The 288,358-nt window shown below is 47.1% G+C and overlaps 1 protein-coding gene across 3 annotated transcripts; it reads left to right on the top strand.

Annotated features, from left to right (window-relative positions):
• Positions 1-57,775: 57,775 nt before the first annotated feature.
• On the top strand, positions 57,776-283,936 carry vta1 (vesicle (multivesicular body) trafficking 1). Of its 3 annotated transcripts, none has more exons than XM_070889088.1 (8): positions 57,776-57,948; positions 144,273-144,367; positions 171,539-171,666; positions 186,251-186,326; positions 231,429-231,540; positions 235,742-235,939; positions 257,450-257,533; positions 283,690-283,936. In XM_070889088.1, the coding sequence occupies exons 1-8, from the start codon at positions 57,852-57,854 to the stop codon at positions 283,833-283,835; spliced, it is 936 nt and encodes a 311-aa protein (XP_070745189.1). In that variant the 5' UTR covers positions 57,776-57,851; the 3' UTR covers positions 283,836-283,936. The 3 variants fall into 3 exon arrangements, with proteins under 3 accessions (XP_070745189.1, XP_070745190.1, XP_070745191.1); XM_070889090.1 differs by lacking the exon at positions 57,776-57,948 and adding an exon at positions 94,702-94,845; XM_070889089.1 differs by lacking the exon at positions 257,450-257,533.
• The last annotated feature ends 4,422 nt before the right edge of the window (positions 283,937-288,358 follow it).

Here is a 288,358-nt window from a genome sequence, read left to right as displayed (position 1 = left end):
CTCCAGCTCCCATTCACTGTTCCCGGCCCCCTGCTCCCGACCCCTGCTCCCGCTCCTGGCCCCTGCTCCCAGCCCCTACTCCTGCTCCCATCCCCAGCTCCCAGCCTCTGCTTCAGCTCCCGGCTTCTGCTCCCACTCCCGGCCCCTGCTCCACCTCCCATTCACTGTTCCCGGACCCCTGATCCCGGCCCCTGCTCCCGCTCCTGGCCCCTGCTCCCAGCCCCTACTCCTGCTCCCATCCCCAGCTCCCGGCCTCTGTTTCAGCTCCCGGCCTCTGCTCCCACTCCCGGCCCCTGCTCCCGGCCCCTGCTCCTGCTCTCGGCCCTTGCTCCCGCTTCTGGCCCCTGCTCCCAGCCCCAACTCTCACTCCTGGCCCCTGCTCTCAATCAGGGCCCCTGCTCTCAATCCCAGCCCCTGCTCCCGCTCTCGGTCCCTGCTCCCGCTCCTGGACCCTGCTCCCAGCCCCTGTTCTCATTCCCGGACCCTGCTCTCACTCCCGATCCCTGCTCAATTCCCAGCCCCTGCTCCCGCTTCCTGCTCTCACTCCCGGCCCCTGCTTCCGCTCCCGGCCCCTGCTCCCGCTCCCGGCCCCTGCTCCCACTCCCAGCCCATGCTCCCGGCCCCTGTTCTTGATCCCAGACCCTGCTCCCGGCCCCTGGCTCCTGCTCTCGGCCCCTGTTCCTGGCCCCTACTCTTACTCCCGGCTCCTGCTCCCGCTACCGGCCCCTGCTCCCGGCTTCTGCTCCTGCTCTCGACCCCTGCTCCCGCTCATGGCCCGTGCTCCCAGCCCCTACTCTCACTCCCGGCCCCTGCTCCCACTCCTGGCCCCTGCTCCCAGCGCCTGTACTGCTCCCATCCCTAGCTCCCGGCATCTGCTTCAGCTCCCGGCCTCTGCTCCCGCTCCCGGCACCTGCTCCCGGCTTCTGCTTCCGCTCCAGGCTCCTGCTCCTGCTCCCGGCCCCTGCTCCCGGCCTCTGCTCTCTCTCCCAGCCCCTGCTCCCGCTCCCGGACCCAGCTCCCTCTCCCAGCCCATGCTTCCGGCCCCTGGTCCCGCTCCCAGCCCATGCTCCCGGCACCTGCACCCGTTCCAGCCCTTGCCCCCCATTCCAGCCCCTGCTCTCGCTCTCGGTCTCTGTTCCCGTTCCCGACCCCTGCTCCTGGCCCCTGCTCCCGGCCCCTGGTCCCGCTCCCAGCCCCTGCTCCCGCTCTCGGCCCCTGCTCCCAGCCCCTGCTCCCACTCCCGGCCCCTGCTCCCAGCCCCTACTCCCGCTCCCGGCCCCTGCTCCCGCTCCCGGCCCCTGCTCCAGCTCCCGACCCCTGCTGTCACTCCCGGCCCCTGTTCCCACTCCCAGCCACTGCTCCCGGCCCCTGTTCTCACTCCTGGCCCCTGCTCTCACTTCCATCTCCTGCTCTTACTCCCGGCCCCTGCTCCCGGCCTCTGCTCCCTCTCCCAGCCCCTGCTCCTGCACCCGGACCCTGCTCCCACTCCCAGCCCATGCTTCCGGCCCCTGGTCCCGCTCCCAGCCCATGCTCCCAGCCCCTGCTCCCGCTCCCAGCCCCTGCTCCCGCTCCCGGACCCTGCTCCCACTCCCAGCCCATGCTCCCGGCCCCTGGTCCCGCTCCCAGCCCATGCTCCCGGCCCCTGCTCCCGCTCCCAACCTATGCTTCCAGCCCCTGCTCCCACTCTCGGCCCCTGTTCCCAGCCCCTGCTCCCGCTCCTGGCCCCTGCTACCGCTCCCGGCCCCTGTTCCCAGCCCCTGCTCCTGCTCCCAGCCCCTGCTCCCGCTCCCGGCCCCTGCTCCCACTTCCGGCCCCTGCTCCCGCTCCCGGACTCTGCTCCCGCCCCAGGCCCCTGCTCCCACTCCCAGCCTCTGCTCCCAGCCCCTGTTCTCACTCCTGGCCCCCGCTCTCACTTCCGTCTACTGCTCTCACTCCCGGCCCCTGCTCCCGCTTCTGGCCCCTGCTCCCGCTCCCGGCCCCTGCTCCCGCCCCAGGCCCCTGCTCCCACTCCCAGCCTCTGCTCCCAGCCCCTGTTCTCACTCCATGCCCCCGCTCTCACTTCCGTCTCCTGCTCTCACTCCCGGCCCCTGCTCCCGCTTCTGGCCCCTGCTCCCGCTCCTGGCCCCTGCTCCGGCTCCCAACCCCTGCTGTAACTCCCGGCCCCTGCTCCCGCTTCCAGCCTCTACTCCCGGCCACTGTTCTCACTCCTGGCCCCCGCTCTCACTTCCATCTCCTGCTCTCACTCCCGGCCCCTGCTCCTGCTCCCAGTCCCTGCACGAGCTCCCGGCCCCTGCTCCCGGCCTCTGCTCGTATTCCTGGCCCCTGCTCCCAGCCAGTGCTCCTGCTCACATCCCCTGCTCCCAGCCCCTGCTCCCGCTCCCGGACCCAGCTCCCTCTCCCAGCCCATGCTTCCGGCCCCTGGTCCCGCTCCCAGCCCATGCTCCCGGCACCTGCACCCGTTCCAGCCCTTGCCCCCCATTCCAGCCCCTGATCTCGCTCCCGGTCTCTGTTCCCGCTCCCGACCCCTGCTCCTGGCCCCTGCTCCCGGCCCCTGGTCCCGCTCCCAGCCCCTGCTCCCGCTCTCGGCCCCTGCTCCCAGCCCCTGCTCCCACTCCCGGCCCCTGCTCCCAGCCCCTGCTCCCGCTCCCAGCCCCTGCTCCCGCTCCCGGCCCCTGCTCCAGCTCCCGACCCCTGCTGTCACTCCCGGCCCCTGTTCCCACTCCCAGCCACTGCTCCCGGCCCCTGTTCTCACTCCTGGCCCCTGCTCTCACTTCCATCTCCTGCTCTCACTACCGGCCCCTGCTCCCGGCCTCTGCTCCCTCTCCCAGCCCCTGCTCCCGCTTCCGGACCCTGCTCCCACTCCCAGCCCATGCTTCCGGCCCCTGGTCCCGCTCCCAGCCCATGCTCCCGGCCCCTGCTCCCGCTCCCAGCCCCTGCTCCCGCTCCCGGACCCTGCTCCCACTCCCAGCCCATGCTCCCGGCCCCTGGTCCCGCTCCCAGCCCATGCTCCCGGCCCCTGCTCCCGCTCCCAGCCTATGCTCCCAGCCCCTGCTCCCACTCTCGGCCCCTGCTCCCAGCCCCTGCTGCCGCTCCTGGCCCCTGCTACCGCTCCCGGCCCCTGTTCCCAGCCCCTGCTCCTGCTCCCAGCCCCTGCTCCCGCTCCCGGCCCCTTCTCCCACTTCCGGCCCCTGCTCCCGCTCCCGCACCCTGCTCCCGCCCCAGGCCCCTGCTCCCACTCCCAGCCTCTGCTCCCAGCCCCTGTTCTCACTCCTGGCCCCCGCTCTCACTTCCGTCTCCTGCTCTCACTCCCGGCCCCTGCTCCCGCTTCTGGCCCCTGTTCCCGCTCCCGGCCCCTGCTCCCGCCCCAGGCCCCTGCTCCCACTCCCAGCCTCTGCTCCCAGCCCCTGTTCTCACTCCATGCCCCCGCTCTCACTTCCGTCTCCTGCTCTCACTCCCGGCCCCTGCTCCCGCTTCTGGCCCCTGCTCCCACTCCCGGCCCCTGCTCCGGCTCCCAACCCCTGCTGTAACTCCCGGCCCCTGCTCCCGCTTCCAGCCTCTACTCCCGGCCACTGTTCTCACTCCTGGCCCCCGCTCTCACTTCCGTCTCCTGCTCTCACTCCCGGCCCCTGCTCCTGCTCCCAGTCCCTGCACGAGCTCCCGGCCCCTGCTCCCGGCCTCTGCTCGTATTCCTGGCCCCTGCTCCCAGCCAGTGCTCCTGCTCATATCCCCTGCTCCCAGCCCCTGCTTCCACTCTTGGCCTCTGCTCTCGCTCCCAGCCTCTGCTCCCAGCCCCTGCTCTTACTCCAGGCCCCTGCTTCCGCTCCCGGTCCCTGCTATCTCTCACGGCCCCTGCTCTCACTCCCGGCCCCTTCTTCTGCTCCCGGCCCCTGCTTCCGCTCCCAGCCTCTGCTCCCGCTCCCGGCCCCTGCTCCCACCCCAGGGCCCTGCTCGCGCTCCCAGCCTCTGCTCCCAGCCCCTGTTCTCACTCCTGGCCCCCTCTCTCACTTCCGTCTCCTGCTCTCACTCCCGGTCCCTGCTCCCGCTCCCAGCCTCTGCTCCCGGCCGCTGTTCTCACTCCTGGCCCCCACTCTCACTTCCGTCTCCTGCTCTCACTCCCAGCCCCTGCTCCTGCTCCCAGCCCCTGCACGAGCTCCCGGCCCCTGCTCCCGGCCTCTGCTCGTATTCCTGGCCCCTGCTCCCAGCCAGTGCTCCTGCTCACATCCCCTGCTCCCATCCCCTGCTTCCACACTTGGCCTCTGCTCCCGGTCTCAGCCTCTGCTCCCAGCCCCTGCTCTCACTCCTGGCCCCTGCACCCGCTTCCAGGCCCTGCACCTGCTCCCAGACCCTGCTCCCGACCCCTGCACCCGTTCCCAGCTCCTGCCCCCCCATCCAATCCCTGCTCTCGCTTCCGGTCTCTGCTCCCGCTCCCGAACCCTGCTCCTGGCCCCTGCTCCCGCTCCCGGCCTCTGCTCCCGGCCCCTGCTCTCACTCCCTGCCCCTGCTTCAGCTTCCCGCCCCTGCTCCCTCTTCCGGCCCCTGCTCCCGCTCCAGGCCCCTGTTCCCGCTCCCAGCCCCGGCTCCTGGCCTCTGCTCCTGGCCTCTGCTTGTGTTCCTGGCCCCTGCTCCCAGCCACTGCTCCTGCTCCCATCCCCTGCTTCTGGCCCCTGCTTCCACTCTTGGCCTCTGCTCCTGCTCCCAGACTCTGGTCCCAGCACCTGCTCTTACTCCCGGCTCCTTGCTACCTGTCCCGGCCCCTGCTCTCACTCCCGGCCCCTGCAACCGCTCCCAGCCCTTGCTCCCACTCCCAGCCCCTGCTCTCGCTCCCAGTCTCTGCTCCCGCTCCCGGCCCCTGCTCCTGGCCCCTGCTCCCGATCCCAGACCCTGCTCCCAGCCCCTGCTCTCACTCCCGGCTCCTGCTCCTGCTCTCGGCCCCTGCTCCCAGACCCTGCTCCCACTCCCGGCTCCCGCTCCTGCTCTCGGCCCCTGCTCCCACTCCCGACCTCGGCACCTGCTCCCGGCCCCTGCTCTCACTCCTGGTTTCTGCTCTCACTCCTGGCCCCTGCTCTCAATCCCGGCCCCTGCTTCTGCTCTTGGCCCCTGCTCCCGGCCCCTGCACTCACTCCTGGCACCTGCTCCCACTCCCAGCCCCTGCTCCTGGCACCTGCACTCATTCCCGGCCACTGTTCCCACTCTCGGCCTCTGCTCTCACTCCCGGCTCCTGCTCCCGCTCCTGGCCCCAGCTCCCAGCCACTCCTCCTGCTCCCATCCCCTGCTCCCGGCCCCGGCTTCCGCTCTCGGACTCTGCTCCCGCTTTCAGCCTCTGGCCCCAGTCCCTGCTCTCACTCCTGGCCCCTGCTCTCACTCCTGGCCCCTGCTCTCACTCCCGGCCCCTGCTCTCACTCCCGGCCCCTGCTCCCGCTCCGGTCTCTGCTCCCGCTCCTGGCCCCTGCACACAGCCCCTGCATCCGCTCCCAGCCCCTGCTCCCGCTCCCGGCTCCTGCTCTCACTCCCGGTCTCTGCTCCCGGACCCTGGTTCCGCTCTCGGCCCCTGCTCCTGGCCCCTGCTCCTACTCCCGGCCCCTGCTCCCATCACCTGCTCCCACTCCCGGCCTCTGCTCCCGCTTCCGGCCCCTGCTCCGGCTCCCGAACCCTGCTGTCACTCCCGGCCCCTGCTCCCGCTCCCAGCCCCTGCTCCCAGCCCTTGCTCTCACTCCCGGCCCCTGCTCCCGCTCCTGGCCCCTGCTCCAACTCCCATTCCCTGCTCCCAGCCACCTGCTCCCGGCCCCTGCTCCCGCTCCTGGCCCCTGCTCCCAGCCCCTGTTCTGCTCCCATCCCCAGCTCCCGGCCTCTGCTTCAGCTCCCGGCCTCTGCTCCCGCTCCCGGCCCCTGCTCCCGGCCCCTGCTCCTGCTCTCGGCCCCTGCTTCCGCTCCTGGCCCCTGCTCCCAGCCCCAACTCTCACTCCCGGCCCCTGTTCTCACTCCTGGGCCCTGCTCTCAATCCCGGCTCCTGTTCTCATTCCCGGCCCCTGCTCTCACTTCCGTTCCCTACTCAATTCCCAGCCCCTGTTCCCGCTCCCTGCTCTCACTCCCGGCCCCTGCTCCCGCTCCTGGTCCTTGCTCCCGCTCCCAGCCCCTGCTCTCACTCCTGGCCCCTGCTCTCACTCCCGGCCCCTGCTCTCACTCCCGGCCCCTGCTCCCGCTCCGGTCTCTGCTCCCGCTTCTGGCCCCTGCACACAGCCCCTGCATCCGCTCCCAGCCCCTGCTCCCGCTCCCGGCTCCTGCTCTCACTCCTGGTCTCTGCTCCCGGACCCTGGTTCCGCTCTCGGCCCCTGCTCCTGGCCCCTGCTCCTACTCCCGGCCCCTGCTCCCATCACCTGCTCCCACTCCCGGCCTCTGCTCCCGCTTCCGGCCCCTGCTCCGGCTCCCGAACCCTGCTGTCACTCCCGGCCCCTGCTCCCGCTCCCAGCCCCTGCTCCCGGCCCTTGCTCTCACTCCCGGCCCTTGCTCTCACTCCCGGCCCCTGCTCCCGCTCCCAGCCCCTGCTCCCGGCCCTTGCTCTCACTCCCGGCCCCTGCTCCCGCTCCTGGCCCCTGCTCCAGCTCCCATTCCCTGCTCCCAGCCACCTGCTCCCGGCCCCTGCTTCCGCTCCTGGCCCCTGCTCCCAGCCCCTGTTCTGCTCCCATCCCCAGCTCCCGGCCTCTGCTTCAGCTCCCGGCCTCTGCTCCCGCTCCCGGCCCCTGCTCCCGGCCCCTGCTCCTGCTCTCGGCCCCTGCTTCCGCTCCTGGCCCCTGCTCCCAGCCCCAACTCTCACTCCCGGCCCCTGTTCTCACTCCTGGGCCCTGCACTCAATCCCGGCTCCTGTTCTCATTCCCGGCCCCTGCTCTCACTTCCGTTCCCTACTCAATTCCCAGCCCCTGTTCCCGCTCCCTGCTCTCACTCCCGGCCCCTGCTCCCGCTCCCGGCCCCTGCTTCCACTACCAGCCTCTGCTTACACTCTCGGCCTCTACTCCCTCTCCCAGCCCCTGCTCCTGCTCCCGGACCCTGCTCCCGCTCCCAGCCCATGCTCCCGGCCACTGGTCCCGCTCCCAGCCCATGCTCACGGCCCCTGCTCCCGCTCCCGGCCCATGCTCCCGGCCCCTGCTCCCACTCTTGGCCCCTGCTCCCAGCCCCTGCTCCGGCTCCCGGCCCCTACTCCCGCTCCCGGCCCCTGCTCCCACTTCCGGCCCCTGCTCCCGCTCCCGGACCCAGCTCCCGCCCCAGGCCCCTGCTCCCGCTCCCGGCCTCTTCTCCCGGCCCCTGTTCTCACTCCTGTCCCCCGCTCTCACTTCCGTCTCCTGCTCTCACTCCCGACCCCTACTCCCGCTCCAGGCCCCTGCTCCCGCTCCCGTCCCTGCTCCGGCTCCCAGCCTCTGCTCCCGGTCCCTGTTCTCACTCCTGGCCCCTGCTCTCACTCCCGGCCCCTGCTCCTGCTCCCAGCCCCTGCACGAGCTCCTGGCCCCAGCTCCCAGCCACTCCTCCTGCTCCCATCCCCTGCTCCCGGCCCCGGCTTCCGCTCTCAGCCTCTGCTCCCACTTCCAGCCTCTTGCCCCGGCCCCTGCTCTCACTCCTGGCCCCTGCTCTCACTCCCGGCCCCTGCTCTCACTCCCGGCCCCTGCACCCGCACCCAGCCCCTGCTCCCGCTCCTGGCCCCTGCACACAGCCCCTGCACCCGCTCCCAGCCCCTGCTCCCGCTCCCGGCTCCTGCTCTCACTCCCGGTCTCTGCTCCCGGCCCCTGGTTCCGCTCTCGGCCCCTGTTCCTGGCTACCTGCTCCCGGCTCCTGCTCCCGCTCCTGGCGCCTGCTCCCAGCCCCTGTCCTGCTCCCATCCCCAGCTCCCGGCCTCTGCTTCGGCTCCCGGCCTTTGTTCCCGGTCCCGGCCCCTGCTCCCAGCCATTGTTCCCGCTCTCGGCATCTGCTCCCGCTCCTGACCCCTTCTCCCAGCCCCTACTCTCACTCCCGGCCCCTGTTCTCACTCCTGGGCCCTGCTCTCAATCCCGGCCCCTGTTCTCATTCCTGGCCCCTGCTCTCTCTTCCGTTCCCTGCTCAATTCCCAGCCCCTGCTCCCGCTCCCTGCTCTCACTCCCGGCCCCTGCTTCCGCTCCCGGCCCCTGCTCCCGCTCCCGGCCTGTAGGGGAGGACAAAAACCCCCTCATTTTACCCAAAAGGAAAAGGGCTGTGGGATCAGTCTGTGCTGTGAATTGAAACCGATGGAAGGAAAAACTTTGGGACACAAATGGAGACCCCCCCCCAGTGTTTGGACTCATAGGAAAGGGAATTTAATTTGGCACTATCTACCAGAAAGTTTTAAATCCTAAAGTGCACATGGAAGAAACTATGAACTTTAATCGAGTTTGGGATTTTTTTAAAGGTCTGCAAGAAAAGGGGTGGAGTCAATATCAAAAGGGCCAGTTTGGACATTGGAACTAATCAAATTGTCTGGGAACTGTATACCCTCGAAACTTGCCCCTTGAAAACATTAGCATTTAAACAATGCCACATACATATTCCAACACCTTTTTCATCAGGCATAGAAATATCTGGCTCAGGCCAGACTAGCACAATGGCTACAGGAGACCAATGCAATCAACACCCACTCAAACCTTGAGTAGGTTAAGATCAGTGGAAAAAAAAAACTAAAAACCTCAAACTGCTGCATTTTTCAAAATCAAAAGTCCACCAATGAGAAGAATCGACTTCAGCAGGAGAGGCGGACTGGATAATCTGGCTATAAAAAAGGGGTTTCTGACGTAGTGAAGATAAAGAAGTGATGATTTTCCCTGCCCTCGTGTTTCAACAACCACAAGCCTCTCGACACTGAAGGAAAACCAGTGTCCGAAGACACCGAAGATAGAAGAAACAAACCACCAGACTGCGGAAGGCACAGTAGTGAGTATAACCTCTGGTCCCCAGAACTCCCAACTCAGTTAGGCCAGGAAAGGTGGGAGGTTGGGCATTGTACTGCTAAATTGGTGTAAAGATTTTCGTTGTGTCCGTTTAGTGGGATTTAGGGGGATTGTTTTGTTGGTGTATTGCTGTTTGTTGAGTTACACCTTGCCAAATAAATTGGAAGCCTAAAGTTCCTCTTGGAATCACCTTGTCTCAGTTCTATTGTATTACATCTCCTGATCGTGAGTCTTATGTCAGAACCGTGTAAGGGAAGCTAGAAGCGCCTCGAAAACGCTCAACTGTGTGTCACAGGCTAGGGAAGAAGGGGTTAGGAGTGTTTGACACTCACAGGTACCTCACAGGCTAGGCATAAGCTGTGGGGACGCACGAGTCTCAAAACCCCCTTCATAAGCTGTGGACACAGTCTCTCCAGGGGTGCTGTTGCAGCACTCAGGGTACCTCACAGGCCAGGCATAAGCTGTGAGGGCAGAAGCCCAGAGAGAGACACCCAAGGCACAACAACAACCCTGTGAAAACCCCTTACAGGCCCCTGCTTCCGCTCCCAGCCTCTGCTTACGCTCCCGGTCTCTGCTCCCTCTCCCAGCCCCTGCTCCCGATCCCGGACCCTGCTCCCGCTCCCAGCTCATGCTCCCGGCCCCTGCTCCAGCCCCAGGCCCTTGCTCCCACTCCCAGCCTCTGCTCCCGGCCCTGATCTCACTCCTGGCCCCCGCTCTCACTTCCGTCTCCTGCTCTCACTCCCGGCCCCTGCTCCGGCTCCCAACCCCTGCTGTCACTCCTGGCCCCTGCTCCCGCTCGCAGCCTCTGCTCCCGCTCCCGGCCCCTGCACCGGCTCCCAACCCCTGCTCTCACTCCTGGCCCCCGCTCTCACTCCCGGCCCCTGCTCCGGCTCCCAACCCCTGCTGTTACTCCCAGTTTCTGCTCCTACTCCCAGCCTCTGCTCCCGGCCCCTGTTCTCACTCCTGGCCCCCGCTCTCACTTTTGTCTCCTGCTCTCACTCCCGGCCCCTGCTCCCAGCCAGTGCTCCTGCTCCCAGCCCCTGTTTCCACGCTTGGCATCTGCTCCCGCTCCCAGCCTCTGCTCCTAGCCCCTGCTCTCACTCCCGGCCCCTGCTTCCGCTCCAGGCCCCTGCTTCTGCTCCCGGCCTCTGCAACCGCTCCTAGCCTCTGCTCCCTCTCCCGGCCCCTGCTTCCAGCCCCTGCTCTCACTCCCTGCCCCTGCTTCCGCTCCTGGCCCCTGCTCCCTCTTCCGGCTCCTGCTCCCACTCCAGGCCCCTGCTCCCGCTCCCGGCCCCTGCACCCGTTCCCAGCCCCTGCCCCCCATCCCAGCCCCTGCTCTCGCTCCCGGTCTCTGCTCCCGCTCCCGACCCCTGCTCCTGGCCCCTGCTCCCGATCCCAGACCCTGCTCCCAGCTCCTGCTCTCACTCCCGGCCCCTGCTTCCGCTCCCGGCCCCTGCTCCCTCTTCCGGCCCCTGCTCCCGCTCCCGGCCCCTGTTCCCGCTCCCAGCCCCTGCTCCCGTTCCCAACCCCTGCACGAGCTTCCGGCCCCTGCTCCTGGCCTCTGCTCGTGTTCCTGGCCCCTGCTCCCAGCCACTGCTCCTGCTCCAATCCCCTGCTCCCGGCCCCTGTTTCCACTCTTGGTTTCTGCTCCCGCTCCCAGACTCTGCTCCCAGCACCTGCTCTTACTCCCGGCCCTTTGCTACCTGTCCCGGCCCCTGCTCTCACTCCCGGCCCCTGCATCCGCTCCCAGCCCCTGCTCCCACTCCCGGCCCCTGCTCTCACTCCCAGTCTCTGCTCCCGCTCCCGGCCCCTGCTCCTGGCTCCTGCTCCCGATCCCAGACCCTGCTCTCACTCCCGGCCCCTGGTTCCACTCTTGGCCCCTGCTCCTGGCCCCTACTCTTACTCCCGGCTCCTGCTCCTGCTCTCGAACCCTGCTCCTGCTCCTGGGCCCTGCTCCCACTCCCGGCCCCTGCTCCTGCTCCTGGGCCCTGCTCTCACTCCTGGCCCCTGCTCTCAATCCCGGCCCCTGCTCCCGCTCCCAGCCCCTGCTCCTGGCCCCTGCTCTCCCAGCCCCTACTCCCACTCCCAGCCCCTGCTCCCGGCACCTGCGCTCATTCCCGGCCACTGCTCCCGCTCTCGGCCCCTGCTCCCAGACCCTGCTCCCACTCCTGCTCTCACTCCCGGCTCGTATTCCCATTCACGGCACCTGCACTTATTCCCAGCCCCTAATCTCACTCCCGGCCCCTGCTCTAACTCCCGGCTCCTGCTCCCACTCCCAGCCCTGCTCCCGGCATCTGCACTCATTCCCGGCCACTGCTCCTGCTCTCGGCCCCTGCTCTCACTCCTGGCCGCTGCTCTCGGCCCCCGCTCCCGCTCCTGGCCCCAGCTCCCAACCACTGCCTCTGCTCCCATCCCCTGCTCTCAGACCCTGCTCCCACTCCCGGCCCCTGCTCCCGGCCCCTGCTCCCGGTCTCTGCGCCCGCTCCCGGCCCCCGCTCCCAGCCCCTGCACCCGGCCCCTGCTCCCGCTCCCAGCCCCTGCACCCGGCCCCTGCTCCCGCTCCCGGCCCCTGCTCCCGGCACCTGCTCCCGCACCGAGCCCCTGCTCCCGGGCCCTGGTCCCACTCTCAGCCCCTGCTCCCAGGCCCTCATCCTGCTCCCAGTCCCTGCTCCCAGCCCCTACTTTCACTGCCGGCCTCTGCTCCCACTCCCGGCCCCTGCTCCCGCTCCGGCCCCTGCTCCCACTCCCAGCCCTTGCTTCCACTCCCAGCCTCTGCTCACGCTCCCGGCCTCTGCTCCCACTCCCGGCCCCTGCTCTCGCTCCCAGCCCCTGCTTCTGCTCTTGGCCCCTGCTTCACTCCCGGCCTCTCCTCCCACACTCGGCCCCTGCTCCCAGCCCCTGCTCCCGGCCCCTGCTCCCGCTCTGGGCCCCTGCTCCCGGCCCCTGCTCCCGCTCCTGCTCCCACTCCCAGCCCCTGCTCCCGGCCCTGCTTCTGACCCCTTCTCCTGCTCCCAGCCCCTGCTCCTGGCCCCTGCTCCCGCTCCGAGCCACTGTTCCTGGCCCCTGCTCCGGGTCCCTGCTCCCAGCCCCTGCACCCGCTCCCAGTCCCTGCTCCCGCTCTCGGCCCCTGCTCCCAGCCCCTACTCCGAGCCCCTGCTCCCGCTCCCGGCCCCTGTTCCCGCTCCCGCTCCCAGCCCCTGCTCCCGGCCTCTTCTCCTGCTCCCAGCCCCTGCTCCTGGCCCCTCCACCCGCTCCGAGCCACTGCTCCCGCTCCCGGCCCCTGCTCCCAGTCCCTGCTCCCGCTCCGAGCCACTGCTACTGGCTCCTGCTCCTGCTCCCAGCCCCTACTCCTGTCCCCTGCTCTCACTCCCGGCCCCTGCACCCGCTCCCGGCCACTGCTCCTACTCCTGGTCCCTGCTCCCAGCTCCTGCTTCTGCTCCCGGCCCCTGCTCCCGGCCCCTGCTCCCACTCCCGGCCCCTGCTCCCACTCTCGGCCCCTGCTCTCACTCGCGGACCTTGCTCCCACTCCCGGCCCCTGCTCCTGCTCCCAGCCCCTGCTCCAGGCCTCTGCACCCGCTCCCAGCCCCTGCTCCCGCTCCCAGCCCCTGCTCCCGGCCATTGCTCCCTGTAATGTTTGTGAGCTTGTAATGTTTGTCGCTCCACAGTGTGGAAGTGGACGTATTGTGTACTGCAACTGCAGAGTTATTAATAAACAGAACCAGGCAGATTCTGGAGGCTTCCGAGAGAGCTGCCTGCCATGTAGGAAGATGTGTGTGCTTGTGCTCTGTGAATATATCACATTTGGCAATGAGATTTGATTTTTCGGATGATTTAAAGCTTATATTTTGTTGGGGAAGAATTCAGCCAGCCGACAGAGAGTTTCTGTCTTTGGAAAAAAGCTACAAAATCCGAGGTAAAATACAGCACACGGTGTGAACAGCTAGAGATTAAAATGGCAGCACTCGCAGGTGTAATCGGACATTTGGGGAATATAGACACGACCGGGAACGTTTTAAAGCGTATGTGGATCGGCTAGAAATGTATTTCATTGCAAATAACATAATCGAAGTTCCAGACAATGCAGTCCAGAACCGGGCTGTGTTGGAATGTAAGAAAGCGATCTTCTTATCGGAGGCAGGTCTGGCATTGTACGAAGCCCTTGTAAATCTGCTTGTGCCTGACGAGCCAAAGAACACAATGCTTAAAGAGATTTTAACGAAGCTGGGGCAGCACTATAACCCCAAACTGTTACAAATTGCTGAAAGCTATCGTTTTGGGATTCGGAATCAAAAGGCTGATGAATGTATCAGTGATTACATCGTAGCATTAAAAAAGCTATCGATGCACTGTAATTTTGGAAACTTTCAAAACCGAGCATTACGGGATCATTTTGTTTGTGGAGTGAAAAATTATGTGGTCAGAAGGAAGTTATTGACGAGGGATGACTTGACTTTTGAGATTGCTTGTCAGACAGTGAGGTCGATAGGCATGGCCGAACAATATTCCCGAGAATTAAATAATAATTACGGTCATCAGTCAACCGAGGTAAATCACCTGCAGGTTCAAAGTATAAGACGGTGGGGGCCCAAAGTCTCAGAAACTGGAAATTCTAACAGAGCATCGAAGTCGTGCCTAGGACAACACATTGCTCAAAGTTGTCCATACGCGAAGGCAGAGTGTTTCTTCTGCAGAAAGACTGGGCATGTTGCGAAGGCATGCCGACTGAAGGGTAAACCAGTTTTTAAAGCTATGAGTCCAGCGCTCAAAGCTATGAGTAGAAATCCGAAGAGACTACATAGCATGGAAGAACAACAACAGGATGAGGAGATGTTAAAGTTACACGTCATCAGGAGCACGAGGTTAACGGACAGCGATTCGGAAAGCATCAAAATCCACATAGATGTTGGGGGATTCAATATACCAATGGAAATTGACACGGGTGCAATCATGAGTGTAGTACCGGAGTCACTATACCACGACAAATTGCGTGATTTCAAACTGGAGAAATCCAAGATAGAGCTGCGAGGTTACTCGGGAGAGAAAATTCCTATGGTAGGTCGTATCACCGTACCGGTGAAATATAAAGATCAATTTCAGAACTTGCCTCTAATAGTAGTGAAAGGAGAAAAGACTGCCTTACTCGGAAGAAATTGGTTGAGCTCACTGAAGCTGGATTGGAGTGAGATTTTCTGTGTGGAAGCGAGATTTTCATCAACGGATGAGGTTATCAAGCAGTATCCGATGGTATTCTGCGAAACGGGCAGTCCTATCCAAGGTTTCAAAGCGAGTGTCAGGGTACAGAAGGACGCTAGATCGGTTTACTACAAGCCACGTTCCGTACCATATGCACTCAAGGAGAATGTTGAGAAAGAACTCAAAAGACTAGAGACTGAGAACATTATATGTAAGATAGATCGATGTAATTGGGCTACATCCATTGTTGTTGTACCTAAGTCTGATGGTAAGGTAAGATTGTGTGGTGATTATAAAGTAATCGTAAACCAGGTTCTAGAGGGTAATGTCCCCAATACATTGCCGAACATAGAAGATTTGTTCACAACACTGACAGGTGGTCAGATCTTCTCAAAACTGGATCTTACGAATGCCTACTTACAGCTCGAACTAGATGAGGAGTCCAAGTCATGTTTGACTATAAATACTCATCTAGGCCTATATCAATTTAATAGGCTACCGTTTGGAGTGTCTTCCGCCCCAGCTATATTCCAAGGGGTGATGAAAGAGATTTTGCAAGGTATTGAAGGGATAGTATGTTATTTGGATGACATACTAATTTCAACACTAAATAGGCAAATTCATAATAAAATATTGAATGAAGTCCTCAAATGGCTAGAGAAGCACAGAGTACGAGTGTCTGCTTGTAAGTGTGAGTTTTTAAAAACTCAGTGGAGTACTTAGGGTACAGAGTAGACAAGGATGTTTTACATCCAACCATGGAAAAATTAGTTGCAATTAGAAATGCACCCACTCCCAGGAATGTCACTGAACTTCGTTCATTCTTGGGTCTTTTGAACTATTATGGGACGTTCCTACCAAATTTGGCTACAGTATTGCATCCACTGAATGAACTTTTGAAAAAACAGGTCCATTGGAAGTGGTCAAAAGAATGCGATACAGCATTCAAGGAATGTAAAAGCAAATTGGTAGAGAGCACCATGTTAGTTCACTATGACATATCTAAGGAGATTAAGCTAGCATGTGATGCCTCTCCATATGGAGTTGGGGTAGTGATCTCTCATGTATCAAGTAGCGGGGAGGAGAGACCAATTGCTTTTGCTTCATGCACTCTCAATGCCAGTGAGAGTAATTATGCACAAATTGAAAGGAAAACTTTGGCATTCATTTTTGGGGTCAAGAAGTTTCACAAATACTTGTATGGTCGTAAGTTTACCATCGTTACGGACCATAAGACCCTAACAGCAATCCTCCATCCAACGTCCCCAGTTCCAACATTAGCTGCAGCGCAAATGCAGAGATGGGCTTTGATTTTGTCAGCATATACATATGATATTGAATATAGACGATCAGCTGATCTCAGTAATGCTGATGCAATGACTAGATTGCCTTCCCCATCAAAGTTACACCCGATAGGGAAGAAGTGTTTTATTTTTCATACATTGATGAACTACCAGTCACAGCTGAAGAGATTGGTAGAGCAACCAAATGTGACCCAGTGATGTCAAAGGTGTATGAGTATATTGCAAATGGATGGCCAAACCAGGTAACAGACAAAGATACACATCCACTCTTCATTCATAGGAATGAATTATCAGTTGATAAAGATTGTATCATGTGGGGTGCAAGAGTGGTTATACCAAATAAATTCAGGCCCAAATTATTAGGAGACCTCCATGACCAGCACCTGGGAATGTGCTTGACCAAGAGTTTTGCACGCAGTTATTTATGGTGGCCAGGTCTTGATAAAGATATAGAGTACATTGTGAATCAGTGTATGACATGTCAATCGCTAAGCAAGCAACCACCACCAGTACCATTACAGCCATGGAAATGACCTCCCAGGGTGTGGCAAAGGCTACATATTGATTTTGCTGAATTAGAAGGACAATAATTGTTCATTGTGATTGATAGCCATTTGAAGTGGGTTGAGGTGTTTCCAATGTGGAAAATAACAACAAGTAAAACATTGGACATTTTACGAAAATTATTTTCTTCATTTGGCCTTCCTGAAGAAATTGTTTCGGATAATGGACCACAATTTCATTCAGAAGAATTTGCACAATTCACGAGCAAAAATGGTGTGAAACATACCAAGGTTCCACCATACCATCCTGCTTCGAATGGTGCAGCAGAGCACACTGTAAAACGTGCCCTCATAAAACAAATGTTAGATCCAATTCCAAGGAAATGACAGTTGTCATTGGATCACAAATTGGCTAATTTTTTGATTACATATCGAAATACTCCTCATACAACTACTGATAGAACACCAGCAGAGTTGTTTCTCAAATGACAGCCACAAACCATATTCTCGTTGTTAAAGCCAAATTCGGCACAGTCCATAGAAGAGACACATTTAACACAGAAAGAGAATCATGATAGAGGCAGAGTAAAAGAGAGAAGTTTGAATTAAACCAGAAGATGAGAGTGAAGAACCATCACCATAAATGGTTAAAGTCATTACCAGGAAGAGTGGTGAAGATATGTGGACCTCGCACATATTTGGTAAAGATGTTTGATAATGGACAGGTTAGGTTTGTTCCTATTGATCATATTTTACCTACAGACATGGAAGGAGTTGAAGGTGGGAATAATTCAATTATTTCTGACTCATCAGATAGTTTTGATACACCAATAGCAAATCCTAAATCTAATGTACTGGAAACAAATCCAGGAGAGAATCAGAATGAAAGTCTGAGTCCGAGTCAGGAAAACAAAGAGCCTGAAGTTAGAGTGAGTTCAAATGAAAATCAAGGAAATTCCGTGGAGGAAAACATTCCTCAGGATGAGCCTCGAATGAGTTTAGATTCGACACCATGTTTGGAAGGTTCTGTTCGAGAACGAAGGTATCCTCTTCGAAACAGAAAACAAGTGGTAAAGTTAAATTTGTAAATATGAAAAAATAAATAAGTTTATATCCTGTGTTATGTATAAACATGAAAGTTATGTATGATGTTTGTAATAATAACTTCTTCATTAAGGAGGGAGAAGTGTAATGTCTGTAAGCTTGTAATGTTTGTAGCTCCACACTGTGGATGTGGACGTATTGTGTACTGCAACTGCAGAGTAAATAATAAACAGAACCAGGCAGATTCCGGAGGCTTCTGAGAGAGCAGCCTGCCATGTAGGAAGCTGTGTGTGCTTGTGCTCTGTGAATATATCACACTCCTGCTCCCAGCCCCTACTCCCGGCCCCTGCTCTCACTCCCGGCCTCTGCTCCCAGCCATTGCTCCCGCTCCCAGCCCTGCTCCCGGCCCCTGTTCTCACTCCCGGCCCCTGCTCTCACTCCCGGCCCCTGCTCTCACTCCCAGCCCCTGCTCCCGCTCCCGGGCTCTGCTGATGGTCCCGGTCCCTGCCCTTGCTCCCGGCCCCTGCTCCCGGCCCCTGCTCCCACACCCGGCCTCTGCTCCCGGCCCCCGCTTCCGCTCCCGGCCCTTGCTCCTGGTCCCGGCCCCTGCTCCTGGTCCCGGTCCCTGCCCTCGCTCCCGGCCCCTGCTCCCGGCCCCTGCTCCCACTCCCGGCCCCTGCTCCCGCTCCCGGCCCCTGCTCCCGCTCGCGGCCCCTGTTCCTGGCCCCTGCTCCCACTCCCGGCCCCTGCTCCCAACCCCTGCTTCCGCTCCCGGCCCCTGCTCCCGGTCCCGGCCCGTGTTCCTGGCCCCTGCTCCCACTCCCTGCCCCTGCTCCCAGCCTCTGCTCCTACTCCCGGCCCCTGCTCCCAACCCCTGCTCCCAGTCCCGGCCCCTGTTCCTGGCCCCTGCTCCCGCTCCCGGCCCCTGCTCCCACTCCCGGCCCCTGCTCCCGGCCTCTGCTCCCACTCCCGGCCCCTGCTCCCGGCCCCTGCTCCCGCTCCTGACCTCTGCTCCCGCTCTCGGCCCCTGCTCCTACTCCCGGCCCCTGCTCCTGCTCTCGGCCTCAGCTCCCGCTCCCGGTCCCTGCTCTCACTCTCGGCCCTTGCTCCCACTCCCGGCCCCTGCTCCCGCTCCCGGCCCCTGTTCCTGCTCTCGGCCCCTGGTCTCGGACGCTGTTTTTATAGTCTGGCTGCTCCTGTTCCCAAATGGCTTGTTCCTGTGCTGTAAGTTCTATGTAATTCTATGTAAATTAATGAATAAAAACCAACAGAAGCTTGGCAGATGTGAAAATTGTCCATGCAGAGTTGCAACCTCCAAGTGACAGAAGGAAGCCAGGTGTTCGGCTGTTCCTCAGAAATTCTCAGCGATTACACTGGAGAGAATGGCAAAGCAATTTGTAAAAGATTGAGCCCAGCCTTGTTTGACCAACAGATGGTTCCTGGGCAAACGCTGAGGGAAGTTTGTGATGCGCATTCAATTGAGACCTTAAGCAAACTACAAGGCTGGTGGACTTGCCTTCCTCAGAGACGCTGGAATGAAGAGTTCACTTTGTTCATGCATTCGGTTAGGGAGAAGGTAAAGTGACATTGTCGCCAAGAAAAAAATTAGAGGGAACATTGGTTGCATCCGGTTTGGCAAGTGCAGTATATGTGTTTCTGACAGTGCAGCGTGTTGGGATGTTAGGATGTTAGTCACATCTGCCAAAGCACCTGTGTCAACCGTTTATTCATAGTGAGGAACCCGATTGCCAAATTTAACAGGTGCCTTAATATCCTGATATTGAAGCAAACGGAAACTTCCATGCAGCAGTCAGCGGTGATGAATGGGCTACATCCACACAGCGCACAATGATGGAGCAGGAACAATACAAACTGACATTCATGATTTACATGCAGAGGGACGTTTAGAATCGATGCACAAAATTCTTAAAGGGAAAGTGCAAATAGCAGAAACGTATCCACATTCACCATTTATACTCCTGTACTCCGTTGAGTATAGGAGATTGAGTGGTGATCTGATCGAGGTGTTTAAAGTGACAACAAGATTTGATAGGTTAGGAATGGAGAAATGAACATAGAAATCATAGAAGGAGGACATTTCGGCCCATCATGTCCCCGCCGGCCAGCAAACACTTATCCAGCCGAATCCCACTCTCCAGCTCTAGGTCTGTAGCCCTGTAGATTACGGCACTTCAAGTGCACGTCCAAGTACTTTAAAAATATGGTGAGGGTTTATTTCCTCTGGTGGGGGAAATTCAGAATGGGGGCGGGGTGAGGGCGGCGGCGCAGATTTAAAATTAGAACCAGACCATTCAGGAACGAAATCAGAAAACATTGTTTCACACAAAGGGCAGTTGGAAATCTGGAGTTCTCTGCCCAAAAGGCTGTGGGATGCTGAGGCAATTGGAGCTTTCAAGACTTGAGATAGATAAATTTTCGTTGGGGTAAGTGTATATTAATGGATATGGATCAAAGGCAGATAAATGGAGTTGAGGTGCAGATCAGCCAATGATCTGACTGAATGGTGGAGCAGGCCGGAGGGGCTGAACGCCCTGCTCCTGTTCCTAATATTCCTATGTTACTTTCATTAACTTTGAACAGTTTCCACTGTAGCTATTGGGAAGCCAATTAATATGTCCTTATTATAGAGTATAAATGCACACGAGGCCCATACTTGAGAGAAGGTCACTCTGTGACCAGTAACCTTTATTAGCCAGCACTGAAGTGATGAAGGTGGGTGGAGCTTCCCCTTTTATACCTGAAAGTCCAGGCTAGAGTGTCTCCCACAAGTTCACCACCTTGTGGTCAATGTTCTCACGGTGTACAACTTAGGTCAGTTTATACATGGGTTACAAAGACAGTTGAATAAATGACATCACCTCCCCCCCCAAAGTCTTATTGGGATCACAGGTTAAGTCTCTCTGGTGGTTTATGCTCCCTTGTAGAGCGCTTGAGTTGGGGCTCCGGTTGTTGGGCGCTGGTCTGAGTGTCTGCTGTTTGCGGTGCCTCAGGCCTGTCTGGACTGCTCTTCTCCACTTGGCTCCGGTGTTCGGTCACCTGTGGTGGAGTGAACTCGACATCGTGTTCTTCCTCTGCTTCTTCTATGGGGTTGCTGAACTTCCTTTTTGTTTGATCCACGAGTTTGCAGCAGATTTGTCCATTGGTAAGTTTAACTACCAGAATCCTATTTCCCCTCTTTGGCAATCACAGTGCCTGCGAGCCATTTGGGCCCTGCAGCGTAGTTGAGGACAAAAACAGGGTCATTGACATCAATACATCGCGCCCTCGCATTCCTGTCATGGTAGTCACATTGTGACTGGCGCCTGCTCTCAACAATTTCTTTCATGGTGGGGTGTATAAGGGATAACCTGGTTTTGAGCATCCTTTTCATTAGCAGCTCTGCGGGTGGAACCCCTGTGAGCGAGTGTGGTCGGGATGTATTGGCCAACAGGAGACGTGATAAGCGGCTTTGTAAGGAACCCCCTTGGATTCTGAGCATCCCCTGTTTGATTAGCTGCACTGCTCATTCCGCCTAGCCGTTTGAGGCCGGCTTGAATGGTGCCGTTCTGACATGGTTGATACCATTTCCTGCCATGAAGTCCTGGAATTCAATGCTTGTAAAGCACGGGCCATTGTCGCTGACCAAGACGTCCGGTAGACCATGGGCGGCGAACATTGCCCGTAGACTTTCTACCGTGGCAGAGGATGTGATTGAATTAAGAATTTCACACTCAATCCATTTGGAGTAGGCATCTATCACAACCAAAATCCTTTTTCCCATGAAAGGACCCTGCATAGTCCACATGGATGCGTGACCATGGCTTGGCGGTGCAGGACCAGGGGCTAAGGGGGGCTTCCCTGGGCACATTGCCCAGCTGGGCACACGTGTTGCACCTGCGAACACAAAGTTCCAGGTCTGCATCTATCCCTGGCCACCAAACATGTGACCTGGCAATTGCCTTCATCATGACAATGCCCGGGTGCTCATTGTGGAGTTCTCTGATGAACACCTTTCTGCCCATCTGGGGCATGACTACTCGGTTTCCCCATAGTAGGCAATTGGCCTGAATCGAGAGTTCACCCTTGCGCCTGTGAAATGGTTTAAATTCCTCAGGGCATGCTCCGTACGTGGCTGTCCAGTCCCCATTCAGGACACATTTCTTGACTAAAGACAGTAGCGGGTCTCTATTTATCCAGACTTTGATCTGACGGGTTGTCACGAATGAGCCTTCGCTTTCGAAAGCTTCAACAGCCATGACCATCTCAACAGCATGCTTGGTTGCTCCCTCAGTGGTGGCTAGTGGGAGCCTGCTGAGTGCATCGGCGCAGTTTTCAGTGCCCGGTCTGTGCCGAATTGTATAGTCATAGGCGGCTAACGTGAGTGCCCACCTCTGTAAGCGGGCCGATGCATTTGCATTTATGGCCTTGTTGTCTGCCAAAAGGGCCGTTAGGGGTTTGTGATCTGTCTCCAGCTCAAATTTCCTGCCAAACGTACTGGTGCATTTTTTTTTACTGCATATACACATGCAAGCGCTTCTTTTTCTACGATCGTAGCCCCTTTCTGCCTGGGACAGATTTCTGGAGGCAAAAGCTACCGGCTGTAACTGACCCTTGGCATTAACATGCTGCAACACACACCCGACCCCATAGGACGACGCATCGCACGTTAAAACAAGTTTCTTACATGGGTCATATAGCGTTAACAGATTGTTGGAGCATAACAAATTGCGTGCTCTATCAAAAGCCCTTTCCTGGCTGTCCCTCCAGACCCAATCGCGACCTTTGCGTCGGAGTACGTGTAGCGGCTCGAACAGCGTGCTCAATTTGGGAAGAAAGTTACCAAAATAGTTCAGGAGCCCCAGGAACGAACGCAGCTCCGTCGTATTACGAGGTCTGGGTGCTCTCTGGATCGCTTCCGTTTTGGACGCAGTGGGTCTGATCCCGTCTGCTGCTACCCTCATCCCCACGAATTCTACCTCTGGAGCTAAGAAGACACACTTCACCTTTTTCAGTCGCAGCCCTACCCGGTCCAGTCTGCGTAGCACCTCCTCCAGGTTGCGGAGGTGTTCTTCAGAATCGCAACCCGTGATGAGGATGTCGTCTTGAAAAGCCACCGTCCTTGGAATCGACTTGAGGAGGCTTTCCATATTTCGTTGAAAGATCGCGGCGGCCGAACGAATCCTGAACAGACATCTGTTGTACTCAGAACAACCCCTTGTGTGTCTGATGATGGTCAGCTTCTTCGACTCACTGGTCTTGGAGTGACACACGATTGATGGTGGCCTTGTAATCGCCACGTATCCTGACTGACCCATCCGCCTTGAGCAACGGCACAATCGGGCTCGCCCAGTCACTGAATTCGACTAACGAGATGATGCCTTCCCTCAGCAGGCGGTCCAATTCGCCTTCTATCTTTTCCAGAATCACGTACGGAATCGCTCTGGCCTTGTGGTGTATTGGCCTGGCGTCCGGGTTTATGTGAATCACTACCTTGATCCCCATGAAAGTGCCAATGCCGGGTTCAAATAATGAGTCAAATTTGTCCAGGACCTGTGAGCATGATACTCGCTCCACAGAAGAAATTGCATTGACAACGCCCCATTTCCAGTTCATGACTGCAAGCCAACTCCTCCCCAGTAGTGCGGGACCGTCCCCCGGGACAATCCAGAGTGGCAACCTGTTCTCCGAATCTTTGTGGGTCACGACTACCATGGTGCTGCCTAGCACCGGAATGATCTGCTTTGTATATGTCCGCAGCTGTGCGTCAATCGGCAATAATTTTAGCCTCCTGGCCTTGGACGCCCACAACTTGTCGAACTGTTTGATACTCATCAGGGACTGGCTGGCCCCTGTGTCTAGCTCCTTTGATACTGGGATGCCATTGAGGAGCCCTTTCATCATTATCGGTGACGTCCTGGTGTATGAACTGTATATGTGCTCCACGTGAACTCGCTGAACTTCAGCTTCCAGCGATTTGCCCCAGTGTTCATTTGGCTTCGTAGGGCTTACATCGGGCCCGTCCTCCTCGTACATCAACCTGGCTGCAGGCTTCCTGCACATACGCGCCAAGTGACCGCTGACATTGCAGTTTCTGCAGGTATATTGCTGATACCTGCAAGCTCTGGCTGGGTGTTTGCCTCCACACCTCCAACATGAGCCGTTTTTGGAAACAAAAGGTCCATTACCAGTTGATCGTCTCTGACTGTCTCTGTAACTGTCCTTAAGCGTACCATTGACAGGTGTTGATGGCCCCATTAATGGCCACATTGTGCCTTGAGATGGCATGAATCGCCGTTCAACTAAACTGTGTCCCGTGTTAACAATGTTGACTCCCTGTCTATTTGCTGCATTTGAGCCAAGATTTTTGCAATAAATCATTCTGGTCTCTTCCTCCCCTGAGATAAATGTCTGGTCTATCAGAGCCGCTGCTTCCAAGGTCAAGTCTTTGGTCTCAATCAGTTTCCTGAAAACCCCAGTGTGTCCGATGCCTTCAATAAAAAAGTCTCACAGCATCTCCGCTCTGCATGCATCTGGGAACTTACATAGGCTCGCCAGTCGCCGGAGGTCTGCCACGAAGTCTGGAACGCTTTGCCCTTCTCGCCGCCGGTGTGTGTAAAACCGGTGTCTCGCCATGTGCATGCTGCTTGCCGGTTTAAAGTGTTCCCCGATCAACTTACTGAGCTCTTCAAAAGTCTTGTCCGCCGGCTTCTCTGGCGCTAGAAGGTCCTTCATCAGGGAGTACATCCTGGATCCACAAACCGGCAGGAGATGAGTCCTGCGTTTATCGGCCGAATCCTGTCCCAACCATTCCTTAGTGACGAAACTTTGCTGTAGTCTCTCAATAAAATCATCTCAATCATCACCAACACAGTACCTCTCATCTGTGCTGCTGGTGGTCATGCTCGCGTGGTTTAATTCCCAGTTTCTCATCGCCAATAATATGTCCTTACTATACAGTACAAATGCACATGAGTCCCATACTTGAGAGAAGGTCACTCTGTGACCAGTAACCTTTATTTGCCAGTACTGAAGTGATGAAGGTGGGTGGAGCTTCCCCTTTTATACCTGAAAGTCCAGGTTAGGAGTGTCTCCCACAAGTTCACCACCTAGTGGTCAGTGTTCTCACGGTGTACAACTTAGGTCAGTTTATACATGGGTTACAATAATAGTTGGACACATGACTCCAATAGTGGGTGAAAAGGCTCGGAGACTGAGAGGTGTAAGTGAGTGGGAGAGACAAAGTCTGCTGCAGTGAAAGTCAATACAGAGAGAACTTAAAGAGTGGAAGGCAGCGGGAGAGATTGAGACCACGGCCAAGAGAGATTGGGCCTGAATTTGGTGAAGGCCCCCGCCCGCCCAAGTGCCGCCCAAAGGACCACCAATGGCCGCCGAGGTACCTTGGGCTGGGTTTTCATCGAAAAGATCCTTCAAAGGTTGGCAGGCAGCAAATGAGGGACTTACGCCGCCAATCTGGGCAGCAGTCGGCGGGAGCTCAGCGGCAAAGGCACTTGCTGCCTAAATGCCACCGAGGATGGAGTCGGGCCCATGGAGGGTTGAAGACCTGCAAAGAAAAAGCATTAAAAAAAACATCAGAACACCTTCAGGGGACCCCATCCAGGCAAGTCCCTGTAAAGAAAAATAAAAAAAATGTTTACCCACCTTTTTTTCTTTCAGATCTTCATATTCACCGTCGGGGACAGACCAGCCTCCAGCCAGAGGTCTAGCCCCCGTTCTGGTGCAGACTCCCGCCGATTCCTGCCCCCGCACCAATCTGACATCTTGCCGGGCGGGAGTCCACTTACACCACTCGGCCGTCCGCTGACGTCAGTGGGCGGTTCCCGGCGGCTCTCCCTCCCTCTCAATCCAGACCACATCAAGACTGGCACTGGGCGGAACCCGAGGAGGAATGTCGGCAGCTGTGGGCGGCAGTGGGTGGTGAGTGCATTAATTTCGAGCCCTTTAGAAGACAGAGCAGAAGAATTTCCAGCAACAGGAAAGAGCCATCAGTTCCAACAGATCTGTTGCTTTTTTTATGAATTAATCTCACATGCCTCCCTTCTCATCATGTCACAAGAACACAAGAAACAGGAGCAGGAGTAGGCCATTCAGCCCCTCGAGCCTGCTCCGCCATTCAACACGATCATGGCTGATCTTCGACCTCAACTCCACCTTCCTGCACTATCCCCATATCCCTGGATTCCTTTAGTTCCCTAAAATCTATCGATCTCTGTCTTGAATACACTCAACAACTGAGCATCCACAGCCCTCTGGGGTAGAGAATTCCAAAGATTAACAACTCTTTGAGTGAAGAAATTTCTCCTCATCTCAGTCCTAAATGGCCGACCCCTTATTCTGGGACTGTGGCCCCGTTTTCTAGATTCCCCAGCCAGGAGAAACATTTTCTCAGCATTAACCCTGTCAAGCCCCTTAAGAATGTTATATGTTTATGCCCCGTTTAGCAACGCCTCGACTTCAAAATTCTCATCCTTGTTTACCAATCCCTCCATGGCCTCATCCCTCCCTACCTCTGTAATCTCCTCCAGCCTTGCAATCCCCCAGAGATATCTGTGCTCCTCTAATTCTGCCCTCTTGAACATCCCTGATTATAATCGCTCAACCACTGGTGGCCATACCTTCAGCTGCCTCGGCCCTAAGCTCTGGAACTTCCGTCCCTAAACCTCTCCACCTCTCTGCCTCTCTTTCCTCCTTTAAGATGTTCCTTAAAACCCACCTCTTTGACCAAGCTTTTGGTCATCTGCTGTAATTTCTTCTTATGTGGCTCGGTGTCAAATTTATTTGTTTTGTCTCAAAATGCTCCTGTGACGTGCCTTGGGACGTTTTACTACATTAAAGGTGCTATATAATTACAAGTTGTTGTTGTTGTTTCAATTAGAGCACCTCTCATTCTTCTAAACTCTAGGGAATATAGGCCTAGGCTACTCAATCTCTCCTCTTAAGGCAATCCCCTCATTCCAGGAACCAGTATCGTGAACCTTTGCTGCACTCCCTCTAAGGCAAGTATATCTTTCCTTATGTTAGGAGAGCAGAACTGTACACTGTACTCCGGGTGTGGCCTCACCAATGCCCTGTATAATTGTAGTAAGACCTCTTTACTCTTATACTCTAATCCCTTTGTAATAAAAGCTAACATACCAGTTGCTTTCCTAATTGCTTGCTGTACCTGCATGTCCACTTTCTGTGATTTGTGTTCAAGGACACCTCTGAGTGCAGACATTTCCCAGTCTCTCACCATTCAAATAATATTCTTCTTTTTTGTTTTTCCTACCAAAGCGGATAACTTCACACTTCCCCACATTGCATTCCATTTGCTATGATCTTGCCTACTCAGTCAACCTGTCTATATCTCACTGCAACCTCTTTGCGTCCTCCTCACAGCTTACTTTCCCACCTAACTTTGTATTGTCAGCAAACTTGCATATGTTACACTCAGTCCCTTCATCTAAGTCATTCATATAGATTGTGAATAGCTGAGGCCCAAGCACTGACACTTGCGGCCATATCATGAGCAATCCCTCGAAGCGAGGATGACTTGCTTCCACGCCAAAAAGGGATGAGTTCACAGGTGTTTCAATGAAGGACCTGATATTCCAGATCCCAAACTAAATCTTGAAGGGTGAAAGATGCGTGTGCGTGGATTTTTTTTAACGTGTGGTGGCCGTTGCACACCAGCCACCACACGGGCTTGACAGAGCTAGGTCTTGGTCCAGTGGCAAGGATTAACCAAGACGACTGGAGACCAGCTCTGCTGCACGGACCTAGTGCGCACACATATCGCAGTGTGGGCTGGCCCGTGCTGCCCCTGGGCCCTCACCTCTTCTGGGCCCCGAACTTGCGGCTCTCCTGGGCTCCGGTCACTTCCAGCAACAAACTCTTGCCGCTCCTTCGCCCCCTTGCTGTGCCTGCCCGCACTGCAATCAGCGACCTGGCTTCATAGCCATCGCCCTCCTGCAGTAGCACACGCTGCTCCCTCCAATGGCCCCGGCCTGCTGATGGTCTTGCTGGCCGGGACCACGCCGATTTCCGGGCAGAGCTGCCACACGCTGCTCCCTCCAATGGCCCCGGCCTGCTGATAGTCTTGCAGTCCTTGTGGTACCCCACTAGTTGTGGCCTGCCAACCTGAAAAAGTCCCGGTTATTCCTCCTCTCTGTTTTCTGTCCATTAACCAATCCTCAATCCATGCTAATATAATACCCCCAATCCCATGAGGCCTAATTTTGTGCAGTAACCTCTTGTGTGGCACATTATCGAATGCCTTTTGAAAATCCAAATACACCACATCCACTGGTTCCCCCTTATTTATCCTACTACAGGCAACTCTCGATTATCCGGGTCCCTCGGGGATCGGGCTATTCCAGGTAAACGATGTTGCCGCTAGGGCGAGTGCACGTGCTTGACGAGAATGTTTTGGTACCAAATGTGGAGAGAAAGTTAAAACGCGGGCAAGGACACGGTGTGTTGGAAGCGGATATTTTTGAACTCTCTGGAGTGGGAACATTCAATAAATAATTCATTGCACCCAGGGCTGCAGTTACTCACTGATGTCAGCGGACTGTGCAGAAAGTGGTCAGCACAGGACTGTGTGTGTGGTGGGTTTAATGGTCGTGTGTAAGAGCGCGTTATAGACCAAAAATGAGTAGTTTGGACAGGAGCTTTGCATTGCTTTCTGTTGCAGTTGGGATCAGCTTGTTTTCCGGTGCTGAGATTAGAAAAACAGCGAAATGTCCATCTCGCTGCAGCTGTACACGGGACACTATCACGGTTTTTAAAAGTGCCGTTGCAACGGGTTCTCCGTTAGATCCATGGACGGGTAATCGAGAGTTGCCTGTAGTTACATCTTCAAAAAACTCTAGCAGATTTGTCAAACACGATTCCCCTTTCATAAAATCATGTTGACTGAATAATCATATTACGATTTTCTAAGTATCCTGTTACCATGCTCCTAATGATAGATTCTAGCATTTTGCCTACTACTGATGTCAGGCTAACTGGTCTATATTTCCCATTTTTTCTCTTCCTCCTCTCTTAAACTTCTCTTGTTAGCCACGATTGGATCACTATTCCTGTAGGATTTTTGAGCTTTAAAGGAATGCATATTTGTTGTAAATAATGTATTCATTCCTTAAATGCTAGCCATTGCTTGCCTCCTGTTATACTTTTAATGTAGTTTCCCTATCTACCTTAGCCAACTCTCCCCTCATACCAAATAGCTTTCTTTGTTTAGATTTAAGACTATAGTTTCAGACTTAACTAAATCATTTTCAAACTCAATATAAAATTCTATCATATTATGGTCACTCTTCCCGAAAGGCCCCTTTACTGCAAGGTTCTTAATTAGCCCTTTCTCATTGCACAATACCAGATCAAAAATAGTCTGTTCCCTCGTTGGTTCCTCAACATACTGATTAGAAAATTATCTTGTCTACGTTCCATGAATTTGTCCTCCACACTGTTACTGCAAATTGGGTCTGCCCAGTCTACATGTAGATTAAAATTACCCATGATTACTGTATTGCCTTTGTTACATACCCCCCCAGACTGGACCCGACTACCCCCCCCGAACCTCCGCTCCCGACCCCCCCTCCCCGCCCCGACCTCCGCGATCTCCGCTCACGACGCCCCCCCCGACCTCCGCTCCCGACGCCCCCCCCGCCCCGACCTCCGCGATCTCCGCTCCCGACCACCCCCCCGACCTCCGCTCCCGACCACCCCCCCGACCTCCGCTCCCGACACCCCCCCGCCGACTTCCGCTCCCGACCTCCGCGACCTCCGCTCCCGACCCCCACCCCGACCTCCGCTCCCGAACCCCCCCTGACCTCCGCTCCCGACCCCTCCCCGACCTCCGCTCCTGAACCCCCCAACCTCCGCTCCCGACCCCCCCCCAACCTCCGCTCCCGACCCCCCCCCGACCTCTGCTCCCGACCTCCGCTCCCGAACCCCCCGACTTCCGCTCCCGACCCCCCCCCCCCCCCCACCGACCCCTGCTCCCGACCTGCGACCCCGGACCCGGTGCCACCTACCTGTAAATCCTGTGCGTCTTGGGCCCAGTCCCAACCCGTTCAGCCTCCCTCTACTTTCTTTCTCTCCCCCCCCACCCCCCCCGTCCCTTCTCTTCCCCCCCTTCTCTTCACCCCCCATTCTCTTCCCCCCTTCTCTTCCCCCCCTTCTCTTCACCCCCCTTATCTTCCTCCCTTCTCTTCCCCCCTTTCTTCTCTTCCCCCCTTCTCTTTCCCCTTCTCTTTCCCCTCTTCTCTCCCCCCCTCCCTTCTCTCCCCCCTGCTCTCCCCCCCTCCCTTCTCCCCCCCCTCCCTTCTCTTCACCCCCCCTTCTCTCCCCTCCCTTCTCTCCCTCCCTTCTCTCCCCCCTCCCTTCTCTCCCCCCTTCTCTCCCCCCTCCCCTCACTCCCTTCTCTCCCCCCTCCCCTCCCTCCCTTCTCTCCACCCTCTCCCCTCCCCCCCTCCCACCCTTCCCTCCCTCCCTTCCCTCCCCTCCCTTCTCCCCTCACCTCCCTTCTCCCTGCCCCCTCCTCCCTTCCCTTCTCCCTGTCCCCGCCTCTCCCTCTGCCCCCCCCCCTCCCTCTGCCCCCCTGCCACCCTCTCTCCCTTTGGCCCTCTGCCCCCATCCTCTCTCCTTCTGCCCCCCTCCTCCTCTCCCCCCCACCCCTCTCCGCCCTCCCCCTCACCCCCACCTCCCTCCTCTCCACCCCCTCCTCCCCCTCCCCTCGCTGTCAGAGACACAGACACTGACAGACAGTGGGAGACACACGCACAGACAGACAGAGAGATAGAGACACTGGCAGAGACACACTGGGGGGTGCCGTCCCAGCATGCTGTTGGAGGGCTCCCGGTGCTGCAGTCGGTAAGTAGAAAATGTTTTATTTATTGATTTTTTTTTAAAATTATTTTTTATTAATTTTTTTTGATTGATTTATTGATTGATTTATTGATGTATTTATCATTTATGATTGATGATGGCTCTTTAATTGTAAAACTGAAGTGTTTAATGTTTGTAAACTTCCCTTTAAACCCCCCCCCATTCCCTGCGCCTGATTTATAACCTACACCTGATTTTCTGAGAGTAGACAAGGTTTTTCTGAGCGTACAAAAATCTACACTTACTGCATTCTAAGTTAGTTTGGAGTAAGTTTGGAGTAAGTTTTCACTGCCCAAACTTGTAATCAATGGGACAGAATATACTAATCAACAGGGTACAGACAAAATTTAATCAATGGGACAGAATATACTAATCAACAGAGTACAGACAAAATGTAATCAATGGGACAGAATATACTAATCAAAACGGGCGTAAGTGGCCGGACACGCCCCCTTTTGGAAAAAAAATCTGTTCCAAACTGAAACTGTTCTAACTGACGAGAACTGAAGCAAACTAAATGTCGAGAATTGCAATTTCTAAGATACTCCATTCTAAACCAGTTGCTCCAAAAAGACAGGAGCAACTCAGACCGAAACTTGGCCCCTTTACAACTACTGTTTGGGGGCCTGGAAACAGCTCCCACCAATATTTTCTGCCCCTTTTTGTTCCTTAGCTCTACCCAAACTGATTCTACTTCCTAATTTTTCGAGCTAAGATCTTTTCTCTCTACTGTCTTTATCCCATCCTTTATTATCAGTGCTAGCCCTCCTCCTTTTCTACTTCTAAAAGTTAAGTATCCTGGAATATTTAGTTCCCACCCTTGGTCACATTGCAACCATGTCTCCATAATAGCAATTACATGAAACCTATTAACTTCTACTTGTGCAATAATTCATCTGTTTTGATACAAATGCTTTTGTATTCTGATATAGTGCCTTTAGCTTTGACTTTTTTCTATTTTTCCCTAATTTCACCTTGGTCACTGATGCCATATTACCTTTGTTTCTCTCTCTCTGTCCCTTCCTGACCCAGTCTGCTTATTTTCACCCAAAACTCTGCTCTGCTCCAGAGCCTTGACATTTCTCTTGCTGATTTTAAATTTACTCTTTCCTGAATCCTCCCACCACTCCCCCACAACTCCCCCCTCCCCCCCCCCGCCCAGCCCCCTTCATTAGTTTAAAGCCCTGTCTACTGCCCTAGTGATTCAATTCGCCAGGACATTGTTTCCAGCCTGGTTTAACAACAGAACAACTCACTCTTTCCCCAATACTGGTGCCAGTGCCCCATGAAGCAACACCCCTGCCTTCCACACCACTCTTTCAGCCATGCATTTAACCTTCTAATCTGCTTATCCCTATGCGTGGCTCAGGTAACAATCCAGAGATTATTACAAATGGGAATTTTGCTAGTCTTGTGACTAGTAATTGCCTGCGACTGTTCCTGAGTTAAATATCAAATTACACACTGGACAATGTTCGTTTAATCCAGAAGTACAAGACTCACTACCGATACTCTATAGTTCCCCAATACAGAAGAAGTACAAGACTCATTACTAATACTCTATTTAACTCTGTTTAACTCTGCAGAAAGGCGTTCCAAAGGGTGTTTCTTTCCGCTCAAAATACTAACTCTGTTCAACTCTGTTTAACTCAACATACTCTAATGTTACCCAATACGTCCGGATGATCAATCCGGTCCTGACACTGTTCCTTCAAGGGCCGCTCCCTGGTTCCTGCTTCTGTCGAGTGTTGGTCCTAGGTTCTCGCAGCCCTCCTGGTTGATACTATTCTATAATCTGTCCCATCCCCTTTGACTACACATTTGTCTGTGCCCTGGTGATTGGGTTATTATAGTTACAATCTGTCCCATTTCCTTGATTACATTTTGTCTGTACCCTGTTGATTAGTATATTCTGTCCCATTGATTACATTTTGTCTGTACTCTGTTGATTAGTATATTCTGTCCCATTGATTACATTTTGTCTGTACCCTGTTGATTAGTATATTCTGTCCCATTGATTACATTTTGTCTGTACCCTGTTGATTAGTATATTCTGTCCCATTGATTACATTTTGTCTGTACCCTGTTGATTAGTATATTCTGTCCCATTGATTACATTTTGTCTGTACTCTGTTGATTAGTATATTCTGTCCCATTGATTACATTTTGTCTGTACCCTGTTGATTAGTATATTCTGTCCCATTGATTATATTTTGTCTGTACTCTGTTGATTAGTATATTCTGCCCCATTGATTACATTTTGTCTGTACCCTGTTGATTAGTATATTCTGTCCCATTGATTACATTTTGTCTGTACTCTGTTGATTAATATATTCTAGTTACTGGCGATGCTAAGGAAGCATGACTAATCAAATTTCAATTGGTAATTCATTTTATGTTCAAAGCACCTTAACCTTACTCTCAGGGGTTTTTCCATTTTATATTGCCATAGCCTGCATATTTCCACACATTGGTTCCTACGTGGGCCACGACAATGGGATCCTCCTCTTCTCACTCCAAGTTCTTTTCCAGCCACGAGGAGATGTCTATAATCCTGGCACCGGGCAGGCAACACAACCTTCGAAACTCCCGGTCATGGCTGCATAGAACAGCATCTAACCCTCTGACTACACTGTCACCTATCCCTTTTTACTCCCCACTCTTGAATGGTCTCCTGTACCACGGTACCATGGTCAGTTTGCCCATCCTCCCTGCAGTCCTTGTTCTCATCCAAACAGGCAGCAAGTACCTCATAGCTGTTGGACTAGGTCCAAGGCTGAGGCTCCTCCATCACTATATCCTGGGTCCCCAGACCTTCCTGACTCGCAGACACACCCTCCCACCCCTGACAATTGACTAAATCTAAAGTACTACTTAACCTAAGGGATGTGACTGCCTCCTGGAGCAAAGTGTCCAGGTAACTCTCCCCTTCCCTGATGCATCACAAGGTCTGCAGCTCAGACTCCAGCTCAACAACTCTGAGCCAGAGTTCCTCGAACTGCAGACACTTACCGCAGATGTAGTTGCTCGGAATCTCATTGGTCCCAACCAACTCCCACATGCTGCAGTTGCGACACACCACCTGCACTGCCATCTCTATCTAACCAGATTTTATTATATAATTAGTTACAGTTTTTAGTCAAAAGATTATTTTTAGTTTTACTTTGTGGTTTTAATTAGTTAATTTAGTTTAAGTTATTAATTTAATGAAATAATGAAATACAGTTCTGAATTGAATGCACTTACCTAACCTAGAGAGCAAAAGTGCTGTAATCCGCACCAACCAATAATCTACCTGCTGTTCTGTGAAGTCTCTCCTTGTGTTTTTTGTGTTATATCGCCACTCAGATCTGCATTGTGTCCTGGGCCTCACCAGTGCTCCCTTTATGCCACCACCTCCACTGCCACTGCTTCCCATCAGATCTGCACTAATTTCTCTCACAAGTTGGTCTGGGTGGATAGAAGAGGGAGAGACTTTGACCAAAAAATAGGCAGTGAAACTACCCTCAACTCCTACTCTCTGTTTTCTCCCTTCTAACCAATTTTTATTGCAGTTTTTTTTTTTCGCTTCAAGGGACTGGCTGTGATGATTGCAGTTTGCTATCCAAATACCACATCTCTTGGGCCATCACTCTATCTCCCATATTTTACATCACATTGGTGATGGAGCTTCTAACTGCAGCAGTGCAGACAAGTGATAATACTGACTGGAGTGGCAACACCGAGGCCGTGAGTTCAAATCCCTCGTTGGCAAGCTGTGAAACTGAATTCAATAAATCTGGTCATTTTGGAAGGCTAACACCAGAAGAAATGACCACGAATGTTTCTGGATTGAAAGTGTCAGTAATGCCCACCAGGGCAGGGAATCCACCCTGTCTGGCCCACACATGACTCTTAATGCCCCCTGAAATGGCCAAGCAAACTACTAAGTTGTAACAGTCATCTTTCAAGAAGAAGGCCATCACCACCTTGGCAATTAGGGATAGACCATAAATGCAGCCTTGCCAACAGCGCCCACATTCCAACAACAAATAAAATTTCCCTCCACTGGAAATGTTGCTTTCCTACTTCCGAACATTCAGACTTCATTGCAGAAACCATCTTTAAGAAGCACTTTCATTGCATGCAATAGGGGAATGGTAGCATAGTGGTTGTGTTACTGGACTAGTAATCCAGAGGCCTGGACCAATGATCTGGAGACATGAGTTCAAATCCCATCACGGCAGTTGAGGAACTTAAATTCAGTTAATTAAATAAATCTGAATAAAAATGGTGACCAGATTGTCATAAAAACACATCTAGTTCACTCATGTCCTTTAGGGATGGAAATCTGCCATCCTTACCTGGTCTGGCCTATATGTGACTCCAGACCCCACAGCAATATGGTTGACCCTTAACTTCCCCTCTGAAATGGTGGCTCACCACCACCTTCTCAAGGGCAATTAGGGATGGACAATAAATGTCAGCCTTGCCTGCGACACCCATGTCACAGAAACAAATCAACATAAAATTCTCTGATGTCTTTGCAGTTGAGTATATGCTTTAGGACCTGGCAGAACAATAGAACCATCACAGTTTACAGCACAGAAGGAGGCCATTTGGCCCAGTGTGTTTTTTCTGGTTCTTTATGAGAGTAATCCAAAACCCATCCCACTGCTCTGCTCTCTCCCTTGGCTCTGTAACTGTCCTTAAATCTTTGCACTAAATTCCCTTAAAAGATGCCAAGGTCTCTACCGCAACCATTGCCTGTGGCAAAGCATTCTATGCTTCAACAATTCTCTGTGTAAAGACATTTCTCCTAACCTCTCTCCTATTTTAAATCAATGACCCGGTTTCTGACTGATCCCCAACCAGAGGAAATAATCTTTCCCTATTCACTCAATAAAACCCTTCAAGTTCAAAAATAAATCTCTATTAAATGTCCCCTTGGCAATGCAAGACTCATCATTTAACCATAACTAAAGTAGTGGACAGGGGAATGTCTATGGATGTTATTTATATGGACTTCCAGAAACCATTTGATAAAGTCCCTCATAAGAAACTTAACTAAGGTTGAAGGAAAATTATTGAACTGGCTAGGAAATTGGCTGAGCAGCAGAAGATAGAGAGTAGGGATAATGGACGGGTACTCAAATTGGCAGGATATGACTAGTGGTGACCCACGGGGATCTGTGTTGGGGCCTCAACTATTCACAACATTTATTAATGACTTAGATGATGGCATAGAAAGAAATATATCCAAATTGGCCGATGACACAAAGATGGGCGGACCCTCCAGTGCAGTGCTAAGGGAGTGCTGCACTGTCGGAGATACTGTCTTTCGGATAAGACATTAAACCGAGGTCCCTGTAGTCTGCACATAAAAGATCCCACATCACTACTTCGAAGAACATCAGGGGAGTTACCCCCGGTGCTAGGATCAATATTTATCGGTTTAATGTCTTATCCGAAAGACGGCATCTCCGACAATGCAGCACTCCCTCAGCACTGCACTGGAGGGTCCGCCTAGATTTTTGGGCTCAAGTCTCTGGAGTGGGACTTGAACTCACAACATTATGGGGCCGAAATTGCCCCTTTGCACAGGGCCAGTTAGCGCCGCCGGACAACGGCAACGGTGCGCTAATGAGTTGGCACACGAGCGTGGCAGTCACATCGATGTGAGCGGACATGCCCCTGGGGCTCTGCTGGCAAAAAGTGGTTTGCACTGCGCCCCGCGATTAGCGCACAGAAGCGGCGCCTGCATACCGACGATGTCATTGACGTGCGCGCCGATCCCGGGCGTTAATTGCCCCGCGGGACGCGAGGTCGGCACGCGCCGATGCCATTGACAGCTTCTCGGTGCGAGGTGCTGTGGCCGCTGTGGTGCCCCGGCCGCCCTTAAGGGGAGGTGATAGCCCGGCGGCCACCATCTTTTTTCTGGTTGGCCCGACACCCTCCGTGGTGACCCAGTGGGAACCACTAAAGAGGAGGCTGCAGAGTTCGCAACGGCCCCGCTCCCTTTAAAAGAAGGGGAGGGATGCTGTGAGGCATCAGTGTTACACGGCACGTCCACGGCACGTGCTGATGTGCTGAGTGCGCGCTGAGAGTCACGTCCCACGAATGCCGCGCGAGCTCTCCGTTAGCACAACAACAATTTATTTTGCTCAAAGAGCCCCAAGTCCACGCCGGTCGGTGTCTGTGCTTCCTGCACTGGCGCTAAAAAAACACCCAATTCGAATTATGCACTCCAAGCCCAGCGTGGGGCAAATTCAGCATCTGACCCCAAGGTGAGAGTGCTACCCACTGAGTCATAGCTGTCGCATGTCTCAAAAAGGCTAATGGGATGCTGGCCTTTATATCTAGAAGACCAGAATACAAGGGGGTAGAAGTTATGCTGCAGCTGTACAAAGCCCTGGTTAGACCCCACCTGGAGCACCGTGAGCAATTCTGGGCACCACACCTGAGGAAGGATATATTGGCCTTGGAGGGAGTGCAGCGGAGGTTTACCAGAATGATACCCGGACTCCACAAGGGTTAAATCACAAGGAGAGTTTACACAAACTAGGGTTGTATTCCCGAGAACTTGGAAGGTTAAAGGGTAATCTGATTAAAGTTTTCAAGATATCAAAGGGGAATAGATAGGGTAGATCAAGAGAAACTATTTCTACTGGTTGGGGAGTCTAGGGGCTGGACTGTCCACTTTGTGGCTCAGGCCGGAAAAAATGGGCCTTGTTCCAGCGATGCGGGACATATCGCCCGTGCTGATCGCCGGCTCAAGCCCATTTTTTTTTTTGCGATTTTCTACTCGGCCTTACCCCAGCGATGTCAAATGGACGATGTGATTTCTCGGCGGTCTCACAAGCGCCCAAAGAAAACGGAAGTGAATGAAAAAAAAGGCTTCCCTAGCAACGCATTACTGCGCATGTGCAGGTAAATTTCTTTTCAGGTTGATGCTCCTTCCTGCATTTTGAGAGGTCAAGGGTCTTCACACATGCTCAGAAGCTCTGTGTGGATCTGGGAGGGAAAGAGAGAGAGAGAGAGAGAGAGAGAGGAGAAAGGAAGCAGGTTATCTAGTGCTATTGAAAATACAGATAAATTTAAAGAATGGAGGGAGGTGCAGGAAAGAGAAGGGCCAAACCCTTCAGCGAAGAGGCAAATGAGGGCCTGGTGAATTGTGTAAGCGTGAAGTGGGGGGATCTGACACAGGGTGGACATGGGAAACCGCCACCCCGTGCATATCCGAGGATTTGGGCAGAGATTGCCGACGTGGTCACGTCAGCATCAAATGAAGCCCGGACACCGGACCAGTGCCGGAAAAGACAGAACAGTCTACTGGTGGCGGCAAAAGTGAGTTGAAATTTAAATTAAAAATCATCCATATTTATTATTTAATGTTGTATGGAAAATCTAATTAGAATCTGCAATGTTATATCGTAATCTTTAAGCATGATTAAGTAATTAAATTAGGATTAAATTATGATTACATTTATGCACCACAACATAAATTTTAATGTTACAATATGAAATATCTTCCTATGCAATGTATTGCAAACTTGAAATTGAACTTATAAATCTGGCAGTCCGAAATGTTTCTTGCCAAATCCATCTGCTTATGCCGTGCAACGTTACCTTGTCTATTACAGAAGAATATTTCCATCAACCAGTGAGAGCAACGCAGGACGGGCGGGGGCTGAGCCATGCTGCAGTCGCTCAATGCGTATGAGGAGCTTGCAGTGGCCTTGGTGAGGCCAGAAAGCCATTCGGTCACAACCCGTGGTGTGGCCGAACACACCCTAGAGTCACGTGAGTAATGAGAACTGTGCATTGTGCAATGTGTGAAACAATAGTAAATATTTGTTACGCGGGTAATCCTATGCAATGATACATTAATTTGATATATAATTGAGTTATACTACTGAGATGTACTATTGATCTTCAAATGAGGTCATGTTAGGCCTGGTGACCGCTTATGCATGTGGGCAAATGGTAATGTTTTTGAGTTCTTAATTGAGATGAATTGATTTGCATTGTTAAACGTTGTTTATAACTTCCATTTGTCTTTCAAAGGTCAACAAGTACTGATGGAGTCAACGGACACGTCCACTGACCAGTCGGGACACTCCCAGGAGGACGAGCCAGAGGAGGAGCCAATGCAGACTCCTGCTGCGGTTGTGCGAGAGCAGGAGGAGGAGGAGGAGGAAGAACAGGAGATTTTTTTTGTGGGGGGGTGGAGGGGGAACAACCTGCGGCCATCTCTTTTGAGACAGATGAGGCACCGGGACCAAGCGGTGTGCAGGTGGTGACGGCAAGGCGCGTGACATTGCAGATGCCGACCCCACGGCGGTCCGGTCAGTGTGATATGCAATCGCCTGCCACGGAGAACCAGACGGAGAGCTTACTATCCCTGTGCAGAGAGACAGTCGCGATCGGTCACGACCTTATCCAGGGGTTCACGGGTTTCTCAAACAATTGGAGCCATTTCTCCACACCCTAGAGCGAGTTCTGCTCGCGCTTCTCCAGCTGGTCTGCCTATGATGATGATCCCCAATAACAATTTCTAAGCGATAGTGAGAAGGTTGATAAATGAACAAGGGACAGGTTGGTTTGGGCCTTGCGTCCCTTTACTGTTCTTGGGGATTAATTACCCATCAGAGTACAATTATTGCCGAAACAGCTCGGAACGGTCTCCGTTGAGTAAATTGACCTTGGCAGGGGTGATTATAGCCTACAATTAGCCCCGGTACCTCTGGTACAGGGAGGGAAACAATCAGGCAGGATTAATGCTACTGATTACTGGACTACATGGTAACAGATGCTGGTATATATCTTAAATGAATTAACACGTGTTTTAAAATAGTACAGGCAAGAAATTGATGTGAATGTTCTAAACAATGTGCACAGTGAGAATGAAATGTCTGCCTGATGTATGTCAGGTTACAGAGTGGCAGCTGTAATGGACATTGCGTGCGTTGGTCATTGTGGAAGGCTCTGCTGCTATCTTTCCAAATTATCATCATCATAGGCAGTCCCTCCAAATCGAGAAAGACTTGCTTCCACTCTAAAAGTGAGTTCTCAGATGACTACAGTCCAATACGGGAATTACAGTCTCTGTCACAGGTGGGACAGACAGTGGTTGAAGTAATGGGTGGGTGGGGAGTCTGGTTTGCCACATGCTCCTTCCGCTGCCTGCGCTTGATTTCTGCGATGAGACTCGAGGTGCTCAGCGCCCTCCCGGATGCTCTTCCTGCACTTAGGGTGGTCTTTGGCCAGGGACTCCCAGGTGTCGGTGGGGATGTTGCACTTTATCAAGAAGGCTTTGGGGGTGTCCTTGAAACGTTTCCTCTGCCCACCTGGGGCTCCCTTGCGGTGTAGGAGTTTCAAGTAGAGCGCTTGCTTTGGGAGTCTTGAGTCAGGCATGTTAACAATGTGGCCTGTCCAACGGAGCTGGTCGAGTGTGGTCAGTGCTTCGATGCTGGCCTGAGCAAGAACACTGACCTTGGTGCATCTAGCCTCCCAGGGGATTTTCAGGATCTTGCGGAGACATCGTTGGCGATACTTCTCCAGCGCTTTGAGGTGTTTATTGTATATGGTCCACGTCTCTGAGCCATACAGGAGGGCGGGTATCACTCCAGCCCTGTAGACCATGAGTTTGGTGCCAGATTTGAGGACCTGGTTCGAAGTGTTCGAAGATCAGGCCCTCAAATCCCTCCAAAGGCCAGTGTTTGCTACCATCACTGCCCATCCCTTACTTTTGTGTTTTACATGGAATTACATAGAATTTACACACAGAAACAGGCCATTCAGTCCAACTGGTCCATGCCGGTGTTTATGCTCCACTTGAGCTTCCCCCCCTCCCACCCCTCTTCATCTCACCCCATTGGCATATCCCTCTATTCCTTTCTCCCTCATGTGTTTATCCAGCTTCTCCTTCAATGCATCTAAGCTATTCACCTCAACTACTCCCTTTCTCCTTTTCCTGAATTCCCCCTCTCTGCTGAACAACCTGACAGCTGAACATTGAATTGGGTCATTTTCAGTCATTTGGGCTAAGCTGTCGGAATTCTAGCACAAATCTGCTTTTGATTGCCGGTGAGGCTGAAAGTTAATAATGCTTCATTGAGAGTCCATCAAAGTAATATCCTCTTTATCATGTTTTTCTATCTCATTTTGCTTTGGTACTTTTGTACTTTTGTACTATATTTTAAAGCATTTCTTCAGGTTCATGGAAAATCACTACAGACATTGCAAACTCCTGCAATATTCACACAGTTAATAATAAAAGTAATTAAAATTTGAGTCAGCTTCACTGATAAACTCTTCAAAAGAGACCTTTTCATTTCCTTGAGAACAGGCAAAAGTAGACTTGGCAAGTTTCCGAATTGCACACGGCTTTACTTTCTCTTCAATGGACTGAGGCAAAAATACTTTGTTTTTGTCAAAAGTTGAGTAAAGTACTTGGTTCATCAATTCAGGTACGTTATATTGCTTAAAAAAGGAAATATTTATACAGCACCTTTAAAAACCTCAGTATGTCCCAAAGTGCTTCACAGCCAATTAAGTACTTTTTTGGAGTATAGTCACTGTTGTAATGTAAGAAACACAGCAGCCAATTTGCACACAGCAAGCTCCCACAAACAGCAATGTGTTACTGGCCAGATAATCTGTTTTAGTGATGTTGATTCAGGGATAAATATTGGGTAGGACACCGGGGCTACCTCCCCTGCTCTTCTTTGTAATGGAGCTCCTCCTTGTGGGCTACTGCTCCACCTAGTGAACTACTGTGGTAATGCAACTACTGATGTAAAAAACCTGAATTTATGGGACACTCAGAGGAGCAGTTTGCTGGCAGTGTGAGCCTGGACCTGTGGGTGCCACCACTACAGCAGAATCAACAGCAGTCTCAAGAGGGCGACAAAACCAAATTAGGCAACAAAATTAGGCATAATCAGAATGCAGGTAGATGATTGGTGGCATCTCTTGGAGTGTGGTGGAGCCCAGTGGAGGGTTAGGACTCAGGAGCAGCAGCAGGAAAAGCAGGGGTCGGGACCGGCGAGGAGCGGAGGTCGGACTGAGCGAGGAGCGGAGGTCGGACTGAGCGAGGAGCGGAGGTTGGACTGAGCGAGGAGCAGAGGTCGGACTGAGCGAGGAGCGGAGGTCGGATTGGGCGAGAAGCAGAGGTCAGACTGGGCGAGGAGCGGAGATCAGACTGGGCGAGGAGCAGAGGTCAGGAATGGCAAGGAGAAGAGGGCGGAAGCGGAGAGGAGAGGATGTACGAGGCATGGAGGAGTGGAGAGATCGGAGCCCAGAGGTTGAGCAGCATGGACAAGACCAAGGGAAGTCGCAGCACAGGCCAATAGCGAGGCTGCGAGGCTCACATTGTATACTATAATTTCCATGCAGAGAGAGGTCCTGTGGGAAGGAGGAAGGAAGGAGGACAGTAGGAGTATGTTTGAGTGTGAGTGTGTATATTGACACATGCGGCAGAGCCAGGTCTCCAGTCATCTTGGATCCCCGTGCCATCTTGTTCCGTGAAGCCCGTGTGGTGGCTGGTATACAACAACCACCCTACACTAAAAGAATTCACGCACAGACATCTTCCACCATTTAAAATGAATTCATCAGTCACCTGGGTACTCATTTTTAGTGTGGAAGCAAATCATCCTCAACCCCAAGGGACTGCCGATGATGATGATGATGTAAATACGCTAAAAGGGTCATGTGGCTAAGTCACTTAAGAACATAAGAAATAGGAACAGGAGTAGGCCATATGGCCCCTCAAGCCTGCTCCGCCATTTAATACGATCATGGCTGATCCGATCATGGACTCAGCTCCACTTCCCGGCCTGCTCCCCATAACCCCTTATTACCTTATCGTTTCAGAAATTGTCTGTTTCTGTCTTAAATTGATTCAATGTCCCAGCTTCTATAGCTCTTTGAGGCAGTGAATTCCACAGATTTATGACCCTCTGAGAGAAGAAATTTCTCCTCATCTCTGTTTTAAATGGTCGGCCCCTTATTCTAAGATCATGTCCTCTAGTTCTAGTCTCCCCCATCAGTGGAAACATCCTCTCTGCATCCACCTTGTCAAGCCCCCTCATAATCTTATACGTTTCGATAAGATCATCTCTCATTCTTCTGAATTCCAATGAGTAGAGGCCCAATCTAATCAACCTTTCCTCATAAGTCAACCGCCTCATCCCCAGAATCAACCTTGTGAATCTTCTCTGAACTGCCTCCAAAGCAAGTATATCCTTTCGTAAATATGGAAACAAAAACTGCAAGCAATATTCCAGGTGTGGCCTCATCGATACCTTAAATAGCTATATCAAGACTTCCCTGCTTTTATACTCCATCCCCTTTGCAATAAAGACCAAGATATCATTGGCCTTCCTGATCACTTGCTGTACCTGCATACTATCCTTTTGTGTTTCATGCACAAGTACCCCCAGGCCCCAGGTCCCACTGTACTGCAGCACTTTGCAATCTTTCTCCATTTAAATAATAACTTGCTCTTTGATTTTTTTCTGCCGAAGTGCATGATCTCACACTTCCCAACATTATACTCCATCTGCCAAATTTTTGACAGGTTCATGATGACAGGTTTCAATTAAGAGCCATCATGTGTTTGTTAGTGATGTCATAAGAATATATCACATTGGCGACATAGGATAGGATTTCTGGATTCCCTCGCTGAAATTTTTGTTGGTGGATGTTCCAGCCAAACAACAGAGTGACTTTGAGAGGATCTTTGTTTTGCAGAACAGCTAAAAATCCAAGGTAAATTACAAGCACACTTGGCTGAATTGTCAACATTGGCAGAGTCCAGATAGCTGTGCCTATGAGGATAATAGGGTGCTTGGGTGAGTTCCATCATGACCGAGAAACTTTCGGAGCATATGTGGGCGGCTAGAAATGTTTGTCATTGCAAATAGTATCGTCGAAGTCCCCAATGATAAAAAGCATAACCAGGTGGTTTTAGAAAGAAAACAGGCTATTTTCTTGACTGAAGCTGGCCCCGAGGTGTATGAAAGCCTGTCAAGACAAAGGACATGCCATTGATGGAGATTCTAACCAAGTTAGAACAACTCTACAGTCCTGAGCCCCTGGAATTTGCTGAAAGTTATTGTTTTGGAACACAAGATCAATTAATTGATGAGGGTATCAGTGAGTACATTGTAGCTTTAAAAAAGCTATCCATTCACTGTCATTTCGGAACCTTTCAGAACCGAGCATTGCGTGACCGCTTTGTTTGTGGGAAGAAAAGTGAAGCGATCTGAAGGAAGTTGTTGACAACCCCTAACTTGACTTCTGATTTAGCTTGTCAGACAACAATGTCGATGGATATGGCCAACCATACGCCCGAGAACTTCGTATCATTTCCAGTCGTCAGACAACCGAGGTGAATCACCTTCAGGTTAAAAGTAAAAAGCAGTTGGGCCCCAAGGTCTCAGAAACTGGCCATAGTAAAAATACATTGAAGTCGTGCTATTGGTGCCTGGGACAACACATCGCTCAAAGTTGTCCATATGTGAAGGCACAGTGTTTCTACTGCAAGAAAACTGGGCACCTTGTGAAGGCATGTCAACTGAAGAGTAAACCGATGTTCAATGCTAGAATTAGAAATTGCCAGAGACTACACAGCACTGAAGAGAAGCAATAGGATGAGGAGGTTCTGGAGATACAAGTCATCAGGAGCACGAGGGTATCTAACAACCATTCACGAAGTATCGTCATCCAAGTAGACGTTGCAGGAACCAGGATACCAACGGAAATCGACACTGGTGGATCGTTGAGCATCATCATCATCATAGGCAGTCCCTTGAATCGAGGATGACTTGCTTCCACGTCAAAAAGTTCACAGGTGTTTCAATGAGGGACCTAAAATTCCAGATCCCGAACTAAATCTTGAAGGGTGGAAGGTGCCTGTGCATGGATTTTTTTAATGTGTGGTGACCGTTGCACACCAGCCACCACACGGGCTCGACAGAGCTAGGTCTTGGTCCAATAGCAAGGATTAACCAAGATGACTGGAGACCAGCTCTGCTGCGCGGACCTAGTGCGCACACATATCGCAGGACCGGAATCGCTATATCTCGACAAATTGCGTGATTTTCGACTGGAGAAATCGAAGATAGAGCTGCGAGGCTACTCAGGAGAGCATATCCTTGTTGTAGGACATATCACCATGCCAGTGAAATATAAGGATCAGTTTCAGAGCTTGCCTCTCATAGTAGCGGCAGGACACAAGCCTGCCTTGATAGGTAGAAATTTGGGGGATTACTGAAGCTGGATTGGAATGAAATTTTTCGTGTAAAAGTGAAATTTGCATCGAAAGATGACGTCATCAAGCAGTATCCGAAGGTGTTCTGTGAACCAGGCAGTCCGATCCAAGACTTCAAGGCAAGTGTCAGAGCGCAGAAGGAGGCTGGACCAGTTTACTGCAAGCCACGTCCCACACTATACGCACTCAAGGAGAAAGTCGAGCAAGAACTCAAAGGACTAGAAACTAAGAACATTATCTCTAAGATAAATCGAAGTAATTGAGCTACATCCATTGTTGTTGTACCGAAGTCAGTGGACCATTTCCCATGCCTCAGGAGCCTCTTATCAATAAGAGCAGACATTGACAATGAGATTCAACACTGCCTCCAGTGCGCCAGTGCAGCCTTCGGTCGCCTGAGGAAAAGAATGTTTGAAGACCAGGCCCTCAAATCTGCCACCAAGGCTGTACAAGGCTGTAATAATACCCGCCCTCCTGTATGGCTCAGAGACATGGACTATGCACAGTAGACACCTCAAGTCACTGGAGAAATACCACCAATGATGTCTTTGAAAGATCCTGCAAATCCCCTGGGAGGACAGATGCACCAACATTAGTGTCCTAGACCAGGCCAACATCCCCAGCATTGAAGCACTGACCACACTTGATCAGCTCCACTGGGCAGGCCACACTGTTCACATGCCAGACACGCGACTCCCAAAGCAAGTGCTCTACTCGGAACTCCTTCACGGCAAACGAGCCAAAGGTGGGCAGAGGAAACGTTACAAGGACACTCTCAAAGCCTCCCTGATAAAGTGCAACATCTCCACTGACACGTGGGAGTCCCTGGCCAAAGACCGCCCTAAGTGGAGGAACAGCATCCAGGAGGGCGCTAAGCACCTTGAGTCTCATTGCCTAGAGCAAGCAGAAATCAAGCAAAGGCAGTGGAAAGAGCGTGCGGCAAACCAGTCACACCCACCCCTTCCCTCAACGAGAATCTGTCCAACCTGTGACAGGGAATGTGGTTCTCGTATTGGACTGTTCGGCCACCTAAGGACTCATTTTTAGAGTGGAAGCAAGTCTTCCTCGATTCCAAGGGACTGCCTATGATGATGATGACCCAAGTCAGATGGTAATGCTGATGCTATGTCCAGTTTGCCTTCCCCATCACGTTATACCCAATAGGGAAGGTTCTGTTTTTCATACATTGATGAGCTGCCAGTCACAGCTGAAGAGATTGGTAGAGAAACCAAATGTGACCCTGTTATGTCAAAGGTGTATGATTACATAACAAATGGCTGGCCAAACCAGGTATCAGATTAAGATAGTCATCCATACTTTGTTCGTAGGAATTAAGTGTCAGTGGATAATGATTTTATCATGCTGGGTGCAAGAGTAGTTATCCCAAATGAGTTCTGGTCCAAATTGTTGGAGATCTTCATGACCAGCACCTAGGAATGTGCTTGACCAAGAATTTTCCATGCAGTTACTAATGGTGGCTAGGTTTAGGCAAATATATAGAATACATCGTTAGTCAGTGTACAACGTGCCAATCGATAAGCAAGAAACTATCATCAGTACCATGGAAATGGCCTCCCAGGGTGTGGCAAAGGTTACATGTAGATTTTGCTGAGTTAGAAGGACAACAATTGTTCATTGTGATTGACAGCCATTTGAAGTGGGCAGAAGTGTTTCTGATGTGGAAAATAAGGTAAAACATTCGACAATTTGCGAAGATTATTTTCTTCATATGGCCTCCCAGAAGAAATCATGTCTGATAATGGGCTGCAATTTTGTTCAGAAGAATTTGCACCGTTCATGAGCAGAAACGGTGTGAAACTTAATAAAGTGCCACCGTACCACCCTGCTTCAAATAATAAGGTAATCAGGAAGGCGAATGGAATGTTGGCCTTCATTGCGAGAGGGATGGAGTACAAAAGCAGGGAGGTCTGCTACAAATGTACAGGGTATTGGTGAGGCCGCACCTGGAGTACTGCGTGCAGTTTTGGTCACCTTACTTAAGGAAGGATATACTCGTTTTGGAGGGGGTACAGAGACGATTCACTAGGCTGATTCCGGAGATGAAGGGGTTACCTTATGATAATAGATTGAGTAGACTGGGTCTTTACTCGTTGGAGTTCAGAAGGATGAGGGTGATCTTATAGAAACATTTAAAATCATGAAAGGGAAAGGCAGAGAGGTTGTTTCCACTGGTCGGGGAGACTAGAACTAGGGGGCACAGCCTCAAAATACGGGGGAGCCAATTTAAAACCGAGTTGAGAAGGAATTTCTTCTCCCAGAAGGTTGTGAATCTGTGGAATTCTCTGCCCAGGGAAGCAGTTGAGGCTAGCTCATTGAATGTATTCAAATCACAATAGATAGATTTTTAACCAACAAGGGAATTAAGGGTTATGGGGAGCGGGCAGGTAAGTGGAGCTGAGTCCACGGCCAGATCAGCCATGATCTTGTTGAGTGGTGGAACAGGCTCGAGGGGCTAGATGGCCTACTCCTGTTCCTAATTCTTATGTTCTTATGTTCAAATGGTGCAGCAGAGCGCACAGTACAAATTGTAGAACGTGCCCTCATCAAACAGATATTGGCTCCAAATCCAAGGAAATGGCAGTTATCGTTGGACCACAAACTAGCAAATTTTCTAATTACTTATCATAATACAATTCATACAACTACTGGCAGAACACCAGTAGAGTGGTTTCTCAACTAACAGCCACAAACTAGGTTCTCATTGTTTAAAGCCAAACCTGACAGTCAGTAGAAGAGAAACAATTCAGTCAGAAAGATAATCATGATAGAGATAAGAGAGAGAAGTGTGAAATTAAATCAGAAGTTGAGAGTGAAAACATAGAAATATAGAAATATGGAAAATAGGTGCAGGAGTAGGGCATTCAGCCCTTCGAGCCTGTACCACCATTCAATAAGATCATGGCTGATCATTCACCTCAGTACCCCTTTCCTGCTTTCTCTCCATACCACGTGATCCCTTTAGCCGTAAGGGCCATAATTAACTCCCTCTTGAATATATCCAACGAACTGGCATCAACAACTCTCTGCGGTAGGGAATTCCACAGGTTAACAACTCTCTGAGTGAAGAAGTTTCTCCTCATCTCAGTCCTAAATGGCTTACCCCTTATCCTTAAACTGTGTCCCCTGGGAACATTCTTCCTGCATCTAACCTGTCCAGTCCTGTCAGAATTTTATATGTTTCTATGAGATCCCCTCTCATCCTTCTAAACTCAAGTAATTAAAGGACCAGTCGATCCAGTCTTTCCTCATGTGTCAGCCCAGCCATCCTGGGAATCAGTCTGGTGAACCTTCGCTGCACTCCCTCAATAGCAAGAACGTCCTTCCTTAGATTAGGAGACCAAAACTGAACACAATATTCCAGCTGAGGCCTCACCAAGGCCCTGTACAACTGCAGTAAAACCTCCATGCTCCTATACTCAAAATCCCTAGCTATGAAGGCCTTCTTCACTGCCTGCTGTACCTGCATGCCAACTTTCAATGACTGATGTACCATGCACCTAGGTCTCGGTGCACCTCCCCTTTTCCTAATCAGCCGCTATTCAGATAATATTCTGCCTTCCTGTTTTTGTCCCCAAAGTGGATAACCTCACATTTAACCACATTATACTGCATCTGCCATGCATTTGCCCACTTACCTAACTTGTCCAAGTCAACCTGCAGCGTCTTAGCATCCTCCTCACCGCCAGCAAGTTTAGTGTCATCTGTAAACTTGGAGATATTACACTCAATTCCTTCATCCAAATCATTAATGTATACTGTAAATAGCTGAGGTCCCAGAACTGAACCCTGCCCTGTATTCTGGGATGCACTCCACTAGTCACTGCCTGCCATTGTGAAAAGGACCTGTTTTTCCCGACTCTCTGCTTCCTGTCTGCCAACCAGTTCTCTATCCACGTCAGTACATTACCCCCAATACTATGTGCTTTATTTTGCACACCAATCTCTTGTGTGGAACGTTGTCAAAAGCCTTTAGAAAGTCCAAATGCACCACATCCGTTGGTTCTCCCTTGTCCACTCTACTAGTTACATCCTCAAAAAATTCCAGAAGTTTTGTCAAGCATGATTTCCCTTTCATAAATCCATGTTGACTTGGACCGATCCTGTCACTGCTTTCCAAATGCGCTGTTATTTCATCTTTAATAATTGATTCCAACATTTTCCCCACTACTGATGTCAGGCTAACCGGTCTATAATTACCCGTTTTCTCTCTCCCTCCATTTTTTTAAAGTGGAGTTACATTAGCTCCCCTCCAGTCCATAGGAACTGATTCAGAGTCGATAGACTGTTGGAAAATGATCACCAATGCATCAACTATTCCTAGGGCCACTTCCTTAATTATTTTGGGATGCAGACTATCAGGCCCTGGGGATTTATCGGCCTTCAATCCCATCAATTTCCCTAACACAATTTCCCGCCTCATAAGGATATCCTTCAGTTCCTCCTTCTCACTGGAGCCTCGCTTCCCTAGTACTTCCGGAAGATTATTTGTGTCTTCCTTCATGAAGACAAAACCAAAGTATTTGTTCAACTGGTCTGCCATTTCTTTGTTCCCCATTATAAATTCACCTGAATCTGACTGCAAGGGACCGATGTTTGTCTTCACTAATCTTTTTCTCTTCACATATCTATAGAAGCTTTTGCAGTCAGTTTTTATGTTCCCAGCAACCTTCCTCTCATACTCTATTTACCCCCTCTTAATTATACCCTTTGTTCTCCTCTGCTGAATTCTAAATTTCTCCCAGTCCTCAGGTTTGCTGCTTTTTTCTAGCCAATTTACATGCCTCTTCCTTGGATTTAACACTATCTTAATTTCCCTTGTTAGCCACGGTTGAGTCACCTTCCCCATTTTATTTTTACTCCAGACAGGGATGTACAATTGTTGAAGTTCATCTATGTGATCTTTAAATGTTTGCCATTGCCTATCCACCGTCAACCCTTTAAGTATCATTTGTCAGTCTATACTAATCAATTCACGTCTCATACCATCGAAGTTACCTTTCCTCAAGTTCAGGACCCTTGTCTCTGAATTAACTGTGTCACTCTCCATCTTAATAAAGAATTCTGGCATATTATGGTCACTCTTCCCCAAGGGGCCTTGCACAACAAGATTGCTAATTAGTCCTTTCTGATTACACATCACCCAGTCTAGGATGGCCAGCCCTCTGGTTGGTTCCTCGACATATTGGTCCAGAAAACCATCCCTAATACACTCCAGGAAATCCTCCTCCATCGTGTTGCTACCAGTTTGGTTAGCCCAATCTATATGTAGATTAAAGTCGCCCATGATAATACTGTACCTTTATTACACGCATCCCTAATTTCTTGTTTGATGCTGTCCCCAACCTCACTACTACTGTTTGGTGGTCTGTACACAACTCCCACTAGCGTTTTCTGACCTTTGGTATTCCGCAGCTCCATCCATACAGATTCCACATCATCCAAGCTAATGTCCTTCCTTACGATTGCGTTAATTTCCTCTTTAACCAGCAATGCTACCCCACCTCCTTTTCCTTCCTGTATATCCTTCCTGAATGCTGAATACCCGTGGATGTTGAGTTCCCAGCCTTGGTCACACTGGAGGCATGTCTCCGTGATGCCAATTATATTATATTCATTAATTGCTGCCTGTGCAGTTAATTCTTCCAACTTATTACGAATACTTCACGCATTGAGGCACCGAGCCTTCAGGCTTGTCTTTTTAACACACTTTGTCCTTTTAGAATTTTGCTGCAATGTGGCCCTTTTTGATTTTTGCCTTGGCTTTCTCTGCCCTGCACTTTTACTTTTCTTCTTCCTATCTTTTGCTTCTGCCCCCATTCTACTTCCCTCTGTCTCCCTGCGTAGGTTCCCATCCCCCTGACATATTAGTTTAACCCCTCCCCACACAGCACTAGCAAACACTCCCCCTAGAACATTGGTTCCGGTCCTGCCCAGGTGCAGACCGTCTGGTTTGTACTGGTCCCACCTCCCCCAGAACCGGTTCCAATGTGCCAGGAATTTAAATCCCTCCCTTCTGCACCACTCCTCAAGCCATGTATTCATCTGAGCTATCCTGCGATTCCTACTCTGACTAGTACGTGGCACTGGTAGCAATCCTGAGATTACTACCTTTGAGGTCCTACTTTTTAAATTTAACTCCTAGCTCCCTAAATTCAGCTTGTAGGACCTCATCCCGCTTTTTACCTATATCGTTGGTTCCTATATGCATCACAACAAATGGCTGTTCACCCTCCCCATTCAAAATGTTCTGCACCCACTCCGAGACATCCTTGACCCTTGCACCAGGGAGGCAACATACCGTCTTGGAGTCTCGATTGCGGCCGCAGAAATGTCTATCTATTCACCTTACAATAGAATCACCTACCACTATAGCTCTCCCACTCTTTTTCTTGCCCTACCATCACCATAAATGGTTAAAGTGGTTACCAGGAAGAGTAGTGAAGATATGTGGCCCTAAATTTGGTCAAGATGTTTGATCATGGACAGCTCACGTTTGTTCACATTGATATTATTTTACCTACAGATGTGGAAGGAGTTGAAAGTTGGAGTGATTTGATTATTTCGATGAGTCAGATAGTCTTGTTACAAGAAGAGCACCAGTAGCAAATACTACATCAGATGTACTAGAAACAAATCCAATAGAAAGTCAGAATTTAAGTCTGAGTCAGAGTCAGGCAGACAAATGGTCTGAAGTTGTAGAAAGTTGAAATGCAGATCAAGGGTTGCCCTTGGAGAAAATCTCTCCTCAGGCTCAGCCTAGAATGAGTAAGTTGAACAACAAGTTCAAGAGCAAAGGTATCCTCTTCAAAACTAAAAACCCGTGGTTGTGTTTGATTTGTAAATATGGGAAAATAAGTCCATATCTTTTGTTGTGTATACCATGCAAATTATGTATAATGATCATTTTGTTATGCTTACTTCTTCAATAAGAAGGGAGAAGTGTAATAGAGCTCCACCTAGTGGACTACTGCTTCACCTAGTGGACAACTGTGGTAATGCAACTACTGGTGTAAATACAGTAAAAGGATAATGTGGCAAAGTCATATGATGAGAGGTTTCATTTAAGAGCCATCTTGTATATTTTGGTTGTTTGTGATGTTGTAAGAATATATCAGATTCTTCAAAATAGTGCCGTGGGATCTTCTATGGCCACCTGAGAGAGCAGACGGGCACTCGGTTTGACCCTTTCTGTCCTCTTGAGGCCCAGGAATTTCAAGGTCTTTGGTTATTTAAATAGAAGTCCATATATTCCATAGTTCCTTCCACAACCTTATGGTGTTAAACCAATCAAGTTTCATCAATGAAGAAAATATTAGAAGTCAAACTGTGATCCCAGTTTCCTAGACTCAACATTCACCCTGTCCACTCATTAGATTGGTACTTGGTAAATGTTGGGGACCATCGAGCTTCTGCTAAACTCTCATCCCACCTGCAGGTGCCGCTGTGCTGTGAATCTGGTGCACTGGAAGCACTTGTTAATGCTGTCCTCGCCTGCAGGAGCCGCACTCCCAAAAATACACTTCCCACTTATAGGTGGCGCAGTCCCGGGAGGTGCATTCTCTTCCGTTCCTGCAGGGGGCGCTGTCCCAGGGGGTACACTCACCTTCCCCCCTGCAGGTGGCGCTCTAGCGGGAGCTACATTCACCTCCCTTCCTATAGGTGGCACTGTGCTGGGAGGAAGATTCTTCTCCTCTCCTCCAGGTGGCGCAGTCCCGGGAGGTACATGCTCCTCCCTCCTGAAGGTGATGCTGTGGTGGGAGGTACACTCTTTTTCACTCCTGCAGGTGGTGCTGTGGTGGGAGGTACATTCTCCTTGTCTCCTGCAGGGCATGCTGGGTAGGAAGGTCAGGCTCTCCTCCTCTCCTGCAGGGGACACAGTGGCGGGAGGTACATTCCGTTCCCTTCATGCAGGTGGCACTGTGGTGGGAGGTAGGTTTTCTTCCTCTCCTAAAGATGGCACTGTGGCGAGAGGTTTATTGCCCTCCTTTCCTACAGGTGGCGCAGTCCCGAGAGGTGCACGCTCCTCCCTCCTGCAGGTGGTGCAGTCATCATCATCATAGACAGTCCCTCGGAATCGAGGGAGACTTGCTTCCACTCCTGAACTGAGTTCTTTGGTGGCTGAACAGTCCAATACGAGAGCCACAGACTTTGTCACAGGTGGGACAGATAGTCATTGAGGGAAAGGGAGGGTGGGACTATTTTGCCGCACGCTCTTTCCACTGCCTGCCCTTGATTTCTGCATGCTCTCGGTGTTGAGACTCGAGGTGCACTTTATCAGGGAGGCTTTGAGGGTGTCGTTGTAGCGTTTCCGCTGTCCACCTTTGGCTCGTTTGCCGTGAAGGAGTTCCAAGTAGAACGCTTGCTTTGGGAGTCTCGTGTCTGGCATGCAAACTATGTGGCCAGCTCAGCGGAGCTGATCGAGTGTGCTCAGTGCTTCAATGCTGGGGATGTTGGCCTGGACGAGGACACTGATGTTGGTGCACCTGTCCTCCCAGGGGATTTGTTGGATCTTGTGGAGACATTGTTTGTGATATTTCTCCAGCGACTTGCAGTAGTGGGAGGTACACTCATATTCTCTCCTGCAGGTGGTGCAGTAGCTGGAGGTGCATTTTCCTCCTCTCCTCCAGGTGGCACAGTCCTAGGAAGTGAACTGCTTCACGATGAGATGCAAGGATCCTTACCAAGGGATCAACCACAGATCCGTGCAGACCAGTGTCAAGCATGGCTGTATCATCGCACCAACGCTTTTCTCAATCCTCCTCGCTGCAATGCTCCATCTCACCTTCAACAAGCTCCCTGCTGAAGTGGAGCTAAACTACAGGACAAACGGGAAATTGTTCAACCTTTGTCGCCTCCAGTACCGATCCAAGGTCGTTCCAACCTCTGTCACTGAATTACAGTATTCAGATGAGTTTGTGCACACTCGGAGGTCGAACTCCAAACCATCGTTGACCCCTTCACTGATGCGTATAAGAGTCTGGGCCTTACATAAAACATCTGTAAGACAACGGTTCTCTACCAGCCTCCCCCTGCCACACAGCACTGGTCCCCCGATTATCAAGATCCATGATCAGACCTTGGACAATGTGGACCACTTTTCATACCTTGGGAGCGTACAAGTACAGACATCAATGAAGTCCAAAACCGGCTTCAGTGTGTTAGTGTAGCCGAAGACCAGGATCTCAAATCTGGCACCAAGCTCATGGTCTACAGTGCAGTAGTGATACCCGCCCTCCTATATGCCTCAGAGACATGGACTATGTACAGTAGGCACCTGGAGCAGTACCACCAACGCTACCTCCGCAAGATCCTGCAAATCAATTGGCAGGATAAATGCACCAACGACAGTGTTCTCACTCAGACCAACATCCCCAGCATCGAAGCATTGACCACGCTCGACCAGCTCTGATGGACGAGCCACACTGTCCGCAAGCCCAACAATAGAAACCCAAACCAAGCACTCTACTCCGAGCTCCGACATGGCAAGCAAGTCCCAGGAGGGCAGAGAAAACGCTTCAAGAACACCCTCAAATCCTCCTTGAAAAAGTGCAACATCCCCACCGACTCTTGGGAATCCCTGGCCCAAGACCGCTTAAAGTGGAGGAGAAGCATCAGGAGCACGCGGAAGTCAAGTACAGACGGCAGGAGGAGCATACGCCAAATCAAGTACCGCACTCACCCGTCCCTTCACCCACCACCTGCCTCACCTGTGACAGAGACTGGAGATCCCACATTGGTCTCATCAGTCACCTCATATTAGTGTGGGAGCAAGTCACCCTCGACTACGGGGGACTGCCTAAGAAGATTGCCCTCCTTTCCCCAGGTAGCACATTCCCAAGATGTGCATTATACTCCACTCCCCGGTGGCGTTGTGGCAGGGGATAGATTCTCCTCCCCTCCTGCAGGTGGCACTGTGACAGGAGATGTATGCTACTCCCCTCCTGCAAGTGGCGCTGTGGCGGGAGGTGCACTCTTCTCCTGTCCTGCAGGGGCGGATGGGCAGGGTGTGTATTCTTCTTCTCTCCTGCAAGGTGGCGCTGTGGCAGGAGATGGATTCTCCTCCCCTCCTGCAGGGTCACTGTACGTGAGGTCTTTTTTTCTCCTGTCCTGCAGGTGGTGCTGAGCAGGAGTTCTTTTCTCCTCCTCTCCTGCAGGTGTCGCTGTGGTTGAATGTGTATGCTCCTCCCCTCGTGCAGGTGGCGCTGTGACAGGAGGTGCACTCTCCTCACCTGCAGGTGTCACAGTGACATCCTTTGTTACTGTGGCAAAGGTAAATTATACCTCCTCATTCTTCTTGCCTTGGCTGCAGCCTTTGACAAGGTTGACCACTCTATCCTTCTCCAACGCCTCTCTACTGTCGTCCAGCTGGGTGGGACTGCACTCGCCTGGTTCCATTCTTATCTATCTAAGCCGGAGAATCACCTGCAATGGCTTCTCTTCCCACCCCCGCATCGTTACCTCTGGTGTCCCCCAAGGATCTATCCTTGGCCCCCTCCTATTTCTCATCTGCATGCTGCCTCTTGGCGACATCCGAAAACACAGCGTCAGTTTACACATGGGATGATGGAATTGCCCTATGAGGAGAGACTGAGTAGATTGAGTGTATAATCCTTAGAGTTTAGAAAAATAAGAGATGATACATAAAATTCTTAATGGGGCTTGACAGGGTTCATGCTGAGGAAATATTTCCCCTGGCTGGATAATCTAGAACACAGGGTCACAGTCTCAGAATAAGGGGTCGGCCATTTAGGACTGAGATCAGTTCCTATGGAGTGGAGGGTAGCCAATGTAACCCCACTTTTTAAAAAAGGAGGGAGAGAGAAAACAGGGAATTATAGACCGGTCAGCCTGACATCGGTAGTGGGTAAAATGATGGAATCAATTATTAAGGATGTCATAGCAGTGCATTTGGAAAGAGGTGACATGATAGGTCCAAGTCAGCATGGATTTGTGAAAGGGAAATCATGCTTGACAAATCTTCTGGAATTTTTTGAGGATGTTTCCAGTAGAGTGGATAAGGGAGAACCAGTTGATGTGGTATATTTGGACTTTCAGAAGGCGTTCGACAAGGTCCCACACAAGAGATTGATGTGCAAAGTTAGAGCACATGGGATTGGGGGTAGTGTACTGACATGGATTGAGAACTGGTTGTCAGACAGGAAGCAAAGAGTAGGAGTAAATGGGTACTTTTCAGAATGGCAGGCAGTGACTAGTGGGGTACCGCAAGGTTCTGTGCTGGGGCCCCAGCTGTTTACACTGTACATTAATGATTTAGATGAGGGGATTAAATGTAGTATCTCCAAATTTACGGATGACACTAAGTTGGGTGGCAGTGTGAGCTGCGAGGAGGATGCTGTGAGGCTGCAGAGCGACTTGGATAGGTTAGGTGAGTGGGCAAATGCATGGCAGATGAAGTATAATGTGGATAAATGTGAGGTTATCCACTTTGGTGGTAAAAACAGAGAGACAGACTATTATCTGAATGGTGACAGATTAGGAAAAGGGGAGGTGCAAAGAGACCTGGGTGTCATGGTACATCAGTCATTGAAGGTTGGCATGCAGGTGCAGCAGGCGGTTAAGAAAGCAAATGGCATGTTGGCCTTCATAGCAAGGGGATTTGAGTACAGGGGCAGGGAGGTGTTGCTACAGTTGTACAGGGCATTGGTGAGGCCACACCTGGAGTATTGTGTACAGTTTTGGTCTCCTAACCTGAGGAAGGACATTCTTGCTATTGAGGAAGTGCAGCGAAGGTTCACCAGACTGATTCCCGGGATGGCGGGACTGACCTATCAAGAAAGACTGGATCAACTGGGCTTGTATTCACTGGAGTTCAGAAGAATGAGAGGGGACCTCATAGAAACATATAAAATTCTGACGGGGTTAGACAGGTTAGATGCAGGAAGAATGTTCCCAATGTTGGGGAAGTCCAGAACCAGGGGTCACAGTCTAAGGATAAGGGGTAAGCCATTTAGGACCGAGATGCGGAGGAACTTCTTCACCCAGAGAGTGGTGAACCTGTGGAATTCTCTACCACAGAAAGTTGTTGAGGCCAATTCACTAAATATATTCAAAAAGGAGTTAGATGAGGTCCTTACTGCTAGGGGGATCAAGGGGTATGGCGAGAAAGCAGGAATGGGGTACTGAAGTTGAATGTTCAGCCATGAACTCATTGAATGGCGGTGCAGGCTAGAAGGGCCGAATGGCCTACTCCTGCACCTATTTTCTATGTTTCTATGAGATGGGGAGAAATTTCTTCACTCAAGAAGGTGGTGAATCTTTAGAATGCTCTACCCCAGAGGGCTGTGGATGCTCAGAGGTCGCTAAATTTTGGGGAACGAAGGGAATTAAGGGATATGGGGATAGTGCAGGAAGGTGGAGTTGAGGTCAAAGATCAGCCATGATCTTATTGAATGGTGGAGCAGGCTCGAGGGGCCGAATGGCTGACTCCTCCTCGTATTTCTTATGTTCTTATCTACGCTGATGACACCCAGCTCTACATCACCACCACTTCTTTCGACCCCTCCACTGTCTCTAAATGATTTACACTGCTTGTCTTACACCAGTTGTGGATGAGCAGAAATGTTTTCCAATTAAATATTGGGAAGATCGAAGCCACTGACTCTCTTCCATAGCCACTGACTCCATCCCTCTCCCTAACATCTGTCTGAGGCTGAACCAGACTGTTCGTAACTTGGTGTCATAATTGCCCTGAAATAAGCTTTCAACCACATATCTGCAGCATAACTAAGACCGCCTATTTACACCTCCAAAACTTCGCCTGTCTCTGCCCTTGCCTCGGCTCATCCGCTGCTGAAACCCCCATCCATGCCTTTGTTACCTCTAGACTTGACTATTCCATTGCACTCCTAGTTGGTCTCCCACATTCTACCCGACATAAACTACAGGTGATCCAAAACTCGGCTGCCCGTGTCCTAACTTGCACCAAGTCCCACTCACCCATCACCTCTGTGCTCGCTGACCTACATTGGCACATGATTAAGCAATGCCTCGATTTCAAAATTCTCATCCTTATTTTCAGATCCCTCCATGTCCTTGCCCCTCCCTATCTCTGTAATCTCCTCCAGTGTCCTTCCCCTACCCCCCCCCCCCCCGCTGAGATGTCTGTGCTCCTCTCTACCTCTCGTTCCTCCTTCAAGACGCTCCTTAAAACAAAGCTCTTTGACCAAGCTTTTGGTCACCTGCCCTAATTTCTACTTATGCGGCTCATTGTTAGATTTTTTATCTCATAGCACTCCTGTGAAGCGCCTTGGGGTATTTTACTACGTTAAAGGTGCTATATAAATAAATACAAGTTGTATTGTTGTTGTTGTGTCACTGTCCTTCCTCCTCCCCGCCTGGCGGTGGCGCTGTGCCGGGAGGTCAGTCTCTCCTCCCAGCCTGGCGGTGGCGCTGTGCCGGGTGGTATTTTCTCCTCCCCGCCTGACGGTGGCGCTGTGCCGGGAGGTATTTTCTCCTCCCCGCCTGGCGGTGGCGCTGTGCCGGGAGGTCAGGCTCTCCTCCCCGCCTGACGGTGGCGCTGTGCCGGGTGGTATTTTCTCCTCCCCGCCTGGCGATGGCGCTGTGCCTGGAGGTATTTTCTCCTCCCCGCCTGGCGGTGGTGTTGTGCCGGGAGGTCAGGCTCTGCTCCCGGAAGCGGTTACCGGGACGGTCCGGAGGCCCTGGTAACCGAGTCATGGCCGAGCCGCTTCCCCCGCAGTTCAAGCTGATCCAGCATCACCTGCGCACGGGCCAGGAGCACGAGAAGCGGGACCCGGTGGTGGCCTATTTCTGTAAGTCCGACAGGCGGACAGGGGGCTGGGGGCGGGAGACCCGGGGCTGGAGACCCGGCACACTGGCACCGCGGGCCCGGCACCAACACTGCGCCCCGCCCCACCCCGCTGCCTGGCACCGGCCTCACGCTGCGCGGGTGTGAGGAGAGGGTATGTGTATGTATGTGAGTGAGTGAGGGGTGGCTGAGGAGAGAGGGTTGGGTGTGAGGGGAGGTGGTGAGGTGTGTGTGAGGGAAGGGGGTGTGTGAGTGGGTGAGGGGAGGGAGTGTGGACATGGTGTGAGGGGAGGGGGTGTGTGAGGGGAGGGGGTGTGTGAGGGGAGGGGGTGTGTGAGTGGGGGAGGGAAGGGGGTGTGTGAGTGGGTGAGGGGAGGGAGTGAGGACATGGTGTGAGGGGAGGGAGTGTGGACATGGTGGGAGGGGGTGTGTGAGGGGAGGGGGTGTGTGAGGGGAGGGGGTGTGTGAGTGGGTGGGTGAGGGGAGGGGGTGTGTGAGTGGGTGGGTGAGGGGAGGGGGTGTGTGAGTGGGTGGGTGAGGGGAGGGGGTGTGTGAGGGGAGGGTGTGGATGAGTGTGTTAGGAGAGGATGTGTATTTATGGAGTGAGAGAGATAGATGTCTATCTGTATCTTTCCTACAACAGTGACTGCACTTCAAAATTATTTTATTGGCTGCAAAGAAAGACTTGTGTTTATTTAACGCCTTTCACGACCACCGGGCATCTCAAAGTGCTCTACAGCCAATGAAGTACTTTTTGAAATGTCACTTGTCATGTTGGAAAAAAGCACTTTGGGACATCTGGTGATCGTGAAAGGTGCTATATAAATGCAAGTGCTTCTTTCTACCTCTATCTCTCTCTGTCTATCTCCCCTTATATTGCACTTCATAGTTTTTATATATAGCCCATATTTAATGTAAAATGTACATTCTAAGGCTTTTGGGGTTTGCTGTTTTGTGTCCAGTTTTTTGTTTTAATAACTAATTTGCAAATCTGTCAACTCATTTAGTTGGAACATTTGACCTGTTTTAACATTGTGTTCCAATTGCTTCAGTGGATTGTCAGTCTATCTCCCTAATATTTCTCAAACGACACTATTTATTGCAGGACTGTGAATGGAATTGACGTTTTATAGCACTAATTTACATTTCTGTGACCCATGGCAAGTTATTGCCGGGCTTTCTATGGGTTCAATTGTTTTGTTGATTGTGAATCATGGGTTTGCTTTCTGTAAACCTCTCTGTGCACGAAAGCCAAGTGTTGTACTGCCCCCTCTCCCTTCAGTCTGCCATCTCACATTACTTGGGTGTGAGTCACAGCCAATAGTATAACTCTGGTTTTGCAAGCTATGCTGAGCACTCGACAGCTGAGTCTCAGACTGGTAGTGCAGTAGAATTGCAAACTAACAACAACAACTTGCATTTATATAGCGCCTTTAACTAACGCAGTAAAATGACCCAAGGCGCTTCACAGGAGTGTAATCGGGCAGAATTTGACACTGAGCCACATCATAAGGTATTAGGACAGGTGACCAAAAGCTTGGTCAAAGAGGTAGGTTTTAAGGAGCGTCTTAAAGGAGAGAGGGTTGAAGAGGTTTAGGGAGGGAATTTGAGCTTGGGGCCTTAGCAGCTGAAGGCACAGCCCCCCCAATGTTGGAATCATTAAAATCAGGGATGCTCAAGAGGCTTGACTAACAGGGATGGAGATATCTTGGCGGGGTAGGGGGGTTGGTTATGGAGCTATAGGAGATTACAGAGATAGGGAGGGGCGAGGTCCTGGAGGGATTTGAAAACAAGTGAGAATTTTTAAATCTAGGCGTTGCTTAACCAGGAGACAATGTAGGTCAGCGAGCACAGGGGTGATGGGTGAGCGGGACTTGGTGCGAGCTAGGACACACAACAATCCACAATCCCGCCCTAACTCTGTATTTACGCTGTGCACAGCTCCAGTCTCCATAAAAAGGTTATAGAGGCACTGGAGAAGGCTCAAAAATAGATTTACAAGGATGGTACCAGAACTGAGAGATTATATATACCCCTCAGTAAAGGCTGAATAGGCTGGAGCTCTGTTCTCTGGAAAAGAGGCGAAGAGGTGATCTGATAGAGGTCTTTAAAATGATGAAGGGGTTCGATCGGGTAGATGTAGAGAAGACATTTCCACTTGTGGGGAATCCAAAACTAGGGGTGATAAATATAAGATAGCCACTAATAAATCCAATAGGGAATTCAGAATGGTTAGAATGTAGAAGTTGAGGCAAATAGTGTAGCTGCATTTAAAGGGGAGAGGCTAGATAACCAATGGGGGAGAAAGGAATAGAAGGATATGCTGATAGGGTGAGATGAAAAGGGGTGGGAGGAGGCTTGTGTGGAGGATAGATCAGTTGGGCCGAATGGTCTGTCTCTGTGCCGTACATTCGATGCAACACTATACAAGCTTGGTGTTGAAGGTAAATCCAGGCTCGGGTTGAGGCCTAAGGCCAGATTCACTCTTCGCAGCTTCAGTATTGATGTGATATGAAAAGCGCTTCACAGCATTTGCAGTATTAATGTGCCCGAAATCTCCGCAATGTAAACGGAGTCTGGCTCTACCTGACTTTAGTCTACCTGACTTTAGTGTACCGTCTTTATATTTATATTCACTTTTATGCAAGGTGCAAGGGTTGAATTTCCTACTCAGCAGTCTGTAATTAAGCTGAATAATATCATGTGCCAGCTCTATGGCTGCATGTTTCAATGCTTAGAACGGCAGATGTAGTTTTAACAGTGGAGTTATTCATTGAAAATGTTGTCCTGAAGTATGTATTAATCAAAACGAAAAGCTTGATGGGTTTTTCTAAAGCCAGCTGCGTCCTGAGAGTGTCGCACAACTGCGCTGTTTATAATGTGCACAGAATAGTTCCGTATTCAGTTATTTAAATCACATAACTCTCACGGTTAGGGTCAGATGTGCTGACTTTGTGCGACTGGGTATTTCTGCTGCAGGACTACCATTCTAATATAAGCACCTTGTGACAGGAAGCGAGTTTTGTAAGGTTACAATTGGGTTGCTATCACCGATAGAAAAATAATTTTTACTTGTGAGAAACAGTGACGATGTGATCATTTCTGTCTCTTTAAATTACATGTACTACTGCAAAGGGAAGACTAACTGTTTGTCTATTACTGCAGCACATTGAGATGTTGGATGTTCTGTCTACAGCAGGTACTGCATTAATTCCTGGTCCAATTGTCACTTGATAACCTTGCATCAGAGTTGTTTGTCCTTCAGTGGATAATGTCACCAGGCATCCACTGCACAGAATATCCTACTGATATCTGTCACCAGCTAAGAACCAAACTACTAACTGCATTGTATTTGAGGTTGATAAGGTAGTGAATACATGGGAGCGATTTTCAGGCATTAATCTGATATTGGGAGTGACTGTTTTATCTGTCAGCCGGAGCTCAGTGGGTAGTACTCTTGCCTCTGAGTCAGAAGGCTGTGGGTTCAGAGACTTGAGCACAAAAATCTAGGCTGATGCTCCAGGGCAGTGCTGAGGGAGTGCTGCACTGTCGGAGGTGCCGTCCTTTGGTTGAGACATTAAACCAAGACCCCGCCTGCTCTCTCAGGTGGACGTAAAAGATCCCATGACACTATTTTGAAGAGGAGCAGGGGCGTTCTCCCTGGTGTCCTGGCCAATATTTATCCCTCAATAAACAGGACATAAACAAATTATCTGGTCATTATCACATTGCTGTTTATGGAAGCTTGCTGTGCGCATCTTGGCTGTCACGTTTCCGACATTACAACAGTGACTACAGTTCAAAAAGTACTTCACTGACTGTAAAGGGCTTTGGTGCGTTCTGAGGACATGAAAGAAGCTACAGAAACGATATTTCTTTCATTCTTTTTCTGTCTCTGAATTTTAACAGATTCAGCCACTGACTATAATGCAGATAAATGCAGCGTTCCTTACTTGACATTTACATTGTGGAACTGCTTCCATAATGGAAATTCACAAGAAGCCAGAAGCTGCACTATTCGATGGTGCAGAATTCCCTCCCTCAACATGCTGCCACTCTTTTCCCAATCTTTAGTTCATTTTGGCTTTCTCTCTCTCTCTCTCTCTCTCCCTCTGCATCATCCAGTCATACAACAATCTTCTCCCTCTTCTTCCAGTTCATGCTAGCATTCTCCCACTTCTCACTCTCTCTCAATAAAAGCTGGTGCTCTCCTTCCTCCCCCCACCATTTCCCTCCTTCCTTCCCTATTTGCCCCATCCCCCCATTGCTACTCATTCACTTCACCCGACACCCCTTCATTGCCATTCCTTTCACCTCTCCTCTCCTGCTCAAGTCCTGCTGTTAATAGAAGTGATTCTGGCCGTTGTTTGCTGTCGGAAAGGAACTCCTGTTCTAGTAAGACTTTCACTTCCATTAATAGGATTCTCATAGAAGTAAAGAAAAGAGTCTTGCATTTGTATAGCGTCTTTCACGACCTCACAATATCCCAAAGCGCTTTACAGCCAATGAAGTACTCTTGAAGTGTAGTCACTGTTGTAATGTAGGAAACACGGCAGCAATTTGTGCTCAGCAAACTCCCACAAGCAGCAATGTGATAACCAGCTAATCGGTTCTAGTGACGTTGACTGAGGGATAAATATTGGCCAGGACACCGGGGAAACCTCCCCTGCTCCTCTTCGAAATAGTGCCCTGGGATCTTCTTCCAGCTGAGTCGAACCAAAGGGAGAGGTCAGCATTGATTGTTACCAGGAAGGTAACTTCGATGGTATGAGACGTGAATTGCTGGAATAGACTGGCGAATGATACTTAAAAGGTTGACGGTGGATAGGCAATGGCAAACATTTAAAGATCACATGAATGAACTTCAACAATTGTACATCCCTGTCTGGAGTAAAAATAAAACAGGGAAGTTGGCTCAACCGTGGCTAAGAAGGGAAATTAGGAATAGTGTTAAATCCAAGGAAGAGACATATAAATTGGCCAAAAAAACAGCAAACCTGAGGACTAGGAGAAATTTAGAATTCAGCAGAGGAGGACAAAGAGTTTAATTAGGAGGGGGAAAATAGAGTATGAGAGGAAGCTTGCTGGGAACATAAAAACTGACTGCAAAAGCTTCTATAGATATGTGAAGAGAAAAATATTAGTGAAGACAAACGTAGGTCCCTTGCAGTCAGGATCATGTGAATTTATAATGGGGAACAAAGAAATGGCAGACCAATTGGACAAATACTTTGGTTCTGTCTTCACGAAGGAAGACACAAATAACGTTCCCGGAAATACTAGGGGACCGAGGGTCTAGCGAGAAAGAGGAACTGAAGGATATCCTTATTAGTCAGGAAATTGTTAGGGAAATTGATGGGGTTGAAGGCCAATAAATCCCCAGGCCTGCTAGTCTGCATCCCAGAGTGCTTAAGGAAGTGGCCCTAGAAATAGTGGATGCATTGGTAATTATTTACCAACAGTCAATTGACTCTGGATCAGTTCCTATGGACTGGAGGATAGTTAATGTAACGCCACTTTTTAAAAAAGGAGGGAGAGAGAAAACGTGGAATTAGCCTGACATCAGTAGTGGGGAAAATGTTGGAATCAATTATTAAAGATGAAATAGCAGCGCATTTAGAAAACAGTGCTGTTGGGGAGGAGTTAAACTAATATTGCAGGGGGATGGGAACCTATGCAGGGAGACAGAGGGAGACAAAAATGAGGCAAAAGCAAAAGACAGAAAGGAGATGAGGAAAAGTGGAGGGCAGAGAAACCCAAGGCAAAGAACAAAAAGGGCCACTGTACAGCAAAATTCTAAAAGGACAAAGGGTGTTAAAAAAGCAAGCCTGAAGGCTTTGTGTCTTAATGCAAGGAGTATCCGCAATAAGGTGGATGAATTAACTGTGCAAATAGATGTTAACAAATATGATGTGATTGGGATTACGGAGACGTGGCTCCAGGATGATCAGGGCTGGGAACTCAACATCCAGGGGTATTCAACATTCAGGAAGGATAGAATAAAAGGAAAAGGAGGTGGGGTAGCATTGCTGGTTAAAGAGGAGATTAATGCAATAGTTAGGAAAGACATTAGCTTGGATGATGTGGAATCTATATGGGTAGAGCTGCAGAACACTAAAGGGCAAAAATCGTTAGTGGGAGTTGTGTACAGACCTCCAAACAGTAGTAGTGATGTTGGGGAGGGCATCAAACAGGAAATTAGGAGTGCATGCAATAAAGGTGCAGCAGTTATAATGGGTGACTTTAATATGCACATAGATTGGGCCAGCCAAACTGGAAGCAATACGATGGAGGAGGATTTCCTGGAGTGCATAAGGGATGGTTTTCTAGACCAATATGTCGAGGAACCAACTAGGGGGGAGGCCATCTTAGACTGGGTGTTGTGTAATGAGAGAGGATTAATTAGCAATCTCATTGTGCGAGGCCCCTTGGGGAAGAGTGACCATAATATGGTGGAATTCTGCATTAGGATGGAGAATGAAACAGTTAATTCAGAGACCATGGTCCAGAACTTAAAGAAGGGTAACTTTGAAGGTATGAGGCGTGAGTTGGCTAGGATAGATTGGCGAATGATACTTAAGGGGTTGACTGTGGATGGGCAATGGCAGACATTTAGAGACCGCATGGATGAATTACAACAATTGTACATTCCTGTCTGGCGTAAAAATAAAAAAGGGAAGGTGGCTCAACCGTGGCTATCTAGGGAAATCGGGGATAGTATTAAAGCCAAGGAAATGGCATACAAATTGGCCAGAAATAGCAGCGAACCTGGGGACTGGGAGAAATTTAGAACTCAGCAGAGGAGGACAAAGGGTTTGATTAGGGCAGGGAAAATGGAGTACGAGAAGAAGCTTGCAGGGAACATTAAGGCGGATTGCAAAAGTTTCTATAGGTATGTAAAGAGAAAAAGGTTAGTAAAGACAAACGTAGGTCCCCTGCAGTCAGAATCAGGGGAAGTCATAACGGGGAACAAAGAAATGGCAGACCAATTGAACAAGTACTTTGGTTCAGTATTCACTAAGGAGGACACAAACAACCTTCCGGATATAAAAGTGGTCAGAGGGTCGAGTAAGGAGGAGGAACTGAGGGAAATCTTTATTAGTCGGGAAATTGTGTTGGGGAAATTGATGGGATTGAAGGCCGATAAATCCCCAGGGTCTGATGGACTGCATCCCAGAGTACTTAAGGAGGTGGCCTTGGAAATAGCGGATGCATTGACAGTCATTTTCCAACATTCCATTGACTCTGGATCAGTTCCTATCGAGTGGAGGGTAGCCAATGTAACCCCACTTTTTAAAAAAGGATGGAGAAAGAAAGCAGGGAATTATAGACCGGTCAGCCTGACCTCAGTAGTGGGTAAAATGATGGAATCAATTATTAAGGATGTCATAGCAGCGCATTTGGAAAATGGTGACATGATAGGTCCAAGTCAGCATGGATTTGTGAAGGGGAGATCATGCTTGACAAATCTTCTGGAATTTTTTGAGGATGTTTCCAATAAAGTGGACAAAGGAGTACCAGTTGATGTGGTATATTTGGACTTTCAGAAGGCTTTCGACAAGGTCCCACACAGGAGATTAATGTGCAAAGTTAAAGCACATGGGATTGGGGGTAGTGTGCTGACGTGGATTGAGAACTGGTTGTCAGACAGGAAGCAAAGAGTAGGAGTAAATGGGTACTTTTCGGAATGGCAGGCAGTGACTAGTGGGGTACCGCAGGGTTCTGTGCTGGGGCCCCAGTTGTTTACATTGTACATTAATGATTTAGGCGAGGGGATTAAATATAGTATCTCCAAATTTGCGGATGACACTAAGTTGGGTGGCAGTGTGAGCTGCGAGGAGGATGCTATGAGGCTGCAGAGTGACTTGGATAGGTTAGGTGAGTGGGCAAATGCGTGGCAGATGAAGTATAATGTGGATAAATGTGAGGTTATCCACTTTGGTGGTAAAAACAGAGAGACAGACTATTATCTGAATGGTGACAGATTAGGAAAAGGGAAGGTGCAACGAGACCTGGGTGTCATGGTACATTAGTCATTGAAGGTTGGCATGCAGGTACAGCAGGCGGTTAAGAAAGCAAATGGCATGTTGGCCTTCATAGCGAGGGGATTTGAGTACAGGAGCAGGGAGGTGTTGCTACAGTTGTACAGGGCCTTGGTGAGGCCTCACCTGGAGTATTGTGTACAGTTTTGGTCTCCTAACTTGAGGAAGGACATTCTTGCTATTGAGGGAGTGCAGCGAAGATTCACCAGACTGATTCCCGGGATGGTGGGACTGGCCTATCAAGAAAGACTGGATCAACTGGGCTTGTATTCACTGGAGTTCAGAAGAGTGAGAGGGGACCTCATAGAAACGTTTAAAATTCTGACGGGTTTGGACAGGTTGGATGCAGGAAGAATGTTCCCAATGTTGGGGAAGTCCAGAACCAGAGGTCACAGTCTAAGGATAAGGGGTAAGCCATTTAGGACCGAGATAAGGAGAAACTTCTTCACCCAGAGAGTGCTGAACCTGTGGAATTCTCTACCACAGAAAGTAGTTGAGGCCAATTCACTAAATATATTCAAAAGGGAGTTTGATGAAGTCCTTACTACTCGGGTGATCAAGGGGTATGACGTGAAAGCAGGAAGGGGGTACTGAAGTTGCATGTTCAGCCATGAACAGATTGAATGGCGGTGCAGGCTAGAAGGGCTGAATGGCCTGCTCCTGCACCTATTTTCTATGTTTCTATGACAGGATCGGTCCAAGTCAGCATGGATTTATGAAAGAGAAATCATGCTTGACAAATCTTCTAGAAAGTAACTAGTAGAGTAAATACGGGAGAACCAGTGGATGTGATATATTTGGACTTTCAAAAGGCTTTTGACAAGGTCCCACATGAGATTTGCGTGCAAAATTAAAGCACATGGTATTGGGGGTAATATTGACGTGGATAGAGAACTGGTTGGCAGACAGGAAGCAGAGAGTCAGGATAAATGGGTCCTTTTCAGAATGGCAGGCAGTGATTAGTAGAGTGCTGCAGGGCTCATTGCTGGGACCCCAGCTATTTACACTATGCATCAATGATTTAGATGAAGGAATTGAGAGTAATATCTCCAAGTTTTCAGATTACACTAAGCTGGGTGGCGGAGTGAGCTGTGAAGAGGATACTAAGAGGCTGCAGGGTGACTTGGACACGTTAGGTGAGTGAGCAAATGCATGGCAGATGCAATATAATGTGGATAAATGTGAGGTTAACCACTTTGATGGCAAAAACACGAAGGCAGAATATTATCTGAATGGCGGCAGATTAGGAAAAGGGAAGTTGCAACAAGACCGAGGTTTCATGGTACATCAGTCATTGAAAGTTGGCATGCAGGTGCAGCAGGCGGTGAAGAAGGCAAATGGCATGTTGGTTCTCATAGCTAGGGGATTTGAGTATAGGAGCAGGGAGGTCTTGCTGCAGCTGTACAGGGCCTTGGTGAGGCCTCACCTGAAATATTGTGTTCAGTTTTGGCCTCCTAATCTGAGGAAGAACATTCTTGCTATTGAGGGAGTGCAGCGAAGGTTCACCAGACTGATTCCCGGGATGGCAGGACTGACGTATGAGGTGAGACTGGATCGACTGGGCCTGTATTTACTGGAGTTTAGAAGAATGAGAGGGGATCTCACAGAAACATATAATATTCTATGGGATTGGACAGGTTAGATGCAGCAAGAATGTTCCCGATGTTGTTAATACGGATTCTTTTTCCCTCAATCTGTTTCAGCGAATACACTGACGCGAACACCTCTTTGCCTTTTCTGTAAAAGACCTTTATTGAAGATTCTCCGGCCGGGACTTGTCAAGACAAAGGGACACTCTCAATCAAAGCCTGTTTACCTTCCCCTGGACAAGCCCCTTTTCAGCGTGAAAAGCACAGTAGATATACATTTTCAAAACAGAACACATTTGATTAGCACTTGTTCTATCCAATCCCTTTCTGCCTCCCCCCCCGAATACGTCCAATGGCAGGCAAGAAAGTCTCCCAATTAGGGCTGTTGTCAGGTTAGTTATAGCTTTGCTACCCTGTCTTCCCTTATCAGTAAAGAACACAATTAGTTTCCCTTCCTCCTTATCAGTAGAAGCTATTACTTTTCTCTTCCTATCTAGAATTGCTTTCTTTGTGCTGCCTTGGGCTTTCTCATGACCCGTATCTAACCTCAACTTCAACTCTTGGTAACCCCTTTTTTTTCTGTTGATTCTGCAGTTGTCTGCATCTTGACATTTCTTTAGCTATTTTCCCATGATTCCCTATCTCCATCCTTTTGCCACCTTCTCTATCCATCTACCACTTTTGCAACCCTTTTGCACATTCTCAATGTTGGGGGAGTCCAGAACCAGGAGTCACAATCTAAGGATAAGGGGTAGGCCATTTAGGACTGAGATGAGGAGAATTTCTTCACTCAGAGAGTTGTTAACCTGTGGAATTCTCTTCCGCAGAGAGTTGTTGATGCCAGTTCGTTAGATATATTCAAGAGTGAGATGGATATGGCCCTTACGGCTAAAGGGATCAAGGGGTACGGAGAGAAAGCTGGAAAGGGGTACTGAGGTGAATGATCAGCCACGATCTTATTGAATGGTGGTGCAGGCTCGAAGGGCCGAATGGCCTTCTCCTGCACCTATTTTCTATATTTCTAACACAGAAAAAATCTGCAAACTGCCAACAGTTGCATCGGTGAAAATGATCCAATCGACATCCGAAGTTGTAAAAACAGAGACCTTCGATTTAAAAATAGGGAGTAACGGGTTAGAAATCTGTCCTCAGAAGACAACTTGTCTTACAGATCCCTGTGTAGATTTACCACAAAACTCATAGCTGTTGAAGACTTTCCTCTTTATTAAGATAATTTTTTAGGATTCAAAAGCAGAAATCGGATGCATATTATCCCTTCAGTTACACCCAGATAAGATTAGCAATCCCTTGGAACTGCACACAATGAAGCCACAGCTTGTCATTTGCCATTTTATTCTGTAATAATAATGTTGATCATTTGGCCGTATTTGTGCCATTTTTATAAGTTGCCGAGAGTATTGTAACCAACTGAGGAGTGTGGTAAGTTGTGCTTGCTCCTCTATTGTAACAGTCGCATTCCCACCAGATGCCAGAAGACTGAAAGTAAACACTGCGATTGAATTAAGGCAAACATTCGGTTAGCCACTGGGGATTATTATCCAACCTTGAGGGACAAGCAATCCGATTGGTTGGCAAGCGTGCCGGTGAGGAAGGTTAGAGCGTCACAGAAAGAAGACACTTCTTCGGTCTTTGTCAGAGAAATGCATGTGCTTGCCAGCTTTGTGTGTCGTGTGCAATGGGCAAGGTGTTCTGTAAGGTGATTGATTATATATTTAAGGAGTGATATACTTGCATTGGAGGCAGTTCAGAGAAAGTTCACTAGGTTGATTCCTGGGATGAAGGGGTTGACTTATGAAGAAAGGTTGAACAGGTTGGGCCTGTACTCATTGGAATTTAGAAGAATGAGACGTGATCTTACTGAAACGTATCAGATCTGAGGGGGCTCGACAAGGTAGATGCAGAGAGGATGTTTCCCCTCATGGGGGGAATCTAGAACTAGGGGGCCTAGTTTCAGAATAATGGGAACGCCCATTTGGGGGTTGTGAATCTATGGAATTCTCTGCCCCAGAGAGCTGTGGAGGCTGAGTCATTGAATATTTAAGGTGGAGATAGACAGATTTTTGAACGATAAGGGACTGAAGGGTTATGGGGAGCAGGCAGGGAAGTGGAGCTGCGCCCAAGATTAGATCAGCCATGATCGTATTGAATGGCGGAGCAGGCTCGAGGAGCCAAATGGCCTCCCTCTGCTAATTCTTATGATTATATTAGATCAGGTGCCCTGGTGATTGCTGTGTCCTCTGCCAGAAATGCATTGAAAGTTTCTAGCTGAGAAGCTTATAGATTGTAGATGATGGAGCTCATTCTTATTAACTGGAGATGGAATGATGCACGAGGGGAAATGTTAGACTTTAAGGGGAAGGCAATTTCTATTCAGTACTCGATTGGACATATTCCAACTTTACATTACCGCCTTATCCCCATCTTTGCTGATAGTGCAGGATGTTGTAGAAAGCTGGTTCTAATGATGGGTGTGTGCTTATTGAGAAGCCTCCGGGTACTGAGAGACATGGCCAAGATTGACAGAAAAAGGTATATTGCAAATCTGTGATTACTGAGAACTATAGGTGATGGGACAGGGAAAAGCAGTATAATATATACCGAAGTACATTGTGCCATTGCCAAACGTGAGTGTTTTCTCTTTCACATTGCTCACCCACTACAATCTGGCCACGTTGCATACTTTCCTTATTTGATCAGACCGGCTGCTGTCCAGCTCCCAGTCTACAGTATTTCTGCTCCATAATTGGCTGTTGGGTATCTGCCTCCGATTTCCTTCCTTCAGTGTGGAAAAGGGTCGCTTCAACCTAGCACCTTCCCATGGCTGAGATTAGGCACTCGCCGTCTGTAGCTGTGGATCGGTCCATGATGTTTGCATACAAGAAGTGTTTTCTTCTGTAAAAATACTTTCATTAGTGACAGCCTCTTCTCCCCGAACTCCCTTCTCCCTGGCCCCCCACATTCCCGCCATCCTCAGCTCACCCTCTCTTGTTCAGCATGTGTGTTGCAAATATCCTGTTTACATCAACTAGACCCACGTGGGAAATTCAGTGATTATAATAGTGATGGTAGCAATGTGGAAGGAGTATGGGGAGCTCGGAATAGCTAAAAGGTGAATGAAGTAACTGGATTATGTAGAAACCGGATCTAAATATTCGATTTGGAGGCAGTGCAGAGAAGGTTCACTAGGTTGATTCGTAGATGAGGGGGTTGACTTATGAGGAAAGGTAGATTGGGCAAGGGAGAACCGGTGGATGTGGTGTATATGGACTTTCAAAAGGCTTTTGACAAGATCCCACACAAGAGATTGGTATGCAAAATTAAAGCACATGTACTGATGTGGATAGAGAACTGGTTGGCAGAAAGAAAGCAGAGAGTCGGGATAAACGGGTCCTTTTCGGAATGGCAGGCAGTGACTAGTGGGGTGCCGCAGGACTCGGTGTTGGGACCCCAGCTATTTACAATATACATCAATGATTTAGATAAAGGAATTGAGTGTCATATCTCCAAGTTTGCAGATGACACTAAGCTGGGTGGTGGAGTGAGCTGTGAGGAGGATGCTAAGAGGTTGCAGGGTGACTTGGACAGGTTAGGTGAGTGGGCAAATTCATGGCAGATGCAGTATAATGTGGATAAATGTGAGGTTATCCACTTTGATGGGCAAAAACACAAAGGCAGAATATTATCTGAATGGCGGATGATTAGGAAAAGGGGAGGTGCAACGAGACCTGGGTGTCATGGTACATCAGTCATTGAAAGTTGGCATGTAGATACAGCAGGCGGTGAAGAAGGCAAATGGTATGTTGGCCTTCATAGCTAGGGGCTTTGCGTATAGGAGCAGGGAGGTCTTACTGCAGTTGTACAGGGCCTTGGTGAGACCTCACCTGGATTATTGTGTTCAGTTTGGGTCTCCTAATCTGAGGAAGAATGTTCTTGCTATTGAGGGAGTGCAGCGAAGGTTTACCAGACTGATTCCTGGGATGACAGGACTGACATATGAGGAGAGACTGGATTGACTGGGTCTGTATTCACTGGAATTTAGAAGGATGAAAGGGGATCTCATAGAAACATATAAGATTCTGAGAGGACTGGACAGGTTAGATGCAGGAAGAATGTTCCCGATGTTGGGGAAGTCCAGAACCAGGGGTCACAGTCTAAGGATAAGGGGTAAGCCATTTAGGACTGAGATGAGGAGAAATTTCTTCACTCACAGTTGTTAACCTGTGGAATTCTCGACCGGAGAGAGTTGTTGATGCCAGCTCATTGGATAGATTCAAGAGGGAGTTAGTTATTGCCCTTATGGCTAAAGGGATCAATGGGTATGGAGAGAAAGCAGGAAAGGTGTACTGAGTGAATGATCAGCCATGATCTTATTGAATGGTGGTGCAGGCCTCGAAGGGCCGAATGGCCTACTCCTGCACCTATTTTCTATGTTACTATTTTGGGCCTCTACTCATTGGAATTCAGAAGAATGAGAGGTGAACTTATTGAAACCTATGAGATTATGAGTTGGCTCGACAAGGTGGATGCAGGGAGGATGTTTCCACTGATAGGGGAGACTAGAATTAGGGGGCATAATCTTAGAATAAGGGGCCGCCCATTTAAAACTGAGATGAAGAGAAATTTCCTCTGAGGGTTGTAAATCTGTGGAATTTGCTGCTTCAGAGAGCTGTGGAAGCTGGGACATTGAATAAATTTAAGACGGAGATAGACAGTTTCTTAACAGATAAGGGGTTATTGGGAGCGGGCGGGGAATTGGACCCGAGTCCATGATCAGATCAGCCATGATCGTATTAAATGGCGGTGCAGGCTCGAGGGGCCGTATGGCCTAATCCTGCTCCTATTTCCTATTTCTTATATTCTTATGGAAGTGTGTTAAAAGGCTATATGATAGCCCGAGTGTGCAATTACTGTGTAACACAAAACCAAACATGCTGTGGTTCAGATTGTAATTCAAACAGTTCTTTGAATCCAGAGATGTGAGTTCAAATCCCACCACAGCAGCTGGGGAATTTAAATTCAATTAAATAAATCTAGAATTAAACTACCGGATTGTCGAAAAAACCCATCTGGTTCACTAATTGTCCTTTTAGGGAAGGAAGTGTGCTGTCCTTACCCGGTCTGGTCTATGTGTCTCCAGACCCACAGCAATTTTGTTGACTCTTAACTGCCCTCTGATATGACCTAGCGAGCAACTCCGTTGTATTCAAGAAGGCAGCTCACCATCTCTCGGGCAATTAGGGATGGGCAATAAATGCTGGCCTTTCCAGCGATACCCACATCCCGTGAATGAATTTTTTTAAAAAGATGCTCCGTGTTGGCTAAAACTGGAAACGCGCCCACAAGCTAATGTGAGCTGCAGTCCTTTGTCAAGGCTGTAATTCATCCCTGTTTCCGATCCAGAAATCGAATTGTTACAAGTCTTGCGTTGTCTTCTGCTGCTAAAGGCAAGCACAAAGGGTCAGCACCAGCTGACAGTTTAGCTGGTCCCGTGATTTCACATTGCTGGCCTTTGCAAACCTTTTCCCTCCCCCAACCATTAGGCAAGGTCCATGGCCAGGAACTTGGTTCCAATTGGCAAGTGTGAACTGTTGCACTGTGCAGCAACTTGTCACTTGTTTCAATGTTGGTGTCTGGTGGTCTGCGTGTACCCTCGAGCACCTTGCAACCTAACTGACTGCACACGATAAAAGCGCTTTTAGAAAGAAAGACAACTTGCACCTTTCAGTCCCCAGGACATACTGAAACATTTCACTGCCAACAAATTGCTTTTGAAGCATAGTCACGCTTGTTATATAGACAAACGCAGCAACCAATTTGTGCACAGCTCTCTACGAGGGCAATGTAATGAATCAGTTAATGTGTTTCGCTGGTGGTTGAGGGAATTAATTGTGTTCTCATAGAGGGTTGTCATAACTGGTCGGGGCTCCATGTTGAGACTGATTAGTGAAGTCTCACAGAGACCAGTGTTGGAACCATCGCTCTTCACGATGTGCATTAATAATCTGGATTAAGGTATTGGGGGTTCGGTTGGCAAGTTTGCAGATGCTTGAAAATCTGTGCTGATGTTGGGATCTGAACTAGATGCAATGGGGGAATGAGCCCATGTTGGGTCGATGACATTTAATGTTAAATGTAGTGTGATGCATGTTGGTAGTGCTAATGTCAGACACGTAAATACTGAGCTCTGAATTAAAGTCTGTTGAAAGGGAAAGAGACCTTGTTATAGTGTATGAGTTTCTAAAGGTCCACGACCAGTGCCGAAAGCAAACCGGTCATTAGAATGTATAACTAGGACAACACAACACAATACAAAACAAAACAAAGAGCACCACACTGTCCCTGTGTAAGGTCTTGATTGGGCCCCACCGAGTATTCTGGCCCCCTCACATGTTGGGAGTTATTGAGGCCCTCAAATATTCAAAAAGGAGTTAGATGTAGTCCTTACTACTAGGGGGATCAAGGGGTATGGCGAGAAAGCAGGAATGGGGTACTGAAGTTGCATGTTCAGCCATGAACTCATTGAATGGCGGTGCAGGCTCGAAGGGCCAAATGGCCTGCTCCTGCACCTATTTTCTATGTTTCTATGTTTCAAAGGAGGTCCTCCAGATCAGTACTTGGTCTAAAAAACCTTAGCAATCGCAATAGATTCAGGGAGCTGGCTCGACTTCGGGGAGACTTGTTTGAAGTGTTTGAAATGATGAAGCGACTGGACTGTGTACATGTGGATAGATTATTTGAGTTAGTTAGGTCAGAGCGCATGCTTGGACATCTGCACAAACTACGTAAGGGTAGAACTAGGTTGGATAGTGGGAGGTTTGTTTTATTCCCAGACGATCACTGGCCTTTGGAGTAGGTTGCCCGCTCCGGCAATGGATGCAGGTTTGCTGCAAACATTCAGAAGGGAGCTCGGCAATTCCTGGAGGTGGCTGACATCACAGCGTGCCGGTGGGATGTTGGGCCGGTGAGGAATTTCCCAGAATTCTCTCTTCCTGAATGAGCAAAGTGTTTTTTCCCCGTCTAGTTTCTTGCCTCTCCCAGAGGATTACATGGCTGCTGGTGGGTGGGGAATATTGGACGTTGTATTGCTTCATTGCAACATGGCTGAATGGGACTGATTCCATCGACCATCCAGTGTTTTCCTGTCTTTCTGTATGTTCATATGGAGGATTGTTGAGCACGGCTTAAAAACTTAACACTTGGGAGCAGGAGTCAACCATTTGGCCTTTCGAGCCTTCTCCGCCATTCAGTAAGATCATGGCTGATCTACCTCAACTCCACCTTTCTGCCCATATCCCTTAATTCCCTTCGTATTGAAAAATCTATTGATATGTCTTGAATATACACAGCCCTCTGGGGTCGAGAATTCCAAAGATTCACAACCCTCTGAGTGAAAATATTTCTCCTCTTCTCAGTCCTAAATGGCTGACTCCTTATCCTGAGACACTGACCCCTGGTTCTGGACTCCCCAGCCAGGGGAAACATCCTCCCTACATTTACCCTGTCGAGACCTTTACAAATGTTATGTTTCAATGAGGTCACCTGTCATTCTTCTAAACTCGAGGGACTATGGGCTCAAATTTGGCCCCCCCCACCCCTTTTTTCAGCGCACTCACCAGAGATGCGCTGAATTTGTGGGCTGAAAACGGCACCTTAAAAAAAAAAAAAAAAAAAAAAAAACTCCCCCGATTTTGGCCGCTGTTGCCTCTCCAGGGGCCTGGCACAGCGTGGCCAGTCGATTAGAGGGCGGAGCTAGGGCCCTACGCAAAAAAACAGTGCCGGCAGCTGTCTGCACGCGCATTAGAGTGTTCGCGCACGCGCAGTAGCTCCTGCCGATGATGATGCCTGCTGCAGCATGGGACCCGATGCGTCCCGCCCCTACCCTGGGCCGAGTGGCCGGCCGCACAGGCTGGCCCGCTAACTTCCCAGGCTAAGGCTACAACAAACAGGTTGGTGCGGGGAGTGTTTTGATCTCGAGTGGTGCGGGGCGGGGGCAGGAGGAGGAGTAGAGTTTTGATCCGGGGGGCGGGGGTGATAACTGTAGCCAGTAATTTTAATGAGCTTATTCCAGACTTTCCTTAACACTGTTGATGAAAATACTTTCCTGCAGAAGAACATAAGAATTACAAGCAGGAGGTACTTCTATTTTTTATTTGGATATTTTGAAAAAATTATGTAAATATGTTTTCTCTTTACTATTTTTGTCGTTTAAGCTTCCATGAATGCTTCTGTTGTACAGTAAATTAACTTTGCGAAGTTTGTCGTATGATGTCCTGTACAGCTGTTTGATCCTATTCACATTCTTTAGTCAAGTCATTAGTACCGACCTGCGCTGATTTCTTAACTCTCCGCAAGGGTTTTCTGTGTGGCCACAAGTGGTCACGTACGCTGGCCTAAGTTAGTTTGGAGTAACTATTAGCTGTCCAAAGTGGCCTAAATGGCCAAACCTGCGTAGGTGGCTGGTAACGCCCTGCTTTGAAAAAAATCCTAACTAACTCACTTACACTGGCGCAAATTGTGCAAAATGGGGATTTTTAAGATTCTCCAGAAAAATCAAGCTGCTCCAAAAAAGACGAAGCAACTCCTGGGCAAATTGAGCCCTATATGGCCTAGTCTCCTCAATGACCCCTTATAGACACTGGCAAAACTTGCTGCACTTCCTTGAATACTGTTTTGGAACTTTCAGATGGAGCCTCACTAACATCTCATCTGAAGGACAGTCCTTCTGACCATGTAGCACTGTACAGGACTTTCTGTCGAGTTTGTGTGCTCGAGCCCAGCGTGACAGTCAAGTGGGGTAGCCTTTGCATAGGCCAGCTCCTCAAGTGGAAACCAACTGTTTACGCTGAGGTACCTTCAGCATTTGAGGACGTTTTAACAAGGCAGCAAAGAGAGCTTCGAGTGCTGGCAGAAAGGCTGGAGATCCTGGACGACTGTATAGGCTTACAGTCGATGGTGCTGTTCACCGTGCGGTATTCAAGAGTTGGAAGTCAACAGCACTGCCGCACTGAAAAACACCTTAAACCTGGCATGAGACGCAGAATACTTGGGGATTGTACAACTGACACCGGTCCCAAGTTCTGAGTTACTATAAATCCATTGGAATGTCACCTGTGGAATGTAGTAGATCAGGTTTAAGTAAGAAATCAAAGCCTGAAAATATAATTCTCTGGGATGTGGGTGTCGCCAACAAGGCCCTTTACTCCATGTAATGAAGGTGCTCCCACAGTGCTGTTAGGGCGGCCCCAGTAAATATTATCCAGGATACCGTGGAGAACTCACCTGCTCTTCAAAATAGTGCCGTGGGATCTTTTACATCCACCTGAGAGAGCAGCAGGGACCACAGTTTAACGTCTCATCGGAAAGATGGTGGAGATTTGCTTGATTTATTTTTGAGAGATGCAGAGAAACTCTATCACAGCATAATTAACTATAGGCAGAGGGCAGGGGAGACAGTGGAACATTTAAAATTTTTTACAATTAGCAGTTTTTGGGTTCCAGATTCTCCTTGGTGCGTTTTCACTTTTTTAAGGGCGTGTGTTTTTCACCCTCTGACTATTCCTGGATGCATAGGAGAAGGGATGATATTTTTTCAGTGAGCACCTATCCGGGCTACAAGATAGAGAGTGTAAACATTTATGGATGGTGGTCACCTGTAAATAGAGGAGAATAGTGATGCAGGAGTAGATGGCAGGACTTCGTACAGAAAACATGTCTGGGGATATCCAGTGCAGATTAATCCTATGGGAGGACCCAGGCCAGGTTAAAACATAGAAACATAGAGAATAGATGCAGGAGTCGGCCATTCGGCTCTTTGAACCTGCACCAGCATTCAATAAAATCATGGCTGATCATTCACCTCAGTACCCCTTTCCTGCTTTCTCCCTTGATCCCTTGATCCCTAAGGGCCTTATCTAACTCCCCCTTGAATATATCCAATGAACTGGCATCAACAACTCTCTGCGATAGGAAATTACACAGGTTAACAACTCTGAGTGAAGATGTTTCTCCTCAACTCAGTCCTAAATGGCTTACCCCTTATCCTTAGACTATGTCCCCTGGTTCTGGACTTCTACAACATTGGGAACATTCTTCCTGCATCTAACCTGTCCAGTCCCGTCAGAATTTTATATGTTTCTATGTGATCCCCTCTAATCCTTCTGAACTCCAGTGTATAAAGGCCCAGTTGATCCAGTCTCTCATATGTCAGTCCAGTCATCCCAGGAATCAGTCTGGTGAACCTTCGCTGCACTCCCTCAATAGCAAGAACATCCTTCCTCAGATTAGGAGACCAAAACTGAACACAATATTCCAGATGAGGCCTCACTAAGCCCCTGTGCAACTACAATAAGACCTCCCTGCTTCTATACTCAAATCCCCTAGCTATGAAGGCCAACATACCATTTGCCTTCTTCACTGCCTGCTGTACCTGCATGCCAACTTTCAATGACTGATGTACCATGACACCCAGGTCTCGCTGCATCTCCCCTTTTCCTAATCATCCGCCATTCAGATATTCTGCCTTCGTGTTTTTGCCACCAAAGTGGATAACCTCACATTTATCCACATTATTAAGCATGTGGCACGCGTTTGCCCACTCACCTAATCTGTCCAAGTCACCCTGCAGCCTTTTAGCGTCCTCCTCACAGCTTACACTGCCACCCAGCTTAGTGTCATTTGCAAACTTGGAGATATTACACTTAATTCCCTTATCCAAATCATTAATGTATATTGTAAATAGCTGGGGTCCCAGCACTGAGCTCTGCGGTACCCTACTAGTCACTGCCTGCCATTCTGAAAAGGACCCATTTATCCCAACACTCTGTTTTCTGTCTGCCAATCAGTTCTCGATCCACGTCAGTAAATTACCCCCAATACCATGTGCTTTAATTTTGAACACCAATCCCTTGTGTGGGACCTTGTCAAAAGCCTTTTGAAAGTCCCAATACACCACATCCAGTGGTTCTCCCTTGTCCAATCTACCAGTTACATCATCAAAAAATTCTAGAAGATTTATCAAGCAGGATTTCCCTTTCATAAATCCATGCTGACTTGGGCCGATCCCATCACTACTTTCCAAATGTGCTGCTATTTCATCTTTAATAATTGATTCCAACATTTTCCCCACTACTGATGTCGGGCTAACCGGTCTATAATTACCTGTTTTCTCTCTCCCTCCTTTCTTAAAAAGTGGTGTTACATTAGCTACCCTCCAGTCCATAGGAACTGATCCAGAGTCGATAGACTGTTGGTAAATAATCACTAATGCATCCACTATTTCTAAGGCTACTTCCTTAAGTACTCTGAGATGCAAACAATCAGGCCCTGGGGATTTATCGGCCTTCAATCCCATCAATTTCCCTAACACCATTTCCTGACTAATAAGGATTTTCTTCAGTTCCTCCTCCTCACTAGACCCTCGGTCCCCTAAAATTTCTGGACAGTTATTTGTGTCTTCCTTCGTGAAGACAGAACCAAAGTACTTGTTTAACTGGTCCGCCATTTCTTTGTTCCCCATTATAAATTCACCTGAATCTGACTGCACTAATCTTTTTCTTTTCACATATCTATAGAAGCTTTTGCAGTCAGTTTTTATGTTCCCAGCAACCTTCCTCTCATACTCTATTTACCCCCTCCTAATTAAACCCTTTGTCCTCCTCTGCTGCATTACAAAATTATCTCAGTCCTCAGATTTGCTGTTTTTTCTGGCCAATTTATGTGTCTCTTCCTTGGATTTAACACCATCCCTAATTTCCCTTGTTAGCCACTGTTGAGCCACCTTCCCCATTTTATTTTTACTCCAGACAGGGATGTACAATTGTTGAAGTTCATCCATGTGGTCTTTAAATGTTTCCCATTGCCTATCCACTGTCAACCCTTTAAGTATCACTCGCCAGTCTATTCTAGCCAATTCACATCTCATACCATCGAAGTTACCTTTCCTTAAGTTCAGGACCCTAGTCCCTGAATTAACTGTGTCACACTCCACCTTAATAAAGAATTCTACCATATTATGGTCACTCTTCCCCAAGGGGCCTCTCACAGCAAGATTGCTAATTAGTCCTTTCTCATTACACGTTACCCAGTCTAGAATGGCCAGCCCTCTAGTTGGTTCCTCGACATATTGGTCAAGAAAACTATCCCTAATACACTCCAGGAAATCCTCCTCCACCGCATTGCTACCAATTTGGTTAGCCCAATCAATATGTAGATTAAAGTCGCGCATGATAGCTGCTGTACCTTTATTGCACGCATCCCTAATTTCTTGTTTGATGCTGTTTGGTGGTCTGTACACAACTCCTACTAACGTTTTCTGCCCTTTGGTATTCTGTATTATTCCACATTATCCAAGCTAATGTCCTTCCTTAATTCCATTGCATTAATTGCCTCTTTAACCAGCAGCACCACCTCCCCTCCTTTTCCTTTCTGTCTATCCTTCCTAAATGTTGAATACCCTTGGATGTTGAGTTCCCAGCCTTGGTCACCCTGGAGCCATGTCTCCGTGATGCCAGTTACATCATATCCATTAACTGCAATCTGCACAGTTAATTCGTCAACCTTATTCCGAATACTCCTCGCATCGAGGCACAGAGCCTTGAGGCTTGACTTTCTAACACACTTTGCCCCTTTAGAATTTTGCTGTAATTTGGCCCTTTTTGTTTTTTGCCTTGGGTTTCTCTGCCCTCCACTTTTACTTTTCTTCGTTCTATCTTTTGGCTTCTGTCCCCATTCTACTTCCCTCCCTCCTCCCTGCATAGGTTCCCATCCCCCTGCCATATTAGTTTAACTCCTCCCTAACAGCACAAGCAAACACTCCCCCTAGAACATTGGTTCCGGTCCTGCCCAGGTGCAGACCGTCTGCTTTGTACTGGTCCCACCTTCTCCCAGAACCGGTTCCAATATGCCAGGAATTTGAATCCCTTCCTTCTGCACCACTCCTCAAGCCACATATTCATCTGAGCTATCCTGCGATTCCTACTCTGACTAGCACATGGCACTGGTAGCAATCCTGAGATTACTGCTTTTGAGGTCCTACTTTTTAATTTAGCTCCTAGCTCCCTAAATTCGTCTTGTAGGACCTCATTCTGTTTTTTACCTATATCGTTGGTACCTATATGCACCATGACAACTGGCTGTTCACCCTCCCTTTTCAAAATCTCCTATGGGAGGACCCAGGACAGGTTAAATCCTATGGGAGGACCCACTGTAGATTAAACTCTAAATACTCAGTTATTGACACCAGTAATGGGGATATACTTTGTGTAACAATCCACAATCCATGCTGTGCTGCGAGAGTCAGTCTGAACGGTGCAGGATAAATCCATGTCGATTCATTCAAATGCATGCGGTGCTCAGACACACAGCCCAGTTGAAGCTACGTATGAAGCTGTGCTATAATTGTAGTTCCCAGCAGCCCAGTTTGGACAAAATTAACGCACAAAAACTCTCACTAATTGCATCAAGAAAGCAAATCGTAAAATCTAATGTCGTAAAAAGCGACTGGCTGCTCACTTAGTAAAAAAACAGCAGCAAGATGATTGTTTGAAAACTATGCCCATCAGCTGGTGCTGTGATTTTTTTTTTTAGTTTCTGGGCTGTGGCAAGGCCAGCAGTTATTGCCCATGAGAAGGTGATGGGTGAGCAGCCTTCTTGAACCGCGGCAGTCCGTGTGGTGAAGGTACTCCCAGTGCCATTAGGGAGGGAGTTCTAGGATTTTGTCTGAGACATAACATAGAAAATAGGTGCAGGAGTAGGCCATTTGGCCCTTCGAGCCTGCACCACCATTCAATAAGATCATGGCAGATCATTCACCTCAGTACCCCTTTCCTGCTTTCTCTCCATACCCCTTGATCCCTTTAGCCGTAAGGGCCATATCGAACTCCCTCTTGAATATATCCAATGACCCGGCATCAACAACTCTCTGCTGCAGAGAATTCCACAGGTTAACAACTCTCTGAATGAAGAAGTTTCTCCTCATCTCAGTCCTAAATGGCCTACCCCTTATCCTAAGACTATGTCCCCTGGTTCTGGACTTCCCCAATATCGGGAACAGTCTTCCTGCATCTAACCTGTCCAATCCCGTCAGAATTTTGTGTGTTTCTATGAGATCCCCTTTCATCCTTCTAAACTCCAGTGAATACAGGCCCAGTTGATCCAGTCTCTCCTCATATGTCAGATGCTGAAGGAACGGCCACAGAGCGCCGGAGGTGCAGGGGGTGAATGTTTAAGGTGGTGGATGGGGTGCCGATCAAGCAGGCTGCTTTATCCTGGATGGTGTCGAGCTTCTTGTGTTGTTGGAGTTGCACTCATCCAGGCAAGTAGAGAGTGTTCCATCACACTCCTGACTTGCGCCTTGTAGGTGGTGGAAAGGCTTTGGGGAGTCAGGAGGTGAGACACTCTCCGCAGAATACCCAGCCTCTGACCTCTTATAGCCACCCTATTTATGTGGCTGGTCCCATTAAGTTTCTGGTCAATGGTGACCTCCAGCATATTGATGGAGGAAGATGCAGTGATGGTAATGCCGTTGAATGTCAAGGGGCGGTGGTTAGACTCTCGCTTGTTGGAGATGACCATTGCCTGACACTTGTGTGGCATAAATGTTCCCACATATCAGCCCAAGCCTGAATGTCGTCCAGGTCTTGCTACATGCAGACGTGGACAGCTCCATTATCTGAGGAGTTGTGAATGGCACTGAACACTGCGATCATCAGCGAACATCCCCACTTCTGACCTTCTAATGGAGGAAAGGTCACCGATGAAGGAGCCGAAGATGTTTGGGCCTCGGACATTACCCTGAGGAACTCCTGCAGCGATGTCCTGGGGCTGGGATGATTGAGCTCCAACAACCGCAACCATCTTCCTTTGTGCTCGGTATGACTCCAGCCAGTGTAATCTCTCCCATGTTGCTCCCGTGCGCCGGTTCATGGAGTTTCAGTGCAGGCACCGGTGCCAGCAATGAATCCGAGTGTTCTGTGTGGCTGGCAACAGTGACCGTGTGACGCGGGTAGTTTGATGTACAATATATGGCATTAGTGCGCATGCGCATAGTGTCACCATTTGCTGTTTTCTCTTTCTCCACCCCACCCCCCACCAAAAAAAAAATCTCTGGATGATTGAGCTGGAAGAAAGAAAGACTTGCATTTATATAGCGCCATTCATGACCACTGAATGTCTCAAAGCACTGTCCAGCCAGTAAAGACATTTTTGAAGTACAGTCACTTTTGTAATGTAGGAAACCTGGCGGTCCTGGTGCATGAAACACAAAAGGTTAGTATGCAGGTACAGCAAGTGATCAGGAAGGCCAATGGAATGTTGGCCTTTATTGCAAAGGGGATGGAGTATAAAAGCAGGGAAATTTTGCTACAGTTATACAGGGTATTGGTGAGGCCACACCTGGAATACTGCGTACAGTTTTTATTTCCATATTTAAGGAAGTATATACTTTGGAGGCAGTTCAGAGAAGGTTCACAAGCTAAATTCTGGAGATGAGGGTGTTGACTTATGAGGAAAGGTTGAGTAGGTTGGGCCTATACTCATTGGAATTCAGAAGAATGCGAGGTGATCTAATCGAAACGTATAAGATTGTGAGGGGGTTTGATAAGGTGGGTACAGAGAGGATGTTTCCACTGATAGGGGAGACTAGAACTAGAGGCATAATCTTAGAATAAGGGGCCGCTCTTCTAAATAGTGCATGGGATCTTTTACCTGAGAGGGGCAGACGGGGCCTTGGTTTAACGTCTCACCCGAAAGACAGCACCTCAGACCATGCAGCACTCCTTCAACACTGCACTGGAATGTCAGCCTAGATTTATGTGAAGTCCCTGGAGGGGACTTGAACCCACAATGTTCTGAGGCTAATTGTAGTATGTCTACCACTGCCCTGCTAGAATCAAATATAGTATCAGACTGAGGGTGGAGCCTAGGGCTTGTTGCTTGACACTGGGCAGGGCATTTACCAATTGCACCACCAGGGTTGCTCTGATCCCAATTGTTTGTGACTTTGTGATGAATGGGGGATGCCAGTAGCAAGACTGCATACTTTCAGTCCTCGATTTGAACACTAATTGCAGTGATTGGCATGGGTAGACAGGAGTGGCATACTGCACCTATGCAGAGGGTTTGCAGACTGTCAATGAATGGAAATGCAAGCACAATATAATGTGCTATAACAGGCAGTGGGCAATGAATGGTGGAGAGAATGACTCATGCTATGAGTCACGAATGTTGTGTGTTACCCACATACTGTACTGTCGAGTGACTAAAAGGTCAATGATACGAACAGTATCCGTTAGAACTTCTAGTCCACTCAAAATAAAAGGTGGCACTTTGATTCCTTTTCACACCTCAAAGGACCGCATTTAGCGTTCCACATCTGCCCACTACTGATCTTCAGGAACAGGAAAAAGAACAGGAGAGGGGGTTTTAAACTAATTAGTGGGGTTGAGGGTACAGGTGAGCGGAAATTTAAAAAGTTGAAGGAGAAGGCAGTAGAGCAGGGTAGCACTGGTGGAAATGAAAACCAGAGCGTGACAGGAAGGGACAGAATGTATAAACATAAGTGTATCAGAAAGGGAGTCAAAGCAGGAAAAAATGGTTCTTTTTTTTTAAAAAGCTCTTTATCTGAATGCAGTATTCGTAACAAAATAGATGAGTTGATGGCACAAATGGGTATGATCTGATAGCCATTAGAGAGACGTGGTTGCAAGGTGACCAGGGCTGGGAACTAAACATTCAGGGGTATTTGACAATTCGTCAGGACAGATAGAAAGGAAAAGGAGGTGGGGTACCTCTGTTAATAAAGGATGAAATCAGTGTGTTAGTGAGAAACTATATTGGCTCAGAGGATCAAGATGTTGAATCAGTTTGGGTGGAGATAAGGAATAATAAAGGGGAAAAGTCGCTGGTGGGCATAGTCTATAGGTCCCCTAACAGTATCTACACTGTTGGAAGGAGTTTAAATCAAGAATTAATGGAGGCTTGTAAAAAAGAAACGGCAATAATCATGGGCGATTTTAACCTTCATATTGATTGGACAAAGTAAATTGGCCAGGGTAGCCTTGAGCAAGTGTTCATAGTGTATCCAGGATAGTTTCCTTGGCCAGTACGTTGCAGAATCAACCAGGGAGCAGGCTATCTTGGATCTAGTACTGTGTAATGAGACAGGAATAATAAACGATGACCGAGTAAAGTATCCTCTCGGAATGAGTGACCATAACATGGTTGAATTTCAAATTCAGTTGGAGGGTGAGAAAGTTGGATCTCGAACCAGTGTCCTAAGTTTAAATAAAGGAGACCTCAAAGGTATGAAGGCAGAGTTGGCTAAAATGGACTGGGAAAATAGATTAAAGAGTGGAACGGGTTGATGAGCAGTGGCAACCCAACTCTGGAGCAGCAAAGCAGCTTTACAGACGACTTAAGGCCCAGGTCCAACAAAAAACCTGCGACCTAAAGAAGAGATGGTGGGTGGAGAAAGCACAGGAGCTTCAGCAGCTGGCCGACAGCCATGATGTGCGAGGATTCTTCACCGCAGTCATGTCCACCTATGGCCCAAGGCCCCACCCCACTGCTGGCCAAGAAGACGGAAACACTCATGGAGGACACAGAGGCAGTCAGGACCTGCTGGAAGGAGCACTTCGAAGATCTTCTTAACCGAGACTCTGCCTTTGACTCGGGTGTCCTCGACTCCATCCCGCAGCATGCTACCCGCCACCATCTCGGCAAAACCCCCAGCCCTGCACGAGGTAGAAAAGGCCATCCGTCAGCTCAAGAACAAGACGTCAACAGGAGCGGATGGAATCCCCGCTGAGGCACTAAAGTATGGCGGAGAGGCACTATTGGCACGAATGCATGACCTCATCTCTCTCATCTGGAAGGAGGAGACCATGCCAGGAGATCGGAGATGCCGTAATCGTGACCATCTTTTTTTAAAAAAAAAAGGGACAAGTCAGACTGCAGCAACTACAGAGGAATCTCCCTGTTATCAGCCACTGGGAAAGTCATCACTAGAGTCCTCCTCAACCGTCTTCTCCCTGTGGCTGAGGAGCTCCTCCCGGAGTCACCGTGCAGATTTCGTCTTTTAAGGGATACAACGGACATGATTTTTATTCCCATCTGGTGATTTTTTTTTTTGTATCGGTAATTCTGTTCACTGTCATTTGGTGTGTGTGTGAGATGCTAACAGTGCAAAACAAAAACACAATTTACACTTGGATAGCTCCTTTCACAACAGTTCTAATAACTTTACAAAAGGATCAGAGGACACTGAGCAGGAAGTGGGAGAAAGTTACCAGAGCTAACTGAAGGTATTGTTGAAGACCCATTTGTTCCTTCCAAAGTCGGCTCCCTATTTCCCGACGCACCCAATGCAAAGCTCCATAAAGCTCTCCACGGCTTAGCACCTCCCTGTCTCTTCGGGCTTTATACCCCGCCTCTACCCATTGCCCCTCTGATTCTTGCCTCCTGTTTGTCCTGCCCTCCGTCCTTCCACCAGAACCATCAGCCACTTTACTCTCTGCCGTTCCCCCCCTCACTGCATCTCTCTGCCTTGCTGCACCCCTCTCTCTTTGTCTTTTAAACTCTTTTCTCAGCCATGCCTTTACCCACTGCTCCTAATTCCTCGACTACTGCTCAGCGTTGATTTTTCCATCAAGTGCTTCAGCACATTATACTATGTTAAAGATGCTATTTTGAATGCAAGTTATTTAGTTGGCAAAAACTCCAGCTTGCTGCACAAGTTTCCATTTGCGGCACCATGAACGTCTTGTCAGAATTCACCCCAGCCTGGTAAGCATTGGATAACTAATGAAGGTTGTTAGAAACAGAATTCAACTCCAGCATCCTTTTCATTGCACACTTAAGGCATGATGATGTGCCCCTACTTTAGTGAAACGGTGTGTAATTACACAGACTCGCCACTAGATGGCAATCCAAGTATATGGTTGTCAATGGACTTGCTACGGTATAGAAGTAATAATTGCAGGACCTCTTGTGGTTGAAACTGGGAGAGCAAGAGATTTGATTTCCGGAGTTTGTCATTGTTTTTTGCCTTTAAGTAGAGATGTTGGCCCAGAAATCCCGGTTTCTCCTTCCCGCGCGGGCGTTCGAATAGATTTTAGAAAAAAGATGCCCACCCACCTTATCCTGCTGTGCCCACACAAGTTCCCAGTCCACTGACTGCGCGTCACAGCACGTACACGTCAGGACGTGTGCAGGACTGGAGCTGCAGTCACATGGCTCTGGGCAGCCAATCAGGTAAAGTATGTTCTCATTCATAGTAATACGAGGTTTGTAAGTCTCAAACTCCTATTCCTATGGATGAGAACACCCCCACCCCCACCCCTCCCCAAAAACACGAATAAAAGATAGAAAAAATGCACAAATTTTTATTAATTTAAATTAGTTATTGTATTAAAAATATATATATTTTCTCGATTTTTAAAAGTTTTTTAAATTATGCTTTAAAATAAACTTACCGAAGTGGGGAGAGTTTTTAACAATCAATTGTGTTTTTATAACTTTATTTTAAAATGTTTTTGTGTATTTTAAAACTCTTACACCTGTAACAGTAGGCGATGTGCCTGCTTTCATCAGGCGCAAGTGTTTTGAGGACATTTGCTGGGCAAGATATGGGCAAGTCCAACAATCTTGCCCTTGCAAATGTCCTTGCTCCCGATCTGCGGATGATCTGTCAAGCCAAAAATTTGACAGATCGGAAAAGCTGGTTTTCAGCGCATGCGCATTGTGCGCTGAAAACCGTCTTTTCCGATGCCTTCCCGGGTCCGTACACCCTCCATATGGACCCGGGGAGGCCGGGATTTCTGGGCCATTAGATGAGGGACATTTTTCAATACTCAGGCTGCACATATAAATTAGACATGTAAGAATGAAAGAGACTTGCATTTATATAGTGCCTTTCATGACCTCCGGACGTCCCAAAGCGCTTTGCAGCCAATGAAAACACATTGTTATAAAAACACATTTGATTGTTAAAATGGTAAGTTTATTTTAAAGCATAATTTAAAAATCTTTTAAAAATCGAGATAATATATAATTTTTTGAAGTGTAGTCACTTGTAATGTAGGAAAAGCGGCAGTCAATTTACACACAGTAAGGTCCCACAATTAGTAGTAAGATAAAGTGACTACACTTCAAAATACCTCATTGGCTGCAAAGAGTTTGGGACAGCCTGAGCTTGTGAAAGGCGCTATATAAATGCAAGTCTTTTTTTGCTTTTACATATAATCTGATTTATTTTTTAAGTGATGTTGGTTAAGGGATAAGTATTGGCCAGGGCACAGGAAGAACTCCCCTGCTCTTCTAAATATTGGAACGGGATCTTTTATGTCCACTTCAGAAGGCAGATGGGGCATCGGTTTAATGTCTCATCCGAAAGACGGAACCTCCGACAGTGCAGCCGCTCTCAGTGTGGCACTGGAGTGTCTGCCTAGATTATGTGCTCAAGTCTCTGCAGTGGGACTTGAACCCACAGCCTTCTGACTCTGAGGCGAGGCTGCTGCCCACTGAGCCATGGCTGACACTTGGTGACGCTTGCACATTGGGCAATTCGTATTGTGTAAGTGTCGTCCGCTCACTGCATTTTGCTGGAGAAATAATCCTTTTTTTTATCAGAAGGCTTTGCTGTAGTTTTGGATTATGAGTTATGTTTGCTGCAGTTGGTAGAGGCACTGTTTAAATAGACACTGTTTGCTGTAAAATAGACACTGCTTGCTGTAAATCCTGCCCCGCCACAAACTCATTGGCTGATGCAATGGTGTCCATACTCACTTTGTTTCTAATGGTGTACTGGTACGGAGTCAGTTAAATTGCTCGCTGCACATGCACGGTGGTTCTTGCAAGCAAGCTATTGAAAGAGCTCTAGCTTTCAGCAATTTTTAAGTGAATAGATCCAGCTGCCCAATCTAAATGGAAGAATAATTACATGTTTATCTTCACAGAACACTGCATAATGAGGGCCTGTCATGGGCTGCTTCTGAACAAACTGCTTACAATGTATAATTTTCAAATTGTTTCGCATGAAGTGTGCGCGCAAAAAATGTGTCTTCCCGTCGCTGGCCTCTTGATGAGAGCTGCTGTTCCTGCTCTCGGAGCACAAGCTGGTAGTGCTGAGGTGTGACTTCTCCTGAGCCAGCCAGATGCCTGCTGCTCACTATGCTCAGCAGGACATTCTATAACCACTGGTGACTCTTTAAAGAGGTTTGGTGTTCATAAAACACTCAGTGCAGAACATAGCTTTAGATGAGATTGCCAAAATAATCCTGGAAACCCCCTGGCCACTCAAATTGTTGGAATAGCGTGGAAACAACAACTTGCATTTAACCTGATAAAACATTCCCGAGGCGCTTCACAGGAGCGTTATCAGGCGAGATTTGACACCGAGCCACGTGAGCTACAAGGACAGGTGACCAAAAAGCGTGGTCACAGGTACGTCTTCAAGCAGAATAGAGAGGCGGAAGCTCTAGGGAGGGAATTCTGGAGCTTGGGGCTGAGGCAGTTGAAGGCAACGGTGGAGCGATGGAAATCGCAGATGTGCAAGAGGCCAGAATTAGAGGAGCACAGAGATCTTAGGAGAGTTGCAGGGCTTGAGGAGGGTTACGGAGAGAGGGGAGGAGTGAGGCCATGGAGGAATTTGAAATCAAGGATGAGAATTTTAAAATTGAGGCGCTGCTGGACCGGGAGCCAATGTAGGTCAGCGAGCACAGGGAGTGATGGGTGAGCGGGACTCGGTGCAAGTTAGGACACGGGCTGCCGAGTTTTGGATGAGCCCAAGTTCACGGCGGGTGCAAGGTGGGAGGCCGGCCAGGAAGAGTGTTGGAATAGTTGAGTCGAGATGATGGCATGGGCTGAAGGTTTCAGCAGGAGATGGGCTGAAAATGTACGAGAGATCGATCAGCTTCTGAAAGAGAACAATAAGGTATAACTATAAAAGGCCTAACGTCATCGGGAGGCGGGAGTTTGGAGCAGCACGAGTCCGGGGAGTCAGAGAGGCCTACAAAAGGCCCAACGTCGTCGGGAGGCAGGAGTTCGGAGCAGTGCGAGTCCAGGGAGTCGGAAAGGCCAGCAGGGGCAGAAGATAAACAAAGAAGTACAAAGAAGTCGAAAGGTGACGTCACAGCCAAGGGAGTAAGTGATTGGTGAGTAGTTTTTTCTTTCTTTCTTTCTTTTCCTTTATCAGTAGGTAACCTTTATCATTGTTGTTGCCAAATTACCTCGGGGTTAAATCATGGCAGGAGAGGTCGGGCACGTGTCATGCTCCTCCTGTGCTATGTGGGAACTCTGACGCTTCCAGTGTGCTTGACAACTACATGTGCAGGAAGTGTATCCAGCTGCAGCTCCTGATAGACCTCATTACGGCATTGGAGCTGCGGGTGGATTCACTCTGGAGCATCCGCGATGCTGAGGATGTCGTGAATAGCACGTTTAGTGAGTTGGTCTTACCGCAGGTAAAGGTTACACAGACAGATAGGGAATGGGAGACCAACAAAAAGAGCAGTGGAAGGAAGGTAGTGCAGGAGTCCCCTGCGGTCATCCCCCTCCAAAACAGATACACCGCCTTTGGTACTGCTGGGGGGAATGACTCTTCGGGGGACGGCAGCAGTAGCCAAGTCCATGGCAACGTAGATGGCTCTGCTGCACAGGAGGGCAGGAAAAAGAGTGGGAGAGCTATAGTGGCAGGGAATTATATTGTAAGGAGAATAGACAGACTTTTCTGTGGCTACAATCGAGACTCCAGGATGGTGCAAGGGTCAAGGATGTCTCCGAGCAGTTGCAGGACATTTTGGAGGGGGAGGGGGAGGGAGAACAGCCAGTTGTTGTGATGCATATAGGTACCAACGATATCGGTAAAAAAATGGGATGAGGTCCTACAAGGTGAATTAAGGGAGCTAGGAGTTAAATTTAAAAAGTAGGACCTCAAAGGTAGTAATCTCAGGATTGCTACCAGTGCCACGTGCTAGTCAGAGTAGGAATCGCAGGATAGCTCAGATGAATACGTGGCTTGAGGAGTTGTGCAGATTCCTGGCACATTGGGACTGGTTCTGGGGGAGGTGGGACCAGTACAAGCCGGATGGTCTGCACCTGGGCAGGACCGGAACCAATGTCCAAGGGGGAGTGTTTGCTCGTGCTTTTGGGGAGGGGTTAAACTAATATGCCAGGAGGATGGGAACCAACGCAGGGAGACAGAGGGAAGTAGAATGGGGGCAGAAGCAAAAGATAGAAAGAAGAAAAGTAGAAGTGCAGGGCAGAGAAACCCAAGGCAAAAATCAAAAAGGGCCACAGTAAAGCAAAATTCTAAAGGGACAAAGTGTGTTAAAAAGACAAGCCTGAAGGCTCTGTGCCTCAATGTGAGGAGTATTCGTAATAAGGTGGATGAATTAACTGCACAGGCAGCAATTAATGATTGATATAATTGGCATCACGGAGACATGGCTCCAGGGTGACCAAAGCTGGGAACTCAACATCAAGGGGTATTCAACATTCAGGAAGGATAGGCAGAGAGGAAAAGGCGGTGGGGTAGCGTTGCTGGTTAAAGAGGAAATTAACGCAATAGTAAGGAAGGACATTAGCTTGTATAATGTGGAATCTGTATGGGTGGAACTGCGGAATACCAAAGGGCAGAAATCGCTAGTGGGAGTTGTGTACATAACCACCAAACAGTAGTCGTGAGTTTGGAGACAGCTTCAAACAAGAAATTAGGGATGCATGCAATAAAGGTACAGCAGTTATCATGGGCGACTTTAATCTACATATAGATTGGGCTAACCAAACTTGTAACAATACGGTGGAGGAGAATTTCCTGGAGGTTTGGTTTTCTAGACCAATATGTCGAGGAACCAACTAGAGGGCTGGCCATCCTAGACTGGTGATGTGTAATGAGAAAGGACTAATTTAGCAATCTTGTTGTGCGAGGCCCCTTGGGGAAGAGTGACCATAATATGCCAGAATTCTTTATTAAGATGGAGAGTGACACAGTTAATTCAGAGACTAGGGTCCTGAACTTGAGGAAAGGTAACTTTGATGGTATGAGACGTGAATTGATTAGTATAGATTGGCAAAAGATACTTGAAGGGTTGCTGACAGATAGGCAATGGCAAACATTTAAAGACCACATGGATGAATTGTACATCTCTGTCTGGAGTAAAAATAAAACTGGAAAGGTGGCTCAACCGTGGCTAACAAGGGAAATTAAGGATAGTGTTAAATCCAAGGAAGAGACATATAAATTGACCAGAAAAAGCAGCAAACCTGAGGACTGGGAGAAATTTAGAATTCAGCAGAGGACGACAAAGGGTTTAATTAGGAGTGGGAAAATAGAGTATGAGAGGAAGCTTGCTGGGAACATAAAAACTGACTGCAAAAGCTTCTATAGGTATGTGAAGAGAAAAAGATGTGAAGACAATGTGCAGATGACGCTGAGCTGTGAGGAGGAAGCCAAGAGGCCGCAGGGTGACTTGGACAGGTTAGGTGAGTGGGCAAATGCATGGCAGATGCAGTATAATGTGGATAAATGTGATGTTATCCACTTTGGGGGCAAAAACACGAAGGCAGAATATTATCTGAATGGTGGCAGATTAGGAAAAGGAGAGATGCAACGAGACCTAGGTGTCATGGTACATCAGTCATTGAACGTTGGCATGTAGGTACAGCAGGCGGTGAAGACGACAAATGGTATGTTGGCCTTCATAGCTAGGGGATTTGAGTATTGGTGCATGGAGGTCTTACAGGGCCTTGGTGAGGCCTCACCTGGAATATTGTGTTCAGTTTTGGTCTCCTAATCTGAGGAAGGACATTCTTGCTATTGAGAGAGTACAGCGAAGGTTCATCAGACTGATTCCCGGGATGGCAGGTCTGACACATGAGAGACTGAATCGACTGGGCCTGTATTCACTGGTGTTTGAAAGGATGACAGGGGATTTCATAGAAACATATAAAATTCTGACAGGACTGGACAGGTTAGATGAAGGTAGAATGTTCCCGATTTTGGGGAAGTCCAGAACCAGGGGAGACAGTCTTAAGGATAAGGAGTAAGCCATTTAGGACCGAGATGAGGAGAAACTTCTTCACTCAGAGAGTTGTTAACCTGTGGAATTCCCTATCGCAGAGTTGTTGATGCCAGTTCATTGGATATATTCAAGAGGGAGTTAGATATGTCTCATGACTAAAGGATCAAGGGGTATTGAGAGAAAGCAGGAAAGGGGTACTGAGGTGAATGATCAGCCATGATCTTATTGAATGGTGGTGCAGGCTCGAAGGGCTGAATGGCCTACTCCTGCACCTATTTTCTATGTTTCTATAAGGTAGGATCCTTTATTAGAACTGAGTTGTTAGAGGGATGTATTCCTAATTATAAATAAATAAAAACTGCATGTATTTGAAATAGAAGATATTGTGGAGAGGTTTCTAGAGCATTCACACTGACATGGAACTTGGAGCGTAAATCAGGTATGCAGGCCCATACCCAAAATGCAGTGGGACTTCATGCTTCAGGGTCTCTCCCTCTGCTTTGTTGTCAGATTGGGCACTGGCAGATTCAGCCTGCTGTTGCACTGTGAATTCGCAAAACCCACTCCACTACAGTAAATGACACTACAGTCGCAGCGTTAATGGACCCTTGGCAGTGATATAACCTCCTGATCAGATTGTTACTGCCTCATGATCACGTCTACGGGTCTGTTGCAGTGTGCGCATAAACCATCTGCACCTCTTGATTGCATTACCGGCTTGTGATGGTTCCCAGGTATCTGTTCTGGAAACCATCAGAGATGTTTCGATTAGATTGCCAGCTTGTTCTTCAAGCTGCAGTGTTTTGAACACACACGGTTCGAGTAATGCCTGCTCGAACAGATTCTTGAAGTCTGTAAACCTACGCATTGGTTAATGTGTTCACCCCATCCCCTTCTCCCCGGCTCCTGGAGTCAGGCAACTCACTCTGATTTGCATCTTCTAGTTCTTATTTGTCCCAGTCTTAGAGTTTTGGAAAGGGCTGCTCATAGCACTAAAAATAAATATACTGTGGATGCTGGAATCTAGAACTAAAAACATCAACTCAGCAGGTTGGGCAGCATCTGTGGAGAGAGAAACCAAGTTAATGAAAGGTCATCGGCCTGAAACGTTAACTCTCTCTCTTTCTCTACAGATGCTGCCTGACCTGCTGAGCAACGTTCCCTTGAACGTGCGCGGCCCCTCACTTCGCTGTCGGTCCCGTGCAGTCTGCGACCAGCTTTTCGATGTAATTTCCTGCAAAGCAAGTCCGACGTGCAGTGACGAGACGAGACAGATGTGGTTTAGTGGTGTAGGTTGCCGAGGAAATTTTGTCCAGAATGCTGGAACAGCAGCAAATGAGACGAATGGCCGATGAATCTGGTTTTCCTGGTGCTGTTTGAATGAGCCATGTCGGGGCGGGGGCAGTCCAGTGGAATGGGTGGACTGTGTCTCGGTTTAACCTCAAGGTATCTCAATACTGCACTGGAGCTTCAGTTTTATGTGCTCGAGCCCTGAAGTGGAGCTCGCACCCACAGGTTTCTGACTGAGCTAAGGAGGTTTATCACCTCCCATACCTCTGCTCATGGCTGGAGAGTCCAGCACTAGGGGTCATAGTCTCAGGATAATGTTTTGGCCATTTATGACTGAGATAAGGAGAAATTTCTTCACTCTGAAGTTTGTGAATATTTGGAATTCTCTACCCAAGAGGGCTGTGAAGGTTCAGTCGTTCGATATATTCAAGACAGAGATGGATAGATTTTTGAATATTAAGGAAATCCAGGGATATGGGAATCAGGCAGGAAACTGGAGTTGAGGTAGAAGTTCAGCCATGGTCTTATTGAATGGCGGAGCAGGCTCGAGGGGCCAAAGGGCCTACTCCCGCTCCTATTTCTTACATTTTTATGTTAACTAGGATGTGTGCATGAGGTAGGTGAGTGGACTGGAGTGAGCGCTCATTGCAACCTTGTGAGAGTGGCATATTGTGATGACAGTTGTACTACACGGGGAATTGCAGCCAATAACACCTCAGCTGACTGCACACTGCATGCCATGGGGAATGAAGTGATCGTTTTAGGAAAAACACTCTGGTCCATTTGTTAACTTTTCTAGTGTCTGTACCAAAGTACAACTGATCTGAAGACGAATGCTGAAAACCGGTTCCACCAATCTTAAATGACCTTAAAACTAACTGGTGTGATGCGAGGAGGTCCAGTTTTGATCCTGGGGCGCTTTCTGCTTTGAGGCAGATTTTAGGTGAGTCAAAAATATTCCTGTAGTACATCAGCATCCATGTTACTGCATTGCTGTCTATAAACATTCTGCAGTCTTCAAAACAGGCCAGCTGTACATTTTTAAATGCAGCCAGCTTAATACCCAGTGGTAATTTGGAATATTTTGCAGTGGAGAAATACCCGCAGATTTACTACGTAGCAGCATATAAACCCATTCCCAATTGCATTGGACTGACCGAAGCGTTAATGTGCAGTGCCCATGTATCGCCTTTGGTACATTGTTCATACACTCACCCGATTCTCTAGTGAAATGCGTTGATTTCAGTTCAGTGGACTACTGCTCAACATTGAAGCATTGAAGTTCCCTAGCCACCAACTCCATCCCTCTCCCTAGCATCTGTCTGAGGCTGAACCAGACTGTTCGCAACCTTGGTGTCGTATTTGACCCAGAACTGAGCTTTTGACCACATCCGAGCCATATCTAGGGCCACTTATTTCCACCTCCATAACGTCGCCCATCTCAGCCCATCTTGACTCATCTGCTGCTGAAGCCCTCATCCATGCCTTTGTTGCCTCTAGACTTGACCATTCCAACACACTCTTGCCAGCCTACTCTTGACGTTCTACCCTGCGTAAACTGGAGGTGATCCAAAACTCGTCTGCCCGTGTCCTAGCTCGCACCAAGACCCGCTCACCCATCACCCATGTACTTGTTGCCCTACACTGGTTCCTGGTTAAACAACGTCTTGATTTTAAAATTCTCATCCTTGTTTTCAAATCCCTCCATGACCTCACCTCTCCCTATCTCTGTAATCTCCTCCAGCCCCACAACTCCCCGAGATCTCTGCGCTCCTCCAATTCTGGCCTCTTGCGCATCCCTGATTTTCATTGCTCCATCATTTTGCATCTGTGCCTCAGCTGCCTGGGCCCTAAGCTCTGGAATTCCCTCCCTAAACCTCTCCACCTCTCTCTCCTCCTTTTTAAGACGCTCCTTAAAACCTACCTCTTTATCTGCGCTAATTTCTCCTTATGGCTCAGATGACAATGCTCCTGTGAAGCGCATTGGGGCGTTTTACTGCGTTAAAGACGCTATAGAAATATAAGTTGTTGTAGCACAGTTGCGCTGTGCAGTGCCCATGTATTGCCTTTGGTACATGTTCACTCGCCCAATTCTCTAGTGAAATGCGTTGATTTTGGTTCAGTGGACTACTGCTGAACATTGAAGCACTGATGTAGTTCGAATCGTCCACTCCTGTTAGTATGTGTTGGTTGTGTGGCCCAGACTGTTCCACCTATTTGGTTGATTGAAAGGAATGTGGTATAGAATTTACAGCACAGACGGGCCATTCAGCCCAACTAGTCTATGCCGGTGTTTGAGCCACACAAACTTCCTCCCATCCGACTTCATCTAAGCCTACGCTCGGAAAATGTTGTTTGGGGTAGTCGGAAATAATACATATTTGCTCATTGTTATCAGTTAATCATTTCACAATTAAAATGTGACTTTTTAATGAGGCATTAGTTGCCTGAATCATGGTCAAGCCCATTCACCATACTCGAGACCCATGACGTGTGTACGGTAAGGTGGTGCAGTTATTATGGTAGTGGACCAGCAAACCAGAGGGCACGACTTCACATCCCACTATGGCAAGCTGTGAAACGGAATTCAAATGAAATCTGGTCAGTTTGTGGACCAGCGGCAGAAAAAATGACCATGAAAGCTGCTGGATTGTCATGCAAACCCAATGAACCTGCCCACAGCTCTACCTGGTCTAGCCTACACATCAGCCCAGTCCCACGCTACATGGTTGAACCTTAATGTGTTCTGAAGTAGCCATGCAAGCCAGTCAGTTGTGAAAACAATCAGTGCACAAAAAGGCTCACCACTGTGAGCGACTATTTGGGGGGTGGGAGGGAAAAGTACTCCATTTCAGTGCAATAGACTTCAAACATTTCGGCGGTGCCATATGAAGAGGCTGGGCTGGTATTTGACAAAGCCCAGTGGCTCGCCAGCCTAATTAGAAACCAAAATTGTACTCTCTGTAACTTTTACATGCACCCATACACACGGAGGTGAGCTGGAAGCATTCTGTAAGCAAGAACCTTTGTGACCAATAGAGCACAGCGGAATGAGTATCGGCATTGGAATGTGTGAACTGCCATTCAGACTCCCACTGTCACTGGTCTCAGGCCAGTGGACTGTGGCTAATTTCAGAGCGCTGTTAATGGCTCAAGGGTGGTCTGTCTGCTTCTGAACATGACCTGGACAGGGGAAGGTAGCGTGCTGGGCAACAGTTTTCCTGACTGATTTATTTCAAGCGGGAGTATCCTCATTCAGTCTTCGTATTTATATATATTCTAACTTGTGGGTGCTAGGACATTGGGAACATCATTTGGGAGGAGTTGCAGAACTCACAAAGGAGTTCAAGTTTATAAAAAGAAAAGCAAGTGTTGCATTTATCTAGCACGTTTCACAACCACCGGACATCCCAAAGCGCTTTACGGCACTTTTGTAGGAAGCACAGCAGTCAATTGACGCACAGCAAGCTTCCACAAACAGCAATGTGATGACGACCAGATGATCTGTTTTTGTTATGTTGATTGAGGGATACATATTGGCCAGGACAACAAGGAAAACGCCCCTGCTCTTTGAAATAATACTGTCAGATCTCTCTCGTCCACCAGAGAGCAAATGTCTCATTGGAAAGATGGCACCTCTGACCGTGCAGCATTCCCTCAGTACTGCACTGGAGTGTCAGCCTGGATTTTTGTGCTCAAGTCTCTGGAGCGGGACTTGAACCCACAACCTTCTGACTCAGGCGAAAGTGCTGCCCACTGAACCACAGCTGACAGACATACACGGAGTGGTTTTGCAGCTTCAGATCTCCAGGAATTACATCTGTGGCAGAGGACAGTGCAGGGGTTAACAGTGGAAGTGACACAATGGTTACAATGTCAGGAGTCAAACAGCAATGCTCGTATGGGATGAAATCATTTCAGTATAAACTGCTCACTGAACCTTATAGCAAAAATTTAGCATCTCATCATAAGCATTATCTTGGTTTGATGATTGTCATCCCTGCATCTTATAATAATCTACTGTTTGAATGACTTTGCTCCAAGGAATTTGTCTGTTGCTAGTTGCTGGTGTGCAATGGAGTAGCTCCAAAAAGAGCCTTGGCAATATGCATATGGGACCAGCATGGACTACACCTGGGGAAATAAGGCCCCACTTTGGTGTACAGTAGTAGCTGGTGCTGATTTGTCCAGGCTCGAATGCCTCTGTTTTTGAATGTAGGCTGGTCCCATCTCCTGATATCTGGGTCTTCCTTATGGGGATGTATCTGTGATCATCATAACCAGGGCAAGTCACTGATGTGACGGGAAGCCCTAAAACTACAAGTCTCCCTGATAGTGAGGAACAAAGAGAATATTGAAAATGTGGTTATTATAACTTATTAGAAACATAGAAACATAGAAAATAGGTGCAGGAGTAGGCCCTTCGAGCCTGCACCACCATTCAATATTATCACGCACATACCCCTTTAATGACTTTATTTTCCTGATAATTATACTAGAGCGTTTTGTTGTTCAGAGTAGCCCCCCATCAAAAGGGTATAACTGAATTTTTAAAACATTTTGCCTGCAAGATTGACGGTGTACACAGTGTGTACCAATAGTCTTGCCCAGCATATCACTGACCGAATAACAATCCTTCAAAGTCAGAGAACCCTCCCAGGAGCCTTGCTGCAATTTGGACAAATATGGAAAGAGGTGTTGCTTGCTTTGTGTGTCAAAAAGGGAGATGGGGCTTGATGGGGCCCGATGAGCTTTATCTGTTTAGAGAATGGTGGAATGTGCTCTAATGGAACAGCCACTTGAGTGAGGATAACACCGCTTGGTGAATGGGGTGGGGGTGAGCACAAGGAGAGGAGTCTGTTTCCAAACTCATGCAACGTAATATAATATGGTGACTTTTTGACCTTAAGTTTCCCTTCCTTCGCTGGCACGAATCCAGCTTCAAATGAACTAAAGCCAGATAATGGGATCGTTGTTGCCTGGACAGGGAGAGCATGCAGGCTGAGATTCCCCAGCCCGGAAAGACACAACAGTCGCTAGGCTAGAAATGCGCAGCGATGGATGTTGCATACTTCTACTTGATTTAGAAAGATAGTGCTGCAATAGTTGGCACTGTAACTTAGCGCCCCATGGAGAGCTTTGTCCCTTTGGCCAGTTTACCAGCTTGGACAGCTGTTCAGCGCTCGGAAGTTGTATAGCTGAGCAACAAGTTGCAAAAGGGGCGGAAACATAAAGTAAGCAAGGCCCTGTGCTCACAGTTAACAATCAGTATGTATAAGCAGCAGCCCAACTTGGTAGGTGGAAATGAGCAAATTGCAGATGGAAAAGAAAGTTAATGGGGCTGAAATTCCGATCGGAGGCTTCCCGCGGGAAATTGCCACCCACCTGAAACATTTCTACGAATGTACCTGGTGGTCCGGGAGGAGCGTGGAATTCCGGTGGGGGGGAGGCCTTCTCTTCTCGCGTTGCGGACCACGCTCTCGTCCTCCAGGTTCCCACACAGAAGGTGCAGTCACGTGACTGCTCAGCCAATCGGGTACAGTATTCTCAATTAATTAATAGCAATGGGAACTCCGTATCTCCGAGTTCTCATTGCTATTGAGAAAAAAAAAACAATAACACAAAATAAAAAACACACCTCACATAACTTACTTGAATTAATTTTAATTAATTTTAAAAAAAACATTTGAGTCTTTTTAAAGTTTTTTTAAATTATGGTATAAAATAAATAACGTAGTGGGCAGGTTTTTAAAAATAAAATGTGTAATTTTAATTTTATTATGTTTTAAGTGTGTTTTAAGATTCTTGCGCCTGTAAAGGTAGGCTATGTGCCTGCTTTTATCAAGCGCAAGAGTTTTGAGGACATTTGCTGGGCAAGATATGGGTAAATATCGCAATCTTGCCCTTGCAAATATCCTCGCTCCCGAGATACGAAAGGCATTAATGGCCCAGAAAAGCTCCAGCTTGACGGATTGGAAAAGCCGGTTTTCAGCGCATGCGCATTGTGCACGGAAAACCGCCGCTTGCGATGCCTTCCCAGATCCGCATGGACCCGGGGAGGCCGGAATTTCTGGGCCATTAATGCCTTTCATGACTAAATTGTCCCAAAAGAACTTTACATCCGTTGAAATACTTTTCAAGTGTAGTCATTGTTGGAATGTAGGAAACGCGGCAGCCAATTTGTGCACAGCAAACTCCCACAGACAGCAATGAGATGGTGACCAGATAATGGCCCGGATTTTCCGGGGCCTATGACCACTTGCGCACAGCGTACACAGTCGTAAGTGCCACACAAGTTCCGGGTTTCTGCGTGCAATGTGCCTGCACGAAAACCCGGAACTTGTGATCTGTCAAGATTCAGCTTGGCACATCGTGCGCATCCGCAGGAAATGGACATTCGCTGGCGCAGAGATGGGCTATTTGCCCGGCAGATGCTCATGAAACCATTGCGCCCGGTAAAAGCAGCCATAAGGCCATCGTTTACCAGCGTATGGGTTTAAATAAATATTAAACTGCATTTTTTTTAAATGATTTAACCATACAAAAACCTTTAAAATTAGTTTAGGTTATTTTTGGCCTGATTGAAAAATATTTACATGTATTTTTCAATATTAATTTTGTTTGAAATGCTTAATTAAATTGTATTTCAACTAATTTTAAACTTGTTTTTTTAAGTACTGTGAAAGTATTTTTTAGGGGATTCCTATTATGCTTATGGGGATTCTATATGTAACTAGAATCCTCATAAGTATAATAGGAATCTCCCTTTGTGATTGGTTGGGCCGGCCCATGTGATCCCAGGGACACTTGCCAACCGCAGGCATCACGGAGAAATAGGTTGCCTCCGTTGCCGCGAGGCATGGTAACAAAGAAGTTCTATAAATGGAGATTTTTTTACAGGTAATATTGATGCAATATCCAAAAATGTATCGTTGCTCAAACCTTCGGCCCCACACTATTGCTATCTCCTGAATGGCCAGCCTCCTGTGTCCAATGCTACACCAACTCCAACTTAGTTAAAACTTTGCCAGATACATTTATCCAGCACTAAGCCATGCTCACCTGTCGTTCATATCCTGCCTTAGCTCACGGTCCTTCATAGAACTACATAGTTTACAGCACAGAAACACACCCATTCGGCCCAACCGGTCCATCCAGGTGTTTCTGCTCCACTCGAGCCTCCTCCCTTCATATCTTTTGAATTCAGCATTCTTCTTGGTTGCAAATCCATCCATGGTCTGGCCTCACCTAACCTCTGCAACCTCATCCAGCCCGAGCCCTCTGCTTTTTCCAACTGCCCTTCTTTGCAACTTTCCACTAGCTATGTGGGACCTACATTCTGGGATGCCTTACCACCTTGCTCCTCATTTCAACAGCCTCCTCAGGACCTCATCAACCATGCCTTCGATCACCTCCCCTAATTCCTCCTTCTGTTCGTCCTTTCTGCTTTACTTTATAATCAGCATGAAAAAAATAGTGTTTCTTTCTCTCTCTTGCATTTTGTCACCAAGTCCTGTTGATAAAAGGTAATTTTTCAATCCACTGCAGCAGCCAGGCTTTTGAAAGTATAAAATATCTCCATGTGGCCACTTTACGAGCCCTCGTAACCTGCAGTAATTTTTAGTGCGTGGCAGAGTGTAATGCTATGAAGCACTGTGAAAAGCTGAAGGTTCTCTCTTCAAAGTTACCTGCCTAAATAGACGGGAGGTGCCAGGACTGCAGCTTTTCACATTAGACAAAGCCCCCTTTAATACAAGTCGGGATTTTGGGCTTGACTTCTGATGAGGTGCAAAGGAGTACAAAGTGCCCTTTTTCCCAGTGTTTTTGGAAGGGATTCCTTGTTGCTGGAAAACTCTGTCAGGTTTCTATTTCAGCCCGAGGGAGGGGTAAAGTGTGACAAATACAGATATTTACTCTTGGGCAAAGGAGTCCCTTGTTTTGCTCACTATGTTGCCACTTATGCCATGAGCTTTGATTCTGTGCTGAGTTCCTCTACTACTTGGCCCAACACCTCAGTCACAAGTTTAAACCATTCTCTCCTTGTCTTGCTCTTGCAATTTTATTTACGATAATATTTCGTATTGACCTTTTCCATTCTAAGAACTGTTTTGCATAATTCTGTAAGAGCATCTCAGGTGCTTTTTCCTTGGCTAAGCTACCGACTCCGTATCGTCTCTATCACAAAGACCGTCTAATCCAACTCTAATGCCAACCGTTTCAGCCAAAATCCTCACCCATGCCTGTGTTACCTCTAGACGTGACTATTCCAACACTCCCATTATCCTCCCTCCATAAACTTGAGCTCATCCAATTCTCTGCTGCCCGTATCCTAATTCCCACCACGTTCCGCTGACCCACAAACCTACATTGGCTCCCTTTGCCCGAACGCTTCCAATTTAGAATTCTCCTCCGTTCCAATCCCTCCATGGCCTTGCCCGTCCCTATCTCTGTCACCTCCTCCAGCCCTGCAACTGTCTAAGAACTCTGTACTCCTTCTGGCCTCTTGTGCATCCTCCGTGCTCCTTGCTCCACCATTGGTGGCCGTGCCTTCAGCTCTTTAGGCCCTAGGCTCTGGAATTCTCTTAGTAAACCCCTCTACCTCTCCTCCACTCTCTCACCCTAAGACTCTCCTTAAAACATCTTTGACCAAGCTTTTAGTCTCCCCTCCTAATGTGGCCGCCTTTGATTTGCTGTCAACTTGCTGTCTGATTATACATCTGTGAAGCACCTCGGGATGTTTTCCAATGCCAAAGGTGCTTGATAACACTTGGACAGCTTATGTTCAGTCTTTTGTCATAACTCAGACCCCTGACACTAGGGGTCAGCCTTGAGGTTCCTTGCTCCACTGCCTCCAGTGCTTGAATATCTCCCATGTTAGGCAGTGAAGCAGAACCGCACAATTCATCCTCCTGCTCGTGTTGCTATACCAGTGATCAGCACAAGCGAACAGGCCGGTGCCTTACTACCGAGTCTCTGCTAATGCTATGCCAGCTTGTGGTAGATGCCGAAAGGTGCTTTTCTGAAGCTGTGCCTATTTCAGGGAGTGGTGTGTTCATGGACTCTCTGTGCTGGACTCTCCCTTTTACAGCCCCGCTCAGTGTCATTCTCCATCACACGCAGAGTTGACAAATTCAGCGGCAGATCACACGACCTGTGAAAACATGGGTCACTGCTGCCACTATAACGAGATAAGTGCGGCGTTTAATATTTCAAAACCGCTGCCATCGGTGAGACAATCACACGTTTGAATCCTGCACTTCCATACCAAACATTGTGAAAACAGCATTGCCACAAGGACCGGCCCACCCACCCACCACCACCTTCTGAAGACAACTCGGGATGAGCCTTGCCAACATCACCCACATCCTGTGGGCAGATATGAAAAACAAACTTAGCTGGAGTTTCACAACACCGAGGATTTGGAAGGTTTGCTGTTTTTTTTTTCTTAAATGAACCCACCACTCTGTTGAGAAGTGATCTCGGCTCAGCTTGGTAGTTACCCCAACAACCTTTCTGAAGATGTGAAACTGCCTGTTAGGGAATTTTTGAGGGAATATCTGTTGTATTTTGGAATATAATGTCAAATTGCATTGGATAACGCTCCTGTAAAACGCCTTGGGACTTTTTACAACATTAAAGGTGTTGGTATAAATGCAAGTTGTTGTCGCCTGTGCCATCTGCGTGACTCCATAGTATGTCTTCCTCTCAGACTTCAGGGAGACTTAAAACTGGGGGAGAGAGAAAGAACTTGGGTCCCTTCAGAGCAGATGAGGTGATTTTACATTGCAGCAACTGTTTCAGAAGAATACTCTTCAATCAGTTTCTCACTACCATTCTCCCACACTGCCATCTGACTAAATTGACCAACAGATGCCCGGCAGAAGCATAGCCAGCAAATCTGGCAACAGCTTGTAAGGTCCACATTTTAAAAAAAAAAAAGGGGTCTCTGATGTGGCTGGAAGACTAGAGAAACTGGGTGTGTTCTCCTTGGAGCAGAGAAGGCTAAGAGCAGATTTGGTAGAGGTGTTTAAAATCATGAAGAACTCAGATAGAGTAAACAGAGAAACTGTTTCCAGTGGCTGAAGGGTCGATAACCAGAGGGCACAGATTTAAGGTGATTGGCAAAAGAACCAGAGGCGACATGAGGAAAAACCTTTTTAAGCAGCGAGTGGTTAGGATTTGGAATGCGCTGCCTGATTGGGCGGTGGATACAGACTAAAAAGTAACTTTCAAAAGGGAATTGGATCAATACTTGAAGGAGAAAAAGTTGCAGGGATATAGGGAAAGAGCATGGGGAGTGGAATGAACTAGATTGCTCTTCGAAAGAGTCGGCGCAGACAATGGGCTGAAGGGCCCCCTTCTGTGCTTGTACCATTCTACCATTCTACCATTTTATGATTCTATGAGCCGTTCTGTGCTGTGCTATTCTACGAAGTTGGGCAGTTTCTATTTCCAGCTGCAGTTGGAGAGCGAGTCATTTGCTGGCTGCAGTTTGTAAATGTAAAAGGAGCTTCCAGCTCGACAGTTTTCTCTGGGTCTGGGTCCAGGTCCCACACCAAGACACCATTGGAGCACAGAGTGCTGGACTAGTTAGGTGCAGTCCATTGAATGAGATCGCGAACCAAGGCCCCCCCCCCCCCCCCCGGCTCCCATCTGTCCTGTTTGGATAGGCTTAAGGGGCCCCATGCTTCATTCAAAGAAGGGCAGGGAGTTCCGGTGTCCTAGCCAATATTCCTCACTCAACCAACACCATGCAAAAAAACAAAAGAATTCATCTTGGTTTTTGTGGGCCTTTGCTGGCACAGAGTGACTGCCACATACATGCGCTCCTATAGCAACGAATTACATTAAGTACTTTGAGATGTTGTGATGACTTGAGGTACTATATAAATGCAAGCCTTACTATTATAACTGTCTGCATTTATTGCCAGCTTGATTCTGGATCCATGCCCAGTTCTGGGTCCTTTATTGCTCCCAGCACTGTTACTGTTGTATATGTTCCAAATTTGGGTTGTTACACATTTAAAAAGCTGCTAATTTTCCCCTTTTCCTTCCATGTTTTTCTGAAGGAAGTTACTAACATTAGGGTAAGGTTTCACAAGCACAGGCCACTCTGGTGCCAAGCATGGTGCTTCGACATAAATGAGTGTTGGCCCTAGTGAGGGGCTCATCAGAAATGACCAGGCCCTCACCTAATGCCCACACCTGTAGTTTCCAGCAGGATCACTTTTGTTTTTGTCCTCCGTGGCTCAGTGGGTATCGCTCTCGCCTCTGAGTCAGAAGGTTGTGAGTTCAAGTCCCACTCTACAAAAATCTTGAGCAGTGCTGCACTGTCGGAGGTGCCGTCTTTCGGATGAGACGTTAAACTGAAGTCCCTTCTGCTCTCTCAGATAGACGTAAAAGATCCCATGGCACTATTTCGAAGAAGAGCAGGGGAGTTATCCCCGGTGTCTTTGCCAATATTTATCCCTCAATTAACATCATACAAACAAATTATCTGGTCATTATTACATTGCTGTTTGTGGGAGTTTGCTGTGCCCAAATTGGTTGCTGCATTTCCTGCATTACAACAGTAACACTTAAAAAGTACTTAATAGGTTGTAAAGCGCTTTGGGATGTCCAGCGGTCGTGAAAGGCGCTAAATAAATAAAAAGTCTGTCTTTGCCAAGTTAAGGCCAACTATACAATAGTCCATTACTATCCCAGCTGAGAGCTGACAGAACACAGATTTGAGATCAAGCATGTGCCTTCCCGCAGCATATGGCTCAGTCTCATGCCACATAATGCACTTACTGAGCCAACCTTGGCTGAGCATATGAGTGGGCCAGCTGCCTGGAGATCTTCATCGGTGTTTCTCTGAAACTTAGCTGCTGAGGGCGAGCATGAGAAACTTTCCATACTGTTATCCCTCGCTCCCCTTCAGAGGGAGAGGTTTTTCTGAAGGTGGGGGAGAAGTAGCAAAGCCAAATTATTATTTTTTTAATTTGCTCTGGGGATGTAGATAGCACAAGCAAGGCTGCATATAGTTGCCCTGAGAAGGAGTTGCTTGTGGGCTGTCTTCTTGAAACACTGCACTCCTTGTGATGGTGCTCCCACACAATTGTGTTAGAGGATTACATCGGACATACGCCCCAGAAACAGGCCATTCGACCCAGCCAGTCCATGCCGGTGTTTATGCTCCACTCGAGCCTCCTCCTGTCTTTTCTCATCTAAATCTATCAGCATAAACATAGAAAATAGGTGCAGAAGTAGGCCATTCGGCCCTTCGAGCCTGCACCACCATTCAGTATGATCATGGCTGATCATGCAACTTCAGTACCCCATTCCAGCTTTCTCTCCATATCCCCTGATCCCTTTAGCCATAAGGGCCACATCTAACTCCCTTTTGAATATATCTAACGAACTGGCCTCCAACTTCCTGTGGTAGAGAATTCCACAGGTTCACAATTCTCTGAGTGAAGAAGTTTCTCCTCATCTCGGTCCTAAATGGCTTACCCCTTATTCTTAGACTGTGACTCCTGGTTCTGGACTTCCCCAACATCGGGATCATTCTTTCTGCATCTAATCTGTCCAATCCCGTCAGAATTTTATATGTTTCTATGAGATCCCCTCTCATTCTTTTAACCCTCTATTCCCTTCTCCCTCATATGCTTGTCTAGCCTCCCCTTAACTGGATTGATACTATTCTCTTCAACCACTCCCTGTGGTAGCGAGTTCCACATTCTCACCACTCTCTGGGTAAATAAGTTTTTTCTGAATTCCCTATTAGATTTCTTGGTCTATCTTATATTGATGGCCTCTAGTTTTTTTTCTTTCCCACAAGTAGGAACTTTGGGCCCAAGTTTCCACATGATTCGCGCCTGATTTTTAGGAGGAACTGGTGGAGAACGGACTATTTTAGAAATCGCAATTCTCCACATTTTTTTTTTCTGCAGTTCTAGTCAGGTAGAACAGTTCTAGTTTAGAACAGAATTTTTTCTTCAAAAGGGGGCGCGTCCGGCCACTGACGCCTGATTTGAAAGTTTCCACAGTGAAAATGTACTCCAAACTAAAGTAGAATGGAGCCAGTGAAGATTTTTGTAGAACTGAAAAAACCTGTTCTACACATTAAAAAATCAGGCGCAGGTTACAAATTAGGCATCCAGAACGAGGTGGGGGGGGGAAGGGAACTCATTAAATTCGACAATAAATCCTTATTTATACTTCTACAAATATTATACAAATAAATCCAACCTGAATAAACATTTATAAGCCAAGAAAAGATTAAATAAACCATCTTCCTACCTGTGTGAAAGTGCTTCAGCCACGGAGAATTCTGCAGCTATTCGTGAGGGGGAGGGAGGGAGGGAGGGAGAGGGGAGGGAGGAGCGAGGGGGGGGGGGGTCGGGGAACAGGAGCGAGGGGGGGGGTTCGGGGAACAGGAGCGGGGGGAGCGGGTGTCGGGTCGGGGCGGGGAGCGGGCCTCGGGGCGGGCGGGGGGGAGAGCGGGTCTCGGGTCTCGGTCAGGGCGGGGGGGAGCGGGTCTCGGGTGTCGGGGCGGGGGAGAGCGGGTGTCGGGTCGGGGGGGGGAGCGGGTGTCGGGTCGGGTCTGGTCGGCGGCGGGGGGGGGGGAGAGAGCGAGTGTCGGGTCTGGTCGGGCGGGGAGCAGGAGCTGGCCGTGGGAGGAGCCTCATTCACGCAGCCCCAGTGAGGCCATTGGGCCAGGGCTAGGGGCTGCGTGCTTCGGGCCCCTCCCACACAGTTTGGCGCCTGGAGCTACTGCACTTGCGTGCCCACTGTAGCGCGCATGTGCAGAGGTCCCGGCACTGTTTTCAGCGCAGGGACCTGGCTCCGGCCCCCCCACAGCTCGTGCCGGCTGCGCCGAGTGCCACAGGACCTGTAAGTTGGTGGAGAATACAGAGGATTTTTTTAGGCGCCGTTTTAGGCGTGAAAAACGGGCGCCCAGCTCGGAGGGGCGCCCTTTTTTTTTCTTGTGGAAACTTGGGCCCATTCTCTCTATATCCACTCTATCAAAACCTTTCATCATTTTCAAGACCTCTATTAGGTCACCTCTCAGCCTCCTCTTTCCAAGCGAAAAGAGACCCCGCCTGTTCATGCTTTCCTGATGGGTATAAACGTGCATTTCTGGTTAGAAATAATTTTGGAAGAGAATCTCAGCAGGCAAGGACATAATAACTGATTTGGCTCCGATGGTATTGAGGGGAAAGGGGAACGTGCAACTTTGGGAGTGAGAGCAAGAAAGAGTGCATGTTGAGATGCATGGCTTTTTAAAAAAAAACACTTCCTGGATAGGATGGGGTGAGCACGAAGAGGTATATCGAAAAGATTTTAAATTCAAACTCCGCAGTATATGACGACAGACAAAATTGTTTAATTTCTCCTCATTAAAGTCGGGGTGTGAGGAGAACAACTTGCGTTTAAAACCCGAGTACAGAGGATTAGCAATGCTATAGATGTGGAAGTGCTTTGCTCTCAATTACACAACCTTATTGCAAAGCAGAATGCTGTGAGAATGTTAATCAAATCTGTATTTGCCTTCAGGGTACATATTGTGTCTGGACTTAGCACTGGCATTTCATTATTAAAGATGTGTCTCAAATATTGGAATGGACTTGCATTGAAGTAAAAACAGACTTCATAAAACACAGTTCAGTCCTTAAAACAAGGGTCTCGTACATGGACTGTCAAGGGATAGGGAGAAACTATGGGTCCAAGTTTCGGGTGGAGTTGCTCCTATTTTTTTGGAACAACTAGTTTAATTTGGAGTATCATATAAATCGCAATTCTCAGCATTTAGTTTGCTCCAGTTCTAGTCAGTTAGTTTCGTTTTAGTTCAGTTTTATTTTTCAAAGTGGGGCATTAGCAGCCACTTTATGGCTGTTTTGCAAGTTTAGGCACCGAAAAGTTATTCGAAGGGAAGTTAGAGGATTTTCCAAAGCATTAAACACTTCACTTTTTAAAAAGTAACCATCATTCATGATAAATAAATCAATAAATAAAAAATAAAAAGTTCTTGCCTCACCTACCCGTTCGGGAGCACCAGGAGCCCGACCAGGGTTAGGTGCTGCAAGCTGTAAATCTGCACTCTGTCCGCTCCAGGAGCCCATTCGGCCAAGGCTCGGGGCTGGTGCTGCAGACTGGAAATCTGCATTCTGCAGGAGCCCATTCGGTCAGGGCTAGCGGCTGGTGCTGCAGGCTGGAAATCAGCACTCTGCCCGCTCCAGGAGCCCATTCAGCCAGGGCTAGTGGCCGCGTGCTTCAGGCCCCTCCCACACAGACAGCAGCACACGCACGCAGAATCTGGGGGCCAGGAGCTACTGTGCATGCGCGCAAACTCCACTACGCACGTGTGCAGCTGCCGGCACTCTCTTTGACTCAGGGCTGTAGCTCCGCACCTTGCTGTTGTGCTGCATCGCGCTGACTGCTGAACAGGCCTGCTGCACTCGGACAATTGCGAGGTAAGTTTTTGGCATGCTTTTCATTCCACAAAATAGGCGGGCCTCTCGGAGGTGCACCATTCTAGTGGATATCGGAAACTTGGGCCCTATGTAACTCCACTCTTCCCTAGGATGCCTTGCACATCATCTGTTTGCTGTGTCAGCATGGCAATGCATTGTCATTGTTAAATACCATTGGTTGATTTACTGTATTTTATGTTGTACCTCGTGAGTATCTGTCAGCTGTAACTCATTGGGTAGCATCCTCGCCTCTGAGTCAGAAGGTTATGGGTTCACGTCCCACTCCAGAGACCTGAGTGCACAAATCTAGGCTGACACTCGAGTACTGCATTGTCGGAGGTGCCGTCTTTAAGATGACACGTTAAACCAAAGCCCCATCTGCCCTCTCGGGTGGATATAAAAAAATCCCACTATTTTGAAGACGAGCAGAGGAGTTATCCCTGGTATCTTAGCCAATATTCATCACTCATTCAACATCACTAAAACAGATTAATTGGACATTATCACATTGCTGTTTGTGGGAGGTTGCTCAACATAAATTGGCTGCTGTGTTTCCCACTTTACAACTGTGACTCTACTTTTTAAAATAAAAGTATTTCATTGGCTGTAAAGCACTTTGGGACATCCGGTGGTTGTGAAAGGCGATATATAAATGCAAATATGTCTTTCTCATCTTGGGCAACTGAGGAACGGAGCAGTGTGACTCATCTGATTTCCATCTTTGTGCTTTCAACTTTTTTTAAACAATGGTTTATTGTAGGTGGTGGTCTTTGTGTGGAATAGTTTTAATACTTATGAAAATTGCAGCATGTAATTGCTGGAATTTGTTTTTCCATCGAAGAATTACTGGACGAGCATTTAGACTTGTATTTCTATAAGTGTTCCTTTCATGCAGAGCTTCTCTGGGCAGTGGACAAGAAGTACTCACTCAACAGTGAAAGAAAGTGAAACGGGGGAGGTGTCTGGGGAGCAAAAGTACAGTCAAAGAGAAGGGTCTTGAGCTCTTGAAGTTAGGGAGGGAGGGAAGTGAAAAGATGGGTGTCGAGGGAAAGATTTTCTGAGTGGGAACATGGTGGCTGAAGGAATAGCCTTTGAAGGTCTCGAGTGGGCAGGTGTTGGAGGCGAGGAGGGTGTGTGTGCCGCCACTTGTGGCTAGGGAGGTAGGGTGGTGTGACACCATGGAGGGATTGGAAGGAGAGGATGAGCACGGTAAAGTCTATTTGCTGGACCGTGGGAAGCTGGAGCTTAGTGATGGCAAGGATAACGTGCTCGGGGCTGCAGAGTTTCGGGTTTGTTGTATTTTTGGGCAGGGTCTGGACGGTTGGCAAGAAGTGCACTTGTGAAATCAAGCCTCGAGGTGAGAAAAGCATGGAGAATGGTTTCGGGCAGCAGGTGGAGAGAGGCAGAGGAGATAAAGCAGCGTTGGTAATAAACCAGACGTGGTGGATGGAAGCTGACATCCCAGTCGGACGAGAGCCAAACTGTCGGGGAATACAATGCACCATTAAACCTGTTAATTTAATTCCTTTGCCCAATTCTGTACCTGGTTCATCTATGGTATCAGCAAAGCCACTAAGATGGCCTGCAGGATATAATTTTTATTCCATTTGTGGTCCTGGTTATCAGTCCATTCTGAATTTACTTTTTGCTTGTCTGCGGTTATCTGATCAGTGCTCTTGTGGAAAGTCTGCAGGGTTTCATAATGCATTCTTCATTGGATCCCTAAATAAAGACACTGTGATTATTTGCTCGGTCTTCTGCCTTCAGGAGTCCATATGGGGGGCGGGGCCTAAACACTGTCCCGCCTCCACCAGAACCGCGCATGTGCACCACAGAACATGGCTAGCCATCTGGATTTTTATCATTTCCAGAAGGGAGGGAAACAACTCCAAAGACTTTACTAACCCACTAATGAGATTATAAAGTCTTTTACTTTTCCAGCCAAAGACAACTATAATTATAATTGCAGAATATTATCAACAGAGGGATCTTCAAAGCTGACTAGACTTCCACCATTCTGTAGTCTGGTAAAACTGGATCAAATTTAGAGAAAGTTCACTGGGTTGATTCCGGAGTTGAGGGCTTGACTTATGACGATAGGTTGAGTAGGTTGGGCCTATGCTCATTGGAGTTCAGAAGAATGAGAGGTGATCTTATCGAAACATATAAGATAATAAGGGGGCTCAACAAGGTGGATGCAGAGAGGATATTTCCACTTGTAGGGGAAACTAAAACTAGGGGACATAGGGCCCAAGTTTCCACAAGAAAAAAAAAACGGGCGCCCGTCCGAGCTGGGCGCCCGTTTTTTTAGGTTCTCGAGCGTTCTGCAGCTCCTTGTCTGCCTGGCGCGGCGTGCAGGGGGGCGGAGCCTACACTCGCACCGATTTTGTAAGTGGGAGGGGGCGGGTACTATTTAAATTAGTTATTTTCCCTGCCGGCAACGCTGCGCGTGCGCGTTGGAGCGTTGGAGCGTTTGCGCACGCCCAGTGTGAAAAAAACATTGCCTGCCCCTCCCTCGCTCTCCCTCCCTCCCCCCACCTCTCCCTCCCCCCACCTCTCCCTCCCCTGTTCGCGGGAACATCGCTGAGCTGACTAAGGCTTTCACCTCCAGTGGAAAGCTGTTTGCTGCCTCGTTACTGCCTGCCCCTCCCTCCGCCCTGTTCGCGGGAACATCGCTGAGCTGACTAAGGCTTTCACCTCCAGTGGAAAGCTGTTTGCTGCCTCGTTACTGCCTGCCCCTCCCTCCGCCCCGTTCGCGGGAACATCGCTGAGCTGCCTGAAGCACTTTCACACAGGTAGGAAGATGGTTTATTTAATCTTTTCTTTGCTTATAAATGTTTATTCAGGTTGGATTTATTTGTATAATATTTGTAGAAGTATAAATAAGGATTTATTGTCGAATTTAATGAGTTCCCTTCCCCCCCCACCTCGTTCTGGACGCCTAATTTGTAACCTGCGCCTGATTTTTTAATGTGTAGAACAGGTTTTTTCAGTTCTACAAAAATCTTCACTGGCTCCATTCTACTTTAGTTTGGAGTACGTTTTCACTGTGGAAACTTTCAAATCAGGCGTCAGTGGCCGGACACGCCCCCTTTTGAAGAAAAAATTCTGTTCTAAAGTAGAACTGTTCTACCTGACTAGAACTGCAGAAAAAAAAATGTGGAGAATTGCGATTTCTAAAATAGTCCGTTCTCCACCAGTTGCTCCTAAAAATCAGGCGCGAATCATGTGGAAACTTGGGCCCATAGTCTCAGAATAAGGGGCCACCCATTTGGAACTGAGATGAGGAAGAATTTCTTCTGAGGATTGTAAATCTATGGAATTCTCTGTCACAGAGAGCTGTGGAGGCTGGGTCATTGAGTATATTTAAGGCGGAGATGGACAGATTTTTGAGCGGTAATGGAGAAAAGGGCTATGGGAAGTGGAGCTGAGTTCATGATCGGATCAGCCACGATCTTGTTAAATGGTGGAGCAGGCTCGATGGGCCAAATGGCCTATTTATTCCTGTTTCTAGTTCGTGTTCTTATATTTTTAAATTACACGTTGCAGCGTTGTCTACTGCAGGCAGAATCAAAGCACACATTCTAGACAAACTGTTAGGTTTCTTGGCCTCCAATGGGACCAGGCAGAAATCTGGTGTTGCAAATAGACGTGACCAAGTAAAGGGCCTAAGTGAAGAAAATCACCTATCTGACTGTGTATACTTGAAAAATAATTATATTCCAACCTTATTTTGAGTGATTGTAGTTATTGACTAGTCGAATATTCCGTTGTGGCACTGCTTGTGCACAGTTTTGGTCACATGCAGGCTTAAAGCTGAATTGCTTTCTAATTTTGCCCCTTTCTCCTTCAGGGTGGATTTTTAAGTGTAGTACCCATGATATAGGTCGGTGGTGGATCACTGTTCCTCGCGTCAGCTGGCCTTGTGGCTTCGGAGTGAAATGACCAATATGCGATCAGATTTGCAAGACGGTACAAATTAGAAACTGAACTGAATCTTTCCCAAACTCACTTAAACATGGGACTGTTACTGTTGGCAGAGAGAGCAGGTGTGATTCTGTCCGACTTGGCTGGATTCAAGACCCGGTTCTGAAGGTGAAAGGACGGAGTACTAACTTGCAATGCACCCTAATCCCCTTAAAATGCTCCTTTACAATTATTAGGTTTTTAATCTATTTATTCACTTTGGTTCAGTGTCACCGACCACTCCTATAAGTGGTCCTTATCTCCAGTATGATGCGGAGTGTGCTGTTTTTGCCCACTACCTAGTTAAGTGATGGCATCTGGTCACTCAGTTGTTGCAAAGAGTGGTCTTCTCAAGTTAGCCTAAATACTTTAAGATATTGTTGAAAGAAAATCTTCCACGACCACAGGACGTCCCAAAGCATTTTGCAACCCATTTTGAAGTGCAGTCACTTGTAATGTAGGAAATGCGGCAGCCATTTTGTGCAAACCAAGCACCGACAAACAGTGATGTGATAATGACCAGATTTTCTATTTTTTTTAGTGATGTTGATTGAGGGATAAATATTGGTCAGGACAAAGGGGATAACGCCCCTGCTGTTATTCAAAATAGTGCCATAGGATCTATTAATGAATACTTTGCATCTGTTTTCACAAAAGAAAGTGGTGATGCAGACACGAGCAGGAGGAGTGTGAAATATTAGATGAAATAAACATAGTGAGAAAGGAGGTATTAAAGTGTTTCGCAGCTTTGAAAGTGGATAGGACCCCAGACCTGGTTGAAATGTATCCCAAGCTGTTAAACGAAGCAAAAGAGGAAACAGCAGAGGCTTTGACCATCATTTTCCAATCCTCTCTGGCTTCAGGTGTGCTACCAGAAGACTGCTAATGTGGTATCTTTGTTTAAATATAGAAACATAGAAAATAGGAGTAGATCATTCAGCCCTTCGAGCCTGCACCACCATTCAATAAGATCATGGCTGATCATTCACCTCAGTACCCCTTTCCTACTTTCTCTCCATTCCCCTTGATCCCTTTAGCTGTAAGGGCCATATCTAACTGCTTCTTGAATATATCCAATGAACTGGCATCAACAACTCTCTGCGGTAGAGAATTCTACAGGTTAACAACTCTGAGTGAAGAAGTTTCTCCTCATCTCGGTCCTAAATGGCTTACCCCTTATCCTTAGACTTTGTCCTCTGGTTCTGGACTTCCCCAACATCGGCAACATTCTTCCTGCATCTAACCTTCCAGTCCCGTCAGAATTTTATATATTTCTGAGATCCACTCATCCTTCTAAACTCCAGTGAGTACAGGCCCAGTCGATCCAGTCTCTCATATATCAGTCCTACCATCCCGGGATCAGTCTGGTGAACCTTCGCTGCACTCCCTCAATAGCAAGAACGTCCTTCCTCAGATTAGGAGACCAAAACTGAACACAATATTCCAAGTGAGGCCTCACCAAGGCCCTGTACAACTGCAGTAAGACCTCCCTGCTCCTGTATTCAAATCCCCTAGCTATGAAGGCCAACATACCATTTGCCGCCTTCACCACCTGCATGCCAATTTCAATGACTGATGAACCATGACACTCTGGTCTCGTTGCACCTCCCCTTTTCCTAATCTGCCACCATTCAGATAATCTGCCTTTGTATTTTTGCCCCCAAAGTGGATAACCTCACATTTATCCACATTATACTGCATCTGCCATGCATTTGCCCTCTCTCCTAACCTGTCCAAGTGAACCGGCAGCCTTAGCGTCCTCCTCTCAGCTCACACCGCCACCCAGTTTAGTGACAGCTGCAAACTTGGAGATATTACACTCAATTCCTTCATCTAAATCATTGATGTATATTGTAAATAGCTGGGGTCCCAGCACTGAGCCCTGCGGCACCCCACCAGTCACTGCCTGCCATTCTGAAAAGGACCCGTTTATCCCGCCTCTCTGCTTCCTGTCTGCCAACCAGTTCTCTATCCACGTTGCTACATTACCCCAATACTCTGTGCTTTAATTTTGCACATCGATCTCTTGTGTGGGACCTTGTCAAAAGCCTTTTGAAAGTCCAAATGCACCACATCCAGTGGTTCTCATTTGTCCACTCTACTAGTTACATCCTCAAAAAATTCCAGAAGATTTGTCAAGCATGATTTCCCCTTCATAAATCCATGCTGACTTGGACTGATCCTGTCACTGCTTTCCAAATGTGCTGCTATTTCATCTTTAATAATTGATTCCAACATTTTCCCCACTACTGATGTCAGGCTAAACCGGTCTTTAATTACCCGTTTTCTCTCCCTCCTTTTTTAAAAAGTGGTGTAACATTAGCTACCCTCCAGTCCATGGGAACTGATCCAGAGTCGATAGACTGTTGGAAAATGATCATCAATGCATCCACTATTTCTAGGGCCACTTCCTTAAGTACTTTGGGATGCAGACTATCAGGCCCCGGGGATTTATCGGCCTTCAATCCCATCAATTTCCCTAACACAATTTCTCGCCTAATAAGTATTTCCTTCAGTTCCTCCTCCTCACTAGATCCTTGGTCCCCTAGTATTTCCGGAAGGTTATTTGGATCGTCCTTCGTGAAGACAGAGCCAATATATGGAATTTAGCAAAGCCTTTGATAAGGTCCCACATGGCAGACTGGTCACCCCAAGTAAAATCCCATGGGATCCAGGGCAAATGGCGAGTTGGGTCCAAAATTGCCTCTGGCAAGAAGCAAAGGGTAATGGTGGTTGGATGTTTTTATGACTGGAAGGACGTTTTCAGAAGGGTTCCGCCAGGGTTCAGTACTGGGTCCTTTGCTTTTGTGGTATACATCAATGATCTAAACTTGAATATAGGGGCTATGATTAAGAAGTTTGTAAATTATACAAAAATAGGCTGTTTGGTTGATAATGAAGAAGAAAGCTGTGGACTGCAGGAAGATATCAATCAACAGGTCAGGTGGGCAGAACAGTGGTAAATGGAATTTAATCCGTAGAAGTATGAGGTTATGCATTTGGGGAGGGCTAACAGGGAAAGGGAATACACATTAAATGGAGTGTAGAGGAACAAAGAGACCTTGGAGTGCAGATCCACAGATCCCTGAAGGTAGCAGGCTAGTTGGATAAGGTGTTTAAGAAGGCATATAGAATGTTTGCCTTTATTAGCTGATGCATAGAATATAAGAGCAGGTGGGGTTATGCTTGAACTGTATAAAACACTGGTTAGACCACAGCTGGAGTACTGCATGCAGTTTTGGTCACTGCATTACAGGAAGGACGTGATTGCACTGGAAAGGGTGCAGAGGAGATTTAAGAGGATGTTGCCTGGAGTGGAGAATCTTGGCTATGAGGACAGATTAGATAAGCTGAGTTTGTTTTCCTTGGAACAGAGGAGGCTGAAGGGAGACCTCATTGAGGTGTATAAAATTGAGGGGCCCAGATATAGTGGATAGCGTGGGCCTAGAGCTGGAAAGTGGGATTAGGCTGGATGGCCTCTTGTTGGCCGACACGCACACGATGGGCCGAAATGGCTTCCTTCCGTGCTGTAAACTTCTGATTCTATGATCAAGTACATCTACCTGAGAGCAGACGGGGCCTCTGATTTACATCCCATCCAAAAGACTGCACCTCTGACATTGCAGCACTCCCTCGGCCTTGATTTTGTGCTCATGTCCCTGGAACCCACAACCTTTTGTCTCAACTAGGTTGCTGGTTTACTGTTTTTTTTTAAAGTTAGTATCAGCAATGGTGACTGAGGCCCAAGTTTCGGCTGGAGTTGCTCCTATTTTTTTGGAGCAACTAGTTTAGTTTGTAAACATAGAAATACAGAAAATAGGTGCAGAAGTAGGCCATTTGGCCCTTTGAGCCTGCACCACCATTCAATAAGATCATGGCTGATCATTCCCTCAGTACCCCTTTCCTGCTTTCTCTCCATACCCCTTGATCCCCTTAACCGTAAGAGCCATATCTAACTCCCTCTTGAATATATCCAGTGAACTGGCATCAACAACTCTCTGCGGCAGGGAATTCCACAGGTTAACAACTCTCTCTGAGTGAAGAAGTTTCTCCTCATCTCAGTCCTAAATGGCCTACCCCTTATCCTAAGACTATGTCCCCTGGTTCTGGACTTCCCCAACATCGGGAACATTCTTCCCGCATCTAACCTATCCAGTCCCGTCAGAATCTTGTGTTTCTATGAGATCCCCTCTCATCCTTCTAAACTCCAGTGAATAAAGGCCCAGTTGATCCAGTCTCTCCTCATATGACAGCCCAGCCATCCCTGGAATCAGTCTGGTGAACCTTCGCTACACTCCCTCAAAAGCAAGAACGTCTTTCCTCAGACTAGGAGACTAAAACTGAACACAATATTCCAGGTGAGGCCTCACCAAGGCCCTGTACAACTGCATTAAGACCTCCCTGCTTCTATATTCAAATCCCCTAGCTATGAAGGCCAACATACCATTTGCCTTCTTTACCGCCTGGAGTATCTTAGAAATCGCAATTCTCGGCATTTAGTTTGCTCTAGCTAGTGAGTTAGTTTAGTTTAATTCCGTTTTCGTTTCAAAAGGAGGCGTTACCAGCCACTTGCGCCTGCTTTGCAAGTTTAGGCAGTGAAAAGTTACTCCAGACTAACTTAGAACGAAGTAAGTATCGACTTTTGTACGCTCAGAAAAACCTTGCGTACACTTTAGAAATTAGGCGCAGGTAGCCAGAGATTGGGGGGGGGGAGGGTGGGGGGGGGGGAAGGAAGTTAGGGGATTTTCCAAAGCATTAAAGACTTCACTAAAGAACCATTATCAATAATAATAAATACATCAATAAATCAACCAGTCAATAAATAAATCAATAAAGCAAAAATAAAAAATGATTCAATAAATCAGTAAATAAAAAATTATTACTGCAGCATTACCTATCCGTTCAGCAGCACTGGGAGCTCTCCAACAACACACTCAGCCCTGCCTGTAGAGGAAGTGGTCGGGTGGGGCCCGCTGAAGAGCTGGGTGGGCTGCCTGCCTCACCGTCCCTCACATCACCGCTGCCCGACCTTGGGCCTTCTCTCGTCGCCATTGCCCTTACCTCGAGGAGTTAGATGTGGTCCTTACTACTAGGGGGATCAAGGGGTATGGCGAGAAAGCAGGAATGGGGTACTGAATTTGCATGTTCAGCCATGAACTCATTGAATGGCGGTGCAGGCTCGAAGGGCCGAATGGCCTACTCCTGCACCTATTTTCTATGTTTCTATGTTTCTATCACGGAAAAGGTGTTTGGGCGGGTGGGCGAGGGGGCCTCAAGGTAAGGGCAATGGCGACGAGAGAAGGCCCGAGGTCGGGCAGCGGTGATGTGAGGGACGGTGAGGCGGGCAGGCAAACATCGCGATGGCCAGGAATAGGGTCGCCCGGAGACGGGACGCGCTGGGAGGGCCAGGAGCTACTGCGCACGCACGCGGCTGCCGGCACTCTTTTAGACGCAGGGCCGTAGCTCCGCCCCCAGCTACTTCTGCTGCGCCGCACCAACTGCAAAACAGGCCTGCTGAACACGGAGAATTGCGAGGTAAGTTTTTGGCACGCTTTTAATTCTACAAAATAGGCGGGCCTCTCGGAGGTACGCTATTCTGCAGGACAGCTGAAACTTGGGTCCCATGAAACTACTGCATTATCGTAAAAACCCATCTGGTACAATGGTCAAGGATGTCTGAGCGGGTGCAGGACATTCTAAAAAGGGAGGGTGAACAACCAGTTGTCGTGGTACATATAGGTACCAACGATATAGATAAAAAACGGGATGAGGTCCTACGAGATGAATTTGGGGAGCTTGGAGTTAAATTAAAAAGTAGGTCCTCACAAGTAGTAATCTCAGGATTGCTACCAGTGCCACGTGCTAGTCAGAGTAGGAATCGCAGGATAGCTCGGATGAATACGTGGCTTGAGCAGTGGTGCAGAACGGAGGGATTCAAATTCCTGGGACATTGGAACCGGTTCTGGGGGAGGTGGGACTAGTACAAACCGGACGGTCTGCACCAGGGCAGGACCGGAATCAATATCCTAGGGGGGGAGTGTTTGCTAGTGCTGTTTGGGAGGAGTTAAACTAATGTGGCAGGGGGATGGGAACCTATGCACGGAGACAGCAGCAAAAGATAAAAAGGAGAATAGTAAAAGTGGAGAGCAGAGAAACACAAGGCAAAAAACAAAAAGGGCCACTTTACAGCAAAATTCTAAAGGGTCAAAGTGTGTTAAAAAGACAAGCCTGAAGGCTCTCTGCCTCAATGCGAGGAATATTCGTAATAAGGTGGACGAATTAACTGCACAGGCAGCAATTAACGAATATGATATAATTGGCATCATGGAGACATGGCTCCAGGGTGACCAAGGCTGGGAACTCAACATACAAGGGTATTCAGCATTTAGGAAGGATAGACAGAAAGGAAAAGGAGGCAGGGTGGCGATGCTGGTTAAAGAGGAAATTAATGCAATTGTAAGGAAGGACATTAGCTTGGATGATGTGGAATCGGTATGGGTGGAGCTACGGAATACCAAAGGGCAGAAAACGCTAGTGGGAGCTGTGTACAGGCCACCAAACAGTAGTAGTGAGGTTGGGGACAGCATCAAACAAGAAATAAGGGATGTGTGCAATAAAGGTACAGCAGTTATCATAGGCGACTTTAATCTACATATTGATTGGGCTAACCTAACTGGTAGCAATGCAGTGGAGGAGGATTTCCTGGAGTTTATTAGGGATGGTTTTCTAGACCAATATGTCGAGGAACCAACCAGAGAGCTGGATGCTGTGTAATGAGAAGGGACTAATTAGCAATCTTGTTGTGCAAGGCCCCTTGGGGAAGATTGACCATAATATGGTAGAATTCTTTATTAAAATGGAAAGTGACAAAGTTAATTCAGAAACTAGGGTCCTGAACTTAAGGAAAGGTAACGTTGACGGTATGAGGTGCGAATTGGCTAGATTAGACTGGCAAATGATACGTAAAGGGTTGACGGTGGATAGGCAATAGCAAACCTTTAAAGACCACATGGTTGAACTTCAACAATTGTACATCCCTGTCTGGAGTAAAAATAAAACGGGGAAGGTGGCTCAACTGTGGCTAACAAGGGAAATTAAGGATAGTGTTAAATCCAAGGAAGAGGCATACAAATTAGCCAGAAAAAGCAGTAAACCAGAGGACTGTGAAATGTAGAATTCAGCAGTGGAGGACTAAGGGTTTAATTAAGAGGGGGAAAATAGAGTACGAGAGGAAGCTTGCTGGAAACATAAAAACTGACTGCAAAAGCTTCTATAGATATGTGAAGAGAAAAAGATTAGTGAAGACAAACGTAGGTCCCTTGCAGTTGGATTCGGGTGAATTTATAATGGGGAACAAAGAAATGGCAGACCAATTGAACAAGTACTTCGGTTCTGTCTTCACAAAGGAAGACACAAATAACCTTCCAGATGTACTAGGGGACCGAGGGTCTAGTGAGAAGGAGGAACTGAAGGATATCCTTATTCGGCGGGAAATTGTGTTAGGGAAATTGATGGGATTGAAGGCCGCTAAATCTCCAGGACCTGATAGTCTACGTCCCAGAGTACTTAAGGAAGTGGCCCTAGAAATAGTGGATGCATTGGTAATTTTCCAGCAGTCTATCGACTCTGGATTAGTTCCTATGGACTGGAGGTTGCAAATGTAACACCACTTTTTAAAAAAGAAGGGAGAGAGAAAACGGGTAATTATAGACCGGTTAGCCTGACCTCAGTAGTGGGGAAAATGTTGGAATCAATCATTAAGGATGAAATAGCAGCGCATTTGGAAAGCAGTGATAGGATTGGTCTAAGTCAGCATGGATTTATGAAAAGGAAATCATGCTTGACAAATCTTCTGGAATTTTTTTGAGGATGTAACTAGTAGAGTGGACAAGGGAGAACCAGTGGATGTGGTGTATTTGGACTTTCAAAAGGCTTTTGACAAGGTCCCACACAAGAGATTGGTGTGCAAAATCAAAGCACATGGTATTGGGGGTAATGTACTGATGTGGATAGAGAACTGGTTGGCAGACAGGAAGCAGAGAGTTGGGATAAACGGGTCCTTTTCAGAATGGCAGGCAGTGACTGGTGGGGTGGCGCAGGGCTCAGTGCTGGGACCCCAGCTCTTTACAATTACATATTAATGATTTACATAATGATTTAGATGATGGAATTGAGTGTAATATCTCCAAGTTTGCGGATGACACCAAACTGGGTGGCGGTGTGAGCTGTGAGGAGAACGCGAAGAGGCTGCAGGGTGACTTGGACAGGTTAGGCAAGTGGACTTAATACATAGCAGATGCAGTATAATGTGGATAAATGTGAGGTTATCCACTTTGGGGGCAAAAACACGAAGGCAGAATATTATCTGAATGGTGGCAGATTAGGAAAAGGGGAGGTGCAATGAGACCTGGGTGTCATGGTTCATCAGTCATTGAAAGTGGGCATGCAGGTACAGCAGGCGGTGAAAAAGGCAAATGGTATGTTGGCCTTCAAAGCTAGGGGATTTGAATGCAGGAGCAGGGAGGTCTTACTGCAGTTGTACAGGGTCTTAGTGAGGCCTCAGCTGGAATATTGTGTTCAGTTTTGGTCTCCTAATCTGAGGAAGGACGTTCTTGCTATTGAGGGAGTGCAGCGAAGGTTCACCAGACTGATTCCAAGGATGGCTGGATGTCATATGAGGAGAGACTGGATCAACTGGGCCTTTATTCACTGGACTTTAGAAGGATGAGAGGGGATCTCTTAGAAATGTATAAGATTCTGACGGGACTGGACAGGTTAGATGCGGGTAGAATGTTCCCGATGTTGGGGAAGTCCAGAACCAGGGCACACAGTCTTAGGATAAGGGGTAGGCCATTTAGGACTGAGATGAGGAGAAACTTCTTCACTCAGAGAATTGTTAACGTGGAATTCCCTACCGCAGAGAGTTGTTGATGCCAGTTCATTGGATATATATACAAGAGGGAGTTAGATATGGCCCTTAAGGCTAAAGGGATCAAGGGGTATAGAGAGAAAGCAGGAAAGGGGTACTGAGGTGAATGATCAGCCATGATCTTATTGAATGGTGGTGCAGGCTCGAAGGGCCGAGTGGCCTACTCCTGCACCTATTTTCTATGTTTCTATGGTTCGCTAATATCCTTTAGGGAAGGGAATCTGCCATTCCTTACCCGGTCTGGCCTGTATGTAACTCCAGACACAGCAATGGGGCCTTAAAGGTGACGCCCACATCGTGTTAATGAAATATAAGAAAGAAAAATGTTGCATCCAGAATTATAAAGTTTTTTTTTTGAAAAAGCCAGCTCGGATGAGAGTGCAAAATCCCATGTGGCACAGCTGCCTTTAATAATAATTGGCCCAGAAATCAATGGATGAGGCATTATCATACTACTTGGTATTGAGAAGAGAATATAATTTGCCAATGCAGCCCATGATTTTGAAACTGAATTCTAATGAGGAAAAGTGTCAAGTAATTGGAGCGCTGGTGTTGGATGTTTTGCTGAGGAGTTGTAAGGTCCCTACGGAGAAAATGGTTTTGCACAGAGACATCAGAACCAACGATTATCTGCGCTGTACAGTTTGATAGTGTGTCGAATTGTGTACTGGAAGTAATGGTTTGTTTTGCTGCTTGCCTCATTGCTTTGACTATTTCCCCTCACTGAGTGTATTTCTGTCAACTTCTCTTCACCCCTTCCTCCCTTCAGTACTTTCCATAAACACAAAGTCTCCGTGGAAAAGAGAATTGTAGTTAATCTCTTGATGGAACATCCTTGTGGCAGGAAAAATGTCATTCAAGTCAGTAAGTCAGATGCTCTGTTTTATAATTCAGTGTTGCATTTCATTTGAGGGCTGTCGTACTCATAAGAGGGAAATTTACAAATGGATATTAGTGTGTGTGTGTGCATGTGCTTTATGCAGACTGTGACTTTCAGCCATTCGTCCTGTAGCCTAAAAACTCTGAGCTGTGCTTGGCCTTGTGTGAACAGCCTGACTAAGATGGCATTCGTTGGTGGGCATGTTCCAATTGCCTGCCAGCCAATCTACGTGGCAAACTGACTTTCAACTTTGCAATTCGTACTTGAAAATGCAGCAGAGGATGCTTCGAGCAGTAGAAAAACTTGCATTTATACACCGCCCTTCTAATGCAATACTGAGGGAGTGCTGCACTGTCGGAGGTGCCGTCTTTCGGATGAGACGTTAAATCGAGGCCCCGTCTGTCCCCTCGGGTGGGTGTAAAAGATCCCACGGCATTATTTTGAACAAGAGCAGGAGAGTTATCCTCTGTGTTCTGGACAATATTTATCCTTCAATCAACATCACAAAAACAGATTATCAGGTCATTATTGCTATAGGAGCTTGCTGTGCGCAAATTGGCTGCCGCGTTTCCTACATTATCGAAGTGACTACACCCAAAAAAAAGCAAGTAATTGGCTGCAAAGTGCTTTGGGGCGTCCTGAGGTTGTGAAAGAAAGACTTGCATTTATACCGCGTCTTTCACAACCACCGTACGTCTCAAAGCGCTTTACAGCCAATGAAGTACTTTTGGAATGTAGTCACTGTTGTAACGCGGCAGCTAATTTGCGCACAAGCAAGCTCCCAAAAACACCAATGTGATGACCAGATAATTTGTTTTAGTGATGTTGATTGAGGGATCAATATTGACCGGGGATAACTCCCCTGCTCCTCTTCGAAATAGTGCCACGGGATATTTTACATCCACCTGAGAGAGCAGACGGGGCCACGGTTTAACGTCCCATCCAAAAGACAGTAACTCCAACAGTGTAGCACTCTCTCAACACTGCACTGGAGTGTCAGCCTGAATTTAGAGTGGGACTTGAACCCGCAGCCATCTGACTCAGAGGCAAGAGTGCACAGTAGGGTGGGCTTGCAGCCTGTGTTATTTCCTGTTTCCTGTTCGGTCCAGGGCAGGTGGAAGTTCCTCCCAGCAGAAACCTCCCGCTCCTTGCTGGCCTCCGGGCCTTCCGCTCCTTGTTTAAGAAGGGAGAAAGGGATAGACTGTGTAATTACAGGCCTGTCAGCCTAACCTTAGTGGTGGGAATATTATTGTAAAAAATCCTGAAGGACAGGATAAATCTATATTTAGAAAGGCAAGGATTAATCAGGGATAGTCAGCATGTGTTTGACTAACCTGATTGAACTTTTCGAGGAGGTAACCAGGAGGATCGATGAGGGCAGCGCGTATGATGTAGTGTATATGGACTTTAGCAAAGCTTTTGATAAGGTCCCACATGGCAGACTGGTCACTAAGGTAAAAGCCAATGGGATCCAGGGCAAAGTGACAAGTTGGATCCAAAATTGGCTTAGAGGTAAGAAGCAAAGGGTAATGGTTGATGGATGTTTTTGTGACTGGAAGGATGTTTCCAGTGGGGTTCCGCAGGGCTCCGTACTGGGTCCCTTGCTTTTTGCGGTACACATGAATGATCTAGATTTGGCCACATTGTTCACATGCCAGACACGAGACTCCCAAAGCAAGCGCTCTACTTGGAACTCCTTCATGGCAAACGAGCCAAAGGTGGGCAGAGAAAATGTTCCAAGAACGCCCCCAAAGCCTCCCTGATGAAGTGCAACATCCCCACTGACACCTGGGAGTCCCTGGCCAAAAACTGCCCTAAGTGGAGGAAGTGCATCCGGGAGGGCGCTGAGCACCAAGTCTCATCGCCGAGAGCATGCAAAAATCAAGCGCAGGCAGCGGAAAGAGCGTGCGACAAACCAGTGTCACCCACCCTTTCCCACAACTACTATCTGTCCCACCTGTGACAGGGATTGTGGCTCTTGTACTGGACTGTTCAGCCACCTATGGACTCATTTTTAGAGTGGAAGCAAGTCTTCCTTGATTCCAAGGGACTGCCTATGACAATGATGAGATTTGAATATAGGGGGTATGATTAAAAAGTTTGCAGATGACTATAAAATTGGCTGTGTGGTTAATAATGAAGAGGAAAGTCATGGACTGAAGGTGGATATCAATCTACTGATCAGGTGGGCAGAACAGTGGCAAATGGAATTTAATTCGGAGAAGTGTGAGGTAATGCACTTGGGAAGGGCTAATAAGGAAAGGGTATACACATTAAACGGTAGGCCACTTAGAAGTGTAGATGAACAAAGGGACCTTGGAGTGCTTGTCCACAGATCCCTGAAAGTAGCAGGCCAGGTGGATAAGGTGGTGAAGAAGGCATACAAAATGCCTTTATTGGCTGAGGCATAGAATACAAGAGCTTAAACTATATAATTATACTGGTTAGGCCACAGCTAGAATTCTGCGTGCAGTTCTGGTTGCCATATTATGGGAAGAACGTGATTGCACTGGAGAGGGTGCAGAGGAGATTTACGAGGTTGGTGCTTGGAATGGAGAATCTTAGCTATGTGGATAGATTGGATAGGCTGAGTTTGTTCTCTTTGGAACAGGGGAGGCTGAGGGGAGACCTCATTGAGGTGTATAACATTTTGAGGGGTCTGGATATATTGGATAGCAAGGGCCGATTTCCCTTGGTGGAAAGGTCAATAACGAGGGGGCAAAGGTTTAAGGTGGCTGGTGGAAGGTTTAGAGGGGATTTGAGGGGAAGTTTCTTCACGCAGAGGATTGTGGGGGTCGAGAACTTGCTGCCTCGAAGGGTGGTGGAGGTAGAAACCCTCGCCACATTTAAAAGGTGCTTGGATGTGCATTTGAAGTGCCGTAACCTCAAGGATTAAGGACCTAGAGATGGTAAGTGGGATTTGACTGGATAACCTCTTGTTGGCTGGCACAGACACGATGGTAAGTATATCATGGAGTCTAATACGCCCAGAGTGATCACCTGGATAGGTCGGAGAGGAATTTTCCCAGATTTGTTTTCCGCAATTGGCCTGGGTTTTTATCTGTATTTTTGCCTCTACCAAGAAATCGCATGGGGTGGAGTGTAGAATGTTGTGGTGCAAGGGGTGTCGCAGTTGTGTGGGGTGGACTGGTTGGGCCGGATGCTCTTTACCTGTCTGCCATTGTTTGTTCATTATAGATTTATATGTAACCTTCAGGGCTGCTGACCGAGAGCCGTGCAGCTCTTTGTCGGCCGGCGTGGACACGATGGGCCGAAATGGCCGCCTTCTGCGCTGTAAATTTTTATGTTTCTACCCACTGAGCCACAGCTGACACCCAGAAGGTGCCATAGAAATGCAAGTCTTTTTTTCGTCCGTTATCCCTTTCTATCTTAAATGTCTTTATCTTTTTTTTGTCCACTGTGTTAGTCTCGTTGGAATCATGTGCAAGAAATTGGCTGAGAAACATCAGGAAATATTTTCCAGTGATTTGAAGAGGTCTCGCTTTAATCAAAATCAGGTTGTTTTTTTTCCTCTTCATTGAGTAGGACTTAAATAATGATTTCAGCTGGCGCTACCACACTGGATTCTGCAGTGGGCAATTCGACTGTTTAGTGTCAAAATACTTCAGGGAAATGAGCAGGATTGTTTCAGCCAGATGATTTGACATATAACACTATTATGGGTAATGTATCTCAGAAAATATGTGGTCTTTGGAATGCCTTCATTTGGCAAGTGAGCCGCAGCCGCAAAATACTGGCAAGGTTTCTCTCGAATAATCTTTTCCTTCCTACTTTATGAAGTAAGCAAGAGGATTAAAAGGATAAATTGAATAATTCAAATTGATTCAATATTCTTAAGAGAACAGGCCAACCCACCCTCCTAATGAGCAGCCAAATGTTTAATAAATTAAAAAAAACTAATCTATGGTTCGGTACAGCACCCGAGTTGACTTGCCCTGTAGGTTTTGCGCGCTCCTAAAGAAACGAGTATCGACCATGTTGGAACCCCTTCCCTCTCCCCGCAGCTCGTAATGTGGGTTTAGTGTGTAGCTCCACATGGACAGATGGTATGGAGCTGATTATTCGCAGGTCAACTCTTAAGGAGCAGAACTTCCCCCCCCCCCGCCCCCCCATACGTAATCTGTTTTTGACCGAGTGAATTGGTTTATGGAAGAGAGACACGCAGTTTGAGGCCAGTGTGGGGATGTTGCAAGCCAAGTAATGAGGGTTAGGCAGATGAGAATTATGTGTAATTTAGACCAACTTGCATCTGAATTGGCGCTGGCACAACGCCCTACCCCTTGGCTGTATCTAATTAAAAGTAGCCCGTATAGTTTGGGGCATTTAAGTTGTCCGTTGTCAGACTTCAGTTTAGATGTGACTCTACAACACTAGTTACCAAAAAAAAGGATACTGGTCTGCTTCAGATATGTCGGCCGTGGTTCAGTGGACAGCATTCTCTCCTCTAAGTCAGAAGGTTGTGGATTCAAGTCCCACTCCAGGAACTTGAGCACAAAAATCCAGGTTGACTGACGGAGTGCTGCACTGTCAGAGGTGCCGTCTTTTAGATGAGACATTAAACCGAGGCCCCATCTGCTCTCTCAGGTGGACATAAAATATCCTATGGCGCTATTCCGAGGAAGAGCAGAGGAGTTTCCCTCCGGTGTCCTGGCCAATATTTGCCCCTCAATCAACATCACGAAAACAGATTATCTGGTCATTATCACGTTGTTTGTGGGAACTTGCTGTGTGCAAACTGGCTGCCGCGTTTCCTATATTACAACAGTGACTACACTTCCAAAATAAATACTCCATTGGCTGTAAAGGGCTTTGGGACGTCTGGTGGTCAGAGATGCAAGTCTTTCTTTGCAGATAGTAATTGTGCCTTGCAATACAAACACTGCCCAGAATACTGTGAGTGTGAACGTCATGTCTGAAATCCACAGTGATATTTTCACTGGCATAAAGCTTTGAAATCTGTTCAGTGCAACTTTGAAACAGTGGGTATTTATAGAACTCCGGTCCCGTTACTAAAAGAGCAAATCTCACCGCCCAGACTCTTTTTATTAAAAAATCAAATCGTTACGATTAACACCCATTTTTGCTTTGTTTTATCTAATCTTTGCAGAGAAATTTGTTCAATTAATGTGAGGTACTGGGGCTGGAGAGGAGTGCAACAAAATTGCTGAGCACTTAATTAGCCTATGTTAAACTCAGTAATGCCAACCCCATTGTCTCAAATCATGAGGCAAACTCTTTAAAATCATGAGATTTGGAAAGAAATCATGAATTGCTACTTTTTTCAAACATAAACTATAATATAGATTGACATTTTGTTTATAAACCACATTGGTGGCTTTATTTAATCACCATGTTCCCTGTGAGCCTGTTTCTTTTAATGCGTGGTCCCTTTAAATTTGTATGCATGCGCGGCATTGACTATGTAAAAACCAGTGAGCGGCCTGTGGGGATCTTTTGAGATTACTGCGTGGCTGCACTCCTTAGCAGGAATATTCGTCACAGCTCTTTACAAACGATATTATTGCATCTGAAAATGCTTTACAAAAAAACTTTTAAAAATCCTACCAGTTATCACCACGCTGCCATGCATCTCAGTTTATGGTTACAATGACTAATATAAATTAGTTATGCAATTAAGAATCTCTCTTTATGGCTTGGGGCCCCCTGCCAGCAGGAAGGGACCAGCATTCCACCCACTGCCTGCCTGATGTTAAAATCAAGCCTCGACTCCTATGAAGCAAAATCAAAACCGATGTTATTATACATGCTGTGTCTGAGCCCAGAAATAACCAACTGACTGCCTAGTTCATACGTTACCAAACTTCCCCCTGCCTCCACTCCCACCCCTTCGGAGATTTATGTCCCACACTCCTCTTTCTAAGAAACTATATTTTTGCAAAATTAATGTCCGTGTGGATCTAACTGGTAACCTGGAATATTTACACAGTTTTGTCACATTAGCTGTTTCACTTCTGCTCCCTTCGACATTGAAGTTTTAATGGCCCGGATTTTGTGGTGGATAATGATGGCGAACTGTTTGCATTCGTTGCTATTGCCCCTCTGAAACTGATCCCAACTTCAGGATTTAGTGCATGCGCATCTAAACATGGAAATCCTGGAGTTGCGGTCAGTCATTCACTATTCACCACCCCCCACCCACCCCTGTCCAAATAGCCGTCAATCAGTGAATCTGACAAACTTGGGCATTTCCGCAGTAAGATCGCTGTTAAAATATCTCATAAATGGCTTGTTGGAATAGGTATTGACTGGTAAAGACACGTTCTTGCCGTGAAAATCTAATTTATAAAATTGTGAAGCATCATATTTCTTGGTAATGGAAATTATAATTTAGAAAACTTTAGCATAGACCTTATCCCTGTGTGGTAAGTCCCAATCTTTATTTTGCTCTCTAACATTTTTAAGTCGTCCGAATAAGAGCAGCTTCTCAATTCCTTGTTTCCTGTCTGAGAATTCTTCAGTTGCCGTCACTGCAGCATTGTCATACGAATCCCCTATTCACAGTGCTGCAATCAATTGAACGTCGAAAAAGGCAAACCTCACTGGGCAGCTTTCATCGGGGCCAGCGATGAGCTCCTTTGCTTCGCCGCTGACCGCAAATTACAGGCCAATGTGAAATGTAACGCCTCTAATTAAGAAAGGAAGGATACAGAAAGCAGGAAACGATAGACCAGTTAACCTAACATCTGTCATTGGGAAAATGCTGAAGTCCATTATTAAGGAAATAGTAGCAGGACATTTAGAGAATCATCATAAAGTCAAGCAGAGTCCGCATGCTTTTATGAAAGGGAAGTCATGTTTGACAAATTTTCTGGATTTCTTTGAGGATGTAATGAGCAGGGTGGATAAAGGGGAACCAGTGGATGTGGTGTATTTGGATTTTCAGAAGGCATTCGCTAAGGTGCCACATAAAAGGTTGCTGCACAAGATAAAAGTTCACGAGGTTGGGGTTAATTTATTAGCATGGATAGAGGATTGGCTAACTAACAGAAAACAGAGAGTCTGGATAAATGGGTCATTTTCTGATTGGCAAACTGTAACTAGTGGGGTGTCACAGGGATCAGTGCTGGGGCCTCAACTGTTTACAATCTATATTAATGACTTGGATGAAGGGACCGAGTGTAATGTAGCCAAATTTACTGATGATACAAAGATAGGTGCGAAAGCAAGTTGTGAGGAGGACGCAACAAAACTGCAAAGGGGTAGAGAATAGGCTAAGTGAGTTGTCAAAAATTTGGCAGATGGAGTGGGAAAATGTAAGGTTATCCACTGGTAGGAAAAATTTAAAAAAATTATTATTTAAATGGGGAGAGATTTCAAACTGCTGAGGTACAGAGAGACCTGAGGGTCCTTGTACATGAAATGCAAAAAGTTAGTATGAAGTACAGCAAGTAATCAGGAAGGCAAATGGAATGTTGGCCTTTATTGCAAGGGGGATAGAGTATAAAAGCAGAGAAGTCCTGCTACAACTGTACAGGGTATTGGTGAGACCACACCTGGAGTACTGTGTACAGTTTTGGTCTCCTTTATTTAAGGAAGGATATAATTGCATTGGAGGCAGTTCAGAGAAGGTTTACGAGGTTGATTCCTGGGATGAAGGGGTTATCTTATGAAGAAAGGTTGAGCAGATAGGGCCTATATTCATTGGAGGTTAGAAGAATGAGGGGTGATCTTATTGAAACGTATAAGATTCTGAGGGGGCTTGACAGGGTAAGTGCTGAGAGGATGTTCCCCTCATGGGGGAATCTAGAACTGAGGAGCATAGATTCAGAATAAGGGGTCGCCCATTTAAAATGAAAGTGAGGAGGAATTTCTTCTGACGGGTGTGAATCTTTGGAATTCTCTACCCCAGAGAACTGTGGAGGCTGGGTCATTGTCTATCTCCACCTTAAATATATTCAGAGTTTTGAATGATAAGGGAGACGAGGATTATGGGGAGTGGGTGGGGAAGTAGAGTTGAGGCCATGATCTTATTGAATGACGGACCAGGCTTGAGGGGCCAAATGGCCTACTCCTGCTCCTATTTCTTGTGTAAATCCAATCGTAAGAGCTCACTGGCAGGAAAATTCCTCGGATCTGCTCCTGTTTTGCTGGGGTTAATTCGCTGGCAGTGTGGCGGAGACCCCAGTTTGCATCATGTAAATGCTGGCGAAGCGGAAGCAGATGGGAGGAATTTTCCGGCCACTGTGGCAATGTGAGGAACTTGACTGGAAGGAAAACTGCGGCCCACTGCGCTCGTCAGGATGGGGATGTGAGCTGGCCGCAGGATGAACGACCCTGTGCAGGGAGATGTAGAATGGATCTGTGCTCAGTGTTTGGGGGGTGGAACAGTGAGTAACGAATCGATGCGTTGCTTTGGAGGAGATAAAATGTCAGTTTCATTTTATTTTGCGTAAACATCAGGTTGGGATGCCATTATTCATGTATTAATTTAAGGTAACGCCAAGCAGGCAGCATCACTATATTCAAGCTGGGCAATAAATTAAATTCCAGAAAGGTGCATAGCACTGGGCGATAAATTAAATTTTGATGTCAAGTTTTTAGAGCTATTTATCTTTGCCCCTTTTTTTTTAAAAAGAAAGACTTGCGCCTTTTCTGACCTCGGGATGTTCCAAAGCGCTTTGCAGCCAATGAAGAACTTTTAAACCGTGGTCACTTGTTGTAATATAGGATACGGGGCAGCCAATTTGCATAAACCAAGGCCCCACGAACAGCAATGTGATAATGACCAGGTAATCAGTTTTACTGATTGCGGGATAAATATTGGTCAGGACGCCGGGGAGAACTCCTACTCATCAAATAATGCTGTGGGATCTTTTACTTCCAGCTCACAGGGCACAGTCATCTCACCGGACAGAGGACACCTCTGACAGTGCAGCAGTCCCTCAGTACAGCACTGAAGTGTCAACCTAGATTTTTTTTTGTGTTCAAGTGTCTGGAGTGGAACTTTCTGACTGAGATGAGTGCTACCAACTGAGCCACAGCTGACACCTCTGAACATCTCGGGAACCCAAGGGCTCATAGAATCATAAAATGGTAGAATAATAGAGCACAAAAGGAGGCCATTTAACCCATCAAGTCTGCACCAGCTCTTTCGAAGAGCTCTCCCTGTTCTTTTCCCATATCCCTGCAATTATTTTCCTTCAAATATTGATCCCATTCCCCTTTGAAGGCTACTATTTATCTGGATCCACCACCCTAACAGGCAGTGCATTCCAAATCCTAACCACTTGTGTTTAAAAAAAAAAAAAAAGTTTTCCCTCATCGTCTCTGGTTCTTGCGCCAGTCACCTTAAATCTGTGCCCTCTAGTTATCGACCCTTCAGCTACTGGAAACTGTTTCTCTTTATTTACTTTGTCTGAATCATTCATGATTTTAAATGCCTGTATCAAATCTCCTCTGAGCTCGATGCAGGGACAAAAAATAACGAATGGCTGCTCCAGAGTTGCGGAGTTTGGGGCAAAGAACATTACCAAATGTTTGAAGCAGAGTTGGAGTGTGCACCATCGATGCTGCTATTTATCTTTTTACAATAGTGGAGACCCCAAGGATCATGAGCACTTCCAAAAAAGAAAACACTTTTTTTTTAAACCAAAAGCAATATATTTAAACTGAGCAGTATTGAAAATCCCTGTGAGGTTGAACGACAGCAAGAGTACGTGCCTTTAGGAGGGTGGGGGGGTGGGGGGGAAATCCTCAATCAGATAACGGAGAGAAACATAAGACATTAATGAGATGATGTGCTAGGCCCTTTGTTTCTTTAACATTACTTGACTCAGATGATGAGCTATATCATTCCACTCATCCCTTGTAGAGTTTGCCTGATTTAAAAAAAAAATAAAATGTGTATTCCATCTCCCTTTTTACTGACCGTATTAATAAAGCAGTCAAACTCTTGTGTTCCAATTCCGACGAAGAACATGCACCCAAAACAATGTCAGTTTGCTCCACAAATATTTATGTATTACATACAATTTACAGCACAGAAACTAGCCAGTCGGTCCAACAGGTCCATCGTGGTGTTTATGCCTTCTCACATCCCTTCTTCAACTTGGCCTTCTATTCCTTTCTCCCTCATGCGTTTATCGAACTTCCCCTTAATTGCATCTAATTGCTCCTTGTCGTAGGGACTTCCACATTCTCACCATTCTGGGTAAAGAAGTTTCCCCAGAATTTGAGAAACAAATAAACCACTCCCTGCCTTCACATTTAAATTTGCACAGGCTGTAAATTGCGTTCATGACGGGAATCATTGAGATTATTAAGCCGGCTGTGTCTGCGTTCCCTTCAAGTTGAGCCCTCCCGAGACCTGCTGCTTTTGAACGAGGGTCTGTTTCTCGTTCCAATATAAAGCCCAACACTCTCTCTTGGATTTTTGAAGACTCTTGCGCTGCCCATCCACTGGCCAATGAACCATGAAAAACAAATTAAAAAGTTGGAAAGCAGTTTTTAACTTGGATTTCTGCAGTCCCTACGGTCCCGGCCGAGAGTGTTGCTTGCGTGTCTACTCCACTAGTGTAATTTGCAATCGAAAATAGTTCGTTTTCAGAAGTGCATCCATCTCGTTTGCCATCGACGTTGATTTTGTTTTTTTGCCGTGTTTAGCTAACTACCCTAAATCCTAATCAACATTTGACCAAAAAAGGAGTTGCTTTTTACATGACTACCTTAATTCCGTTATGTGGAAAGACAAGAGCTGCTGGCTGGGGTGGTTCTCCCTCGAGCAGAGAAGGTTCAGGGCAAATTTAATAGAGGTGTTCATGATTGAGGGGTTTTGATAGAATAGATGGGAAGAAACTGTTTCCACTGGCAGAGGCTCAGTAACTTCAGGACACAAATTTAAAATAATTGGCAATAAAGCCAGGGTTTGGGTCGAGAGCGGGGTGGAGGGAATGGGAATTACTCAGCGAATCGTTATGCACTGCCTGAAAGGGTAGTGGATGCAGATTCAATAATATCTTCCGAAAGGGAACTGGATATATATTTGGAGGAAACTTTTGCAATGCTTATAGAGCAAGAGCAGGGTAGTGAGGTCTAATTGGTAGCTCTTTCAGAGAGCCGGCACAGTGGGCCAAATGGCCGCCTTCTGTGCTGTACGATCATTATTTGACGTTTAGCTGACGTTTTTTATGTGGGCAAAATGTGGTAACTCTTTTAGGCACAGCAGCATCTCACTAACCGCAATGGGATAAATGGCCAGTTAGTCTGTGTTTGCCGTGTTGAATTTAAAGTATTAAAGGGGTTTGGTGAAAGGGCAGGGCAGTGGTATTGGAGTTGATTGCACCGCTGGCACGTTGGGCTGTCTGTACAGAAATTTCTGATTCCGGGAAATCCGATGATCATTATTTTCCCATTGCGATTGTAAACAGTCCAAATGGAAAAGTCTGAGACTAGATTGAAGCCGTCTGTTAACTTTTTTTTCTTTCCGGAGGTTACATTTGGCCTTGCTGTTTGCATTTCAACCTTTGTCTGACCGTAACTTTGAACAAGTTCTTTCGAGTGCTTTTCCCTGGTTTTGTTCTGTTTTGGAACAACATTGCTTGCATTGTGCCTGCTTGTTTGGGGCTTGAATCTGATCCTCCACCTTGTGCTGCCGGCTTTCTGCTCATTAATTTGAACCAGTGGGGGGAAAAAAAAGAGTTTATGCACAGAAAATATGTTCACATGCTCAAGGGTCACATACTCAAAATAAGATACCAGCCGCACTTTCAGTGTTCCATTTACAGCTTGGCTCTGGTCGTGACAGGAAGTAGTTCAGGAACTAATCAACAGCACAGGATACTTTTGTGGTTCACCTCAAACTAGTTTTCTTCAAATGAGTTGCCCTCTCCTATTAGGCATAAAATGTTTGAGTTGTTTCTCAAAAAATGATCCTTGGTCTCCTTGTATTGTGCAGTGTTGCTGAGAAGGTGGTGATTTCTCCCCTCCCTCTCCACGGGGAAGCATAAGTCTTCTTTCTATGTGCTGCTTCCCGATGGCTGAGGTTGAGAATTACAGGTACAAGGAGATCTGATAGGAGAGCAACTCCAGTGTGACCCTTGTGCATCGCACTGCTGCTGTGTTCTGGTCAGCTTGTGGCTCAGTGGGTAGCACACTCGCCTCTGAGTCAGAAGGTCGTGGGTTCAAGTCCCACTCCAGAGACTTGAGCACAAAAATCTAGGCAGATACTCCAGTGCAGTGCTAAGGGAACGCTGAACTGTCGGAGGTGCCGTCTTTCGGATGAGACGTTAAACCGAGTTCCCGTCTGCTCTCAAGTGGACGTAAAAGATCCCATGGCACTACTTCAAAGAAGAGCAGGGGAGTTCTCTGGTGTCCTAGCCAATATTTATCGCCGAAAACAGTGCCGGGACCTCTGCACATGCACACTACAGTGGGCGCGCATATTCAGTAGCTCCAGGCGCCCGAAACTGTGTGGGAGGGGCTGAAGCACGCAGCCCCTAGTCCTGGCCCAATGGCCTCACTGGGGCTGCGTGAATAAGGCTCCTCCCGACCCGACTCGACTCCCGCTTCCCGCCTCTGGACCGGACCCGACACCCGCTCTTCCCCAGCCCCCAGACTGGATCCGACCTGACCTCCCTCTCCCCTCCCTCCCTCCCTCCCTCCCCCCAACCCGAACCTCCCTCCCTCCCTCCCACCACCGCCCCCTGACCCGACCCAACGCCACCTACCTGTAAATCTGGTGCTGAGGACGGGCCCTGCCCAAAGTTTCGGGCCTGGCCCGTTCAGCCTCCCTCCCCCTTCTCCTTCCCCCCCAATCTCCTTTCTTTCTCCCCTCCCCCCCTCCCCCCCCCCCCCCCCCCCCCCCAATCTCCAAGTGAAGATTTTTGTATGCTTGGAAAAAAACCTTGTCTACACTTTAAAAAATCAGGCGCAGGTTACAAATTAGGCGTCGGGAACGAGGTGGTGGGCGGGGGGGGGGAAGGGAAGTCATTAAATTCTACAATCAATCCTTAGTTATACTTATACAAATATTATACAAATAAATCCAACCTGAATAAAAGTTTATAAGCAAAGAAAAGATTAAATAAACCATGTTCCTACCTGTGTGAAAGTGTTTCAGGCAGCGGTGTGGCGTCGGTCTCGGGGTCAGGCAGCAAGCAGCCTTGGTGCTTGAGGCGGGCCTTCATTCCCCGCGAAGATGCAGCACCCGGATGGACTTGAGGCCATTCGGCCATGGGATTGCAGCGGCGTCAGTGGCTGGTCGGGAGTAGCAGCAGCCTTCGAGCTGTGAGGGGGACTGACGCACAGAAATATCAAGAAAATTAAAACGCAAGCCTTTGCAAGGGTTCAATAAACAAATTTTCACTTTTTCTGCAGCACTTTTAAAAATGGCCGAGTGCCAATGTTTACTTCAGACTGCGCGTGCGCAAACGCTCCAACGCGCACACGCAGGGTTGCCGGCACCAAAAAAACTCATTTAAATTGTACCCGCCCCCTCCTACTTACAAAATCGGCGCGAGTGGTAGGCTCCGCCCCCTGTGCGCCGCACCGAGCAGACATCGAGCTGCAAGGAGCTCGAGAATACCGCGTTTTATTTTCAGGTGCCGTTTTCGGCGCGAAAAACAGGCGCCCAGCTCTGAGGGGCGCCTTTTTCGCCGCGTGTGGAAACTTGGGGCCTATGTTTCTATGAAACTTATTTAATTCGTTTCATCTTGAACCACCATAGTGCTTCGTAGCATAGGCTGGAATGCCGACTCTGAAAACTGTCATTAATTATGGGAATTGCCCATATTGTTGTTCAGTTCCACCTGTGTACATTTACTGTCGATGCTTTCAGCTATCTAAATATTTTGCTGAAAACGATGCATTAAAATGGGTGAAATGGATAGAGAATTAGAATGTAAATAAATGTTCATGTTTTATAGAATTTTTTTTTTAAATAGCGCAACATTGTATCGTAATTCTCTCTCCATTTATTGTATTGTACTCATTTTAAAAAGAGCAACTTCTATTTATTTGGTGCCTTTAATGTAGCAAAATGTCCGAAGGTGCTTCTCAGGAATGTTATCAAACGCAATTTGACACCGAGCCACATGAGATATTGGGGCAGAGGACCCAAAAGCTTGGTCAAAGGTATGTTTGAAGGAGCGTCTTAAAGGAGGAAAGAGAAGCGGAGAGGTTTAGCGAGGGAATTCCAGAGCTTGGGGTCTAGGCAACTGAAGGCCCGACTGCCAATAGTGGTGCATTTAAAATTGGGGATATTCGAGGTCAGAATTAGAGGAGCACAGATATCTCTTGAGGGTTGAGGCTGGAGGAGATTAGAAATAGGGAGGGGCGAAGCCATGGAGGGATTTGAAAAACAAAATAGAAAATGTGTGCCTTATTCCTATATTGCAACAGTGACTGCACTTAAAAAAAAAATTGTATTTCATTGGCTGTACAGCAGCATGAGACTTACTGAGGTCATGAAAGGCGCTATATAAATGTAGGTATATCCCATACATTGGACAAAGTTTTTGCAACTTTTATCACTGGTGTCCCTTCCGAGGAGACACTGCTGCCTAAACATAGCTATAATCTGGTAATGTCAACTTGACAGTTTTCAAAACCAATAATAAGATGCTTTTACACAAAAGCATTGTGTTTTGTTACTGCGAAACCAGGTGGAGGGCCAAGGCCCCCACAGAGCAGGACAGCACTGCAGTTAAACAGTCCGAGAGAAGACCAGGTTATTCAAAAGTTCAAACTGGTTGACGTAAAGTTTGGGTTTCAAAAGCCTGTAGGAGAAAGAAAGACTTGCATTCATATAGCGCCTTTCACGACCACCGGACATCCCAAAGTGCTAAACAGTCAATGAAGTACTTTTTTTTTTTGAAGTGCAGTCACTGTTGTAGTGTAGGAAACGCAGCAGCCAATTTGCGCACATCAAGCTCCCACAAACAGCAATGTGATAATGACCAGATAATCTGTTGGTGATGTTGATTGAGGGACAAATATTGGCCAGGACACCGGAGATAACTCCCCTGCTCCTCTTCGAAATAGTGCCATGGCATCTTTTACATCCACCTGAGTGGGCAGACTGGGTCCTCGGTTTAATGTCTCATTCGAAAGAAGGCACCTCCGACAGTGCAGCTCTGGAGTGTCAGCATTGATTTATGTGTTCCAATTCTCTGGAGTGGAACTTGAACCCACAACCTTCTGTATCAGAGGCAAAGGTCCTACCCACTGAGCCACTGGCTGACACAGCAAAGTGCTTTACTACGTTAAAGGCACTATATAACTCCAAGTTGTTGAGTGAAGCTGACCAGGAATTGCAGTTTTTGAGGTCTTCGAAAAGCGCGAGTTGAAGTAGGTCATGGTGTGATGACTCTTGATTTCAACACAGTGAGGTGGAATAAATAATGTGTTGAGCAGAATTGCAGTAGATAATGAGTGATCATTGGAGCCATCGGTTTATGATGCCTTAAGAAATCAAATCCAGCAATTATTCAATGGTATTCTGGAATTTTAATCTCTTAAGGAAGAAGGGGGGAATCGATTCTATGCAGTTTTCCATGAAAACGTTAACCAGTAGTTTTGCTTTTTATGTGTTCTAGCAATACTATTCTGACTTTATAGTATGTGGTTCAGCAGGCAGGGCCATTAGGTGAAACATACCAGCAGACGGAAGTTAAAACGTAAATCCCCCCCCTCCCCCCTCCTCCGTGCTTTCAAAATCTTGCAACATTGATTTCTTTCATGCAAGGTGTAATGCTCATTTAGGAGGATCTACTTGAGACAGTGAAGGGATTACTCCTTTCCATGAACCTCGGCAGTGAAGGGACTGAGAGGTTTGACAAAGTGCAGGGTTGTTGAGGTCATGTGAATTTCAGTATCTGCAAAATTTCAGGAGCACTAATGAGAAATGCAGAAGGTTTATATTGTCCATTCGCTCCAAGATTGGAAGGAATGTGCAAGCAGTACAGATGGGCACGTAAGTGATTTTGAAAGGGCAGGCTCCCGGTGGAGGTCGAATGAGCTCTTGTAATAACCCTCGAGCGAGTCTCTAAGCAGATTTGTGCTGCAAATTCTGTTGCACCCTGTTGGAAGTGACACGTATCGTTTATTTAAAATTACAACACCATTCATCCCTTCACCTTGTAGCAAATTGATTGCGATGTCGAGCTATCATCATAGGCAGTCCCTCGAAATCGAGGAATACTTGCTTCCACTCTAAAAGTGAGTTCTCAGGTGACTGAACAGTCCAATACGGGAATTAGTCTCTGTCACGGGTGGGACAGACAGTCGTTAGAGGGAAGGGTGGGTGGGGAGTCTGATTTGCTGCCCGCACTTGTTTTCTGCATGCTCTCAGCGACGAGACTCGAGGTGCTCAGCACCCTCCCGGATGCTCTTCCTCCACTTGGGGTGGTCTTTGGCCAGGGACTCCCAGGTGTCGGTGGGGATTTGCATTTCATCAAGGAGGCTTTCAGGGTGTCCTTGAAACGTTTCCTCTGCCCACCTGGGGCTCGCTTGCCGTGTAGGAGTTCAGAGTAGAGCGCTTGCTTTGGGAATCTTGCGTCAGGCATGTGAACAATGTGACCCACCCAACGGAGCTGATCGAGTGTGGTCAGTGCTTCGATGTTGGCCTGATCGAGAACATTGACGTTGGTGCATCTGCCCTCCCAGGGGATTTGCAGGAGTTTGAGGCTTTGAACACTTGTGCGATTGTTGATCTCTTTCTCGGCCAACACAGACACGATGGGTTGAATGGCCTCCTTCTGTGCCGTAAATTTCTATGATCATCTACTTGTGCTGATAAAGTGTAGGAACATTGGGAAGTCCAAGGCAGGAGAAAACTGCTGTCCATCTCGACATCCCAAACTCAAATACCTCTGTCACCCCCTTAAATACTTTTCCAATTCTCCCTTTCATATTTCCACATTATCGACTTACACTGCCTCTCTGGGCAGATCATTGCACATTATGCAGCATCTTCTGTGTGAAGTAGTTAAATCTCAGCTGCCCAAGTATCTTGCCTCTTTCAAGTTTGAACCCATGTCCCCTGGTTTCAGAGGTTGCAGCAATCTTGAATGAATTATTGGGGTTCCGATTATCAAATCAGTTTAAAATTTTGATAAAGAGTTTTTCATTGATGTAGCGCCTCCAACGTTCCAAAGTGCTTTGCAGCCAATTAAATACTTTTGTAGTCTAGTCACTGTTGTAACGGCAGCCAAGGTCCCACAGACAGCAATGAGATAATGACCCGATAATTTGTTGTAGTGATGTTGGTTGAGGGATTAATATCGGCCAAGAGATCAGGGAGAATACCCCTGCACTTTTTCAAAATCGTGCCGGGGATCTTTTACATCCAGCTGAGCGAGCAGACAGAGCCTTGGTTTAATATCTCAATCCAAGCATGGCACCTCTGCACTCCCTCAGTATTTGGCTGGAGTGCAGGCCTAGATTTTGTAGTGAAGCGGGACTTGAACCCACAAAGTTCCAACTCCGGGGAGAGTGCTACCCACTGAGCCACGGCTGATGTACAATTTATCCCCTGAGCTTTCTCAAACAATCCCAGACGCTTCAACTGCTTCTCGTAGCTCAGACACCTCCAGGTAGTGATCCAGGTGTGGGGCTACTTGCCCATTGTACGGCTGTGGAGGCCCCGACCTGGGAGAAACCACCAGCCGCAGGTCGGGGCCATAAAAGGAGCGGATGGCGGTGGCCCGGGAGCAGCGCGAGCTGGTGCAGGAGGGCGACGACTTGGAGAAGCGCGACTGGATTGGATGTCACCAAAATCCAGGTCGTTGACTGGAGCGTGGGCAGGAGCGGCGAAGGAGCTGCGAGAGATTGTAGAGCGACATGATCGGGGCCCAGGAAAGGCGTGAGTTCGGGGCCCAGAAGAGTCGAGGGCCCAGGGGCAGCACAGACCAGCCCACACTGCGATATGTGTGCGCACTAGGTCCGTGTAGCAGAGCTGGTCTCCAGATGTCTTGGTTAAACCTTGCCACTGGAACAAGACCGAGCTCTGTCCAGCCCGTGTGGTGGCTGGTGTGTAACGGCCACCCCATGTTTTTTTTTAAAAAATCCACTCACGGGCATCTTCCGCCCTTCAACATGTAGTTCAGGACCTGGAATGTCAGGTCCTTCGTTGAAATACCTGTGAACTCGTTCCTTTGTGGCGTGGAAGCAAGTCATCCTCGATACGAGGGACCGCCGAAGAAGTACAGACGTAACTATTTGCTAATGTTAATGCATCACTTGCAGCGTTGCTCATTGGCCAAGGTAGCAAGTAAAAGGGCAGCTTTGAGGTGGGACAGCACACGAGCTGCCAGCTAGGGCTGAAACCTGTCTGAGCAGGATCCCTGGGAGCGATCGGCAGATGAATGATCAGCTTGGTTTTTTTTCTGTGTTTCCTGAGCTGGCTGTAGATGTTATAAGTAGGAAATTGTAACAGTAGCTCAAAATGACCTGATTTTTTTTTTTCCCCCCAATTGTCCAGAGGAACACGAGCCTACAATGAACCAGTCAGGAGCCCTGCACATGATACTGCAGACACAACAAGCTTTATTTAGATAAATACAATTTAGTTTTTGGGAGCACCTCATTCATCCCTCAGTATTGACAGTGGTTGCTATTGTTCTCATCGTTGATGCATGGTGGCACTTATGCTGATTAATTAACTTGTGTCAGCCGCGGCTCACTGGGTAGCACCCTCGCCTCTGAGTCAGAAGGTTGTGGGTTCAAGTCCCGCTCCCGAGAGTTGAGCACACAAAAATCTAGGCTAACACTCCAGTGCACTGCTGAGGGAGTGCCGCACTGTCGGAGGTGCCGTCTTTCGGATGAGATGTTAAAACTGAGGCCCTGTCTGCCCTCTTAGGTGAATGTAAAAAATTCTACGGTACTATTTCGAAGAGCAGCATGGGAGTTATTCCCAGTGTTCTCCCTCCTATGTGGCTCAGAGACGTGGACTATATACAGCAGACATCTCAGCGGTGGAGAAGTGCAACCTGCACTGCCTCTGCAAGATCCTGTAAATCCCCTGGGAGGACAGACGCACCAACGTCTGTGATGCTGGCCTGAGCGAGAACAAAGTACTGACCACACTCGACCAGCTCCGTAGTACGTCGTCCACGTACCTGACACGAGTCTCCCAAAGCAAGCGCTCTACTCGGAACTCCCGACACGGCAAGTGAGCCCCAGGTGGGCAGAGGAAATGTTACAAGGACACCCTCAAAGCCTCCTTGATGAAGTGCAACATCCCCACCGGCACCTGGGAATCCCTAGCCAAAGACCACCCAAAGTGGAGGAAGAGCATCCTGGAGGGCGTTGAGCACCTTGAGTCTCATCGCCGAGAGCATGCAGAAAACAAGCGGAAGGAGCATGCGGCAAACCAGGCTCCCCACCCATCCTTTTCTTCAACCACTGTCTGTCCCACCTATGACAGAGACTGTAATTCCCGTATTGTACTGTACAGTCACCTCAGAACTCACTTTTTGAGTGGAAGCAAGTCTTCCTCAATTTTGAGGGACTGCCTATGACATTAATCTCTGGCCAATATTTATCCCTCAATTAACATCAAAAATAGATTATCTGGCCCATATCACCTTGCTGTTTGTGGAAGCTTGCTGCTGTGTTTCCTACATTACAACAGTGACTACATTTTGGAAAGTACAATACTTCATTGGCTGTGAAACGCTTTGGGACGTCCTCAGGTTGTGAAAGGCGCAATAGAAATGCAAGTCCTTCTTTCACAGTTGTTTCGAATAATAACTTGCAAGAAGTTTCTGTCCAGTAAATACCGTGAAACAGTAAAGCCATTTTGTGGTGAATTTTTCTGCTCAAGATGAGGGCCGTAACTCCAACAATGCCTCTCCAGTCAGTTAGAGGTGACGGTGTAAATACACACGCTCCAGCTGATGATGGCTTTAGTGCCGTTGTGCCCTGATGCTCGGTGATGTTCGCGCATGAGCACTGATGGTTAACAACAACTTGCATTTCCACAGCGCCTTTAATGTGGTAAAACATCCCAAGGCGCTTCACAGGAGCGATACCAAACAAAATTTGACATTGAGCCACCTAAGGAGATATTGGGACAGGTGACCAGAAGCTTGGTGAAAGAGGCAGGAGAGATAGGTGGAGAGGTTTAGGGAGGGAATTCCAGAGTTTAGGGCAGCTGAAGGAACGGCCGCCAATGGGGGTGCGCAAAATCAATTTGCGTCTGTTTTTTACCACAAATTCAATTTTTAGAATATATTGTAAAGTAAACAATGAACCTCTAGGGATGGTGGTTAAAATTACCAATCTAATTTGAATCACTGAGAGGGAGGGATTTCACGGGGCAGAGAGAAGAGGGAGACAACAGCAATGATCCCTCAACATGAGAGTAATGCTGGGATCAACTTGGTTCAGTCGGTAGCCCACTTTTCTCTGGGTCATAAGCTGGGGGGTTTGAGTCCCACAGTACAATGCAGCACTGACCGGGTGCTAGATTGTTGGAGCTGTCATTCTTCAGATGAGAAGGCCCTATGTGTCCGTCTGTCATTAAATGTCCCATGGCAGAGTTTGATGCACAGGGAGATCTTCAGGTGTTCTGGCCAACACTTTGCCCTCAACCGCACAAAAAGCAGAGTTTGTTTGCAGAATGGCTGCTCTTTATGCCTATATAATGTCCACAGCATTCCAAAAGTAGTTCACTGAAGTACTTGGAGCCAAAATGAAAAGACCCTATCCCGTTGAAAAAATAAACGCCTTTCCCGGAGGAGAAATATTTACTCAGGATAGGGTCTTTTCATTTCGCCGCAAAATCCCAAGTGCTTCAGTCAACTACTTTTGGAATGTTGTGGGCATTATTGTATAGTTTTTCCAAGAATGTCATACAACTGAACCCTGAGATTAATGTACAGTCCTGAAACCACTCCTGTTTTACATTGCTACCGTATGGTAATTTGATTCCTTAGCCCAAGGTGATGGGGAAGTGGGAGGGAAAGTTATGTTGATGGTAACTGATGGTTTGCACCATGTTTACATTCACTGCTGTGCATTTGTTCTTTGTGATCGCGAAAAGGCTGTTTTGGGACGCCTTTATGGCAGCGTTCTGTGCATATCGCATTTTATCAGGATTTGCTGTCCCTTTCTCCGCATTTCCCTTTAAGCAGAACTTTTTCCTATTTGTGCAGGTCGCCTGTATGCTATGCAGACTGGAATGAAAATTGATAGTAAAACGCCGGAATGCCGCAAGTTCTTGGTGAAACTAATGGACCAGCTCGAAATTGTAAGTGTCAATTTAAAACCTTATTCTTTGACGAGTCAGTCTCCTGCAGAGTTACACACGGCAAGTCAAGATGTAGTCTCTAGTTCAATTTGTGTCAGAAGACAGGGTTATTTAGATCAGATTGTACAAATGTTAAATGTTAAAAGTTCCCATTTTAAAGTCTAAATCCACCACTTCACACCACAGTGTGGCCGTGAGAGCAATAAAGACCTGAAATGCTTCAGCTTCAAGTGGCACCTTCCCCAATAGTAAGATGATAATTGAGAAGGACATAAGTATGATGAAAACCAGTGTAATAGATTGGAGAATAGTTGATTTTGAGGAGCTGAGAATAGAACTTGGGGAAAATAAAATGGACAACAATATTGGAGAACAGCAATGGGAAACATTTAAAATGGTGTTCAACAGAGTGCAAGAAAAATATATTCCACGAAAAGTGAAGAACAAACTCAAGCTGTAAGGAAAGAGGCATTAAGTACATAGACAGTAGAGGAGTGCATGATAAGGGAGCATACGAAGAGATTAGGAGAGAAGTCAAGAAAACAATTAGGAAGGCAAAGGGGAACTATTCAATTATCAAGAAACATAAAACAAAACAGTAAAATATTTTACATGCACATCAATTTAAAAAAAAAAAAAAGTTGGGATGGGAATAGGGCCATTAAGGAATAGATAGGATAATACCACAGGTAACGATAGAAAGATGGCAGAAATATTAAATAATTATTTTGCTTTCGTATTTACCAGGGAGATAGAACAGGTGAACATGACATTGGATGTAGTGCCAGGGGACTGGTGGATAGCTAACGCAATAACTCTATTTATGAAGGCGGATAGAACTTGACCAGGGAATTTTAGACCAGTCAGCTTAACATCGGTGGTAGGAAAAATAATGGAATCCCTACTAAAAGAGAAAATAAAAGGACATCTAGAAAACAAAAATATAATAATGAATAGTCAGCATGGATTTCAAAAGGGAGAATGTCTGGCTTGACCTACCTCTCAATTTTTTTAAGAGGTAACAGAGAGAGTAGACGCTGGTAATGCAGTTGATGTAATTTATCTAGATTTTCAAAAGACCTTCGATAAGGTACCCCATAATAGCTGGATGAAGGTGGTCAGAGAATGCGGAGTTGGGTTACAAGTAGCAAAATGGATAGCTGGCTAGCTTCAAGACAGAAAGCAGAGAGTAGAGGTATAAGGTGCCATTCACAGTGGCAGGTGGTCGGGTAGTGGTGCTCCACAAGGATCAATACTGGACCACTGTTGTTCACAATTTATATTAGCAATTTAGACTTTGGAATAAAAGCGCAATTTCTAAATTTGCGGATGACACCAAATTGGGGGAAGAGCATAACTAGAGGCCATTAATATAAGATAGTCACCAAGAAATAGGGAATTCAGAAGAAACTTCTTTATCCAGAGGGTGGTGAGAATGTGGAACTCGCTACCACAGGGAATAGTATAGATGCATTTATGGGGAGGCTAGACAAGAATACGAGGGAGAAGGGAATCGAGGGTTATACTGATGGGGTTAGATGAGGAAAGACGGGAGGAGGCTCGAGTGGCACATAAACGCCGGCATGGACTCGGGCCGAATGGCCCGTTTCTGTGCCGTATATCCGATGTAATCCTAGATTGTGCCAGGAGGCTGACAGATGGGAGCTGTGATGGAGGTGATTACAGGGTCTTCCTGAGCGCATGGCCAGCCTCATCCGTTATCCAGTTATGGACGGAGAGACCGGAGCGGGTAGAAGCAGCGTCAAACCAATCTGTGGCACAGTGCGTTGCATAATGAGAGTGCCACTTTATTGTCCTATTTAATTTACATTCATCTTCAACCAGTCTTGGAAAGTGCTTAATTAAAGGGATATGTACAGTAAATGAACTGCCATTTCCTCTGTGACTGCTCTTGCTGGCCTGTTTTTTCCCTCTTTGAATCTTTTGAGCCATAGATTGGTTTGACGCTGCTTCTACCCGTTCCTGTCTCTCCGTCCATAATTGGATAACAGATGAGGAAGGCCATGCGCTCAGGATGACCCTGTAATCACCTCCATCACAGCCCCCATCTGTTCGTCTCCTGGCACAATCTAGGATTACATAGGATATACAGCACAGAAACAGGCCATTCGGTGGAGAAAGCATGTTACGCCATTTTTATATAAATAATGACATTGGCAGAGTAGGGGCACAGTAAAAGAAAAACAGAAGACTTGCATTTATATAGCAGCGGACGTTCCAAAGCGCTTTAAGCCAATCGACCACTTTTTGAAGTGCAGTCACTGTTGTAATGTAGGAAACGCAGCAGCCAATTATGCAAAGCAAGGTTCCACAAACGGCAATGTGATAATGCCCAGATAATCTGTTTTTGTTATGTTGGTTAAGGGATAAAGATTGGCCAGGTCACCGGGGAGAACTCCCCTGCTCTTCTTCGAATTAGTGCCACGGGATCTTTTGCATCCACGTGAGAGAGCCAAAGGGGCCTCGGTTTAACATCTCATCTGAAAGACAGCAGCTCTGACCATGCAGTGCTCCTTCAGGACTGCACTGGAGTATCAGCCTAGATTTTTGTGCTCGAGTCTCTGGAGTGGGACTTGAAACCACAACTTTCTGACTCAAAGGCGTGAGTGATCCCAGCTGAGCCACTGGCTGACACACTCCTGTTGCTGCCACCATTACACGACATAAAGGATCTGATCTTCCCATTTCTAATGGCACTCTTTTTCTTTTCTCGTAGCTCAATAACCTCACAACCATGGTGAATGCATGAATGTTTCCCCCTGTCCCTCCAGTAGGCCCAAACAGAGACTAATGGCTCATTAGTAAAACAAAACTGGTCATCGGAGGTTGCCATGTCTGCTTCTGAGCACCAGCTTCTGGTGCCTGGCACCAATGCAAGGTGTCTTCAGTATGATGTGCCACTCCACAGTATTGAAATGCAGTGTTCGGTTTGTTTCTAGTCTATAAATAGATGGTTTTGGCCAGTTTGTTGATTAATTTAAGCCTCCTACTGAGCATTTGTTCCTGTTGTGCTGCACAATTTACTTCTTGAGCTTGCTGCGCAGGAGGTAGATTTTTTTTTCGTCGAGCTGTATAGAGGACTATCGCACTGGGTGTTACCACAATTGGGCTTGTATAAAGTGTAAGGGCTACAAATGACTAACTCATGGTTATACTGTAACGTAATAACGAGGACTATAAATAATCTTGAGTTGCGATCTGTTGGGATTGACCATCGCCGGAGTAGCAATCTGCACATTTAATCTTTTGTGAAAGGAAAGTTTCATTTGTAACCGTTTGCATTGTGAGGTAGGTGGTAATGTAAAAATGGTTATAACTTTCAACCAAAGTTATTTGGTTTGATCTGAAAATGGACAGGAGTCATTCAGACAGTATTATTTTCTGGCAATCAGCTGGTAAGCATGACAAATGCCAACGTCACACTTACAACTGTGCTACAGCAGAAAATACATGACAAATCAACATGTAATATTTTGAATTTTTCTGTTTTTTTAATATGCATCACCAGTCTATTGTGCCTTTAAGCCCTACATCGTATGGCATTTTCTAAAGACAATTCATCCAGGCTGAGAAAAGGCAGAAGAAGTTCAAGTCTGTCAAGTGCAAAGAGATGAGTCTAGGGCTGAATAATAAACATTGAAGCTATAAACTATTTCTACAATGATGTAGTGCCTTTGGCACTGAATCATAGAATAGTACTGCACAGAAGGAAGCCATTCGTCCCATCGAGTCTGTGTCTGCTCTTTTCAAGAGCCATCCAGTTATTTCCACTCCCCTGCTCTTTCCCATATTCCTTCAATTCTTTCTCCTTCAGGTACTGATCCCATTTCCTTTTGAAAACTACTATTGAATCTGTATCCACCAACTTATCAGGCAGTGGAGTCCAAATCCTAAACACTCGTTGTGTAAAAAAGTTTTTCCTCCTGTCACTTCTGTTTTTTTTGGCCAATAACCTTGAATCTGGTTATCGACCCTTCAGCTATTGGAAACAGTGTCTCTTTTTTTACACTCTGCAAATCCTTCATGATTTTAAACACCTCTATCACATCTCCTCTTGGCCTTCTCTGCTCCAAGGAGAACAACACTAGATTTTCAACCCAGAGATTGAGAGGTTAAGCCCACCTTAGCACATTGTAAATTGAACTTGATAAATATGGTCATTGGTGCCAGCATAAGAAAGTGATCATGGTGCTAGATTGTATTAAGAGGTGCTAGATTGTCATAAAGAAAAAAGAACGAACTTGCATTTATAAAGCGCCTTTTACAAAGACCCAACTGGTTCACTAATGTCATGCAGGGAAGGGTATCGGCCTCGCTTACCCTAGTCCACATTACGTGGTTGACTTGTAATGCCCTCTGAAGTGGCCAAGCCGGCAACTCATGCACTCACATCAAGGAGAAGGCCCACCAGCACCTTCTCGGGGCAACGAGAGATGGGCAACAGATTTGGCTTTACTACTACTGTCCACTTCCTGTGAATAAATATGAAAATAAGGTGTTGGATTATGACCCTGTCGTTCACTGCCAGGTATACATTCTGCCTGTAGTTCACTTCTTGGTATCCCATACTATATATGCAATTCATTCCCAAGTCTCTGTTATCCTATAGTTTATTTCTAAGCATTTCTTATCCTCTATCTCTAGTTTAGTGTTCCTGCTCAGTTTAAAGGGCCCTTACAACTTTTGAAATAACAATTCGGAATGACCACTTAGGATGTTTTCACACGGACTAATGCAAAGCCAGTCAGTCTATCAGCTTGGTATTCAAGTGAGGACCTTATAAACTTTACTAGTTTTAACACATGCAGTAAGCATAAGAATTAGAAGCCGGAGTAGGCCATATGGCCCATCGAGCCTGCTCCGCCAATCAATAAAATCATGGTTGATCTTTGACCTCAACTCCACTTTCCCACCTGATCTCCATATCCCTTAATTACCAAAAATCTGTCGATCTCAACCTTGAATATACTCGATGACTGAGCATCCACAGCCCTCTGGGGCAGAGAATTCCAAAGATTCACAACCCTCCGAGTGAAGAAATTCCTCCTCATCTCCGCCCTAAATGGCCGGCCTTTTATCTTAAGACTATGCCCCCTAGTTCTAGACTCTTCAGCCAGGGGAAACAACCTCTCAGCATCTATCTTGCCAATCGCCCTCAGCATCTTCTATGTTTCAGTGGCAGCATAACGGGCTGAAACACGAACAAATCATTTAATTGTCTCCATTCCCCAAAGAAGTATACGTGCAGAACCGAAGCTGTTTGCTTCTCTGTTTTATCCTAGTTTGCATTACTAAAGTCCCTGTTTATCTTCCCTCTCTGTAACTCACTGTTATTTTTCTGCAAATTAAGCTGCGGCCAGGAATTCCCAGCTTTGTGGTGAAAAATCAGCAAGGAAATTTATCAAATGTGGTTAACATTTTTTCCACCTTCGCAGCTTGATGCACGTGTGTAGCTCACTGTTCCGATAAATGATGGCGTTTAGGTGCAAGCCTTCACTTTCCAGGTAGATTAAAACAGCAGCAGCAACCAGTGAAAGGGACCATTCAGCATTCTCAAGAAAGGTAGAGTTGTTTTTTTTTAATTCCTAGTCTCCATCACTCCAAAAAAGGAACTCGGCCATAGAAAGAAAAACAAAGAGAATTCTGTACCTTTGCTGAATGGTGATGTTGGCTGCAAAACCCATTTATATTGAGTCTTATTTTGATAAAGGGTCCTGAGGGGGAGGTAAGGCAAAACCTTTTTATGCAGAAGGTAAGCATAATTTGCCAGTGAGACCACTGAAGTGGAATAATAAAAGTGGGCACAAGGGGCAGTTTCTGCTGCGAGAGAAAAGGTAGATAGGCGAGCTTGAATTGAACTGAAGAGATTGGCTTGTTGGGCTCATTAGCCTGTTCCTAAAAATTCTTCTCTTCTCTTCCCAGTTTTGTCTCTCTCCAAGTGCCTCCCCGAACATGTGCTTCAAACTCTGTGCTGCAGCTGGAGTTACATGCCAGAGCAGCCTAGGGAAGATTCAGTTTTAGGAATTGTCTGGTACTCCAGTCAGCTCCACGCTGCAGGACAAGATTATAGCTTTGGGATTAAATGTGTGTCCCCCTCGGAACCCCATTCCATGGTGGATTTGAGTACTTTAACATACTGCGCAACCGCACTGCCACAAAAAGTAATCATTTAATTAGTCTCCATTCTTCTATTGCAGAGAATGAAGGGCTTTTCCCTTATGAAACATTCCTCTTTAATTTGTTCTTGATGTGGGCAATGCCGCAGTTATTGCCCAACTCTAATTGCCCCGAGAAGATGGCAGTGGGCCTTCTCCTTGAACTGTTGCAGTCCGTGTTGTGCTGGTGCTCCCACATTGAGCTTAGGTAGGGAATTCGGAGACTCCACCCCGCCGGTGATGACGCAGCCAGTGGTGCCTGTCCAAATCCTGCTAGTGCGACTTGGAGGTGATGGTTCACCCATGACATTGCTGCACGTGATCTTCTCGGCGTTTGAAGTTACAGTCAAAGGAAGTGCTGTCTGATTAAACTTGGTGAGTGTCTGCAGTGCATCCTGTAGATTGTACATACTGCCACCACAGTGCTCTGGGGATATTGAGCCCAGGGCATCAATCAAGTGAACTAGAGGTGGTCCAGAACTCAGCCGCCCATGTCTTACCTCGCACCAAGTCCCGCTCACCCATCGCCCTTGAGCTCGTGACCTACATTGACTTCCAGTTAAGCAATGCCTCGATTTCAAAATTCTCATCCTTATTTGCAAATCCCTCTGCAATTTCCTCCAGCCCCACAATCCCCTCGATGTCTGCGGTCCTCTAATTCTGCCCTCCCAAGCATCCCTGATTATAATCGCTCAACTGTTGGTGGCCATGCCTTCTGTTGCTGAGGCTCCAAGCTCTGGGACTCCCTGCCTAAACCTCTCCGCCTCTCTAGCTCTCCATCCTCCTTCAAGACACTCCTTAAAATATACCTGTGATCAAGCTTTTGGTCACCTGCGCTAATTTCTACTAATGCAGCTCGGCGTCAAATTTTTATTGCATAACACTCCTGTGGGGAGCGCCTTGCGACGTTTCACTATTAAAGGCGCTATATAAATACAGGTTGTTGTTTCTTAAATGGTACCAGATGTCTTGAGTTTGGTGGCAATCTGCATCCAGCTAAGTATTTCAGTTGTAGTTATCCCATTGAAAAGGAATGCAGGGGAAGGTGGAATGAAACACAATTTTTTTGTTATTGTTTTAATCTATCTCCCATACTAGCATCTCCCTGTTGTCATGCATTTGCTCTGGCCAAGAAAGAGCTACAACCATGTCCATGCCTGCTGTGATGTGTATGGCATGGCTGGCCCTTCAGTTTTAATCCCCTGCATGTGGAAAAGTGACACTTGCTCATGCCGATTGAGATTGCAATTCATGGTCCCATCGGATTGAACCCATTTTGCGCTTTTCCATGGTAGTTTTTTTTTTAGATGGCATCTGAACTACAAACTGAGAATTTCCGGGCGTGAAATTAGAGTTTAGTCTGAGCTTTGTATTTCTGCCGTGCGGGGAAATCTCTTTCTTACTCCAGACCTAATCTGACGGTTCTTCAATTGGAACATACAGAAACTCCAAATTAGTCTGCCTGGAAGTGTGGTACGTGGATCAGGATGTCTATAAACTGCAGATGAAAGGGGCAATTATCAAACCTTTGTACCACAGCCCATTTAGTAGTTCAGGCAGTTCAACATAAACAAAAACTGAGATCATCGAAGAAGGATTTTGCATTTCGCAAACACTCCTAAAATAGTCAGAATGCTTCAAAAGAACCTTGGCAGTGGTTTGACGAAACAGTGGGATGCTGTTTTTCTAAATAGTTTTAGAAATACCCCTTCTTGGATTGGTAAGTTATCTGAATTATTCATCATATTCTAATTTTATGCTGCATTAATTAATAGTAGTTAAACATGGCTACTGATGAGCTGCACAATAATGGAAGAGCAAAATACTGCAGATTCTGGAAATCTGAAATGGAAAATGCTGCAAACACTCAGCAGGTCAGCCAACATCTGTGGAGAGAGAAACAGCGTTAACGTTTCAGATCGATGACCTTTTGTCAGAAATGGAAAAGGTTAGAGATGTAACAGGATTTAAGCAAGTGCAGAGGCAGGGAAAGGGGTGGGGAGGAATGAATGAAATACCCATTACCATCTCCTTTTGCTTTGCACCATCATCCTTTTAGTTATTTAATCTCTCCTGCCTTCCACCTTATCACAGACCTTCCCTTTTGTTCTTCCCTCCCTTCCCTGCCCTGCATAAAAGTTAAAATATAACCATTTACAGTCCATTATCTGCCCACTACTGATCTTCAGGAACAGAAGAAAAATGACTTGCATTTATATAGCGCCTTTCACAATCTTTACAGCCAATGAAGTTCTTTCTTGAAGTGTAATCCTGTTGTAATGTAGGAAACCTAACAGCCAATTTGCGCACAGCAAGCTCCCACAAACAGCAATGTGATAGTGACCAGGTAATCTTTTTTAGTGACATTGGTTGAGAGATAAATATTGGGGGCTGAGCCCTGGGGACAACTCCGCTGCTCCTCTTCGACAAAATGCTATAGGATCTTTTACATTCCCCTGAGAGACAGTAACACTTTTATCTCGTGATATTTTTGTGGGGAGCAGAGTGAATTAAGAGTATGCAGGAATGGAACACTTTTGAGTTTCTCACTCGTTAATAGCCACTGCCACAGCAAGTGTGCAAGCACAGGGGAGTTTTTGCATGCAGGCTAAATCTGATCCCAGCAACACGCCTTAACCTTGCTCTCAGATGGCTTGGTGCTATCGATTCCATTTTCAACACTAGTATCCTGAGTCCACATTTGTGGCATGTTAGGCACAGTTTGGCTCCTATAATCCATGCATTCAGCAAATTGCAGCCCCTCAGACTGCTTTCAGTTGTTATGAGATGCGCAAGTATTTTTAAGGGAAATGTTTGTTGTTGCACAGCCTGGCTGGTTCTGAGCGGAAGGTTTTAGTTGGTGTCTAGAAATGGCTCCATCCTGTATTTAAGTGATCTCTGGCTTATTTGTTTTCATTAAATTTGCAATGTGTTGTGGGGATTACTTATTTGAAGATTCCTGTTAAGTGGTTTAGTTGTTTATTATAGGCTACTTTCCATTCACAGCTTGAACGCACATTCTAGACTGGCACTGCAATGCTGCACTGTCGGAGGTGCCGTCTTTCGGATGAGACGTTAAACTGAGGCCCCGTCGGCTGGCTCAGGCGGACATAAGATCCCATGGCACTATTTCGAAGAAGAGCAGGGGAGTTCTCCCTGATGTCGTGGCCAATATTTATCCCGAACCAAACCAGCACCTAAAACAGATTATCTGGACATTTATTACATTGCTGTATATGAGAGCTTGATGTGTGCAAATTGGCTGCTGCGTTTTCTACAATACAACAGTGACTACAATTCAAAAGCTTTTTACTGCCTCTAACATGCTTTGGGATATCCTGAGGTTGAAAACAGCGCTATATAAATGCAAGTCTGTCTGTCGTCTTATCTCTTTTATTTTGGAATTATTTTCAGTGGGGATTCATGGAGAATATCTCTTGTTGCAATTTCCCTCCTCATCCCTCTTCTGATTTAATCTTTGAATCTGTATGTATCATCTCCCTGGCAGTATATTTTTATCTTCACTAGATAGTAAATTCACTCCAACTTTAATTTTAAATAGGTTGGTTCTGTCTTTTTTTGGTGTTGTGCCATTTTAACGGACAATCATAATCAACTAGCTGGGAGAAGATGATTTTCCTTTGTTCCAGTGCGCTGAAACCATTGAGAGCGGGAGCTGTTCTGTCTAATTTATAATTTAAGAACTAGTACCTTGTACTTCATTAGTTTGTCACAAGCAGTGTGTGTCTCAACGTTTTGTGTCACACTGAGGAAATTTGCAACGTGCGTGACATACTAAGTCACAGAGACCAGAGGGTTCTAAACTTGATGCCCAATCTATGCTGAGTTAGCTAATCTCAATGTGGGGTTATTTTTTTTGATGAAGAGTAACACACAAGGTCCTACAACACAACGCTTGGGCACGCTGATCCTGCGGCTGAGGAGGGACAATAAAATAGCTGGGGTTGCTGTTTCAGATCTCTCTACACTGTCGCCTGTGAGGACTGGACCAGACCCTGTTGCGATGTCCTCCATGCTTGATCCATCTACTGATCTTCGCTGTCCATGCTCGATAGCCACTGGGACAAAGTGCAACTGAATCAGTCTACCAATGGGTGAAATGAAGCAAACTGAAGAACACTGCTGCATTGCCCACTTCATGAGACCCTACCCTCGATGGTGATTGTCATTAATTATCAGCCGTGCCTCTGAGTCAGAAGGTTGTGGGTTCAAGTCCCCACTCCAGAGACATGAGCACAAAAATCTAGGCTAACACTTCAGTGCAGTGCTGAGGGAGCGCTGCTAGTCGGAGTTGGCGTCTTTCGGATGAGATGTTAAACCGAGGCCCCGTCTGCTCTCAGGTGGACGTAAAAGATCCTGCAGCACTATTTTGAAGATCAGGGGAGTTATGCCTGATGTCAATATTTATCCCTCAATCAACATCACTAAAACATTATCTGATCATTATCACATGATTGTGGGAGCTTGCTGTGTGCAAACTCGCTGCCATGTTTCTTGCATTATAACAGTGACTACACTTCAAAAGGTACTTCGTGGTCTGTGAAGCGCTTTGGGGCGTCGGGTAGTCGTGAAAGGCTGAGTGGCCCCCAGCCTGCGAGCACCATTGGAGCAGGCCGGGGAGTGGAAGGAGCAGCGTGGCAGTATACCACTCCAGGGAGCAGCACGTGCTGGAGCAGGAGAGCGACGGCAGTGAAAAGTGACGTCACCAAGGTCCAGGTCGGTGATTGGAGCGTGCGCAGATACAGCAGGAGCGGCAAGGTCGGGGCAAAGGAGGGGCGAGAGATTGTAGAGACGCGATCGGGGCCCAGGCGGGGCGTGAGTTCGCGGCCCAGAAGAGGCGAGGGCCTAGGGGCAGCACGGGCCAGCCCACACTGTGATAAGTGTGCGCACTAGGTCCGTGCAGCAGAGCTGGTCTCCCGTCGTCTTGGTTAATCCTTGCTACTGGACCAAGACCTAGCTCTGTCAAGCCCGTGTGGTGGCTGGTGTGCAATGGCCACCACATGTTAAAAACAATCCACGCCCAGGCATCTTCCACCCTTCAAGATTTAGTTCTTGACCTGGAATTTTAGCTCCATCATTGAAAGATCTGTGAACTTTTTGACTTGGAAGCAAGTCACCCTTGATTCGAGAGACTGCCTATGATGATGATATATAAATGCAAGTTTTTCTTTTCATTCATCACAGCCAAACGCAAAAACTGCCCATTACTTGACATTCGCACACAGGCTTTCCAGCAAGGGGGTTGTGGGTAATAGTTTGGAGCGAAAACCTTTGTGGATTCGTACATCCCCTCCCCTCCCCTCCAAATGCACCTCTCCAGGCCAGCAATGCTAAGAATAGAGGGTTCTGCTGATGGGGTTAGATGAGGAAAGATGGGAGGAGGCTCGAGTGGAGCATAAACACCAGCATGGACTGGTTGTGCTGTATATCCTACGTAATCCTCCTACCACCTTCCTGGCTAAGAACAGCAAGCTCGGCACAGAGCTGAGCTTAAACTAGGAGTCGCCCTAATCTGCATGGCTCCGTATCACACCAGGTGGTGCGTTTAATAAGTGTAGCCGCTCTTGTCGATGATTTGAGTGACCTTTTATCGACTGTATCTGAAAAGGAAGGAGGTAGTGCACCTGTGATTGAAATTCTGTACTTGCGAATTATCAGGCTGCTGAAAATTCAAATAATGGTTATCTGGTTCGAGCTGTCAGTGGGTATAATAAATTGGAGATCTTTTCTAAGCTGGTGGTACACATTCTTGGAGGTTTTAGTACTTCAGAAATCCAAAGCATTGATGTCATGGTTAGAATAATCTTGACATTTGAGCAGAGCAACAAAAAACAATACCTGCATTGAGAGAAGTTAAATCTTCCTCCTCCACCGTTACCTGTCCAAATATGCTGGTATTATTAGACTGGATCCAGACACTGGGCTTGAAATGCCAACAAAACATAAGAACAGAAGAAATAGGAGCAGGAGTAAGCCATTTGGCCCTTTGAGCTTGCTCCGCCTTGCTATTGAGGGAGTGCAGCGAAGGTTCACCAGACTGATTCCCGGGATGGCAGGACTGAAATATGAGAAAAGACTGGAACGGCTAGGCTTATACTCACTGGAATTTAGAAGAATGAGAGGGGATCTCATAGAAACATATAAAATTCTGATGGGATTGGACAGGTTAGATGCAGGAAGAATGTTTCCGGTGTTGAGGAAGTCCAGAACCAGGGGACACAGTCTAAGGATAAGGGGTAAGCCATATAGGACTGAGATGAGGAGAAACTTTTTCACCCAGAGTTGTGAACCTGTGGAATTCTCTGCCACAAAGTTGTTCATTGGATATATTCAAAAGGGAGTTAGATGTGGCCCTGACGGCTAAAGGGATCAGGGTATGGAGAGAAGGCTGGGGTTAGGGTACTGAGGTTGAATGATCAGCCATGATCATATTGAATGGCGGTGCAGGATCGAATGGCCTGCTCCTGCATCTATTTTCTATGTTTCTACGATTGGACTTCTACTCCACTCTACCTTCCTGCACTATCCCCATTTTCCTTGATTTCCTTAATATCCAAAAATCTCTTGATCTCTGCCTTGATGACAGCATCCACAGCTCTCTGGGGTAGAGAATTCCAAAGATTCACAACCCTTTGAGTGAAGGCATTTCTCCTCCTCCTCAGTCCTAAATGGCTGAGCTTATTCTGCAGCTGTGACCCATAGTTCTAGGCTGCCCAGCTAGGGGAAATATCTTCCCAACAGGACAAGGACAGCATAGCAGGAGTGTTTCTGCTCAACATGATTCCCCCCCCCCCCCCCCCCCCCCCTTGTATTTGGAGGAAGGAGATTCAAGAATATTTTTTGGGAATGTCAAATTTCTCACCCAAATGGAGACCTGTTCATGTTGGGTATCCTTGAAGCTTTCCTAGAGAGGCTTCACAAAATGTAGTCGCAGTTGTGACTAAGGACAGGCCTGGGAGGTGATGTGGAGCCTCTCGATCCCAGGAAAGCCGTCAAGGTTAGTTTTGTGCATCTATATTTTTTAAATCAGTCTTTTGCTTCATATTATTCCAATATAAAATATGGGAGTACGTAACAAAAAGTTCCCCCAGACTATACTCTCATCAACACATTTTTTCAATTGTTTGCGTATTTTTCCCGATACGCTGACCTGTTTTTCATTCCCCTCTCCTTCCACTCAAGCACTGATGTCCTCCTCTTCTGCTCCAACGCCTGGTTCTTGCTTGCAGGGCTCTCTTTTTTTTCTCTCTGCCACCTTTCTCCCTTCTGCTCCGTCTCCGTTTGTCGACTGCCTTATGGGACATCTATGTATTTGAGTGCTGAGGAAATGTAAGTTATACTATTCAGTTCCTCTAAGGGCTGCCTCCTGCTATCATGCTAGCTCAGTGCAGCTAGTCCAAATAAGGACCTCTGCAGAGTAGAACTTGCTTTGTTCCACCTTTTTTATTTACCCCCCCCCCCCCCCACCCCCTAAACAGGAGATGGAAACCTGTCTGACAAGTGAGGTCTTCACTTAGTGTTTGAAGTGAGAGCTGTTCAATCACAGAAGATACTTGAATATCAATTGGGGCTCATTGAGAAGAGGTCATGAGCCACCATAGTTTCTCAATTTGTTTGTCCTTTTTCCTCCTTCAGCCTTGATGCCCAACTTGTAACCAGTCCCTGTAGCTGAGTCCAGTGACCCAACAAGAGCAAGTATAGGCCATAGGCTCCCTCGAGCCTGCTCCGCCATTCAATAAGATCATGGCTGAACTTGAACTTCAACTCCACTTTTCGGCCCTATCCTCCATATCTCTTAATTCCTCTGGAGTCCAAAAATCTATCTCAACCTTGAACAGTGTAGGACACTTTGTAATCCAGCAGGGTGGCAAGTTTCCTCTGCTTCCTAGAGGCCAGAGCAAGACCGAAGGGAGTGAATCAGGTTCATGTGTAACGCCTAGTCCGGGAATTCCCTTGGAGCTGCTCCCGCTCCGCTGCCGTTTGCGCGCGTGATTGGGGGTTCCAGCCACATCTCCAAAGTTGCAGTGGCAGAGCTCCAAGGAAATTTCCAGCGTCCAGCATCGGCGGCAGTCGGGAGCAGCGTCGAGGAGGTGCGTGGAGAAGCGAGCCGGTGCAGCTACAGGGAGAAGGCAAAAAAGAAGTAGAAAGAAACAGAAAGGTGGCGTCACAGCCAAGGGGGTAAGTGATTGGCTGCTGATTGGTGAGTAATTTTTTCTTTTTTCTCTCCTATATCAGTAAGTAACTTGTTAACATTGTTGTTGCCAAATTAAGCGTATCTAAGGGTTAAGTCATAGCAGGAGAGCTCGGTCACGTGATATGCTCCTCCTGTACCATGTGGGAACTCTGACACTTCCGGTGTCCCTGACGACTACATGTGCGGGAAGTGTATCCGCCTCCAGCTCCTGACGGTCTGCGTTGCGGAATTGGAGCTGAGGGTGGATTCACTCTGGAGCATCCACGATGCTGAGAATGACGTGAGTAGCACGTGTAGCGAGCTGGTCTTACCACAGCTGAAGGGTCCACAGCCAGCTAGGGAATGGAAAACCAGTGCAAGGAAGGTAGTGCAGGGGTCCCCTGCGGTCATCCCCCTGCAAAACAGATACACCGTTTTGAGTACTGTTGAGGGGGATGACTCATCAGGGGAGGGCAGCAGCAGCCAAGTTCATGGCATCGTGGCTGGCTCTGCTGCACAGGTGGGCAGGAAAAAGAGTGGGAGAGCGATAGTGATAGGGGATTCGATTGTAAGGGGAATAGATAGGCGTTTCTGCGGCCGCAACCGAGACTCCAGGATGGTATGTTGCCTCCCTGGTGCAAGTGTCAAGGATGTTTCCGAGCTGGTGCAGGACATTCTAAAAAGGGAGGGAGAACAGCCAGTTGTTGTGGTGCACATTTGTACCAACGACGTAGGTAAAAAAAGGGATGAGGTCCTACGAGACGAATTTAAGGAGCTAGGAGCTAAATTTAAAAAGTAGGACCTCAAAAGTAGTAATCTCGAGATTGCTACCAGTGCCACGTGCTAGTCAGAGTAGGAATCGCAGGATAGCACAGATGAATACGTGGCTTGAGCAGTGGTGCAGCAGGGAGGGATTCAAATTCCTGGGGCATTGGAACCGGTTCTGGGGGAGGTGGGACCAGTACAAAGCGGACGGTCTGCACCTGGGCAGGACCGGAACCAATGTCGTAGGGGGAGTGTTTGCTAGTACTGTTGGGGAGGAGTTAAACTAATATGGCAGGGGGATGGGAACCAATGCAGGGAGACAGAGGGAAACAAAAAGGAGACAAAAGCAAAAGACAGAAAGGAGATGAGTAAAAGTGGAGGGCCGAGAAACCCAAGGCAAAAAACAAAAAGGGCCGCTGAATATAAAGGGGCTGCAGGAGGGGTCAAAACTAAAAATCATGGTTTAAAAACTAGTATTAAAACGCTGTACCTAAACGCACGCAGCATTCGAAATAAAGTAAATGAGTTGACGGCACAAATCATTACAAATGGGTATGATTTGGTGGCCATTACAGAAACATGGTTGCAGGGTGGCCAAGACTGGGAATTAAACACACAGGGGTATCTGACGATTCGGAAAGATAGACAAGAAGGAAAGGAGGTGGGGTAGCTCTGTTAATAAAGGATGATATCAGGGCAGTTGTGAGAGACGATATTGGCTCTAATGAACAAAATGTTAAATCATTGTGGGTGGAGATTAGAGATAGTAAGGGGAAAAAGTCACTGGTGGGCATAGTTTATAGGCCCCCAAATAATAACTTCACAGTGGGGCGGGCAATAATCAAGGGAATAATGGAGGCATGTGAAAAAGGAACGGCAGTAGTCATGGGGGATTTTAACCTACATTTCGATCTCGTTGGAGTTCAGAAGGATGAGGGGTGATCTTATCGAAACATTTAAAATAATGAAAGGGATAGACAAGATAGAGGCGGAGAGGTTGTTTCCACTGGTCGGGGAGACTAGAACTAAGGGGCACAGCCTCAAAATACGGGGGAGCCAATTTAAAACCGAGTTGAGAAGGAATTTCTTCTCCGAGGGTTGTGAATCTGTGGAATTCTCTGCCCAAGGAAGCAGTTGAGGCTAGCTCATTGAATGTATTCAAGTCACAGATAGATAGATTTTAACCAATAAGGGAATAAAGGGTTACGGGGAGCGGGCCGGTAAATGGAGCTGAGTCCACGGCCAGATCAGCCATGATCTTGTTGAATGGCAGAGCAGGCTCGAACGGCTAGATGGCCTACTCCTGTTCCTAGTTCTTATGTTATGTTCTTCCGACTCTAGAGCATACCTCATTCGTTAAGGGTGTTGTCAGTACTGCAGTGTTTGTTTAGCTCCGTTGGTGGCATTTACTCCTCTGAGGTGGAAGCTTGTGACTTTGAGCCTCAATCCACCACTTTAACCTGTAATCCAGGTGACCCCTCAGCTAGGCACCAACTCTGATTGGACATATTCCTTGGAGGTTTCATCACATGATCCCGGTCTCCAATTGCCCCGCCCCCACACTCCCGCCATTGGTCATCCAACACACCCATCCTCTCACTGCACAGACTTTCCACGCCAGTTGGAAAGCAAACAGACTCATTGGATGATTCTTAATTGTCAAACAGCCTCCCCCTGCGCCCCCCCCCCCCCATCTCCAAATATTTTTTATAACTAATACAGAAATGTTTGAAGAAAATAAGGAAAAATGCATTTTTTTTTATTGAAGCTATAATTGTTCTCCTGGGTGTTGCTCAACAGTGTCCTGGCGATTATTATTCAATTCTTGGTTACTCTCAGTCCAGCGCGCCACTGAGGGAGTGCTGCATTTGTGAAGCTACTGTCTTGTGGGCCACACTCAAGTCATCAGTTCAGGAATAAAAGAAAGAAAGACTTGCAATTATATAGCGCCTTTCATGACCACCGGACATCTCCAAGCAGTTTACAGCCAGTGAAGTACTTTTGGAGTGTTGTAATGTGGGAAACGCGCAGCCAGCTTGCGCACAGCAAGCTCCCGCGAGCAGCAATGTGATGACCAGATAATCTATTTTTGTGTTGATTGAGGGATAAACATAGAAACATAGAAAATAGGTGCAGGAGCAGGCCATTCAGCCCTTCTAGCCTGCACCGCCATTCAATGAGTTCATGGCTGAACATGAAACTTCAGTACCCCCTTCCTGCTTTCACGCCATACCCCTTGATCCCCTTAGTAGTAAGGACGTCATCTAACTCCCTTTTGAATATATTTAGTAAATTGGCCTCAACTACTTCCTGTGGTAGAGAATTCCACAGGTTCACCACTCTCTGGGTGAAGAAGTTTCTCCTTATCTCGGTCCTAAATGGCTTACCCCTTATCCTTAGACTGTGACCCCTGGTTCTGGACTTCCCCAACATTGGGAACATTCTTCCTGCATCCAACCTGTCCAAACCCATCAGAATTTTAAATGTTTCTATGAGGTCCCCTCTCACTCTTCTGAACTCCAGTGAATACAAGCCCAGTTGATCCAGTCTTTCTTGATAGGTCAGTCCCACCATCCCGGGAATCAGTCTGGTGAATCTTCGCTGCACTCCCTCAATAGCAAGAATGTCCTTCCTCAAGTTAGGAGACCAAAACTGTACACAATACTCCAGGTGTGGCCTCACCAAGGCCCTGTACAACTGTAGCAACACCTCCCTGCCCCTGTACTCCAATCCCCTCGCTATGAAGGCCAACATGCCATTTGCTTTCTTAACCGCCTGCTGTACCTGCATGCCAACCTTCAATGACTGATGTACCATGACACCCAGGTCTCGTTGCACCTTCCCTTTTCCTAATCTGTCACCATTCAGATAATAGTCTGTCTCTCTGTTTTTACCACCAAAGTGGATAACCTCACATTTATCCACATTATACTTCATCTGCCACGCATTTGCCCACTCACCTAACCTATCCAAGTCACTCTGTAGCCTCATAGCATCCTCCTCGCAGCTCACACTGCCACCCAACTTAGTGTCATTCGCAAATTTGGAGATACTACATTTAATCCCCTCGTCTAAATCATTAATGTACAATGTAAACAGCTGGGGCCCCAGCACAGAACCCTGCGGTACCCCACTAGTCACTGCCTGCCATTCCGAAAAGTACCCATTTACTCCTACTCTTTGCTTCCTGTCTGACAACCAGTTCTCAATCCACGTCAGCACACTACCCCCAATCCCATGTGCTTTAACTTTGCACATTAATCTCCTGTGTGGGACCTTGTCGAAAGCTTTCTGAAAGTCCAAATATACCACATCAACTGGTACTCCTTTGCCCACTTTATTGGAAACATCCTCAAAAAATTCCAGAAGATTTGTCAAGCATGATCTCCCTTTCACAAATCCATGCTGACTTGGACCTATCATGTCACCATTTTCCAAATGCGCTGCTATGACATCCTTAATAATTGATTCCATCATTTTACCCACTACTGAGGTCAGGCTGACCGGTCTATAATTCCCTGCTTTCTCTCTCCCTCCTTTTTTAAAAAGTGGGGTTACATTGGCTACCCTCCACTCAATAGGAACTGATCCAGAGTCAATGGAATGTTGGAAAATGACTGTCAATGCATCCGCTATTTCCAAGGCCACCTCCTTAAGTACTCTGGGATGCAGTCCATCAGGCCCTGGGGATTTATCGGCCTTCAATCCCATCAATTTCCCCAACACAATTTCCCGACTAATAAAGATTTCCCTCAGTTCCTCCTCCTTACTAGACCCTCTGACCACTTTTATATCCGAAAGGTTGTTTGTGTCCTCCTTAGTGAATACTGAACCAAAGTACTTGTTCAATTGGTCTGCCATTTCTTTGTTCCCCGTTATGACTTCCCCTGATTCTGACTGCAGGGGACCTACGTTTGTCTTTACTAACCTTTTTCTCTTTACATACCTATAGAAACTTTTACAATCCTCCTTAATGTTCACTGCAAGCTTCTTCTCGTACTCCATTTTCCCTGCCCTAATCAAACCCTTTGTCCTTCTCTGCTGAGTTCTAAATTTCTCCCAGTCCCCAGGTTCGCTGCTATTTCTGGCCAATGTGTATGCCATTTCCTTGGCTTTAGTACTATCCCTGATTTTCCTAGATAGCCACGGTTGAGCCACCTTCCCTTTTTTATTTTTACGCCAGACAGGAATGTACAATTGTTGTAATTCATCCATGCGGTCTCTAAATGTCTGCCATTGCCCATCCACAGTCAACCCCTTAAGTATCATTAGCCAATCTATCTTAGCCAATTCATGCCTCATACCTTCAAAGTTAGCCTTCTTTAAGTTCTGGACCATGGTCTCTGAATTAACTGTTTCATTCTCCATCCTAATGCAGAATTCCACCATATTATGGTCACTCTTTCCCAAGGGGCCTCGCACAATGAGATTGCTAATTAATCCTCTCTCATTACACAACACCCAGTCTAAGATGGCCTCCCCCCTAGTTGGTTCCTCGACATATTGGTCTAGAAAACCATCCCTTATGCACTCTAGGACATCCTCCTCCACCGTATTGCTTCCAGTTTGGCTAGCCCAATCTATGTGCATATTAAAGTCACCCATTATAACTGCTGCACCTTTATTGCATGCACTCCTAATTTCCTGTTTGATGCCCTCCCCAACATCACTACTACTGTTTGGAGGTCTGTACACAACTCCCACTAACGATTTTTGCCCTTTAGTGTTCTGCAGCTCTACCCATATATATTCCACATCATCCAAGCTAATGTCTTTCCTAACTATTGCATTAATCTCCTCTTTAACCAGCAATGCTACCCCACCTCCTTTTCCTTTTATTCTATCCTTCCTGAATGTTGAATACCCCTGGATGTTGAGTTCCCAGCCCTGATCATCCTGGAGCCACGTCTCTGTAATCCCAATCACATCATATTTGTTAACATCTATTTGCACAGTTAATTCATCCACCTTATTGCGGATACTCCTTGCATTAAGACACAAAACCTTCAGGCTTGCTTTTTTAACACCCTTTGTCCTTCTAGAATTTTGCTGTACAGTGGCCCTTTTTGTTCTTTGCCTTGGGTTTCTCTGCCCTCCACTTTTCCTCATCTCCTTTCTGTCTTTTGCTTTTGACTCATTTTTGTCTCCCTCTGTCTCCCTGCATAGGTTCCCATCCCCCTGCAATATTAGTTTAACTCCTCCCCAACAGCACTAGCAAACACTCCCCCTAGGACATTGGCTCCGGTCCTGCCCAGGTGCAGACCGTCCGGTTTGTACTGGTCCCACCTCCCCCAGAACCGGTTCCAATGCCCCAAGAATTTGAATCCCTCCCTGCTGCACTACTGCTCAAGCCATGTATTCATCTGCGCTATCCTGCGATTCCTACTCTGACTAGCACGTGGCACTGGTAGCAATCCCGAGATTACTACTTTTGAGGTCCTACTTTTTAATTTAGCTCCTAGCTCCTTAAATTCTTTTCGTAGGACCTCATCCCTTTTTTTACCTATGTCGTTGGTACCAATGTGCACCACGACAACTGGCTGTTCTCCCTCCCATTTCAGAATGTCCTGCACCCGCTCCGAGACATCCTTGACCCTTGCACCAGGGAGGCAACATACCATCCTGGAGTCTCTGTTGTGTCCGCAGAAACGCCTATCTATTCCCCTCACCATCGAATCCCCTATCACTATCGCGCTCCCACTCTTTTTCCTGCCCTCCTTTGCAGCAGAGCCAGCCACGGTGCCATGAACTTGGCTGCTGCTGCCCTCCCCTGATGAGTCATCCTCCCCAACAGTACTCAAAGCAGTGTATCTGTTTTGCAGGGGGATGACCACAGGGGACCCCTGCACTATCTTTCTTGCACTGCTCTTCCTGCTGGTCTTCCATTCCCTATCTGGCTGTGGACCCTTCTCCTGCGGTAAGACCAACTCACTGCACGTGATACTCACGTCATTCTCAGCATCGTGGATGCTCCAGAGTGAATCCACCCTCAGCTCCAATTCCGCAACGCGGACCGTCAAGAGCTCGAGGCGGATACACTTCCCACACACGTAGCGCCCAGGGACACCGGAAGTGTCCCCGAGTTCCCACATGGTACAGGAGGAGCATATCACATGGCCGAGCTCTCCTGCCATGCCTTAACCTTAGATACACTTAAATTGGTAATAACAATGTTACAGTTCACTTACTGATATAAAAAAGAAAAGAAAAGCTACTCACCAATCACCAGCCAATCACTTACCCCATTGGCTGTGACGTCACTTTTTGATTACTTTCTACTTCTATTTTGCTTTCTCTCCCGCTGTAGCTGCCTTTTGATAGGCTGCTCCCGCGTCTCACCAACTGCTGCTGGCTCTCGATCTCCCGCTGGGCCTTTTATAGGCTGCTCCCGCGTCTCACCAACTGCCGCTGGCTCTCGATCTCCCACTGGGCCTTTTATAGGTCGCTCCCCTCTCACCAACTGCCGCTGGCTCTCGATCTCCCGCTGGGCCTTTTATAGGCTGCTCCCGCGTCTCACCAACTGCTGCTGGCTCTCGATCTCCCGCTGGGCCTTTTATAGGCTGCTCCCGCGTCTCACCAACTGCCGCTGGCTCTCGATCTCCCGCTGGGCCTTTGATAGGCTGCTCCCGCGTCTCTCCAACTGCTGCTGGCTCTCGATCTCCCGCTGGGCCTTTTATAGGTCGCTCCCCTCTCACCAACTGCCGCTGGCTCTCGATCTCTCGCACACTCGCACACTCGCGCACGCGCACACTCGCTCACACACACACTCACACACACACACTCTCTCTCTCACACACACTCTCTCACACACACACACACTCTCACACTCTCACACACACTCTCACACACACACGCGCGCGCGCGCACACACACACTCATTGGCCAGGACACCGGGGATAACTCCCCTGTTCTTCGAAATAGTGCCATGGGATCTTTTACGTCCACCGGAGAGGGCAGACGGGGCCTCGGTTTCATGTCTCATCTGAAAGACGGCACCTCTGACAGTGCAGCACTCCCTCAGCACTGCACTGGAGTGTCGGCCTGGGATTTATGTGCTCTAGTCTCTGGAGTGGGTCTTGTACCCACAGCCTTCTGACTCCGGGGCTTATGTTTATTTTAAACAGTGCATTGTTGGTCTCAGATCTGTAAGGTAGTCTTCCCGGTCATCTGCAGGACACAACGCTTCATTTCATTGTGACTGAGAATTGCTTGCTGAGAGACTTAAAGACTTGCATTGATGAAGCAGCTTATAAGGGGAAAAAACAGTTAACATAGATCACAGTGCTTTTCCGTTGGAATTTTAATTATATTTCAAGGGGGCACTGATGGCAAGGCACCCTCTTTGAGGTACGTTTTGAGAAGTCAGATCCAACTTTCTGCTGTATTTCATTGCCTATTTTGACCTGATGTTTCAACACGTTTCTGAACTGACGGATGATATAATGGTGATGAAAAACTTGTTGAGCCTGTGCCAATTTCTATTAATTCCAAGATTCAAATATCAATCCTCAGTGGATAGTTTTCCTGAATTCCTGGTGGTTAAGGTTGGTAACCTGCCCAAAAAAGGTGATTTTTTAAAAATATATTTTAATTGCACAGGCCAAGAAGTCTGGCTATTGATTGTTTTTGCTTCACGCTGAAGAATAAAGCCCCTGGGGTCTATGCTGCCCTGGCCCGGTTAATTCACTGCTGTTCTCGCCTATCGATAAGACCCCGCATACAGCAGCATACCCTCTCCGCAGAATCTTTGCTTCACTTCGCACGCTTTCCCTGCTTGTCAACAGTGCCGTCTCACTGAACAAAGAGGGGTGGCAGGTCGTAGTTAGTGTAGAGAATGCTGTTTTTATTGATAGCTGTCACAGTGAACACCTCTCGTTTAAGTCTATTAGTGACCATTTTAAATTGATGACCTCTCGTCAGTGACTCCCCGAGCAGAAGAAATAGTCGTTTCCTCTATTCACCCAGTCATGAAAAAGACTTGCATTCATATAGCGTCCCTCACGGCCTCAGGATGTCCCAAAGCGTTTTACAACCAATTAAGTACTTTTGAAGTGTAGTCACTGTTGTGATGTAGGCAACTTGGCAGCCATTTTGTGCACAGCAAGCTCCCACAAACAGCAATGTGATAATGGCCAGATAATCTTTTTTTTAAAGTGATGTTGAGTGAGGGATAAATATTGGCCAGGACACCAGGGAGAGCTCCCCTGCTGCTCTTCGAAATAGTGATGAGGGATCTTTTACATCCACCGGACAGGGCCTCGGTTTAAGTCTCTGGAGTATGTCGTGAGACATGATTTAAAGAAAAGCCCGATTGAATCTCCAGCAGCAGATAACGAGTGTCAGCTCGTTATTTGTGAATTTGTAATCAAGCACGAACCTGTCCTCACCTGACATTCACATGCATTCCCTTTCCAACAAGAGTGACTAAATAGTTATTCGGAGTGTGAATACTGGCTGATATTGCTTTTCCCCCCTCTCCCAACCTTCATGCCCTACCTCTCATCACCTAACAACCTTATGTAGTATATTTGGATTTTCAAAAGGCTTTCGATAAGGTACCACACGAAAGGGTGTTGCACATGATAAAGGCTCGTGGGGTTGGGGATAATGTGTTACGTATGTTAACTGGGTTTTACCTACCACCGGAGGGAGCGACTGTCTGAGTCCTAATGGTCACTGGCAGACACGTGCAAGCCGTGTATATAATGTTGGCAGCCATGTTGAATCTTCACTTTGAGACTAAATAAACTGGAGTAAGATCGTGCCTGAACTAGCTCACCGTACTTAGCCTCGGAGTTATTCGATACCTAACAACAGGTGACGAGTTAAAAATACGAACTTTCTCACAACCATGTCTGTTGGAATTTTGGAGAGATTCGTGGAAGGAGAAGACTGGGAGGATTTCACTGATCGCCTTGACCAGTACTTTGTAGCCAACGGATTGGAAAGAACCAATAACGCAATTAAGCGCAGGGCGGTTCTCCTCACCGTTTGTGGGTCAAACATTTATGGCCTTATCAATAATTACTCTCACCGACTCAACCAACGAATAAGACAATGAATTGTGTACGCTGGTTCGGAACCACTTTAAACCGAAGGAAAGCATCATCATGGCGAGGTATCGTTTCTATACGCACAATCGCTCCGAGGGCCAGGACGTGACGGAATTTGTCACCGACCTGAGGCGTCTCGCTGGGCCGTGCAACTTCGGAGCTGTGTTGGAGGAAATGCTGCGGGACTTTTTCGTGCTTGGCATTGGCCAAGAGGTCACCCTTCGAAAGCTGCTGGCTGCTGAATCTCTCGACCTGAATAGGGCCATCGCGATCGCTCAGGCATGCATGTCCACGGACGAAAACTCGCAACTCATATCTTCCCAGCATCGAAACTCACCGGCATGTACTGTGCATAAAATATCGTAGGCAGGCATAATTGCACATGGCAGGGGCCTACTTGTCTGCGTTCATACGATCTGTAACTGCTCAAAGTCCGCCATCGGGGGTGGATCAAATCTCGTCTTATTGGCGTTGTGGGGGCTATCATTGGGCCCATCAATCCAATTCAAGTAATACGTGTAAAGGCTGTGCAACAATGGGGCACCTTCAGCAAATGTGTCCGCAAGCGTGCTGCGACACACCACGTGGCTGAGGATAATCGATCCAGCGTTGATCAAGCGGCACAGACAACTCAACCTGAGGTGCAGGACGAAGTGGTGTCTGGGGTACATTCTTTGACCAAAAGTCCTCCGATAATGCTGGAAGTTAAATTAAATGGGGTTCCAGTATTCTTGGAATTGGACACGGGTGCGAGTCTCTCTCCTCCCACCTGAGAGTGCCATTTCCAAAACGGAGTTCTGAAACATGATTAACCACTCATCCCAGACTGGAATCATTGAGTCACAGAAGAGCTATTTTTATATTCAAACATAAGAACAATGACGTGCAGTTAAAGACCCTCTTGTCCATCGAGCCTGTTCCACACATTTTGTGATACCTTATGCATCACACTTTCCACCCCCTCAAAACCATGTGATCTCCTTGGAGAGGTGAAAAAACCCTGGGCCGGTGGGGGGGGGGGAGGGGAAACAGGAAATTCTTCTGCGACCCATCGAGGCGATTGAAATTAGTCTAGGAGATCGCTCTGGCCCTGAATTTCCCTGCAGTGCCTACCTTCTGCAAGAGGTGATCGCCGCCGCAGCCAGAAACGGGTCCAGCTCTTGCTTAAAGGAATTCAGCGAATGAGCATTCATCGCACGAGACGGCAGCCTGTTCTCTGGGAAAAGAACCACCTCCTGACATCTAACCTAGATTTGGACAACTTAAATTTATGACCACTGGTGCTCCCCAGCCTACTTAATTGGAATATGTGCTGAAAAACATTGCCAGAATTTTAAGAGTTCCCTCTGGAGCTTGCAATTCTTTTATTATTCCTGCAGTCAGATTTCTAGCAGCTCAAAAATAATGAGGCAAATGGCGTGTTTGGATCTGATAGTAATTCTACATCCGTTAATATCTAAACGGCCTCATATTTGAATGCTGGTAGATCCTTGTTGAGTGACTGACTCCTCTTGAGAAATGAGCCGCCCTTGTGCTATTCACACTGAGCAAGGATTAAAAACCACGGGGCCATTAAAAACCCAGAACTTAGTGAATCCAATACCGTACAAACGGATTTTAGCCAAGAAGATATTTCTGGAAAGTGAAGGAGTACTTGGGATGTGATAAGAAGGTGGACTTGAAAGAGATTTAGTCAATTTGTGTGTCTTTTTTTGAACGATCCTAAGGCCCAAAATTGCTGTCAAAATGACAGCGAGGGTAATGACCCACGCCGTTATTTATATGCAAAAACCTCAGTAACTTCAGGCGAGGGCAGATGCAAAAGTTGCTGTCTGAGAGATGCCGAGCTGCCCTTGGCTTTGCGAAGATGGAATTTTGCTGTCCATTCACATGCATTGAGCAGTGTGAAGTTCCCGTATTTGCATGGTAGATGCGAACTGAACTCACCACGGAAAGCTAGGGCCTGTACATTTCAAACCCTTTTAATGGTGAGAGTTAATTACTGACCGCCAACCTCACTGGTATTGAAAATGAACTGTTACAAGTGTGGAGTCTCATTCCTTCAGGTTTGAATTGGGGATTTTCTTTTGAATTTTAAATATTTTTTTTTACTTTTTCTTTGTCTGTCTCTCCTCTCAATCAATCCATTCTTTCTTTCCCTCTTTTATTTCTCTTTCTCTTTTTACCTGATTTGACTAAATTCAGCATTCTAACTTATACTTCTTTGTTCAGACCTTGCGTTGATTATTTCACAATCCTTCAATCCGTGGTTGTGGAGATGCACCGTTACTTGATTTGTTCACTCAGACCCCAGGTGCCCTGTAGAGGGTGTCACGCGATCTCCAGCTTGCAGGGGAGAATATCGTCGACACTAAACGGGCAAGGGCAAGACTAACCGTGTTCGTTGGCCTGCTTTTTGATTTTTTTTTTGGGTCAATATCGGTCTACAAGTTGAGTCTTACCTTGCTTCCTCAGGTTCCATGGTCAATGAGGAATTTCTAGTTCTACCGGCATGGACTCGATGGGCCGAATGGCGGCCTCCTGTGCCATTATGACTCCATGACCCCTCAAAGCATTTTATAACCGTGTCTGCCATCTATAGTGGATGGATTATTTTTCCTCCTTTTTAGAATATTAACATTTCAAGTTCAAATCCAGTGATTCTTTTTATATTGAGGGTGAAAGGCCAAGGCCAAGAGTGCAGACACTACCACATTTAACGAGACTGGGAGAGAAGACGATAAATCAGGAAGCGGTGCTGAGGTGACACCAAGCGGCTGACGCTTCCTCCACATGCTGACTGGAAGCGTTCCCCTCGGGAACATTTGATGGTGCCAAAAGTCTCTGTCTTCCCCCCCCACCTCCCCCCCCCCCCTCCCCCCCCCACTCCCAAGAAGATATTATTGCATCATAACCTGCTACCCAAAATATGTTATGGTACCATTGGCATTAAATTCTGCTATTTTTTTGGTCTCCCTTTCAGATGAAGAAACAGTTGGGTGACAACGAATCAATTACTCAAGATGTAGTGGGGAATGCCCATGTTGAGAACTATGCCTACAAGATGTTCCTTTATGCAGATACTGAAGATCGCGCAGAAAGATTTCACAAGTGAGTCCACCAATATGTTTTTTTTTCCAAAAAGGTGAAATTCTGATTTAAGATTGTGATGTAGCACGTGCCAATGGGTTGCAGTAGCCAGTTGAGGTATCTCTTCCAAAGCTGGTAACATCACTGCTCTTAGGTATTTTAAGTTTCCACTGATGCTATGAGGAATGACAGGCTTAAAGTTTGAGTGTAGCTGAGTGGGAAAATGGTCGTCAGAATTCCTTTTTTTTAAAAAAAAAACATCATAATCTGTTAATAATCATCTGGTATTCTTCGCTCAGGTGAGTGCTGTTAATGGCATACTTTCAGTCCTCTCTTTCTCTGTCGGGTACGATAACATAGTGGTATTGTTACTGGACTAGTTAATCCGTAGGCCTTGAGTAATAATCCGGAGATGTCAGTTCAAATTCCAATACGGCAGCTGGGGAATTTAAATTGAGTTAATTTTTTTTAAATCTGGAATTCAAAAGCTAGTATCAGTAATGGTGACCCTGGGCCCAATTTTGGCCAGCCCGTGCCATTGAATGAATGCTAGTCTACTGAGTTGAGCTGACGCTTCTTGACTTCTGATACTGGCCTCTGACCAATAAAATGAAAATGACAACTTGTATTTATGTAAAATTTTGAATATAGAAAACATCCAAATGTGCTTTATAGGGAAGGGGTGAATAAATTAAAGACAGATTTGCATTATATATAGCACCTTTTACAATCTCAATGTCCCAAAGTACTTTACTGCCAATGAAGTACTTTTGAAGCAGATGTTGGAAATGCAGCAGCCAATTTGCGCACAGCATGCTCCCATAAACAGCAATGTGATATTGAACAGACGATCTGTTTTAGTGATGTTGATTGAGGGTTAAATATTGGTCAGAACATTTGAGGATAACTCCCCCTGCTGCTCTTGATAGTGCCATAGGATCTTTTACCTCCACCTGAGAGCAGACAAAGCTTCAGTTTACCATCTCCTCCGAAAGACAGCAACTCAGAAAACGGCTTAGATTTTTGTGCTCCAGTTTCAAGTGCGATGGAATAGTCAAGTCGAGAGGTAACAAAGGCATGGATGAGGATAGGGATTTTAAGCTGATACCCAGGTTCGGGTATTTCCGGATTTTGGAACATCAAAGGTGTGGAGGGGGGGGAGGTGGGAGGGATTCCTGTGGGGGGGGAGGTGGGAGGGATTCGGTTGGGGTTGGGGGGGGGGGGAGGTGGGAGGGATTCCTGTCGGGTGGAGCCCTTCTGAGGATGTCGGGCGGGTCAGCGAGGAGGCCCCGAGGTAAGGGCAACGTCGGTGGGTGAGACCCGAGGTGGGGCACCGAGGTCAGGAGGATCATCGGGTCCGGATTCCGGAACATTTTACGGATTCCAGACGACCCTGCCACCGATCGTCTCAGATTCCGGAACACTGGATTCTCGACACTGCACCTGTACAATTAAACCTCAAATATTAGGCAGAATGGGGGAGGCTCTCTGCCTTGGATTATTGAATCTAGCTGGATACATTCCTAGAGTTTCATTCACATGTGGATTGGGGGATTGACCTTGAACACCCATCCAGTCAAACTGCCTTCCCCCATTACTACAACAACAACATGTACTTATATAGTGTATTTAATGTAGTGAAACGTCCCATTCCAATATTCTTATAACTAATAAATGAAGGTATTGAAATAAAATTAACAAAATATACAATTTGTTTTATAATCTCCCAATGATTTTTCTGGTGGGTTGCTCACAGCAGTGTCCTGGAGATTAATCTTGACTTTCTGAAGACACCAGGCCAATCCTGGACGGTTGTCAACCCGAAATCCAACCTGCTCCCTCCCTCTCTTTCCCCCTCCCCCCCACCCTCCACCACCACGGCTGTCATATAACGGGATTCATAAATACTCGAGATTAAGCTTTTTCATTGTAAGAATGTTCCTTCAACTGAGCAAGGTTCCGAGTCCCTGATTTCTACTGGTCTCCCAGGCATGAATCCCACTCCCCGAATGGGGTCATTGCCGAAACTTTAACTGAGGAGAGTGCTGCACTGTCAGCTGCTGTCAAACGGAGGCCCTGTCTATTCTCAGGTGGGCATAAAATATTCCATGGCGCTGATTTGAACAAGAGCAGGGGAGTTATGCCCGGTGTCTTGTCCTATATTTATCCTATCAACGTCACAAAAAAGCCGATTATCTGGTCATCATCATATTGCTGTTTGTGGAAGCTTGCTGAGGGTAAATTGGCTGCTGCGTTTCCCACATTACAACAGTGACTACACTCCAAAAGTACTTCACTGGCTGTAAAGCGCTTTGGGACATCCTGAGGTCATGAAAGGTGCTGCATAAATGCAAGTCTGTCTTCCTTTTCTCTGCCCATATCCTTTTAATTTCTTATTTTATCCACTTTGCTTTAAAAGCTGTTATGGGCTCTGTTATGTATGTAATAGCTTGATAGACTGAATACTGTACACTCACTCACGTGCAAACCTGGCTCAACTTTATTTGGGCCCAAAGTGCCCACATTACACGGTGGCTTGCTTTTATATACCTGGCCTGCGCGCATGTACGTACAGCCCAATGACCTCCGATAGTGTCGCCCCCTGGTGGCTAGTAACCCCAAGTATACATTCATGACAACATTCCCCTTCACGATCTTAGTATTAGTCTTTTACAAATTAAGATGGTCCGGAGCTTTCCGCTCACTAATTGATCGTCTCAGTTCAACTCCAGTTCTGGGCGAGCGTTCTGAGTCAGTTATTACTGGAGGCTGGGTACCCGATCTGATGGAAGTGGCAATGACCATGTCAGAGATTGAAAGTCCAGATTCATTGATGACAGCGGAGCCCTCTGATGAATGAATATAGGTTGGTTGGTCACTGATCGTACCTTCCTCAACTTGTTCTAGCTCATCCGTGTGCCGCAGCTTTATCTGATCAACATGTTTCCTGCATGTTTGCCCATTCTTGAGCATGACAATAAACACTCTATTACCCTCCTTGGCCGTAACAGTACCGGCAACCCACTTGGGACCTTGACCATAATTTAACACATACACGGGATCGTTAAGAGATGTCGCGTGACACAGCAGCACGATCATGATACCACTGCTGATTTTGACGTCTGTTTTCAACACGATCGTTCAAGTCAGGATGGACGAGAGAGAGCTTGGTCTTGCGACCCCTCCATCAATAGTTCAGCAGGCGAGATCCTGGTAAGCGTGTGGAGTCTTGTCCTGTAACTAATCAATATGCATGACAAGCGAGTCTGCAGTGAACCCTGAGTTACACATTTCATGCTCTGCTTGATTGTTTGGACAGCACGCTCTGCTTGACCATTAGAAGGTGGTTTGAATGGTGCTGATCTCATGTTTAATACCATTGAGTTTCATGAACTCTTGAAACTCCAGACTTGTGAAGCAAGATCCGTTGTCGCTCACAACAATGCCAGGCAGACCATGAGTAGCAAACATGACACAAAGGCTCTCGCATCTGCCACAACAAAAAAACATCTTACCCAGGAAAGGACCCGCAAAGTCGATGTGGATCCTCGACCATGGTTTGGACGGCCACGACCACAGACTCAGCGGCGATTCCGCTGGTACTTTACTTGGCTATATGCAAGTGTTGCACTGATGCACACATGATTCCAGATCAGAGTCAATTCCAGGCCACCATACGTGAGACCTGCCGATGGCTTTCATCATGACAATACCGGAATGAGTGCTGTGTAGATCATGTACAAACTTCTCTCTGTCTTTCTTAGGCATAACAACACAATAAACCCACAGTAAACCATCTGACTGAATGGATAGTTTGTCTTTGTGATGGTTGTAAGGTTTGGTCTCATAACACATTTCCATAGGTATAGCAGACCACTCACCACTAAGGATACAACATTTTACAACCGATTAAAATCGGGTCCTGTCTGGTCCAGGTCCTAACTTGTTGAGCAGTGACGGGTTCCTTCACTCTCAAAAGCATCCATAACTAACAGTAGGTCTGCAGGTTGTGGCGTCTCCACCTCCGGTGTGGGCAAAGGCAGACGGCTCAGTGCATCGGCACAATTCTCGGTGCCAGGTCTATGGCGAGTGACATAATCATAGGCAGATAATGTCACCGCCCACCTCTGGATTCGGGTCGATGCATTGGTATTGATGCCTTTGTTTTCCGAAAACAATGAAATGAGTGGCTTGTGATCCGTTTCGAGTTCAAAACTAAGACCAAACAGGTACTGATGCATCTTTTTAACCCCATACATGCAGGCCAAAGCTGCTTTTTCTACCGTGCTGTAGGCTCTTTCCGCCTTTGACAAATTTTTCGAAGCATATGTAGTTTACCCGAATCATTAGCTTGTTGGAGCACGCAGCCAACCCCATATGATGAAGCATCACAGGCCAATACTAGACGCTTACATGGATCATAATGTACCAGCAACTTGTTAGAGCAAAGTAGATTTGTAGCTTTCTTAAAAGCGCTATCTTGAGAGACACCCCAAACCCAGTTGTCGCCTTTTCTGAGCAGCATGTGCAGTGGCTCTAATGAAGTGCTCAAGCTAGGTAAGAAATTGCCGAAGTAGTTGAGTAGACCAAGGAACGAATGCAGATCTGTCACATTCTGAGGCCTGGGTGCATTTTTGATGGCCTTGGTTTTCGAGTCCATAGGCCTGATGCCATCAGCAGCAATCTTCCTCCCCATAAATTCAACTTCCGGTGCCATGAAGACTCATTTCGAATGTTTCAGTCTGAGTCCCACTTTGTCCAGGCGCTGTAGAACCTCTTCAAGGTTGCTCAGGTGTTCAGCAGTGTCATGACCTGTGACCAGAATGTCATCTTGAAACACACCGGTTCTAGGGACGGACTTCAATAGACTCTCCATGCTCCTCTGAAATATGACTGCAGCCGAGCAAATTCCAAAAGGACACCTGTTGTAGATAAATAGTCCTTTGAGTGTTGATGCACGTAAGTTTCTTCGACGTGTCAACGAACTCCTGTCATATAGGCCGACGTCAGACCCAGTTTAGTGAACGACTTCCCGCCGGCTAGCGTTGCAAACAGGTCATCAGCCTTCAGTAACTGGTACTGGTCCTGCTTCGAAAATCGGTTGATAGTAACCTTATAGTCTCCACAAATCCTGACGTGCCATCACTCCAACACAGAAACAATGGGACTGGCCCATTCGTTAAATTCGACCGGTGATATGACCCCTTCACATTGGAGTCTGTCCAGCTCAATTTTGACCACCCCCCTCATCATGTATGGAACAGCCCAATAAAGTGCTCAAGCTAGGTAAGTAATTACCGAAGTGCTTGAGTAGACCAAGGAACGAATGCAGCTCCGTCACATTCTGAGGCCTGGGTGGACGGGTCTTGCACCCGAGTCCAGGTGAATTTGCACCTTGGCTCCTGTGAAATTGCCGATGCCCGACTCAAACAGCGAGGGAAACTTGCTCAGCACTTGAGCACACGCAGCGTCATCCACCGATGGCAATGCTTTGATATCGTTCCAATTCCATTTGATTTTTTTCAAGCCAATTCCTGCCGAACAGTGTTGGACCATTTCCTGGAACGATCCATAACGGTAGATCATGAACCACACCGTCATACGACACCTTGACTACTGCACTGCCAATCACCGGTATGAGTTCTTTGGTGTAAGTACGCAACTTGGCATTGACTGGACTCAGCTTAGGCTTCACAGCCTTAGTGTCCCACAGCTTGTCGAATGTCCTTTGGCTCATTATCGACTGACTCGCACCAGTGTCCAATTCCACCGATGCCGGCACGGCATTTAGTTTCACATTAACCATTACTAGTTGGCTCTGTCAGGAACGAATACAGTCCATAAACTTCCTCCTCAGATTGCATATCCAGGTGCGTGCTGGACTGGTCGTCGTCATCCACATGGTGAGTCGCAGCACGTTTGCTCAGTTGTGGACACATTCGCTGAAGATGCCCCACTTTCGAAAGGCCTTTACAGATGTACTGTTTAAAACGACACTGATGATGCCGATGATTGCCCCTACAACTCCAACAGGGTGAAATCGGATTCGTACCCGTTGGCGGACTTTGAGCAGCTACAGGTTTCACATACGCAATCGATTAGGCCCTGCCATAAGCAGCTCTGCCATGCGACGACACAATCTTGTTTACAGTACTTGCCGTTGAGCACCAACTCATCGATGATATCTGCCTTAAATTATCATCTGTCGTCATGCATGCCTGGGCAATCGCGATGACCTTGCTCAAGTTCAGCGTTTCCACAGCCAATAACTTCCGGAGGATCACCTCGTGGTTGATTCCTATTTCAAAGAAATCTCGCAGCATGTCTCCCAATGCATCTCCGAACTTACATGGCCCAGCAAGACGTCTTAGGTCGGCGACCAATTCCGACACATCCTGGCCCTCAGAATGAACATGCGTGTAGAATCGATAGTGTAAGATGATGCCGCCTTTTGGTTTGAGATGGTCACGTGCCAGAGCGCACAATTCCTCATAGTCCTTTTCCGTTGGACGTGCAGGCGAGAGGAGATTCTTTGAGGTTATAGATTTTCGGACCGCCAACAGTGAGGAAATCCGCCCTTCACCTAACTGCGTCAGTAGTTTCCACTATTTTGTTGGCCACGAAGTACTGGTCCAGGCGAAAGATAAAATCCGACCAGTCCTCTCCCTCCAGGAATCTCTCCAGAATTCTAATGGTGCTCATTTTGCATGCAAAGGTTCTTGAGTTACCTCATCACCAAATGTTGTGTATAATAGCTCGATACACTGAATACTGGAAACTCACTCGGGTACAAACCTGGCTCAACTAACTTTGGGCCCAAAGTGCCCACATTACATGGTGGCTTGCTTTATATACCTGGCCCGCACACATGCATACAGCCTAATGACCTCCGACAGTGGCTAGTAACCCCAAGCATACATACATGACAGGTTCTGCTTCCCACACTGTTAAGATCTTCTGGATCCTAACAACCGTCTGTATAAAAAAAGAAAATCAAATCCTAGCCTCTCGCTTCATTTTTCAATGGTGATCTTGAATGTATACCCAATATAAAAACAGAAAATGGTGGAAATACTCAGCAAGTCAGAGAAACCGAGTTTAAGTTTCAGGTCAATGACCTTTCATCATTAAGGGCCCAAGTTTCAGGCCGCGCCTAGAACGGCGCAGCCCCGACCTGGACGCCCGTTGTTCGTGCCACAAAGTGCGCCTAAAAAAAACTTCCAGATTCTCCGGCTCCCAGCTGGTCCTCTGGCCCTCGGCGCGGCGCAGCACGAGCTGTGGGGGGGGCGGAGCTAGGTCCCTGCGCTGAAAACAGTGCCGGGACCTCTGCACATGCGTGCTACAGAGGGCGCGCATGTGCAGTAGCTCCGGGCGCCCAAAATCGTGTGGGAGGGGCCCGAAGCACGCAGCCCCTAGCCCTGGCCCAATGGCCTCACTGGGGCTGCGTGTATGAGGCTCCTCCCACGCCCAGCTCCTGCTTCCTCCCGACCCGACCCGACTCTTGCTTCCCCGCCCCCGGACCGGACTCGACCCCCCCATCCGACCTGACCTCCCCCTCCCTCCCCCCGCGACCCGAACCGACCGACCTCCATCCCACCACCTCCCAAGCCCCCCCCCCCCACCCCCACCCGGACCCGACCCAACCTGATCTCCCTTCCCCCGACACGAACCGATCTGACCCGACCCGTGCTCCCGACCGCCCCCCCCCCCCCCCCGGACCGTACCCGACCTCCCTCTGCTCCCCCGACCTGACGCGCGCTCCCCCCGACCCGACCAGCGCTCCCGACCCAACGCCACCTACCTGTAAATCTGGTGCTGGGGGCGGGCCTTGCCCGAAGTCTTGGGCTGGGCCGGGCCCGTTCAGCCTCCCTCCCCCTTCTCCTTTCCTCCCCCCCCCCCCTTCTCCTTTCCTCCCCCCCCCTTTTCCTTTCCTCCCCCCCCCTTTTCCTTTCCTCCCCCCCCCCCCTTTTCCTTTCCTCCCCCCCCCTTTTCCTTTCCTCCCCCCCCCCCATTTCCTTTCCTCCCCCGCCTTTTCCTTTCCTCCCACGCCCCTTCTCCTTTCCTCTCCCCCTTCCCCTTCTCCTTTCCTCTCCCCCTTCTCCTTTCCTCTCCCCCTTCCCCTTCTCCTTTCCTCTCCCCCTTCCCCTTCTCCTTTCCTCTCCCCCTTCTCCTTTCCTCTCCCCCTTCCCCTTCTCCTTTCCTCTCCCCCTTCCCCTTCTCCTTTCCTCTCCCCCTTCCCCTTCTCCTTTCCTCTCCCCCTTCCCCTTCTCCTTTCCTCTCCCCCTTCCCCTTCTCCTTTCCCCTTCTCCTTTCCCCTTCTCCTTTCCCCTTCTCCTTTCCCCTTCTCCTTTCCCCTTCTCCTTTCCCCTTCTCCTTTCCCCTTCTCCTTTCCCCTTCTCCTTTCCCCTTCTCCTTTCCCCTTCTCCTTTCCCCTTCTCCTTTCCCCTTCTCCTTTCCCCTTCTCCTTTCCCCTTCTCCTTTCCCCTTCTCCTTTCCCCTTCTCCTTTCCCCTTCTCCTTTCCTCTCCCCCTTCCCCTTCTCCTTTCCTCTCCCCCTTCCCCTTTTCCTTTCCTCTCCCCCTTCCCCTTCTCCTTTCCTCTCCTCCTTTCCCCTTCTCCTTTCCTCTACCCCTTCCCCTTCTCCTTTTCCTCTTCCCCTTCCCCTTTCCTTCTCCTCTCCCCCTTCCCCTTCTCCTTCTCCTCTCCCGTTTCCCTCCCTCTACCCCCTCCTCCCCCTCCCCTCAGTGTCTGTCTTTCTGACAGTGACAGAGTGTGAGAGACACACACAGACAGAGATAGACACACTGGGGGGGGGCATCCCAGCACACTGTTGGAGGGCTCCCGGTGCTGCAGTCAGTATGTAGAAAATGTTTTATTTATTGATTTAAAAAAAAATTATTTCTTAATTTTTTTTGATTGATTTATTGATGTTTTTATCATTTGTTATTGATGGCTCTTTATTTGTAAAACTGAAGTGTTTAATGTTTGTAAACTTCCCTTTTAAACCCCCCCCCCCCCCATTCCCTACGCCTGATTTGTAACCTACGCCTGATTTTCTAAAGTGTAGACAAGGTTTTTTCGAGCGTACAAAAATCTTCACTTACTCCATTCTAAGTTAGTTTGGAGTAAGTTTTCACTGCCGAAACTTTGAAAACAGGCTGAAGTGGCCGGACACAACCCCTTTTGGAAAAAAAAATTCTGTTCCAAAGTGAAACTGTTCTAACTGACTAGAACTGGAGCAAACTAAATGCCGAGAATTTGAATTTCTAAGATACTCCGTTCTACACCAGTTGCTCCAAAAAATCAGGAGCAACTGAGGTCGAAACTTGGGCCCTAAGTTCTGACGAAGGATCATCGACCTGAAACGTTAACTCTCTTTTTCTCTCTCTCTCTCTCTCTCTCTCTCTCTCTCTCTCTCTCTCTCTGCACAGATGCTGCCTGACCTGCTGAGTGTTTCCAGCATTTTCTTTCCCCATTCCCCTACATTGCTTTTTCCTGATTCTTCCAAGCGTTACCTGAATAGGAAAACTGAAGCTCAGCGAACAGGGCCTGGTTTATCCTGTGCTTGGCCGTGGCATCAATGTTTATGAAGCTTACCCACCAGGCGGCCAGCGCTACTCTGGAACGCAGAAGCAGGGAGAGCAGTAGCTGTGCTTGTGCAGGGTTCCACACATGCAACCAAGTGCTGATTGATAGAAGTGGTGCCGGAATTCCATAACTTGGCTCACGGAGCGGCAGCTGCGAACAAAATGGTGCGCTTTGTACTCACAGCAGATCAGTGGGGCAGCCACAGACCTGTTGGGGATGCCCAGGCACCTCATATGGTTATATTATAGAGTGGAGTCCAGCCTGGCCAATACCAGTGATGCAGGATGTGGTTCGTGGGGTGTTTGCTTTCAAAAGGAGGTATTTTCTCAGGGTGCAGGTGCTTCCCCAGCCCATCTAAACTGACAGTGAGATTTTGCTTATTAATGGGGGTGGGATGCTTTGATGGAACAATTTATTTCCAGCTGGGTATCCCAGTTAATAAGCACAGTGCATATTTTTATTCGCACGATGTGTTCCTTGGCTCCTGCAGCCTGCTCTAACTATAACCAGGCTGCACTGTAATTTACTCATTCCTGTGTAATTTAAGGGGGTGGAAAATGTTTGTTACTTGGGGGGAGGGGGGGGCATTGATTATAGAATGCAATAAATTAATGAGGGGCGGATTCCCTGCAGTTTTTTTTTGAAGTTCTAAGACTTGGCATTTGAAATCCTTTCAGTTCTGGGGTTTCTAATAACCTTAAGGTCCCCAATTAACCTGTCTAAGGGAGTCACAATAAATGAGCATGCATATGCTCCCTTTCATCTCGGAGAACAGTGGATCACAGTTCATGCTCTTGAACACTGCATTCATGTCAGAATGCTGCCATAAGAGCAGAGAAGGTTAAGAGGAGATTTAATAGAGGTGTTCAAAATTATTAAGTGCTTTGATAAACGGAGAAACTGTTTCCACTGGCAGAAGGATCAGTAACGAGGGCACAGATTTAAAATAATTGGCAAAAGAAAAGGGGCCTATGATTTTATTTCACGCAGCGAGTTATAATCGGGGATGCACTGACTGAAACAATAACTTTCAAAAGGGAATTGGATATACACTTGAAAAGGAAACATTTGCAAGGCTTCGGGGAAAGAGCAGGGGCATTGGGACTAACTGGAGAGCTCTTTCAAAGAGCCGGCATTGGCACGATGGGCCGAATGCCTTCCTTCAGTGCAGTAAGATTCGATGAACGCAGCCTCTTATTGCAGTAGGGCAATGGGGTGTAAGGTCAACAAGGTGGCACTGCGACCTCCTCAGATCTAGCTCTGAAACTGCAACCTGCTGTCATCTGGCTGCAGAATACAAGTTAAATGCAACACCCACCCACCCCACCATCCTCCACTCCCCATTCTTCTGCACATTGGTCAGTGCAGAGAATCAAAACTGCAGGGCCACCTCCTCAACTTCAATGCAGTGTTAGTTGGGATGTTATATCACAATGCCATACAGGGAGATGCTCTGAATGTACTTCATGCAGTAAGTTTGCAGTCTTAAGTGGTAAGTGGCAGCAAGGCACAGAACCCGCTCTCCACCAAGCATGATGCATCCAAAGAAACTTTCTATGTGGCCCCTGTAGCATAGACTGAGGCTGGATTGACTGCCTTCCTCTCTGCTCAAAAATGAGCGCCTGGCTGTGGGAGGAGGCAGCGAGAGACGGAAATATTCCGAGCTGAAAAATTGGACCCGGTGAAAACACCATAAGCAGAGTTAAACTTTCTGCCGGCTATACCAAATGTAATGTCTTCCCTGCAAATTGCACAAAGGACATCACTTCTTTGATAGCTACCTGAGCTCCTGGATGATGCCTTTTTTGATCAACATACAGACAATAGAATGTTACAGCACAGAAGGGGGAAATTCGGCCCATCGTGCCTGTGCTGGCTCTTTGAACGAGCTATCCAGTTAGTCTCACTTCCCCTGCTCTTTCCCCATTTCCCTGCAAATATTTCCTTTTCAAGTATTATAATCGATTCATAACCCAAATTGGGTGCACTTGCACAGATAAAAAATAAATCTTGCTTTTTACTGTAAGCTGATTTTAAAAAGTGAGAAGTTGTTCAACAGCTAAATTAAGTACAATTATATCACTGCTGCAGAAAGAAAGAACTAACCTTTATTTATGTAGTACTTTATCGTGTCCCTCAGGAGGACCCAGAGTGTTTTCGCATCAAATTAACTTTTTTAAAGCACGCATCAAGCCATTTTGCACAGAGCAGGATCCCACAATGTGCAGAATGACCAACTGATGGTGCTATTGGTGGACAGAGGAATGTTGGCCAGAACCTCAGGAGAAATCCCCTCCCTTCCTTAAATTGTGCCCTGGAATTTCTTAAACATTTTCCAGGGTCTCAGGCTGCTGGACGGCACCTCCGACAATGCAGCACTCCCTCAGCACTGCACTGAAGTGCCTGCCTCGATTATGGGCTCAAACCCACATTGGGGTTTGAAGCTACATTGTTCTGACGCAGCGAGAGGTTAGAGTACCAACTGAGCTAAGCTGGCACCAAAGAGAATGTCAGTGCAGCAGACTGGGGCCTGTCATGTTTTGGTGCCACTGTAAATTTGACAATTGGAGCCAGCAAGTGTTTATAGTGGCAGGGGCTCTGAATGTAGTAATGTGGTGTTTGTTTCTGATCTGACAAATCTTCTAAGGCTTTTGGCAGCAAACGTGAGCCAACTGGGCAGGGAACTCACAACTGTCACACTGATTTAACTCCATTATGCTGCTGTAAACAGAAAGTAAGGAGAACTATAGTGTAAACAAGGCAACAGACTCTATTTTACAGTAGTGGGTCAAACAGATCAACAAGAATATCTCTTGGTTTCGTGCCCCAAACCTCATCCAGTAATAATTAGGAAAATCTATTCTGGAAAAACCACTCTTGCACTAATTTCTTTTTTTTTTTTTAAAAAGTAAAATATGTTGTATGGTAACCTACCAAAATAAATGAATTGCTAAGTATGTGGTCCCTAAAACTCCTGTTGATATACTGTAGTCGTTGGTAATGTGTTTGTAGTCATATGCATGGCCCCACTTCTGACACTGCTTAAGTGTTCCGAATATAGGACTTTACCAATCCTAGAGCGTTTGTATAGAGTGAAGGAGACCTAGGAATGACTACAAGAGTCAGCTAATTGAGCGGTTTGTCAGTTGACAAGCCACGCGTGGAGCATGATCTGGTCCTTGAGGTAATATTTGTGCCTTGAAATCAATCCCTGTTGTGTTTAACCTACTGATTTACTAATGTTCATCAAGGAGAATAACATGTCAACCCTCCTTGGTTTGGCCTACGTGTGACTCCATTCCCAACCTATGTGGTTGACTCTCGGTGCCCTCAGGGTAGTGTGATATTGCCTTACCAGTGTCGCTCACTGAACAAATAGAAGAAACCTTAGTGTTCAGGTTTCTATATCAAATGTGTGCATGCCTACGTAACCTGTAATGTAACAATGAGAGCTTGTACACAGGTGATTTATGCTAATTACACAAGTGTTTTTGATAAAAGAAAGACTTGCATCATTCATCATTTATTTTTCAAGTATTACTTGCAGGTAAAATCTTAACTGTAAGAAATTGATCTGTTTTTGAGACTGTCAGCAGTATTGTGTTGAAGAGCAATTTTAAAAAGCCATCAACGTAATTGTTCTAACATCAGTCAAAAGCCTCTTCTGTCATATAAGAGGTTACTGCACAAGTTAAAAGCTCACTGGGTTGGGGGCAATATATTAGTATGACTAGAGGATTGGCTAACAAACAGAGTCGGGATAAATGGGTTATTTTCCGGTTGGCAAACAGTGACTAGTGGGATGCTGCAGGGATCGGTGCTGGGTCCTCAACTATTTACAATCTATATTAATGACTTGGATGAAGGGACCGAGTGTAATGTAGCCAAGTTTGCTGATGATACAAAGATGGGTGGGAAAGCAAATTGTGAGGAGGATACAAAAAAATCTGCAAAGGGATATAGACAGGCTATAGATGGAGTATAATGTGAGAAAATGTGAGGTTATCCACTTTGGCAAAAATAATAAAAAAGCAAATTATAATTTAAATGGAGAAAAATTGCAAAGTGCTGCAGCACAGACAGACCTGGGGGTCTTTGTGCATGAAATACAAAGTTTGTATGCAGGTACAGCAAGTAATCAGGAAGGCAAATGGAATGTTGGCCTTTATGGAAAGGGGGATAGAGTATAAAAGCAGAGAAGTCATGCCTGCTACAACTGTACAGGGTATTGGTGAGGCCACATCTGGAGTACTGCGTACAGTTTTGGTTTCCGTATTTAAGGAAGGATATACTTGCATTGGAGGCAGTTCAGAGAAGGTTCACTAGGTTGATTCCGGAGATGAGGGGGTTGACTTTGTGGGATAAGTTGAGTAGGTTGGGCCTCTACACATTGGAGTTCAGAAGAATGAGGTGTGATCTTATTGAAACTTATAAGATAATGAGTGGGCTCGACAAGATGGATGCAGAGAGGATATTTGCACTCATAGGGGAAATTAAAACTAGTGGGCATAGTCTTGGAGTAAGAGACCGCCCATTTAAAACTGAGATGAGGAGAAATTTCTTCAGAGGGTTGTAAATCTATGGAATTCTCTGCCCCAGAGAGCTGTGGAGGCTGGTTCATTAAATATATTTAAGGTAGAGATACAGATTTTTGAGGGATAAGGAGTCATCATCATAGGCAGTCCCTCGGAATCGAGGAAGACTTGCTTCCACTCTTAAAATGAGTCCTCAGGTGGCTGAACAGTCCAATACGAGAACCGCAGTCCCTCTCGCACAGGTGGGACAGATGGTTGTTCAGGGAAAGGGTGGCTGGGACAGGTTTGCCGCGCGGTCTTTTGGCTGCCTGTGCTTGATTTCTTCATGCTCTCGGCGATGGGGAGGGAAGTGGAGCTGAGTCCATGATCAGATCAGCCATGATCTTATTGAATGGTGGAGCAGGCTCGAGGGGCCAAATGACCTACTCCTCCTATTTCTTATGTTCTTATGTCACTTTTGAAATAATGTTTTCTTCTCCACAGAAACATGATCAAATCGTTCTACACTGCCAGCCTGTTGTACGATGTCCTTACCGTGTTTGGGGAGCTCACTGAAGAGGCAAGTATAGTGTGCAGATACTTCATCCAGAAATGCATTGCGTGCTGTGATTTAAGGTTAAATCTTGCATCATGGCACATCCCAGAGTGCTTCACAGCAATGAGTTACTTTTAAACTGCAGTCGCTGCTGTTATCTAGCCAACTGCGGCAACCAATTTTCACACCACAAGGACCCAGAAACAGTTATGAAGTGAATGACTGATTAATCTGTTCATTGATCTTAACATTTCCCTTTTGGGGGCAGAGACTGTTCTTGGAAATTTGAGGAGAGGAGTACAAAGTAGAATTGCCAACCTAAATTAAGGCAAGTGTGCATCCTGCCGAATCAACAAATTGGCAAACGTTTCCCTGAGGACTGTCCTAAGCAAAGAGGGACTTTTAGTTGATGGTGGAAAAGAAAAAACACCATTGCCGTTGTCATTTTTAAAGATCTCTTCACTCATTGGAGAACTATTCAATAATGGGGCGTTGCAAAACTGAATGGACACTCGACCTGAAATTCTGATAGTGAAAATCCAGTCTGTTCATTTTAGAAAGAAAGCTTTGGAGGGTGAGCCTACCTTTCTCGCGCTCTCTCTCTCTCTCTCTCTCTCTCTCTCTCTCTTTCTCTCTCTTTCTCTCTCTCTCTCTCGCCATTCGCACTCATGCTAGCAACTGGTGCAAGATTATATTTCCACTTGCTGTTGTGTGTGCATTGTGCAAATAGGCATCCTACGCAGGGAGAGAAGGAAAAAAGGGATGGTGAGATACAACGATTCACACACGAAGACTAAATCCCTTCAAACGCACTCCTTCCACGATAGCATGTCCATATTTTGATTTCTTCAAGCTATTTAGTGCAATTTACTTGATGGGTGTCTCTGTCTCCAGAGTTGATATCAAACCCCTCCATCATTGTTGCATTGTGGCTGCGGTGTATATGATTGGCAGGATGCACTTTGACAGTACATCCATTGCCTGTAACCTCCAGTACTGAGACGGGTGAGAGAGAATATTGTGGGAACACCATCACCTCTTAAATTCTCTTCCATGTCGCACACCATTCTGACTTGGGCATGAATGGCCATTCCTTCGTTATCGCTATTCAATATCCTGCAAATCCGTACCCAACGTTGTGGGGGCACCATCATCACAAAGGTTGCAGCGGTTCAAGAGTTACATCACCACCTTCTAAACGGCAACTAGGGATTGACGATAAATACGGCCTTATCAATGTCCCCCATATCCGAGGACACTTTTTTTTAAGTCTAGCTTTTTGATGGAGCAATCCAAAACAATCCCATTGCCTTGTTCGTGCATCTTCCTTTGTTTTTCTTAAAAGCTGCAGTGATCTCTGCCTGAATCACTACCTGTGGCAAAGCATTTCATGGTGTAGTAACCCTCTACATAAAGACATTTCTTTTGGACCTCACTTGCTTATTGACCCTTTGTGACTGACTCCCTGATAAGAGGAAATAGTCTTTCCCTATTCACCTGATCAAAACATTTCACCATTTAAAAAAAAACCTCTATTGAATCTCCTCCTTATTGCCATGCTCCAATCAAAATGGTCCCAGTATTTGGCGAAGGGGGGCGGGGGTCTCATGCTATCCCTTGTGGTGGATCCATCTGTACATCCCCTATGGTGTTTATGCCCTTTTTCATAATTCTTTTTTCTGGTTTCATCTGTCTTAGAGCAAAGGAAATAGTAGCTGGAGGAGGCCATTTAGCCCTTTGAGCCTGATCCACCATTTAATAAAGTTGTGCGTGATCTTTTAGCTCAACTCACCTTTCTCGCACAATCCCCATATCCCAAAATGTATCGACCACTGCCTTGAATACATTCAACGACTCAGTAACCACAACAGTTTGGGCAGAGAATTCCAAAGTTTCACAACCCTCTGAGTGAAGAAATTTCTCCTCATCTCAGTCCTAAATGGCCGACCCCTTATTCTGAGACTGTGATCCCCAAGTTCTAGACTCCACAGCCATCCCACCCCATCAAGCCCTTTAAGAATTTTATAGGTTTCAATGAGATCACCTCTCATTCATCTAAACTCTCGGGAATATAGGCCTCGTATCCTCAATCTCTCCTCATAGGACCATCCCAGGAATCTGTCTAGTGAACCTTCATTGCACTCCCTCTACCTGCTCTCAAATTTTCAGGGAATTGGGTGTTTGAGCCCTTTGGTTTCTGTTTATCTCCACACTTCCGACAGTTACAGTACATTAAGTGTTTTACACCCATGTCTTGTTTATCCTCCAAAAAGCTATTACCCCACACTTCTCATTGTTACCTTGCACCTTCCACCTTTCTGCCTATTCTGCTAACCTGCCTGTATCCTCTTGTCTTTAAGTAATTTCTCACATTTTGCCAAACTTTTCTGTCATTAACAGATTTCGAGATTGTGTTCCCCATATACAAGTCCAAATCTATATATAGTGAGAACAATGGTGTACCTAGCACTGGCCATTGGTGTACACTACTTCCAACCCATCTCCCGTCTCAGCTGCACCCATTAATCCTAACCATTGGTCAACCAACTTTCTGTCCGTGCTGCTGTATTTTCCGTTGTGCTGTGTACCTGATTTTTATTGACAAGACTCTTGTAAGACGCCTTCTGAAAACTCACATACGCCACATCTACAGCATGTCCTATCTAATTGGTCACTTCCTCAAAAGACCATTAAATTTATCAAGTGCCACATTCCTTCAACAAATCAGTACTGGCTATTCTTGATTAACTGATGCAATTCCAAACACATGCAGATTTTATTGTGAACTTGCTTATCCACTAAAAATTACAATGGCCCGGATTTTCCATTCCCCATGGCGCCAGCGTAAGCCTTGTAAAAGGCCCCACAAGTTTCGGGCTTCCGCATGCGCAAAAACTCAGAACTTGCGATCTGTCAAGGTTCACCTAGACATAGGGCCTGCTTTCACCAGAGTACGGGCGAATATAAATGTTAAATTAAAAATATTAGAACAAATCATACACATACATTTTAAATTAGTTTGTTAATTTTGACCGGATTAAAATCTTTAAAATTATTTTTTGAAATATTAAATTTTTACTGTATTTGATGTATTGAAGTGACTTTTAATTACATTTGAAAATGAGGGCATAATTCTTTAGAATTGTGTAAATTCTTCAATTATTTGGGGATTCCATTGCTTGTCATTAGGGGATTCCCTTCGGAAATGACACCATTGTAATCCTCCTTTCTGGATGACCTGGCCCACATGATCCCGAACCGCCTGCATCCCTGGGATCCCGTGGGCCTTTGCGCAGGCATTTGCCTGCAGGCCCAGGACCCACTGTCTCCGCAGCCAGGGAGCCTGAAGGTAAGTTTGTATATTTTTAGTGGCTCGGAGGTGTACTCCAGAGGTACGCCTCCAACTGAAAATTTCGAGCCATTAAATAGAATCAAGGCTTAGGGAGTGCTCACTAATTGCCCATCACCGGCTCAGTCATAGAACTGGAAAGTATGTCACTATTAGCAATTGTAAAGAAAATCAAAACTGATATTTACACAATATGTATGCACATATTAATTTTAAATGAATTTTGGAAGTTGATGTGGAGCGTTTTGTGAAGCTGGGTGATTTTTAGAAGTTATATTCTAGGTTAATGGATTAAAAAAAATATTGCTTTGAAACACTGCCATAGTAGACTGAGAAAAAGAACACTGTCAAGAATTTTTAAAGAAACACCTAATTCAGCCAAGACTGGTGACTTGCCAGATTGACGTGTTTTCATGCCTTTCATCTCGTCGCTGTGAGCTTTCTTAATGTGATGTAACATGGCCCAAAACAAAGTGAAGGCAGCCCAATCAAATAGACTTTAAAGAGGTGAAGAAATGAACATGCAGACCTGCTATATGAGCAGGGTTGCATTGGTGTGTCAACCTACTGCATTCATGAAGCGCGCGTGCACAGCATATTGTGGACTTGCAATGTGCCTTCAGATAGTCAGAGTGGAGGTTGTCTATTTCCACCTCTAACATTGCCCGACTCCTCCCCTGCCTCAGCTTGCCTGCTGCTAAACCCTTATCTGTGCATTTGTTACCACTAGAACTTAACTACTCCAACACACTCCTGGCTGGCCTTCCGCATTCTGCACAATGTAAACTTGAGGTCATCCAAAACTCTGCTGCCCATATCCAAACTCGCACCAAGTCCCATTTCCACACCACCCCTGTGCTCGTTGACCTGCATTGGCTTCCAGTTAAGCAACGCCTCGATTTACAAATTTTTATCCTTGTTTTCAAACCCCTTCATGGCCTTATTTCTGTAATCTCCTCCAGCCCCACAACCCTCTGTGATATCTATGCTCCTCCCATTCTGGCCTCTTGAGCATTTTAATCATTCCACCATTGGTGGCCATACCTTCAATTGTCAAGGCCCTAATCTCTGGAGTTTCCTCCCTAAACCTCTCCACCTCTCTATCTCTTTCCTCCTTTAAGATGCTCCTCAAAACCTAACTCTTTGACCAAGTTTATGCTCATCTGCACTAATTTCTCGTTATGTGCCTCGGTGTCGATTTAACTTCATTAACGTTCTCGGTTTCTTCATTAACTTTCCCTGTGAAGCACCTTGGGATGTTTTACTATGTTGTAAGCACAATGCAAATACAAGTTGCATGCTTTTTGAGACAGAGGAAACAAACCGTCAGGGAGAATGCTATCCGTCTCGGTCTTTGAACCTAGATGAGGGATCATCTTGCTGCTTGGGCAAGGGAATATGTTTGCATCTTGGACATGATGGAATGTGTGGCGTTGGGAGCGAGAGAGACTGAAGAAAAGGATTTGTTTCATCACTCTAGCATTTCTGCATGGGTTTAATAATGCCAAAACAGCGATTGGCAATTTGTTATAGGAATAGACTGGTGACATATTCCCTTTCACGGCTATTTCCTTCCCTAATACTGCGACAAGCAACCGCAGGACTTTCATACAGATGTCATCAGCACAATAGGTTGCTTTGGGTTATTGCAAATGTTTTAATTCCCTTTTTTGCATTTCATTTACAAAACAGAAAATAAAAAGGAAGACTTACATTTACACAGCGTTATTTTCTAACCTCAGGACGTCGCCAAGCGCTTTACGGCCAATTAAGTACTTTTGAAGTGTAATCACTGTTGTAATGTAGGAAAGGCAGCAGCGGATTTGCGCACAGCAAGCTCCCACAAACAGTAATGAGGTAAATAATCAGATAATCTGTTTTTTTTTTAGTGATGGTTGAGAAATAAATATTGGCCAGGACACCGGGGCAAACTCCCCAGCTGTTCTTCAGTGGAGTGCTACGGGATCTTTTGCGTCCACCTGAGAGCAGACAGGGCCTCAGTTGAATGTTTTATCTGAAAGACGGCACCTCTGCCAGTACAGCACTCCCTCAGTACTGCACTGGAGTGTCAGCCTAGATTTTGTGCTAAAGTCTTTGGAGTGGGACTTGAACCCATGATCCATTGATTTAGAAGATGAGAGTGCTACCCACTGGGCCAAGGCAGGCATAACCTTAAAAAAAGAAAAAGAGGGATAGATAGCACAAACAATATTTTCTGTTTAATGAGAAACTTGTTGATAGGCTCAAACTGGTGAAAAACAAATCTATGTCCCCTTGACCTAATGTCATGGTCTAGTTTAAAGTAGCATTCATAATATACACTCTCTATTGTCATTTACCATCTTATATACCTTAATTATAACGGTATACACTTCAAAAGTACTTCATTGGCCTTGGGACATCTTGAGGACATGAAAGGCACTATATTAATGCAAGTTTTCTTTAAGTGCACCCCTTAAAGAATGTGAAGTGGCAGAGAAAACCTTGGAGTAAATAGCAGAACGTGTGAAACTGACACTGAAATAGAAAAACATTAAGGTCAAAGAAAACAAGGGAATCTTTAAACTAAAATATAAAGCTACTAGTTAAATAAAAGCAAGTTGCCAAGCAAATGGTCCAATAAATGGTGAGTCTTATGCTGCTTTGGTATAGCGGCTACTGACCTTGCTTGGTGGTGTACTCTGTTTACACTGGCTGGAATTGGAGTTCTCCTGACCAGAGCAAAATTCTGCACATCTTCCATTGACTCTCGAATTAGAACATGAGAAGAGCGAGCAGGAGTCGGCCATATAGCCCCTCGATCTTGCTCCACCATTCAATAAGATCATGGCTGATCTTCAACCTGAACTCCACTTTCCCACATGATCCCCATAGACCTTGACTCTCCTAGGGTCCAAAAATCTATCCATCTCCGCCTTGAATATACTCAACGATTCAGCATCCATAGCCCTTTGGGGCAGAGAATTCCAAAGATTCACAACCCACTGAATGAGGAAATTGCTCCTCATCTCCGTCTTAACTGGCCCGACTTCTTTTCCTGAAGCTCTGCCCCCCAGTTCTAGGCTCTCCAGCCAGGGAAAACAATCTCTCGGCATCTGCCTTGTCAATCCCCCTCATTATATGTTTCAATGAGATCACCTCTTATTCTTCTAAACTCCAGAGAGTATAGGCCCAATGTACTCGATCTCTCCTCATAGGACCAACTCTCTCTCTTCCATTGACGACCTCCTTCAGTTAAACTTTAAATATTTCGATTCAGTCGGCAAAAACTTTCCAGGAGGTGCAGAGGATCCCCCGAGCACTTTTCAAACCCAGTTTGACACCAGAGTCACACTCCATTCAGTCCTTTAGGGGATCCCACACCACTTCTCTCTCTCTCTCTCTCTCTCTCTCTCTCTCTCTCTCTCTCTCTCTCTCTCTCTCTCTCTCTCTCTCTCTCTCTCTCTCTCTCGAGTCAGATTGGGCCCCAGTTCTTGATTTATACGACAACTTCAGCACCATGAAGTGGAAACCACTTTTCAGCAATGCTAAAGTTGTTGTCGAAACATGCCTTTAATGGCTGCACCATCCACTTGACCAGTCCTAATTCCCTAATGTTTACAGCAGGTGCAGACATAGAAAGTTCTGATGCTAGCTCTTATTGTAATGCCATATCCACAGATATAATTATTGAGGTTCATTTTTGTTCTCATTCTTTCTCTGCCATTGAAAATTGCAAGAGGCACATCTCACTTCTCAGTAAAAAATTGTTATGGCAAACCAAATAAATATTAAATGTACAAAAGCAAAATACTGCTGATACTGGAATCTGAAATAAAAGCAGGAAATGTCAGAAATCTCAGCGGGTCAGGCAGCATCTGTGGAGAGAATAACAGAGTTACCGTTTCAGGTCGATGACCCTTCGTCAGAACTGGCGAGTGTTCGAAATGAATAGATTCTTGAGCACTGAAAGGGGGAGGGGAGAAAAGGACAAAAGGGAAGGTCTGTGATAGGGTGGAAGACAGGGGAGATTAGAGAGACAAAAGGGATGATGGTCCGACTTGAGAAGGTAATAGTAGAAGTTAGAAAGAGATTAGTCTAGATAGGGTGTGATGAGAAAAAAATGCATTAGATCAGGGGGTAAGGGGTTAAACAAAGGAGGAATGAGAGCAAAATTGGGCAGAGGTTACGCTCTCAAATTGTTGAACTCGATGTTGAGTCCAGAAGACTGTAAAGTGCCTAAACGAAAGATGAGGCGCTGTTTCTCGAGCTTGTGTTGAGCTTCATTGGAACAGTGTAGGAGGCCGAGGACAGAGAGATCAGAGTGGGAGTAGAGCGAGGAATTAGTGACAGGCGACCGGAAGCTCGGGGTCACTCTTACGGACTGAACGGAGGTGTTCCGCAAGGCGGTTACCCGATCTGCGTTTGGTCTCCCCACTATAGAGGAGACCGCATCGAGAGCAGTGAGTACAGTATACTAAATTGAAAGAAGTACAATTAAATCGCTGTTTCACCTGGAAAGAGTATTTGGGGACCTGGACAGTGGGAAGGGAGGAGGAAAAAGGGCAGGTGTTACATCTCCCGCACTTGTACGGGAAGGTGCTGTGGGAATGGACCAGGGTGTCACAGAGGGAGCGGTCCCTTCGAAATGTTGAAGGAATGGGAGGTGAAGATGTGATTGGTGGTGGGCTCATGCTGGAGGTGGTGGAAATGGTGGCGGATGATGCATTGAATGTGGAGGCTGGTTGGGTGAAAGGTGAGGACAAGGGGAACCCTGTTGTAGTTCTGAAAGGGAGGGGACGGGGTGAGAGCAGAGGTGCGGGAAATATAACGGACACGGTCGAGGGCCATGTTTACCACGGCGGAGGGGAATCCTCGGTTGAGAACAAAGGAAGTCATGTCGGAGGCACTAGAGTGGAAGGTGGTGTCATCAGAGCAGATGTGACGGAGACGGAGAAACTGGGAGAATGGAATGGAGTCCTTACAGGATGTGGGGTGGGAGGAAGTGTAGTCCAGGTAGCTGTGGGAGTCAGTGGGCTTATAGAGTTTCTCTGTTTCTCTCTACAGATGCTGCCTGACCCGCTGAGATTTTCAAATTAAATGTGTGGGTTTTTTTTTTTAAGTCTTCTATTCTCCACAGATGTATGGGAGAGTGTCGAAAAGGAACTGAGCTGTGAAATATCTGAAAAGAATTCCATCCAAATAATCGTCATGAAGGGATTGTGGAAGCTGGCCATGGTCCCTAATTTAGACCATGTTGTCAACAGATGTTTATTTTAAATCTGGACTTTTTCTTTTCTGTCCAGTAATTTCCTCCATCTGGGAGAAGGAATTCAAGCTACAGTTGCACATCGTGTGGGAGCTTGACCCTCAGATTGCCATTCTTGATGTGTAAGCCCAGATGGTAAAAGTTGGCAGCAGTGGGACCATCATAATGGAGCCCATTCCTGCCTTCGCCCAGTGGCCACACCCAGGCACCAGCAGTGGGTATCACTGGTTAACGATTGGGGTTGAAACTCTGGCTGATTTTGTCTTCGTCCTGCTGGGACTTGGCAATCGTCGATCATATCTTTTAGTCACTCTAATGGAATAGAAAGAATTGATTTTTGCCCTACAAATTTGTAGGACAAACTGCACCTTGGTAACTTTTAGATTTTCACAATCATAAGTGATTTAATTGACGCGTATAAAAATGAAGGATGGGACAGTGTAGAAAGAAGCAGTCTATTTCCAGTAGTTGAGGGATCTACAACAAGAACAGAGATACATGATTAAATGTACAAGATTTAGGAAAGAGAGAAGAAACCTAGGATTGTGAGGCTGTAAATTGCACTACCAGAGTTAGTGATTGAAACAGAGATCATGACAACATTTGGGAACAGATTACTCGGTAATTGAAAGAAAGGGGACAAAGGGATTTGGGGACATGGTGGGTGAATGGGATTAGGACTATTACTCATGGAAGATGTACACCAATACAGAGCCAAATGGCCTGTTTGTGTTACAATTTCCATGTCACACCCCTCTACTTTGCTACATACTCCACCACCTTCGTCGGACACCACAAAACGATGCCTTTGGCCATTTCCCCTGAAACCTCCCAACTCCTGCTCAGGCATTCAAGCCATATAGAGAAGGGACCGAATAGTTCCACTGGCATACCAGGGATTAGAATTATAGTTCTGAGGAGAAATGTGAGATACTTGTCAGGCAAGGGTATTCAGGGTCAAGGTGGGTAGATGGAGTTAAGATACAGAGTGGCCATGATCTAATTGGAAAAAGGAAAGACTTGCATTTACATAGTGCCTTTGACGACCAGCGGACATCCAAGTGCTTTACCACCAATGAAGTACTTTTGAACTGTTGTAATGTAGGAAACGTGGCAGCCAATTTGTGCACAGCAAGCTCCCACAAAGAGCAAGGTGATAATGACCAGATAATCTAGTTTAGTGATGTTGATTGAGGGATAAATATTGGCCAGGACCTTGGGGATAACTCCCCTGCTCTTCTTCAAAATAGTGGCACAGGATCTTGTACGTCGACCTGGGTGAGCAGACGGGGCCTCGGTTTAACGTCTCATCTGAAAGACAACACCTCCGACAGTGCAGCACTCCCTCAGCACTGCACTGCACGTGTCAGCCTGGATTTATGTGCTCAAGTCCCTGGAGTGGGACTTGAACCCACAATCTTCCGACTGAGGCGAGTGTGCCACCCACTGAGCCACAAGTTGACACTGGGTGGTGGAACAGGCTCGAGGGACTGAGTGGCTTACCCTGTTTCTATGTTCCTATACTATTATTTACACAAGAAAAGGGCCATTATGGATGGGCAATAAATGCTGCCTTGCCAGTGATGCCTACATCTCAGGAACGAATAAGGAACAAAAAAGGAAATTTAATACAGGTTTTAAAAATGTTGATGTTTGCTGCGGTAAGTAGAGAAAGTTGATTTCCCCTACTTGTAGCCAGTAACGAGGGATCATCAATTTAAAATTGGCAGTAAGATTGGGGAAAGAAGTTGGAAGAAACTCTTCAGCCGAGCTATTTGAGTATACAAAGCTTTGCCACGGGGAGTGGTTGAGGCAGAGGTCATGCATCTTTTAAGGGAAAAGTGGATAACTGGTTGAAAACAAGAAACATACAGGAAAAGGGGGAAAGAATGAAGCAGAGATATTAATTTTGCGTTGCTCTGGCAAAGAGCCGTTAGGGAATGGCCTCCCTTTCTTTGCTGTAAACCTCCATGGCTCTCTGATGCACAATTCCGTTCACTCTTCCCTCCCTCACTCCCCCATCATGATATAACACTTCTATGCAGCACTGAGGGAGCGATGCACTGTCTGAGGTGCCATTTTTCAGATGAGATGAGTGTCCTGGCCAATATTTATCAATTAAAAAGACAGATTGTCTGGTCATTATCACATTGCTATTGAAGATCAGGCCCTCAAATCTGGCACCAAGCTTATGGTCTACAGGGCTGTAGTGTTACCTGCCCTCCTGTATGGCTCAGAGACATGGACCATGTACAGTAGACACCTCAAATCGCTGGAGAAGTACCACCAGCGATGTCTCCGCAAGATCCTGCAAAAATCCCCTCGGAGGACAGACGCACCAACGTCAGTGTTCTCGCTCAGGCCAGCATAGAAGCACTGACCACACTCAACCAGCTCCATTGGGCGGGCCACATTGTTCGCATGCCTGACACAAGACTCGCAAAGCTCGTGCTCTAGTCGGAACTCCTACATGGCAAGCGAGCCCCAGGTGGACAGAGGAAACGTTTCAAGGACACCCTCCAAGCCTCCTTGATAAAATGCAACATTCCCGCCGACACCTGGGAATCCCTGGACAAAGACCACCCAAAGTGGAGGAAGAGCATCCGGGAGGGCGCTGAGCACCTCGAGTCTCGTTGCCGCGAGCACGCAGAAAGTAAGCGCAGGCAACGGAAGGAGCGTGCGGCAAACCAGTCCCACCCACCCTTTCCTTCAACAACTGTCTGCCCCACCTGTGAGAGAGATTGTAATTCCCGGATTGCTCAGTCACCTGAGAACTCACTTTTGGAGTGGAAGCAAGCCGTCGTCAATTTCGAGGGACTGCCTCTGATGATTTGAGGGATCTTGCTGTGTGCGTTTTCTACATTACAACAAGTGACGACACTTCAAAAAGTGTACTTCATTGTCTGTGAAGCGCTTTGGAACATCCTGAGCTTGTGAAAGGCGTTTATATAAATGCAAGTTTTTTTTTTTTTAATTGAATGTGGAGACCGGCTCGAGGAGCTGGATGACCTACTCCCGTTCCTATATTTAATCATCCAAGGAGATTTGAGATGTTTCATGACAGTAAAAGCACTAAATGCACATTTTTGTTTTGTAGAGATCCATGTCTGCACACACCACACTACAGCCTGTTTTGTGCTGTTGGAGAAATGTTTTGTGTTTTTCTGTAGCAGTGATCTTTTAGTTCTGTTGGGAAAGTATCTGAGGCAAGGTCTATTAACTAGGCTCACGGCAACATTAGCCCGTGACAATGGGCCTTCAGATTATTGTGCCACTACTCTGCCCTTTACAAATACGTTTGTGATTGACATTTGGAAATTAGATTAACCAAATAAGTAAGACTTTTAACACAAGGTTGTTCAGCCAGTCAGTTGGCATTATTCATATTCTGAGACATACACCACACAAATCTATTTTAACTGACAGAAACATTCAACGCTTTGTAAATTGAATTGTTTAATATTGCGATCCTGATTTTTTTTTTAAATGGATAATTGTTAGAAACAGATTTGTGGCATCTTTGTACTTGCTGTGGGAGAGGTTGGAGCATTGAACTTAAGTTAAGAATTTAAGAATTAGGATCAGGAGTAGGCCATCTAGCCCCTCGAGCCTGCTCCGCCATTCAACAAGATCATGGCTGATCTGGCCGTGGACTCAGCTCCACTTACCCGCCTGCTCCCCGTAACCCTTAATTCCCTTATTGGTTAAAAATCTATCTATCTGTGATTTGAATACATTCAATGAGCTAGCCTCAACTGCTTCCTTGGGCAGAGAATTCCACAGATTCACAACCCTCTGGGAGAAGAAATTCCTTCTCGACTCTGTTTTAAATTGCCTCCCCCATATTTTGAGGCTGTGCCCCCTAGTTCTAGTCTCCCCGACCAGTGGAAACAACCTCTCTGCCTCTATCTTGTCTATCCCTTTCATTATTTTAAATGTTTCTATAAGATCACCCCTCATCCTTTTGAACTCCAACGAGTAAAGACCCCGTCTACTCAATCTATCATAAGGTAACCCCCTCATCTCCGGAATCAGCCTAGTGAATCGTCTCTGTACCCCCTCCAAAGCTAGTATATCCTTCCTTAAGTAAGGTGACCAAAACTGCACGCAGTACTCCAGGTGCGGCCTCACCAATACCCTATACAGTTGCAGAAGGGCCTCCCTGCTTTTGTACTCCATCCCGCTCGCAATGAAGGCCAACATTCCATTCGCCTTCCTGATTACCTGCTGCACCTGCAAACGAACTTTGAGTTTCATGCACAAGGACCCCCAGGTCCCTCTGCACCGCAGCATGTTGTAATTTCTCCCCATTCAAATAATATTCCTTTTTACTGTTTTTTTTTTCCCAAGGTGGATGACCTCACACTTTCTGACATTGTATTCCATCTGCCAAACCTTAGCCCATTCGCTTAACCTATCTAAATCTCTTTGCAGCCTTTCTGTGTCCTCTACACAACCTGCTTTCCCACTAATCTTTGTGTCATCTGCAAATTTTGTTACACAACACTCTGTTCCCTCTTCCAGGTCATCTATGTATATTGTAAACAGTTGTGGTCCCAGCACTGATCCTTGTGGCACACTACTAACCACCGATTTCCAACCCGAAAAGGACCCATTTATCCCGACTCTCTGCTTTCTGTTAGCCAGCTAATTCTCTATCCATGCTAATACATTTCCTCTGACTCCGCGTACCTTTATCTTTTGCAGTGACCTTTTGTGTGGCACCTTATCGAATGCCTTTTGAAAATCTAAATACACCACATCCATCGGTACACCTCTATCCACCATGCTCGTTATATCCTCAAAGAATTCCAGTAAATTAGTTAAACATGATTTCCCCTTCATGAATCCATGCTGCATCTGCTTGATTGCACTAATCCTATCTAGATGTCCCGCTATTTCTTCCTTAATAGTTTCAAGCATTTTCCCCACTACAGATGTTAAACTAACCGGCCTATAGTTACCTGCCTTTTGTTTGCCCCCTTTTTTAAACAGAGGCGTTACATTAGCTGCTTTCCAATCCGCTGGTACCTCCCCAGAGTCCAGAGAATTTTGGTAGATTATAACGAATGCATCCTCTATAACTTCCACCATCTCTTTTAATACCCTGGGATGCATTTCATCAGGACTAGGGGACTTGTCTACCTTGAGTCCCATTAGCCTATCCAGCACTACCCCCCCTAGTGATGGTGATTGACTCAAGGTCCTCCCTTCCCACATTCCTGTGACCAGCAATTTTTGGCATGGTTTTTGTGTCTTCCACAAGACCGAAGCAAAATAATTGTTTAAGGTCTCAGCCATTTCCACATTTTCCATTATTAAATCCCCCTTCTCATCTTCTAAGGGACCAACATTTACTTTAGTCACTCTTTTCCGTTTTATATATCTGTAAAAGCTTTTACTATCCATTTTTATGTTTTGCGCAAGTTTACCTTCGTAATCTATCTTTTCTTTCTTTATTGCTTTCTTAGTCATTCTTTGCTGTTGTTTAAAATTTTCCCAATCTTCTATTTTCCCACTAACCTTGGAGCTTCTATGTCTTGAAACATAGAATATAAGAGCAGGGAGGTGATGCTTGAACTGTATAAAACATTAGTTTGGCCACAGCTGGAGTACTGCATACAGTTCCGGTCACCACATTACAGGAAAGATGTGATTGCACTCAAGAGGATACAGAGGAGATTTACGAGGATGTTGATCGGATTGGAGAATTTTAGCTATGTAATAAAGGATGCTGAGGGGCGACTTAATTGAAATGTATAAAATTATGAGGGGCCTAGATAGAGTGGAAAGGAAGGCCCTTGGAGAGGTCAATAACCAGGGGGCATAGATTTAAAGTAATTGATAGAAGGATTAGAGGGGAGTTAAGGAGAGCTTTTTTCACCCAGAGGGTGGTGGGGATCTGGAACTTGCTGCCTGAAATGGGGTACATTACTTGGATATGCTCTTGAAATACCGTAACCTACAGGGCTATGGACCAAGAGCTGGAAAGTAGGATTAGGCTGGATAGCTCTTTGTCGTCTGGCACAGACACAATAGGCCGAATGGCCTCCTTCTATGCCGTAAGTTTCTATGATTCTATAAAGTAGGTAAGACTTCCATTTTTTAGCATCTTTCGTGACTCGGGCTGTTCAAAACCATTTCACAGCCAATGAAATACTTTTTGAAGTGAAATCACTGTTGTAATGTAGGAAATGCAGCAGCCAATTAGCGCACAGCAAGCTCCCACAAACAGCAATGTGATAACCTTGCTAACCTTTTTTAAAGTGATGTTGGTTAAGGGGTAAATATTAGCCAGGAGATAGGGGAGAACCCCTGCTCTTCTTTGACATAGTGCCATGGGATCTTTTACATTCACCTGAGCGCGTGGACGGGGCCTCAGTTTAACATCTCATCTGAAAGATGGCACCTCCGACAGTGCAGTACTACCTCAGTACTCACTGGAGTGTCAGCCTAGATTTTGTATTCAAGTCTCTGGAGTGGGATGTGAACCTTTTGACTCGCGTGAGATATGCTACCAACGGAACCATGTTGACCCCTCTTGCACCATAGAGTGCCAGAGTATTAGTTCATGCCTAAAATTCCCCAGATGATATAGTTTTGGTTACATTGTGGCTCCCGACAGAAGCGCGGGCGAGTAGCGCTGGGGGAATCTGTAGCTGCAAGCAACAGGTCAGCAGCATTGCTAGCGGCCTGGGATCGTGTCTCTGAACAGTATCCTCAGTCACTCTGCCAAAACAGTTTCACAAGTTTAAATTGATAAGCCCTAGTTACTGACTGCCCAATCCAAGTAAATAGTCATTTCTCTGTCCAACCTATCCAAACCTTTTACAATTTTAGACTGAGGGGCACGGTTTGGAGACTTGAGTCGAGGGGAGGTTGAAAAACAAAACTGCTTACAATCAAAATAAAGGGCTAATTTTTTTTTAAATTGTCAGAAACAAAGCATTCTCTATGTAACTGCTGACAATAACATTTAAAACTAAGTGGATTAATGTGCAAAGAGATTAATGTGCAAAATTAAAGCACATGGGATTGGGGCTAGTGTGCTGACGTGGATTGAGAACTGGTTGTCAGACAGGAAGCAAAGAGTAGGAGTAAATGGGTACTTTTCAGAATGGCAGGCAGTGACTAGTGGGGTTCCGCAAGGTTCTGTGCTGGGGCCCCAGCTGTTTACATTGTACATTAATGATTTCGACGAGGGGATTAAATGTAGTATCTCCAAATTTGCGGATGACACTAAGTTGGGTGGCAGTGTGAGCTGCGAGGAGGATGCTATGAGGCTGCAGAGTGACTTGGATAGGTTAGGTGAGTGGGCAAATGAATGGCAGATGAAGTATAATGTGGATAAATGTGAGGTTATCCACTTTGGTGGTAAAAACAGAGAGACAGACTATTATCTGAATGGTGACAGATTAGGAAAAGGGGAGGTGCAACGAGACCTGGGTGTCATGGTACATCAGTCATTGAAGGTTGGCATGCAGGTACAGCAGGCGGTTAAGAAAGCAAATGGCATGTTGGCCTTCATAGCGAGATGATTTGAGTACAGGGGCAGGGAGGTGTTGCTACGGTTGTACAGGGCCTTGGTGAGGCCACACCTGGAGTATTGTGTACAGTTTTGGTCTCCTAACTTGAGGAAGGACATTCTTGCTATTGAGGGAGTGCAGCGAAGATTCACCAGACTGATTCCCGGGATGGTGGGACTGACCTATCAAGAAAGACTGGATCAACTGGGCTTGTATTCACTGGAGTTCAGAAGAATGAGGGGACCTCATAGAAACGTTTAAAATTCTGATGGGTTTAGACAGGTTGGATGCAGGAAGAATGTTCCCAATGTTGGGGAAGTCCAGAACCAGGGGTCACAGTCTAAGGATAAGGGGTAAGCCATTTAGGACCGAGATGAGGAGAAACTTCTTCACCCAGAGAGTGGTGAACCTGTGGAATTCTCTACCACAGGAAGTTGTTGAGGCCAATTCACTAACTATATTCAAAAGGGAGTTAGATGTAGTCCTTACTACTAGGGGATCAAGGGGTATGGCGAGAAAGCAGGAATGGGGTACTGAAGTGCATGTCCAGCCATGAACTCATTGAATGGCGGTGCAGGCTCGAAGGGCCGAATGGCCTGCTCCTGCACCTATTTTCTATGTTTCTATGTAAAGGTCGAAATCGAAAGAAGTTTTTAAAGGAACCTTTGCGAAAGTATTTGGGCAGAGAGCGCTCTTGTCAGCTGTGCCCACGTAGCACTGGGGCCCCTGATGCAACCAGAATCGACTCGCATTGCCTGCTGCCTTTGAGCAGCTGTCGCATTACATGTCCTCATGAACGCGAGGGCAGGTGGCAAGGGAGAAATGAGGCAAATGAGCGGCACGTCGGGTGTTTAGTGTTGTAAGGAGTTAATTTAAAGTAAATCGTGTGGTTGAATTGATTAGCTCAGTGGCTCAGGTTGTTCGCGTGCTAATAACGTGCCCATGGGATGACTGATGGAGCACTTCGTAGCGAGGCTTCGAAAATGCCCCACCGTTCACCCGTGAACACTCACTCAATTCAGATGTCCAGCTGAGGCACTTCAATTTCAAAAGAGGCATTATTGCCATATTGGAATGGTTCGAACAGGCACAGTCTATCAAATCGCTCACTGGGGGAAAATGAGCCGGAAATGTAACATTACTCACTGGGTAAAATTTATACTAGGCCGTGAACATTTGTTTATTTTATTTAATAACAGTTTTTATTCCGATTGTAGGTCCACACTCTGTCAATGCAATTGTATCATTACACACCACTTTATTGAAAACCCAGTTCAGTGTCTTTCAACACATTTCACAGCATGACTATGCTTCTTTGTTGCCGGTTATATAATTGCTTTTTTGAAGAAACATTAATTATTATTTGCTGACAGGAGAAAAAACTGAGCCAGATGCATAGGTTACTGTTTAATGGAACAGACTTGAGCATATGATATAGGAACCCAAATTCCTGTATCAGTATATTTCTGTAACTGCATGTGTGTATCAAAAAGAATATGGGAACTGAAGTAACAGCTGCCCACAAGATGCCAACAGCATCTTTAGTCTCATGGAACCGTGGGCTTATCAAAGACATTGGGCTGGAATTTGATAAAATTGCCACCGCTGGTATACCGCGCAAAAAAACCGCTGAGATTATTAAATTAAGGGAGGCGGAAAATTAATCAAAATGGAATAAAATCCGCCCAGCGGCAAAAATTGGCGTTGTACGTCGATTCTCGGCAGAAAACCAGAGTCTCGTCAAATTTAGACCGAGGCTGCTAGGGAGGGGGACAAAACACATTTTTCAATAAAATAAAAAAATCAGAAACCATTCTCGGGACCCTTTTCCACTGAATCACGAAAAGAATTTTTAAAAACATTAACTTACCTTTTTTATGAAGGGTTTCATACCTACCACCCAGCTCCGGCTAGTTTCTGGTGGACGTTTTTTTTTCTCCTCACTTACGAGTCACCGCCGTAACCAAAGTTTGGCGGTAGTGTTTTTTTTCGGCAGTGCACGCCTGCGGTCCGCTCCCCAGCGGTATTTCGAAACGGCCGGCAGAACACTTTGGCCAAACTAGCAGCGGGTGGTTTTCTGCCGAAAACAAAGAATACCGCCAAAAAAAGCCCAGCGGAAATGCTCACTAAATTCCAGCCCGTTGGGCAAATAGATGTTCGTGCTGTTTCTCCATAGGTTTCTTTACAGTTTTAGAACAAAATCTGGAGAGATAGAAGTGCCTTGCCATGTCTCGGAGGCATCTCAAAGCCCTTTGCTTGGAATAAGTTCCCTTTACTGCACTGGAGTGCCCACCTCCCGACTCGGAGGCGAGTGTGCTCCCATTAAACCAAGACTGACACTGGTTCGGCACAACACAGTAGCCATTTTGCACACAGTAAGATCCAACAATCAGCAATGAGTTAAGGGGCAGCTAATCTGTTTTGGTGGTGCTGGGATCTTTAACGCCTACCTACGGTCATCTGTCACACTGAGTGGTTGAAGCAGAGACTTTTCAATTTATTGTATCACCCAAACAACAGCACTTTCGACAGCACCATGCTTCCCTCAGTACCAATGCTCCCGTTAAGCCATGCCACTCAGCAATCTGGAGCTACCGCTCAGTAGCTTTTAAATAGAAAACCCGCGAATGCAAGGAAATTTGAATAGGTCGCACTGCCCTTTAGAGGAGCCATGTACACCCAAAGATTTTAGCGGGAACATTGCTCAGTGCCGCACCAGAGTATAGACTTGGATTCCCTGCTCCGTTCCTGGACTGAGGCTCAATGGAAGCCTTTGTTCAAAATTTTCTTTAAATAGATCAATAATTTCAGTTCGTGCTTCAGTTTTTTTTTGCGACAAAAGCAGCTCTTTGCAGTGCAAAAGTCAGTTCTTTTTAAATAATTGATGAAGGCACCAAAAACAAGATCTTCAAGTATGCACGTGATGAGATTGGAGACCAAGCAAATAATGACGCAACAGTGTAACCCGATTGGAAAAGGATGTTGATGTTTTGGAAACTTGGGTCATAATGTGGAAATGTAGTCTTAACGTAGCCGGATGTCCAGTAAATAGGCCCCAATTTTCCCCAATCAAAAATGATGGCGTCCACTTTACCTGTACACGCGTTTCTTTCAACGCATCAGCGCCGGGGAAGAAAAACGCTAGTTTCCGGTAAACAAAACCTGAATGGAGCGCCGGCGCTACCAGAGTCCAGCTGGGGTGGGGGGGGGGTCAGAGCTAACAGTGTGCGCCTAAAATGTACTGCGCATGCGCTTTTTAAAAAAAAAAGGAACCACTCTGCGCATGCGCAACAGAAAAAAAAGCTCTGCGGTCATTAGGCCTGGGATAGCAGCGGGTCTAGTCGTTGCATAGAAGATTTGGAAAAGGTTGCGCTGGAGGATAGTGATAGGGGATTCAATTGTAAGGGGAATAGATTGGCGTTTCTGCGGCCGCAACCGAGACTCCAGGATGGTATGTTGCCTCCCTGGTGCAAGGGTCAAGGATGTCTCTGAGCGGGTGCAGGACATTCTAAAAAGGGAGGGAGAACAGCCAGTTGTCGTGGTGCACATTGGTACCAACGACATAGGTTTTAAAAAAAAAAAAGGGATGAGGTCCTACGAAACAAATTTAAGGAGCTAGGAGCGAAATTAAAAAGTAGGACCTCAAAAGTAGTAATCTCAGGATTGCTACCAGTGCCACGTGCTAGTCAGAGTAGAAATCGCAGGATAGCGCAGATGAATACGTGGCTTGAGCAGCGGTGCAGCAGGGAGGGATTCAAATTCCTGGGGCATTGGAACCGGTTCTGGGGGAGGTGGGACCAGTACAAAGCGGACGGTCTGCACCTGGGCAGGACCGGAACCAATGTCCAAGGGGAGTGTTTGCTAGTGCTGTTGGGGAGGAGTTAAACTATTATGGCAGGGGGATGGGAACCAATGCAGGGAGACAGAGGGAAACAAAAAGGAGACAAAAGCAAAAGACAGAAAGGAGATTAGGAAAAGTGGAGGGCAGAGAAACTCAAGACAAAAAACAAAAAGGGCCACTGTACAGCAAAATTCTAAAAGGACAAAGGGTGCTAAAAAAAACAAGTCTGAAGGCTTTGTGTCTTAATGCAAGGAGTATCCGTAATAAGCTGGATGAATTAACTGTGCAAATAGATGTTAACAAATATGCTGTGATTGGGATTATGGAGACGCGGCTCCAGGATAATCAAGGGGGGGAACTCAACATCCAGGGGTATTCAACATTCAGGAAGGATAGAATAAAAGGAAAAGGAGGTGGGTTAAAGAGGAGATTAATGCAATAGTTAGAATGGACATTAGCTTGGATGATGTGGAATCTATATGGGTAGAGCTGCAGAACACAAAAGGGCAAAAAACGTTAGTGGGAGTTGTGTACAGACCTCCAAATAGTAGTAGTGATGTTGGGGAGGGCACCAAACAGGAAATTAGGGGTGCATGCAATAAGGGTGCAGCAGTTATAATGGGTGACTTTAATATGCACATAGATTGGGCTAACCAAACTGGAAGCAATACGGTGGAGGAGGATTTCCTGGAGTGCATAAGGGATGGTTTTCTAGACCAATATGTCGAGGAACCAACCAGGGTGGAGGCCATCTTAGACTGGGTGTTGTGTAATGAGAGAGGATTAATTAGCAATCCCGTTGTGCGAGGCCCCTTGGGGAAGAATGACCATAATATGGTGGAATTCTGCATTAGGATGGAGAATGAAACAGTTAATTCAGAGACCATGGTCCAGAACTTAAAGAAGGCTAACTTTGAAGGTATGAGGCGTGAATTGGCTAGGATTGATTGGCGAATGATACTTAAAGGGTTGACTGTGGATGGGCAATGGCAGACATTTAGAGACCGCATGGATGATGTACAACAATTGTACATTCCTGTCTGTCGTAAAAATAAAAAAGGGAAGGTGGCTCAACCGTGGCTATCGAGGGAAATCAGGGACAGTATTAAAGCCAAGGAAGTGGCATACAAATTGGCCAGAAATAGCAGTGAACCCGGAGACTGGGAGAAATTTAGAACTCAGCAGAGGAGGACAAAGGGTTTGATTAGGGCAGGGAAAATGGAGTACGAGAAGAAGCTTGCAGGGAACATTAAGACGGATTGCAAAAGTTTCTATAGATATGTAAAGAGAAAAAGGTTAGTAAAGACAAACGTAGGTCCCCTGCAGTCAGAATCAGGGGAAGTGATAACGGGGAACAAAGAAATGGCGGACCAATTGAACAAGTACTTTGGTTCGGTGTTCACTAAGGAGGACACTAATAACCTTCCGGATATAAGAGGGTCAAGTAAGAAGCAGGAACTGAGGGAAATCCTTATTAGTCGGGAAATTGTGTTGGGGAAATTAATGGGATTGAAGGCCGATAAATCCCCAGGGCCTGATGGACTACATCCCAGAGTACTTAAGGAGCAGGTCTTGGAAATAGAGGATGCATTGACAGTCATTTTCCAACATTCCATTGACTCTGGATCAGTTCCTATCGAGTGGAGGGTAGCCAATGTAACCCCACTTTTTAAAAAAGGAGGGAGAGAAAACAGGGAATTATAGACCAGTCAGCCTGACATCGGTAGTGGGTAAGATGATGGAATCAATTATTAAGGATGTCATAGCAGCGCATTTGGAAAGAGGTGACATGATAGGTCCAAGTCAGCATGGATTTGTGAAAGGGAAATCATGCTTGACAAATCTTCTCGAATTTTTTTGAGGATGTTTCCAGTAGAGTTGACAAGGGAGAACCAGTTGATGTGGTATATTTGGATTTTCAGAAGGCTTTCGACAAGGTCCCACACAAGAGATTAATGTGTAAAGTTAAAGCACATGGGATTGGGGGTAGTGTGCTGACATGGATTGAGAACTGGTTGTCAGACAGGAAGCAAAGAGTAGGAGTAAATGGGTACTTTTCAGAATGGCAGGCAGTGACTAGTGGGGTACCGCAAGGTTCTGTGCTGGGGCCCCAGCTGTTTACACTGTATATTAATGACTTAGACGAGGGGATTAAATGTAGTATCTCCAAATTTGCGGATGACACTAAGTTAGGTGGCAGTGTGAGCTGCGAGGAGGATGCTATGAGGCTGCAGAGCGACTTGGATAGGTTAGGTGAGTGGGCAAATGCATGGCAGATGAAGTATAATGTGGATAAATGTGAGGTTATCCACTTTGGTGGTAAAAACAGAGAGACAGACTATTATCTGAATGGTGACAGATTAGGAAAAGGGGAGGTGCAACGAGACCTGGGTGTCATGGATCATCAGTCATTGAAGGTTGGCATGCAAGTACAGCAGGCGGTTAAGAAAGCAAATGGCATGTTGGCCTTCATAGCGAGGGGATTTGAGTACAGGGGCAGGGAGGTGTTGCTACATTTGTACAGGGCCTTGGTGAGGCCACACCTGGAGTATTGTGTACAGTTTTGGTCTCCTAACCTGAGGAAGGACATTCTTGCTATTGAGGGAGTGCAGCGAAGGTTCACCAGACTGATTCCCGGGATGGCGGGACTGACCTATCAAGAAAGACTGGATCAACTGGGCTTGTATTCACGAGTTCAGAAGAATGAGAGGGGACCTTATAGAAACGTTTAAAATTCTGATGGGTTTAGACAGGTTAGATGCAGGAAGAATGTTTCCAATGTTGGGGAAGTCCAGAACCAGGGGTCACAGTCTAAGGATAAGGGGTAAGCCATTTAGGACCGAGATGAGGAGAAACTTCTTCACCCAGAGAGTGGTGAACCTGTGGAATTCTCTACCACAGAAAGTTGTTGAGGCCAATTCACTAAATATATTCAAAAGAGTTAGATGTAGTCCTTACTACTAAGGGGATCAAGGGGTATGGTAAGAAAGCAGGAATGGGGTACTGAAGTTGCATGTTCAGCCATGAACTCATTGAATGGCGGTGCAGGCTCGAAGGGCCGAATGGCCTACTCCTGCACCTATTTTCTATGTTTCTATGTTTTCTAAGGATGCCTCGTCTTGCTGTAGTTAATTTGCCTGTGGTTTTTTTTTTTTTAGAAGAAGGCTGCTCTTCATTCCTTGGAGTTTATTTTGCAATTATTATCCAGTTGGAGCTTCCGTGGAAAAGGGGAGTGGACTGGAGCTTCCATGGAAAAGGCGGGTGGGGAAGATTTGTGTGTGTCTTTATTTTGCTTGCAGTTTTCTAGACCAATGAGGAACCTTAAAAGTAAGTTTCATTTCAGTTATATTAATTTTAAACTGCAGTTATTTGATTGAAAATGGCATGGTGGCCCTTCGACCAGGGATCGGGTGCGGGCCAGCGCCAATTGCTTTTAAGTGTAGGTATGGTTTTTTAAAACTATATTCAATGTGTCTCTGCACGGTTTTTAAAAAACCGTTGTTGGGGAATGTGGCCTTAATGGCCAGAAACGGCACATATACAGCTTTTTACAGTACACCAGCGCCAGAATTTATGGCGCCATAAATTCTGTCGCTGTTAGTGGGCACAGGCGCCCAAACATTGGGTAAACTTTAAAAAGTCCTTCCACATCAGAAAAATCGCTGGGCGCCACAAATTCAGCGCCCAAACCTGGGGAAAATAGGGACCGCTTAGTATGGGAGCAAGGAACTCCTCCTTTTGGAAACAGTGACTCGGGCAGTGAGAAGCCAGCCTTTAAAAGTGGCTTACTTTATATTTGTACTTGGGGTAGGATTAAGCATCTCTGGAAAGATTGAGCAGGATGGCACTCTCTTCCCTGGGATTGAGAAGACTTGATGGAGGCCTTTAAAATTATGAGCGGTTTTGATGGAGTGGATGTGGAGAAACTGTTGCCACTTCAGTCCAGAACAAGGGCTTATAAGATCGCCACTGACCAATCCAAGCAAAAATTTGGGGGAACATCTTTGCATGCAGCATGGTGAAAATGTGGAGCTCTCTGCCATAGAGTGGTTGAAGCAGAAAGCATTGACAGATTTAAGGAGAGGCTTAATGTATAAATGAGGGTGAACGTAATAGAGGGATTATGGAGCCAGAGGTAATTAGAGGGGGCTCGTGTGGAGTCTAAACCCCGACACACACCAATTGGGCCGAATGGATTCAGATCCCCTTCACGTGCCAGTTGCTTGGTTGGATTATTTTAGTTGTTGCCCTGATTGAGAAAGGAGCTCACACTGTAGTTAGGCTGAGCTTGTTTCTGTCTCATCTACAAGCCAAAACTGAGATTATGAAGACAACTTTTAACAATTCTTCCCCTATATCCAAGAGAACATAAATCCATTCACTGTAATTTTCCCACCGTTAAAGGGAAGGAAATCAGAAATGATATGCAAAATCTTAAATTGCTGCGTTCAAGACTTGGCTTCTGTCAACCAAATGTTATCATCTTGCTTTCCAGGCTTTTTCACTTATTCCATCAATGGTTTCTATGGTGGATTCAAATTCTTGAGGCCTGTCATAAGTTTCGTAAAGATTCTGTTTCTGCCCTTTACCACCTCAGTTGCGAACTTGGCCGAATGTTATGTAATCTTTGATCTGCAAGAGCAAATACTTCGAAAGATTGGTGTGTGGAGGAAGGTGGCAAAGAGACAATTCATCCTGATTTTAGAGAAAAGGCTTTAGTCATTCTTCTTTGGAATTTCTTGAAGTTCGCCAAAGGACAATTAAGCTTTCAGAGTGTCTGTCATTTTAAGCCAAGGTTTGCTTGGATCTGTACTGAGAACATGTTTCCACATCCATTTAGTCTGACAGCTCTTTTTACACCTTTTTAAAACCCTTTGCGGAAAGGAACCGGGACAGCTTGCTGGAACTAACATAATAGGAGTAAAAATTAGAATTGACTCACGGCAGAGAGGGCTGCAAGACCTTTTCTTTATCAATGATGATTGTGTTGACAGCAAGGCTGAGGATAACACAGAAGAGGAGACAAATGGGTAACTAGAGAGTTAGATGATGAGTTCGTGTTTTAAAAACCTTCCAGTGTGGCAGGAAGAGAAGACTGAAAGGTTGAAGAGTTTAAGAAACATAGAAGCATAAAAAATAGGTGCAGGAGTAGGCCATTCGGCCCTTCGAGCCTGCACCGCCATTCAATAAGATCATGGCTGATCATTCACCTCAGTACCCTTTTCCTGCTTTCTCTCCATACCCCTTGATCCCTTTAGCCGTAAGGGCCATATCTAACTCCCTCTTGAGTTCTTGGAAAAGATTGGGGTACAGTAGGACCTGTTGCAATGCATCTTGATTTAAATGCAGGGTAAAGGAAAAGTATGTAAGATGGTCTATATGAGGTTTAGGATGAGTATTCACAAAATTATTATTGATGCACATGTTGGGTTGCACAGGTGGTAGCACTCTTGCTTCTGAGCCAGAAGCATACTTGCCTTAGAGGTGGTGCAGCGAGGGTTTACTCGATTGATTTCTGGGATGAGAGGATCAATCTAGAGAAGAAATTGAGTAGAATGGGCCTATACTCTCGAGTTCAGAAGAATGAGAGGTGATCTCATTGAAATATATAAGATTCTGAGGGGGATTGACAGGGTAGATGCTGAGAAGTTGTTCCCCCTGGCTGGAGAGTCTAGAATTAAGGAGCATAATCTGAGGATAAGGGGTCGACAATTTAAGACTGAGATGAGGAGGAATTTCTTCACTGAGGGTTGTGAATCTTTAGAATTCTCAGATAGATGGATTTTTGGACTCTAGGGGAATGAAGGGATATGGAGATCGGGCGGAAAAGTGGAGTTGAGGTCAGAAGATCAGCCATGATAGTAGAGAAGGTTCGAGGGGCCATATGGCCAACTGCTGCTCCTAATTCTTATGTTCATATAAGGATTCAAGCCTCACTAGCAACTTGAGTCCATAATCTCAGCTGGAGCTTCAGTGGAGTATTGAGGGAGAGCTGCATTATTGGAGGTGTCTTTTGGATGAGCTGTCAAACTCTTATTTGCTCAGGTGAATCCCATGATGAAGAATAATTAAAAGTTCTCCTGTTGTCCTCGCCAACATTCCTCCCTTAACCAACACCATCAGAAACACAATACCTGGTCATTCATCTCATTTGCTGTCTGCATGGCCCCCGGCCTGCGAGCACCATTGGAGCAGGCCAGGGAGTGGAAGGAGCAGTGTGGCTGCCTAGCCCAGCAGACTGTGTGGCCCCCGGCCTGCGAGCACCATCGGAGCAGGCCGGGGAGCGGAAGGAGCAGTGTGGCTGCCTAGCCCAGCAGACTGTGTGGCCCCCGGCCTGCGAGCACCATCGGAACAGGCCGGGGAGCGGAAGGAGCAGTGTGGCGGCATACCACTCCAGGAAGCAGCACATGCTGGAGCAGGAGAGCAACGGCAGTGTAAAGCGATGTCACCAAGGCCTAGGTCGCTGATTGGAGCGTGGGCAGGTACTGCAGGAGCGGCGAGGTCGGGGTGAAGGAGCGGCGAGAGGTTGTAGAGGGACATGATCGGGGCCCAGGAGAGGCACGAGTTTGGGGCCCAGAAGAGGCGAGGACCCAGAGGCAGCACAGGCCAGCCCACAGTGTGATAGGTGTGTGTGCACTAGGTCTGTGCAGCAGAGCTGGTCTCCAATCATCTTGGTTAAGCCTTGTTACTGGACCAAGACCTAGCTCTGTCAAGCCCGTGTGGTGGCTGGTGTGCAACGGCCACCACACGTTAAAAAAATCCAAGCACAGGCATCTTCCACCCTTCAAGATTTAGTTCGGACCTGGAATTTTAGCTCCATCATTGAAACACCTGTGAACTTTTCGACGTGGAAGCAAGTCATCCTCGATTCGAGGGACTGCTTATGATGTTGGTGGGGCCTTCCCAGGTGCGCATTAACTGCTGTGTTTGCCTACGAAACGGTGAGCACACTTTAAAAATAATCCATTAGCTAGAAAACACAATGTCCTGGGGACTTAATGAGATATTATATATAGATATATATATATATATATATGTATATAAGTTCATTCTCCTTTAATCCTTTGCAAGGTGTTGCGCAGAATCGCCTTTTTACCAAATCAGATTGATATTTAAGAGCCTTTATATAAATTTACTGGAGGTATGAGGCTGTTGTTGGAACCTTGTATTACAAATTTACCAACATTCAGGCTTGAGGCAATCCAGGCTCTTTGATTCATGATGGTTCTTGGAGTTCTTCAGTGAGCAATCTGTTCTGCATTAGTAGCCCTATAGAGGATTTTTTGATTGAGTTGTTTACCACCAATGAATTGCGTTACAATTTTAGAACACACCAATTTGTTTTGCTGAAACTGGCTGCCTAGAGCTAAGGAGCACTTCTTGAGCTAAGCATGGGCCTCATTTATTTAATCCACATGTCCCTAAAAAAAAATAATAAATGGGTAATTAACTTAACTAAATCACTACCTAATTTGGCTAATTATTAGCCAAAGCATGTCTTGCAAAACTGTCGCACAACCACGTACTTTGTTTTGCTCGAGATGGAAGATTTTCCAATGTGGATCGTTGCAGCCTTTTTAAAAAAAAAAATTTGTTCCTGGGGTGTGGGTGTCGCTGGCAAGGCCAGCACTTATTGCCCTCGAGCAGATGGTGGTGAGCCACTGCCTTGAACCACTGCAATCCGTGGGGTGAATGTGCTCCCATAATGCTGTTGGGGTGGGTGGAAGTTCCATGGTTTTGACCCAGTGACGGTGAATGAACGGTGATGTATTTCCAAGTCAGTAAGGTGTGTAGCTTGGAGGTGATGGTAGTCGCATGTCCTTCCACGTGGTAGATGTCGCAGGTTTGGCAGGTGCTGTCGCAGAAGCCTTGGCAAGTTGTAGATGGTACACACTGCAGCCACGGTGCGCCAGTGGTGGAGGGAGTAAATGTTGAAGGTGATCGATGGGGTACCAATCAAGCGGGCTGCTTTGACTTGGATGGTGTCGAGCTTCTTGAGTGATGTTGCAGCTGCACTCCAGGCAAGTGGAGAGTATTCCATCCATCAGCATCATCATCATAGGCAGTCCCTCGTATCGAGGATGAGTTCCCAGGTGTTTCAATGAAGAACCTAATATTCCAGGTCCCGAATTACATGTTGAAGGATGGAAGATGCCTGTGGTGGATTTTTTTTTTAAACATGTGGTGAACGTTGCACACCAGCCACCGACAGAGCTCGGTCTTGGTCCAGTGGCAAGGATTAACCAAGATGACCGGAGACCAGCTCTGCTGCACTGACCTAGTGCCCACACATATTGCAGTGTGGGCTGGCCCGTGCTGCCCCTGGGCCCGGCTCTTGCTTTGTCCTGGATGGGAGCATGCTACTTCAAGGTACAGCATGAGCTGGAGAGCGACGGCTATGAAGGGGGCGACTGGATTGGACGTCACCAGGCTCCAGGTCCCTGATTGGAACATGGGCAGGTACAGCAGGAGCAGCTAGGTTGGGGCACAGGAGCGGAGAGTGATCGTAGAGCGACATGATCGGGGCCCAGGAGAAGCGTGAGTTCGGGGTCCAGAGAACGTATTCCACCACACTCCTGACTTGTACCTTGGAGTTGGTGGAAAGGCTTTGGGAGGTAAGACATTCACTGCAGAATACCCAGCCTCTAACCTGCTCTTGTAGCCACAGTATTTATGTGGCTAGTCCAGTCAAGCTTCTGGTCAATGGATGTTGATGGGGGATTCGACGATGGTAATGCAGTTGAAATATAACGGGGAGGTGTTTATCCTCTCGCTGGCTGGAGATGGTCATTGCCTGAAGCTTGTGTAGCGCGAATGTTACTTGCCACTTAGCAAGCCTGAGTGTCATCCAGGTCTTGATGCATGCGGGCATGGACTGCTTCATTATCTGTGGTGTTGCGAATGGAACTGAACACTGTGCAATCATCAGTGAACATCCCCACTTCTGACCTTATGATGGAGGGAAGGTCATTGATGAAGCAGCTGAAGATGGTTGGGCCTAGGACACTGCCCTGAGGAACTCCTGCAGCGATGTCCTGGGGCTCAGATGCAAACACTCTCTCACTTACTCACTTCTGCACTTGCTACTGTTGATTCTTAACACTGAATATATAACACTTCATTCACTGTGTTTATCCCTTGGTTCGAACAAAGCCTGGACTGATTGGATGAAACCCTCCTCTGTCTTCTGGCTGTAGGGGCCCAGTGCACTGAGTTTGGGCAGTCTCGATCAGTTTCGAATGGCCACATACCTACAGCACAAACCTGCTCTGGCAGTTTAACATCAGTTGTGGTAAAGTTACTGGGAACTACCATCTGAGACCGTATGACTGAGCAATATCAGTTGATCAAAGCAAGTCAGCATGAATTTGGGAAGCCATGTCTGACTAATCTGGTTGAATATTTTGAGATCACTGACATGGTACATAGGGGAGTATTTATGGATATTGTCTTTCTGGACTTCCAGAAGGTATTTGATAAGTTTCCGCTCAAGAGTTAATTTGCAAAAATGAGAACACGTGGAATTGGAGGTAACCTTGTGGTATTGATTGGTAATTGTTGGGAAGTAGGATATATATTACTGACTTGAATGAAGGTTAGAGAGTCGTATATCCAAGTTTGCAAATGACACAGGCTCAGTAAGTTGTGTGAATGGAAGGAGGAAGTTACAAAGGGATATAGTCAGACTGAGTGGGCAAAACTATGGAAAATTGAATTTCAATATGGACAAGTGTGAAGTAATCCATTTTGAATCTGAGAATGTCAAATTAGAATATTTTCTCAGACTAGGAGCTGTGGAGGAGCACAGGGATTTTGGTGATCATGTGCACAAATCACAAAGCTAGCATACAAGTACAAAAAGTAATCAGAAAGACGAATGGAATTTAGGCCTTTATCTCAAGGGGATTAGAATTCAAAAGTGAGGAAGTGATGCTTCAGTTGTACAGATCCTTGGCTAGACTCTGTCTGTGGTACTGCATTCAGTTTTGGGCGCCTAACCTCAGGAAATATATCTTGGCCTTGGGAGCTGTGCAGTGCAGATTCACTAGAATAATGCCAGGGCTTAAAGGGTAAAATGGACTGATTGCATAAATCTGGCTCGTATTCCCTTGAATTTTGAAAGTTGAGGGGTGATCAAATTGAGGTATTTAAAATGATTAAAGGATTCGATAGGATAGATGCAGTGAAACTATTTTGTCTAGTGTGGGAATCTTGAACAAGAGGGAATAATCTTAAAATTGGAGCTTGGCAATTCAAGAGTGAAATCGGGAAGTAATTTTATATATGTACAGTTAGTCTGTTTTAATGATGTTGGTTGAGGGATAAATGTTGGCCCAGGACATTGAGAACTTTCCTGCTCTTCTTCGTCTACTGCCATGGGATCTTTAATTTCCGGATGAATAGGCATCTCATCTGAACAGTGCAGCACTCGCTCTGTACTGCACTGGAGTGTCAGCTCAAATTATGTGCCCAAGTCTCTGGACTGGGGCTTCAACTCATAACCTTCCTACTCCAAGACAAGAGTGCCGGGGACTGAGACAAGCTGACCCTGTGCTATACTAATTAAATGTGGAAGGTTTTCAGAAACCCTCCTCCACACCGGGCTACCTCTGAGACTGCTTAACCAGCCATGAGACAGCCGCCAGCAAACGTGTTATTCAAGCATACAAGGCCAACAAGCTTGAATGTGTTAATGTATATTTTTGCACATACCCACTGAGTAAAACATACACCTACTTAACTGATGCAAATCTTGCAAAACCAGTAAATCATGATACTTGCAGGTTTTGTGAGTTCGAACAGTCCATCTTTTTCAGACGAATCATCTTTCATTCCAGCAGCATTTAATTTGTATATAGTAAATCTTAATTCAGAATATATAGATAGGTGTTGCTACTTCAAGTAATCATATTTAGGCTTTTTACAAAGCCAGAGTTGGCACATAGTCTGGATGCAGCTTATTGTTTTCTGGGTTATTTCCAAGTAAATGTCCCTTTGCACTAAAGCCTCCAGCAGCATGAGTGGTGGAAACATGAGCAACAAAGGACCGCTTTGTGTTAAATAAATACAAAAGAACCACATTGTACTTTATCTCAGAATCAAACCCTTTCATCGTAACATTTTCCAGTTGTATGGCTCAAAAAGCTAGGCCTATTCAGACCATTTGGGATTTTCACCACTGGGGGAGGTGTGAAAAGAAACAAGTGAAACCATTGACAGGTGTGGATGAATGACTGATGTCTGTCATCTCCTTGGGTGGGAGGAAAGACAGAAAGGGAACAGTAGATATTTCCTGCATTTAGGCAGAGATTTTGGTTTATCCTATTAAAGCCCATGTACAATAACATGTCCCTTTTAGTACTTAAAGTGAAGGGTTTTTGATGTTTGGAAAGGGAAGACTATTGTTCTTTGGCATCCAATGTCAGCACCAGGTGGATCCAAGATGGGTCTAATTTGAAGATGATCAGCCATGATTTTGTTGAATGGCAGATCAGGCTCGAAGGGCCAAATGGCCTACTCCAGCTTCTATTTCTCATGTTCTTAATTTAGATTAGAATAGAATAAATCTCCTTTATGGTATCAGCTTGGCTCATTTATGAGTATTATCACCACTAAGGCAGAAGGCTGTCTGTTCAAGCTCCACTCCAGGACTCGAACATAAGAACATAAGAAATAGGAGCAGGAGTAGGCCATTTGGTTCCTCAAGCCTGCTCCGCAATTTAATATCATGGCTGATCTGATCATGGACTCAGCTCCACTTCCCTGCCCACTCCCCATAACCCTTTATTCCCTTCCCGTTTAAAAATCCGTCTATCTTCGCCTTAAATATATTCAATGACGCAGCCTCCACAGCTCCGGGGGGAGAGAATTCCACAGATTTATAACCCTCAGAAGACATTTCTCCTCATATAAACAAAGAAACATAAAATAGATGCAGGAGTAGGCCATTCGGCCCTTTGAGCCTGCACTGCCATTCAATAAGATCATGGCTGATCATTCCCTCAGTACCTCTTTCCTGCTTTCTCTCCATACCCCTCAATCCCCTTAGCCGTAAGGGCCATATCTAACTCCCTCATGAATATACCCAATGAACTGGCATCAACAACTCTCTGCAGCAGGGAATTCCACAGGTTAGCAACTCTGAGTGGCCTACCCCTTATCCTAAGACTGTGTCCCTGCTTCTGGACTTCCCCCAACATCGGGAACATTCTACCCGCATCTAACCTGTCCCATCCTGTCAGAATCTTATGTTTCTATGAGATCCCCTCTCATCCCTCTAAACTCCAATTTATAAAGGCCCAGTTGATCCAGTCTCTCCTCGTATGTCAGTCCAACCATCCCGGGAATCAGTCTGGTGAATCTTCGCTGCACTCTCAATAGCAAGAACGTCCTTCCTCAGATTAGGAGACCAAAACTGGACACACTATTCCAGGTGAGGCCTCACCAAGGCCCTGTACAACTGCAGTAAGACCTCCCTGCCCCTATACTCAAATCCCCTAGCTATGAAGGCCAACCTACCATTTGCCTTCTTCACTGCCTGCTGTACCTGTATGCCAACTTTCAATGACTGATGAACCATGACATCCAGGTCTCGTTGCACCTCCCCTTTTCCTAATCTGCTGCCATTCAGATAATCTATCTTCGTGTTTTTGCCCCCAAAGTGGATAACCTCACATTTATCCACATTCTACTGCATCTGCCATGCATTTGCCCACTCACCTAACCTGTCCAAGTCACCCTGCAGCCTCTTAGCATCCCCCACACTGCCACCCAGTTTAGTGTCATCTGCAAACTTGGAGATATTACACTCAATTCCTTCATCTGTGTTAAATGGGCGGCCCCTTACTCTAAGACTATGTCCCCTAGTTTTAGTTTCCCCTATGAGTGGAAATATCCTCTGCATCCACCTTGTGGAGCCCCCTCATTATCTTGTGTTTCAATAAGATCACCTCTCATTCTTAACTCAATGAGTATAGGCACAACCTGCTCAACCTATCTTCATAAATCAACCCTCTCATCTCCGGAATCAAGCTAGTGAACCTTCTCTGAACAGCCTCCAATGCAAGTAGATCCTTTCTTAAGTACGGAGACCAAAACGGTACACAGTACTCCAGGTGTGGCCTCACCAATACCCTGTACAGTTGTAGCAGGACTTCTCTGCTTTTATACTCTCTTCCCCCTTGCAATAAAGGCCAACATTCCATTTGCCTTCCTGATTACTTGTTGTACCTGCATACTAACTTTTTGTGTTTCATGCATAAGGACCCCCAGGTCCCTCTGTACTGCAGCACTTTGCAATTTTTCTCCATTTAATAAAATAATTAGCTGACACTGCAATGAAAGAAAAAAAAAAGACTTGCATTTATATCCCAAAGCACTTTACAGGCAATTAAATATTTTTTTGAAGTATAGTCACTGTTGTGATGTAGGAAACGTGCAAGGTCCCACGAACAGCAATGTGATAATGACCAGATAATACGTTTTTATGATGATGGTTGAGGGATTCATTTTGGCGAAGACATGGGAAAAACTCTCCTCTTCTAAATAATTGTTAGAGAGAATTAAAAACTCCGCCTCTTCCCCCCCCCCCCCCCCAAGTCAGAGGGGAAAAGGGGTACTAACTCACAGTCCTTATACCTCTGCACTTTTTATACTCATCCTGCAAATACCTAAATAGTCTTTCTGCCTCCACCACGGAAGATGAATGGAAGAATATGATAGAATTAGAATGAGTTTGGTATTTTTGGAGAGGATCTATCATTGCATTTTTGCCAGTATTTGAGTTTTAATTTAACTATACTCATGAGAATGCTTTGAGCAATCTGATTATCATTTGGTCCAGTGCCAATAATCATTGCAACATTGTGTTGTTATTTTTGACCCCACTGACGAAATTTGCTCTCTTTTTTTTTGGGCGCAAGTTTCGGACCCCCGCTGGAACGGCGCACATCGGAGAGGCCCGCCTAATTTGTAAAACTGAAAAAGCGCCAAATACTAACCTCGCGATTCTCCGATATCTATAAGGCCTGTTTCCAGCTCGGCGCGATGCAGCAGGAGCTGCTGGGGGCGGAGCTGCAGCCCTGCGCCAAAAACAGTGCTGGCAGCCGCGCGCGCACAGTAGCTCCTGGCCCTCCCAGCACGTCCTGTCTCCGGGCGAAGACCCTATCCCTGGCCGAAGGGACGTCGCCCCTATCCCGGGCTGAGTGGCTTGACAGTACTTGCCTCTTCCGCGGCGGCCCGCCAGGCATCTCCTGAGGGCAGGCCGCGCCCGAAGTCCTTGTCGGCGGCAGGGCCTGCCCGCCCGGCATCTCGCTCTCGGCGGGGCCCGCCCGAAGTCCTGGTCGCCGGCGGGGCCCGCCCGACCGGCATCTCCTGGGGGGAGGGGGTGTTCCAGCACTCAGTTGGAGGGCTCCTGGTGCTGCAGTAGGTGAGTAGAAACATAATTTTTTAATTTTTTTTTATTATTTATTTTTTTTGTTTGATTTATTGGTTGATTTATTTATCATTTATTATTGATGGCTCTTTATTTGTAAAAGTGAAGTGTTTAATGCTTGTAAAACCACCCCCCCCCCCCATCTCTCGTTCCCTACGCCTAATTTATAAAGTGTAGGCAAGGTTTTTCTGAGCGTACAAAAATCTACACTTACTCCATTCTAAGTTAGTTTGGAGTAAGTTTTCGCTGCCTAAACTTGCAAATCAGGCATAAGTGGCTGGTAACGCCCTGTTTTGGGGAAAAAAAACTGTTCTAAAACAAAACTATTCTAACTCACTAGAATTGGAGCAAACTAAATGCCGAGAATTGCAATTTCTAAGATACTCCATTCTAAACTAGTTGCTCCAAAACAAATGGGAGCAACTCGAGCCCTTTGTGTGTGGGCATCACTGGCAAGGCCAGCATTTATTACCCACTCCTAATTGGCCTTGAGGAGGTGGTGATGAGCTGCTGCCTTGAACCGCTGCAGACCGTGTGGTGAATGTACTCCCATAGTGCTGTTAGGGAGTGAGTTCCAGGATTTTGACCTAATGACGATGAAGGAACCATAATACAGGCCCAAGTCAGGACGGTGTGAGACTTGGAAGGGAACTTGGAGGTAATGGTGGTACTATGCACCTGCTGTTCTTGTCCTTCCAAATGGTGGTATTTATGGGTTTGAGAGGTGCTGTCGAAGAAGCCTTTGCTGATGACTGTTAGAATTATAGAACGATGCCTAGAATGATGTGCAAAGAAGGAGGCCGTTCAGCCCATTGTGCATGTGCCATACCTGTTCTTGCCCTTCTCTCCCAACACAAATAATCTTTTGTGGAGCCTGTTGCTTATTTAGCATTAACGACAGCTGAGACTGTAGGATTATACTTGAAAGTAACATGTCAGGTAATTTACAACGAGAACACTAAAGAACGATTAGTTCGTTTGGCTTTCAAGACAGCAATTATTGTATGCAGATAGCAAGCAGTTTGGATTTAGAGAACTGCTAGTACGACCACTTGTTGGGACTTGGAGCTGTTACTAGAGCACGCATTCAACCTGCTCATTGGGACGGCACAGTTCTGATACCTCAGCAGCCATATTGGATGGTACCAGTGTGTGTCAGTGATGTGACTGACATAGTACAAGCTCATGTGAGAAAATATGCATAAACACATTAGCAAGGGCAGCATTATTCAAGCTATTTTTCCTTCAATTTTTGTCAATTTAAAGGATTTGCAAAATTCGTATGCAATTAGATGGAAGTGTGAAAAGGCACTGTGCATGTAACCGAATAGAAAAGACCATTCATTTCTTTGGAACGTTCCAAGCTGTTGTTTGAAGTACTTGAACTGTTTACAGTGAAACAATTTAGTCCCCTTGGGTCACATCTCGGATGTTGAAATCAGTGTTGTTATTGCAAGTTAGGCCGGAGATTTGCTTATATCAGAACATAAGGGTCAGAGCAAGAAGTTGCCATTCTGCCATCAATGCATTTATGCATAAATGCAGGGATCCATGCACCATTATTCTACTATGGATTCCCACTCACCGTCATCTATTAATCACCTACTTTAATCGGCGGCAGTCGGGAGTTCGTTGGTGAGGCCTATAAAAGGTACAGCAGGGAGTCCGGGGCCCAGCGTCGGCGGCAGTCAGGAGCAGCGTCGAGGAGGTCCGTTGGTGAGGCCTATAAAAGGCACAGCAGGGAGTCCGGGGCCCAGCGTCGGCGGCAGTCGGGAGCAGCGTCGAGGAGGTCCGTTGGTGAGGCCTATAAAAGGCACAGCAGGGAGTCCGGAGCCCAGCGTCGGCGGCAGTCGGGAGCAGCGTCGAGGAGGTCCGTTGGTGAGGCCTATAAAAGGCACAGCAGGGAGTCCGGGGCCCAGCGTCGGCGGCAGTCGGGAGCAGCATCGAGGAGGTGCGTGGAGAGGTGTGACTTGTGCAGCTACAGGGAGAAGGCAAAAAAGAAGTAAAAAGAAACAAAGGTGACATTACAGCCAAGGGGGTAAGTGATTGGCTGGATTGGTGAGTAGTTTTTTTTTCTTCTCTCCTATAACAGTAACCTGTTAACATTGTTGTTGCCAATTTAAGTGTATCTAAGGGTTAAGTCATGGCAGGAGAGCTCGGTCACGTGATGTGCTCTTCCTGTACCATGTGGGAACTCGGGAACACTTCCGGTATCCCTGATGATTAGGTGTGCGGGAAGTGTGTCCACCTCCAGCTCCTGACGGTCCGCGTTGCAGAATTGGAGCTGAGGGTGGATTCACTCAGGAGCATCCACGTTGCTGAGAATGACATGAGTAGCACGTGTAGCGAGCTGGTCTTACCACAGGTGAAGGGTCCACAGCCAGCTAGGGAATGGAAGACCAGCAGGAAGAATAGTGCAGGATCCCCTGCGGTCATCCCCCTGTAAAACAGATACACCGTTTTGAGTACTGTTGAGGGGGATGACTCATCAGGGGAGGGCAGCAGCAGCCAAGTTCATGGCACCGTGGCTGGCTCTGCTGCACAGGAGGGCAGGAAAAAGAGTGGGAGAGCGATTGTGATAGGGGATTCGATTGTAAGGGGAATAGATAGGCGTTTCTGCGGCCGCAACCGAGACTTCAGGATGGTATGTTGCCTCCCTGGTGCAAGGGTCAAGGATGTCTCGGAGCGGGTGCAGGACATTCTAAAAAGGGAGAGAGAACAGCCAGTTGTCGTGGTGCACATTGTTACCAACGACCTAGGTTTAAAAAAAAAAGGATGAGGTCCTACGAGATGAATTTAAGGAGCTAGGAGCTAAATTAAAAAGTAGGACCTCAAAAGTAGTAATCTCGGGATTGCTACCAGTGCCACGTGCTAGTCAGAGTAGGAATCGCAGGATAGCGCAGATGAATACGTGGCTTGAGCAGTGGTGCAGCAGGGAGGGATTCAAATTCCTGGGGCATTGGAACAGGTTCTGGGGGAGGTGGGACCAGTACAAACCGGACGGTCTGCACCTGGGCAGGACCGGAACCAATGTCGTAGGAGGAGTGTTTGCTAGTGCTGTTGGGGAGGAGTTAAACTAATATGGCGGGAATGGGAACCAATGCAGGGAGACAGAGGGAAACAAAAAGGAGACAAAAGCAAAAGACAGAAAGGAGATGAGTAAAAGTGGAGGGCCGAGAAACCCAAGGCAAAAAACAAAAAGGGCCACTGAATATAAAGGGGCTGCAGGAGGGGTCAAAACTAAAAATCATGGTTTAAAAACTAGGATTAAAACACTCTACCTAAATGCACGCAGCATTCGAAATAAAGTAAATGAGTTGACGGCACAAATCATTACAAATGGGTATGATTTGGTGGCCATTACAGAAACATGGTTGCAGGGTGGCCAAGACTGGGAATTAAACATACAGGGGTATCTGACGATTCGGAAAGATAGACAAGAAGGGAAAGGAGGTGGAGTAGCTCTGTTAATAAAGGATGATATCAGGGCAATTGTGAGAGACGATATTGGCTCTAATGAACAAAATGTTGAATCATTGTGGGTGGAGATTAGAGATAGTAAGGGGAAAAAGTCACTGGTGGGTGTAGTTTATAGGCCCCCAAATAATAACTTCTCAGTGGGGCGGGCAATAATCAAGGGAATAATGGAGGCATGTGAAAAAGGAACGGCAGTAGTCATGGGGGATTTTAACCGACATATCGATTGGTCAACTCAAATCGCACTGGGTAGCCTGGAGGAGGAATTCATAGAATGCATACGGGATTGTTTCTTAGAACAGTATGTTACAGAACCTACAAGGGAGCAAGTTATCTTAGATCTGGTCCTGTGTAATGAGACAGGAATAATAAACGATCTCCTAGTAAAGATCCTCTCGGAATGAGTGATCACAGTATGGTTGAATTTGTAATACAGATTGAGGGTGAGGAAGTTGTGTCAGAAACGAGCGTACCATGCTTAAACAAAGGGGACTACAGTGGGATGAGGGCAGAGTTGGCTAAAGTAGACTGGAAATACAGACTAAACGGTGGCACAATTGAGGAACAGTGGAGGACTTTTAAGGAGCTCTTTCATAGTGCGCAACCAAAATATATTCCAGTGAAAAAGAAGGGTGGTAAGAGAAGGGATAACCAGCCGTGGATAACCAAGGAAATAAAGGAGAGTATCAAATCAAAGACCAATGCGTATAAGGTGGCCAAGGTTAGTGGGAAACTAGAAGATTGGGAAAATTTTAAACAACAGCAAAGAATGACTAAAAAAGCAATAAAGAAAGGAAAGATAGATTACGAAGGTAAACTTGCGCAAAACATAGAAACGGATAGTAAAAGCTTTTACAGATATATAAAACGGAAAAGAGTGACTAAAGTAAATGTTGGTCCCTTAGAAGATGAGAAGGGGGATTTAATAATGGGAAATGTGGAAATGGCTGAGACTTTAAACAATTATTTTGCTTCGGTCTTCACAGTGGAAGACACAAAAACCACACAAAAAATTGCTGGTCACGTGAATGTGGGAAGGGAGGACCTTGAGACAATCACTATCGCTAGTGGGGTAGTGCTGGACAGGCTATTGGGACTCAAGGTAGACAAGTCCCCTGGTCCTGATGAAATGCATCCCAGGGTATTAAAAGAGATGGTGGAAGTTATAGCAGATGCATTCGTTATAATCTATCAAAATTCTCTGGACTCTGGGGAGGTAACAGCGGATTGGAAAGCAGCTAATGTAACGCCTCTGTTTAAAAAAGGGGGCAGACAAAAGGCAGATTACTGTAGGCCGGTTAGTTTAACATCTGTAGTGGGGAAAATGCTTGAAACTATCATTAAGGAAGAAATAGCGGGACATCTAGATAGGAATGGTGCAATCAAGCAGACGCAGCATGGATTCGTGAAGGGGAAATCATGTTTAACTAATTTACTGGAATTCTTTGAGGATATAATGAGCATGGTGGATAGAGGTGTACCGATGGATGTGGTGTATTTAGATTTCCAAAAGGCATTCGATAAGGTGCCACACAAAAGGTTACTGCAGAAGATAGAGGTACGTGGAGTCAGAGGAAATGTATTAGCATGGATAGAGAATTGGCTGGCGAACAGAAAGCAGAGAGTCGGGATAAATGGGTCCTTTTCGAGTTGGAAATCGGTGGTTAGTTGTGTACAACAGGGATCGGTGCTGAGACCACAACTGTTTACAATATACATAGATGACCTGGAAGAGGGGACAGAGTGTAGTGTAACAAAATTTGCAGATGAGACAAAGATTCGTGGGAAAGCGGATTGTGTAGAGGACACAGAGAGGCTGCAAAGAGATTTGGATCGGTTAAGCGAATGGGCTAAGGTTTGGCAGATGGAATACAATGTCAGAAAGTGTGAGGTCATCCACCTTGGGGGGAAAAAAAACAGTAAAAGGGAATATTATTTGAATGGGGAGAAATTACAACATACTGAGGTGCAGAGGACCTGGGGGTCCTTGTGCATGAAATCCCAAAAAGTTAGTTTGCAGGTGCAGCAGGTAATCAGGAAGGCGAATGGAATGTTGGCCTTCATTGCGAGAGGGATGGAGTACAAAAGCAGGGAGGTCCTGCTGCAACTGTATAGGGTATTGGTAAGGCCGCACTTGGAGTACTGCGTGCAGTTTTGGTCACCTTACTTAAGGAAGGATATACTGGCTTTGGAGGGGGTACAGAGACGATTCACTAGGCTGATTCCAGAGATGAGGGGGTTACCTGATGATGATAGATTGAGTAGACTGGGTCTTTACTCGTTGGCGTTCAGGAGGATGAGGGATGATCTTATAGAAACATTTAAAATAATGAAAGGGATAGACAGGATAGAGGCAGAGAGGTTGTTTCTACTGGTCGAGGAGACTAGAACTAGGGGGCACAGCCTCAAAATACGGGGGAGCCAATTTAAAACTGAGTTGAGAAGGAATTTCTTCTCCCAGAAGATTGTGAATCTGTGGAATTCTCTGCCCAAGGAAGCAGTTGAGGCTAGCTCATTGAATGTATTCAAGTCACAGATAGATAGATTTTTAACCAATCAGGGAATTAAGGGTTACGGGGAGCGGGCGGGTAAGTGGAGCTGAGTCCACGGCCAGATCAGCCATGATCTTGTTGAATGGCGGAGCAGGCTCGAGGGGCTAGATGGCCTACTCCTGTTCCTAATTCTTATGTTCTTATGTTAATGAGGTCAAAATGAATTCTCCCTCTGCAAAAAATTACAAGGCATTGATATTTCTGTAATTCTCAATTGGAAGGGGCTAGGCTTGGGGCCTAGCCTTGTGTCGCTTCCCAAGGGTGAAAGCAGATATTTGTTAGTTCTTCTGGTTTTCCTTGCAATGTGTTCAACTCAGCAAACCTGTCAATATTTTAGCAGTGAGGAAAAGTTGGATAGGCTGGGATTGTTTTCTTCGGAACAGAGGAGGTTGAATGACTTAATTGAGGTGTATACAATTGAGGGGTCTAGATAGAGTGATAGGAAGGACCTATTTCCCTCAACAGAGAGGTCAATAACCAGGGGGCATAGATTTAAAGTAATTGGTAGAAGGATTAGAGGGGAGTTGAGGAGAACTTTTTTCACTGAGGGTGGTGGGGATAGGGAACTAATTCCTGAAAGGGTGGTAGAGGCAGAAACCCTCATCACATTTAAAAAGTACTTGGATATGCACTTGAAGTGCCAAAATCTACAGGGCTACTTCTCACTCGCTCTCTTTTAAGACTCACCTCTTTGCCCAAGTTTTTAGTCACTCCTCCAATATCTCGTCCTTTGGCTCGTCATCCAGTTTTGTCTGATTGCACACCTGTGACACGCCTTGGAAGTTTTCTATACGGGTACAGTAGCATAATGGTTATGTTACTGGACTAGTAATCCAGAGGCCATGATCCGGAGACGTGAGTTCAAGTCCCACCACGGCAGCTGGGGAATTTAAATTCAGTTAATGAAATAAATCTGGAATAAAAAGCTAGTGTCAGTAATGGTGACCATGAAACAACCGGATTGTCGTAAAAACCCAACTGATTCACTAATATTCTTTGGGGAAGGAAATCTGTCGTCCTTACCCAGTCTGGCCAATCTGTGACTCCCGACCCATAGCGCAGAAGGAGGCCATTTTGGCCCATCGTGTCCGTGCCGGCCGACAATTAGCCGCACGGCCCTCGGTCAGCTTCCCTGAAGGTTGACTCTTAACACAGCAATGGGGTTGACTCTTAACTGTCCTCTGTTGTATCAAAGGGCAGTTAGGGCTGGGCAATAAATGCTAGTCTTGCCAGCAACAACACCAGCTTATATTTATATAGACCCTTTAACGTAGTGAAACGTTCCAATGCGCTTCACAGGAGTATTACGAGAGAAACATCCTGTGAATGAATGAAATATCAAGAAATGCAAGTTCGGCCAACAACATTATACTAGCTGGGCGCCCCAATGCTATGCCTCCATACAGGCAACCGCAACATCCGAAGGTTTTACTGCCTGCACTTGTAATGGCGTATGACTAAACTATTCAGAGAAAAATTGGCAGTGACCAAGCAGCCAGCCATGCTTTATGTTTAAGAAAAAGAGCTTTGGTTTCACCTTGAGCTGAGGCAGTGCAGCATGAGGCACAGCAGAAGCCTCAACTACTTACCATTTATATTGATGACTTGGATGAAGGGACCGAGTGCTGACGATACAAAGATGGGTGGGAAAGCAAATTGTGAGAACACAAAAAATCTGCGAAGGGATATAGCCAGGCTAAGTGAGTGAGCAAAAATTTGGCAGATGGCGTATAACGTGGGAAAATGTGAGGTTATCCACTTTGGCAGAAAAGATAGAAAAGCAAATTATTATTTAAATGGAGAAAAAGTGCTACAGTACAGAGAGACCTTGGGGTCCTTATGCATGAAAAGTTAGTATGCAGGTACAGCAAGTGATCAGGAAGGCAAATGGAATGTTGTCCTTTATTGCAAGGGGGATAGAGTATAAAAGCAGAGAAGTCCTGCTATAACTATACAGGGTATTGGTGAGGCCACACCTGGAGTACTGAAACTAGCGGACATAGTCTCAGAATAAGGGGCCACCCATTTAAAACTGAGATGAGGAGGAATTTGAGGAGGGTTTTAAATCTGTGGAATTCTCTGCCCCAGAGAGCTGTGCAGGCTGGGTCATTGAATATATTTAAGGCGGAGATAGACATATTTTTAAGGGTAAGGGAATAAAGGGGAGCGGGCAGGGAAGTGGAGCTGAGTCCATGATCAGATCAGCCATGATATTAAATGGCAGAGCAGGCTCGAGGGGCCAAATGGCCTACTCCTGCTTATTATGTTATGTTCTTCGACTCAGCTGATACCAAGATTGAGGGATTGCTGGAGGAGGTGGTCAAAATGACCATCAGGCTATTGATGTTACCAAATGTAATGTATGCACCTTTGAGTATGCTCTCAGGTTTGTGGAACTGTTGAAGGACTGGAGTGCATCGTTACCCCCGGCAACTAAATTTTAATTTGATTTTATATGTTTTAAAGTTTAATTTGTTTTAATTGCCGGTTTTAGTGTCCCCCTCCCCTTTTATAGGGGGCACTTGTAAAATATATCATTTTAATGCCCAAAAAATCTCTCAAAAAAAACACAAAAAACCCCCCAAAAAATTTTAAGAGGGCAGTTAAAAGTGTCTGGAGTGTCACCCAGATCAGGGGGCACTTGATCTAATGTTTATTTTGTTTACTCTAAAAGAGTTGTGGAACTGTTGAATTGAGTGGTTTTGGCAGTCACATGATGTTCAGAAGACTCCATAAAACCCCAGTTTTAGGTCCAGGGGATCCACGATGAAGCAGGTGGTTGTGAGCCTGGTGGATGAACTGGTAATGTGTCATCGTCGTAGGCAGTCCCTCGGAATCAAGAAAGACTTGCTTCCACTCTTAATATGAGTTCTTAGGTGGCTGAACAGTCCAATACGAGAGCCACAGACTCTGTCACAGGTGGGGCAGATAGTCGTTGAGGGAAGGGCTGGGTGGGACTGGTTTGCCGCACGCTCTTTCTGTTGCCTGCGCTTGATTTCTGCATGCTCTCGGCGATGAGACTCGAGGTGCTCAGCGCCCTCCTGGATGCATTTCCTCCACTTAGGGCGGTCTCTGGCCAGGGACTCCCAGGTGTCAGTGGGGATGTTGCACTTTATCAGGGAGGCTTTGAGGGTGTCCTTGTAACGTTCCCTCTGCTGACCTTTGTCTCGTTTGCCGTGAAGGAGTTCAGAGTAGATCGCTTGCTTTTAGGAGTCTGTGTCAGACATGCGGACAATGTGACCTGCCCAGCGGGGCTGATCAAGTGTGGTCAGTCCTTCAATGCTGGGGGTGTTGGCTTGTCCGAGGACGCTGATGTTGGTGTGTATCCTCCCAGGGAATTTGTAGGATCTTGCGGAGGTATCGTTGGTATCATCTCTCCAGCGACTTGAGGTGTCTGCTGTACATGGTCCATGTCTCTGAGCCTACAGGAGAGCAGGTATTACTACAGCCCTGTAGTCTATGAGCTTGGTGGCAGTTTTGAAGGTCTGGTCTTCAAACACTCTTTTCTCAGGCAGCCAAAGACTGGCGCACTGGAGGCGGTGTTGAATCTCGTCGTCAATGCCTGCTCTTGTTGATCAGAGACTCCCGAGGTATGGGAAGTGGTGCACGGTGTCCAGGGCCGCGCCGTGGATCTTGATGACTGGGGGACAGTGCTGTGCGGCGAGGACAGGCTGGTGGAAGATCTTTTGTCTTACGGATGTTTAGCATAAGGCCCATGCTTTCGTATGCCTCAGTAAATAAGTTGACTATGTCCTGGAGTTCAGCCTCTGTATGTGTGCAGACTCGGGCATCATCCGCGTACTGTAGCTCGACGACAGAGGTTGGGGTGGTCTTGGACCTGGCCTGGAGATGGTGAAGGTTGAACAGGTTCCCACTGGTTCTGTAGTTTAGTTCCACTCCAGCGGGGAGCTTGTTGACTGTGAGGTGGAGCATGGCAGCAAGAAAGATTGAGAAGAGGGTTGGGGCGATGACGCAGTCCTGTTTGACACCGGTCCGGACGGGATTGGATCTGTAATGGACCCGTTGGTAAGGATAATGTGTAGTGTGATAGTTAAATCTTTGTTAATAAACCAACTAGTTCTTAATTGCAATATGTTGCCATAACTTCTTAAGCCAAGAACCCATGAAGCAAATACATTACAATAAACTAACATTATTAAATGATTTTAATCTTGTTCTGGTGTTAACATGATTTTGTCTCTAGGGTAATTAGATTCTCAGTTTCTCTTGCCTGCCTCAATCCAACGTTAAGTTTCTCGGGCCGTGCATGTGAATCTTATTGCCCAGCACCAGCATTTAAAATAAACTGTTGCAAGTAGCTCTATTGTGAGTATAATCCTTGTTATAATGCCTCTACTTGTTTATTTTGGGTCTGCTGGACTAGCGAGTAGGTCGTAGTGACTAACCCATTACGTAATTGCCTACCACAGAGTTAATCTTGGTTTCTTAATGCATGAGTAAAATTATGTCGCAGTATATGTTTCTGGCACTTGCACATATTCAGCATAAAAACTTTGCAAAAAGAAATGGTGATCATCACTTTCACAGTTGTGGGAGCAAGACAACTGTGCACCTTTAGGAGGCAGCTGTTGCTACCAATGTATTCCTTCAGTGGCTGACTATGATTTTAATGCAGCCTATTACATTTTTCCTTAAAATCATCCACGTTGTAAAGTTATTATTTTTTCTTCTATGCTAGAACATCCAACACAGGAAATATGCAAAGTGGAAGGCAGCCTATATCCACAACTGCTTGAAAAATGGTGAAACTCCGAAGTCTGGACCGATGGGGATGGAAGAAGATTTATTAGGTAAAAATCAGCTTTTGGTACAAATGAGGGCAAAGAATGAAAGAAAGACTTGCATTATATAGCGCCTATCACGACCTCAAGACATCTCAAAGTGGTTGGGGGGGGATCTGGTGCCGCTTCCTGGGGAAGACGTTGAATAGGGACAATCGTATTGCCCTGCAGCAAGAGATCGAAACTCGCAGGCTTACTCTCAGGCCTCCTGTACGTCGTAGCAAGGCACATTCTCTGTGTGGCTTCCTGCTTACGAAATCATGCATTGCACTCCAGAGATCATAAGATAGAGGAAATAGCTCAATTAGGCAGGGAGTGTTACCAAGAAATTCAAGAATTCTCTTGAACATTTTTCACAGCTCATTGTGGCCATGTAGTTGAGTGATTTGTGGGTTACTGTGATGTTGACTTTCCTCAGTTTTTAAAAAAAAAACCGCTTTATTTCTGGAGAAAATAAAATTGCGGTCTCCATTTTCAGAATTGATGCACAGTTGTGAGATTGCAAGTCAGCGCTGACTAGTTAAAAAATTAAAAAGAAAATACAGGAAAACATTCAGCAGGTCAGGCAGCATCTGTGGAGAGAGAAACAGAGTTAATGCTTCCGCTCGATGACCTTTCATCAGAACTGACGATCGACCTGAAACACACACACACATGCTGCCTGACCTGAGTGTTTTCCAGCATTTTCTGTTTTCTGTTTAAGATTTCAGTAGCCGCAGTATTTTGCTTTTGTTTTGATGTCTGTAGTTAAGTTTCTTCAGAGCTTATTCTTCTCGTAATGGTGCTTAATTGCTGTCCTGCACATCCGTAAAAAAAATAAATATGGGACACACCCAGTATACTACCAGCTTCTAGGGTGGGGGGGGGGAAAGCTTCAACTCTTGGGCTCGGAATGGTTGGAAAGGTGAACTGTAATCAATCTTGTGCTGAAACTCAAATATACTTAAACATGTGAAAATATTATTGGAACACCTCAATAAATAAAATGATCCCTTCGTTGAGCTGCATTTGGAAACCCTTTGAACATAATCCCCAGCAAGACAAGCTTTACTAAATTGTGCATCAGTGCCAAGTAACTTACCACATTGAAATAAAGAAAGAGATTGCATGCATACAGCACATTTCACGACCTCAGGACATCCCAAAGTGCTTTACAGCCAGCGAAGTACTTCTGCAGTGTCATCACTGGAAAAGCGGATGCCAATTTGCACACAGCATGCTCCCACAAGCAGAAATGTGATAATGACCAGATAACCTGTTCGTTGAGGGATAAATATCGGCCAGGACACCGGGGAGAACTTCCCTGCCCCCCCCCTCGGAAATAGTGCTGTGGGATATTTTACGTCCACCATTTTACGTCTCATCTGAAAAACGGCACCTCCGACAGTGCAATGCTCCCTCAATATGGCAGTCTGGATTATGGGCTCAAGTCTTCAGTGAGATTTGAACCCACTGTCTGAGGCGACAGTGCTACCCATGGCTACACATTGTTCCCAGTATGCAAGATCTTGCACATTTTTTCAAATGTTTTTACTCAAATGCTTTCAACTTTAAAATGACTTACACTACATAAATCTTCGAGTAATCCCATTTTTAAACAGATCATCGCTTTAAGTCTCGATTTTTATGGACCACAGCACAGTGGGTTAGCACACTAACGTCCTTTAACCTCTGGGACCTGGGACTAAATACAGTTCATTTCAGCTTGATCTCTTTCCAGCCACTCCTGCAAGGGCCCGCGATGAAAATAGTTCCTGTTGGGGATGTTTCGCAGCACGGAACTACATGTAATTCATCAATAGTTGGCACTGAATTTGGCAATCGAACGCAAAGAAGCCGCAAAGGTATGGCTATGGGAAATGTCATGTTGAGGGCTGGGTGCATTTCTGATGGGGTTAAGGTGCATTGTTGCAGCAATGTCAAGGGAGCCTTGCTTGGCATCTGGCCTTTGCTACAACTGACCGAGTACCTAACACTGCAACAAGGTGCCCGAAGTGGACAAGTCTTCCATTCCCCATGACTGACATGCTTGATTTTAAGCACAAATTTACCATCTTTGGAGAAGGCAGGGAAATCACCAAGTGTCAGCCCATGGCTCAGTGGGCAGCACCCTCGCCTCTGAGTCAGAAAGTTGAGAGTTCAGTCCCACTCCAGAGACTTGAGCAAAAAATATTCAAGGCTGACATTCCAGTGCACTGCCGAGGGAGTGCTGCACTGTCGGAGGTGCTGTCTTTCAGGTGAGCAGTGAATGTAAAAGACCCCATGGCAATCTATCGAAGAAGAACAGGGGAGTTCTCCCCGGTGTCTTGGCCAACATTTATCCCTCAACCAACATCACTGTAACAGATCATTTGGTCTTTGTCACATTGCTGTTTGTGGAACCTTGCTTGTGCACAAATTGGCTGCCACATTTCCTACATTATAAAGGTGACTGTATTTCAAAAGTACTTAATTGGCTGTAAAGCACTTTGCAACATCGTGAGTTTGTGAAAGGCACTACATAAATGCAAATCTATCTTTCTTCCTTCACAATTAATATTGGAATGACTTTCATTTCTCAGCATTGTTGATTGTAGTAAGGCAGTAATAGGTGACGGGCAGGTACCAAACTGCTTTGGCTAGTATTTAGTGATGTCCAATAGAGCAGATTAAGATGTTCTTAGCCTTCTCTGACACTGTCACGTAATGAGTTATTGACCTCAACATATTGTTTAAATTGTGTCAGCTTAAAAAAAATTGTTAGCTGCAACATTTTGTGCAGCGCAAAGCCAAATATCAGATGCAAATAAGCCTGCTTCATAAGATATTTGAGAGAGACTTTCTAATTCTCTTTGACTTTCATGGCCATTACAAGAACCCCATTGTTTGAAGGCATAGCCTGCAAGTCTCGTCTCATTTTCCATTAGCAAGTGGAGGAAACTAATGAGTAAGTAGAATGGAATGGGAGAAAAGTCTGCATTGAAGCAGAGTATAAGTGCTGCTGTATAACCTCACTCATTAGCATATATTGAGTGCTTTTGTTGGTGACTTTTTCTGGGTGAACCTTTTGAGCAACTGTTGCTGAAACCTATTAAACACTTGCATTTACATATCACCTTTCACAGCCACTGGACGGTCCCAAAGCACTCTATAGGCAATGAAGTACTTTACGAAGTGTAGTCACTGTTGTAATGTGGGAAATGCAGCAACCAACTTGTGCACAGCAAGCTCCCACAAACAGCAATGTGATAATGACCAGATAAACTGTTTTTGCTCTGTTGGTTGAGGGATAAATATTGGCCAGTACACCGGGGATAACTCCCCTGCTCTTTGAAATAGTGCCGTAGGATCTTTTATGTCCACGAGTCAGGGCCTCGGTTTAAAGCCTCATCTGAAAGACGGCACCTCCAGCAGTGCAGCACTCCCTCAGCACTGCACTGGGAATGTCCACCTAGATTTTTGTGCTATTCATCTATGGCGAATTTAAGTCAGGTTTGTTCCCGAGATCCAGACACACGCACGTTCTAGCAGAGATGTATATCCTTTGGTGGAACCACACGGCATAAACTTAAAATCCAACCTAGGCAGTTCAGGGTGATTACGGGAAGTACTTTTTCTCTCAAAGGGTTGTCGAAATCTGGAACTCTCGTACCCCAATAGGCGGTTGTAGTTGGGGGTCAACTGGACATTTTAAAAACTGAGATTGATCGATTTTTGTTGGCTGCGTTTATCAAGGGATATGAAGCAAAGGTAGGTAAATGGAGTTGCGATACAGGTCAGCCACGATATAATTGAATGGCTTAACAGGCTCGAGGGGCTGTTCCTATGTCTGAATGGGGGAAATGGCTGATTTGTCCTCTCCAATCCAGAGATCTCAGACCAACTGTGAGGGATATGAATGGTTGAACCGCTATAATAAAGACAGAAAATGTTGCAAATCACAGCAGGTCAGGCAGCATCTGTGGAGTGAAATGAGAGTTAACGTTTCAGATCTGTGACCCTTCATCAGAACTTAGTTAGGAGTTCTGACAAAGGGTCACTGACCTGAAACGTTAACTCTTGTTTCGCTCTCCACAGATGCTACCTGACCTGCTGAGTATTGCCAGCATTTTCTCTTTGAGTCCAGCATCCGCAGTATTTTGCTTTTGTAGAACCGCTGTCTGATTGTATTGTTAATGATTTACAAGCACTCTTGAAATATTGAGTAACCAAATGCAATATCTGTTTGCAGATAAAGAGAATGAAGATGACGGCTCCCTCCCACAGCCCTCCATCTCCGCTAACCCCGCTGACTCCATGCCAACTACGGACCTCTCCAACATACAGATCGCTCCCGGAGCTCACCCGCCATCAAATTTCTCAACCATTCACATCCCTCCCGGCGCGCACGCTCCAGCCAATACTCCAGCAGAAGTGCCCAGTAGCTCAGGTACGTACTGTGCACTGCAGCATTGTGGAAGAAGCAGAGAGCGGGTTAAAAGGGCAGGTAACATCCTGGGGCAGGCACGAGGCTACATTTCCTGTTTGTTCACTCTCAGCATAGGGTCTCGCCCTCGCATGGGCTTTGGGCAATCACATGCACATAGCCTCTGATTTTCCTGGATGGGAAATGGTGGGCTGCAGCAGCACAGTAATGCAATCAGAAAGCTTACCCAGTGGCAGACAGTGAAACCTGATGCCATAAGAATTAGGAGCAGGAGTAGGCCATACAGCCCTTCGAGCCTGCTGCACCATTCAATAAGATCATGGCTGATCTTCGACCTCAACTCCATCTTCCAGACTATCCCCATATCCCTTGATTCCCTTAATATCAAAAAAATCTATGGCTCTCTGTATTGAATATATTCAATGACTCAGCATCCACAGTTTTTTGGGGGAGAGAATTCCAAAGATTCACCACCCTCTGAGTGAAGAAATTTCTCCTCACCTCAGTCCTAATGGCCGACCACTTATTCTGAGACCATGACCCCTGTTTCTAGACTCCCCAGCCAGAGGAAACATCCTCCCTGCATCTACCCTGTCAAGCCCCGTAATAATTTTATGTTTCAATGCGATCACCTCTCATTCTTCTAAATTCTAGGGCATATAGGCCTAGTCTCCTCAATCTCTCCTCATTGGGCAAACCCCTCATCACAATAAATCATTCTGGTGAACCTTCATTGCACTCCCTCGAAGGCAAGTATATCCTTCCTTGGGTAAGGTGACTATAGACTGTACACAGTTATACTTGATGCTATCAAGTGTTCACATGGAGTATCCTACCTTCCCAGCCCAGGAGCTATCTGGCATGAGCGAGAGTACAGTGGGTATCCTCATAGATTTGCTTTTTCAAATATTACAGTGGCTGCTTTTGTATGGGGCAGTTCATTAGTTATGTTCACAAGAGTACAAGGGATACTTTCACTTACAATTCCCCTCCTGCAAATACCATGTAGAAATTCTGAAAATTGTATTAAAAAAGTGTACAAGCTTCAGATAAATGTCTGCGGGCAAGCATCGTCCTTGAACTTTGGAGTACTCAACGGCTGCAGGAGTCGAGAGCATTAGAGGAAATTAAAATAATGTACTTTTTATTAGTTCCTGGGATGTGGGCGTCACTGGCAAGGCCAGCATTTATTGCCCATTCCTTGAGAAGGTGGTGGTGAGCCATCTTGAACTGCTGCAGTCCGTGTGGTGAAGGTACTCCCCACAGTGCTGTTAGGGAGCGAGTTCCAGGATTTTGACCCAGCGACGATGAAGGAACTTCCGATATATTTCCAAGTCAGGGTGGTGTGTGACTTGGAGGGGAACTTTGAGGTGATGGTGTTCCCATGCGCCTGCTGCCCTTGTCCTTCTAGGTGGTAGAGGTCGCAGGTGTGGGAGGTGTACAAAAAGGCCAACGGGCTCACATCTTTGCTCTCCCTCACAGTTGGATACTTCAACCTCATGAACCACCCTCACCCTGTCATTAGTTAATGCTAACAGCTAGCGGGCGGTTTTAAAAAAAAATCGGTAACCAACTTCAGAAAAAGTCTTCCCTTAGTCCCCCAAGTCAGAACTGGCTAAACTACACACATGTATATTCCCTGTGAGACCTGACAATCTACCCTGCAAAATCCAGCAACTCCGTTCTAGATTTCTTACTTGTCCTGTATGAATGTTCTGGGTCCGGAGGTGTGGGAAGGGCTGTTTGTAGCTACTGTTGTGGCATTGATGGATTATTCCTAAATTAACACCTGTTAGTTTCAGCAATTTAAGGTATTTGCAAATTAGTTGACTGAAGCTTTACATGTGGACTCTGAGGGTCCATAATTTCCGCAAAAGTGATCCAGGTCACTCCACTGATGGACTTTGGATTGCTTGCTTATTTAAATACGTTGCACTACTGCTCAGCAGCTCTGCTGCCTCCTCCCCCACCCCCCCCAAACCCCAAAGCTTTGTTGTAATATACAAAGCAAGCGCTCTACTCAGAAATCCTACACGGTAAACGAGCCCCAAGTGGGCAACATCCCCACCGGCAGCTGGGAGTCCCTGGCCAAAGACTGCCTAATGTGCAGGAAGAGCATCTGGGAGGGCGCTGAGCACCTAGAGTCTCGTCGCCGAGAGCGTGCAGAAATCAAGTGCAGGCAGCGGAAGGAGTATGCGACAAACCAGACAACCAGACTTCCCACCCACACTTTCCTTCAACCACTGTCTGTCCCACCTGTGACAGAGACTGTAATTCCCATATTGGACTGTTCAGTCACCCAAGAACTCACTTTTAGAGTGGAAGCAAGTCTTCCTCGATTTCGAGAGACTGCCTATAATGATGGTAGTGTACAAGGCCTATCAGTTCTAATGCAGAAGAAGCATCACCTTCATTATAAAACCATTTAGTGTGCTCAACATTATGTCTGAAATATATTGCGTTTTAATTTCTGATGACAGGCGTTTCAGCGCTCAGCTGGGCTCCAACTCGGGCTCACATCCGTTCTTTGAGGCTTGACCGCAATATCAAGTTTGAATACTGTGGAGCACAAAGCAACTCATTGAAGTGGGCAAAATATGGAGTCAGTGGGTGGCTGGTTTACTGTGGGGCAGAGGAGATTTACCTGGCTTTCAACTTATAAGTAAGTTGAGACTACGAAAAGTGACCAGAATAAAGAAGTGATTGTTCTGCGAAGGTGACCACATGAGTAGCTCCATTGCTTTAACCTATTTTAACCAGCATGTTGAATGCAAAAAGAAAAGATTTGGAAATACTAGAATGGCTTGGACATTAGAGCTATTGTAACCCCAAATTTGGTTTGGAAAGCACAATTTCCCTATTTGTATTCCTGTTGAACTAGCACCACGTGATTTGAAGCTAAGTTGGTCTCTTGGGAACTTTATGTCTGCAATGTCATTGGCATTGCTCCAATTTTTCTTGATGCGACCTCAAAAGATTTAGGAACTGTACGAATATAACTGTCGTGGTTAAATCTAGTCCAGTGCAAGGTGTAATCTTAGAGTGGGGGTCCTATGGCAAGTTGCAGAATAAGATCTGAAGCGTAGGTCTAAGGACGGATTGTCTGAATGTGCACTCCCATGCAGAAGCCTCTCCAGTCAGGAGCACATCTGCCCTCCAACCCTGCAGGAATGGGTGATGCAGTGGGTCAGCCCACTGTCCCTCCACATGAGAGACCTGGATTCGAGTCAATCCCAGACTGATGAGTTGAAAGTCTCCTCCAACCCTCGACAGCCCTATTTTGAAATGGCTTTGGTCAGTCATGCTAAGAACTGTTGTACGGCTGCAGTAGAGTCCGTTGTGAGTTTGGGGCAAAGTAGAAACTGCTTTGTCTGACCTGGCACTAGGTGTTTCAAGTGTCAACCTTGGCTCCGTGGCATCACCCTCGCTTCTGAGTCAAGAGGCTCGTGGGCTGAAGCCGCACTCCAGGTGTAGGCTATGGAAATGTCACTGGACGCACGGGAAGTGTGCTATTTTGAGATTGTGTTTATTGGTGGGGCAGTATACGGAGAGCTTTATTCTGCACCAAGCCTCACTTAGCTTGGGTGTGCTTGATGCTGGCGTGCGTAATATGAAAAACATTCAATTCCCAGAAAACAATTTGAAAACCAGCTTTCGGGTGGGGACCACTGAGATGGGAAGGTTTTTCATTCTTTTCAATCCTGTCTTTAAGTTCCCCAGGGTCAGAAAACAAATTTCAAGTTGAGTTTGGTTATTTTCTCTCTGGTTGGATGCTTTTCTTTTCAAAACAAAGTTTAATTATATGTCCTGACTGCCCGTTTCTCTTGGTTTCCTGGGTTATGTGCCATCTGCAGCTGAGAGGGTGAGCAGTCAAGTGACCCCTAGATCTCCACCAGTGCCTCTCTGAAAACAGCTGTTACAATACAGCCAGAGTGCATCTCCGCCCCTCCTTCCCTCCCCCTCTCTCTCTCTCTCTCTCTCTCTCTCTCTCTCTCTCTCTCTCTCTCTCTCTCTCTCGATTGGAATTCCCTGCTCAGTGCCTGACCCGCGATGACATGTCAAAAAGAGGAAACTAGATTTTTGTTTAAATATTCTGAGTGATTCTGCAATGGCACCTCATTCCATTCCTGGCAAACCTGCCTCGTTTGTGCTGCGTGTGGGTTCGACCACACAAGGCTAATTGCGTGCATACTTAGAGCATGGCTTTGCCAGCCTGGCACAGACCCACTAATGGCCACACCAAAGATGACTAGCGTAAACCCGTGTGCCAACAGACGGCCACAGTTTTTGTTTCGCTGCTCCTGGCACTCTGAAAGTTGAAGACCCTCCAAAGGACTGCTGTCACTTTGCTCACTTTACAAAGTTGTTTCCAGTGACTATTGGTGGCTGGAGGCAATCTGTTAAGGAAAATGGGACCCAAGCTCGTCAGCAATCAGACAGGAATTTTCATTCCATTAAACTGCAGTTTTTTTTAAATGCTGAGGACCACAAAGCTCACACATCGTGTTTATTCCCATCCCAAAGGGAACATGGCAGCATAGATAGGAAATTTGTCAAAGGATGGAAAACTGAGAATAGTGGTTTTACGGATAGCTTTTGGACTGGAGCGATATAAGCAGTGGTCTCCTCCAGGGCTCAGTGCTGAGCCAATGCTCTTCTCAATACAGGATCATAGAATGATACAGTGCAGAAGGAGGCCATTCCGTCCATCGTGCCTGTGCTGGCTCTTTGAAAGAGCGATATAATTAGTCCCACTCTCGCTGCCCTTTCCCCAAACCCCTGCAGATGTTTTCTGGAATTTAGAAGAATGAGAGGGGCTCTCATGTAAAATTCTGACGGGATTGGACAGGTTAGATGCAGGAAGGATGTTCCCGATGTTGGGGAAGTCCAGAACCAGGGGTCACAGTCTAAGGATAAGGGGTAAGCCATTTAGGACCGAGATGAGGAGAAACTTCTTCACTCAGAGAATTGTGAATCTGTGGAATTCTCTACCACAGAAAGTTGTAGAGGCCAATTCGTTGGGTATATTCAAAAGGGAGTTAGATGTGGCCCTTGCGGCTAAAGGGATCAAGGGGTATGGAGAGAAAGCAGAAATGGGGTACTGAAGTTGCATGATCAGCCATGATCATATTAAATGGTGGTGCAGGCTCGAAGAGCCGAATGGCCTACTCCTGCACCTTTTTTCTATGTTTTCCTTTTCTTAAGTATTTATCCAATTCCCTTTTGAAAGTTACTATTGAATCAGCTTGCACTGCCCTTTCAGGTAGGGCATTCCAGATCATAACAACTTGCTACGTAAAATCAATTCTCAACTCCCTTGTCCGATGGTGGAAAAATAAGAGATGAAATTGCTGGACAGAAACGGGTTCATAGACTGCACAAATAGTTGCAAGGTAGAATTTAATGTGGAGCAATGTGAGTTGATTCATTTGGGAGGAAGAATGAGGAGAAGAAATATACACTAAATGATAATATAGTAAAAGCAGTGGAGGAGCAGAGATACCCAGGGGTTCAGATTCATAAATCTTTTAAAGTGGGAAGGCAAATAGGTAAAGCTGTTTTTTTTTTAAAAGCACACAGTATCTATGCTTTATAAATAGGCTTATTGAATAGAAAAGTAAGGAAAAGAAAGACAGACTTGGATTTCTATAGCGCCTTTCACAACCACCTCAGGTTCAGGAACATAGGAAGGTAGAAACAGGAGGAGGCCATTCAGCCCCTCGAGCCTGAAAGAAGAGAGAGACTTACGTTTAAGTAGTGCCTTTTACGTCTTAAACCGCTTTTCAGCCAATGAAGTACTTCTGGAGTGCAGTCACTGTTGTATTGTGGGAAATGCGGCAGCCAATTTGCGCACAGCAAACTCCCACAAACAGCATTTCTGTTCATCTGTTTTTGTTATGTTGATTGAGGGATAATATTGTCCAGAATACGGAGGATAACTTCCCTACTCTTCAAAGTAGTGCCATGAGATCTTTTACATCCACCTGAGCGAGCAGACGGGACGTCAGTTTAATGTTTCGTTCGAAAGACAGCACCTCTGACAGTGCAGCACTCCCTCAGCACTGCACTAGAGTGTCAGCCTAGATGTATGTGCTCAAGTTCCTGGAGTGGGACTTGAACCCACAAACTACTGACTCAGAGGCGAGAGCACTCAATCTGTCCCTCGCTCCATCTGTCTGAAGCTGAACCACACTGTTCGCAACCTTGGTGTAATATTTGATCCTGAAATGAGCTTCTGACGATAATGTTGCCAAGGGGCAGCCTATAGATGAGAAATAGGAGAGGGCCAAGGATAGATCCTTGGGGGACACCAGAGGTAACGATGTGAGAGTGGGAAGAGAAACCATTGCAGGTGATTCTCTGGCTACGACTAGAACCAGGCGAGTGCAGTCCCACCCAACTTGGACGATAGTGGAGAGGCTTTGGAGGGGGATGGAGTGGTCAGCTGTGTCAACGGCTGCAAACGGGTCGAGAGGACGAGGAGGGATGGTTTACCTTTGTCACAGTCACAAAGGATGTAATTTGGGACTTTGATGCGAGCCGTTTCGGTACTGTGGCAGGGGCGGAAAATGGATTGGAGGGATTCAACAACTCCAACTGGATTGGAGGGGTTGCGGGAAAGATGGGCACGGATTTGGGAGGTGATGACATATTCATAAACTTTGGAGAGGAAAGGGAGGTTGGAGACGGGGCAGTCGTCAAGAACAGAGAGTGAAGTGTTTTTTTGAGGAGAGGGGTGATGACGGCAGATTTGAAGGAGAGGGGGGACACTACCTGAGGGGAGAGAGAGTGCACCTTTAATAATGTCGGCTAACATGGGAGTCAGAAAAGGAAGTTGTATGGTCAGCGGTTTAGTGGGAATAGGGTAGAGGGAACAGGAAGTGGGACTCATGGACAAGATGGGCATGGAGAGATCAAGAGGGAGCTCAGAGAGAAACTGGAGAAAGACGCAAGTTCAGGGCTAGGGCAGGAAGGAAGGGAACTGGCAGAGGCAGCTGATTGGATGGTCTCAATCTTGGAGACAAAGAAATCCATTAGCTCCTCGCATTTGTTGCAGGTGAGTGTGGAGGAGACGGGGGAGAGGGGTTTAAGAAAACGGTTGGCAGTAGAGAATAGTAGCCGGGGTCATATTTGCATTCCAGAATGATTCTGGAGTAGTGAGCAATTTTGGCCGACAAGTAGAACCCGATGATGCTTTGTGATCCAGCCAGATCTGGCACTGATGGCTAAATCAGTTGTCCACCATATCCGTTGAAGTCTGCGTCCCTTGGAGTTGTTGAAGCGGAGATGAGGGCTTTACCATGGGTAATGGCCAGGGTGTGAGAGAGTAATTGTTTTAATGGGGACTAGGGCATCAAAGGTGGTGGTGAGAATATGGTTGAGCAGATTGCTGCTGAAATGTTGTGGTGAATGGCGGGCCAAAAGCTGGACAGTTGGTATTTCATAAGTGCAGTTGTAAGAGAATTGGGAGAGAGTTTTTTTCCAGGGGCGGACACAGAAAGAAGCAGGGTTGGGGGTTGCGGTAAAAGGGGAATGTGGATGGAGAGCGATACGAGGAAGTGGTCAGGCACAGATGTGCATGCTACCAACTGAGCCACGACTGAGAGCAGATGAATGGGACTAAGTGAATAGCTCTTTGAGAGCAGGCACAGTTAGCCAAATAGATTCCTTCTGTAATACTTTAAATGAAGGAACACTTTTATATCGCCATTGGAGATTTAAGGGATAGGTTTTTTCCACAGGTATTTGAATCAAAAGGAAAAATTCAGGTTGAAAGCTAGAAAGGTCTTTCAAAATATTAATGGGTCCAGGTTTTGGCGCAGCCCCGACCTGGACACCTGTTTTTCGCGGCCAATAGTGCGCCTAAAAAATACTTACAGATTCTCCGGCTCCCTGCAGGTCCTCTGGAGCTTGGCGTGGCGCGGCTCAGCACAAGCTGTGGGGGGGCGGAGCCAGGTCCCTGCGCTGAAAACCGTGCCGGGACCTCTGCAGAGGCGTGCTACAGTGGGCGCGCATGTGCAGCAGCTCCAGGCGCCCAAAACTGTGTGGGAGCAGCCCGAAGCACGCAGCCCCGAGCCCTGGCCGAATGGGCTCACTGGCGCGGCGTGGATCAGGCTGCACATCCCACGCCCAGCTTCTGCTTCCTCCCTTCAGCTGGCTCTCTGAAACCCCCCCCCCCCCCAGCTCCCGTTCCGACTGCCCCCCTGACCCGACTCTCCCTCTCTTCCCCCCCCCCCCCCCCCCCGACTCGACTTCACCCCGGACCCGACCCCTGCTCCCCGACAGACCCCCAACCGCCCTGGACTCGACTCCCGCTCCCCACCCTCCCCAGGACCTGACCCGACCCCCAGCCACCGACCTTTAACTCCGGTGCTGGGGGCGGGACCCGCCCGAGGTCTTAGGCCCGGCTGGACCGGGCCCGTTCAGCCTCCCTTCTCCCCCGCTCCCCCTCCCCTTCCCCCCCCCCTGCTTTCTTCCCCACCCCCCCCCCGCTTTCTCCCCCCCCCCCGCTTTCTCCCCCCCCCCCCCGCTTTCTTCCCCCCCCGCTTTCTTCCCCTCCCCCCCCGCTTTCTTCCCCTCCCCCCCCCCGCTTTCTTCCCCTCCCCCCCCCCCTGCTTTCTTCTCCCCCCCCTGCTTTCTTCTCCCCCCCCTGCTTTCTTCTCCCCCCCCCGCTTTCTTCCCCCCCCCCCCCCCGCTTTCTTCCCCCCCCGCTTTCTTCCCCTCCTTCTTTCCCTCCCCCCCCCCCCCCCCCCCCGGCTTTCTTCCCCTCCCCCCCCCCCCCGGCTTTCTTCCCCTCCCCCCCCCCCCCGGCTTTCTTCCCCTCCCCCCCCCCCCGCTTTCTTCCCCTCCCCCCCCCGCTTTCTTCCCCTCCCCCCCCGCTTTCTTCCCCTCCCCCCCCGCTTTCTTCCCCTCCCCCCCCGCTTTCTTCCCCTCCCCCCCGCTTTCTTCCCCTCCCCCCCGCTTTCTTCCCCTCCCCCCCCGCTTTCTTCCCCTCCCCCCCCGCTTTCTTCCCCTCCCCCCCCGCTTTCTTCCCCTCCCCCCCCGCTTTCTTCCCCTCCCCCCCCGCTTTCTTCCCCTCCCCCCCGCTTTCTTCCCCTCCCCCCCCGCTTTCTTCCCCTCCCCCCCCGCTTTCTTCCCCTCCCCCCCCCGCTTTCTTCCCCTCCCCCCCCGCTTTCTTCCCCTCCCCCCCCCCCGCTTTCTTCCCCTCCCCCCCCGCTTTCTTCCCCTCCCCCCCCCCCGCTTTCTTCCCCTCCCCCCCCCGCTTTCTTCCCCTCCCCCCCGCTTTCTTCCCCTCCCCCCCGCTTTCTTCCCCTCCCCCCCCGCTTTCTTCCCCCCCCCCCCCGCTTTCTTCCCCTCCCCCCCCCCCCGCTTTCTTCCCCTCCCCCCCCCCCCGCTTTCTTCCCCTCCCCCCCGCTTTCTTCCCCTCCCCCCCCCGCTTTCTTCCCCTCCCCCCCCCCCCGCTTTCTTCCCCTCCCCTCCCCCCCCCGCTTTCTTCCCCTCCCCTCCCCCCCCCGCTTTCTTCCCCTCCCCCCCCGCTTTCTTCCCCTCCCCCCCCCCGCTTTCTTCCCCTCCCCCCCCCGCTTTCTTCCCCTCCCCCCCCGCTTTCTTCCCCTCCCCCCCCCCGCTTTCTTCCCCTCCCCCCCCCGCTTTCTTCCCCTCCCCCCCCCCCGCTTTCTTCCCCTCCCCCCCCCCGCTTTCTTCCCCTCCCCCCCCCGCTTTCTTCCCCTCCCCCCCCGCTTTCTTCCCCTCCCCCCCCCGCTTTCTTCCCCTCCCCCCCCGCTTTCTTCCCCTCCCCCCCCGCTTTCTTCCCCTCCCCCCCCGCTTTCTTCCCCTCCCCCCCCGCTTTCTTCCCCTCCCCCCCGCTTTCTTCCCCTCCCCCCCCGCTTTCTTCCCCTCCCCCCCCCCGCTTTCTTCCCCTCCCCCCCCGCTTTCTTCCCCTCCCCCCCCCCCGCTTTCTTCCCCTCCCCCCCCCGCTTTCTTCCCCTCCCCCCCCCGCTTTCTTCCCCTCCCCCCCCCGCTTTCTTCCCCTCCCCCCCCGCTTTCTTCCCCTCCCCCCCCGCTTTCTTCCCCTCCCCCCCCGCTTTCTTCCCCTCCCCCCCCGCTTTCTTCCCCTCCCCCCCCGCTTTCTTCCCCTCCCCCCCCGCTTTCTTCCCCTCCCCCCCCGCTTTCTTCCCCTCCCCCCCCCGCTTTCTTCCCCCCCCCCCGCTTTCTTCCCCTTCCCCCCCCGCTTTCTTCCCCTCCCCCCCGCTTTCTTCCCCTCCCCCCCCGCTTTCTTCCCCTCCCCCCCCGCTTTCTTCCCCTCCCCCCCCGCTTTCTTCCCCCCCCCCCGCTTTCTTCCCCTTCCCCCCCCGCTTTCTTCCCCTCCCCCCCCGCTTTCTTCCCCTCCCCCCCCGCTTTCTTCCCCTCCCCCCCCGCTTTCTTCCCCTCCCCCCCCGCTTTCTTCCCCTCCCCCCCCGCTTTCTTCCCCTCCCCCCCCCGCTTTCTTCCCCTCCCCCCCCGCTTTCTTCCCCTCCCCCCCCGCTTTCTTCCCCCCCCCTGCTTTCTTCCCCCCCCCTGCTTTCTTCCCCCCCCCTGCTTTCTTCCCCCCCCCTGCTTTCTTCCCCCCCCCTGCTTTCTTCCCCCCCCCTGCTTTCTTCCCCCCCCCTGCTTTCTTCCCCCCCCCTGCTTTCTTCCCCCCCCCTGCTTTCTTCCCCCCCCCCCTGCTTTCTTCCCCCCCCCTGCTTTCTTCCCCCCCCCCCCCTGCTTTCTTCCCCCCCCCCCCCCCCCCTTTTGCCCCAACACCCGCCCCCCCCCCCCCCTGCGCGGGTCTGTCCCCCCCCCCCCGGCTTTCGTCCGGCAAACCCCCCCCCCTGCTTTCTTCTTCCCCCCCCCTGCTTTCTTCCCCCCCCCCCCTGCTTTCTTCCCCCCCCTGCTTCTTCCCCCCCCCTGCTTTCTTCCCCCTTCCCCCCCCCTGCTTTCTTCCCCCCCCCTGCTTTCTTCCCCCCCCTCCCTTCTCCCTTCCCCCTCCCTTCTCCCTTCTCCCTCCCTTCGCCCTCCCTTCTCCCTCTCTTCTCCCTTCGCCCTCCCTTCTCCCTTCGCCCTCCCTTCTCCCTTCGCCCTCCCTTCTCCCTTCGCCCTCCCTTCTCCCTTCGCCCTCCCTTCTCCCTTCGCCCTCCCTTCTCCCTTCGCCCTCCCTTCTCCCTTCGCCCCACCTTCTCCCTTCGCCCTCCCTTCTCCCTTCGCCCTCCCTTCTCCCTTCGCCCTCCCTTGTCCCTTCGCCCTCCCTTCTCCCTTCGCCCTCCCTTCTCCCTTCGCCCTCCCTTCTCCCTTCGCCCTCCCTTCTCCCTTCGCCCTCCCTTCTCCCTTCGCCCTCCCTTCTCCCTTCGCCCTCCCTTCTCCCTTCGCCCTCCCTTCTCCCTTCGCCCTCCCTTCTCCCTTCGCCCTCCCTTCTCCCTTCGCCCTCCCTTCTCCCTTCGCCCTCCCTTCTCCCTTCGCCCTCCCTTCTCCCTTCGCCCTCCCTTCTCCCTTCGCCCTCCCTTCTCCCTTCGCCCTCCCTTCTCCCCTTCGCCCTCCCTTCTCCCTTCGCCCTCCCTTCTCCCTTCGCCCTCCCTTCTCCCTTCGCCCTCCCTTCTCCCTCCCTTCTCCCTTCGCCCTCCCTTCTCCCTTCGCCCTCCCTTCGCCCTCCCTTCTCCCTTCGCCCTCCCTTCTCCCTTCGCCCTCCCTTCTCCCTTCGCCCTCCCTTCTCCCTTCGCCCTCCCTTCTCCCTTCGCCCTCCCTTCCCCCTTCGCCCTCCCTTCCCCCTTCGCCCTCCCTTCCCCCTTCGCCCTCCCTTCCCCCTTCGCCCTCCCTTCCCCCTTCGCCCTCCCTTCCCCCTTCGCCCTCCCTTCCCCCTTCGCCCTCCCTTCCCCCTTCGCCCTCCCTTCCCCCTTCGCCCTCCCTTCCCCCTTCGCCCTCCCTTCCCCCTTCGCCCTCCCTTCCCCCTTCGCCCTCCCTTCCCCCTTCGCCCTCCCTTCCCCCTTCGCCCTCCCTTCCCCCTTCGCCCTCCCTTCCCCCTTCGCCCTCCCTTCCCCCTTCGCCCTCCCTTCCCCCTTCGCCCTCCCTTCCCCCTTCGCCCTCCCTTCCCCCTTCGCCCTCCCTTCTCCCCTTCGCCCTCCCTTCCCCCTTCGCCCTCCCTTCCCCCTTCGCCCTCCCTTCCCCCTTCGCCCTCCCTTCCCCCTTCGCCCTCCCTTCCCCCTTCGCCCTCCCTTCCCCCTTCGCCCTCCCTTCCCCCTTCGCCCTCCCTTCCCCCTTCGCCCTCCCTTCCCCCTTCGCCCTCCCTTCTCCCTTCGCCCTCCCTTCCCCCTTCGCCCTCCCTTCCCCCTTCGCCCTCCCTTCCCCCTTCGCCCTCCCTTCCCCCTTCGCCCTCCCTTCCCCCTTCGCCCTCCCTTCCCCCTTCGCCCTCCCTTCCCCCTTCGCCCTCCCTTCCCCCTTCGCCCTCCCTTCCCCCTTCGCCCTCCCTTCCCCCTTCGCCCTCCCTTCCCCCTTCGCCCTCCCTTCCCCCTTCGCCCTCCCTTCCCCCTTCGCCCTCCCTTCCCCCTTCGCCCTCCCTTCCCCCTTCGCCCTCCCTTCCCCCTTCGCCCTCCCTTCCCCCTTCGCCCTCCCTTCCCCCTTCGCCCTCCCTTCTCCCTTCGCCCTCCCTTCTCCCTTCGCCCTCCCTTCTCCCTTCGCCCTCCCTTCCCCCTTCGCCCTCCCTTCTCCCTTCCCCCTTCGCCCTCCCTTCTCCCTTCCCCCTTCGCCCTCCCTTCTCCCTTCCCCCTTCGCCCTCCCTTCTCCCTTCCCCCTTCGCCCTCCCTTCTCCCTTCCCCCTTCGCCCTCCCTTCTCCCTTCCCCCTTCGCCCTCCCTTCTCCCTTCCCCCTTCGCCCTCCCTTCTCCCTTCCCCCTTCGCCCTCCCTTCTCCCTTCCCCCTTCGCCCTCCCTTCTCCCTTCCCCCTTCGCCCTCCCTTCTCCCTTCCCCCTTCGCCCTCCCTTCCCCCTTCGCCCTCCCTTCCCCCTTCGCCCTCCCTTCCCCCTTCGCCCTCCCTTCCCCCTTCGCCCTCCCTTCCCCCTTCGCCCTCCCTTCCCCCTTCGCCCTCAGAAACACAGACAGAGACACACTGGGGCTGGGGGGCGTCCCAGCACGCTGTTGCAGGGCTCCCGGTGCTGCAGTTGGTAAGTAGAAAATGTGTTATTTATTGATTTTTTAATTAATTTTTTTTGATTGATTTATTGATGTATTTATCATTTACAATTGATGATGGCTCTATTTGTAAAATTGAAGTGTTTAATGTTGTAAACTTCCCTTTAAACCCCTGCCCTCCCCCCCCCGCCCCCCCCACCCCATTCCCTACGCCTGATTTGTAACCTACGCCTGATTTTCTAAGTGTAGGCAAGGTTTTTCTGAGCGTACAAAAATCTACACTTGCTCCAAACTAACTTAGAATGGAGTATGTTTTCACTGCCTAAACTTTCAAAATGGCCGTAAGTGGGAAAAAAAACATCTGTTCCAAACTGAAACTGTTCTAACTGACTAGAACTGGAGCAAACTAAATGCCGAGAATTGCAATTTCTAATTACTCCATTCTAAACCAGTTGCTTCGAAAAAACACGAGCAACTCGGGCTGAAACTTGGCCCCTTTAAGTTTATCACATTTATAACCAGATCCTTCCACTGTTTTTTTTTCACATATGTATGTGCTCTGCTGCACTTTGCTGCATGATAAAGGACCCTCCTGCAAAACTTGATGCACTCCAGGGGACATCCCAGAAATACTGACGCAATCTCTCAGAACCACCATCAACACTCACACCCCTGGGGAACCTCCCCCCATTCCCCCCCCATCCTAATTTCCACAGTAGCGGACAACATGTGTTATTATTGTACCGCAATAGAAATAATGAGATGAAAACTAGATTCCTTCTAATAGAAGGCTAATTGAACAATAACGGATACTTATTGAAGGGAAACTTTAGGTGAGTGAAGCCTTCACTACATGCTGAGGGTGCAGACAACTTTGCTGGTTTGTAAATCAGCAGAATTCGGAAATCTGATGTTTGAAAATCTATGCAGTAATCATCCCCATCTGTCAGCAGTCTGTTATGTTATCAGAACTGGGACATTCATTCCAGCTTTTACTTTACACTGCCCTTGTTTAAATGGGTAAACTGATTGACCAAATCTTCTGAGGATTCAAACTTGTTTTTTTGCACTAAGAAATTGGTCAGTTTGAAGTAAACAACAGCAAAATGGGAATGCAACACTTTTTTTTTAAAGTGAATTGTCGGAGAATTTGAATTTGTGTGACTTTGAATTGAGCAGCAGACAGTATTGAGTTTTCCCTCTCCTTCCCTCCTCCCTACTCCCACAGCTAGCACTATCCTACTAGAAGTCATGTTAACCCTATGAAGATAGCAGTCGACTTTCTACAATGCATTGCAAGCTATCACAAAAGAGTCATATTTCTCAGACTAGGTCATTCACACAGACAATGCCTCGTGTGTCTTTACTTCACTTTGCAGTCCGTAGTGTTCGGCCGTAATAGAATATTGAAATGACGCACTCTTCTGCTGAGTGGGCACCAAGGCCCTTGTTATATTCATATTCTGAGAAATTTGTATCAAGAGGTGCAGCAAGAGTTCTTAAAGGGGCATTTCATCCAGCTCTCTACTGATGCCCATAATGAAAGAAGAACTTTCACTGATGTCGTACCTTTCACATCTTTTAGACCTCTCCAAAGTGATTCACAGCTAACTCAGTACTTTCTGTAACGTTAGTAAGCACCAGCCAGTTTGTGCACAGCAAGGTCCCATTAGCAGCAATGAAATAAATGACCAGATAATCTGTTTTAGTGGGTTTGATATAAATGCTAGGTAGGACACTGGGAGAACTCCACTGCTATTCTTTGAATAGTGCTGTGGAATCTGCTATGCCCACCTGTGAGGGCAGACACGGAGTCTTGCTTTAATATCTCACTGGTGCTACACTGGAGGCAGGCTAGATTATGTGCTCAAGTCTCTGGAGTAGGGCTTGTACTCTGACTCAGGTGAGAGTGCTACCAACTGTGCCAAGACTGGCACACTACCTGAACTGTATGAATAGGTCATCTAAAGCTAATAGAACTGGCCTTTTGCCTTAATCTCTGTTTACTCCAACACCAGGCGCCTTTTATTCTTGTGCAAGACTTTTTAATTTTTCTTGTCAGAATAAAATTTTGTAAAAACACACATAGGGGAATTATCCCCAAATAATTAAAATAAATTAACATCCCTGCTGAATTCTGTCAAATTAGCTGCAAGATGAAACAACAGCAAAAAACTGAATTGGCAGAACTCTCTCGGCAGGTTGCCAATTAAGCAGTATTACTTATTTAATTATGTCTGTGTGATATTTGCAAATGGCCAGTATTGTGTAATGTCTTGTGGCCAATTTGTTTCATTGCACTGTATTTTCATGAGCACAATGAAACAAATTAGCCACGAGACATTGCACAATACTGAAAGGTGGTGCCTCAATGCCTCTCCTATCCAATGTGGGACCCGGCCTCTGAGTACAGGTGATAGTTGATGTGACCGTGCTTGTCCTTGCCAGTGGTCTGAGTCGGTGGTGGAGTTGCCCCATGTTCAAAACGTGGGCTGGGAACTCCTTCGTACAAAAATATTCTTAGAAGAGACGAAACCTTTTTTTTTTTTAAAAAGAGTCTGCTACTGATTCTGTTTTCAACTTCTTCTTAAGCAAGGAGGAAGTTGCATCATGTATTTCGCAGGTGCAGCATTCTTCTCTTTGGGGCTTCCGTTGTCGCCATAAGCATTGGCTAATAAGTGAATATGACAGACAGCCATGGCTATACTGGATTCTCCATTTGCAATTGGACGCATGCTTCCTGAGATCTAGCATTAGCTCATTTTCCCCCCCCCCCCCCACCCCCAGCCCCCAATCATCCGAAAGAAAACCAACAAGCCATCACTTGGACAATTTGAGCCTCTCCTATTCTGGCTTTTCATTGAGATCTTGAAAGGAATCTCAAACACAAGTGTTTGGCCATATGTTGGAAGCCGATTGGAACAATTTCAGGAGGGAAGTTTTAGCTGGCATCCCCTTTAGTCGGAAGATTGAAACAAATTTTGTTCCAACATTGCAGATCACGTTACGCAATGCGGAACCTCCCAGCAGAGCAGCTAGAAATTGGCAGTGTCTCACATCGCTAATGATCCTATCAGTCTCCAACGTGAAGGTACAACACGAGCCTTTGACATTAATAGGGTTTATATAGGATGCGGCACCCTGGTGTCATTGAAAGGCTGACCTTCTCAAGACATAGCTGGTACATTTTTGAACTGAATTTGCAAGTTCGTTAGATGAAACTGCTTCAGCCCTGAACAACAGAACTAGTTTGAACTTTAGGCACAAGTTGAAATGCAGTTAATGGCTTGGTGAACCTGGGTTAGTCCAGCTTGTTTTGGCTATGGAAGCATATGACTTTCCCTTTCACATCCCGGTATGAGTTCTCAAAACGTTTGTGCTCCCAGCACCCGTTTGGAGTTCATTTTAGTGCAAGACCTCCTTGCTGCAGTTGTTTGTGGTTATAACCTGTTGATTCACTGACCTATTCAAAAAAATGAAAATTAACCAGTAAAGGGAACTGAAACCACCATGTTAAAGTCACGAGTCCTGCTGTTCCACCAATTCTCCATTTATTTTAAAAATCTCAACTCTGGAACAAGAGCTTGTCAGATTTGGGGGAGAGAGGGAGGCAGAACTTGCAAGTATAACTCAAGTCTTATCCTTTGACTTCGCACAGCATCGATGTACTGCGACCCAGAGATGTACGAGTAAAAATAACAGCATCCTGGACTTTAATTTTTCTTAACTTGGAGTCCAGTTCTGCAAACATGGATTGCCCTCCAATACCATCTTCATGTGTGAATTTGTCCAAGACTCTGCTGTCCGTATCCTAACCCGCCCCAAGCCCCGTTCATCCATCACCCTTGTGCTCGCTGATCCACATTGGTTCCGGTCCCGAATGCCTCAATTAAAAAAATTCTCATCCTCATATATTCAAGTTCCTCCATGGCTTCGCCCCTCCCTATCTCTGTAACCCCCTCCAGCCCTACAACCCTCCAAGATGCCTGCGCACCTCCAATTCTGGACTCTTGTGCAACTTCGATTTTCTTCGATCCGCCATTGGCGGCCGTGCCTTCAGCTGCCTCGGTCCCAGGCTCTGGAATTCCCTCCTTAAACGATTTTGCCTCCCTACCCCTCTCTCTCCTCCTTTTAAGATGCTCCTTAAACTAGGGCTTTAATTAGGGCTATAAGCTAATTAGTGGGGGGGGAGGATTCAGGTGAGCGGAAATTTAAAAAGTCAAAGAATAAGGAGAAGGCAATAGAGCAGTGCACCAGTGTGACAGGAAGGGACAGAATGTATAAACATAAGTGTATCAGAAGTGGGATCAAAGCAGGAAAAAATAGTTTTAAAAAAACAAATTTAAAAGCTCTATCTGAATGCACGCAACATTCGTAACAAAGATGAGGAGTTGAAGGTACAAATGGGTATGATAGCCATTATAGAGACTTGGTTGCAAGCTGACCAAGGCTGCGAACTTAAAGATTCAAGGGTATTTGACAATTCGGAAGGACAGACGAAAAGGAAAAGGAAGTGGGGTAGTTCTGTTAATAAAGGATGAGATCAGTGCGTTAGTGCGAAATTATATTGGCTCAGAAGATCAAGATCTTGAATCAACTTGGGTGGAGATAAGAAATAATAAGAGGAAAAAGTCACTGGTGGGCATAGTCTATAAGCCCCCTAACAGCAGCTACACTGTTGGACGGAGTAGAAATCAAGAAATAATGGAGACTTGTAATAAAGGAACGGCAATAATCATGGGCGATTTGAAGCTTCAATATTGATTGGACAAAGCATATTTCCAGAAGGCATTTGATAAGGTGCCACATAAAAGGTTACTGCACAAGATAAAAGTTCACAGGGTTTGGGGTAATATATTAACATGGATTGAGGATTGGTTAACTAACAGAAAACAGAATTGGGATAAATGGGTCATTTTCCGGTTGGCAAACAGTAACGAGTGGGGTGCTGCAGGGATCGTTGCTGGGGCCTCAACTATTTACAATCTATATTAATGACTTGGATGAAGGGACCGAGTGTAATGTAGCCAAGTTTGCTGCTGATAGAAAGATGGGTGGGAAACCAAATTGTGAGGCGGACACAAGAAATCTGCAAAGGGATATAGAGAGGCTAAGTGAGTGGGCAAAAATTTGCCAGATGGAGTATAATTTGGGAAAATGTGAGGTTATCCACTTTGGCAGAAATATAGAAAAGCAAATTATAATTTAAATGGAATAAAATTGCAAAGTGCTGCAGTACAAAGGGACCTGGGGGTCCTTGTGCATGAAACACAAATTAATCAGGAAGGCAAATGGAATGTTGGCCTTTATTGTAAGGGGGATAGAGTATAAAGGTAGGGAAGTCCTGCTACAACTGTACAGGGTATTGGTGAGGCCACGCCTAGAGTACTGCATACAGTTTTGGTCTCTATATTTAAGGAAGGATATACTTGCATTGAAGGCTGTTCAGAGAAGGTTCACTAGGTTGATTCCGGAGATGAGAGGGTTGACTTATGAAGGTAGGTTGGGCCTATACTCATTGGAGTTCAGAAGAATGAGAGGTGATCTTATTGAAACGTATAAGATAATGAGGGGGCTCGGCAAGATGGATGCAGAGAGGATATTTTCACTCATAGGGGAAACTAAACTAGGGGACATAGTCTCAGAATAAGGGGCCGCCCATTTAAAACTGAAATGAGGAGGAATTTCTTCTCGGTTGTAAATCTGCGGAATTCTCTGCCCCAGAGAGCCATGGAGGCTGGGTCATTGAATATATTTAAGGTGGAGATGGACAGATTTTTGAGCGATAAGGGAATAAAGGGTTATGGCCAGCAGGCAGGGAAGTGGAGCTGAGTCCATGATCAGATCAGCCATGATCTTATTGAATGGCGGAACAGGCTCGAGGGACCTACTCCTCCTATTTCTTATGTTCTTAAAACCTACCTGTCCTGATATTTCCTCATGGCTCGGTGTCAAAAACATTTTGAATACGCTCCTGTGAAGTGTTTGGGGACGTATTACTACATTAAAGGCACTATATAAATGTACATTGTTGGACAATTGAGTGTTGGTAACCTATTGAAACACATGTACATCAAAACTGAGCTCAATCTTTTCTTGACCCAACACCCCCACACACGCACTTTCCGGTGGGTAGTGATCAAGAGAGGGACCACTGGCCAATTGTCCCCTTGCACATCCTGGGGTGGTTGTAGCACCTTCATACTCATCCCAGCGAAGTCAGCACTGAACTGAACCGTTGGTCTTCTGGTGTGCGTGACTGAAATGCATGCTAACTTTAGCAACCGACTTCTAATGTGTAATAGTTCCTGTAATCCATGCTGTGCCCTTGGTTTCACAACTTCCTGACTTCACAGAGTGGTCAGGTGTGTATTTAAGCCATGTTCCCCTCATGCACTCAGTTACCAGTTTCGGCTACAATATTTCCTCACGAGGGAGGAAGCACAACTGGTAAGTCACTGCCAGGCAGATGGATTTTTTTAGCCGTATTACTGGATCCAGGTTATCCCCCATTAGTTGCAAATTGTGCATGGGAAATTGAGACCCAATTGAGAAAAAAGATAAAGTTTAAGCAAATTAACCTTTGAATCACAAAAACATTTTTTAATTCCTATTGGATTATCATTTTCATTGTCACAGTTCTAGCTTCATACTGAGGAGAGAGAGTACAGTGGGAGACCCAGCATTGCACACAAGTTTCAGGCCCTGGACTTTATTCTTTCAATATGTTCTCCATGTACATAACAACATAAGAAATAGGAGCAGGAGTAGGCCATTTGGCCCCTCGAGCCTGCTCCGCCATTCAATAAGATCATGGCTGATCTGATCATGGACTCAGCTCCGCATCCCTGTCCACTCCCTTATCGCTCAAAAATATGTCTATCTCCACCTTAACTATATTCAGTGACCCAGTCTCCACAGCTCTCTGGGGCAGAGAATTCCATAGATTTACAACCCTCTGAGAGAAGAAATTCCTCCTCATCGCTGTTCTAAATGGCCGACCCCTTATTCTGAAACTATGCCTCCTAGTTCTAGATTCCCCCATGAGGGGAAACATCCTCTCTGCGTCTACCTTGTCGAGCCCCCTCAGTATCTTGTATGTTTCAATAAGATCACCTCTCATTCTTCTAAACTCCAATGAGTATAGGCCTAGCCTGCTCAGCCTTTCTTCCTAAGTCAACCCCTTCATCTCTGGAATCAACCTCATGAACCTTCTCTGAACAGCCTCCAATGCAAGTATATCCCTCCTTAAATAAGGACACCAAAACTGCACACACTACTCTAGGTGTGGTCTCACCAATACCCTGTACAGTTGTAGCAGGACTTCTCTGCTTTTATACTCCATCCCCCTTGCAATAAAGGCCAACATTCCATTGCCTTCCTGATTACTTGCTGTATTTGCATACTAACATTTTGTGTTTCATGTACAAGGACCCCCAGGTCCCTCTGTACTGCAGCATTTTGTAAGTTATCTCCATTTAGATAATTCGTTTTTTTTATTTTTCCTGCCAAGTGGATAACCTCACATTTTCCCACATTATACTCCATCTGCCAAATGTTTGTCCACTCACTTAGCTTGTCTATATCCCTTTGCAGATTTTTTTCATGCTTCTCACAACTTACTTTCCCACCCATCTTTGTATCATCAGCAAACTTGGCTACATTACACTCGATCCCTTGATCCCTTCATCCAATCATTAATATAGATTGTAAATAGTTGGGGCCCCAGCACTGATCCCTGTGGCACCCTACTAGTTACTGTTTGCCATGGTCAGATGGGTGGTAAGTGACTTTATATTGTCTTGACTGCTGTCAGTTCTAGCAAGATTGTGAAGAAAGGTTGTGCGTCCTGCTGCATTGCTCCATGCTATGTCTCCCTTTGAGTTTTAATAAGTGGTACCAACATATTAACAAGCCCCCCCCCATGCTTGCAGTAAGGAACGTTATGTTGTAAATGCTAAACAATGATTTTGAAGGGAGTATGTGATCTTGTGTGTATGTTTTTTTAAATATCTTTGGGAAATCTTGTCAGACTGAATAGCATGTCTTTGTGTAATCGATAAACGCTTTCACGGGGGTTACATTACATTTGAAAAATGAAAGTGACTTCCAGGGACATTAGTAACACGAGCTGGCCAAATTGCCACTTGGAGACTGCACAGGTGGTGTAATTTAATTAAATTGTGAACTCCAGTCCCATTTAAACATCACTAAAGAGCCACCGCTGAGTAATCGGTGACTTTTTAGTGAGAGCAGGCAGAAATTTCTGCTGGGCCTCTCCTGGTAGTGAAACCCCACCTTTCTGTTATTGCAGCATTTGAATCTCACGTGTTCTTTTTTTTTTCCCCCCAATACTTTCCCTTTACTCTTTTTGCAGTCTTGCCCAACACTCCGATAATGCAGACAGTGCCGCAGAGCGTACCAATAATTGACCCGTCGTTGTACAGCGTAAAGCCTCAGGGTAAGATTGCAAACTCTTCCAAGTTTTCCAGCACTTACATAATGCTGTGCACAACAAGATACAATGATCTGGTGCCGTGCCAGATTAGAATGATGCCTGCTGATTGCTGGCAACGAGCACATCATAGCACACACCATTCATTCAGAACATTTAATGGGGAGTCGACGTCAACCTGACAGCGAAAAATTGATATGCTCACAGTAGCATCAAGCTTAATTTCCTGTGCAGCCAATCACGGATGCAATCCTGTACCAAAGCCATGTAAACTTGAGGAGGGCAATCAACAGAGAGAGAACGACTTGCACATATATCGCACAACAAGTTAGTTTTCCAGTGTAAACGTAGCAGCCATTTTCCGAATAGCAAGATCCCATGACCAGCAGCCAAACGTGCGACCAGTTGAGTGAGCTGCGTTTGTTTGGTGGTATCGGCTCAGAGAGGCCTGTCGGCTTGCACGACAGGAGTGCTTCCTCTTCTTTTCTTTTACAAGTGCTGCTGTGGGATTTTTAAACATGCGCCTGAGCCACAGAAGCAGGCAGACAGCACCTTAGTTTAAAGGCATACTCATAGTCCAGATATGTGTAGTATTATCAAGCATTTAATAGATGTACTAGCTTGTGTGCTCCATTGTGCCTGTAAGTGTAGGCACCGTTAACATAGACTGGGTTCTCAATGGAAGTATAAATTAATGTAGGAAACTGCTGCAGGTAAAAGACGCTTAATAGTTGGTAGTGGTAGGTGAGTATTTACTCTATTGCCTACTTGTGCCAGCCAGTGGCACAGTGGGTAACACCTCGCCTCTGTCAGAAGGCTGTGGGTTCAAGTCCCACTCCAGAGACTTGAGCACAAGTCTGACTCTCCGGTGCAGTCCTGAGGGGGTGCTGCACTGTCGGAGGTGCCATCTTTCAAATGAGAAGTTAAATCGAGGCCCCATCTACTCTATCATTTAATAGTATCTCACTATTTTTAAAAAAGTATTATTTTTCTATTCTTCCTACCAAAGTGGATAACATCACATTTCCCCATATTATACTCCATCTGCCACCTTCTTCCCCACTCGCTTAACCTGTCTTCTATCCCGTTGCAGGCTCTGTGTGTCTTCCTCACAACTTACTTTTCACTTAGCTTTGTATCGTCAGCAAAACTGCATGCAAAAGATTCCATGGCGCATTTTGAAGAAGAACAGGGGCGTTATCCCCAGTGTTCTGGCCAATACCTATCCCTTAATCGACGTCACAAACAGATTATGTGGTCATTATCACATTGCTATTGTGGGAGTTTGCTGTGCGCAAATTGGCTGCCACGTTTCCTACATTACAACAGTGACTACACTTCATAAAGTACTTCATTGGCTGCAAAGCACTTTGGGACGTCCAGTGGTCGTGAAAGGTGCAATACAAGGCGCTATATTCTCACTGCAATAGTGAGAAATGATATTGGCTCAAATGATCAGGATGTTGAAACAGTGGGGTGGAGATCAGGAATAATAAGGGGAAAAAGTCACTGGTGGGCGTACTCTATAGGCCCCCTATCAGTAGCAACTCTGTTGGTCGGAGCATAAACCAGGCAATAGTGGGGGCTTGTAAAAAGGGAACAGCAATAATCATGGGTGATTTTAACCTCCAATTTGATTTGTCCAATCAATATGGTCAGAGTAGCCTTGAGGAGGAGTTCATAGAGTGCATAAGGGACGGGTTCCTGGAACAGTATGTAACGGAACCAACCAGGGGGCAGGCTATCTTAGATCTGGTCCTGTGTAATGAGACAAGATTAATAAACAATCTCTTAGTGATCGTAGCATGATTGAATTTCAAATTCAGATGGAGGGTGAGAAAGTTGGATCTCTAACCAACGTACTAAGCTCAAATAAAGGAGACTATGAAAGTATGAGGGTAGAGTTGGGTAAAGTGGACGGGGAAAATAAATTAAAGTGTAGGACGGTTGATATACCCCTATCTCCAACTTTCACGTTTTCGTTCTCATTATGCCCATGTTTTTCTACTTCATCTTTTAAAGGTTTGGTCTCAATTTCCGATTCAATCCCATGAACATCATCTTTTGATTTTGCTTTGATGTGGAGACCTTCAGAAATCTTTGGAACTCTGGCCCCATTATCTGGGATATTGGAATTTCTATTTAAGGAGATATTTCACAACTCTCAAGAAAAATATACTCCAGTGAGGAGGAAAGGGTATAAGAGAAAAGATAGCCATCCGTGGCTAACTAAAGAAATAAAGGACAGTGTCCAATCAAAAACAAGGGCATCCAATGTGGCCAAAACTAGTGGGAGGACAGAAGATTGGGAAGTGGGGAAGTTATGATTGACAAATTTGCTGGAATTTTTTAAGGATGTAATGAACAGGGTAGATAAAGGGGAACCAGTGGATGTGGTGTATTTGGACTTCCAGAAGGCATGTGACAAGGTGCCACATAAAAGGTTACTGCACAAGATAAAAGTTCACAGGGTTGGGGGTAATATATTAGCATGGATAGAGGATTGTCTAACTAACAAAACAAGAGAGTCGGGATAAATGGTTCATTCTCGAGTTGGCAATCAGTAACCAGTGGGGTGCCGCAGGGAGCAGTGCTGGGATCCTAACTATTTACAATCTATATTGAAAAGCAATGTGTGAGGAAGACACACACAATCTGCAAAAGGATATAGAAAGGCTAAGTGGGCAAAAATTTGCAGATGGAGTATAATGTTGGAATGTGTGAGATCATGCACTTTGGCAGAAAAAAACAAAGAGCAAGTTATTATTTAAGTGGAGAAAGATTGCAAAGTGCTGCAGCGCAGCGGGACCTGGGGGTACTTGTGCATGAAACACAAACGGTTAGTATGCAGGTACAGCAAGTGATCAGGAAGGCCAATGGAATCTTGGTCTTTATTGCAAAGAGGATGGAGTATAAAAGCAGGGAAGTTTTGCTACAGTTATACAGGGTATTGGTGAGACCACACCTGGAATACTGCTTACAGGCTATTGGTGATGCCACACCTTAAATACTGCATGCAGATTTGATTTCCATATTTGCGAAAGGATATACTTGCTTTGGAGGCAGTTTAGAGAAGGCTCACAAGGTTGATTCTGGAGATGAGGTGGTTGACTTATGAGGAAAGGTTGAGTAGGTTGGGCCACTACTCATTGGAATTCAGAAGAATGATAGGCGATCTTATTGAAATGTATAAGATTATGAGGGGGCTTGACAAGGTGGATTTCTTCTCAAGATGGTTATGGATATGTGGAATTTGCTGCCTCAGAGAGCTGTGGAAGCTGGGACATTAAGAAATTGTCTATTTCTGTTATAAATTTATTCAAATGATAAAGGGTTATGGAGAACGGGCAGGGAAGTGGACCGGAGTCCATGATCGGATCAGCCTTGATCGTATTAAATGACGGAGCTGGCTCGAGGGGCCGTACGGCCTGTTCCTGCTCCTATTTCTTATGTTCTTATGTTCTTATAAATGCAAGTCTTTCTTTCTTGTGGCAAAATTATAAATATGAGTTAAATACATTATTAGAATTTTAGTAGAAATTAGAAGAGGAAATTTCTTCTCTTCTCCCCGCTCTACATTTGCAATTCGGTGTTGCTAAGATGTAACGAGCAGGGTAGATTAAGGGGAACCAGTGGATATAGTATATTTGAATATTCAAAGGGCATTTGATAAGGTGCCACACAAAAGATTGTTGAACAAGATAAGAGTTCATGGGGTTGCAGATAATATATTAGCATGGATAGAGGATTGGTTAACGGACAGAAAACAGAGTCGGAATAAACGGGTCATTTTCAGGTTGGCAGACTATTACTAATGGGGTGCCGCAAGGATTAATGCTGGGGCCTCAGCTATTTACAATCTATATTAATGACTCGGGTGAAGGGACCGAGTGTATCCATTTTTGCTGACGATACAAAGCTAGGTGGGAAAGTAAGTTGTGAGGAAGACACAAAGAGCCTGCAAAGGGATATGGACAGGATGAGTGAGTGGGAAAGAAGGTGGCAGATGGAGTATAATGTGGGGAAGTGTTTGGTAGGAAGTATAGAAAAACAATATATTTTTAAATGGTGAGAAACTATTAAATGTTGGTGTTCAGAGAGATTTGGTTGTCCTGTACATGCAACACAGAAAGCTAACATGCAGGTACAGCAAGCAAATAGGAAGGCAAATGGTATGTTGGCTGTTACTACAAGGGGATTGGAGTACAAGACTAAGGAAATCTTGCATTTATACAGGGCTTTGATGAGATCACACCTGGAGTACTGTGTACAGTTTTGGTCTCCATACCGAAGGAAGGGCATACATGCCTTGGAGGGGGTGCAATGAAGGTTCACTAGATTGATTCCAGAGATGGGAGGGTTGTCCTATGAGGAGAGATTGAGTAGATTGGGCATATACGCTCTGGAGTTTAGAAGAATGAGAGGTGATAAGATTCTGAGGGAGCTTGATTGGGTAGATGCTGGGAGGATGTTTCTCCTGGCTGGAGAGTCTAGAACTAGGGGGCTGTTTGGGTAAGGGCTCGGCCATTTAGGACTGAGATGAGGAGAAATGTCTTCACTCAGGCTTGTGAATCTTTGGAATTCTTTGCCCCAGACGGCTGTCCTGTCCGTGCGCACTTTCTGCAGAACTTTCCTGATTGCCCTGTTTTGCCACATTTGTGTCAACTTTATAAATCCTTAAGGGAGAGATTTGCGTCGTCTGCACCTCCCATGGGCGCTAAGGACTTCTCACGTGGGGCCACTACTGACCCCCGTGAAATTCCATGGGAGTTAGTGGAGGCGCTAACCAGTAGCGCCCCGGAGCGAAAATTCAGTAGCACCACGTGTGGCTGTCGTGGGCGATATCCACGCCAGCGTCGTGGATCGCCAACCGGGCTTCAGTCTGCTCGTAATGTAAGAATTAAAGGGGCAGTGTGGCACCGACATTTTGAAAAATGGCCTTGCCCACCTGCTTTTGTGCCAGGCTGCTGCCATGGCATCCCGCCCCCCCCCCTGGTGGTGTAGTGGTGGCCCCATCTCCTCGATGCAGTCGGCAGCGTGCACTCCCCTTTAACTGGTGATCTAGGAGGCGTTCTGGATTCCGGTGGGGAGGCCGTCTCTTCCTGCGCTGTGAAGTGCGCTCCCGCTCAGCGGGTTCCCACGCAGTAGATGCAGTCACATGTGACTGCTCAGCCAATCAGGTAAGTATTTCACAGGTTCCCATTAATAGCACTGAGACTCACGTATCTACGAGTTCTCAGTGCTATTAATGGGAACAAAACACACAAAATAATTAAAAAAATAAAAAAACAGACCACACATATTTAAAATTAATTGAAATTAGTTATTATGCCTTATACAAATAAGATATTTTCCCAATTAAAGTTTTTAAAATCATGTTTAAAAATAAACTTGCCATGGTGGGGAGGGTTTTTAACAAAATGTGTTTATAATTTAATTTTATCGTGTTTTGTTTGTTTTAAAAGACTTGCGCCTGTAACAGTAGGCTATGCGCTTGCTTTTATCAGGCGCAAGAGTTTTGAGGACATTTGCTGGGCAAGATATGCGTAAATCCTGCAATCTTGCCCAAGAAATGTCCTCGCTCCCGAGATACGGAGGATCGGTAAAGCTCCTGCTTGACAGATCAGAAAAGCCAGTTTTCAGCGCATGCGCATTGCGTGCAGAAAGCCAGCTTTTCTGATGCCTTCCGGGTCCGTAGAAACATCTTACGGGCCCAAGACGTCGGAATTTCTACCCCATTGATTGGGGCAGGAACATTGGCCAGGTCACGGGGAGAATTTAATGCGTTGGTTTGAGTAATGTCATCGAATTTTTAACATCCACCTGATTAGACAGATAGAGCCTGGAGAACATCTCGCAACATGGTGCGACAGTAAAAACAGAAAATGCTGGAAATCTTAGTAGACCGGGCAGCCTCTGTGGAGAGAAAAAAAGAATTAACGTTTCAGTTCGATGACCCTTCGTCAGAACTGACCTGAAACATTAATTCTGTGTTTTTCTCTCCACAGATGCTGCCTGACCTGCTGAGATTTTCAGCATTTTATATTCCAGCATCCGCAATATTTTGCTTTCGTATGGTGTGAAAGTACCAATGGCCAATACTGGATAGCACACAGCCCGGATAATGAATAGGCTGGAATGTGTTACCAGATGTAAGAAAATATGCAACTGGGAAAGGCCAATCAGTCCTCCAAGCTATTCATTTCGCACACCACATGCATTTCCTTTACAACATTTTCCTTCCTCGCCCCATGTAACCTTTTAAGACTCTAGAATATCAACCTAATAAAATTAATATTACTCAACCCCAACCTGTGGTGCCTGCTCCACCATTTAATAAGATCATGGCTGATCCGATCATGGACTCAGCTCCACTTCCCTGCCCGCTCCCCATAACCCTTTACTCCCTTATCGATCAAAATTCTGTCTTATCTCCACCTTAAATATATTCAATGATCCAGCCTCCTTGGCTCTCTGGGGCAGAGAATTCCACGGATTTTCATCCCTCTGAGAGAAGAGATTCCTCCTCATCTCACTTTTAAATGGGTGACCCCTTATTCTGAGTCGATGTGCCCTAGTTTTAGTTTCCCCTGAGTGGAACTATCATCTCTGCATCCACCTTGTCGAGCCCCCTCATTATCTTATCTGTTTCGATAAAATTACCCTTTATTCTCTGAACTTCAATGAGTATAGGCCCAACCTACTTAACATATCTTCATAAGTCAACCCCCTCATCTCCGGAATCAACCTAGTGAACCTTCTCTGAACCACAGCCTCCAGTGCAAGTATATCCTTCCTTAAATACGGAGACCAAAACTGTATGCAGTACTCTAGGTGTGGCCTCACCAATATCCTGTACAGTTGTAGCAGGACTTCTCTGCTTTTCTACTCTATCCTCCTTGCTGTAAAGGCCAACATTCCATTTGCTTTCCTGATTACTTACTGTACCTGCATTACTAACTTTTTGTATTTCATGCACAAGGACCCCCAGGTCCCTCTGTATTGCACCACTTTGCAACTTTTCGCCAATTAAATTATAATTTGCTTTTCTTTTTTTTTCTGCCAAAGTGGATAACCTCACATTTTCCTACATTATACTCCATCTGCCAAATTTTTGCCCACTCACTTAGCTTGTCTATAATCCCTTTTCATAATCCTCACAATTTGCTTTCCCACCCATCTTTGTTTCATCAGCAAAATTGGCTACGTTACACTCGGTCCCTTCATCCAAGTCATTAATATAGATTGTAAATAGTTGAGGACCCAGCACCGATCCCTGCGGCACCCCACTAGTCACTGTTTGCCAACTGGAAAATGATCCATTTCTCCCGACTCTGTTTTTTGTTAGGCTTCTAATCAAACGCCCTTGTGGTGTGCTCTATTGATCTATTGGGTTTATCGATAAAGCTTCACATTGACTATTCTTTTAAAGTATTCACTTAATCGGCATGGCTAAGTCATTTTCCAAGTTTACATATCTATGAAGCACATAGTGTAATCAGTCAGTCATCACTGTCATCGGTTGCTCTAGATTTTAATTTAGACTTAAGCCCGTGTTCTGGGAGCCAGCTCCTGGCATTAAAATTAGTTTTCCGTAGCCTGGCAGCAGACCCAGTTACCTTAATTTCAGAGTCTACCACTGGGTTACAGTAAATGGGTATAATAGGATAAATACTGGGAGTGGATTCCTGGAATCCAAATCGAAAGATCCAACAACACAAATGCAGTTATAGACTGGAAGTTCGGTGAATTTATTGAAGTGAGACCAAATGTGTTACATGGTCACTTTGATAGTCTTCTGGCCCCTTTCATCGCAGACTCATTAACCCTCGGGATGGGAACACAGCCAAATCATGAATGTGTGGCTTTGATTCGAATGTGACCTCCGTGGGGTTTTTTTTCTGTGTGTTCTCAAAATTGAGCAGAATATCTAATGAACAAAATCATAACTGTTGGCTGAGTAACATAGCAGAAATATTATTCTCTTTTTTCAATTGCTTTTGATACCCTATTTCAATGTGGCCTAAATTGGGTTTAGCTTTTTGGCTGGGAGGAACACACAAAGTTTATTTTGAAAAAATTCTTCCGAGAGTTAAACTGTGATACATGTGTATCGCATAACGGCAGTTCCAATCAGGCTTCCAGTTTACATCTCTCTTCCAATTGGGTCCGTGGAGATTCACGCACGATTGCACAAGGTGCATGAGCTATGGTAATTGGTACAAATATACGGCAGGTTTTAAAAATGGTTATTCATGCTCACCAATTGCCAGTTGAGACTTTAATAATCGACGGGGTTCCAGATCAGAGTTATTATTTAATATGCATTTAGTGAGGAAAGAAAATATTCCTCGACAGCGTTGTTTTAGGACATTGTTGTAATCACGCTGCCAGCTCCACTTGGTTCTTCAGTTTCCAGAGCAAGGCAGTTCTTTGGCTATCCAAAATGTCTTGAGATGTCGTATGTAAGATAAATATTACTGTGCTTAAGTGCTTCAAATTGCCTGAGCAATCTTATAAACACAGCAAAAAAAAAAACCCTGCTACTCAGCGCTGGAATGGATATCTCAGCTGAATGCGCATACAGTTTGAACCTCCCTTATCCGGCATCCTCGAGACCTGGCCTTTTCCGAACAAGGATTTTGGCAGGTGAGGGGAGGACACATGTCTTGGTGGACTGTGCCTTTATGTGCTGTTGCTGGGGTAAGTGTATATGTGCGCTGATTGGCTGGACCGACTGTCCATCAGCCAATCAGTGTACATGGGGCCCTGAAGAGTCGGGACGACACCACCCCCTGGGAGGGAGCGCTGTGGGGAGGAACAGCCCACCCGAAGACTGTGGCTGCAGGAGTTCCAGCAGGGTGACGAGGAGGAGGCAGCTGATTGAGAAGAAAGATTATATTGGTGAGTAGGATTTTGACTCTCACATTCTGCGCCTGCGCAACCCGGCGGCCGGGAATGGTTCCGGACGAAGGGTGGTGCCGGATAAGGGAGTCCCGGATAAGAGAGGTTTAATCTGTAATAAGAACTTGTGTCCCTTAAAGAAAGATGCACATGGGGCTACATTGACATCCTCCTTTGGCAGTTCATAATTAGTCATCTCCAATTAGAATTTGATGAGAAGGATATGCCTAAGTGATTGTATTACAAATAATCTTCGTTATCCTATGAAATGTGCTTGAGATTTGTATGGAAGAGCATTCATTGCTAATATTTTTCACAAGTGTATCTGACTGATTGTCACAGGTTGTTAAAATATGTTAGTGTTTTCACACCCTTTTCTTTAGAATTCCCTCTCTTGTCTATAAACTATAGAAACATAGAAATTTACAGCACAGAAGGAGACCATTTCAGCCCATCGTGTCCGCGCCGGCTGACAAAGAGCCACACGGCCCTTGGTCAGCAGCCCTGAAAGTTACATATAAACCTATGAACAATGGTGGAAAGAGCATCCGGCCCAATCAGTCCACCCCACACAACTGCAATGCTCCATTTTTCCGCGACATTTTACACTCCACCCCACCCGGAGCCATGCGATCTCCTGGGAGAGGCAAGAAACCAGATCTAAAAACCCAGGCCAATTGGGGGAAAAAAATCTGGGAAAATTTCTCTCCGACCTATCATTGGATGTGTTCGGGAGGGAGTTGGATGTGGTCCTTGCGGCTGTGGGGGTCGGGGGGTCGGGTACTGGGGTGGGTGATCAGCCATGATCTTGTTGAATGACGGTGCAGGCTCCGAGGGCCGAATGGCCTACTCCTGCACCTATTTTCTGTGTTTCTATCCAGGCGATCAAAACTAGCCCAGGAGATCACTCTGGCCGTATTCGATTATCTGAAGTATCTGCGCCAGCAAACAGAGGTTACCCAGTCTAATCCCACTTACCAGCTCTAGGTGCCCATCCAAGCATCTTTTAAATGTGAGGATTTCTGCCTCTACCACACTTCCAGGCAGTGAGTTCCAGACCCACACCAACCCTCTGCGTGAAGAAGCTTCCCCTCAAATCGCCCCCTAAACCTTCCACCAACCACCTTAAACCTATATCCCCTCGTAATTGACCCTTCCATCAAGGGAAATAGGCCCTTGCTATCCAACATATCCAGGCCCCTCAAAATTTTGTACACCTCAATGGGGTCCCCTCTCAGCCTCCTCCGCTCCAACGAACCCAGCCATTCCAATCTGTCCTCGGAGCTAAGATTCTCCATTCCAGGCAGCATCCTCATAAATCTCCTCTGTACCCTCTCCAGTGCAATTGCGTCCTTCCTATAATACGACCTAACTGGTGTATTATACAATTTAAGAATAACCTCATTGGTCTTGTATTCTATGCCTCGGCCAATAAAGACAAACATTCCGTATGACTTCTTAACCACCTTATCCACCTGGCCTGCTACTTTCAGGGATATGTGGACAAGCACTCCAAGGTCCCTTTGTTTATCTGCACTTCTAAGTGGCCTACCGTTTAATGTGTATACCCTTTCCTTTTTAGCCCTCCCCAACCTCTCACTTCTCCGAATTAAATTCCATTTGCCACTGTTCTGCCCACCCGACCAATAGATTGACATCCTCCTTCAGTCCATGACTTTCCTCTTCATTATCAACCACACAGCCAATTTTATTGTCATCTGCAAACTTCTTAATCATACTCCCATATTCAAATCTAGATCATTAATGTATACCACAAAAAGCCAGGGACCCAGTACTGAGCCCTGCGGAACCCCACTGGAAACATCCTTCCAGTCACAAAAACATCCATCAACCAACACCCTTTGCTTCCTACCTCTAAATCAGTTTTGGATCCAACTTGCCGCTTTGCTCAGTCTGCCATGTGGGACCTTATCGAAAGTTTCGCTAAAGTCCATATCCGCTACATCATACGCATTGCCCTCATCAACCCTTCTGGTTGAATTTTTTGAGGAGGTAATCAGGTTAATCAAACACGATCTTCCCTTTGCAAATCGGTGCTGACTGTCCCTGATTAATCCTTGCCTTTCTAAATGTAGGTTTATCCTGTTCTTCAAGATTTTTTTCCAATAATTTTCCCCCCACTGAGGTTAGGCTGACAGGTCTGTAATTACTCAGCCTAACCCTTTCTCCTTTCTTAAGGGTACCACATTAGCAGTCCTCCAATCCTCCGGCACTATGTCCAAATCCAAAGAGGACTGGAAAATGATGGTCAAGGCCTCTGCTATTTCCTCTTTTGCTTCGCATAACAGCCTAGCCACTTTCAAAGCCACTAAATCCTTTAATACCTCCTCTCTCTCTGTTTATTTCACACACCACCTCGATAGCAGTATCTGCATTACCCCTTTCCTTTGTGAAAACAGATGCAATGTATTAATTAAGAACCATACCAACATCTTCAGTCTCCACGCACACATTACTCTCATGGCCTCTAATAGACCCTACCCTTTAATTATCCTCTTGCTCTTAATATATTTATAGAACATCTTTGGATTTTACTTGCCAAGAATTTTTCATGCTCTCTCTTAGCATTCCTAATATCATTTTTAATTTTACCTCTGAACTTTCTATATTCCTCCAGAGATTCTACAGTATTTAGCTGTCGGTATATGACAAGCTTCCCTATTTTTCTTTATCCCTTCCCTGCAAGTCCCTAGACATCCACGGGGCACTAGAATTGTTATTCCCACCCTTTTTCTTTAAGGACACATGTTTGGCCTGAGCCCTCCGGATCTCCTCCTTGAATGCCTCCCACTGTTCCGACACTGATTTACCTTCAAGTAACTATTTCCAGCCCACTGGCCAAATCAATTCTCAACTTAGCAAAGTTAGCTTTTCCCCAATTTGTGACACTTATTCCTGGTCTATCCTTGTCCTTGTCCATAAATACCTTGCATCTGACTGAATTATGGTCACTAGCACCCAAGTGCTCTTCCACGGATACCCCTTCCACCTGCCTAGCTTCATTCCCCAAAACTAAATCCAGAACCGCCCTATCCAGTGCTGTGTTTGTCACATACTGACTAAAAAAGTTCTCTTGAATGCATTTTAAGTGTTCCGCACCCTCTCTACCCCTCACTATATTTGTTCCAATCAATATTAGGATAGTTGAAATCCCCTACTATTACTGTCCAATGGTTTTTGGATTTTACAGAAATTTGCCTACATATTAGCACTTCTATCTCCCTCCCACTGTTTGGGGGTCTATAATACACACCCAGTAGTGTGATTGCCCCTTTTTTTATTTTTCAGTTTTTTGAATCTGAACCGAATGGAAGTTGTTTCTCAGCTTTCAAAGGTGCTTTTCTACTGATGCCAAGGTCCTGGGAGACCCAGCTGCAAAACTAATCCTAATCCATAGCATATGCAAATTGGCCAGGACAGTTTGCCTTGGAGTACTATCAGCAAGAAGTGTCACACTGCTTCTAAACATCCATGACTTGCAACATGGTATCACTGCCAGAATTGCTGCTACAGTAGGAACAATGTATTTACAGGAGTTAGATAGACTGGGGTTAGTAGGTGAGACCCTTTCCAACAAAAAAAGAAAGTCCTAGCTGGTCTAAGGTAATCTGCTATTGTACGTCGACCAAAATCTCTCTGATTATCTGGTCATTATTGCTGTTTGTCAAACCTTGCTGTATTCAAATTGACTCTGCAGTGCAGTACTGAGGGAGGTGCGACGTTAAACCGAGGACCCGTCTGCCCCCTGAGGTGGATGTAAAAGATCCCACGGCACTGTTCGAAGAAGAGCAGGGGAGTTCTCCCCGGTGCCTTGACCAATATTTCACCCTCACCGAGACCTGAAAGCATGATTATCGTCATTATTGCATTTCTGTTTGAAAGGCCTTGCTGTGTGCAAATTGGCTGCCGCATTTCCTGCATTGCAACAGTGACTTCTTCTCAAAAGTACTTTATTGTCCGAAAAGTGCTTTGGGACGTCGTGAGGTTGTGAAATAAATGCAAGTCTTTTTCATTCTTTATCCAAGCACCTCACTTGAAGAGATGATTTTTTTTTGTATCACTCCCAATTGCGACGCATCCTCTTTGTACATGAGGCACAGCTCTGCTTTGACAACTTGGAGTTCCAGCATCCGTAACCTCTGTTTCCCTCCGTGAATTCCCCAGCTAAAACTGTTTTAAGTAGACTTTCTCCAGATGACTTACCTGGCACCTTTAACGACGGGCTTCATGGAGAAATAAGAGGAATGGGCACCGAGCCACGTGCGGAAGGTTCGGAAGATGGCAGGAGGTCAAATGAAAGAGTTCTGAGAGAGTTTTAAAAATAAAGACAGCAATTTAGAGGGACAGAGTTCCAAAGAGTAAAGTCACAGCAACTGAATTATTAGGAAAGGGAATGAGTAAATGGTTCTTAATTTTTCTTTCACTTCACACTTGAACCTGATATTTCCATTATTTTGGAGATTTTTTTTTAATTACTGCGAATCTCTTACATAAAATTGCGTTTGAATTCCCTCTCTGCTGTTTTTAGTGCACTGCTTAATGCATTCACACAAATTCCAGTCTGTGCTATTTTAACACGGCTATTAAGCAAATGTTAGCTATTAAACAGGTTAGCTACTGCATTAAAGTAGCACAATTTAATACAAACACAGTGCACTAAAGTAACGGAGTTACACCCCTTTGTTCCATTATTACTTTATTTGTGAGGAAATCATGTTATATTGGGCACACCTTTCTTAAATGGGGCCTAAAGTTGATGTAGTTCCTCACACACCCTCTTCCCCCTGCCATGTGCTTTCTTCAATCCATTCAAGGGGAATCCGGATTGCCTGAGGTTTGAGTCTGAGGGAGCTGAATCTGATGGCACCAGGCATTGTCGCTGAGCCCAGTGTACCTCAGTAACCTTATCGCTGCAACTATGTTCTGTTCCATGAGTTCCCACACACAATCACACTTCAGTAACTTCACCAAGACAGTGAGCCAAATGTCAACAGAATGGAACAAAGACTATGTCAAAATGACTTGCAATTTTTTTGTAACTGTTCCGATTTGCCGAAGAGAGATTGGTTCTTCAAAGAAATTTCTTGTTCCAAAATTGGGCGTTTTTTGGGGGGGCATGGGTAGAGGGGGGTGAGAGTGTGGGGTAAATGTTACTGAAAGAGCTTTTCTGTTGTACAACAGATTGATTGTAGCTAGGATAATTTCTCGGGTCACAGGTTTGAGTGTAATCACCATCGGTTGTCAATTGCTGGCCATCAGTAGGCTTCCAACAAATGAAACGTGGTTTACTTGAGCCTTTGTTCTCTTCCTTGTACGCCTCCTTTCACTCCATCATATTATGTTCCTGAGGCAGGATTCCTTAACTTAAGTTTGACTTTCCCCTTGAGGATGAGGGCCACTGTAGTTCCATTTGTTATTAGGTTTGCAGAAACCCGCCCATGTAATTCTTGATCAGTGGTGTCAGATTCCGTGCCAACTCCTTTTTATGTGTGTATATATTAACTCCACTCAGTACACTGTTTCTTTCCCAATTCCCTTAAGAGACCATGACCTTTTCAGAGTCACTTTAATCTGGATGGAGATCAGTCAGGCAACTGATGCTCAAGGGACCTCATTAACATTGATGGAAATATCGTCGCCTCAAAGGAACACCAGGCCGACTGCTGCATTTACTGAAAATTGCTCCAATACAAAACAGATGCATGTAAGAGCAGAGTCGAACCCTGGAAAGGTTATTTCTTGGGGAAGCCTAAACCTAGCCAGAGTCCAGGCAAAGGCATTGATTTCAACTCTGCGCAGTGAGCTTTAATTTCACAGTAAATTTAATGTGTTCATGTTTAATAGCATTTTTTCCTAAACTAATTGCGCTTGATAATTTCCGGAAATGTCAATGCTTGGCGGGAAAAAAAAGACTTGCATTTATATCTCGCTTTTCACAACCGCCGGACATCCCAAAACACTTTGCAGCCAATGAAATATGTTTTGAAGTGCATTCGCTGTTGTAATGTCAGAAACGCGGCAGCCAACATGCAAGTAGTAAGCTCCCACAAGCAGTAATGTGATAATGAACAGATAATCTCTTTTTTTTTAAGTGATGTTGATTGAGGGATAAATATTTGCCAGGACACCAGGGGTAACTCCCCTGTTCTTCTTTGAACTAATGCCATGGGATCTTTTAAGTCCACCTGAGAGCAGGGGGAACCGAGTCTCGGTTTAACGTCCCATCCGAAAGATGGCACCTCTGACAATGCAGCTCCCCCTCACTAATGCACTGGAGAGTCAACCTAGATTTTTTTTTTTGTGCTCAAGTCCTTGGAGTGGGAATTGAACCCATAACTTGCAGATTCGGAGGCGAGAGTGCTATCCACTGAGCCACAGCTGATACTACAAAAGATCATTTTACACTCTTTGCACACAGTGCCGTCAAGAAATTCCTGCAATTAACTTGGTACAGGTTAACTGCTGAGTAAAGCTCTGTCTGCATTGTGCCAGTATGTCTTAAACCCATCATTAGTACCAGACCCAGCCCTCCCCTCTCCTTTCTACAGCCACAGTCACCTGTTCCTCCCGAGCTCGCTCCACTCACCACACCTCATGTCTCCGATTACTCATACTGTGTCCCCCAAATGTAATTTTCTGAAAGAAATCGCTCCTACTCTCATCTGCATCCTTGTGGATGATTTCCAGTTAAGTTGAGCTGGGGTGAAAAGAATGAGTTCAGATCCATTGCCCCACCTGGCTCTATTCATTAAAGGCATTATTAAAATTAATTTATATTGCCTTACGAGCAGAGAGTCATTTCATTGACTCCTCGCTTGCCAGGAAATTTCAACAAGTTATTTCTATTCACTAGATATTCCACTCTTGTCTTAATTTTTTTTCCCCAACTCCTCAAAACTATGGAACTCCTTACCTCCTCAGTCTATCGATCCTCCTGCAATCCACAGGATTTTAAGACCCATTTCCTAAACTCAACTTATCTTTGTCTAATCTACTCTTTATCAGACCTGGTGGTATGCTGGATTCTTACCTGTTCATCACAAGTATAATGGCCGATAGAAAGTCAGGAAACTATTGTCATCTTGCGTGCTTTATTGGGTTTTTGATCCATACTGTCCTACCGCAGAAATGGTCATTGAGTGACATATACTCACAATTCAGGAGAGAGACCACTATACATTGCCCTTCCCCTTCTACATTCAACACTCTGAAGTGGGCAAAGGCTTTAATCTTAAAATTATGCCTCCATGTTCAGGATTACCCCACCAGTGGAAATAGTTTCTATATCTACAATATTGAATCCTTTTATCATTTTAGAGACCTGTTAGATCACCCCTCGATCTTCTGTGTTCAAGGGAATACAAGCCAAGTTTATGCTGGTGTTGATGGCAATGCTTCATACTGATGTAATAGGAAGTTCTTTCCGGTGTTTGGAGTGCAACGCTGAGTGTTATATCTTCACAGCTGAATAGTCTGTTAACGTTCAATGTATAAACTCACACAAGGAACAGAAATAACTACGTGATGAGCTACTGGAGACTGCCAGTGCCTGAAAAACTGTACCACTGGAGGGTGTATGTACCTGTGGGAGCCTAACTCAACACGAATCTGTCAATGCCTATGGAACTGTACCTCCGCACTGGAGTCTCCGTGCCTATGGAACTGTACCTCCGCACTGGAGTCTCCGTGCCTATGGAACTGTACCTCCGCACTGGAGTCTCCGTGCCTATGGAACTGTACCTCCGCACTGGAGTCTCCGTGCCTATGGAACTGTACCTCCGCACTGGAGTCTCCGTGCCTATGGAACTGTACCTCCGCACTGGAGGCTCCGTGCCGATGGAACTGTACCTCCGCACTGGAGTCTCCGTGCCTATGGAACTGTACCTCCGCACTGGAGTCTCCGTGCCTATGGAACTGTACCTCCGCACTGGAGGCTCCGTGCCGATGGAACTGTACCTCCGCACTGGAGTCTCCGTGCCTATGGAACTGTACCTCCGCACTGGAGTCTCCGTGCCTATGGAACTGTACCTCCGCACTGGAGTCTCCGTGCCTATGGAACTGTACCTCCGCACTGGAGTCTCCGTGCCTATGGAACTGTACCTCCGCACTGGAGTCTCCGTGCCTATGGAACTGTACCTCCGCACTGGAGTCTCCGTGCCTATGGAACTGTACCTCCGCACTGGAGTCTCCGTGCCTATGGAACTGTACCTCCGCACTGGAGTCTCCGTGCCGATGGAACTGTACCTCCGCACTGGAGTCTCCGTGCCGATGGAACTGTACCTCCGCACTGGAGGCTGCCGGCACTTGTGGAACGATAAAACAACATGTCACAGTCTCTAGGGAGAGAAGATTGTGGGAATGGGAATTGTTGGTATCATGGAATATAACAGCAGGCGTTCACTAGAAAGGTTTCACCATTACAGAACAGAAGTCCCTTTCTCTGATTTTCACATTCTGCGGTATAATCTGAAACAGGCTTGACTTTGGAAAGCTGCCGTTCTGCTTCTAATCTGTACAAGAGCGAAGAGCACTTGCAGCACCCTTGCCGACGAGGCGAGAGAAAGCAGATCCATTCAGGAGGGTTTGGGTTCTAATTTGAAGGGTTGAAAAATTGCCAAAGCTCGTCTCTTGACATTCATTCACCAGAGGATTGAGCAGAAGAAACCATTGCGTCGTACAGTCGTATAACACATGTTTGCTGCAAGCTTGGGAACACAGCTGTTCCTCCCACTGGCCAGTCAGTGAAGGAGAGTCGTTCTACACAGAACAAAGCAACATTCAGTGGTTCTCAACATTCCTCTCATTCTGCTTCATGGTATCCAGAAATAGAAGTTCACAAAAAATGATGTTGGCAGAAGTCATTTGACAGAAAGCGTGTTCCCTCTCTTTTCTCTCTCTCTCTCTCTCTCTCTCTCTCTCTCTCTCTCTCTCTTTTTCTCTCGCTCTCATCCCCCACTCCTCCGTTGAGGCACACTCATTCATCCACAATGGTCGGAGCAATCTTTCAGGTTTCATTGAATCTGCTAGCTTGTGCTTTCCATTCTTTTACTTTCTGCTGATGGTTTAAAAAGATATAGTTTCCTGGGAGTGGGGTGGTGGGTGGCATTTCCTATTACCCACCCAAAGAAAATAGTGCTATCACGACTGGAAGTAACAAGTATCTGTACTGCTGAGTCAACAAAAAAAAAATACAGAAATCTGTAAGTGCAGGACTCCCAGGCTGCCAGTTTGGAAAGCTCGACCTTAGGTGGTAGTTATCTGTACAGTCACAGCTATGACCACAACAAACAGATAAGGGTTCTGTAACAACAGCAGCTTGTATTTATATGGCAACTTTAACTTAGTAAAACATCGCAAGGCGCTTTGCAGGAGCGCTTTCAAACAAAATTTGACCCCGAGCCACAGAATGGGATATTAGGGCAGATGACCAGTTTTGATAAGTTTTAAGGAGTGTCTTAAAGGAGGCCCGAAAGGCGGCGAGGTTTAGGGAGGGAAATCCAGAGCTTGGGGCCTTGACAGCGGAAGGCATGGCCACCAGTGCTGGAGCCATTAAAATTGGGGCTGCTCAAAAGGCCAGAATTAGAGGAGCGCAGATATCTCATGGGGTTGGGGGGCTGGAGCAGATTACAGAGATGGGGAGAGGTGAAGCCATGGAGGGATTTGAAAACAAGGATGAGAATTTTAAAATTGTTAAAGAATGAAACCAGAGAGCTGACCATACCTAATTATTTAGCTTAATGTCCCCTTACCACTCCATCGGCCGTGAGCATCTGTAACCAATGGGTGCATGGTGTTGAAGTGCAAATCTCTTGCTGATGGTGTAGCATATTCAACAACAGCAGCAACTTACATTTATATAGCGCCTATAACAAGAACAACTTGTATTTATACAGCGCCAATGACAACAAGAACAACAACTTCTATTTATATAACACCTTTAACATAATAAAACGTCCCAAGGCGCTTCACAGGAGTATTACCGGATAAAAATTGACAGAGCCCAAGGAAGAGATACAGGTGCAGCGTCCAAAATCCGGAGTTCTGGAACGTTCCGGACTCCGGACCGAATGGTGGCAGGGTCGTCCGGAATTTGGACCCGCCAACCTCGAGGTCCCGCTGCTGCCCTTACCTCGGGGCCTCCTCGCCGGCCCACTCGAACCGCACCTCCGCGACGGGGCCTGCCTGAATAGCTCCACCACGGCGGGGCCCACCCGAACATCAACTTGGCAGGGTCCCACCCGATGACCTCATTGATGGGGGCCAGCGGCCCGAACAGCTCCTCGGCGAGCGCCCCCCCCCCACCCTTTCTAACGTTCTGAAATCCGGAACTATCCGAACTTGGGCTCGGGTGTTTCTGGATTCATGACATCAAAGATGCTCAAGTCCGGAAAAACGCGGAATCCGGAATGGCCTCAGTCCCGAGGGTTCCGGATTCTGGACGCTGCACCTGTATTGGAACTGGTGACTAAAGGCTTGGTCCAAGAGCTAGGTTTTGAGGAGGAGGGAGGTTTAGGGAGGAAATAGCCACGGTTGCCAAGGGTGGGGTCGAAGGAGGTTGAGGATGCATAAAAGGCCAGATTGGAGCAACACGCATATCTCGGTGGGTTCTGGGCTGCAGGAGTTTAGAGACAGTGAGGGGCGAGGTCGTGGAGGGATTTGAGCATGAGAATTTTAAAATTGAGCCATAGTCGGTCAGTGAGCACAGGGGTTCTTTCGTAAACGTTTCTTTCAGGATTTCTTTGTATACTGCAGTTCCACAGTTCAGAGAGTGTGCTGTTGTTGTTCTATGGATCACAGGGGAAATGAATAAGAAGCTTGAGTCATCATCTGAAAGCTTTATCTCACTTATTTAAGAGAATGGATTCAGTTATGTGTACTTCACAAAAATGACAAGTTCACTGCACAACAAAAAACTATTGTGCAAAAAAATTCATGTTTTTGTTTCTTTTTTAAACCCTTGTCTGCTGTTTCCCACTCCCATCCGGAATCTGGTTTTCAACCTCTTGCTTCGATTGCAGAATCCTAAAATCCTCGGTCCAGGGGTTCCTAAGGCACTGTTTCATACAGGGCTGGGAGTTCTCCCAGTGTCCTGGCCTGCATCTAGAATAGACTGGCGAATGATACTTAAAGGGTTGATGGTGGATAGGCAATGGCAAACATTTAAAGATCACATGGATAAACTTTAACAATTGTACATCCCTGTCTGGAGTAAAAATAAAACAGGAAAGGTGGCTCAACCGTGGCTAACGAGGGAAATTAAGGATCGTGTTAAATCCAAGGAAGAGGCAGCAAACCTGAGGACTGGGAGAAATTTAGAATTCAGCAGAGGAGGACAAAGGGTTTAATTCGATGGGGGAAAATAAGAGTATGAGAGGAAGCTTGCTGGGAACATAAAAACTGACTGCAAAAGCTTCTATAGATATGTGAAGAGAAAAAGATTAGCGAAGACAAACGTAGGTCCCTTGCAGTCAGATTCAGGTGAATTTATAATGGACAACAAAGAACAACAAATACTTTGGTTCTGTCTTCACGAAGGAAGATACAAATAAACTTCCGGAAATACCGAAGGTCTAGTGAGAAGGAGGAACTGAAGGAAATCCTTTATTAGGTGGGAAATTGTGTTCGGGAAATTGATGCGATTGAAGGCCGATAAATCCCCAGGGCCTGATAGTCTGCATCCCAGAGTACTTAAGGAAGGGGCCCTAAAAATAGTGGATGCATTGGTGATTATTTTCCAACAGTATCGACTCTGGATCAGTTCCTATGGACTGGAGGGTAGCTAAGTAACACGACTGTTTAAAAAAGGAGGGAGAGAGAAAACGGGTAATTATAGACCGGTTAGCCTGACATCAGTAGTGGGGAAAATGTTGGAATCAATTATTAAAGATGAAATAGCAGCGCATTTGGAAAGCAGGGACAGGGATCGGTCCAAGTCAGCATGGATTTATGAAAGGGAAATCATGCTTGACAAATCATCTGGAATTTTTTTGAGGAAGTAACTAGTAGAGTGGACAAGGGAGAACCAGTGAATGTGGTGTATTTGGACTTTCAAAAGACTTTTGACAAGGTCCCACACAAGAGATTGGTGTGCAAAATTAAAGCACATGGTATTGGGGGTAATGTACTGACGTGGATAGAGAACTGGTTGACAGACAGGAAGCAGAGAGTCGGGATAAACGGGCCCTTTTCAGAATAGCAGGTAGTGACTAGTGGGGTGCCGCAGGGCTCAGTGCTGGGACCCCAGCTATTTACAATATACATCAATGATTTAGTTGAAGGAATTGAGTGTAATATCTCCAAGTTTGCAGCTGTCACTAAACTGGGTGGCGGTGTGAGCTGAGAGGAGGACGCTAAGAGGCTGCCGGTTGACTTGGACAGGTTAGGAGAGAGGGCAAATGCATGGCAGATGAAGTATAATGTGGATAAATGTGAGGTTATCCACTTTGGGGGCAAAAATACAAAGGCAGATTATCTGAATGGCGGCAGATTAGGAAAAGGGGAGGTGCAACGAGACCAGAGTGTCATGGTTCATCAGTCATTGAAATTGGCATGCAGGTACAGCAGGCGGTGAAGAAGGCAAATGGTATGTTGGCCTTCATAGCTAGGGCATTTGAGTATAGGAGCAGGGAGATCTTACTGCAGTCGTACAGGGCCTTGGTGAGTCTTCACCTGGAATAGTGTGTTCAGTTTTGGTCTCCTAATCTGAGGAAGGACGTTCTTGCTATTGAGGGAGTGCAGCGAAGGTTCACCAGACTGATTCCTGGGATGACAGAACTGACATATGAGGAGAGACTGGATCGACTGGACCTGTATTCACTGGAGTTTAGAAGGATGAGAGGGGATCTCATAGAAACATATAAAATTCTGACGGGACTGGACAGGGTAGATGCAGGAAGAATGTTTCCGATGTTGGGGAAGTCCAGAACCAGGGGACACAGTCTAAGGATAAGGGGTAAGCCATTTAGGACCGAGATGAGGAGAAACTTCTTCACTGAGAGTTGTTAACCTGTGGAATTCCCTACCGCAGAGAGTTGTTGATGTCAGTTCATTGGATATATTCAAGAGGGAGTTAGATATGGCCCTTACGGCTAAAGGGATCAAGGGGTATGGAGAGAAAGCAGGAAAGCGGTACTGAGGTGAATGATCAGCCATGATCTTATTGAATGGTGGTGCAGGCTCGAAGGGCCGAATGGCCTACTCCTGCACCTATGTTTCTGTTTCTGTTCCTCCATCAGCCAACACCTATCTACCTACTCACTCACTCACTCGTTTTCACAAAATGCTTGTCGCATTCACATGTATAACAAGTCACTTCTAAGTAAAGGGAAGTTTGAGAGATGTGATGAGGTGCTGTATGTTAGCAGGTCTCAATACAAATTGGCAACATGTTAACTTCCATATTGTTAATGGAAGAATGGCTCCTTATAGGCTCTTTCACTGTGTTACCTTCCATAATTATACCACAACGCTTAATAGCAGCCTACGAAGAGCCATTTGTCCATCTAGCATTGTAGAGGCCTGGGGACCAGATGCTTGCCTATTGCTCTGAGCATCAGGAGTTTGGCTGGAATTTCCTACAGGGAAGGGAAAAAAATCTGTAGGGTGAGTGTGGAGGAGCTGCAAATTAATTTTTCATGGTCACATTTACTGCAAACTAGCAAATCTGGAAGCGTCTGGAATTCACTTCACTTTCATCATTGCTGCCAAGCACAGGTAGAACGATCTTTGGAGAGGAGGAAGGAGATACTTGTGGTATTCTCAGGTGTGTTGCTTGTAATCAACCCTTGCCTGCCATAATGGTCAAAGTCACAAGTTGGATCGAGATCAGGAAGGAAAAATGAAGATCAGCATCAAAGCGACACTGAACTGCTATTTGTTTCCTGGAGATGTGGCTCGTAGCCCTCGCTGAGGTCTGAAAAGCAACCGGCCCTCTGGGATCTCCACTTCCACTGATCTGCTCCACCGGTGAAGTTTTAGTATGGTAGGAAGGGAGGTCCACATTGCATTGTGCCAAACTCCTTGATGATCCAACATGGTGCGTTTCACTCAATAAAGGGGTGCCCATTGAAAATTCTTGGTTTTGAGTTCTCTCGGATTCTGGGGAAAAAATCCAGTGCTTATTTTATTGAAATATTAGGAGAATCAAGGCATTAGGCAGTCTTTCCATCGCAGTCCAAGGAGGCTATTTCCTTGCTTACTGGCATTGGCCAAGCAGGCAATTCTCCAGCATCTCCGAGCCATTGCGCTGGCTTTCGTGCTGGGACTTACCAAACCGATATAGTGCAAAGAAACACAATCTTTTAAACATTGTTCACCCTGCCATTCAGCGTCACAAATGACATCCTTTGTGACTGTGACAAAGTTACACTAACCCTCCTTGTCCTTCTTGACTTGTCTTACAGCCTTTGACACAGTTGACCACTCTATCCTTCTCCAACGCCTCTCCACTGTCATCCAGCTGGGTGGGACTGCACTCGCCTGGTTCCAATCTTATCTATCTAATCGTAGCCAGAGAATCACCTGCAACGGTTTCTCCTCCCACCCCCGCATCGTTACCTCTGGTGTCACCCCCCCCCCCCCCCCCCCCCCCAAGGATCCTTGGCCCTCTCCTATCTCCCCTATTTCTCATCTACATGTTGGCCCTTGATAACATTATCCGAAAACCGAGTGTCAGTTTCCACACGTACGCTGATGACACCCAGCTCTACCTCACTACCACTTCTCTCGACCCCTTCTTGGTCTCTAAATTGTTACACTGCTTGTCCGACTTCCAGTTCTGGATGAGCAGAAATGTTCTCCAGTTGAATATCAGGAAGACCGAAATAATTGTTTTCAGTCCCTGTCACAAACTCTATTCCCTAGCCACTGATTCCAACCTTCTGTCTGAGGCTGAACCAGACTGTTTGCAACCTTGGTGTCATATTTGACCCTGAAATGAGCTTTCGGCTACATATCCGCAGCATAACTAAGACTGAATTTCCACCTCCGTAACATCGCCCGTCACCACCCCTGCCTCAGCTCATCTGCTGCTGAAGCCCTCATCCCCACACCTTTGTTATCTCTAGGCTGGAATCTAATGGAGAGGTTCAAATTGTTTATATATAGAATAATGGATACCTGGGGGTGAGGTACAGGCTGGCATCCAATCGAGGGGTTTGGGTGGTTTATATATAGAATAATAGATACCTGGGAGTGACTTACAGGCTGGAATCTAATCGAGGGGTTCGGGTGGTTTATATATAGAATAATGGATACCTGGGGGTGAGTTACAGCCTGGAATCTAATCGAGGGGTTCGGGTGGTTTATAAATAGAATAATAGATACCTGGGAGTGACTTACAGGCTGGAATCTAATCGAGGGGTTTGGGTGGTTTATATATAGAATAATGGATACCCGGGGGTGAGTTACAGCCTGGAATCTAATCGAGGGGTTTGGGTGGTTTATATATAGAATAATGGATACCCGGGGTTGAGTTACAGGCTGGAATCTAATCGAGGTGTTCGGGTGGTTTATATATAGAATAATGGATACCCGGGGGTGAGTTACAGGCTGGCATCTAATCGAGGTATTCAGATTGATCTTTTTGTTTGTGTGATAAATGAGAAGTTGAGTGCGTGTTTTGACTTCAGTAAAGTTCACTAGATACTTTCTTTAGTAATCTAGGATAACCTTTATTCTAAAATGAAATCGCTTGTAATGATAGCTCCTGGCATCCTTTCTGCTTAAATGTGTCTTTGGTGCTGCTTCATTAAAGGCTGATAAATTATGCATGAAACCTGGAGTACGTGGGAATGCGTTATGAACATGCAATTCCTTTGAGGGATTCTGATGGAATAAGGAAAGCATTTAGCTCGCTCGAGTGTTCTATGACGTTGCTGCTTATTTTTGTACTGTGACCTTGTGCTGGGGGGGGGGAGAGACTTGTCTTTGTGATATGTTTTTTTCTCTCCCACTGTTGCCAGGCTGCAAACCTGCCCCTTTTCCCTGTCCGAGGCCAGCATTACCACCAAAAGCACCCCACATTAACTCGCCATTTTTCTTGTAGCTGTTTGTGGGATGTTGTTCACAGAATTGTGGAAGTTTACGGCACAGAAAGAGGCCATTTGACACATCGTGTCTGTGCCAGCCGGCAAAGAGCTATCCAGCTCCTGGTCTGTAGCCCTGTAGGTTACGGCACTTCAAATGCATATCCAAGTACTTTGTAAAAAAGGTTCTCCTCAACTCTCTGCTAATCTTTCCAACAATAACTTGAAATCTATGGCGTCTAGGTATTGATCTCCCTTGTTACAGACTAGCTGCTATCTTTGCCGATATAACAAGGGGCCGCACATTTAAAAAGTAACTGATCGGGTGAAGCGCTTTACAGCGTCTTTATAAAAATCAGGTACTTTGCAAATGCAAGTATTTCTTTTTGTACTGTAGCTATGAATTCAGATTTGTTCGGCCCCCAGATTGGTGCGGTTACTTCCCACCCACTCAGTGCTCGTCTGAAGCCACCTTTGAAGTAGATTCGTGTAGGAGTTGGGTCTGTTTTAAGGTGGTTCTAAACATTGGCTCCTACTGTATTTGTTTTATTTTAATTATTCGGCCCATTGTTTCTAACATTAGATCCAGTCCCAGGGCTGGAGAGGAACTGAATAAACGGCTTTTTCAGCATCCTTACAAAACTGCACAGTGAGCAATAACTTGAGATGGAACTCTTAAATCTCCGTCTAAACGGCCACTTCACCGAGCACACGATAGTCGTGTCATTGAAACCGCCCCCTTTTTAGCTCTGCTGAGCTCCAGCATGGGAGGAGGCCATTCAGCCCATCGTGCCTCTCCCAGCTCTCTGAAAGAGCTATCCAATTATGCTCACTCCTTCTCCAGAGCCCGACAAAACTTTCCTTTTCAAGTATTTATCTAATTCCCTTTTGAAATTTACTATTGAACCTGCTTCCGTCACCCATTCAGGCAGTGCGTTCCAGATCATCATAACTCGCTGTAGAAACACAACAATGTACAGCGCAGAAGGAGGCCAATTTGGCCCATTGTGTTTAATTTTTTCTTTTTAATTACTCTTGAGAGCTCTGGTCCTCTCGGGTTCTTTTGCCAATTATCTGAAATCTGTGTCCTCTGGTTACCCACCTTGCTGCCAATATGAAACCATTTCTCACTGTCAAAACCCCTCACAATTGTGAGCACCTCTATTAAATCTCCTCTTGACTTATGTATTGAACTTCATGTTTGCCCCACAGGGGAGATCCGCCTGACCCCGGAAGACTACGCCAGGGCTCAGAAATACTGCAAATACGCTGGCAGTGCCCTGCAGTATGAGGATGTGGGCACCGCCGTGCAGAATCTCCAGAAGGCCCTCCAGTTGCTCACCACTGGGAGAGAATGACTCCCTTTGTCTTCAGCGCCCACACACAACTTGTGTCCTCTCCACTGGCCCAAACGAACTAACCAGTCCTCGGCTCCACTCCGCTCTCGCATAACAAGAAGGACCTGTTGTTTCCTCACCGGCAGCCCACACACTTCGATCTGCAGACCGGGTTACATTTTCTATCTTGAAGGAAAGAACGTGCTTTGGGTGTCAGGTGTGAAAATTAAGAGCTTGGTTTTCATAGCTAAGGAATTTTTTTTGTTGTTGAAAGGTACTTGCAATGGCAACACTAAAGAAACGTGCATTGAGTTTGTCAATTTTGCTGCTTTTACAGTGAGGTATCTGTCCTGTAAATGAATATTACAACAATTGTAATGCAACAACGGTATTCCATTTCACGGCACCCGGGTTGGTGTGGGGTGTGGGGTGTGGGGTGGGTGGGGGTGCTTCTGTCAGGTGTGCAATGCCCTGCATATCATCGTATAGCAGTAGCACACAAATTGCCCCTCTTTCTCCCCCCGCTCAAAAATTCCATCACACATGTGCTGGGTCAGTCCCACGACCATATATTAAGCAGTTCTGTTTGACCATTGAGTCCAGCACGTTTCTCAGGCTTCAGACGGTCTCGTCTTCCTCCTTTGCAAGTGCAAAATACCAGCCACCTCAGTGAGTGGTGCAAAGTGAGGGCATTGCTGAGTTTCCAACGCCAACTCATCCTCCCTTGGAACACGTGTGTGTGAGCTGCCGTGATTTGTGCACAGTCGCTGTAGAGGCGTGTCTCAAGACATTACGTGCACATGTAGCCAAACCACCTGGTGCCACGAAGCAGAACCTTCCACTGTCTCCCCAAACACAATTAAGTGTCCTATCCAAAATATCCATTCAGCGGAATAATGCAGCTTTGAAGCTAATATAACCAGTTGCCAGAAGAGATGTTCAGCATGCATGGATGAGTGTCGTTAAACATTATGTCTTGGAATAAATAACTGTGCATCAGAGTGTTTCTTTTTTCCTCTGGGATTTGAGGCCTAGACAAATCGCATCAGATATTGTGTGTGTGTGTGTAGCCGAAACATGCAGCTGGAAATTACTGTTCATTAATTATTTGCAAAGTCGAATAACCCCACTGAAACGTGGCATCAGCAAATGATGCAATAGGTTTAACATTACTTAATTGGTGTTGACAAAATAACGTAGCAGTACTGTAAAGAATCACTGCATTTTTTGGGGGCGAGCTGTCGAGAGAATTGAAAAACATCATCAGTGAATGCATCCATTCCCTCGGACAACAACATCCTGTAGACCTGATTTGCCACTGACATGAAGGACTCCCACACGGCACTTTCCTTTACTTGTACTGATCAAACTATAACAGAAATAAAACGTGTATGTGTGATTTGTCATTTTATTGTACTGTGCTGACTGTTACATTGAGAATTTCACCTTGCCTGTCCCCTGATTGTCCACCCCCTTCACGTTTGCTCGACATGCGCTACCTCCCCCGAGAGATGAGAGCTGAGGCGTCTGATTGCGTCACTGTCTCGAGAATAAAGTAGAGTCTTGAGATAGTGACACAAAGAGACCAATTCTTCCTTGGTGTCAGCCATGGCTCAGTGGGTAGCACTCACGCCTCTCAGTCAGAAGATTGGGGGTTCAGTTCGCACTCCAGAAGCTTGAGCAAAGGAAATCTGCACTCTAGTGCAATACTAAGGGAGTTCGATACAGTCGGAGATGCTAACTTTCGGATGAGCTGGTTAAACCGAGGCCACATTCCAGGTGGATGGAAATTATTTCTTATGTTCTCTAGCCACTATTTGAAGTAAGAGCAGGGGCGTTCTCCCTGGTGTCCTGGCCAATATTTAGCCATCAACCAACATCACTAAAACAGATCATACGATCATTTATCACATTACTGTTTGTGGGAGTGGCTGCATGCAATTGACTGCCTCGTTTCCTACATTACCACAGTGACTGCACTTCATTGGCTGTAAAGCGCCTTAGGATGTCCTGAGCATGAAAAGCGCTATATAAATGCAGTCCTTTTATTTATACTTCCAGCCTCTTCTCCATCCAACAGAGTCATATTTTGCATTTCTGATTTTTGAACTGCACAGAGCAATGACCTTATCACCATCTCTCAAAAAATTGTTTAATAGGTTAGAGCTGTGAGTTGCGCTTTATTCTGCGCAACCTGTACCTTTAAATTCACGCCCCCTTTAAATTTCTGCGGATGTGCGGTATTTCCAATGTAAAAGCTTATGAGCGGCCAATGCAGAACCTTGCAGATTACTGCACAGCTGTGCACATATGCAACTTCGAGGGAATGTTGTTCGAGCCCTCTAATTTATAACCAAGAGCATTAATTTGCAATTATTTCAGAAAAAAAGTGTGTGGAATTAGGGAATGTTTGAGAATAGGCAATGTAAACGAAAGGGTGCAATTCTAAAGGTGCATGATCAGAGAGACCTGGGGCTATATGTGCACAAATTGTTGAAGGGGGCAGGGTAGGTTGAGAAAGTGGTTTTAAAAAAGCATACGGCACCCTGGGCTTCGTAAATGGAGCCATATAGGGTACAAAAGCAAGGAAGTTATCATGAACCTTTATAAAATACTGGTTCGACATCAACTGATGTATTGTGTCCAATTCTGGGCGCCGCATTTTAGGAAGGATATGAAGACCTTATAGAGGGTGCAGAAAAGATTTGCTAGAATAGTTCCAAGGATGAGGGACTTCAGTTACATGGAGAAGCTGGGGTGGTTCTCCTTGGGGCAGAGGAGATTTGATAGAAGTGTTCAAAATTGTGAGGGGTCTAGACAGAGTAGAGAGAGAAACTGTTTCCATTGGCGGAAAGGTCAAGAACCAGAGGACACAGATTAAAGGTGATTTGCAAAAAAACCAAAGGCGACATGAGGGAAAAACCTTTTTACGCAGCGAGTGGTTACGATCTGGAATGCACTGCCTGAAAGGGTGGTGGAAGCAGATTCAAGCATGGTTTTCAGAAGGGAATTGGCTAAGTACCTGAAGGAAAAAAATTTGCTGGGCTACGGGGAAAAGCTGAAGGAGTGGGGCTAGCTGAAGTGCTCTTGCAGAGAGCCGGCACGGGTTTGAAGGGCCGAAGTGTCAAATGGCCTCCTGCACTGTAACCATTCTGTGATTATGTAATTTCCTCCCTCATCTCACCCCAAAAGTTAGTAACATTCTCCACATCCTATGTGATATCAATGGACTCTGATAATCACTGTTACACAATGTTCGATAATAGAAACATAGAAAACAGGTGCAGGAGTAGGCCCTTCGAGCCTGCACCACCATTCAATAAGATCATAGTTGATCCTTCACCTCAGTACCCCTTTCCTGCATTCTCCTCATACCCCTTGATACCTTTAGCTGTAAGAGCCATATCTAACTGCCTCTTGAATATATCCAATGAACTGGCATCAACAACTCTCTGTGGCAGGGAATTCCACAGGTTAACAACTCTGAGTGAAGAAGTTTCTCCTTATCTCAGTCCTAAATGATTTACCACTGATCCTTAGACCGTGTCCCCTGGTTCTGGACTTCCCCCAACATTGGAAACATTCTTTCTGCATCTAACCTGTCCAGTCCCGTCAGAATTTTATATGTTTCTATGAGATCCCCTCTCATCCTTCTAAACTCCAGTGAATACAGGCCCAGTCGATCTAGTCTCTCCTCATATGTCAGTCCAGCCATCCCGGGAATCAGTCTGGTGAACCTTCGCTGCACTCCCTCAATAGCAAGAACGTCCTTCCTCAGATTAGGTGACCAAAACTGAACACAATATTCCAGGTGAGTTCTCACCAAGGCCCTGTACAACTGCAGTAAGACCTCCCTGCTCCTATACTCAAATGCCCTAGCTATGAAGGCCAACATACCATTTGCCTTCTTCACCGCCTGCTGTACCTGCATTCCAACTTTCAATGACTGATGTACCATGACACCCGGGTCTCGTTGCATCTCCCCTTTTCCTAATTTGCTGCCATTCAGATAATATTCTGCCTTCGTGTTTTTGCCCCCAAAGTGGATAACCTCACATTTATTCACATTATACTGCATCTGCCATATATTTGCCCACTCACCTAACCTGTCCAAGTCACCCTGCAGCCTCTTAGTGTCCACCTCACAGCTGACACTGCCACCCAGTTTAGTGTCATTTGCTAACTTGAGATATTACACTCAATTCCTTCATCTAAATCATTACTGTATATTGTAAATAGCTGGGGTCCCAGCACTGAGCCCTGCGGCACTCCACTAGTCACTGCCTGCCATTCTGAAAAGGACCCGTTTATCCCAACTCTCTGCTTCCTGTCTGCCAACCAGTTCTCAATCCACATCAATACATTACCCCCAATACCATGTGCTTTAATTTTGCACACCAATCTCTTGTGTGGGATCTTGGCAAAAGCCTTTTCAAAGTCCAAATACACCACATCCACTGGTTCTTCCTTGTCCACTCTACCAGTTACATCCTCAAAAAATTCCAGAAGATTTGTCAAGCGTGATTTCCCTTTCATAAATCCAT

The sequence above is a fragment of the Pristiophorus japonicus genome, chromosome 9 (assembly GCF_044704955.1).
Source record: "Pristiophorus japonicus isolate sPriJap1 chromosome 9, sPriJap1.hap1, whole genome shotgun sequence".
NCBI classification, from domain to species: Eukaryota; Metazoa; Chordata; class Chondrichthyes; family Pristiophoridae; genus Pristiophorus; species Pristiophorus japonicus.
This window is presented reverse-complemented; position numbering and strand designations above follow the sequence as displayed.

Excerpts from the sequence above, each read along its gene's own strand:
- vta1 (XM_070889088.1), top strand. The coding sequence starts at position 57,852 with ATGGCCGAGCCGCTTCCCCCGCAGTTCAAGCTGATCCAGCATCACCTG. Across the intron at positions 57,949-144,272 it reads CCCGGTGGTGGCCTATTTCT|GTCGCCTGTATGCTATGCAG; the intron begins GTAAGTCCGACA and ends CTATTTGTGCAG. Across the intron at positions 186,327-231,428 it reads TTGGGGAGCTCACTGAAGAG|AACATCCAACACAGGAAATA; the intron begins GCAAGTATAGTG and ends CTTCTATGCTAG.